The 245,059-nt window shown below is 46.9% G+C and overlaps 16 protein-coding genes across 17 annotated transcripts; 10 read left to right on the forward strand and 6 right to left on the reverse strand.

The window, feature by feature from the left end:
- The first annotated feature begins 521 nt into the window (after positions 1-521).
- LOC128715975 (carbonic anhydrase-related protein 10) lies at positions 522-51,194 on the forward strand. The gene is made up of 8 exons (XM_053810934.1): positions 522-582; positions 32,705-32,752; positions 38,881-39,017; positions 47,154-47,345; positions 50,073-50,235; positions 50,345-50,499; positions 50,716-50,856; positions 51,066-51,194. Exons 1-8 carry the CDS (start codon positions 522-524, stop codon positions 51,192-51,194), a joined length of 1,026 nt encoding a protein of 341 aa, XP_053666909.1.
- Positions 51,195-68,866: 17,672 nt separating this feature from the next.
- LOC128716194 (uncharacterized) lies at positions 68,867-70,408 on the reverse strand. The gene has a single exon (XM_053811151.1). It carries the CDS (start codon positions 70,406-70,408, stop codon positions 68,867-68,869), a length of 1,542 nt encoding a protein of 513 aa, XP_053667126.1.
- A 38,022-nt stretch (positions 70,409-108,430) lies between these two features.
- On the reverse strand, positions 108,431-113,803 carry LOC128716576 (uncharacterized). Its single transcript, XM_053811351.1, has 3 exons — positions 112,347-113,803; positions 112,081-112,262; positions 108,431-108,489 (listed from the first exon to the last, which is right to left on the reverse strand). Exons 1-3 carry the CDS (start codon positions 113,801-113,803, stop codon positions 108,431-108,433), a joined length of 1,698 nt encoding a protein of 565 aa, XP_053667326.1.
- Positions 113,804-114,281: 478 nt separating this feature from the next.
- On the reverse strand, positions 114,282-116,210 carry LOC128709623 (uncharacterized). Its single transcript, XM_053804631.1, has one exon. The coding sequence runs from the start codon at positions 116,208-116,210 to the stop codon at positions 114,282-114,284; it is 1,929 nt and encodes a 642-aa protein (XP_053660606.1).
- Positions 116,211-116,448: 238 nt separating this feature from the next.
- Positions 116,449-118,401, forward strand: LOC128716737 (uncharacterized). Its single transcript, XM_053811371.1, has one exon. The coding sequence runs from the start codon at positions 116,449-116,451 to the stop codon at positions 118,399-118,401; it is 1,953 nt and encodes a 650-aa protein (XP_053667346.1).
- Positions 118,402-122,004: 3,603 nt separating this feature from the next.
- Positions 122,005-123,039, forward strand: LOC128708662 (uncharacterized). Its single transcript, XM_053803644.1, has one exon. It carries the CDS (start codon positions 122,005-122,007, stop codon positions 123,037-123,039), a length of 1,035 nt encoding a protein of 344 aa, XP_053659619.1.
- Positions 123,040-132,438: 9,399 nt separating this feature from the next.
- On the forward strand, positions 132,439-132,708 carry LOC128717144 (uncharacterized). Its single transcript, XM_053811418.1, has one exon. It carries the CDS (start codon positions 132,439-132,441, stop codon positions 132,706-132,708), a length of 270 nt encoding a protein of 89 aa, XP_053667393.1.
- A 3,608-nt stretch (positions 132,709-136,316) lies between these two features.
- On the reverse strand, positions 136,317-140,365 carry LOC128709120 (caM kinase-like vesicle-associated protein). The gene is made up of 5 exons (XM_053804108.1): positions 140,235-140,365; positions 138,297-138,509; positions 138,017-138,192; positions 137,619-137,937; positions 136,317-137,547 (listed from the first exon to the last, which is right to left on the reverse strand). The coding sequence occupies exons 1-5, from the start codon at positions 140,363-140,365 to the stop codon at positions 136,317-136,319; spliced, it is 2,070 nt and encodes a 689-aa protein (XP_053660083.1).
- A 5,791-nt stretch (positions 140,366-146,156) lies between these two features.
- On the forward strand, positions 146,157-149,244 carry LOC128712458 (uncharacterized). Its single transcript, XM_053807354.1, has 4 exons — positions 146,157-146,301; positions 146,367-148,409; positions 148,486-148,739; positions 148,819-149,244. The coding sequence occupies exons 1-4, from the start codon at positions 146,157-146,159 to the stop codon at positions 149,242-149,244; spliced, it is 2,868 nt and encodes a 955-aa protein (XP_053663329.1).
- A 1,776-nt stretch (positions 149,245-151,020) lies between these two features.
- On the reverse strand, positions 151,021-160,059 carry LOC128713702 (probable phosphorylase b kinase regulatory subunit alpha). 2 transcript variants are annotated; one of them, XM_053808575.1, is made up of 10 exons: positions 159,931-160,059; positions 158,677-159,792; positions 158,286-158,609; positions 155,510-155,657; positions 154,117-154,281; positions 153,876-154,043; positions 153,716-153,805; positions 153,299-153,529; positions 152,121-152,293; positions 151,021-152,061 (listed from the first exon to the last, which is right to left on the reverse strand). In XM_053808575.1, exons 1-10 carry the CDS (start codon positions 160,057-160,059, stop codon positions 151,021-151,023), a joined length of 3,585 nt encoding a protein of 1,194 aa, XP_053664550.1. The 2 variants fall into 2 exon arrangements, with proteins under 2 accessions (XP_053664550.1, XP_053664543.1); XM_053808568.1 differs by lacking the exon at positions 155,510-155,657 and adding an exon at positions 157,565-157,712 and having other exon boundaries at positions 152,121-152,332; positions 153,299-153,472; positions 153,554-153,805.
- Positions 160,060-163,802: 3,743 nt separating this feature from the next.
- LOC128718826 (mucin-4) lies at positions 163,803-169,335 on the reverse strand. The gene is made up of 7 exons (XM_053812445.1): positions 168,635-169,335; positions 168,443-168,566; positions 165,802-168,366; positions 165,647-165,737; positions 165,225-165,443; positions 164,254-164,701; positions 163,803-164,076 (listed from the first exon to the last, which is right to left on the reverse strand). The coding sequence occupies exons 1-7, from the start codon at positions 169,333-169,335 to the stop codon at positions 163,803-163,805; spliced, it is 4,422 nt and encodes a 1,473-aa protein (XP_053668420.1).
- Positions 169,336-171,613: 2,278 nt separating this feature from the next.
- On the forward strand, positions 171,614-172,316 carry LOC128719099 (protein dj-1beta-like). Its single transcript, XM_053812723.1, has 2 exons — positions 171,614-171,709; positions 171,777-172,316. The coding sequence occupies exons 1-2, from the start codon at positions 171,614-171,616 to the stop codon at positions 172,314-172,316; spliced, it is 636 nt and encodes a 211-aa protein (XP_053668698.1).
- Positions 172,317-173,190: 874 nt separating this feature from the next.
- Positions 173,191-174,129, forward strand: LOC128717454 (rhythmically expressed gene 2 protein-like). The gene is made up of 2 exons (XM_053811447.1): positions 173,191-173,200; positions 173,270-174,129. The coding sequence occupies exons 1-2, from the start codon at positions 173,191-173,193 to the stop codon at positions 174,127-174,129; spliced, it is 870 nt and encodes a 289-aa protein (XP_053667422.1).
- A 713-nt stretch (positions 174,130-174,842) lies between these two features.
- On the forward strand, positions 174,843-176,127 carry LOC128708193 (cell cycle control protein 50A). Its single transcript, XM_053803157.1, has 4 exons — positions 174,843-174,894; positions 174,984-175,117; positions 175,195-175,870; positions 175,958-176,127. The coding sequence occupies exons 1-4, from the start codon at positions 174,843-174,845 to the stop codon at positions 176,125-176,127; spliced, it is 1,032 nt and encodes a 343-aa protein (XP_053659132.1).
- Positions 176,128-184,092: 7,965 nt separating this feature from the next.
- Positions 184,093-225,565, forward strand: LOC128714155 (all trans-polyprenyl-diphosphate synthase PDSS1-like). Its single transcript, XM_053809033.1, has 8 exons — positions 184,093-184,581; positions 205,623-205,775; positions 208,838-208,977; positions 210,602-210,743; positions 213,653-213,742; positions 224,892-225,023; positions 225,085-225,279; positions 225,344-225,565. The coding sequence occupies exons 1-8, from the start codon at positions 184,111-184,113 to the stop codon at positions 225,563-225,565; spliced, it is 1,545 nt and encodes a 514-aa protein (XP_053665008.1). The 5' UTR covers positions 184,093-184,110.
- A 6,995-nt stretch (positions 225,566-232,560) lies between these two features.
- Positions 232,561-236,782, forward strand: LOC128709473 (uncharacterized). The gene is made up of 4 exons (XM_053804475.1): positions 232,561-232,710; positions 235,048-235,179; positions 235,248-236,173; positions 236,560-236,782. Exons 1-4 carry the CDS (start codon positions 232,561-232,563, stop codon positions 236,780-236,782), a joined length of 1,431 nt encoding a protein of 476 aa, XP_053660450.1.
- The last annotated feature ends 8,277 nt before the right edge of the window (positions 236,783-245,059 follow it).

The following is a 245,059-nucleotide window of genomic DNA, read 5'->3' on the forward strand; positions in this document are numbered from 1 at the left end:
TGCACAATTGCATACTTTCAGGAGCTGTGGGGTTTTAAACAGCAAAAAGTTTTTCAATACATTTCTAGACGATAATAGAAATTGATAATGAAGGTAAAAGATAAGTGCCACATAGAGCGTTATTATGTATTACATGGAGTAATATTATGTTAACGTTCCCTTCCCTCCGCAGGATGTGAAACGTGTATGACATTCGTTACATAATAAGGTGCCGTGTCGCTCTCGACTATGAGTGACGGACATAGAGGGATACGCTAATCCTTCGGTGTGCGCGGAAAGTGAAACTCAGTAAACTGCTTCACTGTTGGTGACGTTTAGTGTTAAAGGTGACGAGTGCTCTGCAGTTGCACACAAATGTGCGGGCCGAGGTGTGACCGTTGGCGACGTATTTTGCTCGCCGTGCCCGAAAGCAGTGTGAGCAGCTGCTGCTGAAGGTGGTAGTGAAGTGAAGTAGAAAAAGAGAAAAAAAAAACCCCTCCAAGGGAGCAAGTTGAAGCGAGACGTCCAGGTGTAAAAGAGTCATGTCAGTCATGCATCCGAGAATCTTCCTAAACGTTTGCTTCCTGCTAGCGGTGGGATACGGTAAGTTGAAGTTGCTTTTATCTTTGCCTTGGAATGTAAATTTGAACCAGGTCTTTCTGGTAAAGGATGCTATGGGATGCGGATTCATTTTGGAAGGATTTTTCCTATCGCTTTGAGCTTAAAGCATTTCGGTAAACAGTGCTTAACGGATAGTGTGCATCCGACGTGCGGACGCACGCCCATTGCAGACATTCACAACAGGGGCAAATTTTTGCTGATAGACGTCAGTTTTTTAAAGTGTCGGCAATGTTGGGTGAATCGATTTGCCCTAAAGCGGAATGGCAAAGAGTGCGCATCGCTCGTACACAAATCATGAACACGTTCGGTAGGCAAAACGATATTTAAAGCTTCCGCGCTTGAGAGACATCCCAACCAACTTGAAGTTCCTATTCCCGCTCGGTGGTTATTGGGTGGGGACGTAGCAGCGGAAAAGGGGTGTGTTACGGAAAGAAATCCTCTTCCACAACCCCGGAGGGCTTATTTTCCAATATCCGGATTTCTTTCCTTCGACGCAATACGATGCTCACCTTTTCCCTGTAAGAACAACACACACCTGCCAAACGCTGGAAGAAGACTCAGGCTTCACACAAAGGAGGAGAAACAATAATAACAGCAACAAAAAAAAAACCTCGAACACGAGTGCTACGACGATGATGATTATGCTGATGGTTGATGCTAATGAATGAAGGCACCTTTACCTTCGATCGACCACACAGCTACAGCTCCGACCAAAAACGCACAGCTCACACATCCGGTGTAGCTCGGTAGGCGTTGTGCAACTTCAATACACGGCTCTCGTGCGCCCTGTTTCTCGCTGCTGGGCGGTGAATCCATTGTTTGAGCGCGTTGCCACTGTGGCTCGGTTTCGGACGAACCAGAGCCGAGGCTGGTCGGGTATAGATACCGAAACGGGAAAAAGCCACCATTCAGCACAGAGTCCTAGCAATCACATGCGCTACCGAAAAGCCAGATTCATTTCCTGTTCATCGAATTTCGCTCCAAGACTCAAAAACTCTCTCCCCTTCCCACACCCCCCTCCGCCCCACACGTGTGATGTTTCCGGGCGGAGGTTTAGGGGCTGCTTTGCAAACAGGCAGATAAAACGCATCCTGCAAACTGGGCGCGTGAGTGAGGCGAACACATCCCAATAGGGCCGGGAAATGAAGGGAAAATCCACAGAAACGGGTGAAACACCCGAACAAATTTCACTGACCACAGAAACATAATTTGCATTGCTATCCTGCCTCCGCCTTTGTGCCAGGGCCCCAAAACACACCGCACACCAAATCATTGTACGAACACACCAACTCAACGACTGTATCATAACGGGTGGGCATCGTATCGGTGGGGTGGGGTAGACACAAAAGCCACCAACCCACGAACGGGCACCAGTTGGGTTGGAATATGTGTACTACAACCTCATCATAAGCGGAAAACGGTCCGGTTGCTTTTCCCACCCATGCGGCGGCTTTTGGTACACAAAATCGACATTGAAGCCATTCACCAGCACACACACCCGGTCCCTCGATATCCGTGTTCCGGTTACAAAAATAAATAAAAACACCATTCCACGCCACACTAGACGGCGTCATCACGGGGTCTAATTAGTATTAATTTTAATAAAAACCTCATAATTCGGGGATATTAAATTATAGCCCGTTCACACCCCGGAATAGTCCGCCCCCGGGTAGGTGTATGACCTTTTGCAGGGTGGAAAACAGGGCGGCAATACGGATTCAACACGTTGTACAAAGCATTCTAATGAAGATTCTTGCCGAGTTGGACCGTAAGCAGAATGTACATTCTTTTATCAGTAGTACCGGATTTAATTGCTTCGACTTGCTGTTGCAAAAACGATCAAGATGCCGATAATTTCAAAGTGTTAGTGTAGACGTGGTAACAATAAGTCAATATGGCCTGGCCGTTTTGGCGAAAAAAAAAACCATTTAGAAAGTTGTTAAGATATGCTAACAGAAAATATTAAAAGGATTTTGTCACGCAAATTGCATAACTTTAGGGGTTTTGTTAAAGTGACATTTAAGTTTTTCAACTACCTTTAAGTACATGCGGTTTATTCGCTGTTTTGCAAAGCAAGCAGCAATAAAGTTTCCGGATGAATTTAAGAATAGTTTACCAAACATAAAACTCCATCAACTACACAAAATGTGAATGTAAAAATACAAAGCATTTTGGTAGTTGATTTCATCGAGGCGAGGTCATGGTTCCAACATTTTCGAACCGAATGCAAACGTTCAGAAAACGTTGATTCTAGTCGATCATATGTATTTTAGATTCTTAAGCAAGAATTGTTGAATTTTTTAGACGTCAAGGATTTTTCAAGGGCTTCACAGGGTTGTAAAAGGTTTTGGGAGATCACACACGAAGGAAGATTTATCCGTGGTGCGTTTTTTATTACACTCTCTTGACATCTGACTGCTCTATCTCCAAGTAAGTTCATTTAAGATAAGGGTAAGGAATATACATGTGGGATACAGCGTCAATGTCAAACGAATCATGTGCTATAAAAAATTATAGCAAACAATTATAAACAAACCATTTGCAGAGAGGCCAACGACAGAAATAACACTTAATTTCTACATACGTTATGATGGTCTTTGCTAAGCTATATACTGTTTATAAAACTAAATAAAGCTTATACAACTCGACCACTAAACTGCTGGATTTCGCTACTGATCCTTGATCCGGCTATGGTCCATCAGTTCCACCACTTCGTCCAGTGGGGATGCAATGGTCACAGTATTACCAGTTTGTTTATCATTCTCATCATCCAGAAGAGCAATCGTCGCACTGAGACCTTCATTCTTCTTGTCGGATAGCTCTTCGAGACGAAGCTCATCGAGCAGACTCGGTGTGATCATCTCAATATCGTCGGTTTCCGCATCGTCCAACGAGATGACTCAATTCATAGAAAGTTTATCGGGTAGAGTGGACATACACGTCCGTGCATCGTCGCTTTCGTTATCCCCAATGTAAAAGAAATGAACATCATCCCCACTGCTGATATATCTTCGTCAGACGTCAGAATCTCCGATAAAGGATCAAGAACAAAGAGGCGTCTGAGTTTCTTTGTTCTTGATCCTTTATCGGAGATTCTGACGTCTGACGAAGATATATCAGCAGTGGAGATGATGTGCATTTCTTTTACATTGGGGATAACGAAAGCGACGATGTACGGATGCTCATGTTCACTTACCCGATAAGCTTTTTACGAATTGTGTCATCTCGCTGGGCGATGCTCAAAACGACGATACTGAGATGATATCGCCGAGCCTGCTCGATGATCTTCATCCCGAAGAACTTTCGACAAGAACCATGAAGGACGAAGCGGGACTATTGATCTTTCGGATGATGAAATGATATACAAAAGGGTCCTGTTGTGACCATTGCATCCTAACTGGACAGAGTAGTAGAATTCATGACTGATAGTCCGATCGAGGGTGAGCAGCGAAAAACAACAAAATGAAGTATTAAGATTGAAAAGATATCTTAGCTACCTTAGATAGAAAAGATATCTTAGATACCCGAGTGAAGGACGTGTGGCCTTGATGAACGATAGTCAGTGCCTTCATACCTTTATCAATAGTCGGTACAAAAGAAGAGCTAGCAGAACGTATTATTAAATACGATCAGAATAATACAAGGCAATTTATGGACGCCGAGTTGCCCAAAGTCACCGCGCTACAACTTTACTTAAGCGAGATGTGGAAGAGTGTCGATGGCTCTAGTGCCGGACTTGCCCAAGGCGTTCGCGCATCGATAAGGAGTTTTGAGGAAATCAGTACGAGGGTCGGATGGGACCAATACCTAAAATTTAACAGCGCCGGAAAATAACTCTCCGGCATTGGACGAGCATCGTATGGACGCTCAGAGATACGACGAATTATGCATCCTAGGGACGCTAAGAGGTGCAACGAAACTACGTTACGCAAGGCGTTAACCCACAACTTTGCTCCGAGTGTTCGCGACATACACAGACCGTTAGCGACCCGTCGCACGAAGAAACGGATTGATCTGGATAAAGTGAGTTTCATAGAGTATGTTTTTCATTCGGAAAGGAACAACCAGACCGTAGTGGTAGCCATTAATAGTAGCTTAATCTAAGATACAATTCACATTCGTTTGAAGACATTTCCTTCTACAAACAGTGAAAGGTCACCTTATCCCGGGTGTACTCGGTGGCTCATGTATAGTTTGTTACGGGTGGCACAACTAGCGACCTCCGGTCCTCCGAACTTACAACGGATGCATTTGGAATTCTGCGTAGGATATTTTGCCATCGAATTAATAAGCAAACGGGTCCTGTTGTGACCATTTCATCGTAATTGGACGTAGTGGTCGAATTTATGACCGAAAGCCTGATTGAGGATCAACAACGAAAAGCAACAAAATGAAGTATTAAGATGGAAAAGATATCTTAGCTGATACCCGAGAGAAGAACGTGTGGCCTTGATTAACGGTAGGTAGGTATGTTAGGTCTATTTTTATTAAAAAAAAAGTGTAAAAAGAGATAATATTTATCATTCTCAAATCATAAACCATGACCGAATGCTATTTACCTCTTGGTTATCTTAGATGTACCAGTCATGTAACAACCTTGTAAAAATATGACAGGTAAAGAATAGGAAGGGTGATTGTCAACGGACGTAAAACATATAACATATATTAAACATATTACTCCTTTACAGCCACGTGACCGACCACCAGAGAAAATAGTTACAGCTTGTTTGTTTACCTCTATTTGCAATTGTTAGATCACACAGATAACATACGATGGTAGCCTTACTGTATGCAATCCGCATGCAATATTTCAACATTTTTAACTCGCGATAACGAACAGCTGTCATCGGTTTGGCGAAAAAGAAAAACAAGAAATCATCACAAACAAATAAACTGTGCCATGACAGCGGTATCGACACGTTGTGATGTAAACTGTCATTCACACACAGGTGCACCGCACGCGGGTGAGTGACAGGATATTATAATCCATCCGTAACGATTCGTATTTCACTGTTGCGTTTGCTTAATTGTTGCGATGACACCACCCCACCAATGCCGACACACACATACACACGAGTGTGCGGACTACGCCGTTGCTCTTAAAGTCTAACAGCACACGACAAATAAACCTTTAAACAACTGCAAACATTCCCCGCTAGGAGGGGGAGGGGGGCGGGGGGGGGGGGATGGAGAACAGTACCGAAAAGTATGCAAAACTTTCCCTAACACTGCACACGGGCGCACAGCGTGTGAAGGAAAGGGTACGGGAAACAGGGTGATAGAGTATAACATTTTTCCTTGCTCTTCTGTTCGGTTCCTGTTTTGGTTTTTACGGAAGGCGAGAACCGTATTCGGGTGTGCGAAAAACCGTCTGGCTAGCATAAGCGCGCTTTGCAGACAGACCGATGGCTCCCAGGTACTCCTCCGTACACCAGGGTACGCTAGTGCACTGGCGGTGATTTAATTTCATAAGCTTCCGGATGTCCTCAACCAAAGTTGTACCCTGCTCGCACTCACTTCTCGTGCTGTCACCCACCGTCACCCACTGCTGTCACCCAACCGTTAGGGAACTTCACAGCGTACGTGCCTGGACACGTTTCACCAGCGTCAAAAGAAGCAACATCAGGTCAGTCGATTGCGTTTCGCCCACATCCATTTCGGGGGACTGCGACTTGGTGTATGCCGTACGTGTGTGTGTGTGTGTATTAGTTAAGCATCTTCTAACCGATTCCACCCGGTTTTCTCCGGCCAGTGGTGCTGGCACGAGCGATAGCAATCGTATGGCAAGTGGCGGAACGTGATCTACACGCAGTCAACAGCTCGTTAACCGGCGTGTGGATATTTGACGGATGAAATAGCCCAAACTAATAGGGCCCCACCCAAACGACCCTAGGAGCGAACGGTGCGCGGGACCGGGTGCGAATCGTTTCTGTTTTTGTTTTCGTTTCGGGCATCACCTCAACCCGCGATTCACCCCAGCCGGTGCGAATGTCGCTTGCGTGCCGTCGTGCCCGTGTTTTGTTGGAAGGTCCGGTTTTGGGAAAAACGTTGCGTGCTCGGCAGTATAAAAAGGGAGGCAAAAAAACGTGCACGTCTCACCACACACCCGCCCACTCTCGCTCTCTTTCGCGCTCTCTGGCACTAAATTCATTAAATATGGAGATTCCGAACCGGACCGGAACCTCGAGGAAACTTGTGAGTCGCTGTTTCCGGTGTGCTGTGCCCCCGTTGTTCCATCTGTCCAATGCTCTTACTGCCACGTCCCCCTTACCAGGAGGTTTTCCGTGAGTTCTGGCTTTTGTGTGCTTCTGCTGCCGGATGTTGAGGTCGTTTCGGTCCGATCGCTAACGCTAACGCGATGACAGCCCACTTCCGACCCCCGGGTGGGTGTACGGTACGTTGGAGGGGGAACGGATGGACATACACACCTCCCTTTCCACAACTCCCCAAACCTGGACATCCTTCACACTTCAACGTTTTCCCTTTGCTCACGCACATATCCGGATCGTGTGGTATAGGAGGCCACACCGGGACAGGGTTGGATATTTTATTTATCTTCACACAAACACATACACACTCACAGACATTCTTCCTATCCTACCGTTGCGAGTACAGCAACATCCCCATCATCGTCTGTCTAGTTCAACCTAGGCAAAGAGAGAGGAAACACACGCTCGTTGAAACCACCGGATCGGATGCTCGATGACGGACAAAGTTGATTAGAATTCATCCGCAAACGAGCCTGATTGACGCGCGTAACACACACACACACACACACAAAAACCCATCCGTAGGACATTCGAAATGGATTGAGCCGTGAGCAAATGTATCGCGCTGGCCGGTCGGTGGATAGGAGATGATTTTTGATTTGCAACCGACCACCAACGAGAAACATGCACCGGAGTCGAAATGAGAAATTGACAACAACAAAAAAAAAGAAAACCAGCATACCAAACACTTGATCGGTTTGTTGGCTCTCACCCTTGGTCTTGTGCTCGTGACGGTCGTGGTCATGTACGTGACGATGTTTTGGTTGGTATCTTATTGCAGATTTTGGAATGTTCGAAAGAACCGAACAACAACACAGGGAAGCGAACGAGAAGCAATTCATACTTAATGACAATCAATGTGCAATAGCCACTACGCACAGTGTTCCAATTTATGGTGGTGAAGGTGCCGCCCGTATGGTTCTCGGATACAGGTATCAAACAATTATAATAAATTTAATCGTACCTTGTTGTGCAAGATTGTTGTCCTTGGAACTGGCAATAACGTTTTGGCCACATAAATGTTAGCTTGCTGCTTAAAACACTATTAATTTTTTCTTCAGATTGCAAACATCTGGGCGAAAATTTGGAATACGACCCTCTCATTCGGACGAATTAAATCCGTTTCACACCAACATAATTATAATTTTAATTTGTACACAACTTAACTACAAACAGCTCATACCGTCTCCAACTATCGTTCGGAACGGACGCTTATTTTGCACGCTCCGCAACAGATCTGATAGATAACAGATTATCGAGTTCCAATGCCGTAAAGGTCAGTAACTGCCCGTAGCAGCTGTTACCGACAACAAGCAGTAGTAGTGTCGGGAGGAAATTCCGCATTTTCTGCACCCTCCCCCACGGCCCGGGAACAAAAGGGGGAGTAGATACGGGGGAAAATCGCTATTTTCGCGGTTTTCATTTTTACTCCGCACCCCCCCGTGTGGGGGCTCAAACGACGCGTCCCGTCGCCGCGAGTCGGAACAACACCCCCCCGCCCCACCCCCTCTCACCCCCGCCCCCCCAGAGGGTGAAAAGCGCGTTTTTGCCTGCACCCCCCCATGTGGGGCCTTAAACAACGTGGCCCGTTGTTGTGAGTCGGGTTAACACCTCCCCGACCACCCATCACCTCCCCCCGCCTACCCAGGAGGAAAAAACCCCCTCGCGAGGCGGTTTGGTTTGGTAAAATGGAGCAACAGCCGGAGGGACGGGTTCTCCGTTCACGGACCCGTTCAACGTCTACGCCAATCCGAAAGATGCGTTCGGATACCCCATCGCCGGACTGGCAACGTGGGGCTAATTCGCAGAAGACGTTGAAAGGCCTTTGCGAAGAGGAGGACGAAGGGGAGCTTTCAGAGGCTTCTCTTATGGAGGTGACGGTCATTGGGCGCTATGATGACACCATGCGCAATGACGAAGCCTCCACGTCGGGCATCAAAGCAGCAACAGGGCAGCCAACGTCACCGTTTGACCTGCAGCTCAACCATGCGCTGCTGGAAACGCTGGCGAAGCAGGTTGAGAAGCTGAATCCTGAATTTTCGCGGTGAGCGTCTCGCTGTCGGCGCTTCGGCTGATCGGGACGCGAAGATGGCCTTGTGTTGTTCGCCGACCCATCCCGATGGCTGTGCGGACCTCCTCCAGCTCCGGGGCCGTACGCAGCTTCAGGTACGCCTGCGTCCAGGTCGCTCCTTCTGCTGGTGTCACCTCGATGGTGTCCGGGCGTACTCTACGCCGAGTCGGTTTACGCTGCTGGTTCTGCTGCTGTTGCTGTAGCGGCTGCTGATGTTGCTGCTGTTGCCGCTGTCGACTCTGCTGCAACAGTCGGCCCTTCTGTTGCCACTGTTGTCCTCGCTCGTTCGCCCGCTGCTGCGACTGCTGCGGACGTCGCTGCTGCTGCTGGGCCGCCTGCTGGCGTGCCGGCTTACGGCGCACCACCTCGGCCCAGGAGCCGCCTTCCTGGTCCGGAGACGGCACCACCGTAGCCGTCACCGCACCTGCTCGATTCTGCTGCTGCTGCTGTTGTTGCGGCTGCTGCTGTGGCCGCATTTGAGGCGGCTTGTAAAGCCCCTCCTGCTGCCGAAGTTGTTGTTGTTGTGGTTGTCGCTGTTGCTGCGGCTGTCGCTGCTGCGGCTGATGCTGTTGCTGCGGCTGTCGCTGCTGCGGCTGTTGCTGCCGATTGCGTCGACCCCGTTGCCGCCGGCTGCGCTTCATGCCTGCGCTGCCTTGGCTAGCGGACGGTGCCGAGCCCTGCATCGCAGTCAGTGTGCGGATGCCCTCCTGCATGGCATCCAGCGTCGTCTGCAGGGAACGCTCTCGCTCCCGGCTGATGCGAAGCTCCTCATGCAGCTTCTCAACCTGCTTCGCCAGCGTTTCCAGCAGCGCATGGTTGAGCTGCAGGTCAAACGGTGACGTTGGCTGCCCTGTTGCTGCTTTGATGCCCGACGTGGAGGCTTCGTCATTGCGCATGGTGTCATCATAGCGCCCAATGACCGTCACCTCCATAAGAGAAGCCTCTGAAAGCTCCCCTTCGTCCTCCTCTTCGCAAAGGCCTTTCAACGTCTTCTGCGAATTAGCCCCACGTTGCCAGTCCGGCGATGGGGTATCCGAACGCATCTTTCGGATTGGCGTAGACGTTGAACGGGTCCGTGAACGGAGAACCCGTCCCTCCGGCTGTTGCTCCATTTTACCAAACCAAACCGCCTCGCGAGGGGGTTTTTTCCTCCTGGGTAGGCGGGGGGAGGTGATGGGTGGTCGGGGAGGTGTTAACCCGACTCACAACAACGGGCCACGTTGTTTAAGGCCCCACATGGGGGGGTGCAGGCAAAAACGCGCTTTTCACCCTCTGGGGGGGCGGGGGTGAGAGGGGGTGGGGCGGGGGGGTGTTGTTCCGACTCGCGGCGACGGGACGCGTCGTTTGAGCCCCCACACGGGGGGGTGCGGAGTAAAAATGAAAACCGCGAAAATAGCGATTTTCCCCCGTATCTACTCCCCCTTTTGTTCCCGGGCCGTGGGGGAGGGTGCAGAAAATGCGGAATTTCCTCCCGACACTACTACTGCTTGTTGTCGGTAACAGCTGCTACGGGCAGTTACTGACCTTTACGGCATTGGAACTCGATAATCTGTTATCTATCAGATCTGTTGCGGAGCGTGCAAAATAAGCGTCCGTTCCGAACGATAGTTGGAGACGGTATGAGCTGTTTGTAGTTAAGTTGTGTACAAATTAAAATTATAATTATGTTGGTGTGAAACGGATTTAATTCGTCCGAATGAGAGGGTCGTATTCCAAATTTTCGCCCAGATGTTTGCAATCTGAAGAAAAAATTAATAGTGTTTTAAGCAGCAAGCTAACATTCATGTGGCCAAAACGTTATTGCCAGTTCCAAGGACAACAATCTTGCACAACAAGGTACGATTAAATTTATTATAATTGTTTGATACCTGTATCCGAGAACCATACGGGCGGCACCTTCACCACCATAAATTGGAACACTGTGCGTAGTGGCTATTGCACATTGATTGTCATTAAGTATGAATTGCTTCTCGTTCGCTTCCCTGTGTTGTTGTTCGGTTCTTTCGAACATTCCAAAATCTGCAATAAGATACCAACCAAAACATCGTCACGTACATGACCACGACCGTCACGAGCACAAGACCAAGGGTGAGAGCCAACAAACCGATCAAGTGTTTGGTATGCTGGTTTTCTTTTTTTTTGTTGTTGTCAATTTCTCATTTCGACTCCGGTGCATGTTTCTCGTTGGTGGTCGGTTGCAAATCAAAAATCATCTCCTATCCACCGACCGGCCAGCGCGATACATTTGCTCACGGCTCAATCCATTTCGAATGTCCTACGGATGGGTTTTTGTGTTTGTGTGTGTGTGTGTTACGCGCGTCAATCAGGCTCGTTTGCGGATGAATTCTAATCAACTTTGTCCGTCATCGAGCATCCGATCCGGTGGTTTGAACGAGCGTGTGTTTCCTCTCTCTTTGCCTAGGTTGAACTAGACAGACGATGATGGGGATGTTGCTGTACTCGCAACGGTAGGATAGGAAGAATGTCTGTGAGTGTGTATGTGTTTGTGTGAAGATAAATAAAATATCCAACCCTGTCCCGGTGTGGCCTCCTATACCACACGATCCGGATATGTGCGTGAGCAAAGGGAAAACGTTGAAGTGTGAAGGATGTCCAGGTTTGGGGAGTTGTGGAAAGGGAGGTGTGTATGTCCATCCGTTCCCCCTCCAACGTACCGTACACCCACCCGGGGGTCGGAAGTGGGCTGTCATCGCGTTAGCGTTAGCGATCGGACCGAAACGACCTCAACATCCGGCAGCAGAAGCACACAAAAGCCAGAACTCACGGAAAACCTCCTGGTAAGGGGGACGTGGCAGTAAGAGCATTGGACAGATGGAACAACGGGGGCACAGCACACCGGAAACAGCGACTCACAAGTTTCGACACCCCCCCATGTGGGGCCTTAAACAACGTGGCCCGTTGTTGTGAGTCGGGTTAACACCTCCCCGACCACCCATCACCTCCCCCCGCCTACCCAGGAGGAAAAAACCCCCTCGCGAGGCGGTTTGGTTTGGTAAAATGGAGCAACAGCCGAAGGGACGGGTTCTCCGTTCACGGACCCGTTCAACGTCTACGCCAATCCGAAAGATGCGTTCGGATACCCCATCGCCGGACTGGCAACGTGGGGCTAATTCGCAGAAGACGTTGAAAGGCCTTTGCGAAGAGGAGGACGAAGGGGAGCTTTCAGAGGCTTCTCTTATGGAGGTGACGGTCATTGGGCGCTATGATGACACCATGCGCAATGACGAAGCCTCCACGTCGGGCATCAAAGCAGCAACAGGGCAGCCAACGTCACCGTTTGACCTGCAGCTCAACCATGCGCTGCTGGAAACGCTGGCGAAGCAGGTTGAGAAGCTGCATGAGGAGCTTCGCATCAGCCGGGAGCGAGAGCGTTCCCTGCAGACGACGCTGGATGCCATGCAGGAGGGCATCCGCACACTGACTGCGATGCAGGGCTCGGCACCGTCCGCTAGCCAAGGCAGCGCAGGCATGAAGCGCAGCCGGCGGCAACGGGGTCGACGCAATCGGCAGCAACAGCCGCAGCAGCGACAGCCGCAGCAACAGCATCAGCCGCAGCAGCGACAGCCGCAGCAACAGCGACAACCACAACAACAACAACTTCGGCAGCAGGAGGGGCTTTACAAGCCGCCTCAAATGCGGCCACAGCAGCAGCCGCAACAACAGCAGCAGCAGCAGAATCGAGCAGGTGCGGTGACGGCTACGGTGGTGCCGTCTCCGGACCAGGAAGGCGGCTCCTGGGCCGAGGTGGTGCGCCGTAAGCCGGCACGCCAGCAGGCGGCCCAGCAGCAGCAGCGACGTCCGCAGCAGTCGCAGCAGCGGGCGAACGAGCGAGGACAACAGTGGCAACAGAAGGGCCGACTGTTGCAGCAGAGTCGACAGCGGCAACAGCAGCAACATCAGCAGCCGCTACAGCAACAGCAGCAGAACCAGCAGCGTAAACCGACTCGGCGTAGAGTACGCCCGGACACCATCGAGGTGACACCAGCAGAAGGAGCGACCTGGACGCAGGCGTACCTGAAGCTGCGTACGGCCCCGGAGCTGGAGGAGGTCCGCACAGCCATCGGGATGGGTCGGCGAACAACACAAGGCCATCTTCGCGTCCCGATCAGCCGAAGCGCCGACAGCGAGACGCTCACCGCGAAAATTCAGGATGTTCTCGGTGACATGGGGGCTGTACGAGTGCTGACCGAGATGGGTGAATTGCTGATCACCCACGTCGACCCGCTGGCCACCGTCGAAGACGTCAAGGATGCGATCCAGGCCAAACTGGGAGCAACCACCGGCATCACCTTTGCTGAAGTGTGGGAGCTGAGCGACGGCACGAAACGTGCACGTGTCCGTCTTCCACTGGCAAAAGCACAGCTGCTATACGAGGCAAAGCTGTCGATCTGCCAGCTCATCAGTTTGGCGCACGAGGTTCAACGTCGTCCGGTTAGTCAACGCCGTTGTCTGCGCTGTCTGGAGACTGGACACATACTGCGAGACTGCCGGAATGAGGCAGACTATCTGGGCAAGTGCTTCCGTTGCGGCAACACCGGCCATCTGGCGAAAGCCTGCTCAACGGAGCCCAAGTGCCTCAAGTGTGGTGGCCCGCATAGCATCGGTCACCAGAGCTGTGGACAACCGCTTGCACCGTGTCTGGAGTAAAGCAGCAGTTACGCGTGCTACAGGCGAACCTGGGTGGTGGACGCACTGCACAGGATTTCGTCCTGCAAACCGCTCGGACGGAGCGGATCGACGTGTTGATCCTCCTGGAGGTGTACCATCCTCCTGAGAACAGCGGAACGTGGACAGCGGACTCATCGGGGGCAGTTGCCGTGGTGGCCACCGGAGCCCACCCCATCCAGCGTGTGTGGAGCAGCCCAACGCCTGGAGTGGTGGCTGCCCAGATCGGTGGGGTGGTCTTTATCAGCTGCTATGCTCCCCCCCGCCTTACCATAGCCGAGTTCGAGCACTTTCTCGAGGCCTTGGAGTTGGAGGCACTTTCTCACCCTCACGTCGTCGTAGCAGGCGATTTCAACGCCTGGCATGAGGAGTGGGGAAGCCAGCGTAACAACATGCGAGGTGAGGAGCTGCGGAACACCATCCAGCAGCTTGGGCTGAGGATCCTCAACCGAGGAACAACCCCAACGTTTGTCGGGAACGGAGTTGCCACACCCAGTGTCGTCGATGTGTCGTTCGCGAGCGAGTCCATCGCTCGACCCGAGACCTGGGCAGTGGCTTCTGACTCGTTGGCGCGGCATTACACGGCATCCGACCACCGGTACATCTTTTACACCGTCGGACCGTCCTCCCCGCCTCAACATCAACGCCAGCAGCAACAACACCAGAACCAGCAACCGCAGCAGCAGCAGCATCGTCGAAGACAACAGCAGCAGCAGCATCGTCGAAGACAGCAGGAGCAACACCAACACCAGGGACGGCGCCATCAGCCCTTACCGCACCGGCGAGGCAGGAGATGGAAGGCCTCGCAGTTCTCGGTCGAGGCGTTCCGGGTGGCGCTGAGGGCCGCAAACTTCGAAGAGCGGGCAGACAGCCAGGAGGGGATGGTCGATGCCATGTTACGGGCATGCGACGAAACGATGGCGCGGGTCACAACGTTGAACCGTGACCCCCATCGATCCCTATTCTGGTGGACACCGGAGCTCACACGCCTTCGGGAGGAGTGTGCAGCTGCCCGCGACCGGATGATTGCCATGGTCGATCTGCAGGAACGCAGCCTTGCAGCGGCGCATCACCGGACTGCGCGGCGGACGATGGAAAAGGCGATTCGGGCCAGCAAGCGTGCAGAATTCGATGACCTCATCCGATTGGCGGAGGAGAATGAGTTCGGAGCAGGTTACCGGGCTGTCATGTCTCGGCTTCGTGGCAGCTACGTACCACCTGAGACTGACAAGACGGAGCTGCTGCGCATCTCCGGGGACCTGTTTCCGACTCATCCAACGGTCGAGTGGCCAGCGGAGGGGGAAGCTGAGGACGGGCAGTCGCTGACGCCCGTCACCACGGCAGAGCTGCTGGCCATCGTGGAATGCATGGCCAACCGGAAGGCGCCGGGTGTGGACGGGATCCCCAACGCAGCAGTAAGGACAGCGATTAGGGAGTACCCGGAGGTTTTTCGCCGACTGTACCAGGACTGTCTGGACCGCGGTGTGTTTCCTGCGCCGTGGAAGAGGCAGCGCCTGGTGCTGCTGCCAAAGCCGGGCAAACCTCCCGGGGAAAGTGGTTCATACCGGCCGCTGTGCATGCTGGACGCACTCGGCAAAGTGTTGGAGCGGCTGATACTCACCAGGCTGAACCTCCATCTTGAGGATACCGAAGCTCCGCGGCTTTCGGAGCACCAGTACGGCTTCCGCAAGGGACGATCCACCATCAGTGCGATCCAGCGGGTTGTTGAGATGGGAAGGACGGCCATGTCTTTCCGCCGGACAAATCAGCGAGACAACCGCTGCCTGATGGTGGTCGCCTTGGATGTACGCAATGCGTTCAACACTGCGTCTTGGCAGTCCATCGCCAACGTGCTGCGTGAGAAGAGTGTACCGTCCCCGTTGCGCAGGATACTCCGCAGCTACTTCGAGGACCGGCGGCTGCTCATCGAGACCAGCGAGGGCCCTGTCGAGCAGCACATCACTGCGGGAGTTCCGCAAGGGTCCATCTTGGGACCAACCTTGTGGAACGTGCTGTACGACGGAGTCCTGGGAGTGCCACTGCCACAGGACACCGAGTTAATCGGCTATGCCGACGACTTGGTCCTTCTCGTCCCGGCGGTGACTCCCGAAGCAGCGGCCTCGAAGGCCGAAACAGCGGTAGCTACGATCGAAGAATGGCTGACCCGTCATCGTCTCTCCCTGGCGCCTGAGAAGACGGAGATGACGGTCATCTCCAGCCTGAAGAGACCGCCAACAGTGACCATCAACATCGGCGGCGTAGCGGTTCCTGCTACACGGTCCATCCGCTATTTGGGTGTTTGGCTGCAGGACCATCTATCCTGGCTCCCACACGTCGAGAAAGTCACAGCGAAGGCGATGAAGGTTGCGCAAGCGGTCACACGGCTCCTGCCGAATCACAGTGGCCCGAAATCGTCGCGCGCCCGCCTACTGGCGGCTGTAGTGGATTCCACTCTTCGCTACGGGGCCCCAGTATGGGCGGAAGGCTTGGCCAAACAACAATGCCGCAGGCTTGTTAATCGGGTGCAGCGTAAGACGGCGATTCGGGTCTGCAGAGCGTTCCGGACAGTGCGAGGAGAGACTGCAGTGGTGCTGGCCGGGCTGGTTCCGATTAGCCGCATGATCGCTGAAGACAGCCGGGTGTACCACCGTCTACACCAAGAAGACCGCACAGAGACCAGCGAGGTGATTCGTGCTGCTGAACGTGAGCAGACCTATCAGGCTTGGCAAGCTGATTGGGACGCGGATGCGGCCAGTGAAATCGCCAGTCGGTTTACGCGTTGGGCACACCGTGTGGTTCCGGACGTCAAAGCCTGGCATTCACGGAAACATGGAGACGTGACGTTCCAGTTAGCGCAGGTTTTGTCCGGTCATGGATTCTTCCGCGACTACCTGTGCACCATGGGCTTCACGTCGTCCCCGGATTGTCAGCGCTGCCCCGGTGTTGCCGAGACGGCTGAACACGCCATGTTTAGCTGTCCGCGATTTGCTGCGGTACGAGAGGAGCTGCTAGGCGGGACGGATCCGGTGTCCCCCGACAACATCCTGAGCTGTCTCCTAGAGAGCCCCGACCGTTGGAGTCGGGTGTGCGAGGCTGCAAAGCTCATAACAGACGAGCTCCAGCACGACTGGAACGCCGAGCGGGAGATGCTGGCTGCACGGGACGGAGCACCATCGCAACGCGACAACTCGGTTGCGATTGCCCGCAACCAACGGCGGAATGCTGCTCGACGAGCAGCAACAGCAGCGCGACGAGAAGCGGCACGAGGTGGGCGGCCGCCATCACCACCTCCATCACCAACGACAGCGGCGCTTCGAGCAGCAAATCGCAAACGGGTGGCTCGATGGCGGGCCCGACGGCGCGAAAGCCAAGTCGTCATCCCTCCAAACTTTTTCGGGGAGGAGGAGCGTGACGACTGGGGAAACGCAACGGACGACAATGCCTACTCTGGCCTCACGGTGGCCGAAGCTGCGGCCGCCCTCGAGGCGGACGCTTCCTCGCGGTAGTGGGGAGGGATAAGCAGGCAGGAACCCAGCGGGTCGAACGGGATATGAAGTTAGAGAGTGACCCTGTGTCATACGAGAGAAAATAATTCGATGAAATAAAGAGCAAGGTGCTATTATGCACGGACAGCAGCTAGCATAAGAACACACCACACCAAACACCCTCGCGGGTCAACGGTGTGATGGGAGAGGAGAGGTTTGGGTTTCTTTTTATAATATGTATTATAAAACAAATGAATAAAAACAAACCTTGAATTTAAAAAAAAAAAAAAAAAGCAGTAGTAGTGTTGTGTACTGAGTAAAAGTGTAAAATTTCGGTTAAATACTAAGGAGTTAACCCATCATTATCATAGGGTCCCTCGAATTTGAGCTCCGTGTTATTAGAGCTCACTTAATGGAGGATGGCATCATGCTGATTCTAATCCAGAGATGCCAAGAGCGTAAAGTGTGCTTATCGATCAACGATTAATCGATAGAGCACCGCTCGAGAATGAGAGAGGACAAGGCTGAGTGCCATATGAGGGAGTCAAAAGATCCCGTGCAAGGTTGTTTTTGAAAATCAAATGAAACGGAGCACGTGATTTTTTGACCAAATATCTATACTAAGGAGTTAACCCATCATTATCAGGGGGTCACTCGAATTGGAGCTCCGTGTTATTAGAGCTCACGTAATGGAGGATGGCATCATGCTGATTCTAATCCAGAGATGCAAAGAAGCGTTAAGTGTGCTTTTCGATCAACGATTAATCGATAGAGCACCGCTCGAGAATGAGAAGGGACAAGGCTGAATGCCATAAGGGAGGCAAAAGATCCCGTGCGAGGTTATCGTTTGAAAATTAAACGAAACGCAACGAGTCCGAGAGATCCCGAGCAAAACGACTAGGTCGTCTTGATAATGACTTAAACTAGAATGCAATTCACTCTGGTTGGAAGACATTTCCTTCTCCGAACCGTGAAAGGTCACCTTATCCCGGGTGTACTCGGACATAAGACACATCTCAATCACACCTCTCTAACGGAGAATGTCAAAAGAGCGTAAAGACATCGGCGTTGAACGATAAATCAACTAATATATCAATAATAACAAGGTGTCAAAAACCGACTTTCGTGCACGTCCGTTGCTGCAAACTATGACGAACCAGTCAGAAGCAGACTGATACATATAATTACGTTGCACGTGTGATCGTTTCAACATTTCTTGACTCACATCCGTTCGTCTGCATGTCATCCGATCAGTGGAACTAGACGACATTATCGCCGATCGTTGGAACTTCTCCCCTAAGGAAACGGTTGCACTCTTTATCACTTGACTCTCATCCGTACGTCAGAAGGCTAGCCCCATACAACACGACACCAGTCATCGATCAACGCAGGTCCCCTACTGAAGAAGACGCATTCTTGCAGCCCAACACTCCAGAAGCCAACACATCCTCTTCATGCGCGATTCCCACGTTTCGCAATAGATAGCAATCAGTTCCCGAAAGGTATAAAAGAACAGGGAACATAGATTTAGGCGATTCATTTCACACTTAGTTTTGTACTGGTAGGAAGTGGTCCCGCGAGTTGCCACTAATAATCAATAAATATTTATTTTTTATTATAACCTGTGGTGAACCGCATAATTATATATGTAAAGAAACATCGAACACCTTGTCAATGTGCTGTTGACTTGCAACAACATGCAGTAATAGAAACGGTAGCAGTAGCAGTAGTAGTAGTAGCTCTAGTAGGATTAGTAGCAGTAGCAGTGGTAGTAGTAGCTCTAGTAGTATTAGTAGCAGTAGCAGCAGTAGTAGTAGCGCTAGTAGTATTATTAGCAATACTAGTAGTCGCAGCAGTAGTAGCAGTAGTAGTACAATCACCACCAGTAAAAGTGACGCTGCCGCAAGAAATCTTGAGCAAAGCTAACAACTTTAGACATTCATGATGGCGGCAGTCGCTGATTCGACCATGTGATATACGGCTCCTACATGGTATCAGACAACGACATCTGAATCGTTTCCATCACCGTATACGAAAAATAAAGCATTTAATGGCTCAATAACACAAACAAACATGGGTTGCGATGCAACTAATTCATACCAGCAGTGGTCGAGCTGTACTGCAACAAGCACTAAGCACCGCCCAGAGAGAGTAAGAAAGGATAGGGCTGAGTGCAATGAAGGAGTCAAAAGGTCGCGTGGATGACGACATGACTCACTTAATGGAGGATGGCATCATGCTGATTCTAATCCAGAGATGCCAAGAGCGTAAAGTGTGCTTATCGATCAACGATTAATCGATAGAGCACCGCTCGAGAATGAGAGAGGACAAGGCTGAGTGCCATATGAGGGAGTCAAAAGATCCCGTGCAAGGTTGTTTTTGAAAATCAAATGAAACGGAGCACGTGATTTTTTGACCAAATATCTATACTAAGGAGTTAACTTAACCCATCATTATCATGGGGTCAGTCGAATTGGAGCTCCGTGTTATTAGAGCTCAATTAATGGAGGATGGCATCATGCTGATTCTAATCCAGAGATGCAAAGAAGCGTTAAGTGTGCTTGTCGATCAACGATTAATCGATAGAGCACCGCCCGAGAAGGAGAGGGGATAAGGCTGAATGCCATAAGGGAGTCAAAAGATCCCGTGCGAGGTTATCGTTTGAAAATTAAACGAAACGCAACGAGTCCGAGAGATCCCGAGCAAAACGACTAGGTCGTCTTGATAATGACTTAAACTAGAATGCAATTCACTCTGGTTGGAAGACATTTCCTTCTCCGAACCGTGAAAGGTCACCTTATCCCGGGTGTACTCGGACATAAGACACATCTCAATCACACCTCTCTAACGGAGAATGTCAAAAGAGCGTAAAGACATCGGCGTTGAACGATAAATCAACTAATATATCAATAATAACAAGGTGTCAAAAACCGACTTTCGTGCACGTCCGTTGCTGCAAACTATGACGAACCAGTCAGAAGCAGACTGATACATATAATTACGTTGCACGTGTGATCGTTTCAACATTTCTTGACTCACATCCGTTCGTCTGCATGTCATCCGATCAGTGGAACTAGACGACATTATCGCCGATCGTTGGAACTTCTCCCCTAAGGAAACGGTTGCACTCTTTATCACTTGACTCTCATCCGTACGTCAGAAGGCTAGCCCCATACAACACGACACCAGTCATCGATCAACGCAGGTCCCCTACTGAAGAAGACGCATTCTTGCAGCCCAACACTCCAGAAGCCAACACATCCTCTTCATGCGCGATTCCCACGTTTCGCAATAGATAGCAATCAGTTCCCGAAAGGTATAAAAGAACAGGGAACATAGATTTAGGCGATTCATTTCACACTTAGTTTTGTACTGGTAGGAAGTGGTCCCGCGAGTTGCCACTAATAATCAATAAATATTTATTTTTTATTATAACCTGTGGTGAACCGCATAATTATATATGTAAAGAAACATCGAACACCTTGTCAATGTGCTGTTGACTTGCAACAACATGCAGTAATAGAAACGGTAGCAGTAGCAGTAGTAGTAGTAGCTCTAGTAGGATTAGTAGCAGTAGCAGTGGTAGTAGTAGCTCTAGTAGTATTAGTAGCAGTAGCAGCAGTAGTAGTAGCGCTAGTAGTATTATTAGCAATACTAGTAGTCGCAGCAGTAGTAGCAGTAGTAGTACAATCACCACCAGTAAAAGTGACGCTGCCGCAAGACATCTTGAGCAAAGCTAACAACTTTAGACATTCATGATGGCGGCAGTCGCTGATTCGACCATGTGATATACGGCTCCTACATGGTATCAGACAACGACATCTGAATCGTTTCCATCACCGTATACGAAAAATAAAGCATTTAATGGCTCAATAACACAAACAAACATGGGTTGCGATGCAACTAATTCATACCAGCAGTGGTCGAGCTGTACTGCAACAAGCACTAAGCACCGCCCAGAGAGAGTAAGAAAGGATAGGGCTGAGTGCAATGAAGGAGTCAAAAGGTCGCGTGGATGACGACATGACTCACTTAATGGAGGATGGCATCATGCTGATTCTAATCCAGAGATGCCAAGAGCGTAAAGTGTGCTTATCGATCAACGATTAATCGATAGAGCACCGCTCGAGAATGAGAGAGGACAAGGCTGAGTGCCATATGAGGGAGTCAAAAGATCCCGTGCAAGGTTGTTTTTGAAAATCAAATGAAACGGAGCACGTGATTTTTTGACCAAATATCTATACTAAGGAGTTAACTTAACCCATCATTATCATGGGGTCAGTCGAATTGGAGCTCCGTGTTATTAGAGCTCAATTAATGGAGGATGGCATCATGCTGATTCTAATCCAGAGATGCAAAGAAGCGTTAAGTGTGCTTGTCGATCAACGATTAATCGATAGAGCACCGCCCGAGAAGGAGAGGGGATAAGGCTGAATGCCATAAGGGAGTCAAAAGATCCCGTGCGAGGTTATCGTTTGAAAATTAAACGAAACGCAACGAGTCCGAGAGATCCCGAGCAAAACGACTAGGTCGTCTTGATAATGACTTAAACTAGAATGCAATTCACTCTGGTTGGAAGACATTTCCTTCTCCGAACCGTGAAAGGTCACCTTATCCCGGGTGTACTCGGACATAAGACACATCTCAATCACACCTCTCTAACGGAGAATGTCAAAAGAGCGTAAAGACATCGGCGTTGAACGATAAATCAACTAATATATCAATAATAACAAGGTGTCAAAAACCGACTTTCGTGCACGTCCGTTGCTGCAAACTATGACGAACCAGTCAGAAGCAGACTGATACATATAATTACGTTGCACGTGTGATCGTTTCAACATTTCTTGACTCACATCCGTTCGTCTGCATGTCATCCGATCAGTGGAACTAGACGACATTATCGCCGATCGTTGGAACTTCTCCCCTAAGGAAACGGTTGCACTCTTTATCACTTGACTCTCATCCGTACGTCAGAAGGCTAGCCCCATACAACACGACACCAGTCATCGATCAACGCAGGTCCCCTACTGAAGAAGACGCATTCTTGCAGCCCAACACTCCAGAAGCCAACACATCCTCTTCATGCGCGATTCCCACGTTTCGCAATAGATAGCAATCAGTTCCCGAAAGGTATAAAAGAACAGGGAACATAGATTTAGGCGATTCATTTCACACTTAGTTTTGTACTGGTAGGAAGTGGTCCCGCGAGTTGCCACTAATAATCAATAAATATTTATTTTTTATTATAACCTGTGGTGAACCGCATAATTATATATGTAAAGAAACATCGAACACCTTGTCAATGTGCTGTTGACTTGCAACAACATGCAGTAGTAGAAACGGTAGCAGTAGCAGTAGTAGTAGTAGCTCTAGTAGGATTAGTAGCAGTAGCAGTGGTAGTAGTAGCTCTAGTAGTATTAGTAGCAGTAGCAGCAGTAGTAGTAGCGCTAGTAGTATTATTAGCAATACTAGTAGTCGCAGCAGTAGTAGCAGTAGTAGTACAATCACCACCAGTAAAAGTGACGCTGCCGCAAGACATCTTGAGCAAAGCTAACAACTTTAGACATTCATGATGGCGGCAGTCGCTGATTCGACCATGTGATATACGGCTCCTACATGGTATCAGACAACGACATCTGAATCGTTTCCATCACCGTATACGAAAAATAAAGCATTTAATGGCTCAATAACACAAACATGGGTTGCGATGCAACTAATTCATACCAGCAGTGGTCGAGCTGTACTGCAACAAGCACTAAGCACCGCCCAGAGAGAGTAAGAAAGGATAGGGCTGAGTGCAATGAAGGAGTCAAAAGGTCGCGTGGATGACGACATGACTCACTTAATGGAGGATGGCATCATGCTGATTCTAATCCAGAGATGCCAAGAGCGTAAAGTGTGCTTATCGATCAACGATTAATCGATAGAGCACCGCTCGAGAATGAGAGAGGACAAGGCTGAGTGCCATATGAGGGAGTCAAAAGATCCCGTGCAAGGTTGTTTTTGAAAATCAAATGAAACGGAGCACGTGATTTTTTAACCAAATATCTATACTAAGGAGTTAACTTAACCCATCATTATCATGGGGTCACTCGAATTGGAGCTCCGTGTTATTAGAGCTCAATTAATGGAGGATGGCATCATGCTGATTCTAATCCAGAGATGCAAAGAAGCGTTAAGTGTGCTTGTCGATCAACGATTAATCGATAGAGCACCGCCCGAGAAGGAGAGGGGAAAAGGCTGAATGCCATAAGGGAGTCAAAAGATCCCGTGCGAGGTTATCGTTTGAAAATTAAACGAAACGCAACGAGTCCGAGAGATCCCGAGCAAAACGACTAGGTCGTCTTGATAATGACTTAAACTAGAATGCAATTCACTCTGGTTGGAAGACATTTCCTTCTCCGAACCGTGAAAGGTCACCTTATCCCGGGTGTACTCGGACATAAGAAACATCTCAATCACACCTCTCTAACGGAGAATGTCAAAAGAGCGTAAAGACATCGGCGTTGAACGATAAATCAACTAATATATCAATAATAACAAGGTGTCAAAAACCGACTTTCGTGCACGTCCGTTGCTGCAAACTATGACGAACCAGTCAGAAGCAGACTGATACATATATGTAAAGAAACATCGAACACCTTGTCAATGTGCTGTTGACTTGCAACAACATGCAGTAGTAGCAGTAGTAGTAGTAGCTCTAGTAGGATTAGTAGCAGTAGTAGTAGTAGCACTAGTAGTATTAGTTGCAGTAGCAGTAGTAGTAGTAGCGCTAGTAGTATTATTAGCCGTACTAGTAGTAGCAGCAGTAGTAGCAGTAGTAGTACAATCACCACCAGTAAAAGTGACGCTGCCGCAAGACATCTTGAGCAAAGCTAACAACTTTAGACATTCATGTTGGCGGCAGTCGATGATTCGACTATGTGATATACGGCTCCTACATGGTATCAGACAACGACATCCGAATCGTTTCCATCGCCATATCTCGCAGATCGTAAACAAATGGTTGGGAATAATGGCATAGTAAGTAGTGACAAGAATAGTGACAGCTCAAGAACCTAGTGCGCTTCGGGGGCAGCTAACCACCGCTACTATGGTTTAAAAATGAGTTCTGTTAAGAATGCAGTAGTCGCCCACGTCAGAGATGCTTCACTCATTTTGACATATGTGCTTAGGTGCAAATCGTACTGATCACGATTATGTGAACAACTTTTTTATTGTTCAAGTTCAACCTTATGCCCCAGACGCACAAATTTGGAAAGGTTAGCCGAATACTGCACGTTGACCGATAAAGGCTTTACCCTTCAATCCATTCCATCCGGTATAATTACCCTTATCGCACCGTCTTTCTTATAATAGGACGGAGTAACGGAAAGGTTTCTGAATATGCTTCAAGTGCAAATAAGATTTCCCCCACCTCCGTCTGTAAATTCTGTTCAGCGCTAGGGTGGAAGGTGAACTTTTTGGACGTAAAACCGAATGAAAAGATGGCCATTTGAAGGGGCAGGGGAGCTTTAGTCTTTCGATGCGCTACTACGTTCAAACATCCTACGAAAGTGTAGTTCGGGAGGTTATTTCGCCAACTTTCCGAGCAGCAAATGATGAATGCTTCACCTTTCGCAATTTGGATGCATCTCGGCAAAATTGCCCATTTCATCTGACGGTGAAGGGTTGTAAAGGTTGCCCGGAAGGAGGCGCGAAGAAACTATCGCACCTAGCTCGTGTAGGCGTACGTACGGAAAATTAAAACATGTTGTAGTGCCGGAAATAATATTTTTGTTCACAAGCATCTACAACTTAATCTTTACACTGCACAACCCCGAACTGAGGGTTGCGATACAAGGACCTTTCCTGGTTTTCTCTGACAACTAAGACTTTTCCATCAGTCACATGTTCGATCACTCTTTCACTACATCCACCACGGAAGCATAAGCGCTACGAGTATAAATACTTCTTCTAACACACATTCCATAACGGGATCGGGAGTAGGAAGATAGAAGGGCTGAAACCGGGGTGGGGGGAGAGGGGGGAGGGGGGCTGGGGGTTGAATTGCGGCATGATAATGCTGTGTTTCATTATCATATTCCAAGCAGCGAGCTAATGCGCCCGGGCGCTCACAAGATTATGCGCGCACCCGTTGTCGTTGTCGTCCGGGCGCCGTGATTCATTTTCCCTGGCGACAACGGTGCAGGGTGGCCAAAATTCGGGTGAAAAACGAGAGGAGAAACGATAAGAAGGGCGTAGCAGGTCACGAAATCCTTGGCTCGGTTGTCGTACACCCATTTGGATAAAAGGATATATGCAGAAACGATATATGCGCAATTTGTGTCAATTTTTTTTTTTATTTGATTGAAAAATCGAGTAATCACAACAAATCAACGGTTAGGAATCCTTACTGTCCCGTGAAACGGAGTGCTGTGACAAACCAAATGAGAAAGAAACGAGAAAAGATGGTCGAAGGTGGCCAATCAAACTGTTCCATCGAAGAGACCAGGCTGGATACCGGTTGATGGACACCCATGGCCGAACAGGCTTGATGTCCTAAAACCAATATTAAATGACACACAAAACTAATCATTCCCATTGGCTTAGTATTGTAGTTTTCCACTACTGAAATTTAAAACTACACATAAATTTCAAATTATCTTTTTATTTTGTTCCAAATTTACATACCACTGCTAGCATTAACCATGTTTGCGTACTGTAACCACAAGATTATAGGGTCCCAGAGCGATAATCGATTTTGACAGATGGCGCTTAATGTTTCTGTCAAAAAGAATAATCGCAATCGCTGATTTGACAGAAAGATTAATATTAATCTCAAAATTAATCGTGTCTAAACGTACGGTATCATCCAGCAAAACTAGCATCGTCTCGTGGTTCTGCCATATAAACCAACCCCCATCCCCCTGCGCGCTACGGGTGTGTTTGGGGAGAGTTGGGTAATTTTTTCGACTGCTATTTATTGGTCGGATTAATGTGGAGTGGCGGGTGTCCTCGTTTGCTTGGTTTTATTTTTCCTCCTCATCTGCTACCATAAGTTCTACAAAACCTTGTTACGTATGCAGAGGTAGTTACAACAGCGATGAGGAGGAAGCGGTAAGAGATGTGGAGGGATTTCGGAGGGATGGGATGAAGAAGCGACTGAGTGTGTGTGCTCGGTGTTTCTTTATCCTTAATTTCAATCTTCACCCGCGCGTCACATTCAAACCCAAGGACAATCCCGCGCCTGCAACATTACGTAAAGGCTATTCCTATGGAGAGGACCGATTTTTCTCTATTTTCTCTTTTTCTCTTGCAGTTCGATAGCGTCTTTTCGATGGTACAGCAATCTTCTTTCTGATTTGTTTTGTTTTGAGGGGGAGGGTGGGTGGTAGGTCACTCGATTGACCACTCGAGTGGTAGGTCAGTGGTAGGCAAACCGCTTTCTCTTCATCGCTGTTGTAACTACCGCTGCATACGTAACAAGGTTTTGTAGAAATTATGGTAGCAGATGAAGAGGAAAAATAAAACCAAGCAAACGAGGACACCCGCTCCCGGCTCCAATTCTTTCGGTGCGGGGTTGACATGGATATTGGCTTAATGATGGTTCGCTACTTTTTATGCAACCCACACCCTTATTATTTGGGGCGCTCATCATTATCCCACCGCAACAACGCGTGCTCGGGTGCTGATCGCTCTTATCGTTATCGTTTGGTAAAGCTGTTTTTGTATCGTCTACCTACTAGCTCGTCTACCTACTATTCACTAGTTTTCGATTGACCTTTTTTGTATCATTTTTCTATGTTTGAGTATGAATGCGTGTGTATGTGTGTTAATAAAATGAAACGGGAGCCACATTATGCATCATCCTGGTACAATAAAGGCCAACCGAAAAGCATGTTTGGACTCCTTACGGTTGCATTGTGTTGTGAATTCCTTCGTGAAAGGGCTTTAACACAACGAAAGGCGTGATGAAAAGGGGGGAGGGGTGTGTCGATTGTAAGCGAGTGAAGCACGAGAGGGTGAGATAAATTGCTTATCCAGCGATAGTTGCTGGTTGATGCAGTTGCTGGTGCTGTCTCTTGCACCATGCAAACCTCCTCGAGGATAACATCGCTGAAACAGATATCTGATTTAGTACCCGTCGCTTACCTAGCTGCCCATGACTCGGCCAACTTCCCTTTATACTGTTCCAGTGGCACCAGTGAGTCTGCGAATCAATCGCTGTAACGATGGTTGGTCCGCCGGGAAAAACGGATATTTTTCTTAAGCACCATCGCGTTCTTTTGGCTCGCGGGAACAACACAAAAACACAGACACACACACACACATAAAATGTAGTTTGTACGTTGCCGAAGTTCTGGCGCCAGCAAGTTTCGATCCAGAATATAAAAAAGACCCTACAAGGGAAGCGAAACACCGCACATGGGGTGGGTTTTTCCGGCAGAATTTGTCCGAAAACGGTGCCAGGCGAACCGATTGGCCAATTGCCAGCGTCGTGTTAGCAGAAATGGGAATGAGGAGAAGTTGTTTCGGGCCGAATTTCGGCAGTATCCCGGTCACAACCGCCAGAAATTGCACGCGGGTGCCCAATTATGGCACACACTTGGTGTTCGCCACGTGCAGTTAGTGTTGCCAGTTGTTGGGCTGAAATGGTTTTATTGTCTGCTTACCGACAACCGTCCAGACCCTTCGAGGGGCCCTCCACCCCCTGCTATCCCCTCCCACACAGACTGTAAAAATGAAATGGTTGCAAAATGATAATTATTCATAACCAGCGACAAGGAAAATGCACCAGCAAAAAAAGGGAATTTTTAAACACTCTTTTTCACCCGTGAATCGAAGCTTATTTCCATCGAAACGACCAAAACCCCCACTTGAGAAAATGATTGGTCAGTTTTTAGTTGATTTACTCAATTGGCACCTTCCAGAATTGGCTAGAAGACGGGAAAAAGAGGTGAAATGTGAACAAAATAGAAGTACTTCCCGGTTTTTGAAGGCATTCCGGCTTCACACCGTTCGTCCATTTTTCCATCCATTTTGTTTTTTTTTTTTCCTTTTGGTTTGTGCTCGCTGTGGGCCCAGAGGCACTACAAATCTGATTCCCTTTCTTCTCTCTCCCTATATTGCCCCAATTGCTGGCTCCGTTGTTTGCTGTTTTGATGCCAATTTATGACTCAACTATTTTCCAGCACACTTCAATGATCCATGGTAACCGCTTTTCCTGTGCAGCGTCGTGTGCCTGTGCCAAAGAGAGCGAGCACTCCTTCCCCCATCGCCCTTTCTACAACGTTTTTTTTAACGTATTTTACTTTCCTGCCAATGGTTCTAAAAGCATCAAAACCGCTCCGATGGCGGCACCATAATTTCCCACCGGGCGAGGCGATTGGTGGTGGGGTGTTCATTTTTCACCATTTATTTCGCGCCCGTTGCCAAGGAAGCAGCGACATCTTTCCGGTATCTTTCACGGTGCGCCGCAAAACTTTTGCAACCAGCATCATGCAGCCGTAAGAGCAACAACAGCAAACAAGAAGAAAATCCACCCCCGTCCCGTCTCAACCCAACACCGCTCAATACACCCTTGGAGTTGGGGAATTGGCTTGGGGCAGCACGAATCAATCGGTGGAACATTTCGCATTGATTTGGCGCCGGTGGCAGCGAGTGCCAAGAATTCCATTCGTTATGGCTGGTAGAAGCATAGCTTGCTGCACGCGGTGTGGACTTCATAGGGCAACGGGGGTGAGTTGGAGGAAAGCAGTAGACACAAAGTAGGTGAAATGAAATATCCTTCGAGCGTTTCGACTCATTTCGTACGACTTCGATCCGATTTTCCACATGCGCTGGTGAAACAAAAGCAAAAATGTCTTCCCTCGCAACGGATTCCTCTTCGTCCTACCCTCCTTCTCCTCCTTTTTTCCCGCTCCAGCATATCGTCGTCTCAAGTCCAGTAGAAGATCCACCAGGAAACGCGCACGTATAATGGTTTCGAGACAAGAGAGTGCAAAAAAAATTATCCTTCCTACCAATGGGATGCTGCGTGGCAGCACGAAGCCCTCCTTCGGGAAGGTTCATAGAACGGAGGAGCGGAAGGGGAAATATCTTTCCGGTAATTGAGGACAAACGGTGGCGGGCAGTGGGGCGTGCAGCAGCAGCAAAAATCACTTTGCCAAAAACCGAAAATTGTTGAACGCTTCGGCTCCGACTGATTGACGCTACAACGCCACGCGGGACGACGGTACGGACCCGTAGAGGCACAAAGAAAACAAAAGCGTAAAAGATGAGTGTCCAAAGCGTTGCAGGGAGCGCTTGGGGTATGGGGTATGGGGGGAAGATGCACCACCCCTTTTTTCCCAGTTCTTAAGACACTATATCCCGCAGTGCAGAGTAGGTCTTGGTTGTTTCTTTTTTTTTTCCACGGCATGATACTCGAACTAGACGACTGGGAGGGAAAAATAGCTACAACAGCAAAGGGATGGATGAGCGGGTAAAAGAAAGACGGAAGAAGTGGGGGAGGGTGAGAGGATACGACTTTCTCGAGACGGTCGCGAAGCGGAGCGTAATAAAATAATCATGGCGCCAGACATTTTGACGCCGAAATATTTCTTCCTTCCATAAATTTTTCTCAATCGCTGTTTTTGCCCCCTTCCCAGGGTTCTAGTGTATGTGTGTGTGCGTTAGTGATGCTTGTTGTTGTTTGGCCGAGGGTGCTGCTTTGGTGGAATGTTTGTTTTGCTTCTCATGAAGCGATCCAACTCCAACAGAGACGAGAGTTCGCGGAGCGGTATAAAAAAAGGAGATAAAACATCTTTGCGAGTCGGTTCACAAAAACGTAACGTTTGCGTGAATGAAGCTGCTCTTCTTTCTTGGTTTGGCAATTTTTCCTGCATCCCTTATACTTAGTCACCAGCACCAGCGCAACCGACCAAGTCAATGAGATTGGATGGGGTTTCGTCACCGTACCCGTCAGGCTGGCGCCCGCTCCAGAATCGAAGAACGAATCTGTCGTCACGGCTCAATTTCTAGGATTGTTCTTGAATAAGGGTGGGGGGGTTAAGGGTGGTGGAAACTTTTTTTTGCGAGTTTTTGCATCGAGCACAGCATGGGGAAGTTGTGTGAGAGACGAAAAGATGAAACAGTGATACATTCCGATGTCATTCCGTTTGGATTCGTGGAGCGAGATTGAATGTGGCGACAAAAGTTGTGGCACGCTAACACACACACACACGCACGACGGGGTAACTTGCGTGAGGGGTTCGCTATTAAGGAGTAGGTTTCACATGGTTAAGGGGGGTGGAGAAGTTCATTAAGGAAGCTGGACAACGAACCAGCACGGAATGTGAGCGCATTTTTCCCCTCTACGCCGCAAAAAAACAGATTGTTCCGACAGCTTTTCGCTTTACTTCTTATCTTTCAGCGCGTTTGCACGTGCCCTTGATTGCTACTCCGTTGCTATCTACGTTCTTACCCACCGCAAAGTGAAACACGAACGTCACACGCAAACGGTTCACTATCCTTTCCATTCCCGTTGAAACATTATCCCAACTCCCACCGGGTGGGCGAAAAATAGAGAAAAGCGGGTAAGGCGGTCTTGTTTTTCTTCCAGTCAACGTTGTGACTGGTTTTAGCAGCGGAAACACTTGACTCTTATACAGTCCCGGCTTATCTGCTGCGGGATGGTAACGGCCACCATTCTACCGCCACGCCACAACCACCGATAAAAGATTTCAAGCAACGTCAGACAACAAACCCAAACCGAACGCGACCATGTGTTTGGCGATCGGTAGCGATGCACTCTTCGACAAATGCCTTCGCGGTTTGGGGGGGAGGGAGTTCCACAAGTGTGGAACGTCATGTAATAGTTCAAAAATTTTCTTTCTTTGAATAAGGTTCACGACACCGGTAAAATTTTGTTTTTTTTTATGAGTTTATTATTTCTATTTCTTATTTATTTCTTACAACAGGTCTATCAATCGACCCATTGTTTCCTGTTTAGTAGTTTGATAAGCTTTATACTCATCAACTATACGTTTTAACTGGATGGCCTTTCCTCCTCTTCCTCGTCCGGTTCCTCGGCTTCGAAGGGGTCAGCTTCTAGAGGGTCCGGTCCCCTCGCTTCTTCCATTGGGAGCTCCTGTACTTGTACCTGTACCATCATCTGCGGCTGCGGCATCTTTATTTATACTCAGTTTTACATTGTGGTTTTTACTCTATTAGTTAAACTATGTGAACCAAAATGATCTAAATATAATTGCTTGTTATTTATAGTTCAATAATTGTTTAAAGTAAGTTTATAATTCACGCGGGTTTGTAAGAATGCTTATTTGCTTAACACATCACTTCAGCGTTCTTCAGCGCCTCATATTGTGTTTTCATTTGCGTGGGTCACTAGTTCCGTACAATTGCTGATTTTGTTATTTCTTTTAGGGGTTTGCAGTTATGCTACAGTCACTTTATAAACGGAGTGAGGTTATTTTGCGAAGAGCAGTGTTTTGAGCATAACAAAAAACTAATTTAAGTAACGACGTAACATCTCATCATCATTTGCTGCTATGTCTGAAAAAGATGCATTAACGCGACGATTTAAAAGAAGTAACTTTGGCGACGACGATATTGTTCGTGTTGTTTTCTTATCTTGCACAGCTAGGTTGATGGTACCAGTGTTTGCAAGGTGGTATAAAAGTCGCCCTTATCTTTCAGTGGCCTTTTCAGAGTTCCCCGGTTTATGCAGTGCGGAGGAAACTCTATTCTACAACACTTAAACTTAACTGCAATTTCTTTTCCAAACTGGCATTATTCCTTGCTCCACCATTTACAGGGTTTTTCGAGGCATAAAATAACGACGTTAAAGACGTTTAAGTAAGACGTGCAACGCCAGTGCTATAGAGCAGTGGCCAAAACAGCAGGCGGGAGCAGCAACCTATTTCAACAGCAGCAAAATACTGTGCCTCGAATAAGTAATTGCAGCACCAGCTACTAGTTGCTTAAAATTCGTCTAGCGCAATTGCTGGCCGAAATTAAACACACGCACCCGGTGCCCACAACAGCATCACTTCTTTTTCGCACCGGCAACAATGTCTGTGTGGCCAGGAAGCGTGTAGCAATAGCGGGATAAAATTAATCCCACGTGCACAGCTGATAAAACGTGCGAACGTGTGAGGATTTGCGAGCGCACAAAGAAGGATGCGCTCGCCTGCTGCCCGTGGGCCACATGTGCCGTGGCACAACTGCAGCATCGGTACGGCATGATAGCCTTGCTGCCAGCTGCTCACTGCAGTAGGCACCGACGTAAACAACGAACAACGGGATTTGTTTTCCCTTTTTCTTCCATATTGTTGTGCTGTCTTACTGTCGGCTCTACTCCGTCTGCCCGTGAGGTAGAAATCTTGATTGAATTAAAATATTTTATTCATGTAATTCAAGGTTGAATCTCTTCGGTAGAAGAGGTAGTGCTTCTTTTTTTCAAACATAATGATTCTTATTGTTTGAGTTACCTTCAGCTGATGGGACTCACGAAAAAAAAGGTCATAAAAATTTCTACAGAACTATAGAAACATCACATCCATATTTACTGTAATAATTTTCTTTACGTTTTTGTTTTTATTTCTTTACAGAAATCGAGGCCAGCTGGGAAGAATGGTGGACATACGATGGCATTTCAGGTAAGGCTGGTACTGTTTACGTCTTTTTAACAGATACATCCGAACAGGGGCACTTTGTTGGACACTATGTTCCTCGTTCGAGAATAGTATTAGCGCGCCTTCACGATTGGAGCGATTGAAAATTCGAGATTCCTTCCATTCCAATCGATGGGCCTCTCTGCCAGTGACGGGCTACTACCTTCCTATCGAAAATACAACGACCGTGGACCGCACACATGTTCGTTACGGGGCCATGTACCAATCTCCACCCACTGCCGGGAGGATTGCTTTAGTGGGTTCCCCATAATCTCTCCCACCATCAACCCTCATCCAACCACCTGCACACATATTACATGCTGAAATGCGTCCGAACAACGATGCAATGTGCCCATCAAAAACCTGCAAATAATAGCCAGCACTTCACGTCACTCGCCTGTCGGCGCTGTTTCTGGTCGGATGTGTTTTTTGGGGGTGGTACGGTGCGCGCCTGCCTAACAATCAGTCGCATACCGTTCGGGCAGGCAGGCAGGCACACACACACATTCTTTCACGGCATGGGCACTCCATGCCCCGACCGTGGATGTCGAACGGTTGGCTGCCATTTCCGAATTCACACCAACATACCCGTGAACAGTGTCACGTGAACGGAGACCATCCCCATAGCCCACCGCACCACCCCTTTATCATCCGTCCCACCATCACACCCAGACGGCAAATAAACACTTCCCGTTACCGTCTGTCGCTGACTTGGATGACTGTTTCGAGTGTGCTCGGTTCGGGCTCGTTTCGCTTCACACCTCCACTCCCTTTCTATTGCCCCCTTTTCCTCCCTTCACACTCACTCATCCACCCGGTAGTAGGGAGGTTGGGCACCCCACCCACGGATTCACTGACAAACCACAGTCAAAACGCAGTAACGCAAGATGTTGATGCGTTCTCCAATAACCCCGAACGTACAAAAGACTCCATTTGTCGCCGGGTTTGATGACGCATCTATCACGGTACGGAGAGCGGTACGACCGGTGAGGACGGCTGACATCGTCAATTACACATCGCCAAACTCGTGAGCAACAAATGCCCGTGCCCGATAGCTATTGAATTGCTATCACTCGCCGCTTTCGCTCGTTTCGCAATCAATGTGCGACTGAAGAGTGATGATTGAAGCACACCCAACTCCTTAACAAGTTACCCCTTTCGACGTGGGGGCGAGATGTTATTGGAGAGTTCTGGAAGCACTTATAAATCGCTTCTCCTCTCGCTTTCTGGTGGTGGAAAATGATGAAATAAAATAATTATATCGACAGTGGTTAGCAGAAGCGCATTAGAGATGGTCCCAACCAACAGTTAAATGGGGCCACTGGCAGCTGACCGGAAAAGCTCGCTTACAGCGTTCATGCATTAGCATTTTTATTCACCCCTGTGCGATTAAGTGTTCCGCTTTACATATGATTTTAGCAACAGCTTTGCTCTTAAAACGTGACGCAAAATGGGATTTAATGGCAAGACGCACTGCACATTGTTCCTTCCCTCTTAAGAAGTGTGTTCGAACAGTGTACGTTTTCCAAATTGCGCCCCACCCTACGGCAAAAACATTCCCTCTTCTGCCACTAATGGGGCTGAGCTTGAAACCGAGAGCCGGCGCACGGTAGATTGAAACTGCTTGCACAGACACAACGAGATACAGCTGCACTTGTAACATCGTTGCATTTCAATTCGAGTGCTCGGTATAGAATCGTACACGCTCGGTTATGGTAACTCGGGTATCAGGCCACCCCCTCCCCTCTCCCCACCCAACCCGTAACATAAAAACGCGAGAGAGAAAAAAAAACCGGTACCACACACGTGCCGCTCATTTCGTTCCGGTCCACGGTGCAGCACGGCGTGCTGCAATCTTGATCGCTCCCGTTTACTTCTAAGCGCTCGGCCGTGGTTTTATTTTTGTGCTGAATGTGCGCACCACACGCCGTACCAGTTGTATTTGCGCGATGACCCACGGTTTCCTGCACAGGCACTCGTTTTAGCCAGCGAATCGGAAACGGATTTTGCATGTCTAGCACAAATATGTCTTACACTCCCCGGTTTGTGCGCGGGCCAGTTTTCCGACTGCATGCAACCGCACCGTCTCCCAAAAACCGGGCGTCTCCATCGGTTGAGCCACCGGGCGCCTCCATCGGTGGAAAGGATGCGGGCAGGAGGGACTACGCCGGTACCAACGGAATGAATTACAAGGCTTAGGCGATGTGTGCTTGCTCGCTTCACACACAACTAGCGGCAAGTGACCTTTGCACAAGTTCGCGAAATGCTTGGTTTGGTAGAGGTGGGGGGGGCACTGAAAGCGTTAATGCTTGGCAAGTCTTCTCATGCAATGGACTGTGACCTGCACTAAGCGTGAATAGAACAGAAACGAACGCAAACGAAAGCGAGGGACAAGAAAAACGAATCAAAAAAAAAATCACACATATATACACTTACTTTCATATAATCCTTTTAGCGCTTCGCTTTATCCAGACGCCTTCAGCACCGGCTCGCTTATCGGTACCGGCTCATCTTTTGCCCTGGCAAAGCGCTCGTAATAAAGCGTGAGTGATATAACGTACGGACAAAAGTGGGAGGGAGCGGGCGCTACCTTCAATGCTTATGTCGGGCGTGGTGTTTACTTTGTCGGTGGTTGCGATGAAATTATCGTACCGGTGGCATCTTTATCAACAAACGCTGCTCGAGCTGAAGTGGGGTTTCGTTCGAGTCGTTTCTCAAACTCCCTTTCCCCCCTCACCCCATCCCCTCTCTTTAACCTTCTCCCACATTGTGTGTCAGTGTGTGTGTCCGGTTTTGTTTTTGTCTTTCTTTTCTGCTCGGGCGCGCCTCACAACCCGACCTGGCGTGTGCTTGTTTTCCAATTTTCTTGCACGTTTTCCCCACGATTTATCCCCATAGCACCGCCCAGCCCTGCACCGGAGCGTGTGATGGCTGAAGTGCCTTTGGTGCATTAAATCTTTTCGTGCCCTCGCTGGCGACGGGGGGCGACAGTGGTAGTACCGTAGGCTACACAGGTGTGTGCAGTACACCGTGCTCGTTTGGCTACACATGTTTGTTTTCACTTAGCATAAGTTGTTGTTCTGCTTAAGCACTTTTCTTGAGGGTGGGTCCTGATTTCATCGCCCGTGTCTTACGAGCGCACCGGAGCGGCGTGTGTGTATGCGCATTGTTTCATATTGGATTATCGAGCAAGAAGGTCCACAAAGGTAACCCGCTCTTTCTGAAGAATTTTGCTCTGCCCCTTAGCTTAGCAAGGATGGATGGATGGGGGGGTAAAAAGTTTTTCGGTTATTTTAAGCATATTTAGCAGCTGGAAAGCATTGTGCTAGCACTGTTGATAAGTGAGTGCGATAGTACAAGTTGCTCATTTGTAATTTACCATCAGACACAATTCCCCCAAATTGATTGAACTAAAAGCCAACACATGTACGAATCGATTAGGCACTGTTTACAAATGTGATCGAACAAGTTTCATTCAATCACAAATTAGCCAATTGATTAAAATTGTACCACGTACCAGGCGGCTCCATTTGTAAGCCACCGGGCGCCTCCATTACCGTGGAATAATAATTTCCTGAAGCAATTAGCAACACGAATGGCGCTATTCACGTGAGATATTTTACACTTTGCATTACACCTAGTCCTCCAAACCCGGGGGGTGAAATGTGTATTGTCATGTTCACTTTGAAACGGTTTAATTTAATCGCAAAGGAACCATCAGCACGGTCACGAGCCACCATTTCACCATTATCATGATACCACGAGTGTGAAGAATTATTTTTTGCGAACGGGTATCGAGTACATGTGAGGCACCTTTCGTTGGAAAAATAGCATTCATCATCCAACAACACACACCACTTCCGGGGGGGGGAGGGGACAGAAGGAAGATTCAATGTTTTTGCCATGGCAAAAAAGCATCACGGAATATTGCCGGAAACGCTTGCAGAAACAATGCTCCTAACAGCTGGTTTCCCAGCGTTACACTCGCTTACACTTCGCGCTGTAGAATTCGCTTACCGTCTGCGTAAGCGCAATTGAATGAATCCTTAAAAATGGAAGCCAAATTCCGAGCCATCGACAGGAATATAATTTCACTCGGTGCGGGAACATGGAAAGGGGAGGGAAGCGGTGTGTGGGCAGAGACAACCTCATTTCGGGGTTTTCGCCACGCCATTCCGGGCACTATCTCGGGCAAACACAAATGGAATTGATAAATTTCCATTCTACTTTCCAAGCCACGGAGACGGGGCTTCGCTTTCATTTCAAAGGGGTTTTTTTTTAACTCGGAGAACACGGCGACGGGAGTTCAGCCAGCCGGTGGTTGAGGAATTTTACAAGCGCAAACCAAATCCTGGTGGCTTTGAGAGAATGCTTCGTAACGAACACACACACACACAGTCACAACAGGGGGAGGGAAATAAGATCTTACCATCGTAAAGCAATAATTGCCTTTGACCGAACCCAGAGCCAAAATTGGCCAACGGGAACAGGAAGCGACATTGCCTCACATTCCCCATCGAAATTCTTTCCTTTTTCCCACCCCCTTTTTGGTTGTTGGGGTTCGTGCACATTTTTCATACCGCCGGGGCCATTCGCATCGACTTCCTGCCCGAAAGCAAACATCACTCCTTTCGGCCGCACACGGCACCTGAAGAATAATGGAAGAATAGAAATATCCGCGACCATGAGACGCCGCGAGCGCGTTTGCCAATAAAGCGAAATGGAGACATTTGGATGCCAGGTTAGATTTTGCAGCGAGGCACAGAACGTGTCCGCTAGTGAAATTGTGCTCTCAGTGTCAAAGAATGGTGATCTTTTGAACAAAAGGAACCTTTCTTTAACAAAACAAATCTTTTATATCATTCAACAAACCATCCCCGTTTGATGGGTTGTCCTGGGCCGCGATTGCATTAGCATCATTATTTGTCGAATAATTGTTTTAACTGCACAATACACCAAAACATACCACAGCTAACCGTCGGCAGCAAGGATTGGGACGTACCAACGATGAGACTTGATCGTGCCCGCACTTGGCTGACGAGCTTCCGGACGAGGGAACCAAACAACTACGAAACCACTTCCATCCCCTCCCGGCATGGAATTCAATTCCTTCCACAAACCGAGGCTAACTATCAACCGGGGGTTGGGCGCAACGGGAACCAGCGGCAAGGCACGCTCGCACAGTAAAGGAATTTAATTTGGTATTCGAAAACTTTGGCATTATTCTTCGATTCGCACACCGGCTTCACCGGCCGGGGGGTCCAAGGTTTGCTGAGGTTTTGCTTGCTGGTGTGTTGTGTAATATTGTTGGAGTGTATTTTTTTTTTGCTCTCTCTTCCCTTGCCTTCATCTCGCTTACACTCAGGCATCTTGAGTGGTTTAGTCCCAGGAGCACACTCTACCGGTTGCACTTTAACTTTTTTTTGCACGGTAAATAAAGTTCTTGCTCAAAACTGCTAAGGATTCGCTCTCAATCTTCCATCCTCGCTTCGGCAAAGCTATTAGGATAAGAGGAAATGGATTTGTTTGCAATCGATTGACGGCGTCCCGGAGCTGTACCTTCGACCGAGGTGATGATCTTGTTAAATGTTTATCGATTAAATTGAAGAGATGAAGAAGGCGGGAGGGGGGGGGGGGAAGTTTTGCTCTACTTGGCAAATTGTTCCACATCCGGTTGATGCAGCTATGTGAGCAAACATTTTCTGGATTAAAGGTATGCTGGTTAATAGATGTACTTTACAGACCTTGGCTCACCAACTTCGTACTTAAGGCTTCTCATCATGAATACCAAATAAAAAAAAACTTATCTGCCTAATTACCTTTGAAGTCGATAGAATTCGTGTTGTAATTGCACTATTTAAACATAACAGTAAGTGGCAAGCATCTATTTCAATCCACGGGAAATATTCTACACCTGTGCGAAGGGTACTTGGTGGAGTTGGTTTTGGGTTGATACCCATACGGCCCAGTTTTGGCATGGTAAGTTTCGATGTTATTCACAGCAGACGACACACCCCGAATTACCTCTCAACCATTCTATTCATGAACCACGTTCTGCGGTGTGTGACCCGGTGTATTTTTATCTGCTTTGCTCTCCTTTTTTTCCTTTACAGGACCCGCCTTTTGGGGGCTCATCAACCCACAGTGGAACATGTGCAACAAAGGACGCCGCCAGTCGCCGATTAACGTGGAACCGGAGAAGCTACTGTTTGATCCATACCTTCGATCACTGCACATCGACAAGCACAAGGTAAGTGCTTCGAGTATGAGGAAGCCGAGTTGCAAAGCGTGTAAAGAGTCTGTTGCTACTGCTGAAACTTCCCTTTCTCACTCCAAACGCTCACCTGTTTCAAAAGGGGAACGGCGAAGCAGAAAAAAAAAACACCTCCACCGACAAGCAAGATGATGATGCGACACTGGTGGTGACTACGCACATAAGGTGCACCCCGTAGTAGGCTTTCATGTGGCTTTGCTTTTGAAAAAAGGATATTTCTCGCTTTTTATTTGGGAGGTGGGATGGAGGGTAAGATCTAACGCCAACCATGATACCTGACAAAATCCCATTTCCATCGTTTATCGCCATTGCTTGCGTTTTGAGGCAAAGGGACTTACAACCACAGGTAACGCACCGGAGGCTCATTGACGCACCACGCCGAACACGACGACACGTCCCATGAATGAAACGTGTAGAGGACGCAGAGTTCAAGGTGTTTGAGTCACCACGTGTAGTATATGTGTGTGTGTGTGAGTAGGTTGTGAGGGAGGACAAAGATTTACAGCCACATCCACTGGGTACCACCAGCTGTCTCTTATCGTTCGTTTGCCTTTAACAAACCCTGTCAGTTACCTCGTTTAGTGTGAAGTTCTTGCCATCTACCCCCATCCATTCCCCATATCTTCGGGGTCTACCACCAAACATGGTTGTCCCTAAAATCGATTGAGAATATTGAATCACACCCGCGTACATCCGCATCCGGCTTGGTACACCGTCAATTTCAGTCCCGCTCCCCATTTGTGATAAGATAGTCTTCGATGAAGGAAGGTGTATGAGCAGGAGAAGAGACCGGGAAAAAATTCAAAGCAAGAAGCTAACCAGCTGAATTACCATCCCTATTTCTAAAGATTGGAACCAGATTGGAACGCATTCTGTGTCTGTGTGTGTGTGTGTGCGCGTGTATCTACACATTTGAGCTGGAACTTTTTGCCGTAAAATTCACCCCCCCCCAGCTTTCCATTCCTCTGCTTGGACGAGTACGAGTTTCAGACTGCTCTAGAGGCGCGCTAGGGCTGTTAGGGGAGTCGCGTAAATTTGATTATGTATTTTGGGGCAGTGTTTTTTTCCCCTGTCTTCATTTTGTTGTCTTCACCTACATTGAAGTCTTCAAAATTCAGTCCGCAAACAAAACAAAACAAAAAATTGAAACGAAAAAGCGGTGATGTGTTTTTGTCTGCTCCACATCAAGGCGGAATAGAGCCAGGTTAGACGGAAGCTGTTTTTTCTCAGCGAAATGGGTTTAAAGATGTACGAAACAAAAAAAAAGCGGAGAAAACACGGAACAAAACGGCAAGAGAACGAATCAACACAGATTCCTTCAGGAGGTTGGATTGGCCCGGGGAAAGACCAATCCCATACCTCCTCGCGGTCCCGGGCGGAGTGTAGCTAGATCCATCTAGATTTATCTAGAGTTTGCATACTAAATTGGGTAGTGGCAGTCCGGAGTCAACGTGGTTGTCCACGCGATCACGTTGCTCCAAACCGATATCGACAAGGCTCGCACGTTCGTTGTTTGTTTTCGGGGCTGGCGGACAATCCAATCTGATCCCTTAGTAAATTGGGGTGATACCCAATTGAAACGGCGTGCAGGCTAATGGTGCGTCCGTCTCCGTCCTATTAAAACTTAGCAAGTCTGCAGTAGCGCTCACTGTTCTGCCGCCGGGAATGACCGCTCGGCCAAGCTGAAGGTGTAGGTGTGCTCACGCCCTCTTTATCCCGACCTGGCTCTGATCGTGCTGCCTCATGAGGGCAGCACGACAACCCTCGCGTGGCCTCCCTGCTTGCATAGATAACCACGAGGTCATTATGGGAACTTTAACTTACAGGCAGTGATAGCCGATTGCAGTTTGGACCCATTCATTAATGAGTGACCAAATTCCACCAATCCAAAAACCGATGACTCGGTCCGCCTCTCGGGCGATCGAGTCTAGTGAGCCGGCCTCCCCCGCTCCGGCGGAGGAGGGTCCGGAGGTTCTGAGCTGCGAGGTTGAGGCCGAACCTCAGGGGCAGACACACGAGGTGTCTTACCTTGAGCTGTTTCGGACTTACGTGGAGTCCGCCAAGGATGATTCCCTCGCCATTGCCGACGCTATATTTCTGCGGGAAACCCTCACCGTGATGGAGGCGCTGTTTGAGGAGATAAATCACCTCAAACAGCAGCTTGCTAGACCCACTGTCGTGGTCTCAGAGGAGACACAGACAGAAGCGGGAAGCGAGCTTTTATCTAAGCGGTCTGAGGGGGTCGATAAAAGGATGGAGGCCGTGTGTGCTTGCACACAAATAGCACCACTCCCGGCGACCGCTCCCAAAAAACAGAAGACCGCGAAAAAGGCAGTGGCACCACAGACGTCCCGAAAGCCACCTGTTGGGGTTAAAGCTGTAACCCAGCCAACAACAGGCAAGGCCAGTAAGACAGGCGCTCGACAGAGCAATGGTGCTACGCCGTCTGCTAGGGTGGCAGCTGACACCCGCAAAAAAGCAGGCCAAGCAAGCGCTGAGCCATCTGCGGAACAGGGGTTCGCAGTCCAGACGAAGAAGGGCCGGAAACCCAAGTCCAAGCCGGAAACCGCCGTCAAGGCAGTGAAAATGGCCGGGACCTCGAAGGGTACGGCGCCGCCGAGGCAGTCTACAGTTGCTGGCCCAAGGGGTCGACCGACTGCCTCTAACAGTCAACAGACCCAGCAACCCAAGCGCATCCCAAAGCCCCGCCCAGAAGCAATTCTGATCAGTGCGGGATCTGAGGGGCAGACATATGCCGACATTCTGAAGGGTCTCCGCGGGGCGGATTCCCTGAAAGAATTCGGCAAAAGTGTCAAGCGCATCCGGCGGACGCTAAAAGGGTCGCTGATCATCGAACTCGTTCCTGGCCGCAAGGCCAGCGAACACCTCGAGTCGGTGTGTGAGACCCTCGGCACCAAAGGGACGGCGAAGGCGTTGGCACCGACAGCAATGTTTGAGTGCAAATACCTCGATGAGGTATCAACGCCGGAAGGTCTGTGAAGCCCTTAAGGAGCAGTTCGACGTGTCGATCTGCCCTTCCACCGTCAAGGTGAGAAAAGGATTCTCTCCGGGTACACAGAACGCGAGGTTCCGTGTCCCGCTTTCCTCGGCCAACTCTCTGCTGCATTCCGGGAAAATCCGCATCGGTTGGTGTATTTGCCAACTTCACGCGGTGGAGCAATCGCCGTCATGTTTCAAGTGCTTGCGCGTGGGACATGTGGCGAAATACTGCACAGGCCCCGATCGGAGCAAACTGTGTAGTAACTGCGGCAGCGAAGGGCACAAGCGTGGACAGTGCCCTAACCCTGCGAAGTGTTTGGACTGTAAAGGTCCAAACGCGTCGAAACATGCCACCGGGTCAATCCGTTGTCCCAACCGGCGTGTGAAGACAACTCGTGGGGCTTTGAATGCTTAAGGTTCTGCAACTAAACCAGAACCATTGTGCCACAGCAAGGCAATTGCTGTGGCAGCTGTCAGCAGAGCAACAAGCCGAGGCTTTACTTGTAGCGGACCCGTATTATGGATCTTGCGGGAACGGAAACTACTTGTATAGCGATGACAAGACAGCAGCTATAGTACCGACTGGACGGTTTCCGATTCAGGAGGTAGTTTCCACTAACATTAGTGGATTCGTGGCCGCTGTCATCAATGGCATCACAATCGGTAGTTGCTATGCTCCGCCGTCATGGAATCCTGCGGAGTTCAGAAGTTATCTCGATCAATTGGTGGTAGCTATCTCCAACAGAAGTCGCATCATTATTGGTGGTGACTTCAACGCATGGTCGGCGTGTTGGGGTAGTGACATGAGCAAGAGAGGTGAGCCTCAGAAGCGCAGAGGGGACGAGCTCCTTACAGCGTTTTCCGGTCTCGGCTTAATCTCTCTGAACGTTGGTACTGAGAGTACCTTTGTTCGCCCAGGAAAGAGTTCTGTAATCGATGTCACGTTTGTAAGTCCGAATCTGGCCCGGGGTTCGACCTGGACCGTGTTGAAAGACTTCACTTACAGCGACCATCGGGCGATTAAGTTCTCCGTTGGTGGCGACACGCGAACTACCAGTCGTTCTACAACAGCTGGTCCGCGAAGATGGTTGACCAACCGCTTCGACAAAACGGTTTTTGACACTAGAGTTATGACGGCACTTCTGCGCATGATGCCAAACCGAAATGGGCCGCGGAGCAGCCGGCGCCGCGTAGTGGCCTCAGTAGTGTCCTCTATAGTTCGCTATAGAGCCCCTATATGGGGCTCAGCCCTACGCTTCGAGTGTCGGAAGCAGTGGCTAAGACGCCTGCACAAGACTGTTGTGCATCGGGTTATAAGCGCTTTCCGTACAGCCTCTCACGATGCGGCTTGTGTGGTGTCAGGAATGATGCCGTTGCACATCCTCGTCGATGAAGAGGTGCGGGTATTCCTGAGAAGGAAAGAGTACCCAGCGCTCAGTAGTACTGCGCGAGCAGTCGAGCGCGAAGTCTCTATCCGGGCCTGGCAACAGGAATGGAATACTTCGCAGTACGGTCAGTGGGCTCGGAGGCTCATACCGGACATAGGTTCATGGATAGGCAGGAAGCACGGGGAAACCGACTTCTTCCTAACACAGTTCCTTACTGGTCATGGGTTTTTCAACCAGTATTTTGGGCGGATGGGATTCGCTGACTCAAGCGACTGTGTCACTTGTGGTCGCGAGGAAAGTCCGGAACACTTACTGGTTGAGTGTACGCAGTTTGCTGATGTACGTACTGAGATGGAGTTAGCGTTAGGAACTCGGGTCTCACCATCAAATATAATCCCCATTATGAGTTCCAACCAGGCCCTCTGGAGTCTGGTACACAATGCTATCCGAGTCATCATGACTCGACTCCAACAGCGTAGCATCAGAGTTGACCGACGGCGCGGACGGCGACAGTAATGTTGGAACCCGCGCCTAGGTCCAGTTGGGGGTCGCTGTATTGGGAGCCCTTGGGCAACCGTACAGTGTTAAACCGTGGTGGCGGCTTATTGACCTAGGCTACCCCAGGCACAAAGTGCCTGGGACCCCGGGATCACGAGCTGTCGTTGCGGGTGAGTAGGCCATTCCTCTGTATTGGGCACGCCGACTATACGTCGACGGTCCAATTAACGAGGAATGGACGTGATCATCTCGAACGCCTGACATCTAATCCGTGTCATCGTGCGGTGCCGTTGCGGACTGATTGCGACGATGTACTCACATCGGCAGCTACTCAAAGTACCCAGCAGGCCTATTGCTGACGTAATGTCTTAACGGACCAACCGGCATAGGTTCTGAGGCCTGAGGAGTTTTTAGTCCGTAGGCGCTTCGGCGAATCGGGCAGTTCCCTGGGTGTGGTGCCTCCTGCATACGAGCAGGCGTCCTTGGCTAAGGACGTGGGTTCTCTATGAAGATTCTCTCCTCCGACAATCCAAAAGAAAGAAAGGAGGTTGGATTGGCTGTAGTGAAATCCTGTCAAGGGCACGTACACGGCGCGCGAGGTGAACAGTATGAGCGGAAAGGGGTGGTTTCCGTACTGGTTCCCGCACCTACAGTACCGGTTGGGTATTTCCATGTCTTCCTTCCACCCCGCCCCCACAAAAACAACCCCTTTCACCCACCCGTGACAATCGCAGCTGAGTGGAAAATTTGGAGAAAGAAAAACCAAACCTCCTTAGAACAGACAGACCAGAAGAAAAAAAAACAGGCACAGCAGTAACTGCATTAAACCACATCAAAATACACACACACACCCCAATCAACCACTCTGTACAAAGCAGCAGGAATATGTCATTGCTGTAAGGCAAATACTCCACACGTACGGACAACGCTGGTAAATCTCTGTACCCTGTCTCGTGCCAACATTTACAATAAACAGCAAGCGTAGCGATTTTCTTCTCACATTCAACACCGAACACCGCTCCTCTGCAACACCCAGAAATCAGTTTGCGAGCATAAAAGTCGTCATCATCGTCGCCCCTTTTCCTAAAGCAAGACGAAGAGCAAAAAAAAAAAACACACCCACGACGATGAAAGACGACGACGATGGCAACAGAAGGGAAGCAAAACATGACGGTACTGTAAGGGATGAGGGTGTATGGGTGGCAAGGGTAGCGTACGGGCGGTAAATGCCGGTGAATGAAAACAGCATTCAATGATAATAAAATTTCAGCAATGAAATGAAATTCATAACAACCTGAAAATGAGCACTCATTCGGATAAAAGCAACCCCCATAAAAAGGGTCCTTCCATGCATTTGCTCTATTGTCGTGGTGGGGGGGGGGGGGGGGGGGGGGGGAGTGGGGGTGTGCCGCTTCCGGTACGTTGTGCGATGTTTATGTGTGCGAGGGAGAGGATTGAAAACTTTTAGCTTGATGAAACCATCCGGTATCGAGACGTGGTACTATTCAATTTTTTTCCTTCCCAGTTTGAGCAGCTACCCATCTTTCGCATCAACACCTTCGTGACAGACAAGACACAATGGAACAGACCGGTGCTATTGTGTGTGTGAGTGTGTGTGCGTGTGCCTCTTTACTATTTTATGTTCCACATCTTTACTGGTCGGGCTGAGGCTGAAAGGATTCTCGGTTTGTTTCTTCATTGCTTTCGGGAGCCCTTCCGGCGAGTGAATTGGCTATGGTTAAGAATTCTTAATTCTTCGTCGGGAGTTTATCACCTAGCGCAATTTGCTGTCGACTCGCGAAACGGTAAATTAAAATTATTTTCACTGGATAGTATAGCGATTCAACCAACACCAAATTCAGCGCGACGTAATTTAACGCTTAGCTTTTCATACAGGTTGTTGCACGAAAAGCACTACGTGTTACAGCGAGTCGGTGCACCAGAATAAAACAGATATCTAATGCAAAACAGGTTTCTGGACGACTTAAACGGAACTAAACTTTGAGGAACCAACTAGATTTGAAATCAATCGACAATTTGTCCAGTACTATGAGGTCGATTCCCAACAAATACATAAGTGTACTCGGTCAAACAAAACATCCTGAACATACCTTTCTAACGACTGTGGCCGAAATAGTTTCACACTGAAGAGGAATTTCTAGGTCCCGGAAAACATCAGACGATCATTTAGGCATTAACGGATCGATGAACAACCGATGATAAAAAGAAAACGTTAAACATCAACACAGCAATCATCAAAATATTGTTAATATTGTAGAATCATGCTGATTCTAATCCAGAGATGCCAAGAGCGTTAAGTGTGCTTATCGATCAACGATTAATCGATAGAGCACCGCTCAAGAATGAGAGGGGACAAGGCTGAATGCCATGAGGGAGTCAAAAGATCACGTTTAAGGTTGACTTTGAAAATCAAATGAAACGGAGCACGTGATTTTTTGACCATATATCTATACTAAGGAGTTAACCCATCATTATCATGGGGTCACTCGAATTGGAGCTCCGTGTTATTATAGCTCACTTAATGGAGGATGGCATCATGCTGATTCTAATCCAGAGATGCAAAGAGCGTTAAGTGTGCTTGTCGATCAACGATTAATCGATAGAGCACCGTCCGAGAAGGAGAGGGGACCAGGCTGAATGCCATAAGGGAGTCAAAAGATCCCGTGCGAGGTTGTCGTTTGAAAATTAAACGAAACGCAACGAGTCCGAGAGATCCCGAGTAAAACGACTAGGTCGTCTTCATAATGACTTAAACTAGCATGCAATTCAATCTGATTGAGAGACATTTCCTTCTCCGAACCGTGAAAGGTCACCTTATCCCGGGTGTACTCGACCGTACGATACATGTCATCCTAATCACTCTCAAACCATGAAAATAATCAGTAAAGTGATCTAAAGATACATCAGTTGATCAGTAAAGGGAGACAGGACGTGCGAAACTAGGTGGATGAAGAGAATTGTAGAAAAATATGCGTTACAAATAAGTCTTCTTCCTCGTACGCCTAATCGTGGTTTGTCCTAATCGATGTAGTGTTTGCGATTTTGTAACGCTAGGGCATCTATTAAAATTTTAAAAACTTCTAAAAAAGGAAAAAATACGACCATTGCTATTTTAAAGAAAGCTAAACAGAACACAAAATTCGTAAATTTCATGAGTTTCAATGTTTTATGCATCACTCGTGTATACTGCTACATTTCGTTCCAGATATCGGGTACGCTGCACAACACCGGCCAATCATTGGTCTTCCGGGTGGAGAAGGACACCAAACAACATGTAAATATTTCCAGCGGTCCACTAGCCTACCGGTACCAGTTCGAGGAAATCTACTTCCACTACGGTACGGACAACAATCAGGGCTCGGAGCATCACATCCACGGGTACAGTTTCCCCGGTGAGGTAAGCTAACTTTACCTGTTGATGTTTTTTCTACTCTTTTTATACTTTTATTTCTGTTTATGAGGATTGCTGTTGTGGTATAGCCATATTCCCAGGTAACAAAAAAGAAGAACTTCGACAAGAACCACTCAAACGAATCTAAAGAGAACTTCAAATCATTGTTGTAGACGATTAAAAATGTATTATAAATACACTTCTCACCGCATACCGGGGTGAATCAAACAACAATTCTTGAAGATATTCCTCGCCTAAAGTTATACAATTCCCATAACAAAATTAGCCTTCTTAATTAACAAGACTGCGTTGTAGCGCGTCCATAACCCAGTAGGACTTGTAGTGACTTCTTCCAACAGGCAAAGAAACACATACTTTACCACAAAGGAGTTTGCCCCGCCTAGCAGCATGTACTAGCACAACGCACCGAGTCGTTCTGCTTCATTATCTGCCAGTGTCAGGTGTTTTTACGTGCGCCCCTTTCACATCCCGCTACTACCTGTGCAGTGCTTTATCTTAGCCTTTGCGCACTAAAGGTGTGTAGGTGTAGAGTTGGAATGCGTTGCAGAGACTTGCATAGAGTTGCATGCTCTGTGCAGACATTCTTGTTTGGGGAGGAAAGCGAATGTGTCTTGGGGCAAATAGGGGAAAGGAGCAAAAGAAAAATCGAAAAACAAACAACCCCACAACAGCATAAACAAATAGAATTGAAAGTACCAACTTTAAAGCCAGATTTTAGTTTCGCACACCATGTGTATGAACACCCCCCCGACCCCAATGCTCCAAACCTTTAGCAGCTGATAGAGAAAACACAAGGGCGGGAGGAGGTGGGGGGTTGGGGCCCTATAAACTCGTTATGTAAATAAGTTTCACGTTCGCACGTTTCCGGTGCCGCTTCCGGGGTGCAAAAGCGACCGACCGAACACCATTATGACATTCTTCTCGCACTCGGATCCAAAAAAAAACCGGTGGATGAGTGTCGCGTGTTGCATCTAACAAACACTCCCGGCGCAGCGTTGTCCTTATCGTGATTTCGTTTTGCTTTGCGACCGGGCACAACACATCGCGATGTGTCTCATTTTCTCCCCCACCAACAACCAACCGTGTGCTATTCTCGGGGTTGTTGTTTTCTCTTATGGAGAAGTTTAAAATTGTTTCACCACCTTCCTATCGTCCTCCTTCCTATCGGCAGCGATAACCCCCACCCTCTCCACCTCCCCCCAGAGATTCCGTACTGGGAAAAGCAGTTCGGCCACTGTCGCGGCACCTTTTCCAAACCCAACACTGCTTATAGCCCCGGCATCAGATGGGATGGGGTGCGGGAAACAAAAGGTCTCAGGCAGTGTGGTGAAAGGCCAACAAGGGGGGGGGGGGGGGGGGTCTGGCGGATCATAAACGTAAAAATTCCTTTCCGGAAGCGAAACCGCTTAACTCCAGCCAACAAACCCCTTCACAGCAGCTGTTTGATGCCTTCATAAAGGTGGCCCGCTTATTACTTTTCCTCACTCGTTGTAAGGCTCCTTTTTCTTTGGAAGCTAGCATTCCATTGCCGTACTGATTGGGAAAACAAATCTAACGTCAGCTTAACGAAGAGAAAACAAATCTTATGAAACCTTGTTAAGTCAATGCCGCAAGCAAGAGGGTGTTGTTCTTTTTTTTTTTTGGACCTTAAAAATCACCTTCAAGTGGATAATATAAGGCAAACAGAAGGAACTGGCATCACCCAGTAGACATTTTTTTTCGGCTCAAAATAGCCGACGGCGAAAGAAATGAATGACCGGAAGAAAATGCCTGTTTATATATGTGTATGTACGTGTGTGTGTGTGTGTGTGTGTGTGTGTGTGTGTATGTGTGTATGTCAAGATAAGTGGAAAAGCCTGATCAATGTTAATAATGTGTAATTTAATGCAAGCTAGTCATCTTGTTCGATCATCGCATCATCGTACAGAACGATGGGAGGAAGGAAGATGAAGGAACTTTACGTCGGCTATTTTTTTTTCCAAAAACGCTAGTAGTTTCCGGTCGATGGTCCGTGTGTGTCGCTCATCGTTCTTCCTCCAGTTTGCGCAACGAGAGGGCCAAGCGGGCCACCATTTTGCCATTTTCAACTTCGTATGGCACAAAATGGCCCCCACGGGGTTGGGAGGGTGAGTGACCGTATGCAGTAAGCGGACCAGTGAATGGAACGGGTGGGGGGAAAACTGTTTTAACGATTATGACTTCCCGCTTATCGGTGGCTTTTTATCGGTTTGCTAACGTTGGTTTCTGCTCGCAACACCCTCGCCCGTCGTTTTTTTTATCATTCTCATCCCCCCTGGTAAGGGTGAGTGTTTTTTTTTTAGTTTTTAGGGGTTTGAGGGGAAATGTTTGGTGGCTCGTATCGACATACAGGCGCTTTCATTCGCCTGTTCATTCTGCTTCGTTGTAGTTCTTCCTCCATCCCCCTTCTCGCGCTTTCATCACACCACAATAGCCTGCGGTGCAATCAACTTCCGGGCCAATCCTGCCGATGCAGCTGTGTTTTCATTTTACATTTTTATTATCTTCCGCTCTTTTTTTGTGGGGGGGGGGAGGTGGTCCCTTTCTCGTCCTTTCTTACGCGCGGGGAAATCAGATTGTGTGGCCGGTTGGGTAACGAGTGTTCTTTCCTTTTTTTTTACTTTCTTTATGCTCTGTTTTCAACGTTCATGACCACCAATAATGGATACAAATCGTATGTGTGTACTACCGTAGATTCAGCTGTACGGTTTCAACAAGGAGCTGTACCACAACATGTCCGAGGCACAGCACAAGGCCCAGGGCATCGTCGGTATTTCGCTAATGCTGCAGATCGGCGATACGCCTAATCCGGAGCTGCGGATAATTACCAGCGCCTTCAATAAAGTCCTGTACAAAGGTAAACCCCAACCAGAAACCGTCTCCATTATTGTGCCCTTGCGTTTCATTCCCCCGTTTTCACCCCCCCTCTATATTACATCGTTACGCTCCCACTAATCGGCGAACAGGATCTTCCACGCCGATCCGGCATATCTCGTTGCGATCGTTGCTGCCGAACACGGAACAGTACATGACGTACGAGGGTTCGACCACCCATCCCGGTTGCTGGGAAAGTACGGTTTGGATTATCCTCAATAAGCCCATCTACATCACCAAGCAGGAGGTAAGTGTGTGTATGTGTGTGTAGGCTGACAACGGTAGAACGCAAAAGCCGCAAGTTAAGTTGCAGGCGAGAACAAGGTGTTCTCATACACTAGAACTCAACACGCGAATGTACGTGTCAAGTAAATCTGTGTCCTTCTCTCTCTCTCTCTCTCTCTCTCTTTCTCTCTATCTCTCTTTTGTTTTTCATCATCATTCTCATCCCTCGCGGAGCCAGCTCTACGCGCTGCGAAAGCTAATGCAGGGCTCGGAACAAACGCCCAAAGCACCGCTAGGCAATAATGCTCGGCCGCTGCAAGCGTTACATCACCGTACCGTGCGGACCAACATCGACTTTGCCAATACGGGTGTCAGCAAGGTAAGGACTCCCCCTCCCCCTCCCCCATTTCCACGCCCTGCAAATGAGAAGAACAGATTAATTTCCACCTTTTCGCTTCATCTCCGCCAGCACGTCCAATCCTTCTCCCTTGAAGTTGGCTGCTCGAGCTCTTGCTTTTCTTTGCTTTGGTTTCTTTTACAATTCCCGTTATTTTTTTTTTCTTCCCTCTGGCCCACCATCTCTCGCAGACACAAAGCTGCCCGACGATGTACAAAGATATGTACTACAAGGCGAACCGCTGGACGTCGGAGATATCGGCGCGTGGCCGCGAACGAGGGCTTCCCGACATAGAGAGCGTGTTCCATTCGCTTAAATAGTGGCACCAGGGTCCGTTACGGGGTGGTCCAGCAACCCGAACACATCAGCAAAATGCCGCCCGCCACCGGTTAGGGAGCAGCAGTGGGGAACCCGGCTTGGTGGGGATGATGGCAGCAGTACGCGCCGACTGACGTGACTGAATATCCGCGCGGCTCGCCATTTCACAGCGGGCGGAACCAGCAGGCAAACGGAGATGAATGCTACTGGGTGTGGGGTGGGGTTTTTTCTACCGTTCTAACCGTACGTATAGTAATGCCTTTCCTTCTCCCACCCCTACACACCTCTTTTCGTTTCACCCTCTTTACTCGTTTACACGCTAACTCTCCTTATCTAGGGCAGCAAAAACAAGCATTAGTGGAAATATTAAGCAAAAATCAAACAAAAAAACACTCTCACACACACAAACAAGACAAAATTAAACCATTGCCTATTATACAAAACCATATACTTATAAATACACGTACACATATGCATAGAAATGCCTACTCCGATAGTGAAACAAATAGCATACTATTTAATTAACACAAATGCAAGCACAACAGATGTATCCTCCAGCAAATGGTAACGCCACGACAGCATTTAACACACACGTCCATACGGATGCTGCTGCTGGATGTGTTATGGCTATGTGTTGGTGTACTTCACAAAGCGCTCATATAGCAAACACTTCATTGCTTCGAAAGCAGCCGTAATTGTAAACTAATAATTAATTCTTATGATGTGTCTACGAATGGATGCCAAACATGATCCATAGCGACAAGGACGGATATGAAGAGAGCGGATCATATGCAATGTACACAAAGAATTCATACAAAAACCTTCCTCCAAAAAAAATAAATAAAAGCAAAATGAACAATACGAGGAAGGTGTTAAAAGGAAGGATAAGATAGTGAAATATAAATTGTTTTGTTTCCGCTCACACACTCCTTCACCGGCCAGATAGGCTAAACGAGCGCGGCAAGGCCAATCGTTTGTTTTATATAAGGAAGAAAAATTGGAAAATCTTGCGATTGTTTTTTTTTTCTTTTACACGCCATTTGCAGCGTCCGTGTGTTGCGGGGTACCATAAAAAAAGGAAAAACAAAACGGCAAGAGCGCAAAATACGCCTCTTTCCAATGGACAATAATGATGAAAATGGAGACGAAACAAACAAAAACTGGCGAAGAAAAGCATCATGTGTTTGCGGAGGGGAGAGGGGAGAAGGCGGGGTAATTTTCCCGCCATAATTCAGGATGGGGCGGGGCGGGGAGGATGGAGAAGCAGAATGTACAGGTTGTAATGCCTTGCTTACACAGAAGCGACAAGCAAAGAATGCTGCTATTAAACGATTTTTGTTATGCAGATTGCATAACTTTTGCGACTATTTAACCGAGGTGTACCCCTGCATGTGTGTTCCAAATTAACGAATCATGCGCGCCGAGCCATGCGTTGAAAGTGGATGGTATATATAACAAAGAAACGGAAAAATGAGCATACAAAAACTGGGCATTCACTTAAACAAAAATAAAAAATAAAGAAAAACATAAAGACCCACGCAAAAAACAAGCGCTTAAACGAGACTATGCAATCAGTACATCCCAATTTCTACTACTCAATTCGGTCACCGTTTCGCTGGCGAGCTAACACGGTGCAATTAAGCCTGCTGTCAACTTAATCCCTTCAACGCGGCACTCCACTACCCGCTTGACGTACTGTCAAACTGTCAATTTCCGGATGCCGAAAGTTGTCAAAACAGATGGAGTGGCGCGCGCGCGCGCTTGTCTGCTCGCGATCTCGATTTGTTGTATATATTTGTAGAGCGAGCGGAACTTGAAGGAAATAAAACAAAAAAAAGAAGTATATATACATATATATATCCAAAATGCAAACACACCTATTCAGCGAAACATAGCGATAGCAGCAATTTGCAGCCTGGACTACAAACCGGTAGAACAATGAACAATAATAGCAAATGGCACCTAACCAATATAGCCAAGAATGTACCAATGGGGGGAGAGGGGCAATTGTCTACTGCTGAATGGTTAGTAGCAAGCAAACGTATGTATGTATATAAAACTAGTCCCCGGGTACTGTTCAACTGGTATATGCTCCCTGTATTCTGCTTCCTCCTCATTTAAAGCAGCATAAAGGGGAGCAACGAGTAGCTAAATAGAGTCAATAACAAACCGCCGCAGACGCGTTTTGTGCAGACACTCTCGATTGCAATCACTAACTAGCTAAACAGGCGATTAATATTAATACCATGAAGCAGTATTACCAAGTCTAGCCGGCGCGTGTCCGTACTGTTGAGCAGTGTTGAAAGATGTGTGGTCATTTATTTATTTATTTATGATATTAGTTTTGTTTTCCGTCCTATCCGGCATTTAATTTTTTTACTGTGCACAGCAAACGGTGGTAACCGAAATATGCTAGAAAGAGCAGGCAAATGCATCAGTTCGGTGTCGAGCTCTAGCTGAAGTGTAACACATTTTACGGGAAGATATACCGCAACGGCAATGCAAACTATATACACTGTTAAACGTAAACGCTACCGCAGCATCAACGCAAGCACAGTTAAAAGAAAGCGAGAACGAGATAAGATACAAGGGGTGATAAGTTTGTACCTTTTGGGCTGTGGACAATGAGGACAAAGGAGAGTAACTTCATACAGATAAACTCCACATAATATTGCCTAATTGGAACGTTGCAAAATTACTCGCAAGCAGAAATCGCAATAGGAACATTTTGTCCTGCAGGTTTTGCATACTTGGTGCCGCAAGGCTATGGCAATTTCTTAACCCCAGTGCATAAAACCGTGAAACAGGGACCTAATATAGTATATGTTACCCATTAATGAAACGTGCGCTGTGTTAAGTTTGTCATTATTTGCATCGAAGTTAAGTCCTGCTTGGGTTACCTGTTTATGCTATAATACACGGTGTTCAAAGCTGTTAATTGACATCTGCATTGAGTTGTTGACACTTTCAGGGAGTTATTGAATTATTCAACGTAAGGAATTTACAAGTACAACCGAAACTGTAGAACAAAAATATGATTGTCATTGCTGGTGTGACACCGTTACTATGGATGTGACAGCTGGAGCTAGCTAGATAGTGCCCCCAGCATTAACAATTATGTTTTGCTGAACAGTAGCTGTTGAGTTTTTCGACGCCTTCTGTTGAATAGTTTAACAACTCCCTGCAAAAGTCAATTACATACGCGATCAAACAACACTCCAATCAACAAGTCAATATTAACCATCGGAAACCTTGTAATGCCGGCAGTGGCGGAAAATTGAAAAATTAACGAAACGTATCAATCGTCTGTTGTTTCGTAACAAAAAAACGATATCACATAGAGAAAATGATTATTTTAAAGTATTATATATTATTTAATAACTAAATCTTAGTTAATTCTTTGATTTTATTTTTGCGTATGTTCACTGCTTATTTTTGTTCACTTTCTCGAAAGTTTACGATGCCAAAATGTGCGAGTGAAGAAAGATTTGATTTGTTTTTTTTTTTTTATATCTTGTAATTCATCAACAGCAAGCGTTTTTTTTCGTAAAATAATGCGTGTCTAATAGTGCTTCCAGGGGCAACACAAAGCGTCCTTTCCACAGAAACATCGTCGGCGCGTTATGTTTGTTCCACAAATATAAAAAAGCTCTGTTGTACTTTGATTGAATCGTTAAGTTAGTTGTTTCCGTGTCAGAACATTTTGCTGCCGCATTCAATTAGCTTTATAACCAACGAAAAGCGCGAACGATGAGAACAGAAAAGAAAAAAGAGTTGTAATCCAAACATAGTACACCCCGTAACAAATGGTAACCGAAAACAACACATAACTTTACACAATTACTGGTATTAGCCATCAAACAAATGTACTAAACGCAAGTTAAAAAACAAACAAACCAAAAGAAGCGAAACAACGGCATCCTACTCCAACACTTAGGCCTATTATAGAGGGGTCCGCTGTACCAGAAACAGAGTAGCAAATCAACCAAAGGAGGCGAAACTGTAAAACCGCACTAGAAAGTGTTGAGATCATGTGAGGAAACACGAAATATTGTCAATGAAATGACGGGCGAAAAATGTAAAACCGAAAAGTGGGAAGGAAAACAACAAGATGTTACAAAATACAAGCAAACCGTGCGGCCGGGTGCCAACGGAATACTCCATTGTGAAGGTTGTATGTGTTTTTTGTCCGCAATTGCGTGATATGTGTGCTAAACAAATGGAAAGAAATCGGTGAAATTCGAACACACCGTCAAAAGCCGACTTTCTTACCATCGAGTTAGAAGACTTCAATGCTACATCAAGAGACGAACGGGCTAAAAATTTATTAATATCAATTTTTCCTGGCGATGAAATACCAATAGCGCACGTATATCATTTAATATTCACGTTGGGTCGTGAGCGAAAGAGCTCAAGAATAAAACAATCGTATATTAAATCAGGCGTACCATACTTCGTGTGCCGATACCGCACAGCAACATCATGTTGATGATGATGATAAGTCCCACCGCATACCCCAACACAGGTTTGAGAGAGACGAATTTATCTTTAAGATATTTAAACTCTTATAACCGTTTATATATAGAAAAAAAATTGTCGATAAGTGGTGGCATTAAGGAACTTTCTAAGCCAAACGATTGCACAAAAAAACGACAGATCCTTTGAATGTCCACTTCAACGCGCGCGTGTCTCAAACTGTGTTGTCTCATACATTTTGTTTTTTTTTTTTTTTTTTGCAAACAATTACTAATCTTATCATCATCATCTAGAACGCGACGACAACTGCAGTATATCACATTACATATTTACAGTACATATTTATAGTAATCATCCTTTAATATCTCATTAAAAACCCGCTTGAAATTATGTCGAATAAATCATTCGATAACAATTTTGTTTTGAGCTTACGCAGAGGAGTTACCTTTGGTGTGCAATATCACATTCCAAGGCGGCTCTTGGTTGATTTCGGTGTGAAAGGGGCTGGTTGTGATGGAACGACTGCAAGCAGACGCTTAAGTTAATCATGAACTTTAATACCCGGTTGAAAACTTTACCACTTCCTAGTTGTGGCAAGCTGCTCATGCACTGTGTCCAAGGATGCCTTCGACTGAGACGAAGTGCATATAAGGACGCGGGGTTAGGTAGAAAGTTTTGCCATCTCATCCCTTTAACTCCGGCGTGGCACGCTCAGGTACCGGCGAAGCACTAGCAAATGGTGTGGTTCATTACAAAAAAGCAATTGAAATTGACGGTAAATAAGACAACTTCCTAACAAACTGTTATTGCCCGTAGCAGGCCGTTGGTTTGCACCCGAGGGGCAAGTAGAACAAGGGGACGGTTTTGCTCTGCTGGAACGAAGTTGCAAGGTGCAACCGGTGCAATCCTGCAAAAGGTCAGCCCTTAATGCAACGGGCATCCTTTGCCCGTCCGACGATTGTTCCATCCAACAGCAGGGGGAAACACACAAAAACGGAAACAACACTACAACAAGATGTTCCTATTTGGTCGAACCAGCGCGCTAGCACAGCATAGCACAACCAGTGCACACTTCACACACATATACGTGCGATCGTAAAGTCGCCTTATTTTACCAAACCGAAATGGGATCTGAAACGGCACACACACGCACACATTAAAACAAGGAGAGGTTCATAAACCCGTGGCAAAGCTCGTGCTGGCAAAAGAAAAGTTGGAAAAGCCGGCTCACACGGGAAGCGCCGCTACCTAGCAAAAAGCATGGTGGCGAATCAAATTTGTTGACTCCACAAACCCATCAACCCACATGAACATGAACGTCCCCTCTAAAGCAGGAGAAGAAGCGAACAGCGCAGAAAAAAAAGGCGACCACACAAGTCAAGTGAAACGAAGTACACATTTTAAGGGATGAAGCAAAATGCAGTATAAAAACGAAACAAAAGCAGCAGTGTTTTCTTCATTTTAGCTGTGGTTAGGATGTGGTGTGCGGAAAGGTAAGAAACGCACGGAAAAGTTCTAAAAAACTTCTTATCCGAAGGGTTTCTTCTCACATCTTCACAACTGAATTTTTCATCCCCCCCCTGGCCCGTGGCTAAACAAAAAAAAAATGAAACGAAACTACCGAACTGGACGCTTTTGAAAGCTAAATATTGCGGTTAAGGTTCACACACACCACACGGTTACCGCCCAGGTGACAATTGGGTACCTCGTTAGGAAGCACCAAACAAGCTGCAACGAACACGAAACCAACAACAATGTAAAGCGAGACCACATTATATGCAAGGCGTTTCGTTCCAGTGTCATTCGTGTCATTGCGCCCTTAACTGTGCGCATTCCTTGCAAAGTAAAAAGAAAATCTCTTTTCTGTTAAAATATTTCTTGGTAGCTCTGGTTTGGTGCGTTTTAAACCAGGCTAATGGTCCGTCCACCCAGTACACCCGGTCTGTCAAAGCAAACGGCCCCACCGTAACAGACGGCAAGCAAACGCTTCAAGAGACAATCAAAACCCAAAACCGATTCTATCGTACGAACCCGCAGAAGAGAGACTACAGGGCCGGGTTGTAAAGATGGTACACGAAGGAAACACGCTTGATGCTGGTTAACTTCCGGTCCAGCAGATAAGTGGAGTGGGAGCGCAGACGGTGGCGCTCGGGGAAGGTTGTATGCTGCCGCTTCTTCGCAAAGTAATCGTCACCAATCGGCCACAGGTCATGCAAGGTTGGTTCGGCTAAAAGCGGTGTGTAAGCGGGAAGGGTGAATTTTATTGCTTTTTGCTGTTTTTCAGGTTTTTCGGAAGACGACAGGCGGATGAGGGAGGGAGGAGGAGGACATGGGAGACACATGCCAGTTGCAATCAACGCCGGTGAGAAGAGTTTACACCGCGCACTCCCTAGCAACCGAACCGAGCGCTCTATCCGCTATATGCGAGAGTTTCTTGCCTGAGTATTTATTTATATGTGTGGATGTGTGTCTGTGTTGGGGTGGATGTGCGGTTAGCGTGACTACCATTCCAACAGCAAACCCTTCCCCTTTCTTCCGCCAAAACTTCTATCAACCTTCCCCAACTCTTCCACTTGCACTTCCACCACCACAACACACCGGCAGGGATCTTCATTAAGCACTATATCCTACTGGAATGGAGTTGCGCTCGCAAGACTTTCTTTCCACCCCCTTTTGCAACTGACCGGTTCTCGGGAGGCAGAGATTAAGACTAGCAACAACAAAAAATCAAAACACACAGACGGGAAAGAAACTCCTCTAACCGCAATGCTACACCCGGAGGGAGGGGCGAAATGGTGGCCTGGGAAGCGGATTAAGCATTATCAACTCGGAACTATCTTCTCAACCTTTCCCTATCACACCACACCATCCAAATGGTGCCCGCAGCATCTAACGTTTGCGTTATTATCGCACCAAAAGTAGCTTAGGATAGTTTTTCGATAACACCCGGGCCCACACAGGCAGGCGTCATAGACGGTACGGTATTGTACGGCACACAAACACAGAAACACACATTTGGCGGATATTAAAGGTAGAGAATATACGAATTTTAATTCCCCACCCCCCACCCCCTTTTGGCGCAGCTCTATAAGAGTTTCACCGCCAGGATTTGGCACGATTTGTGCCTTAGCCAGTTATCCGTAATGATCACAACAATGTCGATTGTACTGGTGGTGTATTGCCGAATGTCGACTTAATTATATTCGTCCCGACAACCCACCCGCTAGGTCAAAGAAGGTATTCCAGCCCTAAACAGAGAGACAAACTGCAAGAACTAGACGAGAACTAGAACGAATCATTGATGTACTTGAACGGCGATGCTTTTGTATCGCAGTTTGCATCGCAAAAGCAGGTGAAATTTTCAGATGAAGAAACATGCAGTCAAATACAGACCAAAAGGCACTAAGCAGATGGTACATGGATAGGTTTCATTATCACCATCACAATCATCGTGAACAATATTGTGTTGGTACAATTAAAAATTGAAACCAACGGATGCAACATCGTGATATGCGCGATACAGTAATCGCGATATGCGTAAGAAAGAAAATCCAATTCAGGTGCGCTTGAATTTGTTACGGAGTGTGTTACCATAGATAAAGCTTAACAAACTATTAAACACGAAATAATGGCTCGATTGATAAACCTGTTATACGAACTAATAAACCTCGCAGCGGAACTAGTAGAGGGTGCGGAAGCTCTCGGACCGGAGCTTCCGATGGAAGAAGCGAGAGGACTGGACCTTCTCGAAGCTGACCCCTTCGAAGCCGAGGAGCCGGACGAGGAAGAGGAGGAAGAACGTTGGAGACAACGAGTCCGAGAACGGTACGGGCCCTCCCATGAGGAAGTTCTGGAGCAAGCGGAAGCAGTGTTCCGCAGTGTAGCAGTGTAACGATCGAAGTTATTTCGTCCGATCGTACGATGTCAGCATAACTGATCTACACACCGGAAAGTGTGACGCGAGTGTACCTCGTTACTAGTGATGGGAAATAAGGAACGAACCTGGTGGAACGATTCCGCTCCTTAACTGAAGTGAACGACACCAGGTTCAAAAAATTTCGCTCTTTAGGTCCAATCCGAAACCGTTCCAATTATCGCTCCTTGGAACGACGGTCAAAAAACCGCTCCTTGGAACGACGGTCCAAAAACCGCTCCTTGGAACGACGGTCCGAAAGAAATGTACGAGTAAAAACGTTTACAACATTAGCTTTCGGTAACTCCATAAATGTTATGGATGGATGGAACTTCTACCTGTGCCAATAAGACGCTCTTGCAATGATTAATGTTTTCAATTTTAAAGCCTTATCGTTTGATCAACTCGTCACAAGTTCTTTTACGATTGGTTTTTTTTGGCGTTTTTGCTCTAGGGCGCTTCTAAACTTTTCATATAAATCCAAAGCTTGAGTTGCAGCAACTTTACTGCGCATGTTAACTGAGCATTGGCACACGCTGGAACGAGAGTTCCATGAATTCTAATGATCGTTAGGAAAGATTTCAATCGTCCAAACGGAGTATTTTTATGACAAAAAGAAAGCTCGTGTGTGTAAATAAACCTAAACATTTCAAACCAACTGATCCTGCGTGATAAGCTATTTTGATACAGAAAACTAAAGTTCTTTAAAGCGTGTGCCAAAGTCACCGTACGGATAGTCAAATCATACAACAGTCATACAACAACCCAAATCATACAACAACTCAATATTATAACATTATCACCTTATTGATTTCCGGCATTGTTTAGCTATAGAATATTCTTCTAATTGATGCGAATGAAGAGTATGGAAACGGACACCGATATTCGGGCATTATTGATTTTACTGTTTATAATCGGAAAATGCGGAGATTTCCTTTAATAAAAATACCAAACCCTCCCTTGTTTGTGCTACCAGTCCCGATCGAATAGCAGTTCAAATAAGATGAACGACACCACAAACGTCCACCGCTGTTGTCTTTGGTTTCGGAATTTCTGCAGCAACGCGCATCAAAATCGCCGAAGGACAGATTTAGCGGGAATGGTACACCCAATGCCACGGCGTGACATTGACGACTCAATGGTGATGGATTAACTCCATTACTTAGCCGGTAATCGTTTTCGGGCGATGATCGATGGCTGGGCTTAGGTACGTCCTGGGTACGATGCCGGCTATCGTACGACGTTTTCATCTCCCAGTACCGGTTCGACTGCCGTTACGTTCCCGAGCCAGCAGGACAAACTGTTCACACAAAAGGTAATTCAATTTGACTCACCCTCTCTGTGCCGAAAAAGGGCAAAGGGGTGGAACAGAGAATAGTAGGCATGCGGGAGGGTTTAGGTGCAAAAGACAAAAGAAAAGCGCCAAACCCCCATAACAACAAAGGGGGGAGTGGAAAATATAGCAAGAACAATAATTGCTTTGCATCGTTTCTGGACCCAACGGAGACATTATTAATATTTTTCGGGCAATTGTGTGCGGGCGTAACCGTCGATGCTGTTCCGGATACGGTCCAAGAAAGTGCTCGCCTTAACCCGGACATAACGTGAAACTAGGGCGAGGGGGTTGAACCGTGAATTCGCTACACTTTTCTCCCCGCGTGAAGCCAGCATTACCTCACCGATACCGTTTTACTCCAACCAGCAACAACAAAAGGTGATGACATCCTGGTGCCTTCGCACTGGAAGGGAGTATCGTACTTACAGACAATATTCAACGCACAGCATACACACAGCCCTTAATGCGGCGCGAAATCTTTTGCGGGGGTTCATCGTCCCCTTTTCTGACTGGCATACGCTGCTCGTTGGCGTCTTTGTCGTTTTTGTTTGGGTGGTCCTTGCTGGCAGTGGAAGGACTCCGAAAGGACTCCAGTGTTCAATTTTCTCCTTTATTGGCATTCAACATTCCAGTATGAACACATACACAAGCATTCCTTTTCCCTTCCCGAGCGGTGGGGTGGAAAGAACACATGAATAACGATGGCGAACTCTCGAAACGATATCAATTTATTACTCCACTTTGCGCCTCACGCCCATGAATACTTCCCAACGGGGAGATGGGTAGCAACAATAACGTAGAAGCGACAGCGGAAAACAGAAGAAAGTCTGCCTCCCTCTGCTTTTGTCCCTCTTGTTCCTTACCTTTTGCCCATACATGTACAACCTATCCTAACCCACCAACTCTTCTATGCGAGAAGACCCAGCGCGTAAAGGCGACTGGCGGAATAAATGCCTTCATCCCATAACCTTGGCAGAACGTCTACAAGTTGCTGTCGAAAATTTGAACAGCGTTATCGGTAGCAACGAAGCCCAAATCAAAGATCTATGTCGGCTAGAAGACCTAGACGATAGCTAGCGTAAGCGAACTATATAAAAAGAATATTGGCGGTACTATCACTTATACAATTTTACGTTAAAATGTTGGGCACATTTATAGTCCGCGACATACCATGAAAACGGATTTCGACCACAGCGCACTTCAAATATGACGTGAAGATTGATATAGTAGATTGTCCTACGCAAAACTTAATCTCAGTAGACAGCCCGACCCTGAGTGAGGGATGCGTGGGAGAAGATGGAGTGAAGTACTTCCCAAAAATCAATGTTTTGTACTGAGATGAGTAAAAACAACATTTATTTGTACTTTACTGCACCGATCATGAGTGTTATCAAAAGAATGCGTTTCAAGGACTTCATTTGTTTCGCTTTTGCAGTATATAGCGAAAGATACGAACCACAATGGTACGCCTACAAAGCCGTGGCCTTTGTAGCGGATGATGCCCTCGATGTTGCCGGCACGCAGGATAAAGTATGAATTATTTTCTTAATACTTGGTATATTTAGTGATCAAGACATTGGCAAAATCAAAAGGTACAAGTTTCGAAGTTGAGATGGAAAAGTAAGCAAACATACTTAGGAAATAATGAACGATACGAAAGTCGCATAACTAAAAGACGAACCTTCCATCTCGAAACTCATTCCAAACAATCCAAATATTAACAACAAAAAACTAAGAGAAAACGACACCTTGATCGGCGTGTTTAAACCACGAAAACCCTTGTTGTAGCCTAAAGTTAGGCAATCTTCTGTACACGATATTTGGTGCTGGGGTCGAACTAGCGAGGTGGACCGAAGTAGATTCATTTGTGTTAGTTTGAATTTGCAACAAATATATTGTAAGCAATTAGAATTATAAGTTCTCTTCCTCTTCAACCGCCGTACGAGTCGAATGTGTCCCTGACCGCTAACAGTATCAACCCTAACAAACCTGCAAAAATCCTTGTAGTTTACAAAATCAATACAACCAAGCGACAACGCGACCTCTCAAGACATGAGGTTGTTAACCAAGATAAGCAAGTTATACCACTCATATAATGTATGTTAATAGTGAAAATTCAGTATTAATTTCTAAGATAAAACGATGGTATTTAAAGAGACAACAATAAACCTCAATGAAGCATGCTACCAACACGAAGAATTGTATATCCCAACATGAACAAATCGTGACAGAGACTACCAGGTTGCTAATAACTTTTCCCCTACTCACAACCTATCAAAACGAAGCTGGCTCATTTTGGGTGAAGAATTTGTTTTTTGGTCTCACGATGCACACACACACACACACACACTAACTGGCGAGGCATGCAGTTTCGTGAAAGATTACAAACATTACTGCAGATCGCGTTGCACGCTCCCAAGTTCCCGGAATATAGACCTCGGTTAGGAGCTGTTTTCGTGATGGGTTCCTTAAGGACATATCCGCAACCATCCGATGCAAGGGTAGGACTATCGAGGCCAAAGTTGATCGAAAAAGTTTCGGCCACATATTCGACGCCTTATCTAATCCTCCTACGACACTCGTTGTTTTCCTCCGTTACCAAAACTGCGTCCTTACCCTAACCAATCCTGTCTCGGAGGGTCCGGTGAAGTTTCGCCAGCAGTGTGGACATGCCAATATCTTTTCCACAGGGGGCATTATATGCAAGTCACATACCTATTGCGAGAAGAAGAACCGGCATGGAATAGATGCAAGGTGGGTGTAGATGCGGAAAGTGGCGTACGTGAGAATACTTCCTCTCCCCCACCAAACCCCAACCGTCCACCCCTTCCCCCTCCCCCCTCCCCACCCCATCCACCCAATTTCGCTCCCACAGCATGCTCTTTACCGCGTAAAAACCCCACTAAAACCCTTAACTGCGTGCCAAGAAGAACGACGAAAGCCAATTCGAAAGTGAACGACGTGCGAGAAAAGACAGAGAAAAGTTTGTAGGTTTCAGCAAGTTTTTATCCCTTTTTCTTTGGACGTTTTATGATTCCTCGTCCGCCGGGCGCCGCCAGCACCCAGTCCCGGTCCAATGCGAAACGTACGAACATTTCCATACGGCCTCACCGCGTCGCCCGCACTCATTTTCGTGCGGGCTAACCACTCACTTTATTTCACCGTGCGCAAAGGAGAAAAGTTTTCCCATTCACTTTGCTTGCTTCTTTAATTTCTTTTCATTTCTTTTGCCCAATTTCGCGAACGTACGCAAGGGCACAAAGGGCAGCTAACGCATGCCGGCAGAGCTGGGAGTGCATAGAGGTGAGGTTTTTGATATGGTTTTCCACTTCGCAACTCCCTGCCACCTATCTTTGCCACTCATTTCGGCCAGATTCTCACCGCATACGGCCCCCGGTAACCAATTTGGCGGTGTGGCTTAACCGTCAGCTACACCAACCCCATATGCCGCCGCGTCAAGGATGAGCAGAGGATGTAGGTTTTATTATGGTCGATTGAGAAAGACCGGTACGCGCCGCGAACGAAAGCCAGAAAGTTCTGCTATCATCATCCTGCGGTTGTTTGCCTTCTGATCTAAGGTTCCCGGCTGATGTTTGTACAGCACACGACCACCTTTAGCTTCCTGTACGGCAATACAAGAGGAAAACGCAGTCCGCACCCGTGCGTGGGTTGAGATTTCTTATCTCCCAGCTTCGGCGAGGTACACGAAAATAAACACACAATTTGCATTAATAGACTTCCTCCAAAAACAGGGACGGATCGAGCATTTCCCAAGGAGATTGGCGATAACACAGCCATACACGCGCGTAAGATTCATGTTGCACGAATCAGCAGTTGGGAACGGATAATTAAAAAAAGGGAACCCTATCAATTTACGTTCCAACAGCAAACGTCTAATACCAGCAGCGATGATACACTCATTTACTTGGAACACCGTATGAGTACGTCTCCAATAGAACCACGTAAGAGGTTCTATAATATTGAATGATATTTAAAAATACGCGTTGAACTAATGCAAAGAGATTCTGAGAACGACCAAGATTTGGGGATTACAAATGATTTGAAATTAAGAGACCAATGATCTTCGATGTTCAGTGAGCGTAACCACATCCACCTTACCCACGGCATCAACACTTTGCTATAGTCGTTATGCCTTATGAGCCCATACAGAACTAATGCTAGATCTAAGGCTATTCTAGGGATCATACATAACCACCGATAGATGCTGATCAAATAAATAAACAAATCTTGCAATAAGAGGAACTTCTTCGTGATAACCCTACCTTATACCGAGCATGGTCGATTTATATACTACGATTAAATAATGTAAGGGACAAATACTGCAAATAGTGTATGGGAGGTAAGGGCTTAATAAAGCCAAAGAAAGCCAGACAGTTAAGGCTAAACCATATGAGGTTGTGCCACTAAAGAAAAGGAATCAGAGGAGGCCAATGTGTTCCTAAGGATGATAGATTCGGAAGAGCACTAAATACCTCTTTCAAAACTGTCACGGGTAATTGTAATCTTTGATGATGTCCTTATCATCTCGGAAGCCTGACAATTAATAAATGCTCACCGTGTGTGGGTTCTCTATGAAAGCTCTCTCCTCCGATAATCCAAAAGAAAGCGGCGTTTATGATTAACAAGTAACATTAACTACACAACAATATTGATTCGAACAGCAGTCTGTGTCTGGCAGCCGAAGAGAACGGTCCAAATCCACGTCGCTCCGTATGAAAAAAGTGTCAGTGAGGAAAACTTTTGTAATTGTGATTGTATCCTAGTGGTTTTTAGTACTGGGGGCGGAACCGCCATCCTGAACCCCCCCACCAAGTTTGGTCGCGATATTCGCGGAAACCGCGGAGTTTTTCGCGGATTCGTTTTTCGCGGATAACAAGTGAAGTACTGAACGGATTTTTAATAGTGATACGTTAAAAGACGGGCGCCATCGAGGCGCACCAATGGGTGAAGAAAAATCCGCGGATTTCATGGAGTTCGCGGAGTTATTAACGATAAAAGTGTGAAAACGGACACCTAAATAACTCTTGTGTTTGCTAACCGATTTACAATCCAAAACTTTTAAAAGCAAGAACTCAGTGAGGACTACCGTTGTGTGAAATTTCGTGGTGATCGTGTAAAAACTCGCGAAGTTATAAGCGGACAAAGTTTGATGCAAAAAGGGGGTGATAATTTTTCCACGTGGTAAAATGGCGGCTTTTGGCCGAAAGAACCGTTAACTTCGAAATTTCGTCCGGGAGTTGTCTCCGGAGGAACACCCGCGTGGAACACCGGTGAATTTTGGGTTGTGTCCGCCCTGGCTTCCTGGCTGGTGCCTGGAGGGCCCTCGGTGGCCACTTAGTAAAGGTGCTCCGATCCGGGCGTGCGACATCTCAAACGACGCGTCTCGGTGAGGGGAGTGAGGAGAACACCATCCCACCCACCCACCACCCACCACCCACCGCGGAAAAACTCGCGATTTTTCGCGGTGCTATATTGGACCGCAGGTGATTGCGGATTTGGCCCCCCGGACATTGGCCTCGAGTGTGTTAAAGTGCGTGCGCGGAATATTTCGCGGTTTTCGCGGTTTTCGCGGGTGAAATAGCGTGTTAAGTGAAAAAGTGAAAAAACTTAGCGAAAAATTGACCGATCGGGACGGTTTTACGTATTGCGCCCCCGATCCTGGTCCTGAAGGCGTTAACCAAAAATTTCGGAAAAAAGTTCATTAACTTTTGAGTTTTTCGGAGACTATAAAAAGTCGATATTTAAGAAAACTGTTGGTCCGATCGGGACGTTCGACCACTCAAAAGTTGCGCGCGAGAAAGACGCTTAAAGTGCTGTATCGAAAAAAAATCGCCGTGGAGTGAAAATATTTTTAAGGAGTGTTTAAAGTGGTTTTTTAACACTTATCTGAAAATATTTGAGAAGTGTGCTAACGAACGATCACGAAAGTGTAATAATAAGGTGCGCGCTAAAAAGACGCTTCGTTTGAGTCCTGGATCGCGTCAATCGGTCCACTGACGCCAGAGATAGTCGACTTTAAAGTGCAGCGTAACGGTGTCGGTGCGTGCGTGTGACCACCACCCGCGGATCGAGCCGCGGTCTTTGTCGCGGGGTGGTGCCGCGAAAGTGGGCGGCGAGCAATTTCTGCAGCACCCCATCGTGCGGCATATCGAAGGACGCGTCTCGAAAAGACGAGTCCGAAAAACACCCCCCCGACCACCCACCACCCACCCCCGCCCCCACAGAGCGCGAAAAGTGTGGGTGAAAACGGTTTTTCCCGGTTTTCACCCACAAGGAGCGGAGTTAGCGGCTCGGCGTGTTCCGCGAAAGTGTGCGGGAGGAAATTCCGCATTTTTTGCACCCTCCCCCACGGCCCGGAAACAAAAGCGGGAGCAGATACGGCGGAAAATCGCGTTTTTCGCGGTTTTCATTTTTCTTCCGCACCCCCCCAAGTGGGGGCTCAAACAACGCGCCCCGTCGCCGCGAGTCGGGTTAACACCCCCCCGACCACCCACCACCCACCCCCGCCCCCACAGAGCGCGAAAAGTGTGGGTGAAAACGGTTTTTCCCGGTTTTCACCCACAAGGAGCAGAGTTAGCGGCTCGACGTGTTCTACAAAAGTGTGCGGGAGGAAATTCCGCAATTTTTCCACCCACCCCCACGGCCCGGAAACAAAAGGGGGAGCAGATACGGCGGAAAATCGCGTTTTTCGCGGTTCCGAAAGCGCCGCTGGCGGAAAAGCGGTGCTTTCGTTGCCTTGAGCGTGGCCACTTCGCTGGGCAATGCTCGGGGGAGGACCGCAGTAAGGCCTGTATCCGGTGTGGCGCGGCAGGCCACAAGGCTGCAACTTGCATCGGGCAAGTTCGATGCATCAAGTGTGGCGGCCCGCACCAGATTGCCTCCGCCCAGTGCAAAGATTTGGCCCAGCGATGATTGAAGTGCTCCAGATCAACATCGGGAAGAGCAGGAGCGCACAAGACCTTGCGCTCCAGCGTATGAGGGAGGAAGGAGTAGACGTCATGCTTGTGACGGAGCTCTACGCAGTGCCGGCCAACAACGGCAATTGGGCGTCCGATGACGAACTGAAGGCTGCGATCGTCACCAGCGGCCAACGGTTCCCCATCCAGCGGGTGAGGAGCGTGCAACATCCCGGCATTGTGGCAGCCGAGGTAGCGGGCATCGTATTCATATGCTGCTACATTCCGCCATCTGTCGGCCTCCCGGACTTTGAGCGGCAGATGGACAGGCTGGAGGTCCTAGCGAGAGGTCATCCTCACGTCGTCTTGGCTGGTGACTTCAACGCGTGGCACGGGGCCTGGGGGAGCGAGCGTGCCAACCTTAAGGGTGAGGCGCTCCTCCAGACGGCAAACAGCATCGGTTTGGAGGTCCTCAACCGTGGAACGGAGCCGACATTCCTGGGCAACGGCGTGGCCCGGCCCAGCAGGGTGGACGTCGCTTTCGCGAGTCCATCGCTCTGCCGACCGGATGGAGTGGCGGAGGTCATCAGCTCCTGGCGGACGCTAGACTGCTACTCCTATAGCGACCACCGCTATATTCGGTTTGCGGTCGGGCAACAGCCTCGTGCTGGCCAGCGGCCCGGACGGGGCATTCAGCGGTTGGAAGGCGTCGAGGTGCGGGAGGCGGGTGTTCGCTGGCGAACTCGTCAGTTTTGCCCCCGTACGTTCAAGCTGGCACTAGAGGCGACCCGTTTTGCCGATCGTGTGACGGATGCGGCAAGCCTGGGGATGGCGCTTACGGAGGCTTGCGACGCCAGCATGGCGAGGATCCGGCAGTCGCAGCAGAGGAAGAGCGCCAACGTGTACTGGTGGACTCCGGCCATTGAGGAGCTGACTGAGCGCTGCCGGTTGGCCCGGGAGAGACAGTCCTTGGCCCTTGACGAGACGTCCGTTGAATTGGCTGCGATGGAACATCAGGAGGCGCGTGCTGCCTTAAGGGTGGCAATTAAGGCCAGCAAACAGCGGCAGTTCGACGAGTGGCTGCAGGCCCTGGCTGCGGATGAGACGGGACAGTGGTTCCGGCAAGTCCTTCTGCGGTTTCGGGGCAGCTGGACGGCGCGAGAACGTGTCCAAGCAGCGCTGGTAGACACACGCGAATGGCTCAGGGTACTCTCGGATGGCAGCCGTTACCGCAGCGTTCGGAATTCCGTCGAGGCCAGGCGCCTTCCGCGGATGCAACTCGCTCGCTATCGCCTGGAGCTCCGCGCAGCTGATCGGACGGACCGGAGTGTCCCCTTCCGAAGGCGCGACGTCCGGCCACTCGACCGGGGGATGCTCCGGAAAAAGCTCCTCGACGATCCGCTGCAACACCGCTGGATCACGTTCTCGCGCCGTCCAGCTGCCCCGAAACCGCAGAAGGACTTGCCGGAACCACTGTCCCGTCTCATCCGCAGCCAGGGCCTGCAGCCACTCGTCGAACTGCCGCTGTTTGCTGGCCTTAATTGCCACCCTTAAGGCAGCACGCGCCTCCTGATGTTCCATCGCAGCCAATTCAACGGACGTCTCGTCAAGGGCCAAGGACTGTCTCTCCCGGGCCAACCGGCAGCGCTCAGTCAGCTCCTCAATGGCCGGAGTCCACCAGTACACGTTGGCGCTCTTCCTCTGCTGCGACTGCCGGATCCTCGCCATGCTGGCGTCGCAAGCCTCCGTAAGCGCCATCCCCAGGCTTGCCGCATCCGTCACACGATCGGCAAAACGGGTCGCCTCTAGTGCCAGCTTGAACGTACGGGGGCAAAACTGACGAGTTCGCCAGCGAACACCCGCCTCCCGCACCTCGACGCCTTCCAACCGCTGAATGCCCCGTCCGGGCCGCTGGCCAGCACGAGGCTGTTGCCCGACCGCAAACCGAATATAGCGGTGGTCGCTATAGGAGTAGCAGTCTAGCGTCCGCCAGGAGCTGATGACCTCCGCCACTCCATCCGGTCGGCAGAGCGATGGACTCGCGAAAGCGACGTCCACCCTGCTGGGCCGGGCCACGCCGTTGCCCAGGAATGTCGGCTCCGTTCCACGGTTGAGGACCTCCAAACCGATGCTGTTTGCCGTCTGGAGGAGCGCCTCACCCTTAAGGTTGGCACGCTCGCTCCCCCAGGCCCCGTGCCACGCGTTGAAGTCACCAGCCAAGACGACGTGAGGATGACCTCTCGCTAGGACCTCCAGCCTGTCCATCTGCCGCTCAAAGTCCGGGAGGCCGACAGATGGCGGAATGTAGCAGCATATGAATACGATGCCCGCTACCTCGGCTGCCACAATGCCGGGATGTTGCACGCTCCTCACCCGCTGGATGGGGAACCGTTGGCCGCTGGTGACGATCGCAGCCTTCAGTTCGTCATCGGACGCCCAATTGCCGTTGTTGGCCGGCACTGCGTAGAGCTCCGTCACAAGCATGACGTCTACTCCTTCCTCCCTCATACGCTGGAGCGCAAGGTCTTGTGCGCTCCTGCTCTTCCCGATGTTGATCTGGAGCACTTCAATCATCGCTGGGCCAAATCTTTGCACTGGGCGGAGGCAATCTGGTGCGGGCCGCCACACTTGATGCATCGAACTTGCCCGATGCAAGTTGCAGCCTTGTGGCCTGCCGCGCCACACCGGATACAGGCCTTACTGCGGTCCTCCCCCGAGCATTGCCCAGCGAAGTGGCCACGCTCAAGGCAACGAAAGCACCGCTTTTCCGCCAGCGGCGCTTTCGGAACCGCGAAAAACGCGATTTTCCGCCGTATCTGCTCCCCCTTTTGTTTCCGGGCCGTGGGGGTGGGTGGAAAAATTGCGGAATTTCCTCCCGCACACTTTTGTAGAACACGTCGAGCCGCTAACTCTGCTCCTTGTGGGTGAAAACCGGGAAAAACCGTTTTCACCCACACTTTTCGCGCTCTGTGGGGGCGGGGGTGGGTGGTGGCCCCTTCAGGGAGCTGGATCCGCAGAACGCCGTCGTACATGACGTTCCACAGAGTCAGGCCAAGGATTGACCCCTGTGGAACGCCTGCCGTTACCCGACGTGACACCGGGCCGTCAAGGGTGTCGTACACCAGCTCCCTGTCGGTGAAGTAGTTGCGGAGCAGGAGTTGCAGCTGCGCTGGAACCTCCCTCTCACGCAGGGCCATCGCAATCGCCTGCCAGCTGGCGGAGTTAAACGCATTCCTAACATCCAACGCCACGACCAGCAGGCAGCGCTTATCCCGCTGGTTCGTCCTTCCGTAGGACATCGCGCGCTCGCCTGCTTCCACCACCAGCTGGATCGCCTGTAGGGTGCTCCGCTGCTTCCGGAAGCCGAACTGGTTCTCGGCCAGCCTGGGTGACTCCGGATCCTCCAGGTGCTCATTCAGCCTATCCAATGTTGTCCTCTCGAAGACCTTCGCCGGGTTGTCGATCAGGCAGATCGGGCGGCAGGATGAAGCTTCACCCGGCGGCTTGCCCGGTTTGGGCAACAGCACCAGCTTCTGTCGCTTCCATTCGCGTGTGTCTACCAGCGCTGCTTGGACACCGGCATCATTCCACGCGAATGGAAGCGACAGAAGCTGGTGCTGTTGCCCAAACCGGGCAAGCCGCCGGGTGAAGCTTCATCCTGCCGCCCGATCTGCCTGATCGACAACCCGGCGAAGGTCTTCGAGAGGACAACATTGGATAGGCTGAATGAGCACCTGGAGGATCCGGAGTCACCCAGGCTGGCCGAGAACCAGTTCGGCTTCCGGAAGCAGCGGAGCACCCTACAGGCGATCCAGCTGGTGGTGGAAGCAGGCGAGCGCGCGATGTCCTACGGAAGGACGAACCAGCGGGATAAGCGCTGCCTGCTGGTCGTGGCGTTGGATGTTAGGAATGCGTTTAACTCCGCCAGCTGGCAGGCGATTGCGATGGCCCTGCGTGAGAGGGAGGTTCCAGCGCAGCTGCAACTCCTGCTCCGCAACTACTTCACCGACAGGGAGCTGGTGTACGACACCCTTGACGGCCCGGTGTCACGTCGGGTAACGGCAGGCGTTCCACAGGGGTCAATCCTTGGCCCGACTCTGTGGAACGTCATGTACGACGGCGTTCTGCGGATCCAGCTCCCTGAAGGGGCCACCACCCACCCCCGCCCCCACAGAGCGCGAAAAGTGTGGGTGAAAACGGTTTTTCCCGGTTTTCACCCACAAGGAGCAGAGTTAGCGGCTCGACGTGTTCTACAAAAGTGTGCGGGAGGAAATTCCGCAATTTTTCCACCCACCCCCACGGCCCGGAAACAAAAGGGGGAGCAGATACGGCGGAAAATCGCGTTTTTCGCGGTTCCGAAAGCGCCGCTGGCGGAAAAGCGGTGCTTTCGTTGCCTTGAGCGTGGCCACTTCGCTGGGCAATGCTCGGGGGAGGACCGCAGTAAGGCCTGTATCCGGTGTGGCGCGGCAGGCCACAAGGCTGCAACTTGCATCGGGCAAGTTCGATGCATCAAGTGTGGCGGCCCGCACCAGATTGCCTCCGCCCAGTGCAAAGATTTGGCCCAGCGATGATTGAAGTGCTCCAGATCAACATCGGGAAGAGCAGGAGCGCACAAGACCTTGCGCTCCAGCGTATGAGGGAGGAAGGAGTAGACGTCATGCTTGTGACGGAGCTCTACGCAGTGCCGGCCAACAACGGCAATTGGGCGTCCGATGACGAACTGAAGGCTGCGATCGTCACCAGCGGCCAACGGTTCCCCATCCAGCGGGTGAGGAGCGTGCAACATCCCGGCATTGTGGCAGCCGAGGTAGCGGGCATCGTATTCATATGCTGCTACATTCCGCCATCTGTCGGCCTCCCGGACTTTGAGCGGCAGATGGACAGGCTGGAGGTCCTAGCGAGAGGTCATCCTCACGTCGTCTTGGCTGGTGACTTCAACGCGTGGCACGGGGCCTGGGGGAGCGAGCGTGCCAACCTTAAGGGTGAGGCGCTCCTCCAGACGGCAAACAGCATCGGTTTGGAGGTCCTCAACCGTGGAACGGAGCCGACATTCCTGGGCAACGGCGTGGCCCGGCCCAGCAGGGTGGACGTCGCTTTCGCGAGTCCATCGCTCTGCCGACCGGATGGAGTGGCGGAGGTCATCAGCTCCTGGCGGACGCTAGACTGCTACTCCTATAGCGACCACCGCTATATTCGGTTTGCGGTCGGGCAACAGCCTCGTGCTGGCCAGCGGCCCGGACGGGGCATTCAGCGGTTGGAAGGCGTCGAGGTGCGGGAGGCGGGTGTTCGCTGGCGAACTCGTCAGTTTTGCCCCCGTACGTTCAAGCTGGCACTAGAGGCGACCCGTTTTGCCGATCGTGTGACGGATGCGGCAAGCCTGGGGATGGCGCTTACGGAGGCTTGCGACGCCAGCATGGCGAGGATCCGGCAGTCGCAGCAGAGGAAGAGCGCCAACGTGTACTGGTGGACTCCGGCCATTGAGGAGCTGACTGAGCGCTGCCGGTTGGCCCGGGAGAGACAGTCCTTGGCCCTTGACGAGACGTCCGTTGAATTGGCTGCGATGGAACATCAGGAGGCGCGTGCTGCCTTAAGGGTGGCAATTAAGGCCAGCAAACAGCGGCAGTTCGACGAGTGGCTGCAGGCCCTGGCTGCGGATGAGACGGGACAGTGGTTCCGGCAAGTCCTTCTGCGGTTTCGGGGCAGCTGGACGGCGCGAGAACGTGATCCAGCGGTGTTGCAGCGGATCGTCGAGGAGCTTTTTCCGGAGCATCCCCCGGTCGAGTGGCCGGACGTCGCGCCTTCGGAAGGGGACACTCCGGTCCGTCCGATCAGCTGCGCGGAGCTCCAGGCGATAGCGAGCGAGTTGCATCCGCGGAAGGCGCCTGGCCTCGACGGAATTCCGAACGCTGCGGTAACGGCTGCCATCCGAGAGTACCCTGAGCCATTCGCGTGTGTCTACCAGCGCTGCTTGGACACCGGCATCATTCCACGCGAATGGAAGCGACAGAAGCTGGTGCTGTTGCCCAAACCGGGCAAGCCGCCGGGTGAAGCTTCATCCTGCCGCCCGATCTGCCTGATCGACAACCCGGCGAAGGTCTTCGAGAGGACAACATTGGATAGGCTGAATGAGCACCTGGAGGATCCGGAGTCACCCAGGCTGGCCGAGAACCAGTTCGGCTTCCGGAAGCAGCGGAGCACCCTACAGGCGATCCAGCTGGTGGTGGAAGCAGGCGAGCGCGCGATGTCCTACGGAAGGACGAACCAGCGGGATAAGCGCTGCCTGCTGGTCGTGGCGTTGGATGTTAGGAATGCGTTTAACTCCGCCAGCTGGCAGGCGATTGCGATGGCCCTGCGTGAGAGGGAGGTTCCAGCGCAGCTGCAACTCCTGCTCCGCAACTACTTCACCGACAGGGAGCTGGTGTACGACACCCTTGACGGCCCGGTGTCACGTCGGGTAACGGCAGGCGTTCCACAGGGGTCAATCCTTGGCCCGACTCTGTGGAACGTCATGTACGACGGCGTTCTGCGGATCCAGCTCCCTGAAGGGGCCACCATCGTCGGCTTCGCCGATGACATAGCCATCCTGGCCGAGGGCTGCACACCAGAGGAGTCGGCGACTGTTGCTGAGGCTGCGATCGAGGCGGTGATGGGGTGGCTGGATGCGCGTCATCTTAGTCTGGCCCCCCACAAGACCGAGGCGGTGCTCATCTCGAGTCTGCGGCGAGGACGTCTGGAAGTTCCTGTGCGCGTCGGCGAAGTGATCTGCACATCGAAGCGATCGATACGCTACCTGGGGGTACAACTCCACGAGAAACTCTCGTGGAAACCGCACGTGGAAGCGGCCGCGGACAAGGCCCTCCGTGCGGTGGCGGTGGTCACCTCGGTAATGAGGAACCACAGCGGCCCCCAGGTGGCCAAGCGGCGATTGCTAGCAGGAGTCGCAGAGTCCGTCATCCGGTACGCCTCGCCCATCTGGGCTAAGGCGACCAATATGCAGTGGTGCCGCCGACGACTGGCCCAAGTACAGAAGCCGCTGGCACGTGGGGTGTCGAGCTCGTTTCGCTCGGTGTCCTACGAGGTGTCAGTGGTGATGGCTGGTCTGACACCGTACTGGCTGGTGATCCAGGAGGACGCAAGGTGCCACAGTAGGCTGCTGGCTGAACCTGGCACCAGCAGGAAGGAGGCACGAGCAATGGAGCGAGCGGCCACGATGATTCAGTGGCAGGACGCGTGGGACCGTGCGGCGGCAACACCATCGGCCAGCCGCTATCAGACGTGGGCACACAGCCTGATTCCCGACCTGCACCGGTGGACGGGACGCAAGCATGGGAAGGTGGACTTCCACCTTTCGCAGGTGCTATCCGGACACGGATTTTTCCGGGTGTAACGCGCGCGGCCATCATCAAGAAAATTGACAGTAGGCGAACTGTCAGAAGAGGGGAAATGTCGCGACACGAGGAAAAACACGGAAGAAGCGCGGCAGAGCAGTGGTAAAGAAGTATCGGAGAAGGAACGACTGAAGAATTTTATCCCTGCGCTACGCGATGTGAATTAATAAAGAAAACGAATTGAAATAATTTGGTTTTTAATTATCCAACGTGTATGTGAAGATCAAAATATCAGACTGAAACCTCCGAATTACCACATTATAAAATTCTTCATGGTAACACAAAATCATCAACGAACTAAAGAATTCGTCAGTGAATAATAGAATAGTTCGGTGCATGTTCCTTTCCACGAAAGGTTAAGCTAGGTACAATCGAAAAACCGTGTGTGTGAGGATTGAGAGTGTGAACTTCTGTGTGCGGGTTTCGCGAAAAAAGGCGAGAGACACGTGTTAGTCATTCGGGGAAAGTATACTGTATCCAAAGCGAGAGGCAACGGCCAGGACTATTCCTGAAGAAACACGCAAAAACACACAACGAAATCGTTTGAGAACGTTCCCCAAACGTGAAGCAAGGGAAAGGATTCATAGTATTCACACAACACACACACACCATACGCGAGCGTTGGTGCAAAGGTTTGAGACGAGAGAAGAGTGATCGTTCGTGGAAGGACAAAATTGGCGGAACAGGATTATTGTTGTTGTTGATCATGAAAAAGTGAGAACACGAGCTTGGTGAAGTTCAACGAACGGTCTTCTAAGGCGTGAAGCAACAGATAAGAACATTCGTGAACGATAACCTTAAACACGTGCGCGAAATAACATTTGTGAGTTCTGTGTAAGCTCATTTCTCAGCGCGGACCAAGCCAATAATCGCCAGTAAAATGAGCGAAAAGAGTGTCCAGAGAGGAACACGGCGTGTTACGCGTAGCGAGTGTAAACGAAAAGAAGATGAAGCGCTAACTTTGTCTGTACCACCGGCGTTGTTCGATACAACAATGGATTCTGCGCTAACGTCCGAAACAAAAGTGCCCAAAGCTAAGCCAGATTCTAAACATGCAGAAGGATCGCAAATTACGCGAGCTAGTAGCAATAGGAAACTGTTGTTACAGCAGATCAAGGAAGAAGAAGAGCTCATCGAAAGGAAATTGGCTTTAGTTAAACGACGGAACGAACTCATGGCTCAAGGTACTGAAACAGCGTCCAGTAGTGGCAGCAGTATGAACCAGCAGGAAAGGATAGAAGAATGGTTAATCAACGCCGAAACAACAGCTGAAAACCAAGAAGCAGTGGATGCAGTTCCACTGAAAAGAGAGCCGTTAACGGCACCACAACCATCACACAAACCGACAAAGGCACAATGGGCAGCACGACAGTCAAAGCTTTCTGACTTACCCAAATTCGAAGGAAGTCAAACCGCATGGGCATCGTTCATTTCCAATTTCAACCGCACTACCGAAATGTGTGGATACAACAATGATGAGAACTTGACACGATTGAACAAATGCTTGGAAGGCAAAGCTCGAGAAACAGTCGAATGTCTTCTTATGCACCCGGAAAATGTTCCCATGATAATCGACACCCTACGACTAAAATTCGGACAACCTGTACGTATTATTCACGAGCTAACCCGTAAAATTTTCTCTCTTCCATGCATTCAAGAAGGAAAATTCGAAGAAGTTGTAGACCTAGCAGTAAAGGTGAGAAACTACTGTGCTACTGTGGAAGTATGTAACCTTAAAGGTTACCAGTACAACGAAACGTTGCTCCACAAGATAGCTAATAAACTCCCTCCTACGCTACAACTACGATGGGCGGAGTTCTCGCTGGAACAAGACGAGGTGACGTTACAGACATTTAGTAGCTGGATAGGACATATCGCGAAAGCGGCATCCACGATTACACCATTACCAGCCAATAACGCGCGTCCTAGCAATGAACGAAAGGGTCTGAAAGGATCATTTGTGAACATCCATGCTGAACAGTCACCTCAAGCATCATCAGCAGTTAAGGCAACTAATACATGTGTGGTTTGCAAAGAGTCATGTGTATCCGTTGACCGATGCAAGCGTTTTGCTGAGTTGAGTGGTGAAGGCAGATGGGCGGTGGTAAAGGAAAAACAGCTCTGTCGGAAATGCCTGCGTCAGCACAAAGGTTTCTGCAAGAAACTAGCGCCATGCGGTGTTGAAGGATGCATCTTTAAACACCACCTACTTCTACACCGGTCGAAACCGCAGATCCAGAATACAGAAGAACGTCAATGCAGCATTCATCATAATAATGAAAGCGATGTTCTTTTTAGGGTAATTCCCGTCCGAGTGTACGGACGAAACGTATCTGTCGACACTTACGCCTTTATGGACGACGGATCCGAAATCACCCTGATGGACGAGTCACTAGCGAACGAGCTGCAGTTAGAAGGTCCTCACAAATCATTATGTCTAAAATGGACGAACCACATACGTCATCACGAAGAAGCCTCCAAAACCGTAAGCATTACACTATCTGGAACAGGTAATGAAATACACTCCTTACAGGGTATTCAAACAGTGAAAGGGCTGGATCTTCCTAAGCAGACTTTAGATATGAATAGTTTAATCAAGAAGTATCCTTACCTGGCCCATACACCAGCCCAATCGTATTGTGATGCCGTACCACGCATCCTAATAGGTTTGGATAATGCAAGATTGAGCACAGTACAGAAGAGTCGTGAAGGAGGAAGAAACCAACCAGTTGCTGGCAAAACCAGACTTGGGTGGACAATTTATGGTTACTGTGGCAAGGAACGAGAATCTAATTATTCGACGCACAATTACTCTCTTCAAATCAGAAAATGCGAATGCAACTGCGATGACACCTTGCACAACGCAATGAAAGAGTATTTTGCCTTAGACAGTATGGGATTAGTCAAATCTTCCCAGACCCTCTTATCAAAAGAAGACGAACGTTCGCTACAAATACTCTCGCAACAATCTCGATTGATTAACAAGCGGTACGAATGTGGTCTTTTATGGAAATACGATAATGTGCGACTGCCTGATAGTAAATTAATGGCTATTAATAGATGGAAGTGCTTGGAGCGCAAAATGGCAAAAGATAAGGACCTCGCTACAGCGATGGAGACTAAGATCCGGGAGTACTTGGATAAACAGTACATACGAAAGCTTACGCCAGCAGAGATGAATGAACATCATAAGCGAGTTTGGTATTTACCCATGTTTCCAATTACCAACCCTAATAAACCTGGCAAGTTTAGAATCGTGTGGGATGCAGCCGCTAAAGCTCATGGAATATCCCTCAACTCTGTCTTATTAAAAGGCCCAGATCAGCTTACGTCCCTTCCTTCGGTACTAATGAAATTTCGGCAGTATAGCATCGGCATAACTGGTGATATCCGCGAGATGTTTCACCAGATTCGTATCGCTAAGGAGGATCAGCAATGTCAGCGATTCCTGTGGAGGCCAGATATATCTTCGGAAGCGCCTGCCGAATACGTTATGTGTGTCATGACATTCGGAGCAGCCTGCTCCCCTAGTACGGCACAGTTTATAAAAAACCTTAATGCTAGGCGTTTCGAGAATCAGTACCCAGATGCCACGAAGGTTATATTAGAGCAACACTATGTTGATGACATGCTAACCAGCGTCGAAAGCGAAGAAGAGGCGATAATACTGGCAAAAGAGGTAAAATACATTCACAGCGAAGGCGGATTCGAAATTCGAAACTGGTTGTCCAATTCGAAGACCGTCTTAAATGAACTGAACGGCGATATAAACACAAAAAAAAGCATGAATGTTGGCCTACCGTTTCCAACAGAAAAGGTACTCGGAATGTATTGGTGTACCCAATCAGACACCTTTACCTATAAATTGTCGCCGAGATATGATCACGAAATTCTGAATGGTGAACGAGCTCCAACGAAAAGAGAAGTTCTACGCATGCTGATGATGGTGTATGATCCGTTAGGACTCATTTCGCATGTACTTATGTACTTAAAGGTACTTATTCAGGATATATGGCGTACCAATATTGGCTGGGACGATTCAATCGATGGGTCACTCTTAGACAAATGGCAGACCTGGCTCAAAGTATTACCGTCGCTTGAGAGAGTACAGATTCCACGTTGCTACAGGATGCTGACTTCAATAAGTCCAGAGAACATCGTGCAAATGCATACCTTTGTAGATGCTAGTGAAAACGGATTTGCTGCAGCGGTGTATCTGCGGTTCGACGAAAAGAGAAAAATAGAATGTTCTTTGGTCAGTGCAAAGACTCGTGTTGCACCGCTGAAATATTTATCAATACCGAGGGCTGAATTGCAATCAGGAGTTCTAGGTGTCCGATTAGCGAACAACGTCACAGCATCACTATCGATCAAGATTACTGAACGGTATTTCTGGACAGATTCACGCGACCTTCTTTGCTGGATTCAATCAGACCATCGACGATACTCGTCGTACGTTGCCTGCCGTATTGGAGAAATCCTGGAGAACACTAATGTATCAGAATGGAGATGGGTTCCGACGAAAGATAACGTTGCCGATGACGGGACGAAATGGGTTCGACTGCCGGATGTATCCAAAACAGGCCGATGGTTCCGAGGTGCATCATTTCTCTATAAGTCGAAATCCGAATGGCCTAAAATGCAGTTCAGAAAAGAAACTACGTCAGAAGAGCTTCGTCCACACGCTATTCTTCATTGCCGAATGTCGAACCCACTTGTAGAGATCAAAAAATTCTCTAGATGGACGAAACTCTACCGTACGATGGCATTTGTCTTCAGAGCTATAAACTGCTTCCTACGAGGCGTGCGGAAAGATAAAAATATCTCCGTTAACGTTACAGAAAAAGGAAACATACTCCCGCTCGAAAAAGACGAACTGCTGCAAGCTCAAAACTGGCGCTATAAAATGGCGCAAACAGAAGATTTTCTAGACGATTACGCGAAGTTAGAGAAACAACAACAGATCAAAGTTTCCAGCAGTCTTCATCGATTTGCACCATTTCTAGACGAGAATGGAGTTATGAAAGCTCGCGGAAGAATTGACGTCCAAAGGTTCACCGATTTGCATGTTAAGAATGTAGTGATACTTCCTTCGCAACACTACATAACTCAGCTAATTGTTCGACATATCCATCACAGTTTGCTTCATCGAAACCACGAAACAGCAATCAACCAGATACGACTGCAGTACTACATACCGGGCATAAGAAAGCTTTACAGAAAGATGCGTGGAAACTGCCAACGGTGCAAAAATGAAGCATGCCAGCCGAATCCACCCATGATGGGTGATTTACCTGATGCTCGCTTAGCGGCATTTAACCGTCCATTCTCATACGTAGGCGTCGACTATTTTGGCCCCATGACGGTGTCAGTGGGTCGTCGAAGTGAGAAGAGATGGGGTGTCATCCTAACTTGCCTCACGACGCGCGCCGTACATCTGGAGCTAGTGAATTCACTTACGACGAGTTCATGTATCATGGCCCTACGGTGTTTCATGGCCAGACGAGGAGTCCCGCACGAGATATATAGCGACAACGGTACAAACTTTCGTGGAGCTTCTAGAGAACTGATAGAGGCCCTAAAAAACGTCGATAATAGCAAACTGGTGGAGGAAATAGTATCCCCCAGAACAGCATGGAAGTTCATACCTCCCGCATCCCCACATATGGGAGGTGCTTGGGAACGTTTGGTGAGATCGGTGAAGGAAAATCTATCTGGAAAACGTTTGCCAAGACTTCCTACGGAAGAAGTTCTTCGCAACGCACTGGTTGAGATCGAAAATACTCTTAATTCTAGACCGTTGACCCATATACCCATAGATGACGAATCTGCCGCAGTGCTGACTCCAAACCACTTCCTGCTTGGATCATCGAACGGACTTAAACCAGTGTCTACCCTTGATGACAGTGCTGCAGCACTCAGAAGAGGATGGGAGCTATCACAAACTATGGCAAACATCTTCTGGCGACACTGGGTGACAGCTTATCTTCCCACGATTACCCGTAGGACTAAATGGTTTAGTCCCGTCAAGCCAATCAACGTGGATGACATCGTCGTTATCGTGGACCCCAACGCTGCGCGAAACTCATGGCCAAAAGGAAGAGTCATAGCAGTCACCAGATCGAAGGATGGACAAGTCCGTAAAGCAACCGTGCAGACTGCTCTGGGAATATACGAGAGGCCAGCGGTCAAGTTGGCAGTACTGGATGTCCGCGTTAGCGAGTACGCAGCAGGCCAGCAGCTCCGCACTCGGGGGGGAGTGTAACGCGCGCGGCCATCATCAAGAAAATTGACAGTAGGCGAACTGTCAGAAGAGGGGAAATGTCGCGACACGAGGAAAAACACGGAAGAAGCGCGGCAGAGCAGTGGTAAAGAAGTATCGGAGAAGGAACGACTGAAGAATTTTATCCCTGCGCTACGCGATGTGAATTAATAAAGAAAACGAATTGAAATAATTTGGTTTTTAATTATCCAACGTGTATGTGAAGATCAAAATATCAGACTGAAACCTCCGAATTACCACACCGGGAGTATCTGAACGTCTGTGGCTTTGCTTCGTCTCCGGAGTGTCCACGGTGCGTGGGGTCGGTCGAGTCGGTGGCCCACGTCTTGTTCGAGTGTCCCGTTTTCGACGAAATCCGACGTGAGCTGTTGGGCTGGGGGACACCCGAATCGGTCCAGCTAAGCAACATCGCCGAGAAGCTGCTTGAGAGTGCGGAGTGGTGGGACCGCATCCAACGGGCAGCGAAATCCATCACCACGGTGCTGCAGCAGCTGTGGCGAGACGAGGAGGCCCTCGCCAGTGGTCGAGCGGAAGCGGCTTTCGCCGAGGACGAGGAAGTGGTCCTTGAAAACGTGGCCGCACTCTTCGGCGAAGAGGTAGACGACAACATCATCGAGGACATCACGAGACGGGTGAACGAATCCCGAGCAGCACGCCAACGGTCTGCCCGCAACAGACGGCTTCGTGGCAGGGCGGAGGATCGGGCACGGGTGCGACTGGCTGCGGACGTCGCAGCAGCACGGGCCGCTCGAGACGACGAAATACTGCGGGCGGCAGTAGAGGCGGAGCGAGCAGGCCTAGCTCCCCCTCCAATCCCACGAAGAAGCAGGGGAGAACCACCTTCTCCTGCAACGATTAGAGTTCGTCACGAGCGACGACTGTTTATGCAGAGATTGTGGAGAGCTCGGGTCGAACGGGAGGGTCCTTCGGCAACGCGCCGTCGTCGGTCCGCTCCAACGGAGGCGGACCTCATACGCTCTCGGCGAAACAGACGAGAGAATGAAAGACGCCGTCGAGCTGCAGGTCGGCGATGGACACCGGCGGAGGAGGCTTCCGCCAGCGAGGCGGAATGGTCCGATCGTTAGTTGGCGGGTTAGCTTTTTGAGAGTCTTGATAGGGGAAAATAGGAGTGAGTCATGCGGACTCAGTAAGAGGTAAAGATTCAATTTAATAAAAAAAAAAAAAAATATTGGGAAGAGACATCCGAAAGGATTCGTAATGACGCACGACAAATCCCTGGCGGGCAACGTCGTGCGTCAAGAGCGTGGGTTTACGCTATTGTTTGTTTGTTAATGTTAATATTATGAACAATAAAACCTGCATTTGTAAAAAAAAAAAAAAAAAAATATTGATTCGAACACAATTATTACGACTCGTTTTAATTTTAGAACGTAAAGAAAATCTCGCATTTGTAAAGGCTGTGGAGGCCCAAGAAGTTTTTTGGAGAAAAATGGTTACGGGAGTCACCACAGTAAGCAAACAGCGTCGACAATAGTAACAGCACAACAGTTCTGCTCGATTACAAAAGCTGAAAAGTAGTGGTAGTCTTTACTACAATGCTTCAGAAATAACAAAAGAAAAATAGAAGAAAGTATTAAACCAGGATCAGCTAAGATGCTGAACTGCACCGATCATGAGTGTTATCAAAATCATGCTTTTCAAGGACTTCATTTGTTTCGCTTTTACACTATATAGCGAAAGATACGAGCCACAATGGTACGCCTGCAAAGCCATGGCCTTTGTAGCGGATGATGCCATGGATGTTGCCGGCACGCAGGATAAAGTATGAATTATTTGCTTAATACTTGGTATATTTAGTTAAATCATTTTTGTTTCTGCTAATTTCAGCTGCCTGCAGCTTCAGTATTGGAAACTACGCATCCCGTACAAAACACTAAGTTTTGGGAAGTTCTTCCACCGTTCCTCCTCCCACGCATTCCGTACCCAGGGACGAGTGTTTTGAAATTCCTCAATGGATGAAGGGTAAAAAACCACAAAATTCCGAACATACATCAACAGATTAAATAAAACCGGGAAATTTATTGTGCTTGTCACAATACGCAGTTGCATCTTAAGCAATTTTGATACTTATTCTGTACCCTGAAAGTATTCGAAACAGTAGGGAACTGTAAGGATTACGTACTCCCAACCGTGCCACGAAACAATGAGACACACAAACCCACAAATGTGTGGAGTCATCTGTTTCTTATTTGCGAGTAACAATGCGAGCAGTTTCACAAAAAGTTACACAATTAGACATTCACGCAAAAAACTAGCCAATCCAATGTTAACTTAACCAGCAATTGGTTGAAAAGCTATTTCAGAAATAATCACATGATATATTAAAACTGTAATTCGATGCCGAAATGCAAGATGAAATGAAGTATTATCTGGTTGAGTGAATATCGCTACAACGTTTTGAATGTATTGAAACTCGACAGTCCTGTTCTTAAGACACCCTTTGTGATACGAAACCCACATTGTGCTACCTGCCATTGTGCATTGTACCATGGCAGTTAAATGTCTTGATTGAAAAAATCGCAGACGGTAAATTAGAGCCTTATAAGATAAATATTTTACATTCTTAGCATGATGCAACCTGGTCACGAATTTTTAAAAATGGAAAAATAGAAATCCCAACGTTAAAATCTGATACCTTCTTCAATTGCGAAATATGAAATAAGTTGTTGAAGTAAAAAAAAATCGCGCATTAACGTCGGTAGGGGACAAAAATGTTTACAACCTAGAACTTCTGTAAAAAAGTACCATATTCTGAATGGTGGCTAGCAAATTGCCCAGCATGCCTACCCACAAGACGATCATTCAGCGAAATTTTGCCGAAATAGTTGCAAAATCGACATTTGCGTAAGCGCTATACTCTTCCCCCATATACTCTTCATTTAGCAAATACATATATCAAACATTACTGCAGATATATAATTTCGTTTGGTTGGATCGGATGATATTAGCTATCAAACAACAATCGAATTGCGAATTGTACGAAAGCTTTCAATAGGTATGCTATAGACGCAGAACAGTGGTTAATCACACTATTAGTGCTTTTCACGCTACCTCTCTCGACGCGGCACGTGTGTTGTTAGAAATGTTGCCTTTGCACATTCTCGTCGATGAAGAGGAGATATTCCTGAGAAGGTAAGATAACCCAATGCTCAACAGTACTGCGCGTGCAGTCGAGCGTGAAGCATTTCCCGGACCTGGCAACGGGAATGGAATACCCCGCAGCACGGAATGTGGATTCGAGAACTCATTCCAGAGAGCTTGGATTGGTAGGAAACACGGTAAAACCGATTTTTTTTTTCCTGGCACAGTTCCTTACTGATCATGGGTTTTTTTTTTTCAATCAATACCCTGCGCGAATTGAATTCGAGGATTCGTGTGACTCTGTTACATGCGAGATATGCGAGGAAAATCCGGAACATTTACTGGTTGATTGTACACCGTTTGCTTGCCCATTAAGAGATCCAGCCAGCCCTCTGGAGTTTGGTGCACAATGCTATACGGGTGGTGATCAACACCATCCACTTTTATGCCGTGGTGATGGCTTGTAATAGCTTGGCTAATCTAAACACTTCGTGTTTGTATCCTTGGGTGCACGGGCTACTGTTGCGGATGTGAGTTCTTAATAAGGATCTCCTCTGACAATCTAAAGGAAAGAAAGATATTTTGAAAAGATTTAAACTTAGAAATGCTAATTTACAAACTTCCGTGTATCACGCACCTTAATCGTTTAAATGTCACCGCTAAGACATCTATCACACACATCGCAGCTATTACATGGCAAAACACGATCTAAAAGGAAAGAAATACATAAGAAAGAAGAAAATATGCAATTATCAGTCGTTAATAAATCATGAGAGTTACTTACCCACACTGAATGAACGGCTATGTTTAGTATCAACAAACGGCCCATTATCTCGTGTTTGTCAATATTATAATACTACGTATACTATACGTTTCGTATGAGCGAAGAGTGCTTGCCAGCTTTACTGTTCCTTCGGTTAGGTGCGGTTTTAGAGAATGTCTGTCAACAAAGATAAAACGTGCAAATTAGAAAATAAAACGCGTTTGATGTTTTGTTAATATTACTTACCTGAACAGCATATTACAGGGTGCAGTTTTTGGCGGCAGCAGTCTAGCAACTCAGAGGTATAGCAGTAGGAGTACACGTCCACAGTATAATTGGATCGGCCATGTTGGTGTGCGTAAGTAGCAGCTGCGGTAGTCCCTCAACCGATGAGTCGTAACTACAGTGTTCGTGTTAGTGCTTGACGAGTGCGTTTGTGTTGTTCCATTGTGACGGGCTATTGTCGTTTTGCTAACCATCACTTGTGTTCAGTATTGTTACAATGTAGGCAAGGCATTTCCTTTCCTTGCCTTTTTTGTGCTTTCTTATACATTGCATTTGTCTAACAGCTTGTTACCTATATTCAGCTCGCATACAACGTTGCAGTCGTTGTGTTTGCAGACGTTTGAATGTCTGGTCGGTTCCGAAACTTTACGTAACATGGACAAACAACACCGGAAAGACTACGAAACCAAAAGGCCCCGGCTATGGTAGGGTTCTGAGTTAGTGTACGCAAAGTAGAGATTGTATGTTGCAAGACAAAACTATGCATTTTGAATTTTGTTTTCCTTCTGCTAAGTGTGATCTACTCGATAAATAGGCACGTTGCGATTAGATTGAAAGTCGAAGTTGTAAACTTAATTGTCATCACCAGTAGTACAGCTGGCATTGGGCCATTGGGGGGCGAACAAGAACAGGGAGCAGAAGAGAAGGTGTAGAGCAGATGAAAAAGGGAAATTGTTGCAAATGCGATACTTCCACACTAAAATACTCTAAACTCCAAAGTACAAAGGCATCAGCTGGCAGGGGCATTGTAGGCATTTCGAATTCCTTCCACACACTGCCTTGCCACCATCCTATACGGGATGGTAGAAGGGTGAGAGGGGGAGAGGGAGTGGCGTAATCCGATTAGCCCGAACAGATGCACAATCATCACCAGTCCTTAATAATGTGCATAGTTGCAGCCCTGTGCGGTTCACAAATGCTGCTGAAAATTGAATCCTGGGCACCGTGTTGGTTGGATACATGACCGCGGGTAAGCGATGGGAATGTTTGTTCATTCCCCACACCACCACCAATAGTTTCATTAAACCCTTAGTTCATGATAGCCCCTCTCCCCCACCGCCCCTACTCCAAACTCCATTTACATTTGGGATGAAGCAAATCAAGGGCTGACGCCAGGGGTGGTTGTCAAATTTGAAAACCATCATCCATCGATCAGCGATGCAAACCCGACAATTCGATCGAAACCGAAGTTGATATTACAAACAAAAAACACACACACACACACACACGCGCGACAGCTACAAAAAATAAACAAACAACCAACAAACCGTACACACCGGTTCTATCGAAACCGCGGCGGAAAGGGTTGTAGTCATCGTTAATGAAATTGCTCCACATGCTCGCATTCGTTACTCCAAAACCAGCAGTAGTCGGTTGGTATCCTGTTTCCTGATACTCATCCCCTCCCCCCCCCCTCACCCTCCCCCCGGAACCCCCAACTTCACGTGACTCCCTCAGGGGTTGTGGTGAATATTTTTTGATTTCCTCCCTGTTGGCGTTACCGGACGTGGGCAAAATGATTGCAATGCGTCAACCGTCGTCCATCGTTACCCGTGCATTTCCACCTGCGTCTCATTTAGTTATGATTTGATTTGCAACGCAATACGCGTCTAAAGCAGTGCGAACGTAGGGAGTCATACGGATCTGATATAAATTTGCACTAAGAAACACACAAAACAATTCCTGCGTGGGAGGCGTACGCTTCTGAGAGACTAGATATTGTAGTCGTATCATGATAACCATAATACAACGAAAAATTACGCCAATAAATAAACAAATTATTTAAATCAAACCTACACTCATCCTTGAAGCAAGGGTGAAATGAACAAAGCTGCAAAACAATATCACCGCTCCATGCTGTGATCGACCCCGGAGCTACCCCCCTAACACACTATTCTATGCCCAGCTGTGGAAGGAATGCGATACCAGCATTCTCAGCCCACTCGTACTTCCCTTTCCGATTTGGGGATGTTTTCCGAACGGCGCGAAAAAACCGCAACACATTTCCCCGGGTTTTCCCATCGCAACGTGAGGCATTGTTCTGGCACGCGGTTTCAGCTACTTCCGGGCGGAATGCCACCTCGGATGTATGATGTTTTTTTTTTTTCTTCTTTTTATTGATTCCCATCAACCCCAACCCAGCCGCTCCCGACACAATGTTCTCCGTCCGCACGCCACACGCTCACGATGCGTCGCGCGTGCGGTTGATTGATAGGAATTCTGAGTGTGTAAAAGCAAAAAATTCCCCTCACCGATAGACAAACGGGTCGGGGGTGAAATTGTTATTGCGCCAGCGGCACACCATTTTCATCATCTTCCCTCCCCCACTAGCGGCACTAAAACAATTGCGCAAGATGGTGGTAAAAAAAAAGACTTAGCATTTGGTCACACTATGCACCAAAAGCAAAATTAAACACATCAAAAACGTTTTGAAAGGACATTAATTTGTCGCACTTTTAGAAACCGGAAGTACAACACAAACATAAAAAATCATGCAACGTCACACGCATAATTGATGATTTTGCTACTGTTTGCATGAATAAAAATGTTGGGGAAAGAAATAAGGCAACCCCACCCGGTGATTATCGGCCGCACGAGATTATGGGCGACCGTAAGTAAACGAAATGAATTAAAGGCATAAGAGCTGGATGAACTAAACTCAACTCAATGTGGACGAAAGAATAAATCAATACGACCGTTGGGTATATGGGATACTGTTGGGGGCGGTCCCTTTTTTCCGAGCTACAACAGCAGCTGCTAGTATTTTTTATTTAAATCTCATCACAAAACAAACCACCAAATAAAATGCCACTCACTGGCCTCTGCTAGATTGACAGCAGAAAGAAGGAAATATCGAATATCGAACATTGTTTGAATAATCATCATTCAAACGTCATTGTCATTGCAATCGCCCGTAGTACCACGAAAGAAATACCAAAGAAACGAGCGATATAATGGGAAGACGTGATTCGTGCAAAATGGGACCTGGTCTGAACGCATCAACAAGATCATAATAATATGAACAAGGCATAGACGGATTCGTACACTACACGAAAGAGCTGAATAATTACCAGTACCAGTACTACCAACACAAAACCAACGATGGCATTAGTATCATTGAGTACTGAACCCGTTCTGAATGGAGGTGGAACGAGACGTTACCACGGAACAGCATGCATTGGAATGCATGTCCGGAAGATGAACTATTCGAACTAAACGTCTTACATAAAGACGGCGCAGAAGCATGCATCCTAAGCCAAGACAATACCTTTAGAATCTGACAATAAAAAGAAGTTTAACGCTCTAAACATTCAATGATTTGAAGCACGAGTTGGACATCGATTAACCAACCATAGAAGTTTACTTTGGATGAATTATTGGGACGTAGCACGGTTGGTGTAAAAATCATCATTCTCAATCTTAGGAACCTGAAGTGGCAACAATAGCAATAATAACACACGCCTTTGAGCAATAATTAATATCTGAAAAACGTAAGAAATTTAAGTGGTTGTTACAACTGTGAAAACAGATGTGTGAAGATCTGTGACAAAAAGGCGCGGTCCGGTGGAACCGGTTGGAAAGCAAAAGCTACCTGCAATTGCGAATAGAAGTCGCGTAAGCGATGCGCTATGCCGCATCTTGCGGGAATAATAATTCAACCATCCGGTCGGCACACCTTTAGCCACCTGCAGCTAAGCAATTTTTACGGATTGATTTGCATATATTGAAGGTCACTTAAGATGTTCAGTCATTTAGCGGGCGGAATTTATTTCGCACCAGGCACCAGGAGCGCTGCGATATTCCCAGCACCGGTGCTACGGCAATGAGCATGTTAGTTTTACTGCAATTTCCCATGGGTCCCGCCAACCCCTAACCCTTAACACAGCGGTAGAGACTTTCGAATTCATTTCGATGTCACCGCCTGCCTTCCGTAACGATTCGCCGCTACGGAAGGAGTTTGCTAAAAACGGTGCACACGATCACGAACCCAATAGGTGAAGTCGCTGAGAAAATGGAAATTTGCGGTTAAACGAAACAGATCAATCTCAATTTAAAGTTTTGGTCTCTGTTCCTAACCGACACCACCGCCATTTCCATCACTCCGCCCAAACGTAGTAAGATTATCGTTGCTCTCGTAGCGCTTGCCTGGCTGGAAACAAAAGCAGCCGAGACTCGAAGCAAAGTACCCCCCCCCCCCCCCCCTATTTCCGAGGTGGGGAGGGAGGTTTGTAAAAAAAAACGAAAGAGAAAGCGGAGAAGACACGGTACGATACGCTTCGCTTACGGGTAGAACCGTTCAGTGTGCCAACCGAGATACCCATTTCTCTTCCACCCTACAACTCTACAGCCCGGCCTGGTGTGGTGTGTGCCCTTAAATTGTGCAAAATTAAACAATTAAAATGCAAAATGGAAAACCAAACCACAAAATAAAAACACTCCTCCCCTCCCCCCCCCCCCCCCCCCCCCCAAGATCCCAAGAGGACGAGAGTGAAAGAAATATATAGAATGGGGAATTGAAGTTTTCCATCTGCTAGATGTAAAGTACGTCTTTGGTCCTTCGTACCAGTTTGCGATGGTTAGTAGATAGCAAAGGGGAAAACAAATCAAAGGAAAATTCAAACGAGCAATTCCAAAGTTTGCTGGTTTGCAACCCAGTTGAGGATCGTTGGTAGGAAAAGCGTAAAAAAACAAAATCTAGATATAAACAACACGTGGTTTCAACTATGATAAATGGGCACTATAACAATTCGTTAAGTGATCAAAAATCAGAAATATCCCATTGCTGAGTATATTGCAGACTAAACTGCTAATCTGTTTTCTCTGGTTTCCTGCCTCTGGTTTCTGCCAAACCCCTCTCGGTGATTTGCTAGTACGGTCTGAAACCTGATACGAGTTTTCACCGGCAAATTCCTATCCCAAGCTTCCTCGTGGCGTTGCTGGATACGGACATACTGGGCCTGACTAACTCAGTATATCTTAACTGATTGAGAAGGCTGTGAACCGTGAGATGTATAGCACCCTAAAGTCCGTTGTGCTGCAGGAAGCACCGCCTGCTCAGTCACTAAAGGCCGATGCGACATTGGGGATAAGCGCGGCCCGTCTGTGTGCCAATGCGCAGTACCTCCAGCATCAACACCTTCAACCTCTTATTGTATGAGCGGATCGTACCTTCCCGAACTCGACGAAAGTGGGCTGAAGCACTGATAGCTGCCACGGGTAGCTGTCTTTGTTGATGTCGCGATCATTTCAAAAATCAAGAAAATCTCGCAAAGACTGTGGAGGCCCAAGAAGTTTTTTGGAGAAAAATGGTTACGGGAGTCACCACAGTAAGCAAACAGCGTGGCCAATAGTAACAGCACAACAGTTCTGCTCGATTACAGAAGCTAAAAAGTAGTGGTAGTCTTGGGCGTTAGAGTAGAACGTTGGGCTGCATCACTCCACCCTCGAGAGCAAAACCATGTAATCGAGATACTATATCAATATATATATAGCAAAAATAAAGTTATTTAGAAACACTGTAGGATACACTAACTATTCGGCACAGGATATTAATCAATACGACATAAAGGGTTAATATTTCGAATCGACGCCTGAAGTAACTGAAGTCTTATTGAAAAACGATCAATCTCCATGTTGGACAAAGCTTGTAATATCCGTAACGCTCGTCCGTATGCCCTTTTTTTAATTTGTGTCCAGTTTTGCTATTTGACAACTTGAAAAATCAAGGCGGTTGATCATCGATACTATCTTCGTCTGTAACGGGTGACTGAGAATGCAAATTTGCTTTCCGTACCCAGGGACGAGTGTTTTAAAATTCCTCAAACTTCCGAGTCTTTCCGTTGGGCTGTTTTCCGTTTGAAAATGGGAATGAGCATGTATGAAGGAGTCATAGAGCGACTTCGCTCTTGCAAAACCTCCGAATCACTTTAAATTTCAAAAAAAGAGCTTGTAAAAAACGATACTTAGAAAAATCAACTATGGAAAAACGATGTTCTTCGGTGAAGAAGCCATCATAGCAGTCTTGCAAAAAAGCAATGTTGACTGAAAGAGGTATCGTTTTGAAACTTTGAAAGCTCAGTTCATTTGGAAAACAAAACATCAAATATTGGATGCTTTGTGGTGTTGTTGCTTGTAATTTGATATTTCTGGTGTATGACAAACTGTTTCTAAATTGTCAGGATAAAACGAAACTAAACAGTTTCTTACTTATTGATAAATGCAATGCTGAATAGGTGGAGTAACTGAATAACAGTTACGTAACACCGTTCTTTCATACGTTCTGAAGAAATGATACAAGGTGCTCATAAATAAACCATCCTTGCCATTGACACTAGAAATTGCCAGTAGCTCAAGTTAATTGAATCTGCACAATGTTTAACTATGAGAAATCGTTCATGGGAAATTCACACTAATCAATGACGTGTGTCTGCGTATCTTCAGCTTGACGTCTGCAGTGAACGTCCGGTGCTAAAAGTGACCAAAGTCACTGTTGGTCCCAATGTAAAAGTTTTGTTTACTTTTTATCAACCTTCCTTCCATTGGTCGTTCGCCGTATCCACCGTCTTCCCACCAGCTGCCACTGTTTGGGAAAGCCGCCGGAGTGTGGGTTTTCCTTTGGTGCCAGGAGCTGCCGCGCAAGTGGAACCACAATTTTCACCAGCTCATCTACCACCAACGTCACGCTTAAGAAGGAAGAGTTCTGATTGTGAGGAAATTTTCTTACGTAGCTTTTTCCAGCCGAACACCAACCGAAACGGCAGACCCGTTACGCTCCGTTTACGCTTCTTGGTTTCGTTCTTGAGGGAGTTCGTTATTTTTTGTTTTTTTGGAGCGAGGGTGCTATTATTATTATTTCCACTTCTCAATAGCAATGCAAGTTGCAGTTCATGCTTCCGGAGAAGTCCAACAAGAAGCAGTTAGTTAAAAGCGAGAGAAGTTGAATAGGCAAGTGGCATGATTGGGGGGGTTGGAGTTGGGCTGCATGTTTGTTAAAAGACAAATTTAACTTTCAACTCTCCAAACTATTCACCCCGTAAGCGCACCATTACCCTTGCGTTTCGTCGTGGTAAGACGCGATCGCAAAGTTTTTAGTTGCCTATTAAGTGTATCCGAAGTGACGGTTGGCGCCGGATTCTTTGCTGCACCACCCGACTCTCTTGCGTAGGAGAGAGGGAGAGGGAAGGGGCGAGATAGAGAGTGAGTGAATGAGAGAGGGAATGAATAAGAGCTCATCTCCTCGGCATCTTTACCCTTCCGTTCCTGTACCGGAAAGGTCGAGTCAAGGGTGTCTCTTAATTAATTAAATAAAATGGAAAATACCCGTATGTAAATAAATTTCCACCCTCTGCACGGAACTTCATCGGACCGATTGCAAAGAACAATAGTTCTCTTAACGTTGTAGTGGCCACAATTTATCAACCCCTAATGGAAGATGTACAATGTGTTTCAATATTTTCCAGCAGAGCGCTCTGCCTTATAAAACATAATATCGAAATAAGCTTACATAGTTAAAGACATAATTTTACGGAGGTATGTGACCGAACAGAAACTACCAACACACCCTTACTCTTGTTAAACCGGTCAAACCGTCCACTGAAGCGTCCGCAGCGTATCTTTGACACCTCGTCGTGTGCGTAAGCTAACTGTTGCTGTTTGCTTTGTTTAATGGGTTTGGCCCGGGATATTCGCTTAAAGGATTGGTCTACCTGTACCACTCCCAACACAGAGAAATATCGATCAATTTTCCGATCAATCCAATCGCCGTCTGGTATATCTAATTATCTAAGTTAGCAGAAAATCAAGTGGAAGTTTCGTTGAAGCATCGAACAGCTTTCGAACAGCAGAACAGGTTAAGTTAGGGTAAAGTTAAATTCACAGTTTAAAGGTATAGTAAAGAAAGTTTTACCAAAACGAGACAAGCCGACCAGCGATGACTTAAATGAAAAGTTTGGGTTTGGTTCCCGCTTGAAGCAATCCTAACAAAACGGCTTTCGTAATTTTTCTCCTGCACCGTTTCCATGTCAAACTCTCACCAGCATGTGTGTGTGTTTGTGTTTGTGTATGTGTATATGTGTGTGTATGTGTATATATATATATATGTGTGTGTGGGGGGGGGATGTTGTCGTACAGCTTTAACGAACCATCCTGCCACTCACCATACCACACCCACGGTACACATCGACATTCCACCATGGGGTGCATTATCTCCTCGTTCGTACCGTCGCATCAATCGATTTTGACTACATCATTAAAATTGAATTTGCATTCTTTGCGATTGTTTGTTAGCCAAGAAACTTCACGTTCTTCACACCCACACCCGTCACCATTTACCGTCACACCAATCATAACATCACCAGCAACAGCAGCAGCAGCAGCAGGAGCGACAATCGACAACAACGAATCTACAACATACGGACACACTATAGATACGATGGGCGATCAACAGAATGTATCGGAATCCTTGGAACCTTGAGAGAGAAGGCAGGTGATACAAAAAATAGGATACAGACTGAATCATCATCATACAAATCAGAATCAACAGACAATTATTTAGGAAAAGAATTAGTGTGAAACAAGAGAAACTTCTCAATCCTCCTCAGGACGATCCAGTTCATCCTTAACATCATTATCATCATCAACAACAGCAACAGCAGTAGGAGCGACAATCGACAACAACGAATCTATAACATACGGACACACTATAGATACGATGGGCGATCAACAGAATGTATCGGAATCCTTGCAACCTTGAGAGAGAAGGCAGGTGATGCAAAAAGTAGGATACAGACTGAATCATCATCACACAAATCAGAATCAACAGACAATTATTTAGGAAAAGAATTAGTGTGAAACAAGAGAAACTTCTCAATCCTCCTCAGGACGATCCAGTTCATCCTTAACATCATTATCATCATCAACAACAGCAACAGCAGTAGGAGCGACAATCGACAACAACGAATCTACAACATACGGACACACTATAGATACGATGGGCGATCAACAGAATGTATCGGAATCCTTGCAACCTTGAGAGAGAAGGCAGGTGATACAAAAAGTAGGATACAGACTGAATCATCATCATACAAATCAGAATCAACAGACAATTATTTAGGAAAAGAATTAGTGTGAAACAAGAGAAACTTCTCAATCCTCCTCAGGACGATCCAGTTCATCCTTAACATCATTATCATCATCAACAACAGCAACAGCAGTAGGAGCGACAATCGACAACAACGAATCTACAACATACGGACACACTATAGATACGATGGGCGATCAACAGAATGTATCGGAATCCTTGCAACCTTGAGAGAGAAGGCAGGTGATACAAAAAGTAGGATACAGACTGAATCATCATCATACAAATCAGAATCAACAGACAATTATTTAGGAAAAGAATTAGTGTGAAACAAGAGAAACTTCTCAATCCTCCTCAGGACGATCCAGTTCATCCTTAACATCATTATCATCATCAGCAGCAGCAGCAGGAGCGACAATCGACAACAACGAATCTACAACATACGGACACACTATAGATACGATGGGCGATCAACAGAATGTATCGGAATCCTTGCAACCTTGAGAGAGAAGGCAGGTGATGCAAAAAGTAGGATGCATTCTGTTTAATAATATAGAAATCGAAGAATACCTCAAAAAAGGATTAGAAATAGTGTGGAACACGGAAACAAAATCAAGAAAAACAAGGCAACCATCAACACCATCATTAACAACGACCGTAACAACAACACCAACAGCAACAACACGAGTTTCAATCGACAAAAACGAATAGCCATCAATTTAGGACGTGATTCTTAGTAACCCTCGAACTGATCAGTATCCTCATGGCTGGATTATGGTTCGAGAAATCATCAGTCTAATATAACTGAAGCTTAAATGCAACACTATTTTGGAGTTTTTTTTTATGTAAGAAGCTTGTCTGAGCTATGATGAAACCACCAATCGATTAATCTACAAAAAAATATCCTCAGTCCTCCGTACGGAAAGAGTTACGATAAAGGATCGCCACCAATGCTGAACCCCTGCGGAAGAGAGGATATTACCATCAACCTTTGCTGCACGTATGCAGGCAGTACGTCAGCAGTCATCTTTACCGAAGTATCGACCCTTCCAGACCCTTCCCCTATCACTCGCGTTCACGCTAGTTGCAAAAGACGACCTGACTCTGAATAGCGCACGATGGAATTCAATTTACCAGCTCACTTCAACAACCATCGACGCGCATCGACATCACCAAATAAAACCAGGAAACGGGAGAGAAACCACATCATGTAATAAAACAAGTGTAGATGTTAATTTGAGCCTAAACTAAACGATGCTACTCTCCTCCCCCCCCCTCCCCCTCCCCCCCCTGCACACACACACACACACACACACACACACATACTGTGGCGGTATATCACTATCTAATCATCTCCGGCACTGGAGCTCACCTTCACCGAGCGGAGCAAAAATCCCTTACAGGGTTTGGCCAAAACAGGCAACGGGAGGGTGGAGGGGGGCACGGAATAATTCCGGCAGTACCATTATCACACGCCGGTACTGCTGCCGCTTGCCCACATTCAACCGTCACAGTCGGTGCAAATGAAAATGGCGTTGAAATCCATCCACACATCCGTGTGAAGAAAGGGAAACCCGGCAAAAATTTGAATAACAAATCATTTGGGAATAATTTACACATTTCCACATCCCCACGCAGTGTGGGTGGACGCGGTACGGGTAGACGATATGTCGTGGTAAGTGGTACAGACAATGGGGTGCGTGGTGGTGAGGGGGAATGGTTGTTTCCCTCTGAAGGATCCGGCAAAATTGGGGGGGGGGGAGGCTTGCATCCACTACAGTCTCGTATGCGAGATGGTGGCTGCACTGCACTTCAACGCTACGCATCAACACTACCCGGCACACACACCAAGGGGAACATCCATTTTTAGTCAACGAAGGCGGGTATGCCAACTGTACCCCCTGGTTGACGAATCCTCGAAGTGCGATCGTATTGGTGTGTGGATAAAGATGCACTTCGCAACTACGCATTTAGATGACCATCGTTTCCATCGCTCGTGTGCCTTTGGTGTATCTCATTCCCAGGCACACCGTCGAATAGACATCCGGTAGCATCAAATATCCCCCCCCTCTCCCCCCCCCCCCCCTTCCTCCCCCTTTATCTTCATCCACCCCTTCGCAGCTTGGCTGCCCTATAACAAGGGTGGAGCAACTTTGTTTCGGGGGGTGAACTCACCCCTTGCTGGCACACACTGTGATAATTCCACCGGGTTGACAAGTTTCTAGAATGTTACCCCAAACACGTTGATAAACAACCCCAAAAAAACGATCTCCTACCCACCCCCGGACCCCACCCAACCCCCCTCACAAAAGCGAGAAGGATGAGTACGTTTTTGTATAATTAACAATCGGTGCAACCGCTGCAGGAAATTTCCATCCGCCAACCTATACAGCGGCAATTGCAGCGCATTTCGATACATTGCTGCGGTAACGCCATCACTTATGCATGCCCTGCTGGTTGAAGCGTGGGGTGATGATTACATCTTACAACTTCGGACAGCTTCCAACACTGGCATCGGCCGCACCTGCATTTGCTACAGCTTGGAACGATTTTGCTAAATGATAATCGGTATAAGTTTCATGCACATTACACATCCGATACCAATTTCGTTTCACGAACGAACGAAGGCGTGACATTTCCATCGAGAAGCCCCTTGAGTAACAAGCACCATCAGACACTGCAAAGCAGGTGCAACCGGACAGCAATAACAAAAAAAAGGCAGTTCGGTGACAGAAAATGTCTGCTCACGAATGAAATGTTTGTAAACCACGGTCGAGACGTGGGGCTCGACAATACGGTATGGACCGTTAGAATTGAAATGCGATCGACATGTAGCAAAAGTTTTGCTACCGATCGCTAGATGGCGCTGCCCACTTCTACGCGAAATGGGAAAACAATAATGGAACGAAAGCTAGCTAGACAAATTGAAACGCAGCCCGAGCGAATCAGGTGAAAGGGCAACCGAGGTCGCAAGATTCAGGGATAACCGGTCGATAAGCTGATGAGCAAAAAATCGCACAGCAGCAACAGTAAACACCAAGAAGGATGACGAGTTTTACAAGCCTTAGCATTGACCAATTTAATATAAAGGTCGAAGACTAAATAAAGTTTCACCATTAAACTCGCGTAGAGCTATTCGGTTGCTTCTCTGGCAGCACTGCTGTCAAGGTTTACTTGACAGAAAATTAGATAGACACATGTGTACGGTGGAAGCGTATGATTGTACGCAGGAATAGAAAACTAATAAAATATTACAACAACAGTAAATAAATAAATAAATATAAATATACAAAATTGTTCCCCGTGATTCATTTGTCAAGGTTAGGTATTTAAAAAAAGAATTATATAATCTCAATAGTTCCCAAAGTTCCCACTAGAGGGTGTTTAAAAGATTGAAAACGAAATCACTCACCCGCATTAACCCGCCGATTACTTCATTTCCAATGGATTTGTAGATGGTAGCTGGAAGTAAAAGTAAATTTTTACAATTATATAAGCATAAAGTTACAAATGCGGGAAAGATATCTTGAGGTACATAAAGCAACATTCAATAGTTCTTCAGTTCCCGCAACGCGACGGGACTCAGAAGTACAGCGAACGGAATAAAAACGAAAACATGAAATGATTTTCACTCACCTTTGCGAACTACAGCTCTCTTTCCACTGGATTTGTAGGACATCGGGGGTTGTGGGTTACAGCTGAAGGGTCATTTCCGGCGTATCGTAACATACCCGTGCAGAAAAGTTCATAATGTCTATGATACACATTTGAGTTTTTGCAATGTCATTAGTACACTTCACTGGTTCACAATAAATCGTCCAATAACGCAAGGAAAACCATAAAGGGATGGGGGAGGAGCCCTAGCCACACACCAAAAGTTCACTAAGTCAACGAACAAAAAAAAAAACACTAATATTTTCGCGCTAACATACTGTCAGGCGGAAAAGAAATGTTTTCAAGGCACTTCACTTTTAAAACACACCACTTGAGTCCACTGATCATACACCAATGTCTTGTCGTACTGCGCACCGTCCGATCTGCTTCTGCGCTGGCTGGAAACTGAAGGAGAACTGAACGAGCAGCAGCAAACTGTTGCTGCTGGTGCTACTGGTCCCACCATCGTCTCTGCACTCACAAACACACTCGGTGATCGGTTCACACTAACACACACTCATGAAACGGCAAATGCTCTCACACGGAGGACAAAGCTTCGTGCCGGGTGCCATGTTTTTGCCCCTACTGCACTGGTAAATACGATCGTTTCCATCCGGCATCCGGTTGACGCGATCGTCTGATGTCGCATAATTTCTTGGAATTGTGTAGCAACGACGCTGCCGTACGATAGTTACTCACCGTGCAAATATTTCGTCCGGGAGGGACGACTTTCAACTGACATTAAAAAAAAAAAAACTAGCAACGTGCAAAAAAGCACTAACGTTTATATAAAAAATTCAACAAAAACAACATTTTTCATTGCATTCTCTTACGTTCGCATAACGAATACGTTTATGACGTTTTAACGCCATTCGGTTGCTGACTGGGCTGAACTTGAAGCAAGAATGTCACACGGTGTAATAGAAATTGTCCCACCATCGCATCGATCAACGGTGAATAAAACAGGGAAAATGATATTTGATATGAGTCACAACAAATGGAGAATGATTTATTTCCCACAAACATTTTGGAAGTGAAACAACGAACTGGAATAGATTAGAGTTTTGCGTTTAGATTACGAAATATAGAGTAGACGCATTGAATTCTTATTTTGTACAACTAAAATGCCTGACAATACAATATCCCACAAATAGGGATCGTCATTGCATGACTAATAACGCCAGGCAAACCCACCACCCTAACAATACACCCTTTACCCGAGTGCTCTCGAGCTGTCGGGGGTTGTGGGTTTTAGGCAAAGGTTCAAAATTAGTTTCGTTAAATCACACACACACATAACGTGTGCGGTACGGCTAAAAAGGGTGCCCTGTGCTGTTTGTTTGGTGGGAAACTTGACAATACCACACAGGACACACAAATATCAATCGTGATCTTGAAAGATGTCCCCTTTCACAACTGAACATCTAACCTCACCCAGCCTTATTACTGCGGGGTGGGGGGTGGGGTGTGTGACATTAGCATACGCGTGAATCCTGCAAATGACAGATTTCATACCCCGCGCCTGTTCAAACACATTAGCGTCCGGGATGATTCTCTCGAGCGGCGGACAAGTGTTCTAGCGCCAAACCCATGCTCAGGGAAATGAGAAGTCAACAGGGAGGTTGGGATTTTTATAATCTTTTCGCCACACACGTGTTGTTGGTGGCACTAACGAGCAACGAGAGCAAATACAATACTGATATCCTACATTTACCGGATCTATTGCTGTACGTGGTAATAGACTTCCAAGTGTTCCAAGCTCCGTGTCTTCTGAGTGGAACTTCTGAGCCTCTGGGAAAAAAGGTCCAGAGAATAGAGATGATTTCATGTTGCCGATGTTGAACGCTCGAAATTTTAAGTGCTTATTTTGCCTTCTGGAACATCTTAACATGCGCTAACCGAACAGGGGGTACAAATTTAACTAGCAAGGGTTGACCCAAAAAAAATGTTTTAAACAGAGCAAAGCGTATAAAAGCAACTAATAAACTGAAACGTTCCATCTGTTTCAACTTTGTCACGCCATTGGTCAAGAGGTTCTCGCAACCAATATCATGTTAGCTTCCATTTGCATACAAACACAACTGTGTCCCCTAGGTCCACACGACCGTCCAACTGTCTTCTAGCCCATCCACAATCGAGAAACGAAATGGAACCGAAAGAATGCGAGGTCCGCGGGACCCCAACCGCGGGACCAACACAGGCCACGAAAATCTCGAGAACGTACTTCCTGTGGAAAGAAAATATTGTCACGTACGCGCCAACTCAACCGGAACCGAAGGGAACGGAATACGAGCGTTTGTGTGTGGCATTCGTATGATGGTGGCTAAACAAGACAAAGGAATGGGCAAACGAACCCTCTACCGTTATCGTACGATCGCAGTTGAAGGCAGTTTTTTTTTGTTCGAAACTGCTTAGCGATGACATCAGCGATGTGATCGAGGGAAGTGACACATCCCAGAACGAGTGTGCACACCAGAAATTCATCCATTTACTCGTACGGAAAACTTGGGAATTGTGTAAACATTAAGAATAGTTAAATGAAATTGCGTTTTCCGCTGCTAGTTTGAGGTCGCTGCTTATGATATCATCATCGTTCAACGAATCTTTAGTGAGAAGTCATTCAAATTAGGAATCGACTATCCTCTATTCTATTAATTTGGAATTAATTTATGAAATCCAACCCAACGCACAACAGAAGCGCAACGGTATGGCTATGGCGGATTCAACTTCAATTTAAATTGAAGCATTAATGCCTAAAATGGATATGATTACAAGTGACATTTAAGTGTTTTTAGTCGACAATGTCTATGACTATCAAAGTCAAGCGCGCATCATTATGAATGTCCAGCGTCGGACCAGTGTGCGCCTGGTCTGGGGGCGCCATAAAATAGGGCATCAATGTGAAGGCAAAAAATTTATATTGGCGTATTTTACAATAATCAAAAAAAATCCCGTGATTAAATTTTTGACTACGTTACGTTACGTTACGTTACGTTGACTATGATACGTTTGTTAACGAGAGGTACGATCGTCGAATCTTCATGCAGCGGGCTTGGCGGGAACGGATACGTTCCGGGACGATTCCACCAGTCCCTCCCGGTCGGAGCCGAAGAAGCCGGGCGCCGCCTTCGGAGGCTGACATCATCCGGCGTCGCATTCGAAAACGAGAAATGGAGCAGGCGCGTAGACGAGCTGCCAGGGGGGTTACAGTCTCGAACCAAGGTCTACGCGAGCCCTTGACAGCAAGTGACGAAGCGTCCATCTCAGAAGCGACTACCTCTGGTCGTTAGTATGCGCAAATACGGGAAAAAGGTGACACAGGGGTGTAAGCATTTAATACAAATGATGCGTTAATGAGATTACAGTTAATGCGAAATTTATATGTAATGTTTCGGAGACACATAACCCCTGTCACCCAGCCCCTGACGGGAACGGGGACAGGACAAGAAGAACGGGAATATAATAAGGTACAATAAATATTCCTGAATTGTTAACAAAAAAAAAAAATACGTTTGTTAACGGAATTATAAAAATCGCAAAATCATGGCTAATCGTGAGCCGATAACTGCTAGAGAAGCCGAGTTTCATAACCTAACAGAGCTGTGGATTAGCCAGACAAAGGAGCGAGGTCAAGGTTGAGAATGGAAAGGAGAATTAGAAAACAAAAAAAAAACACCTTCCATATTTTGCCCTACCGAGCGCAAATGCGCAACAAAGGCCACCCATTCATGAGTACGGCGCGGATTCAAATTCCACCCAGTTGCACTTCCGTCCACTGGCGGGTGCAGCTTCTCCTTCTTCCTCCATTTGTCGATCATGTTTTGCTAGGGGCACATCACAAGACCGCGAAGTTTGCAGCAAGAAGAGTTTGTCCCGTGCCGTGATAATGCATTGTTAGGCAGCGAATGTGTGTGTGTGTGTGTGTGTGTTTTTATTACATTTGCTTACCGGGAAAACCCGGAGGGCTGCAAAACAGTACAGCACCGTGTGGTAAAAATTAGTGGCGCCGTCACTAGCGACATCGGAATGTTGTTTTTTCCCCATTCGTCTTCCATTCGTGGTGACATTTACAAAAAGGGAAAATAACCAATAAAGTAATAAAAGGTGTGCATGAGCTTACATAACGCTCAATTACCCATTTACAGATGAAGTAATCAGTACGCGTAGCAGTGATGTAGTATAGTAAATCAACATTATTAGGCCGCCCGGAACCGGTACTCACTTTCCAATATTTGGAACACGCTCCTCCCTGCCGTACCAGCCGAATAAAAGCATAGTTTAACAACCTAACGCGTGTCTTTCATCCGGTACCGGTCTCACCTTGACAGCGATACAGCGAACAATTACGAGCTAAGCGTTTAATCATTGCCTCGATCATTGAGACTGACATAAACCGCCATCCCTACCCAGAAGCGGAGGCAACCTGTCCTGTCGACCACACCCCACACCCGGATACGCTGCCCCGGTTGCAGCCACGACCGACGGTCGAACGGAGCATTCCTTGCTTATGGACGGGTTTACCGTATAATCGACGCTGGACAGTACCATTGTTGTGTGCACCAACAGCGTCACTTATTTATGAGTCTACCGGCTAGCCGTTCTGGGCAACAGCGGTTCGAAGCGTACCACGAACGCACCGAAAGCGACCAAACAACATGGCTTCGAACATTCGGTTGCCCCCGGCCAGCGCGCGCGCGCCTCCGTGGTCAATGTTTGTGAAATATTTATGATCTTCGCCCGTTTGTGCGGGCGATACGTGGGTAAGTATGCTACCAGCGGAAGAGCTACGAAGAGTCATTCAATGCATTCAAACCCACTGCGATGCATTCCACTCGTCACAAAAAGGGAGTTCAAAAGGGTAAACGAGCGCGAGAGCCTGTGTGGTGAGCGAGTGGGAAACATGAAAGAAAACAATGAGGGGGAGAGATGGGGAGGGAGAACGGGGGTTATTGTGACACGGTCTTCTGTCACAAAACCCCCAATAAAAGCGTCTCAATGAACCAACATCGACAACACTGTACAACAACTGGTTGCAGGTTGTACGCACGATGTACGGGACGATTAATAAATTGCATGCATTGCGAACCGTATGCATAAAAGTATGTCCGTGCCCTTTGCATCGAAAATGCGTAGCCAAGACAACAGTGTTATAGTCTTGGCAAGGGATGTGCACTTTTCCTGCATAAAACGGAATGAAATTCACCTTTCAGCACGGGTGTGTGAAAGGGTGGTTAAAGAAATTCGATAAAAAAACTTCTTCTAATGTTCAAAATTAGTTAAATCATTGTATCGAAAATGCGTAGCCAAGACAACAGTGTTATAGTCTTGGCAAGGGATGTGCACTTTTCCTGCATAAAACGGAATGAAATTCACCTTTCAGAACGGGTGTGTGAAAAAAAAATTAGTTAAATCATTGCATCGAAAATGCGTAGCCAAGACAACAGTGTTATAGTCTTAGCAAGGGATGTGCACTTTTCCTGCATAAAACGGAATGAAATTCACCTTTCAGCACGGGTGTGTGAAAGGGTGGTTAAAGAAATTCGATAAAAAAACTTCTTCTAATGTTCAAAATTAGTTAAATCATTGTATCGAAAATGCGTAGCCAAGACAACAGTGTTATAGTCTTGGCAAGGGATGTGCACTTTTCCTGCATAAAACGGAATGAAATTCACCTTTCAGAACGGGTGTGTGAAAAAAAAATTAGTTAAATCATTGCATCGAAAATGCGTAGCCAAGACAACAGTGTTATAGTCTTGGCAAGGGATGTGCACTTTTCCTGCATAAAACGGAATGAAATTCACCTTTCAGAACGGGTGTGTGAAAAAAAAATTAGTTAAATCATTGCATCGAAAATGCGTAGCCAAGACAACAGTGTTATAGTCTTAGCAAGGGATGTGCACTTTTCCTGCATAAAACGGAATGAAATTCACCTTTCAGCACGGGTGTGTGAAAGGGTGGTTAAAGAAATTCGATAAAAAAACTTCTTCTAATGTTCAAAATTAGTTAAATCATTGTATCGAAAATGCGTAGCCAAGACAACAGTGTTATAGTCTTAGCAAGGGATGTGCACTTTTCCTGCATAAAACGGAATGAAATTCACCTTTCAGCACGGGTGTGTGAAAGGGTGGTTAAAGAAATTCGATAAAAAAACTTCTTCTAATGTTCAAAATTAGTTAAATCATTGTATCGAAAATGCGTAGCCAAGACAACAGTGTTATAGTCTTGGCAAGGGATGTGCACTTTTCCTGCATAAAACGGAATGAAATTCACCTTTCAGAACGGGTGTGTGAAAAAAAAATTAGTTAAATCATTGCATCGAAAATGCGTAGCCAAGACAACAGTGTTATAGTCTTGGCAAGGGATGTGCACTTTTCCTGCATAAAACGGAATGAAATTCACCTTTCAGCACGGGTGTGTGAAAGGGTGGTTAAAGAAATTCGATATAAAAAACTTCTTCTAATGTTCAAAATTAGTTAAATCATTCATGGTTTTGTTAATTAACAACATGTTTAGGGGTGTTAAAGGGTTCATCATTCGAACTCGTTTACAAATCCAAATTTTTCCCAGAGTCAAATCCGACTTTTCCGAGGCGGAGTTGAAGCACTTTCGTGAATCAACTCCAGAAATCTTAGTATGATCGCGTCAACGACCAGGCGTCTCCATCAGACTGAACAAATTTTTGCAGGTTTAAACCGTGACTTTCACGGTACATGAAAAAAAAATATTATTTAAGCAGTGAAAATGTAATGAACTTCACACACCATTGCGTGAAGTGCGTAATATTCATCTACGCAATACAACAATACAATATAATACAATGCAATACAATACAATCATGGAAAGCATAGCTATTTTACTATTTTTCCGCTGGCTTGAAGTTCGATTTAAAGGCAGCGATGCATCGGTGGATAGTGCTGTAACCACAACTTATCCTCCACAAGTGCCAAACCTCGCTGTGAAATTTAATCAAATTCATGGTGCACGGGTCGTAGGATAATGATGATAATAATGCACTTAAGATATTCTCTAGCCCATCGTTTTATTACCCTCACCATTCAACCATTCATTGTCAGTCGCGGACCCTTTTTAGGCAGGGAGTCGCTGAAGATACTTTTCCCAGTCTTTCGACAGTTTTCTGATGGAGCAATTTGCCCATACTTCCACCACCACTGCGGTGCGGACAATGCCACGTGCCTCGAGTATCCTTTTGATGGGCGCGCGCGTACCCAACGCCGGGCACAAGGATGGTTCCCACCTTCGCTCACATTAATCTTCCTTTCAAGTGCATATGGACAGCGACCAGGCGAGGGGAAAGTGGGAGATAATGGCTACCATAATTTTTATATGCAAAGCGTGCAAAGGCACGAAGAGATGAGCGGATGAATGGAACTCGCGACACGCGCGATAACTACAACAGAATATTGTGCGCCGCGGTACTTTTTAAATCTGCTGACTGTGACGCTACTCAATAATGAGTGGCCATTCAGGATAGGACAAATCCCAAAGAAAAATGCTACAAAAAAATGATACCCCTAAAAAACGATTTAGAGGCGAAATAGGCAGCCGCCTAGGGGCCCCCCGCTGTGTAGGAGGGCCCCGAAGAGAACATGGTCGAGGAATGATTGTCATGTACGGAAATGTTCGAATTAAATAACGAATTATCCAAATAACATTTTCAATACATTTAATAACATTTCAATTTCAGGGAGGGGGCGGTGGCGGTGGAGGGGAGGTTAAAGAAATTAGAAAAGAAAATGCAACAGAAAGAATATTCTTCATTGTATTCTCTTACGATTGAATTAAATTGTTCGCACAACGAAAACGATTATGACGTTTTAACGCCATTCGGTTGCTGACTGGGCTGAACTTCAGGCAAGAAAATCACACGGAGTAATAGAAATCGTTCCAACGGCTGCCTTTATGCATCGATCAACGATATAAAACAGGGAAAATGGTATTTGCTATTCAAAATAATTCGAAAATTAGTTTCGTTAAAGCACACAACGTGCGCGATACGACCAAAGGGTGACAATTCTGTTTGTACACCAACAACTGCATACCCAAACAAATATATGTACGAAATGTCAGAAGTGTTACGTTGTATTTAATATTGGAAATGTAAAATATTCTGCTTACAAGAACATCCATTACTACACGGTACGCAGTACACAATGTTCGATTTTGAAAATTACAAGCTGTATCTCCTTTGCCATATTTAAACCAGTGTGCAGTATGCGGTAAACCACATACACACACACACACACACAGAAACTAGCCTCTCGCCGTTCGGGTCCCAAACAAATATTTGTGCACACGTCAAACATCCTAAATGCTGCGAAACTTTCTACGGTCACGGTAAACAACCCAATGCTGGGTGGTTTGTAACAACACCGCAACACTTGCGGAAGAAAGTCGCATCCAGGAACAATATTAGCATTTCGTTGGTGCAAAGCAGCAAAATGTGCAAGATGCCGAACGAAGATGGGAAGTCCCCCAGTCCCCGTCCCACCGAACAGTAAACCGATTAAATGCTGGAGCTAAAAATGGCCATAATTGTGCGTGTTTTAACAATGTTTTCCATCTTGGGGATCTCATTAGACCGAAAGATGTAAAAGGACAATCTCTTCGCCAAATGGCTGAACCTATGCAAAGAGTAAACCCACTGCTGAATTTTGGGTCGACGTCGATGATGCGTAATGCCGGAAAGATCTTGCCGACGTGTGAAATATAAATTAAACAAAGCATTGTTTGATTTGTGTCGAATATGCCCGAGGGGCAAGATACGTAACCGGATGAGGACCGTTGGATCGATTTCTTTCCTTTACGATTAAATCATTCGGAAAAGACAAACATTCCTTAGCAGTAGCTGCCGATAAGAGACAGGTGGCAACAGGGGACAGCAATGATTTGTGACATTAAGCTTGACAATTTTACTACCACTGCCGTAGATAATGCACAGATTCATGCACTTGTTGTGTATGAATGAGCGTGTTCATTCATTCAGATGAATGAATTCGTCAACCCCATGCAGCATCACCAAAAGCCGCCGTGCGTCCGTAGGAACAAATGCTGAAGCAGGCATTGAGATTGCACTATACGTTATTGATTAATTGACTGTCACTGCCGTTCCTGCTCGCAACCGAACACTGCTGGCCTTGGCAAGACATGCCCTCCCCATAGCCCTTTCCACTTTTCTATGCAATTCATTGTATTACCGGGTAGATATATCGATATCGATTACTCACCGCACGATAGAAGAGGAAGCAGATGCCTGATGCACGATGGAAGTGCATATTTCAGGTGTGGGCATGCATCGCAAAGACCCTTAAACGCCACCATGCGTACGGAACACAATTGCAAGCACAATTCCTCCTTCGGGAGTAGTGTCGAAACGTCTCAACAGAGTCAAACTCCCAAGAACACACATTCGCAAACAAACCCAACCGAGACATCTGCTAACTTTAACAGGATATTAACAATGAAATCCAAACATTAACGCCAAGATGCACGGAATCGTATTTAAGTTCATGATTGACCAGGGGGTCCACAATGTGGTCCAAAACTTTCTATGTTATACAGCAGGACGTTAATTTAAAAAAAATATAGAGCTAACACTTCAAAGCTAATGCGAAGTTACATGCGTCAGTCGGTGAGTGAGGTACTCTACATGTCATCGTGGTCCAAGCAATCGAGGCTGGGTGAACGCTAACAAGTACCATATCACTGTTCATCACTGCATGGGATCCCTCACTAGCTTTGTTGCTTTGCAGCACTTTGTTGATAACACGTCAAACGCCGTCATCATGGAATAAATAAATAAATAAAAACCTTAACATAAAGTATTGCTTGTTTAAGGAGGAATATAATCGAAACCAAAAATTGACTTGATGAAGAGTTTTTGGATACTGCTCCACCAAAATTTACCATCAAAGGATGAGGCAGCTGCAACGAAAAGCCACGATCCCAAAACGAGCAGGAAAGGAACTCGCAGAGTGGCGAAGAGAAAATGTAGAAGAGATTTTTCCTGGTTCTGATGGAAGAGTTAGGCAGGCGATAGTGAGAACAGCTCACGGCAAACGGTTGAAGCGAACAGCAGTGAAACTAGCCAAGATAGATGCGGAAATTGATAGAGAGTAGGTTTATGATCGTATACTTTGTCTACTAAGGAATCCAAACCGCATGGATATTCCTGGAGGCGAATGTTGACACGACATATCAACAAATAAACAGCGATAAAATGACATTTGTACAGTTGGACAGTGTACAATCGATCAAGAATGATCGATTTCCGCTTGATCGAGTATCGATTGTATCGACACTGAAAAACACCGAGCGTCGAAGGCAGGGTTCGGCACGGGTAAGAAGTCAACGGTCAGCGTTTGGCGGTAGCAACAATTTCTTATGCAAATATGTGTACAAAGCAAATTGTTGCGTGGATTAGTAATTTACTATTGGTTATGTTATCGCCTATCGTGCAATAGGAAGCATCACTGCATCGGTTTGAACAGACAATCATGTTGCCTACCACCATACAACGGAAAGTACAACCCTTACTATTAGCACGCGTGCGTGCGTGCATACGATTTTAAGATTGAACCACAAAAAGTCATTAACTTGCGCCAAAAAGCAACAAACACCAACAAGTGCCGGTCATGCATTATGCACGGTCCCGTTTGCGTGACTGATGCACATTCAACGCCGGGAGATGTTAAAATAAATACACCTAATAAAGAGTAAATCCAAACACACACCCACACCGGCAGCGGGGATGAAAATACTACGATTTAAAAACATTTAAAAAAAACGAAAATACACAATGAACGGCCCAAATGGCGAAGGGCAAAAGGCAAACAAACGAAGAACAAAACCAAAAACATCGGTAATAATAACGATACATGGATGATTTACCACGTACCACACGTTACAACAAAAAAGAGCGGTGGTGGTTATAGTACGACATTAATAGTAACATAACGCCGTCATAAAACCGTACACCAATTCCAGGGTGCCGATTTACAGTAAATATTGATTAAATTTTCATCACAAATTCGTTTGTCCGGGCGCCATCCGGTCCCGCCTTGTACCTGGTTTGTAGGTGGACACCGTGGTGGGAGGGAGTCGTGGCGCAGCAAAACTTGATTACCCAACGCACGCGGACAATTGTCTCCAATGGAATCCCTTTTTGCTTCAGCCCCCCCCCCCCCCCCCCCCCCCCGCTCCACGCCTTTTTTCCCCCATCAAACTTCAACCTCATCAAGGACGAATTAATAGTGCCACAAAAGCCCGTACGGCCAACCCTGGGTGGAAAAACCCGGTGACAGATTGACTCTGTGTGTGTGAGTGTATACCCAACCGACCATCAAGTGTTGGGCCCATTACAGTTGACGGGAAAATTCCTGCACAAACCACCCCCCCAAAATTTCGAACCGCAAGAGCACAAAACACAACAAAAAAGGTTACGTCATTGGCCTTTCTCTGTTGCATCTGCTGCTAAATAGTGCATTTTATGTAGCTTGTGCTTCGGGTCGCCGGTTTGCTGTCCCGCCGTGTGGTCGATATACATCATGACAGATGCAATTTGCTTACCATCCCATATTGGGACATTAAAAAATCAAACGAAAAGTTTCATTTAAAGTTGTTAACATTGGAACCAGCAGGATCTCGCCAGGATGCCAAATACCGTACGCAGTTTGATGGGGAACAATTTCCACTTGACACTTCATAATCAGCCGAACAAGAACGCGACATATCATGTAGATGTAACAAACAGTGACCAGCCGCGCAAGAATTCTTGTGGTCAACATTCTTTTCCAATTAAGATGAGGCACGAGGCATGGCGCTTCTTCGTCCAGTGTAGGACGATCCAGACTCGAGCGGTGAGGAGCGCCCGAACCCAACTACCGGAAAAGCAAAATGCGTACCCGTAGTGCGCGATTGCACAATTGTCAAAATGTTGCACATTTTGGGAGGTGGGGAGAAGCGAACAAAAATAGGATTCACTGGTACCCGGCGCACTTCACCCGAACGCACCGTGTACAAAACTTGTTGAAACTGGCCTTGAGGTTACGTAATTAAAAAGTTTTTAATTAAACTTCATCACGTCCAACCCCATTCGATACGCGGGTGTATGTGTGTGTGTCGGGCGCGCAACGGAAGAAAATGGTGCAAAAGACCGGCACAACTCCGAACCAGATGCCGCTAGTGGTGAATAATAGGCGGTTGGAAAATAAGGGGAACAATGTCACTCAAAGCCTACCGAGTCAGTGCATCCTGATATCGTGTAACATGTGTTTGCATCTGTAGGTTGGCCGTAATAGAAAACAACCAAAACGGGCACTATTTTAATGGTAACATCAGATGGGTCAGTTTAAAGCACATTATCCCCCCAAATATACATGATTATCATTATTAAGTTCGTTTCTCTATTAGAAGAATAACCATGATGCCACAAGATATCCAGCTCTTCCAGCATTACATGCCGAATGATTTATCAGCAACAAACCAATAGTTGTATAAAGTTTAAGTGAATATTATGCAAATTGCATTGCACGAAACATGCAAATTATACACTTATCCCAAATTGTCCCAAATTATCCCAATACAAGATTTTTAACAGTTGATCATCAACCAAAACTTGATACAAAGGTAATATTTAAAAATTGTAGATATGCAGAAATGAGAAAATGTATCTCCAAATCGATTGATATACACGATGATAAAGGAAACGATTGGAAATTCTAACTCCAAAAATTCGACATCTGGAGAGAAATTAGTGTAACTCCAAATAGTTGGATGTAATGTACAATGATAATATAATTATTTACATTACAATACTCTTTACATAACGATACATTAATTAAAAGAGAGCTCACATTAAAAGGCTAATTCAAAACCACATGCGTCAGTCGGTGAGTGAAAGTACTCCACATGTCATCGCGACCCAACCGACCAGGGCTGTGGAAACGCTAACAAGTACCATATCACCGTTCATCATCGCATTGGCTTATTCACTAGCACTTGAACCGTAAGCACTCATACTAAAGTTTACTGATTTATATAAATTTATATCAGCAGATACCGGCAAAGGTAAAACATTCCATAGAGGAAAAAACAATAACTGTAAGGCAATGCTGATGGTTGCTTCAAAGACAGCGAGAGCTGATGGTTACATTGCGAAACGACGCAGACACATCAACGTCGACCAACGTCGGTAACACGACTGACTCGGTGACGGTAGCTCCCGTTAATCGTCGACAAACCTACCGATACCTATCGTTTTTTTTTATAGCAACATTTCCCCCACACAAATTGCTTTTATAGCGCGCAATCGCACTGTACGTGAAAGGGGATATACGACAAAACCGTACCGTGTACCGGGAAATCATCTTCACACAGCACTCCTACACCGTCTGCAGAATGGTAAGCAGTGTAACGATGCGATCCGGTGTGATAGGAGCTCGAACAGTAGCAAACCGATAGCAACCAGCAGTAAGCCACACAATGTTTCAAAACATCCTTCCAGATGATCGATGGTGAGCGGTATCGGTGCATGGTGAAATGTGTCTTGTCGTTGAAATGCATCAGAATGCACGTACCGATCCAATCGGTAACTAACGTACCCAGATGTAAGCAGGCTATCTAGCTCACGATCAAATTGGTTGGTAAGGCAAGATTTTTTCGGGTAGTACATACCGATTGGCAGCCGTACCAGTACCACTTTCGCCACGTACACGGGTTCATCCCGTGCGTGGAAGCGATTGTAGTACGCAACACGCTCGATGTCGGTGAAGAGGGCGGTGTCCGGTGCCTGCTGCGTGGACAAACGTGCTAAATGTTGCTGAATCGATGCATCCCCATCCGTTAACCAGGTAATGCTAAAACGAGGTGAGAAAGTGGTATAAGTAAAATAATTCTACATTTTTTGTTAGTAGATGAGAATATGTTTCGCTACTACGTACCGTGGCAGTATCCTGGGCATCTGCTGAAGGTAGAGGGACGATCCGTACAGTGAGTAGAAGCGATAGTTATGATCCACCAGTGCATCAACCGTTTGCACTGGGCTGAAATGTTTGTGTTCCTGCAAATATTCAAACAGTGAGCCTTGGTAAGAAGTCCGCACTACTAAGCAGTGGTACATCCAGAGTATCAACAGTGTGCGGGCAAAGTTGCGCACGGGCAGCTGCTGTACTGCACCACCGAACAATATGCTGAGCAGGTTGAGAATTGGTGTGGTAACGCCGCGCCCATACACAAACTCGCGTACATACGGTACCCGGCACAACTCGATCAGACAAATGACGCAAAGTGCGGCCAACAGATACAGTGACACCCACACCCAGGTGGAACGGGCGAACGGACGAAACAGCTTCTCGAACGGTGTGTACTCACGGCCGGTCTGTACGGCAAAACCCATCCGCACGGTGTAATAGCTTCTGCTGCACTTCATCACAAGGTTACGATCGCCCCGAATCGCAAAACGGCCAAGCGTTAGATTGACCCTTCCGGCAAGTACCAACCGTACGCATCCCGACGCATCAGCTTCCGTCCCGTTGGCGGCCGGTGTACGTCCCCAAAGCTCACCCGCTTCCGGTTCGATCAAGTGCACGGTAAAGTTGAGCTTCACGCTGAGCGCCCGCAACAGATCACCCTCGAAACCACCGTACCGCAGCTGACGATTCCTCCTGGACAGCAGCATATACGGCGGCAAATGGAACGTACCGACCGTAATCACACACCGGTGAAGGTTGGAGAGTTTGTTCGGAAACAGCTCGATCCGTTGGTCCAACCGGCCACCCTTACGAAACCGGTGCACCAGATGCGGCACGTTCTGTTCGCAACCTTCCGGCGTGTAAGGGTAGTAAGTGTACATCAGCACACCCTGCCAGTGGCTGTAGTCCTGCAGGTCGGCGGTAACAATATTCACATTAATCACATTTAGCGTCCACAGCAGGGTGAACATAGGGTCGAGTGTTTCCCGCCGGGCGGTATCCAGCATCGTCAGCACGATCAGATAATACCCGGAAAAATCGTTCTGCGCTGGATCAAGTGAGCGGAACAGCTGATTGAACGCATCGTACCCGTCAATAAACGCGAGATTAAAGATGCGTGGACGTCGGGATGGGCGATGATACGATACCGATCGGTGCTCGTACGCAATGCTGTGCGATGTCCGCTGCATCACCTCGTCCATAATGTCCGATTGCAGGTCGTATGTCTGCCGGCTAACGGTGGACAGCCGCATCAGCAGCGTGGATGAATGGTTCTGCACATAGTACCGGTGCAGCGCATCCACAATTACCTCCGAAAAATGGTTCCCAACCGTTTCACGCACCAGCAAACGTTTTATTCCACCATCCGAAGTGTCACCTAACACTGGTGACAACAGCGCAACTAGCACAAACAATAACAATGCCATATCTACCCGAGTTTTACTCACACAGGATATAAACATCGACCGATTGGGTGTAGCGTTTATATATGTGAACGCCACCAATAGGAAAAACGAAGCTAGACACACTACTCATGCTTTTTAAATAGAAAATAATATAGCTGAGGTGATGATTTAAATAGTACAGAGTGATGAACCAAAACTCAAACCAAGAATCAAGAAAGGTACACATAAGGATTAGCCAATATCGATGGAAAAAATGATTTAAAACTCACATTTCCAAGAAATTTTCAAACAATCTAATCTATTTTCGAGACCGTTCGGAAAGTGCATCGCGAGTAACCCTGCATTTGGAAAATGACAAGGTACATGACGTTGGTAAATTTTAATCATAGGTCGCATCCGTTGCTGTAATCATCTTCAGGTGAACGTATTTATTTGAAGCTAATGTCTACAATACACGTCTCCCATGGGTCTGCTTCCTCAGAGTTCCTGCAACACCTGTCTAATCCATACAAAACTCCAACACGCGCCGCAACAGTGGTGAACGCAATGATGCTAGCTCGAACAGGAACACCACCGTTGCCAGTAGATGGCTAGCGACCAGCAGTTGATAAGCCCCTTCCATGTGCTCGAGAGTAAGCTTGTGCGGTTCCCCAGTGTTCTGCGGCGCTCGACGGTTCGATTCAAAGTCATAATCACCGTAGTTGCGCACCCAATAGCCCATCAGGCCGCTCTCCACGATGCGTCTCACCTCCCGGTCGAACAGCTGCGTGAGGAACGATTTCTTCGGATAGTATATCGTGAGCGGAAAGAGTGTAATCGATTCGCGTGTCACCTGTACGAGTTCGGCAGCACCTTGCAGTCGGTACAGCTTGTTGTTGTACGCGACCATATCCTGCGGGCAGACGACGACCCGATCATGATAGCGGCTAGCCATCCCAGCTACCAGCGCACCCAGTGTGTCCTGCCCGGCTGGTACGAAGCGTACGCGCGGTTTAATCTCCGGCCGATCGACGAAGAAACGCATCGCAATGTTTACCATGTGATAGTGAAGCGTCGACCGATGTATCTCGTCGAGTGTGGCGAGTGGTGGATAGGTGGCGCTACGCTGCAGATACAGATAGAGCGAACCCTGGTACACCGTGCGCAACCAGAACGTGAAAAGAAGCCAAAGGCAAAGCAGCAAACGGGCAAAGTTACGTCTCGGTACGACTACCACCACACCGCCCCACAGCAGGTATAGTGCCGTCAACAATGGCATACGTCCCGATGACCCATACACAAACCCACGCCACGCACGGGCACTCCGGCCACAACTGAGCAACCCAACGACGGTCGCGACAACACCCAACGTTACACCCAAAGCTGCCCAAACATCGGTCCCGAAGGGGCGGAACAGCTTCTCGAACGCACTGTACGGACGACCCTGCGGTACGGCAAACAGGATGCGGGACGTATAGTGAGCAATACCCGCTTTCAGGTAGAACGACCTCGTTACGTCCAACGCCATGCAGGCAATCACCAAATCGACCAGCTCATCCTGCACCAGCTGCATCGTGCCGGTACTGTTACCGGGTGGCCCTATTACACCCCACTGCACCTGATGCGGTGACTCGGTCACGTTCACGCGAAACTGCAAACGGTGGGCAAGCAGACGGAGCAGATCACCTTCGAACCCACCGAGCTCCAAATAGCCGTCTACTTTACGCTGGAAAATGGTGTACGGTTTCGCTTCGAACGAACCAACCTGCAGCGTGCAGTTATGGAGAGTGGTTAATCTTCGCCGAGGGTATAGGTTATGATGCCAGTTCTGGACGCTACCGTTCCTAAAGACCATCACCAGCTTCACCATCGGGTGGGCACAATGGTTCGGTGTGTACGGTTCGTAGCTGTACACCCGGACGGTTCCGTTTGACGTCGCTAGCAATACGTTCACGTGCACGATGTGGCGCAGCCAGAGAAGCTTGAATAGCCGACGCAACTCGATGTTCTGCTGAGAGGTGAGCGTGGTCAGCACAAGCAGATAGCGCCCGGAGTAGTCATTCACAGTGGTGCTGAAACTTCCCAACAGTCGATCAAACGCACCGATGTCCTGTCCCAGCAGAATGGCATTTGTCCGCTGTACCGCTGTTCCTGGTCCGGGATATTCTCCAAAGTTCGCAAAAGCCACCGTGCAGTGTCCACTTGTGTAGCGGAGCACCATATTCAATACATCCCACTGTACCCGTTGATGAACCGCATCATTTGCTGCCAGATAGAACTGTACCGGTTGGTAGGGATGCCTAAAGTAACTCATCAGTACGCTGGATATCAATTCCGGAAGCAGCATCATCGGTTGGTTTACGTTGACTTGGTCACCTTCAAGTGCAGCTCCAGTCACGCACAGCAGCAACATCGTCGTCAGTAGTGAGGTTACCAGTAGCAGTGCCATCGCTTTAAAAACTGAAGATATCTTGTCTAAAAGGCGCTGTTTGCACCTATTCTCCAACAGCGCATGTTTACGAGGGGACATTACAACTCATCGTCAACAACTCATTAGCCATTGTTCGTCTATTGTACAGCCGTTTCAAAACAAATCTCCCCTTAATGAGCGACTCCATCCATTGTGTTCCACGGCTCCTTATAAAGGCTGCAGTAAGCGGCATTGATGGTGCAAATGTATTCCGGCAATGGTGTCCCGATTCGCGTACTTTGTTACAGCGCTGGTGGTTGGAACCTGGTGGTGTTGCAACGGACTTCCTTCGCCGCCGGTGACTACCCGTACTAACATGGCCGATATTGTGGGTATTATACTGCACACGCACTTTCGAACACCGTTTGCTACGACGCTCGTGACGGTGCGAAGCGCCACCCAGGAAGGACAGTGGAGGTTGCTGGATCTACTCGAACGGTTACTGGTCCGACACGGTCAAGGTCAGCTGGTGGTGCAGCTGGAAGCGATTGGAACCGGCACCCATCGGCAACCACCCTGGTCGCGTACTGTGCTGCTGGCGGAGAGTTATGATGCGCTGCGTACCGTCTTCCCGGAAGTGACGTTGGATCGGTTCGATTTCTCCGGCTGCTATCTGATCGTGCTGGAAGACGCACCAGTAACGCTCGGTACCGTCGATCGCATCTTTCACGAGCTCTGGATGCGGCAGATCGTGAACGTGGTCGTCGCGCTGCAACCTACCGACGATCGAACCGGCCCGGTACAGCTCTGGACGTATTATCCCTTTTCGCCCGGTTTGTGCCGCATCCCGAAACCCCAACTGCTGTTCACCTGGCCAAACGATACCGTCCTGTACGGTGTGAACTTCTACCCACCGAAGAATGTCCAGTTCCACGGCTGTCCGTTGCGGGTTGGTAGCTTCGAGACGCGCCCATTTACGGTCCTTTCGGTGAGTTACGGGACGGCGGCAGGGACCGGGCCCACACTATCCGGGTTCGAGGGCGATCTGCTGCAAAGCCTGGCCCGACAGTTAAACTTCGAGGTGAATGTGCGTGTGCCACCGCGCGACCAACAGTGGGGTGATGCAGCGTTCGAGAACAGCACCGGCATGATGCGGATGATCTATACCGAGGAGGTGGATTTCGGACTTTCCTGTCTCGGGGTGTCGTACGAGCGTACTGCCATGCTGAAGGCGGGCAAAATACACTTCACCACCGAGCTAGTGGTGGTGGTACCACACGGTATACCCTACACCGCCTTCGAGAAGCTGTTTCAACCCTTCCAGGTTATGACCTGGCTCACGTTCGGGCTCTGCACCGTTACAGCGTTCGTCGTGGTTGCCGCGTTGCGGCTACTGCCCGATGATGGTACCCGAGCGACCGTCCGACGCTACATCACCGGCAAACGACCACTTCGTTCACCCATCCTGAATATTGTGCGCGTGCTGCTAGCTGTACCGCTACCTATCACCCCGTTCGGTACCTTCCCACGCACGCTCCTATTCCAATGGATGCTCGTTTCGCTGCTGATGAACCTGCTCTACCAGGGTTCGATGTTCCAGTATCTTCAGCGTGCCTCAACGCACCCGCCAATGATGACGCTGGCCGAGATCGATCGTTCAGGCGCACTGTACCACATCAGCAAGTCGGGACGCCGCTATTTCGAACCGTTTCCCCAACGGCTGCACCGGTTACGCTACTTTCCCAACGTCCCGGACAGCATTGCTGCCCGGCTGCGCTGGATGGGTTCCCATCCGGAAGATCCGAACGTTGCGATGTGTACGCGAGATCACGTCGCTTACTATAACGCGCAGCACAGCCGAACTGGTAGACAGCTGCTTATTGCGCGCGAAATGATGGCCCTGTACACGGTTACCATACTCTACCCGAAACGGTCCATGCTCACCGACAGCTTCAACGAACACGTCGAACGGATCGATTCATCCGGTTTGCTCAAGTACTGGTCTGGCCGCTACGGTGACTATCATTTTCTCGGCTCGCGACGACCCGACCGTCGTACCGAACCGACCCCGATCAATCTTAGGCAAATCACCGGTGCAGTACAACTCCTGCTCGGAATGCTATTCGCCTCAACCGTAGTATTTCTCGCCGAGCTTGGTTGGGCACGGCACACACACACAAGCACCATTCCCGAACCAATCATTAAACCACTCAAAGAGTATATTAACTAAGACGCAGCGTGCATGTATTATATAGAACGTATAAAATCTTCCCTAAACAACAAAATTAAGACATGTAATATAGTTATACTCCTAGCACTTACCGGAAAAAGATGCTCGCTTGCATCTTTTCACCACCATGAAAAAACCGTCCTAGATGTGCACCACACCACAATTTTTTATCGATCTCTACAACACCACATAAACACAGATATAATACACTAATTTTTAACGTAAAAATCACTTTCTACTCACTGCAATATCTAATTCAATCTCCAAGGCACGTGGAAAGGGCGTCAGTTCGTACTCAGCCACAGATTCAAAATGGAGTCGATCTGTCAAAATTCTGCTCAATCACTGGTTACTTGCACACTTGTCATTGCTTGCACACTGGTCGAGCCTGCATGAAATTTCTGGAAAAATAAAATTAAATAAAGTATTTTTTTTATTTTATTTTTTTTTCGTTGCGAAAATGTATCAAATATTTACGAAATACATGTTACATTAAAAAATGTTCAATACAAATAAAAAATAATACAAAAACTTGTTAAAAAAAATAATTTCTTTGAATAAATATAAAAAAAATTAAAATAAATCTAAGAACTAAGAAAAACTAGAATATTATTTTAAAATCCTAAAAAGCTTCATTCATCTGCGAAATATGAATCAATTATATGCATATTTATTAACTTGCTACCGTTCTGTCCCATTATGAGATAACAACTTGTATGATGGTGTGTGTTTCATGCACCATCCACATTGGAGGTAAATTTTGCAAGAGTAAACCAAACTCAAGCCAAATTCAAGATGAAAATTTAAAACAAGCAATAAAACAAAAGAGACCCAACAACAGATCCTCCATTTTAGGCCTACGTGGCCAGCAAGTCTTTTGCTCTAGAAGAAACCGGTTTGTTGCGCTGACTTTACTTTTTAGTTTTTTACTCACCTCAGTCTGAATAATCCTGACGAACAGCCTCTTTGGTGGTATTTGTTTCGATCATGTTCATAGCAGCATACCCTCCTAGAAAGCCAACTCTCTTACTGGAGACACGATTCTGTACGGCTGTAACCAAGTTGAAGATTAAAATTTCAAAGAAGAAATAAAACAAAAAAAGCTCCAACAACAGATCCTCTGTTTAACCTACGTCGCTACCGGGATCCATTGCACTGGAAGGAACCGGTTTGCTGCGCTTAGCAGCTTACTTCTTAGTTTTTGCTTACCTCAGTCTGGATAATCCTGACAAACAACCTCTTTGGTGGTATTTGTTTCGATCATGTTCATAGCAGCATACCCTCCTAGAAAGCCAACTCTCTTACTGGAGACACGATTCTGTACGGCTGTAACCAAGTTGAAGATTAAAATTTCAAAGAAGAAATAAAACAAAAAAAGCTCCAACAACAGATCCTCTGTTTAACCTACGTCGCTACCGGGATCCATTGCACTGGAAGGAACCGGTTTGCTGCGCTTAGCAGCTTACTTCTTAGTTTTTGCTTACCTCAGTCTGGATAATCCTGATAAACAACCTCTTTGGTGGTATTTGTTTCGATCATGTTCATAGCAGCATACCCTCCGTAGAAAGCCAACTCTCGTACTGGAGATGCAATTCTGTACGGCTGTAACCAAATTCAAGGTGAAAATTTAAAAGAAGCAATAAAACAAAAGAGACCCAACAACAGATCCTCCATTTTAGGCCTACGTGGCCAGCAAGTCTTTTGCTCTAGAAGAAACCGGTTTGTTGCGCTGACTTTACTTCTTAGTTTTTTGCTTACCTCAGTCTGGATAATCCTGACAAACAACCTCTTTGGTGGTATTTGTTTCGACCATGTTCATGCGGCAGACCCTTCCTAGAAAAACAACTCTCTTACTGGAGACACGATTCTGTACCCAAGTTGAAGATGGAAATTTAAAAGAAGAAATAAAACAAAAAAAAAGCTCCAACAACAGATCCTCTGTTTAACCTACGTCGCTACCGGGATCCATTGCATTCGAGATTCACATAACTCTCGAAATGACTCTATGTGGAACGCGTAGTATTGCAGCAGCAACAAAGTTTAATGGTATGTGTTTCATACCTTTGCATAACCTTGAATTGCCCGCGAACCTTTTTGAACTACCGTCGCAACGCTGCTCACAATCGCATCGATCAAAAGATTATAAAAAAAAAATAAATAAATAAAATCAAAAATCAAAAACGGAGAAGATGTAGGCCTCCGAATATTTTATGGTGTGGTCAACCATAAATCTGCAGGAAGGTTTACCTCGAAACCTTTCTTTCGTTGATCATAACAAAGTTTATAAGTTTTTTTTAATCCCATCAGAAACGGCCTGCACAAATAATTCGAGACAAAACAGGGTGGTCAGCAACATCATTCGACGATTGCTCAATAGTTCTGCCCAAGTTCTGCCATCTTCTGTTCAATACAATAATATGCTAAACGATTCAATACAATAATATCAATGTACTGCTCGAAAACAATGTAATACACGCGTTAGTGATGCCAGTCTCTTCCCTAGTTACTACACAGTTTTAAGCCTAAGTGGCTCTATTACCTCTTATTTACAATAGGACTGGCAGCTAATGGCCATCTGCCCTCAGAGATATAAAATTCAATAGTAGTCTATAGCACTGCGAGACTAGTTAGCGTGCTGCCGTTAATGATTAATTGATGAGGAAGAATACATTTAAGCCTCATCGCGTGCTAAAAGAGCATGGGTTGATAATAAGCTCCCACAACCCATCTCTACCCAAGCTCTACATGATGTCACGTGACATTAATTGGTGAAGAATCTCTGCCAATGGCACACACGTGCACCAGCTAGCTCCGGTTCCGTGACAGGACCATCGACGATGCGTAGGCAAATTCTGCCAAATCCAACAGGGACGCTTAAAAACGGAACAAAGGCGTCCGGATCGTTCATTGCTATTCTCGCCATCGAGTGGGGTGTGTCATCTCCATTTCCTCGACGACATCAGCTGCGTCCGGTGTGACCCGCTTCGTCGTGCGCTACGTCGTCCGCCTCAGGACAGTTACGGTTTAATTAAATCCGTTGCCCCAAAGGTCGGCAGAGATAGTGAAACAGAAAGTGCAAGACACAAACTTGCATCGATTAGCGGCGGGAAAATTGCAACACCATCAACGAACTTTGAACGCCGACGATCTGAACAAGAGCGAACTGTGCGTCAAGCGTACCACCGTCATACACAGTGGTAACGAAAAGGCAATTGAAATAGTAGGCAAATAGAAATATAAATAGTGGTAATAGGCAAATGAATAATGTAATGAAATTGTAGTGGAACAGTGCCGGTTTTCTGTTTTCACAAGAACACCATTCCGTCCGTGATTGTCATTTCATTCGTCAGACAGTATTTTATCGTCGGCGTACAGTGTGTTGTAAATGTTAAGAATATACAAACGTTAGGTTTGACACATGTAGATGGCGTTCAATAATTGATATAAACGTAAATAATTTGTAATCAGTTGCACTTCGGAAGTAAACAAGATCGAATATCGTAGTAAACACTCCACTGTGTTTCTGAACTCGAAGTGATCGTTCTACTCCGCCGTGTCTTTTAACAGTAAATGATCATCGGATTCCTATCTACGAACCGTACAATGCGTTTGCCACGGACGTGCACCTCCGTCCTGTTCCAATCGGTGCTGCTGCTGCTGGTGTTCCAATGCCCACCGGGGATATTGGCTGTCACATCCAGCAGTAAGCTACTCGTACGCGCAACGGTCGAAGCAATTCACCAACACTACACTACGATCACCAGTAAGCAGCTGTACCTGCGCTGGGAGGGTGCATCGGAATTGATCGATGAATTGCTAAAACGAGTCTCCACTCATCTGACGGTTCTAGTTGAATCGAACCCGAAGCAACCGGTAGATCAGCTGCCAACCGTTCCCGAACTACACCAACAGATGCGTGTATTGAACCTGCTGATAGTAGCCGATTACCAAGGTTTCAGGCGTGTTGTGGACGGGTTTAGTGATGAGGTATACGACTTTTCAGGCCTCTACACGGTGGTGGTAGCAAAGCGAAGCGAACGCGATCTCGAGATTGCCGGGGCAATTCTTCGCACACTTTGGACGCTATACATCGTGAATGCGGTCGTGTTGATAGAACCGACGGATCACACCGCCACCAACGGGGTGCGGCTCTACACGTACTTCCCGTACGGTGAGGGTTACTGTGAACGTGCCCTGCCGGTCATATGGAATGTGTATGAGCCGAGCATTGGGTTTATCCACCGTGACCGCGTCCTGTTTCCACGCAAATTGAGCAACTTCTACAACTGCCCGCTAGTGGTAGCAACATTCCCGGTGTTTCCCTTCATCATCCCGGCCCCGGATGGTGGTAACAATGAGCTGGGGGGTATTGAAGGTTTGTTGCTACGCACTCTAATGCAGCGTTTAAATTTTCAACTGCAGGTCATTATCGTTGAACCGCCCGACTGGGGAACGGCTGGCCCACGAGATCAATCAACTGGTGCTTCAGCTTACGTAAGTCGACACAAAAAAACGAGCGAAAGTACACACTTCAACTTGCTGATATGCAATGTTATCCATGTTACCCTCCAAATTCTAGATTCGACATCTTCGAGCGAACCTAACCATCGGTTATTGGGCGACTACATTGCACCGTAACCGGTATATGGCAAACAGCTTTAGCTATTACACCTCCCAGCTGGTGCTAGCCATTGCACCCGGCGTACCATACAGCTCCCTGGAACTGCTGTTTTGCCCATTCGCCAGCCCCATCTGGTCACTGCTGCTCGTCTCGCTAACAATCGGACTGATCGTGATCGGTTTACTGCACCGCAAGGGTACTGTGGCAGTCCAACGTCTAGTGCTCGGACGTACACCCGCCAGCGCATGGCCCGGCATGGTGAACGTCCTGCTCGGGGGTGGCCTAGCACGAGCACCGACACGCAACTTTGCGCGTACACTGTTGCTGTGCTGGCTCGCTGGCACATTAGTACTGCGCAGCGCCTACACCGGCTCAATGTTTCGGTTTCTGCAGGCGGGACGTAATCGTACGGTGCCGGATGATATACCGGCGCTAATAGAGGCAGGGTACAAGCTGTATATGTACCGCAACTACAGCTTCGTTTTTGACGCCTACCCAACCATTAAAGAACGAATGCGGCTAGTGACGGCGCAACAGTTCCGCGTAAGGATCATGGAACAATTGCAGGCGGCAGGTGCTCCGTTGAGCGTGCTACTACCGTTCGAAACCGTCACCTATCTCAATCGGAACATTACGCGAGAAGGACAACTGCTGCGCATCAGTCGAAAGCGGGTGTACGTGTCCAAGCTAGCCATCTACACGCAGCGAACATCACCACTGCTAGGGCCACTCAACAAACTGCTGGAGATCTTCGTCTCCTCCGGATTGCTTAATCGTTGGGCTGGCGAATACCATCAGTTACAGTTTCTAGCCGACCCGTACAAGTACCGTGGCCGTCAACAAATCATGCTCACCGATATGGTAGGACCGTTTGTTATTCTGCTCATTGGATTGAGCCTGGGCTCAGTTGCGTTTGTCGCAGAGTTGCTGATTGATGCAAACGATAATAAATGAATATAACCTCATGGTGAGCTAGTGGCGGTGGCTATGGACGAACGTGCGGCATGAGGTTTGCCCAGGATAATGAATGTACCCACCAACCGATAACGACAGCGCACAATGTTATGACATCGAAGAAATTACAGTGTGTCAGTTTGACCGCAGCTGTCATTAGACCGCGGTCACAGCGAGTACGAAGAACACTCAATTTACCAGCACAACGAGTAGTGGAAAATAAACTCATCTTTTCGAGCTAACACTTTGGGCCTGTGCTCAAAATCGAAGGTTACGCTCAAATTAAAGCACCAAAGAGGTGGTCAAAGTTTTGTATCGTACCCGACACCCAGGAAGGGAAAATAAACTAGAATTCCAAGTGGAAACCTCCAACACCCACTGAGTTGGAGCTGTAGGTGCCGTAAATGGGTAGTTTACGGTTCGTCAATCCTGGTGACATTTGTCGGTCACCAGCCTGCTTCTTTGGTTAGGCTTTACTAACTGAAACGGGCGAGCCCCAGCGTTCAAACCGACATCCAGTGGCGCCGCGAGGAGGCAGAAGATCAGGATTTTCACCACCATATCCTCCACAGCTATTCTTTGGTTCTTCTTATTCGTCATGCTTTTCATTACACCGTTGGAGGGAAACGACATGTTGCGGTACAGTCGTGTCGGATCTTATTGTCGCGGGACGTGTACTTCAATGTGCAGGTATCATTACACGTTACCATGTGGTAGCGATATCTTGACTATCATTACCGTCTGGCAAATGTCACCCAAACTGTCCTGTAATATACTGTTTCTGTTCGTCGTTTTGTTGATACACTTAACGAACGCTTGCAGTGATTCGCTGATGTCTGGTAATTATTTGAAACGCATTCCGATATCCTTAGCGCTGGCGACCCACTGCACTACCAGCGAGATCGAGCGAGGACAAGTTCACCGTTCGTTGGTGTACCGTTCCCTCGTCCACCTTGGGAATCACCGATCAGATGGGTGCGGCTACTCTCTGCGTTGACAACGGCCAGATGATGCAATCGCTTGCGATTTTCTAGTGCTAGCAGTACCAATAGTAGCATAAGTGGGACCATTCCTTGTTGATGCAACAGATTCCCAGGCGCGACACCTGTCAACATCTTGCGCAGTTTATGTGGTCCTCGTTTGGTTAGTACAATTAAATCCAGTTGCTTGAGTACCCGAGTAAGAGATATCAATATCGAATAGTCGCAACTCCTCTAGTCAATCTATCTGGCGGTAAGTTTTCTTCCATCCCAGCAACAGTATTTATGCCAGCTAATCCGGTGCTGTTCGAGTGCCGTTACCTGCTTGATGAAGCGACCGTTATGTTCGACCTACGTTAAGATGAGGGGATGCGTTCTTTTTCCACAGTGTCAAAGTTATACTTCCAATCATTTATTGGTGTGTTCGACAATAAAGCCACAAAGTTTGGAGCCAAAGTTTGCAGCGATACTGAGGAACACACTCCGTATTTATTTTCTTGGTAGGGATTGACTGATACCAAGGTTGAAAAACTCACCCTCACCTTAAAAAGGATCGAACATAACGGTCGCTTCATCAAGCAGGTAACGGCACTCGAACAGCACCGATTTAGCTAGCATAAATACTGTTGCTGGGATTGAAGAAAACTTACCGCCAGATAGATTGACTAGAGGAGTTGCGACTATTCGATATTGATATCTCTTACTCGGGTGCGCAAGCAACTGGATTTAAATGTACTAACAAAAGAGGATCACATAAACTGCGCAAGATGTTGACAGGTGTCGCGCCTGGGAATCTCCTGCATCAACAAGGAATGGTCTCACTAATGCTACTGTTGGTACTGTTAGCACTAGACAATTGCAAGCGATTGCATCATCTAGCCGATACCAACGCAAAACAGCAGTCTCAGCCGTCTGATAGATGATTCCCGCGGTGGACGAGGAAACAATACACCAACGAAGCGCTTAGAAGCTATCCATGCTCAATTTGGCCGGTAGTGAAGGGGGACCACCAGTCATGAAGACATCAGAATACACTATAGATAAGGACATTACCGAATCACTACAAGCGTTCGATAACTGTAGCAACTACACGAAGAACAGGTTAAAGCACACACCCGAAATCGGTCTATTGAGAAGCACGACGAAGATGAAGAACGAATAGCCGGAGGAGATCGAGCAACTAAAGGTTGCTGATCGAGATTTTTTTTTTTTTTGTTTTTGTTTACCGAGGAGAGAACCTTCATAGGGACCCACCTTCCAGAAGGGAAGACCTGTCGAGCAGGAAGCACCATACTCTGGGTACTGTCCGATTTGCCCAAGCACCTACGGACTAAACTCTCCCCGTGCCTCAGAACCTACTACCGGGTCACCCGCACGGGTATCACATTTCGGCAGTAGGCCTTCCGGGTACGTCTGAAGACCCACCCACGGCCCGCGCTGTGAACACTTGGTTAGAGTGTCAGGCGTTGTGTCCTCACGACACTACACCGACAGTTGGTCGGGCTAAAGAGACCTTCGCAACAGTCGGTGTTCATTAAGAAAAAAAAAACGACGATTGGAAAGAAAGCTAATGTCCGCTGTTTCCAAATTTGAAACATTCATTTCCAATACAATCGAAGTCATTAAAGTTTCAGGATGAAAAAGTTGTGTTCCTCGTTCAAAATGTATGGGACACTCCGGTTCATAGAAATGGCTGTGTAAATATAGTCATTGACATTACGGTTAATACGATCAACTCGTAAAATTGTTCGTTCCGGCATTTTGCACATGTGCACCTTGGGGTTTTTTAATCCACGTCTTCCCAAGGGTTCAAAATCCTCAACCACCTTGCACGAAGCTTTGTAGTACTTCTGGGAATAATTCAAAACGATGAAGGGAATGGAGGGGGGGGGGGGGGACACGTCCTAAAGCAATAGTAAACTTCATTTGGCTATTCGAGATACAGTCATTACCCGCGTTACGCGTATAACGCGTTCTGGGGAAAACCGCATAACACGAATTTTCTTAAAAATACCGTTCATATGTATTAAAGGATCAAATGTATATTTCAATGATGCGAAGCACATTCAGCATTGATATTTCTACGTTTATCTCGACAGCAAAGGTGAAATTTAATAAAAATAATTGTTTATTATTAATAAAGTGTAACAAATTTTTAGATTTTTTTGTAGAAAGCAAATTAAAAATTTATTTTTGCATACAAAATTCTGTGAAAAGTCTAATTTATAAAATCCGCGAAAGTCCAGTATCGCTTATTACTGGTACTGACTGTATATTCGCCCATGTGAGCGAAAAGGAGACGAGACTCTATCGTTTGTGCGGCCAGCGAACCAAGTTTTGAAATTTCGGTCTCATTTTTGTTTTGCTTTCTTTATTTTCCCACTATGTCATGTTTACTTATTTGTAATATGAAAACGGGAAGAATAGAATTTGAACAAAATCGCCGTGTAGTTGCATCCTAACAGAATCCAAAACATAATCAAAACCGAACACTGTTTGGCAATTTAAAGCAAACCTAATTTATTTACCTATAATAAACAAATTGTTTATGTGTTTTTCTATAATAAACAAATTGTTTTTACACCCACACGCAATAATACATCAATACTGGTCAATAGAACAATGGTGAACAAACATACTGTCATTAATAAAGTTCAAGAACATTACCCAGCATATTTACGTTATTTTAAAGATGAAAATTTCGAGCAAATAAAAACTTCGTGCTTGTTGGTTTGTTTGTTTTCTTTTTTGGTGACGGTCAATGTGAAACTTGTGAAGCAGTTTGTTCACATACAACTCGTGAAATTCTCTGTAAACGTTTGGACCTGCGCATTGGTGTTATTCAAAAGATTCCAACCCAAGGGACTATTGAATTTGTAGGACACGCAATACGGGGGGTTTTTGCTTTTTTTTTACTGCTCCTGGACTAATTTTATGTTTTCTTTATTATTCTTTTATTATTTCTTTATGATTTATTTAAGTTTGACCTGTTAGCCGAGTACACCCGGGATATGGTGACCTTTAACTGTTTTTGGAAAAGCAAATGTCTTCGAAGCCGAACTACACACACAGATTCATAAGTCCCCAGATTATGGCACAGTCTGCGTCTGCTGTCAATGTTGTTGTTTATTGTTTTTATAGAGACTTTGAGCTGAGCAGCTTCATTCGCCTCTTCAATCTGCTCTCAATCGCTCGCTGTCTCCATACAAACAGCGTCAGGCACCGATCTAAACAATGTTACAGTTGTTATATTAAGTTTAAAGAGTAAAGGGTACCAAACATGGACTAATTTTGGGCTACAACATAGAATGCGTCATAAAGCAACAACAAACGCATCGTCAAAGCCAATCCAACGGATGATATCAAGCCGTCTGTTGCGGTCTGTCCAGACACGATGATTGGATAGTCTGAGAACCGACGATTATAGCAACGCCTTCTGTTAAACTGTGTGAATATAGTTAGGCTAAAAAAACGAAAGTGAATTGTGCTTTAGATTAAGCTACCTTTGGTTATACGGCCTGGCCGTTCCGTTTTATTAAAAAAAAAAAAACTGTATGTTCTTTCTGCTGCTCTATGCGTACATAAATCCCATTTCAGGATCATTTTTATTTCTTTTTTTAGGAGAATTGAAACCAAACCTTCGATTACCCGGGTACTGATGAACCGGTGGCACGGATTATCCGTGAATAAAACAAAAATAAAATGAAAAGAATACTGCAGAAGCATTTCATCTTTTGTTGGTGGTAAAGTTGATAAAAGGTGATTGTTAGTTTAAAAAAAATTGCGCAATATAAACCTTTCTTTAAGGCTGTTTCGTGTGCTTAACTACCTTTAATAGCATACGATAACACTGCGCGTTGAAAAATTAAAATACATTTTATTGGGCGTTGACATTACAGCACAACAACGCCATGCAAGCGCATGGTAATAGTACTCTACTTAACCGTCAGTATTGAACCAGCCTCAGCACTTGCCCGATACACCCAGCTCTCACTTGCTCTGCCCACCAACAATCAAACCTTTTCAAAGCGAAAAAGCCTCGTGTGCTCGTGGGGGACGTGGCGAGCAGCGTACACGTATGCTACTGCACTACACACAACTGTCAACATTGTGTGTACAAGAATGTGAACAATGTGCACGTGAAACGTTTTATTGCTTCATAAACCTTGAATCTATCTATGCAATAAACACCTTGAATGAAACTGTCTTTATTGGGTCGTCATCAAACGAGTTTTCTCATTGAAATTCTGTTGCATTTAGAGTGATATTACACGACAAGCTTTGGCATTATAGAACTTTCTCAGTGTATTTAAAAACTCAATTACATAAAAAAACAGTAAAGTAAGGGTGCAGCAAACCAGGGATCTTTTTAAATTTTATCAATAAGATGACCTTCATTAAACCTGCCTTCCGGAAGGAAGAATCAAGCTCTGGGATCCTACAACATTGCATTACCACCGAGGAACTAAACCCTTCACAACGTTCAACCTCACATTGCCGGAGTAACGGTGTAATAAACCATTTTCGAACAGTTCATCTCGGTGTCGCACTACCTGGTTGAGGCGTATGGCGTAATAAAAAAAGTCACAAATATGCGAACGTTATTAAAACAAGAATGAGATTCTCATCATGCTGATTCACGGGTACCCTATGTATAGATCGATCCGAGTATCTACCAACAAGAGGCCTTACCATCAAAAGCACGGGCATTTGTTTAATTTTATGGCCCAAATAGATGACGTGGAGCACTTAATAACCCTACCCATTTCCAATACATGATTGGCAAACAACAAAAAAGGTAACAAAAGTTATGATTTCCGATTAAACAACCAAAAGAAAAAAGAAACCGGAATTTTGCTCATCACCTATTGCACCGAAAACACTCACCCGAAAGTGACGGCTTTAAATTTATGGTTCTCTTTGTCTTCCATTGCCGCCGCAGCTGGAACATGTCCGTGACGATCAGTGTGATGAGGATTCAGCGACAACCCGCCGCTCCACCCGTTTTTTTGGTGATCCAATCGTTTACAAGCGTGGTCATGAAGGTTTCGGAATTGCCATCGCAATAAATATGCAGAACAACTTCCATAACATGCTGCTTACCCACAATCAATAAATATTACATGATGGGAGTACACGCTGTGTCATGGCATCATCAACCGTGCTCCTCACTCATCAAGATGAATGAATAATAAAACCATCGTTGATGCTACCGATTAAAAAAAGGAGAAAGATCGTTGTAAAATGAAGGACATGCATGTTCACAACACACAGAAGCGTGTCCGTCGTGACCTACGAGCCTGTACGGAGCTTAACACCCGATGGCAGTGGACCAGAGCAGGTTAGTGTTGATACTACTGGCAACGCTATTGTCATGCAGGTATGGTCAGGTCGACGGCGATCAACAATCCACCGACTGGTGGGTTTCGTGCATCGGTGAGATAGTGCAGCAGAATGCCGCCAAAGTGAAGCATCAGCTGAACGTCTACACGCTCAGTAAAAGTGCGACCGGATATCAGTTTGGAGGTGATGTGTTGGATCGCTTGCTACCATCATTGATGGCGTACAACAGTAACAGCAGCGCTACTGGTGCAGTACCCATATTCACCTTCAATTTGTCACCGTACGAACGTACCGTTGACTACAATCAGCGAAACCTTGTGCTGATTCTAATGGACAGCGTTCAACAATTTTACAAACATTTGCCATTGCTGGTAGCTAAAAATGTGGAGCAGCGTGGTTACTTCCTGCTGCTAATAATACCGCACGTAGATACAGCGGAGACGCCAGAAAGCATCAAGAACGCACAAGCGATTGCAGCCTTGTTTCGCCGGCTGTGGGAAATACGTCTACACAACGTGGTGTTAGCGATCGGGCGCGATGCGTCCCGGATCGATTTGCACGTGTATGATCCGTACGGGCCGGGTGGTTGCTGTGGATGTAGCCGACCGAAGCTGCAGACCCAGTGCCGGGCGGGTAAATTAATGAGCGACGCGAATGCGCTTTACGATCGGTTCGAGCGCAATCTCTACGGCTGTCAGTTGAGAATAGCGTGCTTCGAGCGGGCACCGTTTATGACGTTCGTCGATGGAAAACAGACCCCCGGTTCGGTTACAACCACCCAACGGTTGGCCGGCATTGAAGGGAATTTGGTCGATCTGCTCGCAACGCATCTTAACTTTAGCGTAACGATCGTACAACCCACGGACGGACGCATGTGGGGTCGGATCTATCCGAACGGATCGGCAAACGGTGCGCTAGGGTTGCTGCTGAACGGTGCCGTACATTTCACCGTCGGTGGTTATTTCCCCTACCCGAAGCTACTGTCCACAACGACCCAATCCGACAACTACTACATCACCGATCTGGTTCTGGCCGTGCCGGAAACACTAGCGACAACAAGCCCGCTCGAGCAGCTGCTCAAACCGTTCCATCTCACCATCTGGCTGCTGTTGGCGTTCGAACTTGTCGTTGGGTTCGCCGCATTACGACCCGGCACCATTACACTCAGCTTCTGGCGCACATTTATTGGCGAATCATTGCCTAGCTCGGCAGAACCGCGCCGTACGATTGTACGCTTCGTGGTGCTGCTTTGGATTGTCCATTCCACGCTACTGCGCGAATGTTACAAAGGGTCGCTGGTTGGTTTTCTAACACAAGCGACACCACTGAACGACATACACAGTCTGGCGGTCCTTATAGAAGGGGACTATCGGTTCGCGATGACGGAAACCATCTACCATCAGGTGTTTGACAAGTCACAGCACCGTTTGGAAGACGGGCGCGTACGGCTAATCAAATCCGCCGACGGTCCCGCACTGCTCGAGCGCACGATCCATACCGGTGAGCGCATTGCGTTTGCCTACACGCGCGAAGAAATCATCAAGTTTAACGAACGTGACCGGGCGGCATTAAACTATCGCACCTCGGACGAAACGCTGCTAACGTTTCATTTCGCGATGTACTTTAAGCGGGCGAGCCCGATTGCCGGCGTATTCGATTGGTACATCCGGCGTGTACAGGCGACCGGCTTTATTGCCCGTTGGCACCGGGAGAATGTTGATCTGCGGTTCGTGCGCCCAACGCTGGCCGTTAGCGGACAGGCAGAGGTACTCGAGGTGCGCCATCTACTCGGCAGCTACCTGCTGCTAATTGTCGGTCTGTTGCTAGCCACGGTTGCGTTTACCCTTGAATTACTGTACAGCCGATTGAACCGTCCATCGGCCGCTAGTCATCGATACCCGTACATGCACGAGCTTACCCGGAACCCAGTAGTTAGAATTCAACGGACACAATGCTCGTACCCCGAACGAGCTATGTAAGCTTTGTACCCTAGCTAACTCTACAGAAAAAATAGGAATCATTACCCATCTGCCTGTAGCAGATCGCACCAAGCACGGTGCAGACTTTAAATACGACCCGCAACTGCACACACAGCGCACAGTCACAGTCCAGCACGCACAAGCCTCACCACGGAAAAACATGGAAACCGTGCAGCTGTTCAAGGCGATGGGTCAACGCGTCGCAACGCTACCACCGGCGCAACAAATCGAAATCATCGACACCGTCCGGCAGATGATCGACGCGTCGCAGAAGCTAAACCGCAGCGCGGCCCTCGCGCACGCTGAGTTCCAGCGCCCAACGCACTACAATCTGGCGAAAAGCGTCTCCCAGTCGGCCGCATCGCTAAACAGCACCGACGCGATGGCAACGGCAGCATCGCTCGTCTCCTCACCGTCCTACATACTGTGACGATGCTTGTGAAGGTATCATTTCCGCAAACAGGGGAGGTGTTCTAAAAATTGTTACACAACCGTATCAGCTAAACGGTTCACATAACACAGCACAGAGACAAAGAAAAATCATTCCCAACGTACCGAAACAGCGAGAGTTCAAAACAAACAGTGAGCTTGAAAACATATAAGTCACATATTGGACTATTCTAAACAATCAGAGGGGTTTTCTATTGTCATCATAAGCACATAAGCTACTTATTCGTCTTAATAAACTATATACTAACTAACAAAAAGAACAAAAAAAAATCAACCCAGCGTTTAGAGAAACTATGTCCTTGGAAGAAAGCGTATATTACGTAGAGAATTTATGCAAAGGAAGCGAAAATAGTGTGTAAATCGAATAAAGCAACGATAAACTTAATATAGTTTAATTTGCTTTGTTATTTTAAATTAACTTTAACATTATACAGTTTTATTGAAATTTTACAGTTAAATAGCAATTTGCGAAATCATTTCGCTAGTTTCGGATATTCGCTTTACTGTGTTTTTGTTTTTTTGCTAACTTTACCAACATTTAGGTGTTGTTAATATTTATTTACAGTATGAATAACTTTAAATATTATACGCTAGCTAAAAGCTATAGTTTGAGTGTGTCCGTATTTTCTCTTTTTCCCGGAACCGCCAAAGGCACAACACGTGTTTCGGTCATAACAGTTCGGGACCCCACGTTTATGGCTTTCCCAATCCTCCCGCTTCGCCCTTCCTTCACTTCCTTCCCCTTCTTATCACACCCGAGAGAGCGGGTTCCAGTGTTCCAAACGCTTGGGGTAAACCCGTTTTCTTCCAAAAATTTTATGGTCATACCACATAGCTCCCGCCAAACGAAAAAAAATGCACAACGACGCCGGGACCAAAAAGAACAACCCGGCACTCAACAACTATAGCTTCACTCTTTCGTTCGTTCGTTCTGTTGCCTCTCATTCGAAAAACAAAAACACATCTTTTTTTCACTTCAAATGTTCACTCTCTTTGGATCAATGTTAACTTTTGTGCGTGAAATACATCCTACCAGCAAAAAAAAGGAACCGGAAACCGTGTCCCGATTCTTCGTCTCTTATTCGGTTTTCTTTTTTTTTTTAATTATTATTTGTTTGTTTCGTTTGGCAAAATGTGTCGTCTATAAACCGTCCCCCTTAACAACAACAACAAAAATCCCAAGTAGTTTTGTTCTTCGTTCGGCGCCATAAAACATGATTGGTAAAAATGCACTACAGGGTTATTACAATGGCAAAATGGGGCCCATGTAACGAAGCTAATCAACACGGCCTTCGGCTTTAAGAAAACATAAAATAACGTAACTCGGTTCATTAGCATTACACAGAAATTTGTAATAATTCAGTTCTTCGTCCAAAAACGGATGCGCGCGCATTTACGGCCGAGTCATAATATTGTCAAATTTAAGTCACAAATGTCAATCAGTACAAACGGACAGGACGAGTTGAACGGGATAGGTCCGCAAAATTGCGTCTCTCGGCCGGAAACGTCCAAGCATCCTTTTCGGACGGGATCAGAAAAATAGCATACTGGCGGAAGCGAAATGGCATACGAACACATGGGAGCATCGGAGCCGCCATGGCAGCGAGATAAATGAATAGTAATCATTATAAAACGGTTTGTACACCTCACCCGTCGATGAAACGATCATTTCGCGCGGACGGAAGAGTTAGCTTCATATACGGGGAGTGAACGAAGTAAAACCAGCACGCTCACATAGGTTTTTGGATATCAGCACACCTCCCTAGAACACCTCCTTATTTTCAATCTAATGAATGCATCCAAAAACGATCGATATGCATGACGATATGCGATCGCATTACATGACGAAAAAACGCAAAAACTCTTCTGGCTTTCTGGCATAAAACATATCTGTTAAACGCATCATTGTTTCTAAATAATGCAGCTTTATTATAAACAACGCTTGCCCAGCTAAGGAAGAGGGCCCGCTGGTATACAAAAGAAAAAAAGCTACACGGGGGGTTTAAATGGTAGTTTTCGAACAAGATTAAATTATTAAATGCAATCGAAACGCTTGATTTGTTCTAATACTCTTTCAACTAAAAAAAAAGGGTTTCATCAAGTTGGAAACGATAAACACCGAAAACCACTACCGCCGGCATGGACCCGCGCATACAATAACGTTGGTGTTTTTTGTATGTGGTTCGGAAACCTTTTGAACCAAATTATCCTTCGGTTTTCCTAGCTCTTTTCCTGTTTTTGTTCTTTTTTCTGTTAGAGGCACATCACAGCAAAAAATATGCCTTTCCGCGGCCGCAGCCCATATCGGTTATTGGCACTGTGTGCCTTTGTGCCTTCACTCGGTTGTTGGCACGAGCAACTGTTATTTACCTAGCTAGTTCACAACACCCTTTCCGTTGTCGCATTGCGTGCGTACGTATAAATGTCTTTTGTTTTCGTTTCAATTTCAGCGTGTGCAAAACTAGAACTATCTACAAACGAAAGGATTTGCATCTCTAATGGTTCACTCACGCCTAATCGTGTCTTTTATATGTTTCGTATATCTGGAATTCGCATTTGCAAAAAGTCCTAATTTAGCGTTAAATAAGGCATTACCGACGCTTTTACTTATTTTGTTTTTTTAACCGATACCGTCTTTCTCTCTCTCTCTTTCTCTCTTTCTAGAAGCTTCCATTTGACCGTGTTCCGAACACGCAACAAATGGCCCTTTTTAGAAGCCGAGGAACCATTTAACGATGTTTTTAAAAAGAGCTCCTTTTGTATGTTCTTTCTTTTGCCTAACTCTATCCGCAAACACACACACACACACACACACTGTTCGGTGTATCCATTCGAGTGTGGTGCGGAATATCACGGATGTGATGATGCGCGTTCGATTTGTTTAAATATATGGCCAAAGAAACAACGACACAAACAAGATTTTGTACGGCATTTGAGTGAGGCACTCACGTTCGAAACTAACCAGTAGAATAAAACGGATTGATTAAAACCACGCAAGAAAAACTAAACTAAAAAGAACAACTCATATTCTGCTGTTCACAACCAGTGTTCGAAGAGCAGTGGTGTCGGGCATAGCGAAACACAGATAAATGCGTGTTCGCGTACGCCAAAAACAAAAACCGCTTCAGAAGCGTGGTGTTTCCTCTGTCCTGCAAAGCTCAACCCCTTACTCGAACAATTTTCTTACGTAAATAGGTCTATAACATTTTGGCAGCGTATTTTTACTTAGTTTGTGTTAAGTACCGTATAAGCGCGCGCATTCGGTTAGCGCGCATTAGGAGAGTTTCTTTATAACAAACAATTTGGCTCTACCAAACACACGTTCGAAACCGTAACGAACGGGGATCGACTTAAGGCGACGCTCAAAGCATCTTCCTGTTGCATACATGTATGTAACTATTCAGATACATATACATACATAGTTAGTATAATATATAATTACATATATGTATATCCCCAACTAACCCACAACTACCTTAGGTGGTACACTAGAACTCTGTAAAGGCATACTTATCATTGTTGTCCAAAATAGGTAGTATGCCTCTTTCAGGGCAGCGTAGCTCGATCTGCTGCCTGCAAAACACCTTTTCAGCAGGTAATGGCATCCTTGTCGCTCTGCTGAAGCGTCGGCTTGTTGTGACTTTTCGTGGAAAGATCGATGACTGTTGATTCCGTACACTGCAGCGTGCAGAGTGTTGCTGCCGTCGATCGGCAACTGTTGCTAACCGTAGAAGCGGCAACCGCAGGGAAGGAGGTGTTGGTGTCGTTGGTACAGCTTGTACTGGCAGCCACTTCACCCGGGATTATCGGCAACGAGGTACTGGTAACGTTCGTACAGCCGTTTGTTGTAGCGCTGCTGCAATCATTCACCGCATCGAGTTCATTGCATTCCGTTACCGGTGGTGTGAGTATTCGGCAGCTTAGATCGATCACATTCTCGTCGCCTGGTTCTACTTTCACTGTCACCTCGATGTTACCATCACTACTACTGCTACTACGAGCAACAGCGCGCTGCATCATATTTGATTGTATGTGCATGTTTTGTACAAAATTGTTCACACACGACGGTGAACCTTGGCGGGCAGCTAACGCAACGCTACTGTTACTGCCACTATTATCATTGCCGTTACTGTTGGGCAGCGCAACGTTCTGGTTAAGCACATGGTGGAGTTGCTGCGTTATAAAACTATTATGAAGCAAATATTGTGCTTGATGGTTGTAGTAATGATGATGGTGATGATAATTATGGTGATGAAGATGGGTAAAGAGGGTCCCATCGTTCTGTGTTTCCACCGGTAGCGTCTTTCGGCTAACCTTGGGTGTGGTGGGCGCATCGGGAAACAGTGACCGCGACACTAACCCACCTCCGGCAATAACATTTTCCTTATTTTCTTCCCCAATCGTGGTGATATCACGCTGTGCTATCTTCAGCTCTGCTGGGGGAGATGATTTTCTTCCTGCACCACCACTACCTCCTCCTCTTCCTCCTCCTCCACCACCGTCTCCACCACCCGCTTCGCATCCATCTTGTTCGGCCGACACACTAATGACGGATAAAGCGGGCAAGGCAACGGTTGCTGTATTACTGCTGCCACACTCTACCACCGCTAACAACTTCTGCTTCGTGCCATAACCATTTCCATTCTCTACTACTGCTGCATTGCTTCCACTCTCAATGCCGTTTTCAGTCATCACAGCTCTGGTGCCGGATTTATCATGTGCCGCTGAGGCACGGGCGGCTAACATTTCCTCTCTCAGGCAAACCGTGTCCTCTTTTAACCACCGATGCTCGAGACACTCGTCGACGGTCAGTCGATCCCTACGAAAAAAAAAGTGTTTAATAATGGTTAATTGACACATACGTAGCAAACACCTTGCCAGTAATCATACTTTGGCTTGATTCTAAGCGTGCTCTTAATGAAGTCGATCGCATCGCTCGATATTCCGCTGAACAAATCGTCCGGAAAGGTGAGCGAGCATTTGGTGACGTTCAGGAACGTTTCCTGCTTGTTGTCGCCCCCGAACGGTGACAACCCGGTCAGCAGGACGTAGGCGAGCACGCCGATTGACCAGATGTCCGTTTGCAGGGATAGTGGATTGTAGTGTAGCACCTCCGGTGCCACATAGTCGGGCGTACCGACGATCTCGTAGATCTTGTCCTTCTCCGCAATGAACCGAGCAAGTCCAAAGTCACACAGTTTCAGACCATCTAAACGTGGTTGGTGAGAAGTAGACGGACGTTAACACTTCGTTTAATATCTTCTATTGCTAGTTTTTTAGAAATTTACCGTCAACGGATTTCCCGGCTAGTAGTATGTTTTGCGGCTTCAGGTCCAGGTGTGCGATGGATTTGCTGTGCATATGTTGCAGGGCGCGTAAAATTTCACGCATGCAAACGCGCGTCGCCTGCTCCGCTAGTTGGCCTTGCTCATCGATGAGCGTTTGCAATTCGCCGCCGGTCGCACTAAAAGTAAGAACACCCACACACGGCGGTTACAACGGAGCAAACCGATCGAATGTTGAGCGGGAACAAAAGGGACAATTGGAGGCCCCGCGCCACACACTTACAGCTCCAATATGAGGGCGAACTCTGAGCGCGTTTCGTGGACGGCCTGCAGCTTCACAACATGGTCAGAGTCAGCGCATAGCATCAGCACCGCTATCTCGTGATTGATTTCGCTCAGGCAACATTGGCCCCGCCTGCGTCGACGTAGAAATTTGGCCGCGTAGCTAATGCCAGATTGTTTTGATACGGCGGCTCGAACGATGCCGTACATGCCTCTGTGTTACGGAACAAGTAGATTGAATTTAGCAAAGATATACAACAGGAGGGAAATTAAACACACCCGTGGTGTGTTCCCACAGTGCGTATTGTTCACAATGAGATGGTGAGTTTGATGTTAAGTAATACGCGTCGCTGTTGTAATGTATTGAGGTCTTCCACCGCGCGTACTGTGTACTTACTAACTAAAGTGCAATATAAACTATACCGATGTACTGTGATACTATTTGCGCTATACTGCTAAGCCGTTTTTGTGCATAAAACCCAAAAGTACATTAATAAACCCAATAATTCTAAACCCCGAATCAATTCGCGTTTTTCATACTATCCCGTAAAGAGTAAATTTAACTATTATGATAAATATAATAATAGTTTCAAAAGGTCCCATAGATGCTAAATCATTGATTCGGTGTCTAGTTTAACAAAAAATGTCCTATTTTTCCTGTAAAGTAATATAAATGTATGATTAAATGAATATACCTTTAGCGCATGCCCAATTCTTTGACTATGTTTTACAATTTTTACTCAATAATTAATGACATTTTATGATCAATTTCACCCTAAAAATTATAAGCGAAACAACGCAGAATGGGAAAACGATAAACAAAAACCGAGCGAAACCAAACAAAAAACTGTTGACCGTACTCGATTAAGAACTGGGGAGGAGAATGGGGAAGAGGAGAATATGCAATAACTTTTCCACATAATTTTCAACGATTGTACCAAAACCCGATACGCAAAATACGAAAAATAATACATGTCAACACATATGCAGTGCCGTAACAAAAACAAAATGATTAAACGCTTGATTTTGTTGTTGTTTAAAATAAAACGGAAAACTAAAAGATACAGATTACAATATGGTTTTGCTGATAGAATTGTATGAACGTGTGAATCTACATTGCACACAATCTGTGCAGAAAACCTTTTGTTAAGTGTATCTTCTAGTATTTTGTTCTTGATATTTGAAAACAAAAACCGACGTTCATTCATGGATATGTTACGAACTGTATAATAAAAATCAATCATAATTACATATAAATGTACAGAAGAATTCAATTATTACAATAAAAAATCAAAATACAATTATAAGGTGTACCAATTAATAAATAAATATATATATATATATATATATATATATATATATATATATATATATATATATATATATATATATATATATATATATATATATATATATATATATATATATATATATATATATATATAATGTTATATAATCATAAATATAATGCAAGATAATGTATAGTGAAAATACCACCAACAATATAAATAATAACCAAACCACGTCCTTTACCAAATGATTTCGTCTTTTCAAATTTACTTTTTTAAAAAACCTCAACAACCCATTAAGAGCGCACGACAATAAAATAGGCCGTGGTTCGCGATACCTCTCAGCAACATACAAAAAAAGGGTGTACAGTCAAACATGGCTGCGGCGTATTCGTGTAAGCGCGCACAGCTGCGACCTTTAGCAAGATAATGTAGGAAAAGAGGTAAGACATGTTTTCTTGCCACTCTTATCAAGGTTTAAATGATTTATCATAGAGCAAAATATGGTTCCCTGCACACGCGTGTGTGTGGAATGATATATGCAATGGTCGTTTTTTGGGTTGATAGAGTGTGTCATCGCTTTTTGGTAAAGACAAATGAAGGTGGTTGAATGTGGCGTGTGAATGGTAGGATTGTGGAAGGGTACGTACTTGGCGATCCAGGTGTCTGCAACCTGGTACACTTCGTTGATATCTCTCGGCGTCTTCAGCTTCAGCAAGTGTTCCTCGCTGATGCACAGACGGCCGTCGCCAACGTGGGAGAACCCCTGCGGCAACTGCATCGCGCTCCACTAAAGTCTAACGGGAGGTGGAGGGAGACACCCAGGAACACCCAGGGCTCGCACACGTACAACACAATGCACCTTCGAGCGCAATACACACACGAACACAACACACAGAAACTGCGAGCACACACTTGCGGGACGCGCGCGTTACCCGAAACGTCACACACGTCACAACGCAATGTTTTTGTCTGTTCGTTTACAGAGTTTATTTGCTGGTTAAGGGAAGCTCAAGAGGGAGTCAGGGGCTCCGCAAAACGCGGCACCTATATAACACTCCGTTACTCACACCATACGCACACAAATAGTCACTCAAGGGCACATACACCCACACCGCTAGAGACTTCGGCAATAGAGGCTTTAAGAACAACACGAAACGGGCATCACACTACTCTCGGGCGTGCACACACACACGCGCGCGCACGCACTTGGGTCTTTTCCCCCCTTTTTTCTCAACACAAATTTCCGGTTAACCTTCCGTGTAAAAGCATGCGTTGAAAGATGGCGGCGACAACGATGGCGACGAACTCTTTACTTCCTGAACGACTTTTTTATTATTTCTGGAAAGAATAGAAGTAAAAAAAGAACTTTAAACGGGTGTATGACATGGAAATGAACGAGGCAAACACACTTTTGTTATAGAACTTTTTTAAAAAAACACACACAATTGCGTCGTTGTTTCGCAAGAAAGAAATGAAAAGATTAAACACCGAAATTGCAATAAAACCCTTTCAGCCCTACAGTGAACGCGACAAATGTCAACTTTGGAACGTAATGGAAAATGGTCACGCACAATTTCTTGAAAATAAATCCCTACATCCGACTAACTGAAATGGATAGTTCCACACGCGCAACAACACATACACACGCGAGCGCCCTCACGCACACAACGCAGTCCACACACGCAGAGCCACACAAAAGGCAAACTGGATTTCAAGAAAATGTCGCCCAACGAGTCCAAATGAAATTGTGCACCACGAAACGAGACGGGCAAACGCGCGCGCGTTTTAGAGTGTATGGGTATTTTTTTAACACTGGTGCACACACATCGGCACTCTCTCTTACACGAAATGGAGAAGGCTCCTACAAGAAGAATATTCACACCGCACTTCACACGATTAAGCCATTTGCGAAACGTACCACATAACTGATCGCATACCGTAAGTGTGTGAGTTTTTTTTTCTTCTATGCTGATTGGCGTTTTTCACTTCTTCGCTTAGTTTCTTCCACGGCTGCCCGCCCGGCGAGTGTTACGCGGCTGCGGACCACACACCCGTCCGTTCAGTTCGGAACCTGAAGCAAGAATGACGAGCGCGCTTGACGTTTGGCACGTATAGGGCTTTTTGCGAGAGTGTGAAGCACAAGCTTGCACACACACGAATGAAAACTGCTCGAAAATTTTTGTTCGCTGAGCGCGCTTCAGCTGCCAACACAAACACACGCAGCACAGAAAAAATTCCATTTTTGGACGTGTCAAACCGTGTTCACTCCGTAGCGAATGGAAAACAGATGTAGTAATTTTCTTTGGAAATGGACCAAATATTTTAACGACCGCTAAAAGGAACGATAACGTAATGAGTTGTATTTAAATACATCTGGAACGCATTGCACGATTTTGGGTTTCGTCATGTGTCACACAAATCTATTATTGGGGTGTATGTGGCAATGGAAGTTTTCCAAAAATGTTTGGCAATTAGAAATGCGTTGCGAAATAAACGTACCCTACGTTCTAACTTACAATTTCGACCAATTTGTCCAATACTGCGTAATGCACCATCACTAGCTAAGTGGTTCTGCAAACCTTTGCAAACTTGCCAATACCGCGATTTATAACCACAAAATCTCAAGAAAAAACAATTTCTTCATACTACAGAAGAAAGAAACGCACTTGGTTTAGGCGAAACAGGACGCACTACATACACACACAGTTTTATTTTTGAAATGCCAACCAAGGATTTATTTTAGCTATTTTCTAACGCCGCCATATTGCGATCCAGCTTCATGAAGCTGGTGATGCAGCTGTGTTAGTTACAGCCATGACATCAAATGAATAAAAATTCGCTACGGGTCGAGAACAATGCTTGCCATTGTCTCATATTATCGTAATACATCGCCTTTCTGTGCAGTAGTTTTCATCATTGGTTCTTCTTTGGCGAACGAACAAATTCCAGACGAGAAATTCCGAGAATTTTCCTTGCCATAGCCCTAGCACACTCATTTTACTGAGCAAATGTGTGTGTAGTGCCTGGCTCTTGGTCCGTGCTCTACGTATTATTTGGTCGTAGCACAGGCGGGTTTTGGAAGTAGAGATTTCAGAACTCAAAGCTTTAAGAATGATTAAATGCGTCATGAATACGATCTTACAGCTCTGTCTGCGGGGCATTCGAAGGTAAAGGACTTGAAGGCCGATTCAGCATTACATAAATGCGATTCGTTACATATTTCCTACATATTATGTTTCGTAATAATGAAGCGAAATAAATTAATCCTTGCACTGAGCTAGTTACGATCAGCATCGACATAATACGTTTTATCCTTATTTTTATCGAATCATGCAGTACTTTTCATCAGCACAATCCAAGAAAAATCGTAAATGCATCCTTTAATTTTAATTCCACGCACCAACAAGCATATTTCTCCAAGCGGTCGTTAAAATGTTCAAACTGGCGAAGAATAATGGATCCCTTTGTTCTCAAGAGATCTTCATTCTCCGAAATCACAGAAGAAGCCAGCCAGCGCCGCCATCTTGCGACGCTGGTTGATGAAGCTGGTGATGCAGCTGTGTTAGTGACAGCGAATGTAGTATGTTCGGCTTCAATTTAATGGATGCTATGGGCTATGAAAAACCATTCGTAGGGCGATTTTTGCCCGCAACAAAAATTAATCGCACCTCAAAATCAAGCCCGCTAATGAAGTCTGTCAGCCCCTCCAATACCGGTTATTGTCCTTAAAGTCATGTTATCACCCTAAATTGGTTTATCTGTAAACTCCCCGAGCTGAAGAATCATTTCACCTACCCATTTCACTACTCCACAAGTTTTCAGTGTGTGCGTTTAGAAATCTCTGCTTCCAAAATCCGCAACTTATGCAAAGGGCACGGTACAACACACACTCTGTGTCATTTTTTTGCACACTTTTTTGGTATGATTGCGTCCGTGAGATGAGTGTGTTAGTGACATGGAATTGGCTCGTTCTCCAAAGAACATGACAAATGATGGATAGCAAACTTATGGACGAGAAATGCGATGGGATTTCATCTGAAGATGGCTTGTTTCCTTTTCCAAATCAAGGGTCCTTGTATCCATTTGGCGGATCAAAAAGATAATGCTACCATGCCATCGTGCCGTGGATCGAAGGATGATCAAGGATTGGAGCAAGGGTGATAGGTGATCTAGACGAGAAATTCCGAGAATTTTCCGTGCCATAGCCCTAGCGCACTCATTTTACTGAGCAAATGTGTGTGTAGTGCCTGGCTCTTGGTCCGTGCTCTACGTATTATTTGGTCGTAGCACAGGCGGGTTTTGGAAGTAGAGATTTCAGAACTCAAAGCTTTAAGAATGATTAAATGCGTCATGAATACGATCTTACAGCTCTGTCTGCGGGGCATTCGAAGGTAAAGGACTTGAAGGCCGATACAGCATTACATAAATGCGATTCGTTACATATTTCCTACATATTCTATTTCGTAATAATGAAGCGAAATAAATTAATCCTTGCACTGAGCTAGCTACGGTCAGCATCGACTTAATACGTTTTATTCTTATTTTTATCGAATCATGCAGTACTTTTCATCAGCACAATCCAAGAAAAATCGTAAATGCATCCTTTAATTTTAATTCCAAGCACCAACAAGCATATTTCTCCAAGTGGTCGTTAAAATATTCCAACTGGCGAAGAATAATGGATCCCTTTGTTCTCAAGAGATCTTCATTCTCCGAAATCACAGAAGAAGCCAGCCAGCGCCGCCATCTTGCGACGCTGGTTGATGAAGCTGGTGATGCAGCTGTGTTAGTGACAGCGAATGTAGTATGTTCGGCTTCAATTTAATGGATGCTATGGGCTATGAAAAACCATTCGTAGGGCGATTTTTGCCCGCAACAAAAATTAATCGCACCTCAAAATCAAGCCCGCTAATGAAGTCTGTCAGCCCCTCCAATACCGGTTATTGTCCTTAAAGTCATGTTATCACCCTAAATTGGTTTATCTGTAAACTCCCCGAGCTGAAGAATCATTTCACCTACCCATTTCACTACTCCACAAGTTTTCAGTGTGTGCGTTTAGAAATCTCTGCTTCCAAAATCCGCAACTTGTGCAAAGGGCACGGTACAACACACACTCTGTGTCATTTTTTTGCACACTTTTTTGGTATGATTGCGTCCGTGAGATGAGTGTGTTAGTGACATGGAATTGGCACGTTCTCCAAAGAACATGACAAATGATGGATAGCAAACTTATGGACGAGAAATGCGATGGGATTTCATCTGAAGATGGCTTGTTTCCTTTTCCAAATCAAGGGTCCTTTTATCCATTTGGCGGATCAAAAAGATAATGCTACCATGCCATCGTGCCGTGGATCGAAGGATGATCAAGGATTGGAGCAAGGGTGATAGGTGTTTTACGTTATACGTTTTATCCTTATTTTTATCGAATCATGCAGTACTGTTCATCAGCACAATCCAAGAAAAATCGTAAATGCATCCTTTAATTTTAATTCCACGCAGCAACAAGCATATTTCTCCAAGCGGTCATTAAAATGTTCCAACTGGCGAAGAATAATGGATCCCTTTGTTCTCGAGAGAACTCAATTCTCCGAAAGCACCGAAGAAAGACAATCCAAAAAAGGGAACAAAAAAGTGTCACCGCTAAGAAGCTCGGACAAGATGATCTTGTGCATGAGCTGTACGTAGATATAGATACAGAAGTGTGCGTAATGCATCGAAGGCGAAAACTAGAAAATTCCAGTACTTCGTGTCGAGCAGTATCGGTGGGTACCAAAAATTCGAGTAAAGCTGCAGGAATTTGTTTACCTACACTCAACGGAACCGAAATCAGCGAATAAGAATAATAATAATGGTTGTTAACGCATCGAAGATAATATTTAGCGGAAATTAAAATAAATTCCTTTACGCGGCTATGCTCCCTGGCCTGGTATTCGAGCTCAATTCGTACGGTCGTCAGCTTGACAGCTTTGACCCAACTCGATGGCTTACTGCATGAAAAAAAAACATCACTCTGTTTCGGAAACCGGCGTGAGACGGCATCGAATATTAGTTCCACCGTCTTGTGACCGGGCTGTGATCTTTCGTGCTTAAGAAATCCTTTTGTTCATTAAAGCCGTGTTAATTGCCCTTGCAGGTAAGTGCATTTCCTTGCGACTGTTTTGATCTTCACACCGTTTGGCGTACGGTACGCTTTCTCACAGCGTCTAACATTACGGCAGACTGTCAATTTGAAGCGGGCACAATTCAGGTGAATGCGTCTTCTGGAGATGCCTGTTTTCGCGCCCATGGCAATTTACAGCAAGCCACAAACAATCGCCAATCGACGATACGTTGGACATTAATGTATGCTACCCATCTATCAACTTTCCTCTCCGAAACAGTGTTGCAGCACCGTGTACACCGCGCGCTTGTTGTGTGTGTGTGCGGGACGGAAAAAAGCGCGAACATCGTGTCAATCGCAGTAGCATAGGACGCGGAACACAGCCCGGACAAGCCGGTGTGGGAACGCCCCCACTAGGAACGCCGGAAGCTAAAAAGTCACTATAGATATCGTCGTTGTGGGCAACGGCATGGGCGATCTTCTCGCGTTGCTAAATGATATCAAAAATAACGACAACAAAATGGAATTTTGCGAAGATTTCCACCAGCTTCAGATTATCCTGAATGCCGTCAATCAATACATTCACCCGTTCGATAAGATCGTCTTCGACAGCGGTAAGAATGCGGTGTTTTTTTCTGATAGCGTTAACTGATTTTGCTACTATTTTCTTTTTTATCAGGAAATGGACCTTACATTATTGAAGTTGTTGCCCGTTTGCTTAAGTACCTACGCGTCCAGAACTATCTCAACCCGGAGAACAAGGTAAACACCCAGTACGAGCCAGAGCTACGCCGGATCACTATGTACCTGCTGCTAAACACGGACGTTAGCTTTCGGTATGACTTGATACAGGAGCCGCGGGTCAACCATGTGCTAAATAGTCTGCCCCAGCTGACCAAGTGCCTGCTAATGAACTGCATCTGGGGTCTCGATCTGGACCGTTTCTTCTACGAGATGTTGCGCTACGCACCACTCTGGTTCTCGATGCAGTTCATCGACCAGGCGATTGTTAGCCTTAAGTACGGCAAACCACACGAGGTGCTGATTCGGATCGAATCGATGGTGTGCGCTATCTATTTCGCCATGTGCCGTACGGATGTCGACTGGCAGAATGTGAATCGCAGCGAGTACGTCAACCACCAGCGGACGCTCGCCCGGATGAGTGATTACGTTGGAGAGATGCTGCGATTCGTCAACACGCCGGAAGCGTCCAAGTTCGAAGGTTGGTCAAAGCTACGCAAACATCGCTATTTCGGGTTTGTGCTGAAACACATGTTCAGCATGACGATGGCATGTCTTGATTTGTACTTCCGTAAACCGGCCATCCCAGTCGATCCGGCCATGTCTGTGTACCAGCTGATGGATGACGTACACGTTGACAAACCGGCACCTGTCGAATATTCCCAGGCGACGGTAGGGACGCTGCTCAAGATCAATCACTTCCTGCTAAATACGCTCGAGATCTGCATCATGCACGTGTCGCTAGAATGCTTCTGTTACTGGGCTGAAATTAATCTGTTCAAGGACGGACAGGAATCGGTAACGCTTCAGCAGATCATTGGCGAATCGGCATACCGCCTTTGCGAGGAGCTGAACTCACACAAACACTTCCGCCACAGTATCGTGCGGCACCTGACACAATTCGCGCTGCGCCCGAAGACGCTCACGGAGAAGGCGGCCGTGCTGAATTTGGGCACGCTAATGAACCGCTTCGAAAGTGCCCACTCGGTAGAGGAGCGGATGGTGTATCTGAACGAGTTTATCAACCGTGGCGAGCAGGTGTTCGACAATGCCGAGTGTCTGGAAGTGATTGAGCAGTACTGTGATCTGCTAACGGCCGCTCACCTACGATCGATGATTGAGTTCGAGAAGAACACGCCGATCGAGGGTTGCGACCTGACGGACGAGCGGGTGAAGCTACGACAGCTAATCTTGCGTACCGTTGGTGAGTTACCACCGTCCGAATTTCATCTCGTTCTCACCCACATAACCAACACGTTCGGGAAGGAATTTGAGTGGTACGACAATTCCGACCTGGTACCGGCCATTATACAGCTGGTTAATCGGCTGCAGAAACCCTCCGGCGAGAACTCGTCCGACGCTCCAAACGTGCAGAAGCTACTCTTCCAATCACCGGAAATATTTTTCAACACTATGGTAAAATCCCTGTTTGCAATGGCCCCAAATGGTAACCAGGACCTGCTGGTTGACGCAATCGTCGATATCATTATGCGCTACAAAACGATCGCAAAGCTCCATCTGCGCGATCATCTGACGCAGCTGCTCGTGACCGATTTTGCCGTTTGCCATTCGTCATCACTGCAACGATTCGCACAGAAGCTGTACGAGATGAATCTGTTTGCGGCACACGAGTTTATGGAGCAGTTTTTGCTGAAAGGTTTAAAGGAGGCATACGAGCAGAAGCATGAATCGGCACTGTATGCACTGCTCGCGTTGATGGCAACGGTGTGGCCTTCTTATTGCGTAAAGAAGCTGAAAGAGAGCGAAAGTACCGCCCGGAAACAAACGTTGCTCAAGGAAGCTGCCACTCAGTTGGCTTTACTATCCGATCGAATGCGGTACGATTTTCCGCCACCTCTCCAGGACGAAAATGGTCCAGTTTCACGAAACTACCCCCTGCATGACATGGCATTGGTGTCGATGGCTACTAAGCAGCTAGTGCTTACCCTCGATCAAATGATAGTGGAGCTTCCGGATGAAGGTAACACTTGAGCTACGAAGATGTTATTACTTTTCTTAACAAATTAATGTTTTACTTCGCTTTCTTATTTGTGCAGATGTGGAAAAATTCCTTCAGGAGCTTAAAGAAACGGTGCATAACTTCACCAAGCACTACTTGCACGATCGTCTACCAACGTTGCCAACCGTACAAACAAACATGGCGAAAGATAAATCGGTCATGACACTGTCTGATAGTACAGCTGGTCGGAAGAAAAGATCGCCCACCTCATTGTTTTCGCCAGACTATTTTTCGGATAAACCTCCCGCAAAGGATGCTACCGAAGATTCTATTATCACCTATATTGTGCAGGTAAGCACATTCATTTGATAATCGCCGTAAGAGATATTGAAAATTAATCCTTAAACACTTTCTCTACCGTTCGGTTCAGATCCTTACACGGTGTACACAGGAAGAAATACTTGAGCTCGCCCGTTACGAACTGATCGGCGCCCATCTTCTGGCCGCTTCAGCCCCAAAGCTAGCCGTGTGCTTTAAGAAACACCCCGCAAACGATTGGATGTCTCACTGTATGAGCAACTACGTCCTGTGTCTGAGGAATGTACTACTCCCGGCTGAGAATGAAGGGGGCAATGGTACGAAGGCGTGCCAGGGCGCGGTATGTGCCGTAGTCATGCTGCTAAAGGATATGAAGAAGATTACCGGGTTGCCCGAATATAGCTCACTACAGACACAGCTCGCAATGCTGTATGAATATGTGCAGCGTTCTGCACCGATGGTAGAGCTGGGTGAGTTAACGTCCTTTCTTCAAGTGGAAGAATGTCCCAAACCAGTGGTTATGGATGTGAGCGTTTAATTAATACGGAAGCGAAATGGAAAGGAGCGGAAAAACGGGACAAGCGGGTGAAAGACGTTATTGTCGACAGCAGAACGACAAGCTCTTAGTTTGTTAAATACACTTTTTAAAGATTTTTCTTCTTCATGGTGATGTAATGACCTTTATTTGAGCTGTTTTGTACACTATTTCTTGCTTAATAGACTTTTTTTGATCATGTAGCCGTATAGTCAGGTCTTGGCAAGCTACGGGGAAACGGTACGGGTGAAATTTGGTGTTGCTGTTATTGTTGAAGGATGAAGACTTTAAAACATTGGAGTTTCTTTCATCTCTTGCAACTTTCTGTTGAAACGACAAATACTCCACCGTGATGCCGGAATCCCGGACATGCTAGGTTATTCATGCCACTGGATTTATTTTATCTCATAAATCAAATAAGTCAGTGCTTACGAGTGGGAACGGTTTGGGTGCGCTATTTTTAGTGCAACGACATCAGAAGGTTTGGAATTTCCGGGATTGCTAGACTACGTGAACATTTTTGTCACTCTTTTTTGCCACTCAAATTGGTACTTGAATACGGCTACAGTTCTCAGTAAAAGCGAAGAAAAACTAGAAATGGTCGGGCCAAGCAAAACGGAGCTTTGAAGTGCTACAAAGAACAGAAAGAAGAAGTCGAGTCAGAATGGGAAGTACTACAGTACTCTAAGATCACATCGTTTGAAGATGACGGCATCACTGCTACCAAAATCCACAGAAAAAGCCACGCTAATAAAACATAAGCATTTTTGATCTATTATTTGCTCTACTACAATTGGGCACGCTCTTTGCCCTACACCAACCGGGAGTGTATGGTTAAACCAAGTTTTAAATCGCTATCACACGTTGGAGAAATGTATTGGCGACTAAGTTGTAATCAAACAAATGCACGCGCACACACCACACGTAAAAAAATAAATCGCTATGAACGAATGATTTATAATATAACAAACAGTAATATTTATTTGCATGTTTTAGATTTTATTGGCCTTTTTCTTTTATTAGAACTTCCCCACTCACCCCCGTACATACTCACACCCACTAGCACATTCTATCTATTTGTCATTCTATTCAAATGAACAATCAGCTGTTATTTGTTTGTATCTTTTTGTTTTAAATTTTCCGTAAGCTGCACGTTTCATGATTGCTTTGGAAGTATATGATTCAAATAAATAAAAAAAAAACTCACAAACAAAATCGAACCAATCGAAAGGATTTAATGCGTAAAGGTTAAAACAAAACAAAAAAGATTAGCAAAAAACCAAATGATGTCTTTTCTTCACGTGCCTTTCTCGCAGAGGAAATGTACTTTTTAAAAAAATGTAACAAAATAGAGAGAAAAAGAGACAGAGAGCGAGAAAGAGGTATCTATTGCTTATTTCCTACATTCTAATCTAAATAGTCGTCATCGGAAAACGGGTCGCTACAACACCATTTAATGTCAACAATTACACACGTCGTTCACTTCGCGCCCTTCATCAATTCCAGCTACATAACAGCTTCCTCTACTACCGCTAGCATAAACAACAACGACCCACTATCGAGAACGTGTGAAAAGGCGGGTGAAAAGGAGGAAAAAGAGAAACGTAAACATGATAACGTTTACCGATGCATAACGCGCGACTCTTTTCGATGTGGTTAAGTAAAACACTGCTACAGTTGCGTGCAAACTGGCTAACAAGAGTAAATATAATGGTGCGTGAGCCAACACACACACACGCACACAGCTAAATAATTAAGCACTAGAAGCGTCCGCATGCCTTACGAGATGGTACAATCCATATCGCCGTGCTTCGGTAGTTCGAGCACGGAGGCAACTGCCCGGGCCATGTAGGTCATCGTACCGTAGCTACCGCTCGGTGCACTGTCGTACAGATGCTGACAGATGTAGGCGGCACCGCCGCACAGCAGCAACCCGGCGGTGGTCGTTTCCCGGATGTCCTTGTTCTTCGCGCAGCACAGCATCGCATCGCCGTGGCTTTTGCGCTGATCCTCGAGAAACAGCTGATTCGCCCGGTGCACCAGATGCTCCACGTAGATGATCGTACCGATCGACGCGAGTATGTTGTGCTCGGTGACGAGCGTCAGCACCATCAGCGCTTCCACCACCAGCTGCCGGTACTCGGGCTGCGGTATCGTATTCAGTGCCGTCTCCACCTCGAGCGCAAACTTCAGCTCGTTCGGTGTCATCTCCTGCGTGAGGCTTTGGTTCAGTATGCGGCCCTCGATCGCAAGCCCACTGCACCGCTCGAGCACGGTCCAGACGCGTGGATAGAAATCGCGCGGCACCCTGTTCAGTGCACCGTCGAGCCGGCGGCGTCTTAGCCACTGGCCCTGCCGGTCGTCAATCAGCGAACCTTCCGCATTTTCCGGCTCACCGATACCGATCTGGCTCTTCTTGCTGACGCGGCTCGATTTGCAGCTCACGATCGATATGTTGCCCCGGGCAACGCTGTTGATCGCAAACTCCTTGCCGCTGAGGATGTGGTGCAGCAGGTTCTTCATCTCGAACGGTGACAGGTTCAGCAGATGCTCGGATGCCTGCTCGCCGTCACAGTTGAGCGTGCGGGATAGCTCCTTCGCCATCACCTGTATGATGAGGCCGACGCGCAGTCGAAGCATCTCGTGAAACAGCTGCGGCTCGGTACGGATAAACATTGCGAGATAGACGAGCAGCTCCTGGGACAGCATGGCGGTACTCTCGTCGTCACCGTACGCCTCGTGTATCACCGACCGTAGCTCCATCTCGGGCAGCGGTGCCGTAATCGTGTGTTCGCTGTTCGGCGGCATACCAACAGTAACCTGCGGGATGGAAGTAAAATCTTAATAGTGCGCACATTCAACCGGCTACACACGCTCACCTGTTTCTGGCGTACGAGCAGATCGGTGACGGCCTTCGCCAGATCCTCGACACGCTTGCCGAGCATACCGGCAGTGTGGCGCACCAGGCCCCACATCTTCTGCTGGCACGCTTTCTCGTACAGGCCCTTCAGCAGACCGCGCACCGTCACGACCCTGCCCTCCTCCAGCATGCCTTGGGAAGGGGAATCTTCATTAACGCCCGCGGTTAACTCTGTCCGGTGTTCGATACCCCGATGTGCAATCCGGTTTGTTCGCGTGATCGGTGTCGTGCGAGAGCGGGCAAGCAGGTGTGTTAAGCCAAGCACAGTAGAGAGCGACAGCGATACAGAGTCCCACCCCCGGACACGCCAAGCCATCGAAGCCCGGGTTGTTGTAGCGAAGCAGACGTGTGAGGGGGTCAACAAAATGCGGCAGGCAGGCAGACAGGCAGGCAAAATGATATTGCGAGGTAGTACGGGAAACCCGCGAAAAACACGACGATACAAATAAACACAACAGGACACGCAACACGCAATGCAAATACGGGCGGAACAACGCCCAGTGTACCAATAAGGAAAGAAATATAAAATCAGTGTCAATGAGTAAAAGCGCTCACGTAAAGTGAAATAAACAATGCTACCCCTTTTGTTAAACCCCCCCCGCATGCTTTAAAACGTTGTTGTTAATGGGAGATATACAGCCAGCATGTTAGGCAATTCAATTCTGGCGATTTCTTGTTTCTCAGAAATATATCTGGTCAAGAAATTTTGATCTCAAAATAGTGGGGTTATATCTCAAACAATGCATATTAGCGTCTTGTAAAACGATACCCAGAAATTCATAGCAACCTGTGGGTGTATATCTCCCTTTAATGCAATCCCACATAAAAATGTTCTAAACTAATGTTCTGCTTAATTTTTTTTTTGCGAAGAGTTGTTCATATGAATCTTTAGCGAGGAGTCATTCAAATCAGCATTGTATTTTTAAATGGTTAATGAATTTTAAAACATTCATGACTCCTCAAAGATTCATGAATCCTAGGTATGGATACAAGTATCCCTGATTCAAGTGCCAATAGTCTGAGATTTACCACGAGAGTAAGCAATTAATAAACGTAACAACAATACCCTTTAACACGTACAAAACAAAACAAACGACACATAGAAAACCCCGCGGGTATTAGTTGTGCTGCACATACCGGTGTTAAAATCGAGCCCCTGCGTATCGACGAGATGTTGCAAAATGTCACCCTGCTCCTCGAGATTCTCCGTCTCCCGGAGCATGGCAATCAGCTCCTCCACCTCGGTATTCTCAAAGTTAGTCTCCGTCGTGGGCCGATGTCTCGGTAGCGGCTGGATGTGTATCTTTGGCACTGAAAAAAAAAAGAAAAGAGGAGATATATAAGTTGTCCATTTAGTTGGTACACTCTCTGTTTATATGATGGTAAGCTTACTGGCCGCTGTTGCTGACGTTTGTATGTGCAGCTTTTTGCCATCGTCATCGAGCGACACGCGCTCACCGTACCGTGGCTGCGCTTGGGTATTTGGTGACGGGTCGCGCGATGTTGGCGAACCACCGGACGCGGTTGTTCCGGTAGTGCTGGTCGCGGTAGCACCGATGGTTGTTTGGTTTGGTTCCAACCATTGTGGCGTAACGTGCGAAAGGCGTCGCTCCGTTACATTACCTTCCATGCCGAGCGTTTCCGCTGGTGAAAAGAAACAGACACGATGCGATGTAGATATAAGAACATGTGAGGGTTCCCATTCCATACGTACAGTCGACGTTGATCGAACGCGTTTTCTTGATCGCACCCTTCACGGACATGCGGCGGCGCAAATTCTTCGGTCGAAGTCCTGAAGAACGAATCGAGGTGGTCGATGCACGGTGGCTGAACGAACGCAGCAGATGCTCGTCTAGGTAGGCCTGCACGGCCGGGTTCAGCTCTGCGAAGAAGAAATAGATGAACCGATTAGTGTCGTACGGTCTCGTATAGTGCAGTGGGACATTGTATCTTACTGTCGGGGTAGCCATCCTCCTGGCTGCCGAGAAAGCTTAGATCCGTAATTGCGGACGTGTTGATGAAATCGCCCAAATTGCCCAGTATGACACGGGTACCGCTGATGTAGCCCGATTTCAACTTCTTCATCGTTTGGATCATTGCTAGCGGTACTTTGTTGTTGTCTAGACGAGATGAGTTACGTCCCCAGCAGGAATACACCCCATCAACAGGCGATGGATAGGATAATAAAAATTTAATTAGACATGTACAATGCAAAGACATCCATGTGGTACGCTACTCTGGATAGCATTAAATCTTAAGTTTAGACTCTCGTAAGGACTTGGGGATATAGCCTTATAGTTACGGGCATGCACAGAGGATATGTGAGGAAGTTTGGTTAGGTTAGGACTTTTGGTTTTCTATAGTTGTTTCCGTGTTAAGTTGATGGCATTATGGTTAAGTGTCACACGTACTGGAGGTAGTGTTATCCACAGCAAAACGTCACTGGGATAGTGTTCGGTGGAGTAATGCTACTACTGCTATTGCTACGACTCTAAAGGACTCGGTTAACAACACATAAACATATACGCACACGGTAAGTTCTGTTGTGCTATTCGATCACATTGCGATTACCAACACACTATAGGAAGGTTCTGGAGATGCGTTTAGACGAAGTACTCGCACAGTAGGTTAGTTTAAAAAACAACTATTCACTTAATATCTTTTTTCTATCTTCTTAGTAGCATGCTTTACATTACTGATCAAATCTCACTATTACGGTCAGTACAAAAACAAAACTTTAGAATTTATCTACTACCATTGGAACTAATAGTTATAATTCCTGTTTCCTGAAGAGCGTATACTTTCCATGGACGATTGAAAGGCACCACATACAACATGAAGCGAACATCAAACCACCGAACAAACTAACTATGGCTGTGAACTTAACTTCAGCTTTAAACTGAAACGGCACGAAACAAGAAATCACGGAACCCAAACCGAAACGAAACACAAACATCATAGCGGATGTGCGATACATGTGTGTGGTAATGTCGGCACGAGCTCGAATGCTAATGGACCGGTGTGCGTGTATACTGGAGGGTAATGTCCGAACGTCACAAGCGATGAATAGTGCAAAGGAGACCCCGTAGATCACTCCGAATCAAGATGGTGGATGATCGTTTAAATCGTTCGCGGTAGGACAGTATCAATTGACCGCTAATCACATATCTCTTTTTGCTATGGACATTCTGGTCTAACATTTTTCGCCGATATGCAAATGCAAAGCCAGTACCGAGTGCACGAGTCACAATGAGGTGATGAGTGAATGGCGGGTAAAGATACTCGCGGCAAGGCAAATGGTACGGGTGTCGCGATGTGTCGCTAGTGTTTTTTGTGATGTATAATTACCTAAGAGCCAATGGGTTGCCATCAGTGTGATCGTAGGTCGACCGAGCAGATGGCGCCAGCTATAGCTAAGGAAGGCTAGTATGTCGGTGAAATTGCTCGCCAGCAGGGCGGGATCGCGCGATGTATAGTACTCGTCATGATCGAATATCTAAGCGGCCCGCACGCACCGAACCAACCGATATCAAACCAGCAAGCCATTCGCAGGATTCGGTGGATATGGTGTATGGTAGGTTTGGGGTTCGAAGGGAAAGGATGTTGTCCCACCACCACCATCATCACACCCGCAGTGAGAGTGTTGATGAAGGAGAAGATGTGTGTTGTTTTTTTTTTCATGGTGGTGGAATTTGCACGGCATGATGAGGCGGGTGGTGTAGTGTGTAGTGAGGTGGGGGGGGGGAGGGCAGTGAAGGTGATTATCACCACCGACCAGCATTATCCGTTTACATCCGTTGACCAAACCAGCAACCGATGGTGACGCGCAATTTGATTGGGGTATTTGAAAAATGGAATGGCCACCCGATAAATTCATGGAACATGTTTTGTTTTCATTTCGATACATTATGCGTAACGAATCGCGCCGGCAAGAGAAAGAAAGAAGAGATGGAGAAAAAAGAGAAAGAAATGGTAAAGATTGCCAATTATTTGTTGGTGAAACAATTTGTTTTGGTATTTTTTTTTTACGTAAAATGAAATATTGAAGTATGCAACCATGCTCGCGGCTGATGTTTTCGATTGCCCTGCAAGATGAATGGACGATGACCGTGCGCGAGATCACGGTGGATACACTCTCGTAAATGTCGGGGGTTTTGATGCAGCTTTCGCCTTACAGAAAACCAAACAAAAGCGATGACTCTTGTGATTGTGCAGAACGAATTCCTTCAGGTCTAGTGCTGGGTGTTACTGACTCATAAGTATACTGATACATAAATCTAAATGTATCAATCTCTTAAATACTGACTAATGATTAGTGTTGTGCTTAATGCATCTTTTGAGAAGGATTATTCATATCAATCTCTAGTAAGGAGTCATTAAAATAAGCCATCAACTCGCAAAAGATTCGTGAATCCTCAGAGCAGTGACGGATCATGCCCCTTGGCATACAACGGACAAGCCCGTATGCCAATCCAGTCAGTCGGATGATTCATGAATCTTAAAATATTGTAGCGATGTGATGTATGCGACTCCTTGCTGCTAAATTCATGTGATCATGACTCTACGATAAAGATTCACAAAAGAGGCACAACACCACTTCGAACCCGTAAAACGCCTTGTTCAAATTTCCTTGTTTTTCTTCTACAGAATGTGTAAGTATGTGTGCGTGTATAATGGTGCGTTGACATGTGAACAATGTATAGACGATTCATAAAGGGCCAATGCAAAACTGACACAGGGGTGAGAGAGAGAAAAGAATTTAAAACTGTACCATAGAGCAGACCCAGTATTGGAATAGTTGCCATAAGTCTAGCACATTAAACCCTTTGAGCAGGGATAGAAGAAATAACAAAAAAAAAACATGCCTAGGAGCAACACTTAAAGCTATCCTTAATCGTATTGTAATTGTATAAAAAACGTGCGAAAAACCCAATGTTGGGTTCTGTTCAGTTTCACTCAATCAGCATCAAATCACGAAAAGCAAACAAGTTAATAAACCAAAACCTCACGCACGATAATATTGGTAGGATACGTTTGTGCACGGGTTTGTATTGTTGTTCTGGGTTGTTGAGGGTGTATGCGTATTTTTAGTGGATAACACGTCAATAACACGGGTCAAAAGGAAAGGTGTACTACAGGGAAGGAAAACACTGGCAAACAAAAACCACTACTACGGAGAAAGGAAAAAAAAACACAGGAACTAGCTAATATGTACAAGGAGGTGTGCTCTGTACGTCGAAGAATATGGAAGTAAAAGCACGCTAATATGACACGAAAGGATCGGTGTGTAAACTACCGGAAGGATGTAATGGTTGTGCAACACGGGATTAAAGAAAGGGAATTAAATAACCAGAGAGAAAGAGAGAGAGAGAGATGGGAAGAGAGTAAAGGAGTTTGACCGACCTAGATGTACAGTTTTCAGCACCAGCGTAAGTAACGGACGGCCGAGTAGATTCTGCCATGCTGACTTTAGGAAGTTAATTTCACCCTTTAGCAGATCGATCATGAGCTCGTTGTCGGAAGCGATATAGAATCGGTTCACGTCGGAGAACTGTTGGTGTTTGGAGGTTGGGAATGTGATAAGAAAAAAAAAGAAAAACACACATTGACAACACAAGTGTGTGAATAGGTGCAAGAGATAAAGAACGAAATTATTAAATCAGGTGTGTAATAGATGGCACAGCAAGCAAATATAAAGAGAGAGAAAGAGAGATCTAGAGAGAGAGATTGTGTGGTTGCGTGTATGTACAATTTTTCTTCTTCCTCTCACGGTATGGCTAGGGGGTTTTAGGGACTTGTTTTACCCATTTGTTCCAGGAGTCCTGAATATGGGCGCCATCTTCAGGACATCTTCAAATGTATAAAAAGATGGGTCAGGTAAAATGCGGAAACCTTCTCCAAATGTTTGATTTTGTTATGCAAATATCAATTCTTAATGGCCTTGGTTCGCCTGGTCACAGCAACTGTCTGTGTTTGTGTGTTTAAACATGTGCGTGTGTGTGCATTACCACTTAATGACCCATTGATGAGAAGTTTTCAGCAGTACATCTCTCCTTAAAGATCTTAGAATGAATTAGAGCAACGAAAACTGCACTCATCCAACCGGAAACTTCGATTCACATACCTGAGGCGTAAACGCAAAGATGCGATCCTTCAGTGAGTAAAGCTTGCTCGTGCTGAGGATGCCAACGTCACGTGATTTACGGCCGGACAGGCCGAGCTTTTTATTGCGCCCAAGGTACGTGTACAGGTGGCTAAGTACACGGGCCGGCTGCACTTCGATCGGAGCTACGTCCGCGATCGTCTGCACCTGGATGCCGTGCTCGGCGAGCTTATCCCGTATATCGTTATCCTCCGCCAGTATAACGACCTGCACCACCACGTCCGGTTTTTTCTGTGCACCGAGCCGCCGATTTAGCGGATCCAACTCACCGACAGCAAGGAAACCCTACGAAGCAGAGAGAGAAAAAACGCATAATAGTAGCTAAGAAAACCAATTAAAGTATTAGAATTACCTCCTGCAGTAACTTTCCCAGTATGTAGAGTGACTGGCCCCAAAGAAATGGGCAACGTCCAACGACGACCCGCTGCTGGCTGCCGGGTGCTTGATATTCTGCTGCCACCGCCTTTTCCGGTACGGCGTACAGCTCCGGTATCAACTTCATGCCCTCCTCCGTTTTGACGAGTATTTCCTCAAGCTTCTGCGAGTACTCTGTGACCGCTTGCTTATCGTTCTGGAACGCTTTGTTCAGTATCAGGTAGCAGAAGAACAGTGGCCACTCACACTCAATCTTCTCAAACATCCGTAACTCCCAGCGTTCGTAGTAGAGGCGCGTGTTGTCCTCCTTCGGTGTTTTGTACCCATCGCGCAAGAACCGTTTGCAGCCGTACCGGCCCTGAAGTCGCGTTATGATCGCTTCCTGCGTGGTTTCGATTAGCTGTGGATCGTCACAGGCGAATGCTGGAAAACCGACGACGGAGAGAAGACCCGCATCCAGCTCTTTGCTGTTAGATTCGCGAGGCAGCATCGATTGCAGCACCGCTTGACATTTGTGTGCCTCGTCCGCCAGCACATGTATGACGGAACCAGATCCACCACGGGCGCCGAACAGATCGAGTTCGTTCATCGCTTCCAGTGCCGCCTTGGCCATACCGATCGAGCTAGCATTTAGCTCCGGCTGGCCGTGGTTCGATTTGTCACCCCGCTCCCAGATACCGTAGTCCGGGATACAGTACGCCGACTCGATGTAAAACACCAGGTTCTGTATGAACGCGACCTCGTCGAGCGAGAACACGATCTGCAGCCCGGATGCCGTCATCTGCGCGAGGATGAGCAGGTACAGCGAAATGGCATCAATCTGCAGGTGGCCCCATTCGCTGTCACCCACCACAATTTGGCCGTTGCGGCTGGAGTACTTCGCATGGAGCGAGTCCAGCGGATTCTGGGACGTTTTAAACCGTTCCACCTTTTCCTTCTGGTTCATCATAGCCATCAGCAGGCCGCGCATCAGCTTCACGCAGCACTGTTCCAGCTCGTACGCTTTCGCACGGTCCTCGTCTTGGTCGGCGATCTTTTTATACGCCATCGATAGGCCCCATACGGCCAGAATGCAGTACACGTTGTCGCGTATCTAGTGGTGTTACAAGAGAATGGGGAAAAAAAGAGAATGCGAAAGGGGGGGGATAAGAAACGTACGTCAGTCAGTACCAATTCCAATCAATCAAGTCACCAGTGTGGTTGGTTGACCTTCGCGACTTGTTACACTTACCCAAGCATGCTGGGTTTGTGGGCTGGCCGGAAAGAGCCCGGTCACCGGTTGCTGATGGCGCATGATGAGCCGATGCACTATCCGCTGGTAATAGTCGAGGCGAACCCCAGAATTGCTCCGGCTACGCATTCTGTCCGCTTGAGGATTTCGTTTGCTCTTTCCTAAGGAACCTTATCCGTCACTTGGTACCACGAGCGATCTCGTCACACCGAAGACGTCGTCGTCAACGTCGACCCCGCACACGTCACACACCCCACAGCACAAGGATGTTGATTGTAGTGTAGTGATTGACTTGTTACAGATTTGATTGCTGCCTGGGAACACACCGAGAGCCGAAATCCGTGTACTTCTCCTGCTCTCTGTAATCCTGCTGGGAAACTTCTCCGACTGAGATAGAGAGGGAGAAATGTGGAAAAACGGAACAACTTTTCGTACCCGAAGCGAGTGAAATTTTCACCCGTACCCCCGTGGAGTTCCGAGGTGGACGTGATGTCTGACGATGGTACGGCGCCGACGTTCGCTCGATGGCCCGAGAATGTCACTTGAATGTCAATTCAATCAGGTACCACTATCGATGGTGCAATCACCAACAAACGGGCGGAGACTACAAGAGGGGGTGGTTGAGGGTGTCCAGCGAGTTACGGGGTTAGTTCCTCACGCACGAGGAAGGAATTGGAAATTTGTTGCAGCATGAGATCCAGACACTATCGCATGCTGGAAGATGTTTCACCTTCGGTTTGTTATTGTTCGTGTTTATGTGTGTGTGAGTTTTTTATTTTCTTCCAATGACAGCTCACGTCATTTGAACGAGAGGGATAGTTTTTTCATTGGGGATTGTTGTGTTCTCTCGGTCGGTACAAGGCAGGATCAAAATTTAAATTAAAATAGCAGTTTTGCAACTAGTAACCGTAGATCGTAGGCCCGTAGGTTGAGATCTTAATACTTATATTAAGACTTATATGAGACTATTTTTTTAAAATTTATATAGTTTCGTCATTTACATACGCTTCTGAAACATGTACATGGCTCCTTAGATCCTCCTCCTTAGATGGAGGTGTGATAAACTCACTATCGTCCGGATCAAGATGGCACTGACACCGGTTAATCCATCCCATAAAAACCGTTCAGGTCTTCCCCATGGACTGAGGAGGTGCGGTATGCCCAAATTAAAATAGAATAATGGCGTTGATGCGTTCGACAGAATGGTAAGGATGTTAAATGGGGTGCTGACTGGGTTTAGCAGACCCCCGCAACAGACCAAGACCATGCCCGGATAAGTAGTTGAACGCCAATAAGGTTTAAAGAAACGCAAACTGATGTAAATTTACTGTAGTTTCTTACTTTTAAAAATTATATTCGGATGTATTCTACAATATCTTTGCTACAAAGACACCAATCAACGTTTTGTTGTTCTGTTTCACAATTTTGCTTTATGCAACCAAACAATAATGTTACACGGTTTAACTAAAACAATCTCTACACACAAGTCCACAAAAAGGCGAAGACCTTTTAACGTCTGCTCTGCTTTATTATTCCTTGAGTACATCACTTATATCATTAATTAGACCGTGTATTCTGTGTTTGATCGTACTGTTTCATTTGATGAGGAGATTGGGGATGGTCGGATCGTGGTGGTTCCTGTTTGCGGTTAACGAATCGTTTACAAACACTATTGCCTGGTATCCGTTTTTTCTGTATAATAGCCTTTTTAGTGGTCACGCTCCTACCTGCTGCAACTATTCTGGGATGGGTGTACCTTTATTGTCTGTTTTTAATCTGCACCATGCTTCATGCTACCTGCTGTTTGATTCGAAACGAAACTAGCCTTTGTTTTGTGTTTTTTCTGTTTCGTCATGAAAAAAAAAACACGCATGTGTTTTGCTTTTTCCCTACACTTTACCCCACTTTTCCGTCTTAAAACTCATTTTAATCACAACAACAACAACAAGAATAATTGTCGGCAATAAACTAGACGCACTAACAGTAACAAATCAGAAACAGAAATGCTAACAAAACAAAACATTTAAACAATATATATTTTTTCGAAAACAAACACACAAAAGGACATGCACAGTACACTTGTCGCATTCGGTCAATACAACCTTAACCATAATGCTCACAACTGTTTTTGCATACTGCGTTGTGTTGAGTTGGGGTAATTTTTTGTTTGTTTGTTTTGTTTTAGTCAGTTAAGATTGGGAAGTCGCTTTAAAATGCGCGTGTGTTCCGAGAACGGCAAAAATTAGTAAACGTTTTCTGTGTGGGTTTTCTTCTAATAATAGTTATAATAATATTAATTTATAAAAACAAACATTATACCCTCACCACGCAAACGCTGTTCAGTTATACATTAATTAATTGGTTGTTTTTGATTAACACGCTTACACGTTACGCCCGTAATCCCTATGGGATACATGCTCATCCTTATAATGTTACGTTGAAATATTAAAAAAAAAAAAAACAATTTTAAAACAAAACATAACAGAACCGCGACGTGACAATCTCATTTAGTTCATATTATCGTCTGGCGAAAGAACAAACACAAAACCAGATCGAAACAGAGTTTAGTACGGTAAAAGACTTTTCGATTTGATACAATGGTTGAATATTTGCTTTTCGCTTTCTCTTTTTTTTGTTCTGGCAGCTGAAAGATGAATGTGTGGTTTTGATCAAACAAAAGTAATGCTAATTAAAAAAAAAACTTATCCCTAGCTACGGAAACCACTTTATGATGGGGTTTTCGTTTCGGGTTTCGAGATTTTGTTAAATTAAGTAATTAAACGTCCAAAACTAAGCCGGGTTGTTTTGCTTAAAATACAACATTTGCAACAATTGTCTGCTTACTGACTTACTTCGTACGTGTCCTTATTACTATTTATTTGCCTATATCTATCTGTTGCCCCTCCACTTCGCTTTCGCGGTTTCATGTTGATTTTTTTCTTTTTGTTTGTTTGTTTTACCCCACATTGGTAACGAACATCGATGCAATTTGCTTGCTCCTATATAAGGTTTGCGATAGTTTGAACGATATTTACTACTCCACATTTTTGCCCGCATTGGCATCATCACGCCTGTTCATAAAAAAGGTTGCATTAGTTTAGTTGCTTTGATGCACACGCAACACATCCGTATCATAACGTTTACAGTTTCGTTCACACGTTTTCTATACCCACCTGGATAGATAAATTGTATTATTTAGTACAGGCGTTTTGAAATTTTGCTAGAAAAACAACAACAACGAAAAGATGGGGCACATTGACGTACTTTGATACACTTTTGATATTATGCCCTATGCAAAAATTGTTATTCATTAAGGTGAACAAAAAAAAACAACAGAGAACAAAGACAAACATTTTAAAACTGAAAGCTAACCACAACCGACGCAACTGTTTTGCTTTCTAGGAAAGAATCTGTTTTGCAAACAAATCAATCGTTTGCGAATAAAAACTGAATAATAACAATATTGACACATTCAACGTCGTGTTAAAATCGGGCGACGCTGAGCGGTGCTAAGGAATTATTTTAATATGATAACAAACGACGCAACAAACATTGGTGGCGATTGTTACGTCACAGGCTGTGTGCGGTTGTGTGTGTTTGATTTGAGACAAACACATATACGCAAAGAATAATGACGAGAATGCCTACTATTCACATCTAACAATTACTTATCAACAATCTAGGCTTTTCTTTTGTTGTTGCGAAATTCAATCCCCGCTGGGTTTTGTTTTGCTTTCGAGCGATACGCAATCTAGCAAATAAAAAAAAAATTATCATAAGAAAGTCATGTTACGTTACAGAGTTGTCTGCGTTTCCTCCGCGCTACGTTTGAGAATCCCCCACTAATTTCACGGAGCTTTGCTTCGATGGTTTTACGATTTGGCTTTAAATTTGTTACCGCGCAAATACCGCATACTAGCGCCTTTTCTATTGCACATGTTGCTGTTGACGCTGCCGGTAGTGTTATTGCCGGTGATACCGGTACGATGCCGCTTACAGGTCGGTTGGCGTCGTTGGTGCCGACGGCGCCGCTGTTTGTCGAGACCGGAGCCGGTTCGGTTAAACCCGGACGACGTTGCCGCATGGTCCAGCTCCTGCATCGCTTGCTGTATAGCTTGTTCGAGCTGTGCGTTTAATTTACGGCTCCTAAAATGATAGCAAAAGGGAAAATCGATTAAGGAATGGCTAGTACAAGACAGTAAAAAACTATAAAAAATAAACATTTCGGCCAAATGTTTCCCTTTGCGGCCTGCCACAAAAAAAACCCAATCTACATCGTTACGGTGTGTATACGCGAATTGGGGGATTGGGTTTCAGTCTCACTTTCTCGCATCCTTTTGTGCTCGGTGATGTATCTCCAGACCCTCGGAAAGGCTCTGCAGCGTGCCAATCTCGACCCGTTCCGCACTGGCACGTCCCGTACCGAACCACCGTACCCATACGTGGCCCTGCTGTGGCACATTTGCGTCCGGTGTAGATTCAGCGCTCGGTGGTGGTGAAACCGTAGCATCGGCGAGTGTTGATGCTTTTAACGCTTCCTGGCAACCAACAGCCGTCGTCGTTGGCGTCGGGAGCACCTTACCGGGCCAGGCCGGAAATCCACGTACCGCACCCCAAACCAGATCGCCTACGCGAAACTGACACGTGGCCGCCCGTTGCTGTTCCTTCGGTTCGTCCGGCAACAGATCGTCCGCATCGTTCTGACCCCGCAGCAAACGTCGCTTGGTGCGGCTTTTGATGCAAGATTTTTGACTCAACGCAGCGTTACCGTCTGCCGGAAGGTTGACCATGGATTGAATGGGTGGGGCAGGGGGTAAGGAGCAGGGGCACAAACGTAAGTGAGAAAAATAAAAGTAAATCAAAAAAGGAATTACGATCGGTTTAGTGGACACAAAGAAGACAAACGAAGCGAATGTTCCACCACCGTATGAGTTGTTGTGGGGCGGTTGTGATGGTAGTAAGGGAAGGGGGGAATAAACGATCCCAGGTTGACTGGGTAACACTAAAACCGAACCCATGTTAGTTGTGTGGACACCTTTTGTTTGGAAGAGGGCAACACACCGGCACGAACAAGTACAAGAAGCAGCAGCGCGAGTGTTAGTGGCAAAATTGTTCCGCACCTGATAGATGAGTACGTACGCATACATTTTAAACGAGATACATTAAGGACGAAACAAAGGATTAGCGAGTTTTATGGACAGGTCCATAGATTATCACCAGTAAGCGTTTTGTTTTCACAGTGTTAATAGGCCGACCATAGAGAACAACAATTAACAGAAGCACACAACACCTACCATAGCTTTGCTCCGGGCGTACATCCGTCAGTAGGCACGTAGATCCTTCGGTCGTGGTCGGTGGTATAGCGATACTTAACTTGCCACGGTCCAGCTTACTCACAACAGCCTGTACCGATGGTCCACGGCGTACGAACCCGATGCTACCCGCACGACCTCCGGATGCCGGTGAAACGATCCTTCCGGTGCGATTCGATGATTCGGCCAAAGGACCAACACCTGCAAAAACAAATAAATACAATTAAAATCTACTTCTATTTTTTTTTGTAGGTATTTATAGTAATTATATAAGTATATATCAGAAATGAAGAGCTTAATAAGAGGATTAGTCTAAGTGTTGCAGAGTCAAAATAACGCGAGTCTTTAAATACTTGATTATCATAATTTGAATAAATCAATATCTATCAATCAATCAATCTTACCCTGCTGCTTTTTCTGCTGTTCTGCAAGTAGCGGACCCTTCAGCGTGAACGCCATCCCAGGCACCTCGGTTTCGGAGATGGAAACACAATGCTAGTGGGAAGTAAATATTAAAAGTGTTAGAAATCCACTGCTTCCGCTGTGTTTGGTTACTTACATTCCCTTTAAGCTCGGTACGTCCCGTCACACCATCTCCACCAACTGGTTTTGTTTCATTCCCATTTTCCGCGCTACATTCCGGTTGATTATTGTGGGGTGTTGTGATGTCGGGATGCACAAGAACAGTGTTGGTAAGATTGGTTGTACCATCGACTAGCTTTGACGGTGTTTGCGGTGCCGGATCTGTACGGTTCGTAGGGGTGGGTGGCACAAGCGAAAGTTGTTGCGGTTGCTGCATCGTAAGGTTAGCGACTGGTAGCGAAGGGGTGGCGGTAACGATACCGAGACCACCGCCGTTACCGAAGAGCGCAGTACCGGTACTGGTGTTCACTAGCGGACAACGTTGGGTAACGGTGGGCGCGCGTGCCGTACCGGTGGTTCCATTAGCACCGATCAGGTACGACTGTTGGCCCACGGTCGAGATGAATCCGGCGGTGGACTGTGGTTTCGGTTGGCGAAGGACGAGTCCGGTTTGGCCGGCTAGTAGCGGTGCATTACCACCGCACGGTGCCATGTTCTGTATTTGCAGCAACGTAGCCGTTGCGGTGTTTGCATCCGATGCCATGACCATGCTGCCAGCCGGCAGAAGGATGGTTTGCGTTTGACCAAGCAAACCGTACGGTTGCTGATGGTGTTGTTGCTGGTGAGGTTGATGCTGTTGCACGAGTGGAGTTGCCTTCGATACCGGTACCACGGTAATGCCCGATAGGCTCGAGGCGAGCTGAATGTTCTGCAGGCCACCGTACGGTGAGGCAATCTGTACGAATGGTCCCGGTTGCAGCTGTTGCTGGAACGTGGTCGGTTGTGGTTGGCCCAGTGTCGCTACCGATGATGCCGGTAGCACCAGTCCACTCGCTAAGCTGCTCGTTGTGCCATTGAGGGGTTTTATCTGCCGTTTTACCTTCCGCGCACCGGTTACATCCAGGCTGACCGTGTCCGTCCCCTGTACGGTTGTGCATGGGCTGTAGTGGTAGGTGTTGGATGCGGTCGAGAAGCCACCTGGTGTTGTGAAGCTGGTATTGTCGGCAAACCGAATGCTTGTGGTGGGATTGAGTACGACCGTCGAACCGGCAGCTAGACCGAGTGTGCCGTTCGGCAGCGTTAGAGAAGTTTTGTTTGCTGTTGGACTAACCTGATGAAGGCAGGGATTTGTGCCAGTCTGGTTAGACGCATCGGGAGCAAGCAAACCACCGTGAAACGTGGGCGCTGACAACCCATTGCTTAGGTGAATAATATTCGTACCGTTCAGAAGCATCGTACCGGTAGTGGTGGTTGGCATTGTTGTTGTGGACAATGCACTTACTGGAACCGGCACTGTTGCCGTTCCGTTCGGTGCACGCGCTAGACTGTAATTGACGACGGTCGGTTGCTGATGGATGGCCGGTTTCGACACGGACGGCACCATACCGGGCGTGGCCGGTTGGATCTGGTGACGTACCGGAGCGAACCCACCAATGCGCACCCGTCCTGGCAACTCCGTACCGGTACCGATGGCCGAATGCTGCAAACCATCGATGACGACTATTTGTGCACCACCCGCATTGATAACGTGCGACGAGCGCGTCGGTACGAACATCGTCCCGGTTGTGGTCGGTGCTGTGATTGGGTTCGTTCGCGCTATCGTTGTGGTCGTCGTCGTGGTGGTGGCCGTTATCGGACACGGTAGCGATTCACCGGCGGGCGAATGGATCATCTTTGGCACCTTTGGTGATGAACATTGATCCGTACCGTGCGGTGCGCGGATCGCATTGTTCGCTTTCACATAGTAAGCCATTCTTCCCCGTTCACTGGTCGCTAGGCGAGCTATCGGGAGTGGAGATTTGGACGCGTTAGGCGTACCGGACGATTTAATACTGCTGGCACTGGCCGGTGATGATGATTTTGTGGATACGCACGGCGGTTTTGTTTCGTACTTTACCACCCCTGTAAGGGAGGTAATTTTTGCCTGCGGTTCTGTCGTCGGATGTGACCCAACTGCATTCGGTATGTTGCGATTTACCGTCCGCTGGCGGCTTATGATCGCACTCCCATCTTCCTTCGGTGGTGATGGTTTTGTGATCGGGCTTGTCGAGCCCAGTTTAGGGCTAAGCCCACCGACCAACGGCAAAGGCGACCGGCGATCGGGTGAATGCAGGAACGAAATTGAACTGTGCAGGATGGCGGTCTGCTGGTTCAGGTAGCCGGTTGGATCATCCTTGAAGGTTGGTTTCTTCTGTTCTGGACTATCCCGAGCACTCTGGTTCACGTTCGCATCGGACGGGGATCGTGCGAATGGTGCGCCTATCACATCGCTTGGCTTGCTGAGCCGCGCAATAGGCGTTGAGTTTAAAGCAATTTCTGATACGGGTGTCGTTTGGGGCGAAGAAACCGTCATAGGAACATTTTTCCGCCATGGGGGCGTTTTAAGCAGAATAGCATTCTGTACCGCCGGTTCCTGGGCGGTGTTCTCGGATGGTGTCGTTTCCTCGTGCAGTCGTTTCAAACGCTCCGGTCCGGTTATGGCTCGCTGAAGGTGTGCACATAATACTTCTCGGTTGTTTGAAGCCATCGTCATGTTGGGAATCTGCAACATATGGTAAACAGGTAGGGATAGTTATCTATGAAAACCACATACCACACAACGGGAAAACCGAACAAACCTGTGCGTCAAATTGAAAGAATAGTTCCGGATTGAACGGACACGGCAAACCACATTTGCACGTACCGGAAGACAGCAAATATTCCTTTACCTGCTCGTAATTGTGAAGCACAATATTGGAAGGGCTGCAATAAGGGTGTAATTCAAGCTTAATAAACAACGTGACTCGATTTAACGTCGCAACATTGCTTACCTAATGTAAACGATTACTTTATTGCGTAGAATCCGTCGCCAACCGGGAGCATTATTGTACTGCACGGTAGAGGCATTCGGTGCGCTGACCATAGTTTTCTGTTCATGCTGCTGCTGGGAAGTTAAAAACGGTTGCTCACCATTTTTCGCTACCGGTTTGGGTGCGAGCTGTGGCATCCGTTTCCGTCCGATTGGGCCACCGCTGGTCGCGTTTACCAGTTTGTAAATGGTAGCGGGTGGCGTAGGAACTGTGGGCCGTACCGCCGATGCTAGATCATTCGGTGACTGTACTGGGATGGTGATCGCCTGTTTTCCCGCAAAGCTTACGATTGTGTTTGCCAGCCCGTTGGCACCGCCAGTGGTCGCGTGCAGTGACACGGAAGGAACCGTTGCGTACACGGTGCGGCGTAGATTATCCGCGCTGATGAGTACCGCCGCGCCGCCATTAACGTTGCCGGTGAGTACCGATGGGACCGCAGGGACATGGCGGCGTGGTTGGGCCGGGGCTAGCCGGCGTACTACGTGGGGCACTGGGGACCGGGCGACCTGTTTCCGTGCGTTCAGGAAGATCGTCGGATAGCGGTTTGGTACGGAGGGTGACGGGGGAGGTTGTGCTGGCTGGTGGGGCGGTTTTGGACGTTGCATCGACTGAAGCGTCGAGGTGGCCTGCTTGTTGCCATTTTCTGGCCGGGCTGCAGCCATCGGGGCCACTATTCTATCTGCCCCACCCTTCCACCGATTGGTGAGTCTGAAAAAAATAGACAGGATAAAAGGGTACGCTAATTAGCAATGGTTCGGCAGGTATCGGGATCATATTGCCTACAAACACGCAAGCATTTACTAATTTATTGTCACTGTAGTTCGTCAGTGCTTTACACATTTCACATTTATTAATTAATTCACATTTATTCGTTTCATAAAATGATGACCCCTTGCTGGCTATGGGTGGTTGCCGACATTTGATCGGTGTGCACGATTGATTTGACGAATTACGGTTGACTGTTGCAGGCATAAACCATTTGCAAATTGATGAAAGTTCCCATTTCTATGAGAATTGTATGCAAAACTGATCGTCGAATCGGGTAGCTTGAAACTCACTCGCGTCCTATTTGGGTCACTAACGATCTTATCCCTTCAAAGCGTGTCAAGTGAAAGGTCTCCCTAACCATTTCCTAACATATGTATCCCCCTCCACTTGTAAATTATACTCTAATACGCATTTGATCTCTTCACAACACAATAACGATGCCTTTAAGAAAAGCACACACCATGCCTTACTACACTCGCTGTTATTGAGGAAAAAGGGAGTAAAAGATAAGTGGATAAACCTATAACGCTAAAGAAGGGATGCGTTATTCGTGATAGCAAGAGCATCGTTTTAGAAAACATAACAAAGGCGTGAAACGATAGTAGGAAGTAAGCAACATTTTTTCCAATGCTCGTCGATGACATTCGCTCGAAACATGCTTGCATGTTTGAAACGTTTGGGAACCACCTGTATGTGTATGCGTGTTGGGGTTTGATTTGTGGCGAAGAATGTTGTTTCGAGGCCAACCCTTTTCTTGCGTTCACCCTTAGAGCCTCTCCAACATGACATAATCCATCCAACAAACGTAAACATACGTGCTTGACATACATTTGCTCTGGAATTGTTGGGACTGCAGAAGGGAAAATGATGCTTAAACATAAGAAAGTATGCACATATGCCTAGGAAGATTGGTGAAGGGGAAGGAGCGACAGAAGAAGGGCATACAGGCATACACTGACTTTCACACACTGCCAGCAACAAACGCACACGAACAAATGTCGCACATATGACGCGATAGTAGGTTACTATATTACATATCGTTGTTGTGGGTGGATTGTTCATTGATGTGACCAACCAACCACCTTTCTCCATATGTTAGGAGGTGTGATTTGTTTAAAATACCTCCAATCGGGTTATGCACACACTTCACTACTCTCCAACGAGCAAAACAAGGGTTATTTTCATACCCTACTACTGTTCACTGTTTCACTATCCTGTTCATGGTTCGGAAAACGACAACGGTCCATGTAAGGTGTGAAATGTCTTTCGTCCAGATGATTCGCTGCGCTGGTATGCGCGAAGGGTTTTGCTTTGTCCCGGGGACCGCCGCAACAAAGAACTACTCTGATGTATTGGGAGAATCTGCTTCCTGCAGTTTGATTGTTGTTGGCTAGGTCACACTACTAGCAGAGAAGATCTAGATGATCGCTTTTTTCATCCCATCGTCCCTATTTTCTACATGCCATCAGTTGGCTATTGCAAATTGGTTGCATATTGACACTACGTTGCATTCCTTCAAGTTGCAGCCATCTCGCGAAGAAAAATATTCTCCCAGCATGTGCTGCGTGCGGAATTTATTATGTTTCTCTCGGATCACAAGGGTTTCGGGGTGTCACTAGTGCTTAAAAAAGGATAAGAAACTACTGTTAAAACAAACTATTAGCAATTTTTGCGTACCGTTTGGGAGCCCCTTCTCGTGGCTGCTGCTGTTGCTGTTGTTTCCAATCGTCTAATCTCGATTTTCCGGTAAGACAAAGCCCGGTTGACAGGGAAAGGCCGGATCATTCGCACGAGTTGATTACGTTTATACGTCGTGGTTTAGTTGGATGGAAACGAAAAAAAAGTTTTGTCGGCAAAATTAATGGAAACATAAATTTTAAAATTTCATAACTTAAAATACAAGTGCGTATTTACTGGAAATTATTTGTATTTATTGAATATTTGTAGTTTAGTTCAAAATGTTATGCCTGACGACCGTTTGCCAAAATTTGCTGAATGTCAATTGTTTCCAAGCTCTGCCAGCTTCTTTCCGGTGACCTTCAACCGTCGAAAAGCGACAAACGCAGTAGTCCATCAGCTAAACAGAAGGTAAAATATTGTATTTTATGCTCTATTTGGCTTGAAATTAATCATGTTTCTTTGTTTAGATTGTGCCTTTAGGTGTTCTACGTCATGATGGCTGCAACAAAGCGCGCTCTTGCTCTTATTGCACGCGGTTCGGAGGAAATGGAGCTGGTTATTACTGTTGATGTGCTGCGGCGCTGTAATGTAATACATAATTATAGAATCACTGTTTCCCGAACTTGGGCATAATGTTTTTTCCTCACCACTTCAGGTCGACGTAACGGTTGCGTTGGTACAAGAATCTGACACTGGCATCGATAAGGAGGATCTGATTGCCTGTTGTTCCCGGGGTGTAAACATCAAAGCCGACACTACTCTCCAGGTGTTCCTGGAGCAGCATGCGGCCACCGATGACGCATTACCAGATGCGATCATTCTGCCCGGTGGGCTCGAAGGTGCAAAAGCTATGGCACAAGCGCCGGCCGTTGGTCAGCTGCTACAGCGACAGCAGAAAGCCGGCAAGCTTGTAGCTGCGATATGTGCCGCACCAACGGTACTAGCAGCCCACGGCAAGTTGTTTGCCGGACGGCGTGTGACGTCCTATCCCTCGTTCCGGGAGAAAATGACGGAGGCCGGCTACGTGTGGGAAGAACCAACGGCCGGATCCCCGCTAGGACGTGTCGTGCGGGATGATAATCTTATCACCAGCCTCGGACCGGCGACTACGTTCGATTTTGGGCTTGCGATCGGTGCTGCACTCGCCGGGCAAGAGGTGGCCGATAAGGTTGCGGCCGGTTTGCTGTACAAGTGATTGACTGAACCGTACTAAATCTCTCTAGCTGGCCAGTATGAGTAGTGCGATATCCAAAGCCATTGATTGTTCCTTGCATGTGTGTTTATGAAACAGGAAAACATATAATATAACTTTAAAACTAAAAGAATAATGCTTTTCCCAATAGTGTTGTGCATAATGAATAATTGAGAAGAATCGTGCATGTAAATCTTTAATGAGGAGGTAGACGACTTAAAATATGCATTAGTACTTGAAAATGCATTTTACCTTTGAATTGATGAAACAATTCAGGTACTGCTAGCATTCGATTTGCGTAGACCAATTGAACAGGAATTGTTTTATAAGCAACTATTCTAGATCATGATTCATGAAAGATTCATGAAACGTTGATGATTCATAAATAATTAACGTATCATGAATCTTTGAGCAGCCATCAATGTTCAGAATAGAGGTTCAGAGTTATTTATTTAGATCCATGTTGCTACATAGCAACTTCACACAATGTATTGTAGTTTGTTATTTTTATTTCTTGCACAATCTGCCGCTTATCAGTGGAAAGCATGGATGCAAATTTCATTCCATTGCTGCATTGTAAATAGAGATTGTGCAGTGTTTCGATTGCAGTCAGCTGCCCTGCTTGACAAATCAGCTGTTCTGCACGACAGCGGTACAACAACGCATTAGATTTGATACACAGAAATGTTATTGTGCCTTTTTTCGGTTGTCTTATAAATCTCTCTTATGTTAAGTGCAGGTGTATAAGCAAATTAACAGTCGCAAACAATGCTGTTTTGTCGTTGAGGAGATGCCGCATTATGTAATATGTAAATATAGTCCTTGCCATTATAGTGACAACAACTTTACGACAACAAGCATCCGTGTGCGGATGTAAATGAATCACGGTAGGTTGAAACTGCTATTATATCTTCTGCCGATAATTATTTCCGTGTTCGATCTCCGTTTCTCTGCAGTTCGGAACAATTTGTCCCGGTTTCGGCTGGTGACATTCGATGTTACCGATACGCTTTTGGAATATGCAGTGCAACCTGAGCGGCATTATGCCCATGTAATCAACAACGTGCTGGAACCGCGCATCGGTATTACCCTGCTGGAGGAGCAGATTGGCCGCTCGTTTGGTCTCTGCTTTCGGGCGATGAAGCACCAGTATCCGAACTTCGGATCCGGCCGTAAACAAACGGGTCAGCAGGAGTTAGAGGACGAAAGTTGGCGTTGGTGGTGGCGAACATTGGTAGAACGAGTGATAGTGGATGCGGCCGTTAATTCCAATTGCCAGAGCATTCCTTCTCCACTGTTAAGTATAATCGCGGAACAGCTGATAGACGATTACACTTTTGATGGAAAGCGCGTTTGCTGGCGTCAACGACCCGGTGTAGACGAGTTCCTTCGAAAGTTGCGTACTCCACAATCTGCCCAAACGTTGGGTATCGTGTCGAACTTTGACCCAAGGCTGAAGATCATTCTGCGCAATAATGGCATTGGACCGACTGGAGAGGTGGTCGATTTCGTGCTGACTAGCTACGAAGCCGGGGTGGAAAAGCCTGACCGGGCAATATTCGAAACAGCGCTACGAAAAGCAAACCTGCTACAGAATGGGACGGAAATAAGACCCCAAGAGGCACTGCATATCGGCAATTTGTGTCGGGAGGATTACAACGGAGCGCGCAGTGCCGGTTGGTGTGCACTGCTGGTGAATGTACCGCCGAACGAAAAGAATCGGAAGCTCTTAACAGCAATTCCTAGCGGGCATGTCTTTGCAGGTTTGCCCGAATTGCAGCAACGGCTTGAGAGTCCTACTCCGATGGTGTGGTAGAGAGATTTTCTGATAATGTATAAATTAGTGCAAATGGTGTACAAACTGTTCAGCTGAAAATCATCTTGAAGAACATCAACAGTGTTATTTTTCTACGATGGCATTGTATTTTCGCCATTACTTATTACGCCATTACGCCATAGCTTCTCATATTACCAACATAAGCAATTTGTTCGGAAAAAACGGCACAATTCCGAAACGTAAGCACCACAATCGAATTTAGAATATGTAAATCGAACAATTAATACATTGTTGTGTAAAAATGGCTTAACTAATACTGTAATTTGTTCATTTCTATGTGTTTAATTGGTCAAAGCAACTGCATAACATTACTCTTTTGTAATATGCATTAAAAAAACTGCAATTTTTCAAATTTCGTTGAAAAACATTTTGCTGCTGAAATGTACATTTTGACATATGTCATCTAAAGCATACGCTCAAGTCCGCGGCAGTGCCCACTGTGCAATGTAAGTTCTAAAAAAGGCTTGCCAGGAAAAAGCTGCTTTCGTCAGTGCTTTGGAGCTTTTTTTCTGACGTTTCAGAAAACATAAAACACTGTGCGTCATACTGTGTAGAAGGTGAAAACTCATCTATTTCGATCAATATTAGCTGCCTGTGCGTTTAATTCGTCGCAACAATCAAATAATTGACTTCGTGTGTTCTTCAATCAATCGGAAAGCATCGATAAAATGGCTGCTATAATAAGCCAAGCCATGCCAGATACGGTGGACGGGGCGGAACTTCCTAAATCTAAACGACCTTCAGGTACGGGTGCTACCCCTTTGGGGCTAGCCCCTTTATTACTAGTGACATGGTTGTTTCCTTATGCAGTGTGGCTTTTCGTTCTTCAACAGATTCAGCATTTAAACAACAAAGACTCCCAGCGTGGCAACCCGTTCTGACCGCGGGCACGGTACTTCCGGCCTTTTTCCTGATCGGAGTTCTCTTCATTCCAATCGGTGTACTGCTGTGGCTGTCATCCAATTCCGTAAGCCTTGATGTTGGCTCTTTGTGAAAAGTTTGGTTACAATTCTTTTTGCTTTCCTCGCATGTCTATTTCCTCAGATCAATGAATTCGTGTACGATTACACGCACTGCAAACCGGACGCTGGGAATCAAAGCTGTGCGGAAATCATCAGCAACAGTCCAGGTTCCAGCTGTGCCTGCACCATCAACTTCGAGCTGGAGAAGGATTTCCTGGACAAGGTATACCTGTACTACGGTTTGACGAATTACTATCAGAACCATCGGCGCTACGTAAAGTCGCGCGATGACGACCAACTACTCGGCCGTCTCTCACCGATACCGTCGAGCGACTGTGCGCCGTTTGCGTATGCGGACGATGACGAACGGGTACCGATTGCTCCCTGTGGTGCCATCGCCAACTCGCTGTTTAGCGACAAGTTTGAGCTGTTCTCGCAGACGCTCGGCACCCCGGTGCCGCTACTGCAAACGGAAATTGCATGGCCCTCGGATCGGCAGATAAAATTCCGCAATCCCGAAGGCGATCTAAAGGAAGCGCTGCGTGGTTTCAGCCGTCCGAAGGCCTGGACACGCGAACTTTGGGAGCTGGATGAAACGAACAAGGACAATAATGGATTCCAGAACGAGGATCTAATCGTTTGGATGCGCACGGCGGCACTGCCCACGTTTAGGAAACTTCATCGACGAATCGATCACTCGCAGGAACACTTCAAGGAAGGGCTGCTGAGAGGCAACTACACGCTTACCGTCAAGTACTGTGAGTAACAACACTGGGCATTTTTGTCCATCTCGGAACTGTAGAAACCTAACGCTCATTTTCTATATTGTTTTTATTTTCATAAAGCGTACTCGGTAATTGAATTCGACGGTACGAAGAAATTTATTCTGTCCACCACTTCGATTCTCGGAGGCAAGAATCCATTCCTTGGCATTGCCTACATTGTTGTGGGAGGCGTTTGTTTGCTGCTCGGACTCGTGCTACTCATCATCCACCTGAAATGCAGCAAATCGTAAGTGGAAACGATCATAAGTATGAGCAAAGTTAGCTATATTTTCATGTGGAATTGCTATCATTCTTCTTGCAGCAACGGTGGCATCAGCAGCGTCCATCAACGGTCGTCATCGCGCCCATAGGAGTTACTGTGCTTGACCGGGGAAGTTGGCGATTCGTTGGGACTTTAAGTATTAATTGAATTGGTTGAATGGCTTTTTTTGTTCGGTTGTAATATTGCGCGTACAATTGTTACGTTTATTTTACGCGAACAGCAGCGATGGTTAGCTCAGTTATGGCAATAGTTGTTATTGAATGTGTATTCCGTCAGTATCAATTTTAAAATTCTTTAGTGCGCGAAGTTACGGTTAAGAGAGTTTAGACGGTTGTGTTTAATTTGGGAATTGTATGGTAGAACGATAAACACTAGCTTCGTCAAATGTTTTCCTCCTTATCCTATTTTAGTCCAGTTCCTTGGGTGTGAATTTAAAAAAAAAACACAGAAAATCGATAATTGTACTAGCTTCTTCAAGCACACAAACACGCATCTAAGGGCGTTCCTTTTGCACGTCATACATATTTAGACCGGAAAGCATTCGGAGGCGACCGGAGAAAGAAATAATGTTAGTTGTCTTCTGATCGTAACCGTGCTAATAATATATTATTAAGTGTCCTTACAGCACGTCGGTAAACATGGATGGATGTAAAGCAAATTAAACGGAATGGCTGTAAAGCAAATTACATTCGAAGTAAGCTAACAAAAGCAACAAAAATATCAGAGAGGACTAGATGCATCAAGATATAGTGTGTAATTGTTGATCATCAAAATGTAACCAAATATGAGAAGAACGATCCTACTTGCTAAACACATTAGAAATAGAAAATGTTCTACGATATGTGGAAAAGCTGCTTGTGCTGAAACTATGCAAAGGGAAGCAGCCTGTAACTAAAAGCAAATACGAAGCTTACGTTATTTAAAATAAAGATAAATTTTAAGATCGAAATATTGTGGTGTACTGGTCGGAAAGTAGATCGTGCTTCCACAAACTTTGGGGCTAGTCTTCTGGTTTGACCCTGAGGGCTCACTGAAGGTAGAGTGTTCACATCCGCATTATGTCAAGGCTCATATCTAATCGTTTTGCGTTAAACACTCATTTTCAGCGTACATGGCCATAACGAAGGCTTGCGGTTCCTATATGGGGCATTGACTGCGATATCAGCCATAACTGGAAATGAAGTTTCATATTCTCCAGAGGACAAAGTGCAAATGCATAAATGTCTACCATACCATACTCTCACTGATCTCCATAAATAGCAGATCTAATCACCCGTTGTACAAGAGCCCGAAATGTACGATTACCCGCGAACGGGAACCATTAGTTTCCGAAATATATTGATCTCCATCATCATCACCATCATGGTTAAAAATGTTTATTAATGTAATGCAAAAAACAATAATTGCAATCAAAATAATATTAGCATAAAAAAAGGAAAAAGTAAAATTTTCCCATATTTGAAACGTGTATCGGTGCCTTAATTACGGTACTACACTGTAGCTTGCTGTGCGCGTGTGTTGGTTAACGTTGACACGGTCGGTGCAACGTTCGCTTTGCAGTTGTCAATTTTTTATATAAGGAGTTTGACAAGTCTCGTGAGCGCGAATAATAGAGGAAAAAAAGTAGTTCGTACAGAGCGTTCAGGAAAATTTCAAGATTTGTCACGTGTGTTATCATTGAAAAAACTAATGCACACACATAGAATGATGCAAATTACATAAGCATATTCATGCTTCTCCATGGCATCGTCAGCTTTGCGCCAACCGCCAGATGTAAACAATCGGCCCCTATTGACGCACATGGTCGATGAAACGTCAATGTCATATGGTTTCTGTTATTGCCATAGGTAGCAGTAAAGGGGTGGGGTGTGTAAGAGTGTGCCGTTTTCCCCTCGTGAGCTGGGAAAACTCGGCTAAATGCACGGTTCGCTGGTCCGTCCGGGGTGTCTGCTGACTACACGTTGAAAAGATCGTGTTGCATAGGTCTCTGCCGTGTCTGTGGCCGGGTTTCCTTAGTTTTTTTGGTCGGTGTGTACCAGCAATCCGTGGCGTGCGCGTATGTGTTCGATTCGTGCGTGCATACGTGTGTGTGTATTGCAAAAGGTGTTTTTCTTGTTTCGCAATCGCAGCTAATTCGCCGAGATCAAAAATCCACTAGGATGCACCAAACAACCGTAACCGGCAGTGCAGTTGAAATGCAATGCAGGTAAGCGAACCGTTCGGCGCCGGTTTTGTACGAGCGAAATGGTGAGAGAGAGCGGGAGGAAGACCGTGAGCGTTCGGTGGTTTTTCTTGCCGTGGTGGCGCACAAAATCTATGTTGACATATGAGCTAACGTTCCAGCCGGAATCGCATCACATTCACATCGCATCCGCGACTCATAGTAGGCAATTTTGGAACGATTGCCAACGAAAAATAAAACCTCAAAGCGAAGTGCACCGCTGCACAATCACACACATGCACACTGACTGGTTGCGAAAAGTCGTGCACCGATGGAAAATGTACAATGATGTTGATGATTATGTTTGCTTCTTGTGTGCGCCCATCAGCTGATCGTGGCGAGCCAGCACGTAAGTTATGCTGGTGGCTGATTCAGTTTTGGTGGTTTTTCTCGTGATTTGCGCTTTCGATGCGTTTTTGGAAAGTGTAGAAACCTCGATTAGGCAGATAAAACTGATTGTTATGTAACCTCGACAGTTGGCATCGAAACCTTTGCTGTCAGTAGGGGTAGAATGTTTTGTAAGAATTGTTATTGTGTTTGTTATGGTCGATTTTTGTCTTTTTAGAGTGTGAAAGATTATAATATAATTGAAGGCGTTCGCTTTATTTTATATAAATATATTACGCCTACCGGACGCTCCAAAATTTGGAAGATGGTTCCAGAACAAGACTGTGGTGTCTCAGTAACGATGACCTTGAAAGATGCAAGCGGACAATAAGTGTTCATTGTGTTATAGAAACTGAGACAGGTGACTACATTCGACTTTAAAAAGATGTTTTTAAAGCAAATAAGCATACGTTTTACGTTTACCAGCCTTTTTTGGTATTGATTTGTTTATTGATTTATCTTGAGGAATTCATATAGAAAGGAAATTATTTGTATTGTTAGACAATAGGCTCGAGAAATTCGGCTCTTTGGTAGCTGCAATTAAATTTCATTACTCATGAAGCATTGGGGTGGCCCGGTGATATATTCGGTAGTGGTGCTGGTTACCTAGGTTACCGGTCTAAAATCCCCTTTGGACGAATTCTTCGTTCTCTGGACTGATTATTCAGCTGTAGGTAACGAATGGCCGATTGACCAGCTGACGTCAAAGAATGCTTTTTAGGGATTTCCCTTTTAGGGTTATTGCGCGCTAAAGAAGTAGGCTGATTCATGAGAATATTCCCATAAATTCAGGTCTTTTTGGAAATTTTCCTTGAGAACAATAAGAACAAGAGACCCTTCTATATCCAGTGCGCCTTATTTAGGCTTGTGCCATTAGGTTAACTACAATTTAAAAGGCTTTAGACACTGTTGATTTGGTGGACATCTTCGAATGTAGTGTAGTATACTGAGAATGTTTACCGCACAATTTAAATGTATGTACCAGATTTCATAATTTGGCTCTTGAAAACGCATGTTATTTGTATTTTTATGACATATGGGTCTTTGCCTGGAGAAGTTACTGCCGACAACTGCACCTGGATCTTCGATAGCCTAAACCAGAATACTAGGAGACGATGGTTTTAGTACATATTTTTGAAGGTTTAGTACATGTATTTAGTACATGACATTCCAGATTCCTGGAAAGGCTGAATGCAGATAGAATACATAAGCGCCATCTATATGCTACACAGAGTACTAGTAGACAATAAATAAAATAAATAAAGTCAAAGTAAACCAGAAATGGCAGGCCTAGACCTCTTGAGGTGGTTGTGTTGATAAAAAAGAAGCACGAAGGCTGCACGCATTCGAAGGAATTAATCTTCAAACTACAAACAACATTCGTGAATCGAGAAATCGACCCGGGCCATCTATAGGATAAACCGGAGTACTAATAGACGAAGCTAATATTTTATCTTTCTGAACAAAATCTCCATTTATTCTAATGAGATAATTTTCAAGCTTCACCATTTCGTGCATAGAGCAACAGTAATAACCAGTCGTAAGAATTTATAACGATTGGATGTATAAAAATAGAAGAGAACAGCGATAGCACATCCTTTCCTGGTGTGCATTCGTCAGCTGAAAACCAACGTGCCCGTATTGATATTCCGCGTCTGTCTCGTATCGCAAAACCAGAAATGAAAAAAAAAACGTGGTGAGCGTTATGCATTGGGAAAAAAAGCTGTCCACCATCTGGCCAGCTGCTAGTTGATCGGATTGCTTTACAATGTCCTGCGAGCCGTGACAATCCCTCACCATCGTCCGTATGCCATCGGAGCGAAAGCGCTGAACGGGGAGTTCTTACGCGGGTGTTGGTGGGTTTTTTTCTGTGTTCTTCTTTCGGTTCACCAATTCGTTATTGCAGGCTCGTTTGCATTCTGGCCACGGATTTACATTCCGTACGACAAAGGATTCGCCTTTCTTTGTTCCTTCCCGGAGCGGTGTACCGTCGTCGATCGTACGGTGGGCAGGCAATCTTCCCGGCTCGGCAGATGGGTAAAGGCTAATTAGAAATTCTGCTGACATTCACGGTACGACATTGAAATTGTGTAATGTCCATCCTTAATGAAGGTGATGCGTGTAAGATGATGTGGGTGCCCCTGCTTCTTCCTTGTCTTTCCTTTAATTAAAAGGCGTTATCCAGGATCCAGCAGGTGACGAGCGTCCAGAATGGGCAATTAGCAGGTAGTTGCCTAATTACCCGGCAATGCTGCGGGGTTTTGCGAGCCGCTAATACGCATTAGCATAATTTGTGCAAAACATTACTGCGTACTGATTCTGCAATTAGGCGAAGATTGATAAGATTAATGTTGGGTAGGGAAAGCCCCACGCATATGCACCGAATATACACTGTTTTGTTTTGTCCACCCGCTGCAAGCATAAGAATTAGTGTAATCAGTGTCTAGCTTAATCGCTTCCCTAATGTTCGCGAACGTTAATTGCACACTAATGAATTCCGGGTTCTTCGGTCGGCTTGGAAGATGTTTTGCTGCCGAATTTGTGTCGTGCAAACCTTCAACGGTTCATGTTTTTGTTGCTTTATTGGGCACGCATTTCTTTGATGTAAAATACCCCGAACGATTCGATATCATTAGCTGCTTATTTTTGGTTTTGGTTGTTTTTTTTTTGTTGCTTATTCCAGCATCTTGGTCCTAACGAAACCAGTGCGAAAAAGGCAACCTCTTGAGCGAAGTTCTAGATACCTGGGGCGTTCAAAATCGATGACGCTTCCTTCGCACCGACGAACGCCGTTCGTATGGGGAACCGGAATTGACGTCAGCACGGCCACCCCAGTCCGGTTGTCTGATTTATGTTAATTGATCGCAAGCGACATTCGAACATGCGAAGGTTGTATTAAAATATGCGTATCGGTGCCGCAGACATTGCCAAAAACATCCACCGAAACGGCAGATTATGCAGCGTGTGTTGGAATCGGTTTACGACATCAGAATTTTCGACCCGTATCACCATCCGCGTGCGAACGGTCATAATTTTTGGGGCTGTTCATGCTGCGTTTTATTGCGGAACGCGGCGCATGTCCTGTATTTGCGTCATTCGAAGAACGCGATGGGGATTGCGGATCCTTGCGCCGGTGGTTTAGCTTGCGAAACAGGAATATTGTGCGTCACTGGTGTACCGTCCGCACATCATCCTTCGGGATGGTGCTGTTGTCCGGACGGGGCAGACCATTTGCGGATTGCTGGCTGAATATTTCTAACGTGTTGCTGTGTATTTTTTTCTTTTTAGTGTTATGACAATGGTGTATTAAAGACGGCACTGCAGGCGACGGTGATAGAAGAGTTCGACAGCAGCGCAAAGGAAATATAGCTGAGATTAAATTCTGCAAGCATCGCTAACACGTGCCATATCCCGGAGCAAGCAAGCAGTAAGTGCAGAAGAAGCGAATAAGCCGATCAGTAAAAAAACACCAACGGTACATTAAAGATTTGTGCGAAAGGATGCGCGGGAACCTTTTATGCTGTCACGAAAACAAAAAAAAAAACATTCTTATTTATTAGTTACAGATTATTTATTTATCAGTAGTAAACCGTTTATTATCATTCGAGCTGTCAGGATTTGGAAATGATTTGTTATGCGAAATAAGACCCGAATTTATGGCCTTTGCAGTTTAGTAAAGCACGGAAACAGTGGTAGTTCGATGAACAAGAACGTTTGTAATTTTATTCTTAAATCAAAAGACTTGCGCGACAGTATCAGCGCGAACCTTTTATGAAGATTTTTTTTTGTTCGATAGGCAATAAGTAGCTCTTGTTTTAGGATAGTTAGGGTTTGCTAATTCTAATGATTGATTCTGTACGTTGATCTTCGTAATAGGCAGCAGTTCTCTGCACAGGTCAATGGAACACAACATGTGTATTTTATCTTTAAAACAAAAGACTTGCCCGTGAGCGTTCGTGCGATTTTTTGAAGGCAAAATTTCGTTTTGTCAGACAGAGTGCGTCTTTTTGCAAGGAGTGTGAGCGTTTGATAATTGTAATGCACGATTTGGCACGGTAATCCTAATTATTCGAGTTATTCCTACACAGCTAAATACATCAGGGCACTTTGTATTTTATTCTGAAATCAAAAGACTTGCGCGAGTGCATCAGCGCGAACCTTTTAAAATGATATCATGGCATAATTGCTGCTATCAGTTTGTATAATCTGGTGATAATAGGGCTTGATAATTCGAGTATAAAAGTGATGGGAGGTTATCTGTCTAATAATATAGCCATGCGTTTTGGTTATGGGAAAACAAAAATCTGCGGAAAACCCATCTACCCTTATCCGTTGTAGCATCATACTGATTCCTTCGCTTTCCTTTGTTTCAGCGATCTACATCTTGCGTTGCGTGCGTTTAACATACGCGCTCTTTCTATCGCTTGCGTATCATCGCGTATCATCATCATCACCATCATCCTCGGTACCGTCGTCACCTGTTGCGGTGTGTGGTGAACTCCCCCTTCCAAACTCCCACCCATATCCGGTGGGCCGCACGCGGCACGGTCCGGAAAATCGGTCGCGGGTGGTGTCGGTGTAAAGGAACCTCCCCCCCCCCCCCCCCCTTCCCACCGCACCGCCTCACTCCCTACCTCCCTGCTCTCCCTCCCACCACCCAGCAGAGTCGGTGGGGCCGTGCGATTGCTAGCGCACGGAGTGAAAGCGATAGACGCGGCGGGTTCGATCTTCGCACCGTCGCAGTCGCAAACACTGCGCGAACATCTCAACTTTCCGCCCGATTGACGACCCCACCGGTGGTATACCCAACGGCCAGCCCCGTACCGGGTGAGCGCGTGAGCAGCAAGGGAAAAAAAGAGAGAAGCTGCGGACCAGGCCGCGCATCACGTACGCTCTCCGGGGTAGGGGGGGGTTTGGTTCGCGCTCTCGGCGAAAACCCCTTCGCGAACAAACCGGTACCAAGCGTGGCAGAGTGGGACGGTATCGGGACGGACCCGCCGTGTGCCGGGTGTCGGAGGGAGAAGGCACGCATGCGCACGATCTTCGGCCGGAGTGACAGCGTTCGGGCGATCGTGTGATATCGGCTGAAAAGTCTCTGGTACGACCTCTGATTGAGGTGGACCGAGGAAAAAGGCAATAGCGGGTGGGGTGGAAAGCGGCGGGGTGGGGTGGGGTGGGAGAACGGGAACGATCACGGTTTGCGCGCCCGTTGGTGGGGCACGCAGCAACAACGGCAGCAGTAGCAGCAGCAGCAACAGCAGCAGCAGCAGACAAGCAGGCAAAGCTTTTCGGGGGCTTCGAGTGCTCGAGCGGTCCATCGATCGGATCACAATTGTTTTGACTATGGCGTGTTTAAGTTCGTCCAATCGGGCCTGTGCCCGCGTTGTGCAGGAGAAACTGTGTCAGTTAGTTGCGGTCTCCAAGAGCCAGCTCGGGCATCAGCAGCAGCAACAGCAGCTCGACCTGCTGCTGCACGCGCCCGGCCCGGTGGCCAGTACCGTCGTTAATGGTGTCGGTGGCGGTGGAGGTGTTGGCGGTGGTGGAGGTGGCGGTGGTAGCCTGCCGTTGGGTACCGCCGGCAAACGGACCTTCCTGCTGTCGTCCGGGTTCGCGTACCCGCTGTACGGTGGCGGCCCAGCCGGATCTGGGACGCCGCTGGTGACGGCCGTGGCGCACAGTGTCGGTGGTTCGATTGGCATCGCACGCAGCTTCTACACCGGTCGCGGCAACTTCATTCAACCTTCATCAGTCGCCCTCGGATCGGCCAGATCCGTCCGCGTTCCGGTCGGTGCGCCGCTGTTCGAACGGAACCAGGTGAGTGAACCGAACTCTGGTGTGGAGAAGGGCCAAACATACCTGCCGACCTTTGTGCAGGGGGCACATTTTGGGGGGTAGTTTTAGGACACAGTGAACCGGACAGCCATACACGCTCGGGAGGGTGGAAAAGTGGGGTCGTGGTTTTGAAGCGAAGGGGGATTGTGCCCCATTCGCAGTGTGCCCAGAGTGATGTCCAAGCGCAGTGCGTGTAGTCTCTGGTCCCAGGTGCGCACAACCCAGATCACACATGTCAAATGTTTCGGGGCAACCAGTATCTTGTCCTGTGCCTGTACGCGGTTTGTAATCATCGTGTCGTGTTCGAAAGTTTCAGACGCAACGATCAACGGCACCACCACCAGCATCGGTTCCAAAAACGAAAAAGAAAAGCAAAAAGAAAAGAAAAAAACCTCACCGGAGACGGCCGGAACGGAACGGGCTGCTCCGATGTAGCTCACGAAAGTGTGAAAGTTTTCATCCTTGAAGCGCAGTGTTTACGTTGTGAAGCTCGCAACCTCTGACGATGACGGCTACGTGGCAAGACGCTGACGAGCTTCCCTCGTTCGACGGTCGTGGCCTGTTTGGTTGCGTTACGTAACGCCCGATCGCCCAATAATCGGCCCGACGGCCGATATTCTGCGACTCGGTTTGACACGGATGACAAGACGCCCGATCCAATCCAGCGGTGAACCATTTCACAGCTCGTGCCCAATTTGTCATCCCGCCGATGGTGTGATGCGCCCCGGTGACGAATCGTTGCGACGGGTTATCCGGTGTTCGATTGCAGCACGGTTTACAATAGATGCATAGCAATGACATTGAAAAGTTTGGCGTATCCTGTCGCCCACGGTTAGCCCGGCAGTTTGAAGCTCCCTGGTCGAGGCGAGTTCCAGGTGGAGCGCGTTTCGAGGTTTTGCGAAATGTAACGTCCGGATTGCTCACGCCAAGTGCTGGACGCTACCGAGAATTTTTGCAGAAGGTGATAATGACACCTGCTGATGGACGTCATCAGCACCTCGGCTTGAGTCGTGGCCGATGTCTGCCAGTACTGTGTCTTGTTGGTACACAGCCCGGCACCATTCGGGTAAAGTACACGCTTCCAATTGGAGGAGTTCCAGCTATAAATCCAGACACAATCTGGGCAGTGTCTGTTGTTTCCTGTGACGGTTCACGGTTGGTTGGATGAATCGCATCGGGATGGTTTGTGTACATCGGGTGTCAGGTTGACGTTTGGGTAAGGAGTCAGTTCTCAGACACTTCCCCCTGCCCATCTTCAAAGCTCACCTCCACCGGTGCTGTGACTGGGTACAGGCAAATCAACTCTATCAACTTTCCTTTACTAGCACGCGTAGTAGCAGTAGATAAGCGATAAGCATGACGTGTGTGTAGAGGAATGGCGGGTGTAACAGAGAAAGTAGATGAAAGGTGTACACAATAACAACAACAAGAAATGCCAACCAACTCTGAACACAAAAACCACGCACACACACACACAGACACCAGAAGAACAGCAGAAGGGAAGCGAGAGAAGAAAGCAGACGCTGAAAGGAAAATGAAGAAGAGGGGAACAAAAAAGTCAAGAGAGAAAACATCGGATAACTATGATGTTGGGTAGCCCGGCACGGCCGATATAAGCCTGCGTTCGGTGGATAAGAAATGGGCGGAATTCCTGCTTCATGGCCCCCAGCCCCTTTACCTTTCCCTTATCTACACCGCCCTGTTTCTACCTCCTCTCATCTCATCGCCATGCACGCTTTTGGTCAAGGATGAGCAGGGTTAGGCAGGGTAGTGGTGGAGAATGGAGATTGCGGAGGGAAGGGTTAGCATACCATGTGCGAGCGAGAAGCGCAATGCGTGTGTGTGTGTGTGTGTGGAGGGGAGAGGGGGAAGCGCCAAGAAGCGAAAGAGCGAGTGCGAAATTGTTCGTGAGGCGATGAAGAAAACCGTGGAAAGTATTGCCTGCCTGCCCGAAAAGAGAAATGTGAATCCGTGCACCTGGAGAAAGCAATCGCAAACACACAGGCGCGCACACACATACAGCGCCCGGTACGTGTTGGTGGTAGAAATGGGCAATGGGTAGCTTCAAAGTAGCGCAAAAATACAACCGGCCCCGCACACTGTAATGGCGCAGATAATGAAGATGACTAACGGCGGGGACGGGGACGGGAGTCCCGCCAAGGACTTCCGATTCTACACGCGGACTATCCCTGGATTCTGCACCTCGGGCCTGGGAGGGTAACCATGTTTTTTTGTACGGTTTCCGCCCGTTCTTGGCAAAGACGGCTGGTCAGCTGGTCTACTATCAACAGCGGACATTTCCCATACGGAGAGTTCTTTGCAGTTCTCCCGTGTGGTGTGCGCTGCTTAGTTTACCTTCCCCACAGCTGACAGGCTCGACACGCACCAGCGGTGCTAAGTGTGTACAAAACAGGGTTCCGTCGAGAGGTTGTCCTGCACGGCGCAAGGCACTGGACAACAGTGACACACAGCGGTTTTGGTGGACGCGGTGAAAACAAACCACAACCAGTGCATCTGCAAACATTGTGACCAAGTGAAAGACACGGCGTATACCAAAGCATAACACCAGGTACATCCGCCCCACGGGTATTATGTATGAACAGACCAAAAGCCAAACCCCGCACGAACTTCATGCAACTTCAATCATCAATCAACCTGCCTAACTGCTGTATTTAAGCGTGGGAGTGCATCAGTTCCCCTCCGAAGATGGCCCCACCATATCGTCTACTAGTGTGTATCGCAGTGTCTAATGGGTGACTTCGTGTAGTTGATGGTATCTACTACCAGAGGCTAGTAGATCATGCACTTTGACAGGTGTACAGTGTGGGAGTGTGTAAGTGTAAGGTGTGTGCGATTCTGAGCAGATCTAGCCGAGAGTTCGCAAACAAAGAGCTCAACTGTTGAGGAGTTATTGCCAACAAAATCTAGTACTTCGTCTAAATAGAATTTTGAAGGAAATACCCAATGTTTAACTGTCTAATCGGGCTGTACGTTAAGAATTACTGGTAAGAATTCGGCACTTCTGGTGTGGGAAGGTATTCTAGCGTGTTTTGAACGTCAGTAAGCTTCAGGATGGAAGAGGAGTTCAAGTCTTTGAAAGATTAGTCGACCTCCGTCGAGTCGTCATATTGGTGTTAGTGGTTAGTGTTAGTTAGTGTTAGTGGGTATAGTAAGAGCATTGCGGGGTAGTATCAACTGTACAATGTAACCAGAGCTTGAGTGAACAACGGCACGGAACCAGGCGTTGTAGTACACCTTCCAGTTCCTACCGTCAAGGGCGGTCGGTGTTCGCTAGCGAAAGATGCTGGAACGCTCCCAAGAACTGAACGCACCGTGGTAAACCTGTTCCATCTGTTGGTAACCAACCTTTCCCACCCGCCCTCCATAACCCAACTTCCCCCAGCTTGCACACCCGGGTACCGACTTAACGGACCTGACCCGAGGTCGTCGACCATTTCATAACCGAATTTTCCTCGTTCGTCCGATCGCCTAGCGAACGAGCACACATCCGTTCGGCAGTGTTCGAGCCCACGGTTAGTAATGTGAATAAAAGAAAAAGGAAGCACGAAACGGTGGTGCCGCAGGGGAGCGCTGTTTGGGGAAAAGGTACGCATATGCGCCCAGCATCAGCGACTCCGCACCTTCGTGGTTCCATCATCGTGAAAAAAAAACTTCCAGTGTGGCCAGCGTGTGTGGCGAGAGAGCGGTTTTTCTCGCATCGTCACACGTCTTTGACATGCTTTAGTTTCTCAGAGGTCAGCATCGCCAGCAGTAGGTATATGGAGTGTGGAGTGAACAACAAAAAAAAACACACCCCTAGATCGCCCCATCATTATCCAAAATCAATGGCGACATAGCAGCAGCACCGCGCACCGCGTCAGCCAAAGGCACGGGCGGTTAGGTTATATGGATTGCCTTGGAAAAGGAAGTCGAAAATGACATTTGAAATCGAACGACACCAGACAGGTTGGATTAATCGGTTTCTTTTTTTCCGTCTCGATGTTGCTTTATTTTGGGTCAACCAGTAATGGATCCGGACCGGGTGGACGTCTTTACGTTTCTCGAACCAGAAGAAGAGCCCAGCCCGGACGGAGCTTACAACGCTTTGATTTCGACTAATTTCAATACGTCGATTGCATGTCTGTGGCGGGCAGATGTGCTCATAGGTTACGCGTTTACAACCGATAAGGGTCATCTTCTAACACCCATAAAGGTTTCGTAGCATTGCAACTAACTGCATGCCGAGGCTTATGGTAATTTTGTGTATATTTCCCAAGAATAGCTCAGGAGTGGTCGTGCCAGCTGTTGGTAACTGCAATTTCCCAAGAATAGTTCAGGAGTGGTCGCGCCTGCTGTTGGTAACTGCAATTTCTCAAGAATAGCTCAGGAGTGGCCGTACCTACCGCCTTTGTCAGAATTACTAAACGAGTTGTCAGTGGCCTTACTACCTGTTTGACATCTTGTCATATGAGTGTTTGGGTACGCATGCAACGTGCTCTCGGCTAGCGCCCCCGTACCAGCAGCAAGCACCAACTGCAGTACCAATACTATCTTCGAACCAAAACCGAAAGCTCTCGCGTAATGCTACTACTGCCATTGCTGCTACTACGAAGACTACTGGCAGCAATATTGGTGGCTACTATTTGCCGTTATACATCCGCACGAGCAGGCGGCGATAGTGCTGCCCTCAAAAAAGGAAAGATTGCGAACCGGGGAGACAAACCGGAGTGTTGCTGCTCGCAGAGAAAGGCGCGCGCACGCTCGCCCGCACACACACACACACACACACATGGTGGTCTTCGGTAAAGCTTTGGGAAGATGGGAAGGGTGTCAGTGGGAGCGTTTGCTCCGGTCGGGTCTAGGACTGGATCGACTGCTCAATACACCTGAACGATGCCAGCGTAATAACGCGAACGCGTCTTATATCAAACGTATCACCAGGTGACTTTGTCGCGTGAGGAGCGTTGAGTTGTTGTGCGGTGTGCAGTGTTGGTGGTACGGGTGAAACAGGTTCCAAAAAATGTTTTTTTTTCCTCTCCTCCTCCGTTTTGCCGTTTTTTGTGTGTGTGTGTGTGTATATATACCTTTTCGGTTGGCCTCAATGTTTGGCCTCATTTTGTGCGGTGTTCGGTTGGGTTTTGAACTTGTGCGGCGTACCGCCCGGCCGAACAGCGGTGCGACGCTGCTGAAGCACAAACCCGAGACACTGTTCGGCATTTTGTGTCTTGCCTCGTGCTTCGTCTGCATGGAAGCGCTTTCCCGAAAAAGCGTACCGTTCGATTCTGGAGAGCACCGAGCAGTGCGGACCGGCTCGGCCGGTGGATCCCGGTAGCTTACTTGAATTTCAACGATCACAGCGTCTGGAGGATCTCGTTGCGAGTGTGCCGACAGACTAGTTCCAGCTCGTAGAAGCGCGAAATAGAAGGAGGCGGGGAGGGTTTAGACTGGGAAGAGCACAAAAATCGGAACATGACCTAAATTGTGCGACAAGTCTTTGACACTGCACCGTGCCGGATGATGGAAGGATGACTGCTCTTCCTGTTCCTGTATGTATTTTTGTTTTTGCTTTGAGGAGATGACGAATCGAGGCTGGGTTGCGTGGAGGTGTTGCCCGCGGATAGTGTGACGTCCTCGTCTGGAATGCAGCTTGCACTCTCATCCATACCAGCCTCAAGATTCCTTCCGACTTCTGATACACCTACCCACTGCTGGTAGACGTCAGATGTTCGGTACGTTTTCATTGATATGCGCATCGAGCCTCGAAGAGGAGGGAACGAGAGTTCCGAGTACCGAAGAGGGTTATAGTGTAGCAGCCCACGCTTCGTACGCTCGCTCAGCTTTCTCGAGTGCTCCACGCGCGGAACCAGCGGACCAGTGGGGAGGTCGCAAAAGGACGATACGTAGGGAAGCCGGAGGAGGGGTGGTGGAAGGGAGGAAATCAAGTTTTTAGGTGCGTTCGGGAGAAATTTCGGAAACTGTGCTACGGTGTTGCGATACTCGCGGACTGACCCAGATTTGGCGTTGGCTATCGGTGCCTCCGGTCAGGCACACTTGGTTTAGCGTACCCCAGTGATGCTTTCGTACAAACATTAACCTACCTGGAAGACGTTCGATAACCTATAATTTTAATTGCATTACTTACTTCCCCGCTTTGGCGTGCGTTCACCTCAGGACGGGCCTCGAAGGCCGAAATGGAAAAGGGATGTTTCGCGTTTTTCTCCACTTTGGACGTTCAAAGTTCGGAGATTACACGTCAGATGCTTGAGATGCCTTGCAAGCGAGGTAAATTTGAGCTGAAATCGAAACATTTTAGAGTAACGGCGAATTCTTCGAAGAATACCCGAGATCCCACGGTGAGCAAGAGCAGAGTTCAAAGCGCTTCTCGGCTAGCGCAGTGTGACATTTGCCCAAGGCTACGGACAAGACTCGTCCAATGGGACTTTTTGCTGTTGTTGCTTGGCCCATGTTCATCCATCCTGCGATCGCGTGTTTCTCTCCTACCGCCGGTTTCCGGTTGCCCGGTCCGGTCTCACCTAGCGTGACCTCCGTGACCATGTGACGGTGGGTTCCCATTATGGCGGCGGTTTCCCTGGCGGATGCGGTTTTGTCATTCGCCATTGCGGATACGGCGTTCATTGAGGATTTCATGTGAAGTGTCAATATTGATCGAGCCATAATATTTGCCTCCCACAAAAGACAACCGGGGACGCTAAAGCGTCGCACGGGATGAATGGGCGGGAGGGGGTAAGCTGATAGAAGTAATTCTTTCCGTACCATCCGTAGATTTGTTTCGAGCAAAAAAAAAAAAAAAACGGAACGAGACAAAAAAAAATTTGGCAATCACCAAGGTAAGGTACGGTGTGAACCGTGAACCCGGCCCAAAGTAGGCAATAGGGAATAGTGGTGTTTGCACTAGCGCTGAGATCATACCGTTTTAGCGCATGCCATGTGCGCCGGTTTGGGGGGCGGCCACCCGTGAAACAATTACAACAAAAAAGAAGAAAAACAACACAGACAAAAAAAGCACCTCATAGATTTTTGGAGTCCCCCGGACCTAGTTGGGGACTCTAATGTCCATGCGTTGTACAAACTGCCTAAAAGGCGTACCGAAGTTTTGTGAGGGAAGAAGCGCTGGTTCGGGCGTTGGCATGTGAACAATGCCTAATAAGTCCACCGTCCATATTGCCCGAGTGAAACAAGCTATAAAGAGAGAGAGAGAGAGTGAGAGTGAGAGGACACAAAAAACTCCATCCAGCTAGGCGGAATCTATACACCTGTAAAGTGGCTTTTAGCGAGGTGGTAAGTTTTAGGTGGGCTATGAGAAAATGTAAGTCGTCGGCCTTTGTATCGTGTGTTTTTTTTTACTCCTGACGGAGAACACTTAGATATTGCCGAGAACCGGCATAAAGTCTGTCCGTTTCTTTAGGGTTTAGCCAGGTTCTATCCCCGAATCGCTGGCGGAGGTGTTTGGCGCGATGTACGCTGGGACGTGGTTAAATAATTTGCATACCGTTCATTCATCCTCCCGGTGTCTCGGACAACCTTTAGACCTCCTTCCTGAAGGTGTCCACTTGTGCTGGTGTCACATCGCTCATTCATGAACGAAAAAGAATAAAAGGTAAAGAAAAAGGGGAGGGGAGGGAGCGGGTGCAAAGAGCTTCGAAGAAGCACAGCTGGCACGAAACACGATACAGAGCAGCACGGATCCGGTTTTTGGATGTTTTTTTTTTTTGCCGTGAGAGCGTTGAGATAGAGGTTGAAGATGTTGAGACATCGCGGTGAATGTAGCCCTAGACTTACCGTCTATCCCAGTGTTGGTGGACCCGGGCCCAACCCAGTGGCTAATTTGTTAGCGTTGACATTACCTTTCGGGTTCTTGTGCCGAAATATGTTTTGGGCTAGGATTATGGATGGTCTGTTATAAGTGTTGTTGAAGCGAGAAGATACAGCGAGCGTTGGTGATAATGGGTTGCCTCGAAAAGCTTACTACTCGTATCTGCCCGCTACAGATCAGATTTGTCGTACATACCTGCAGGAAGTATTGCTCCTCTGGGGGGTTTTTTTCTACCAAATTTCGTACGCTTTTCAAAGAGTTTGTTTCCGTTTGGGCCTTAGATACTCACACACAAACTGCCCGGGAGGTGCTAAAAGAGGAAACACCATAACGCGTTCGAGTGTGTGACAAAACGGCTCCCTCCAAACAAAAAAAAAGACGCTCTCAATTAGCATGCTTTTGCGCTTTTCTGGAAGACACTGTCCGGTGACACAAGGTGACAAATTTCGAACGCTTCGGGCGGTACGCACACACCGTTCGGCCAAGGGTTGGGCTACGCGCGTTTCTTCACCGCAGGCCGAATGTTCGGTAAGATCGTCACAATTTTTCGGGGTGCGCCCAATCGTCCCACCGACGGCAGGCACGAAATCATTTCGTAATCAAATCATTCGAATTGTGATGCCCTTCGGGAAGAGAGGGAGAAGGGGATGAATGGTTTTTTTTGGCCGGCCGGAATCCAGCCCGAATGCTTACCGGCTCGGCAGCAGATAAAGGGACCGGGCCGAAAATTGTGCCGTTCCAGGTGAACCTTCGGGAGGACAACCGCCATTTGTGCGCTCCACGCGCTCCTTTCACTTTTTTTTTTGTAGGCACTCGTCGCTCGCTCACTCCAAAGCGGGTCTGCCACGTTTCGAGGATTTATTGTTGGGCAATATTTTTGTTTTGTTTTGGTCAGCGCACTCACGTTGCTGGTAGTATTCCCCATCCCCGGGATGCAATCAATTCGGTCAAAGGATACTGTTTCGCACATCGGGCACGTCATTAGCCGAGTCCTTTCGAGGTGCAATTAAACGCTGCAGCTGAAGGTGAAGGTAGATAGGGTATCGGGAGGGTTGAAAATTATCGGTAGCAACACAATTGACAACTAGATCGCATCGAGCACAGGCGAAGTGTGTGGTTTTGTCCGCTCAGAGGGTGCAATTATAAAGCATTTACTTTTCGGGCCACCTCACCGGACACATGTTAAGCAGAACTTCGCATTTCTTGGGCGGTAGAATAAGCGTTGTGGCTTTACCGATGCCGCATTTTGTTTTGAAATGCAATAAAAATGGCCTATTATTACGAGCCGTGGCGGCATTTGTAAATCCCACCGGCAGATGTATCAACGCTGAACCGTGGTTCATGGTTAGGTAGCTTGTTGGTGGCAATAACAACAAAATAGGAGAAGGAAAACCAAAGGTACCAAAGCTGACTGCGAAGCCATCTCGGGTCATCGTAACTGTCATCGTAAAACGTCACCTGTTAGCTATCGTTGTTCGCTTACCGTCCACGTTGGGCAGGCGGACAGTTGTTTGTCCTGCACATACAGCGGCAGTAATACAGCCGGAACGCATCATTCCTTGGGACGCAATCACGGCCCGGTGAGGCAGGTCGCTTTTTAATGAGCTTACGCCGTTCGCTTACCGTTGGTACTTCCGTTTCCATAAACACACTGTCCGCCGGTTGACAATTGGATTTTTTAAAGCCATTGCTACGGATTGCATTTTGTTTTATTGCTGGTAAGGTGAGGGAATTCATTTCGAAGTAGTGCCTAGTGCTAGTACCGCTGGTCGTAAAACTCGCGGACATCTGCATAAGCTACGGGGTGTGACAGTTGTCATAATGCGCGGTGCACTTTGTTTGCAGGACTTAGCGAAAGCAGCGTACAGATAGCAATTGCGTTCGCTTATATTGAAATTTAAGCACTCGACTGCGGATAAAGCCAGGTAGCCGAGTGGTTTAGCCTACTTAGTACTTGAGTGATGGGTGTGTTGTGCATGGGTTCAAATCTTTGCTCCAGCTCTCTCTCTATCTCAGGAGAGCATAATGATCGGGAGAGAAAGATGGATTCAAAATTTATTTATGAGTAAAAATAATTTAGAAAGAACATTTGAATAAACAAAAAGCTCAAAAAAGAGGGAAAAAGCAAGAAGGAACCCACGTGGTTTAATACCCCCCCCCCCCCCCCCCTCCCTCTTCTGCTCCCACCTACCACTTACACACATACTAAAACAACCTTTTACGTTGCCATCTTTGATGAGGGGCGATGTTTTCATATGCAAAAATGTGTTCAATTTCAAACGGCCTCTCTCTGGAGAAAGATGTTCACTCAAGCGTTGTTGTTTGTGTGTCGTGTGTGTGTGTATATGTTGTTGCCCTCTGAGACGGACCACACTCTATACCTCTTTCCTTACTTACAAATATCCGTCTTGTACTACTTAGTGCATTTCCCTCTCGAAATCAGTAGCCCAGCAAACGCGCGTTCCGCGCTGGTGAATTCCTCGACATCATCTGCCCAAAAAACTTTCACTGATTGCTATTATACCCTTCTGAAGGTCGTCGAAAGAGAAAGAGAAGAAAAGAGGGAATGGAGGGTGTGGAAGGGGGGGAAAGCGAAGTTGAGGTAGCTCTCCGCACGGGGGGATTACCAAGCACCGTCACCTGCGCCGGTGTTGTGTTTGTTTGTGCGCTTGTTTTAAAGAGCCACTCCTTCGACTTCCCATTCACCACTTTTGGTGAGCATGTGGCAGCCCCAGCGCGTGTGTCCATATACGAACCGTTTGCTTCCCGTCGGAAGTGAAGGAAACATTTTGCAACAGAGTAGCGCCCTTTGCCAACCCTTCACCCTGTCGCTCTGTCAGCCGGGGTAGAGCGTTGGGAAGGGTGGTTTGTGTGTGCGTTTTTCTCTTTCCCTTCGGAGCCTTTGGTGGAAGAGGATACCGTTCGCGAAGGCCATTGACCAAGTGGTTGTGGGCAGTGTGTATCGACCGTGGTGAAGGTGCTGCCCCGTTGATCACGACGGTGGTTGCTCGCTACTGGTTCGGCCGTGGAATGCAAGGCTAGCCGCATGTCACCGCATGTGTCACGGCAACTACAACGCGGCGATTGCATAAAGCACGGCAACACGGAGATGCCGATGCCGTTACCAGCCCGTAACTGTTCGATGCTGGGGATCATCATCCTCTAGCGCATCGTGACTGCTTGCTTTGTTTCCTTTCTACTGCTTCCCACCCGCTCTATGCCATCGCGGTGTTCCATCATCTCCCCCCCATCTCGAAATAGTGGGTTGGTGGGTTTACTTTGTTGTTGTCATAAATTTTGTGTTTGTTTCTGTTTCGTAAACGACGCCTTGTTGTGGGGGAGCAGTGGAACTCGTTGAAGTTGGGATTTTTCGGACATTTTTGCCCGGACAGTAGCCCGAGACCTCAAACTGCACAATGTTCAGCGGGAGACTTGCATTGCTGGAAGAAGTCTAAGGGATGCCTAGCGACTGCTGGTTATGGGCTGAGGTTGGCACTACAGTGACTTAAGCCGTATAGTGTCTGACCGTTAGCTAAACAATTATAGAAATATATAACGGAGATCTAGACGAAGCAAAGCGGAACACACCGAAGAAACAGGGAGCGACTAGAAACTGGATCCCGAAATCCGTTCCGATCAAAATGGTCCGGTTGGCATTGAGATAACGTGACATAGATCTCCACAGAGTTCGTCCTCATGCTAATCAGCGTATCAGGAGGCTTTCGCAACGATCGCGCTAGCTGTGCATCCAATAAATATTGATGAAGTTTTCAAGATCTCCATTCTGTCCGTAGGTTGCGTATGTGCGCGAAGCTCTCTCAGGCCCGCAGTGTTTGGTGTTGTTCAGAATTCCTATCTTGCCGATCATGCTGGCAGTGTTACTGAATCCGGCAAAAACCACCTGTGCGTGTCTTGAAGTTATGTCCGGTACATGGCGCTTTAACATTTCCTTTGTTCGTCGTGTTTTTTTTCTGGGGGAGTTGGAATTTTAGTACGCCACGCACGCCATCACCGTCCAGTCGATAAATAGATTGTGCGGTCGTACACGGATGTGCCATCGCTGGGCATTTGAATTCTTTTGCCCACCGTGCGTTACCACGCGGGGCTTTCTCTTTCAATGAATTCCGGCACCCAAACAACAAAAAAAAACCTCACACATGGTCTAAACAACTGTCGGTACGTGGAGGGTGATAGTTGTATTTCTGTTCCTTGTTGTTCTGTTCGAAGGTTAGGTTTGGGGCTGTTGCATGTTATTCCAAACTCCGAAACAAGAAAACATGAACTCCAACAACGCTCGAAACAGTTGTCATGTCCTTATGTTGTGAAGTGCTCCAAAACCATTTCCTAGCGGACTACGCAGGCACGAGGGCCGGTGTCCTTGCGCAATTCGTGAGACGCATTATTGATTGACATTTTGCAACGCGTCGGTGAGGAAATTTGAGATACTCCGTGCGACGGGGCGTTTGTTTTTATTCCATACCCCGATAGCATTGTAATTTAAAGTCGATAAGTTAAAGGTGCACGGTGTCCAAAGTCCAGGGTCTACCGGGTGAGACTCAAAAGCCAGTGAGATTATTTCTTGCTTTGGTGGTGTTGATTGGGTGCAACGCTTAGCTCCCGGTGCGTTCACGGTCACACATCTTCGAAATGGGAAGGAAGGTAGTTCACGGCAAACAGTTTTTTAATCGGCGCATATCAAACGCACACCCCAAAATAAAGAAGCAAAAAAAACGAGTCTTATACACCACAACACTTACTCACCTAGCCTGATGGCTGTGCCACTCGATTCAATGACTCGCTCCGTTCGCCTTATTATGTTCTCCTCTTCTTTAACTCACCACTGGTACTGTCCGGTGGTTACTTACCTTCTCTGCAACCTCCAAAAAGATGCAATGCTTCCGTGTTTCAGCAGGAGGTCACGGTTAGGTTGATTTTGACAGCCGACCGTGCGAAATTCCCCTGAGCGGGCGCAGTACTGCTAGAGCACACTACTTGAACGGGGGCCGTTCAACCCATCACGGTTGGGGGGGTAAACCTCCCCCTGTTACCAGAGAGCGATGCGTAAGGATGATTGGTTGGTAAAAAAAAAAACGGTATGATGTCCTCAATTTCACACCCCGTGCACGTGCATTGTTCTTCGCCGTGTGTACGTCCGAGCAGTGGCGGTTTGGGTGATAAATGTACGAGAAGCAACGAAGACCATTAATGAACATGTCAAATTGCCACGCGTACTACTACGGCCTTTTTTTTCGTCCCTCTTTGAACGATCGTTAAATAGCAGTTAGTTGCTGGCGGGATGCTTCTGTTGCTGCGCTGGGCTGCGATTTGGGGTTTCGTACAGGCGGGCTAAGGCTAGAAATGCGCACGCGTCCTAGACCTCCCCTATTGTTGCGCCGTGAGATACACGATACGTGTGGGACCCTGTCAGCCCAACACCTCAACCTTGACTTCTGAGCTCCACCGTGAGGGGCGAATCGTTTGCATCACGGTGAAATCAAAATTCGTACGAATTGGACCCGGTGTCGAAACATGCCTTCAGGTACTTTACCATCTGTCAGAATATATTGTACTGCATGCGGTACAGGCTGCGCCACAGCGTGTGGCAAGTGAGTTTAATTAAATAAACGAAGCGGATACGCTTCCAGCAATGGACAACTTGCTGGTTTGCAGTTGCATAAAACAGGTTGTGGCTGGGTTTCGCTTTCGTTTCACTGCGTCTGGTGTGTAGGCTTCTGGGTAGCATCAGGGTACCGTAATCTGCTACCGTAAGGAAACCGAAGTGGTGCCGGAGTGGAGTGATTGCACTGACAGCAGTTATCTGACACCCTGTGTGCTTGTGGAGGTAGGGCACGGTCATAAGATATGCTTCCCGATAAACGAGCTCTAGCTGGCAGGTTGGGCCGTCTCGACGACTTCTCGTCCACCTGGGCGTCTCCCTGGTGTAGTTGTGGAGGTGGACGAGGAACGAACTGCTAGTAAAACAGGAAGCTGCTCACAAGGTGACACAATGTACGGCTAAAGGTGTGTGGTTTGGATTGTTTGGCGCTTGAAGATGCATAAGTGCCTCGGATATTGTAAAATAGCCCCATCTTAGCGTAGCGAAGAGTAATCTATCGATTGGGAATTTCTTCATTAAAGTGCCCCCTGACACCTCAGCCAGCCAGTAGTACCAGCCAAATTGCCATCTAATAACACTCTTAACGTCAAAGACACACCCCGATCGCTAGTGGTTGACGTTTCGCCCCCTTACGCGAGACCTTCGCACGCTGCTGCGCTTCGCTGCACGGGATCTAATCCGGCAATTTGGTACAGCACAGATTACATAAGCTAGCATTGGAGTGGAGTCGCCTTACCGATCCTCACTTAACCAGCCACTCGAAGCCCTCGAGCTCAACCTCCGCCTGATAGTGTGCCCAGGTTCGGTCGTTCCGGGCGGTAAGCTTTTGCGCTGCAGGGCGTGTGCTTGGGGGTACGATAGGTCGCGTCTGATAGTGGCAGATCGGCTGTAACGCATCTCTTCAGTGCCGTTGCTTTCAAAACGTTCTTGAGGTCGCACGATCTGTGGTGCGCGAATGTCAAGTACCGCGCAAACACGCACTGGCACACAGCCACATCGCCTGGGTTGGAGAACCATCGGCGGAATGTTGGACACAGCTAGGCGTCAACGTTGAAGAGGATGCAACACTGCACGGGGAGTGTGCTGAGCGTGATACACATATTGAGCTGCCCATCCCTGATGTGTCGGTGTTCCTGGTGGCCCATCGCCACGGAGGAGACAGAATATTAATTAGCTCTCGGAAGAGAAACTAGCATTTTTCTGTATTCTGCCGGGTGCGGATTCGGTCAGAATTTGCTGGACGTGAGAGTATTTGCCAGCTGCACCCCAACAGTCGAGCGGTAGATAAATGGGTGAGGGCTATTGAGCCATAGTCCAGAAGGATGTTTGGTTGACATTCCGTACAGGCAATGCTAGATCTGTGATGTCTGGTAGGAAATATTCAAGCTATTTTTCACAGAGCAGCTAGTTGTATCTTGCCTACTGGCTGGGTGATGGCTGAACCGTAGCATTGCAGGAAATGCCTCTTGCGTGTTGTTCGTCGATGCCTCTCCAAAGTCACATAATTGGGGTAAAATTTTACGTAAAGCACCGCACACGAAAGCATAAATTTCGATCTAATTATTCGTGGCAATGCCGGCATGCATACATACCCGACCTGGTCAGCTCGAAAACGGTGCACGTTGGCACCAGTGCCGATCATTATGCACTATTAGAAAGCGATGGCTACCGGGTGAGGCTCATTATCGTCTGTTCCAAAACTGCAATGGAAAGCGTATTGATGTTGGGGGAGTTTGATGGATACCTTAACCGCGTTGTTATAGTGCGTTGGTACGAGATTGTCTAGCTCCAAAAAGCTGGGCTTTCCCAGTGTGCATCGGTTTGCTTGTCGGAATACAACATCGCAGATCCAGTGACCACCAAACTAGTAACTTGATTTTACAGAGCCTGCATATCCGAGACTGTTAATATAGTGATTGATCTAGATCTAATCTCAAACTACTGTAGAACACCTTCAAACTCAGGTGACTGACCTAGGCAAAATAATCCAATGCTGACATTTGGACGTACAAGAACGTAGAAGACATTTTGGACATTCACTTAACTGCTTGTTTCGAATTAGCCTTTAAGCACACTATCTGTTTATAGTAGGATAGTGCTTTTAGCTCGACCAAAGCCGTCCATGGATAAGTCCTCGACAACCTGAATGTACTTTGATTAATTGCAAAGAATGAGCACGAATTTAGAGTGCCTTTGTGGAGTTCACCTTTTTTCTGATTGATTGTTGAGCAACCAGTTTTGTCACAACTAAACGAAGTTCACATTGACGTCTATAAGGGGGAGGCTTTGTTTTTATTTGTTTGTGGTTTATCATACCACGCAATGTGCTCCGTATTGCAAAGGTAAAGTCTTGTCGGAAGTCACAACAATCGCCATTCGCTAACCTCACACGGCGAGCTTCAAATTTTACGCCACTATTTGCTGGGATACTCGTTTGTCGACTCCATATTGAGGCCATCACTGCAAACGCACGAGACGGTTGTTTGTTTGCCTTCGTAAAGTTTGCCTTTTCTCTCAGTTTTGCAGATACATTTAATTGCAGCTTGCTCACCGAAGGTGAGCTACTCGCCCGATAATTGGTTGGGCGGATATATTCCCCCACTTTGGCACTTTGCTTAATTTGGGTGCCTCCGATATTTCGCATACATAATGCAGGAAAAGTGTGCCTACCACGCAGCTGTCTATTCGCAGTATTTCGCTTCCACGTTTCGGGTGTTGTTCTTCTTCCTCATTCTTCTGCAAGCAAAGAAAAAATCACAGTATTGGTGGGTGGAGAAAATTTGCTCATCTCACTTCCGTGTACACTAGGGACTTATGACAATGGACAACAGCCAAAAAAGCTCACACACGCAGCCAGTTGTGAGTGGTGAGGTACGCTCGTTTGCTATGTAGCACTTCACCAGAGCAAACGGTTGGATGTCTTCGGCCTCGGTCCGGCTACGGGTCCGTCGAACCGTACTGGACTTTCTCTTTTAAACGGCCGTGCGTACCGTTGGTTGCATTTTTTTTTTTCGGGGGAGCTTTCCTTTTCTCTCTCTCCGTTTTCAGTGCGCCCGTGGGCTTTCTCCTGCTCTCTCGCTCTCACATCCTTATCGCTTAGTTCGATACCACTAGGCACGCACTAAGGCACAAAATGACGCGGTGTTAAAATTACAAATCACGTGCTTGTGTAGGAGCAGCCGAGCGGGTTAGAAAGAGGAGGGGAAACACGAGTGAGCAGGAAGCAGCTATCCACCCGCAGCAACCGCACACAATCATACGGCCGCGGGTGGCTTGATTTCACTACAATTGATTCGATTATCTAAGATCCATTTTAACCCCGTGTGCTTTTTATTGCACAGTGCGAAGCTGTCAACAAGTGTATCAGTTTCATCATTCGCTTTGCCGGATAACAGCAACACGCTATATTGACGTTTCTGCTCCACCTCGTCAGGAGTTCCCACCGTGAGATCCTACTGCGAGATAAAGGCTGTTCGATAAACAAGCTCAGTTTCGGTGCAAGATCCCAGTCAAAGTCAAGGTACTCACACCACATTCCTGAACAGTGCGCACTGCGGAGGTGTTTGCCCGTTTTAGCACGGGGAAATAGGTTTCCGGGCGGCACACCAGCCACCGACTGTCATCCGCTTGTGGCAGGATAGCGGTAAACGCCAGTCCCGCACCCGTACCACAATTATAAACGTGCGAAATTGCGTTATGACAGTGCCGTGCACTAACTACCCGTCTTGCGTCAACGTTATTTACTGTGCGCTTTATAGCCGCTTCCCCGTCCTACCAGTGGATGCTTCTGCTCCTGCTCGCACCTGTCCGAAAATGGCGCTGAATCGCGTTGTGCACCGCAGCGAACGAACCTCTCACAACCGCATCCACTCATCCACCGGCGCCCGGTCCGGAAACTGCTGGCACCGCAACATTGTGCGTCGTAAGCGACGCCGCGTTTCGAGCGAAAGTGTTAAAATTCGGGGGACAAACCAGCGGCACAGCACACTTGCCGCCCTAGTACACCTGGGCACCGGCACCGTTGTAAAATGGGGTGAAGGAAAGTTTGGTCGGATGTGGATGTTTAAGATCCGCACTGATTGGATTGTCGACGGTAAAAGCTCCAACACCCGCAGGAGCATTGGATTGGCAAGATGATGCAATCGAGTACAACGCTGCGAGAGGCACAGAGGTGAACATTTGGACAACTGCGATTGTTCGAACCCGAGACGCTTAATTTGTTGTTTCGGGGCGTTGCTGATGTGACACGGCTTTAGCTCATCAATCTTTTTGTGTAAATGCCTTCCCACTGCGCTATGCAGCACCCACGGTGTTAGTCAGGCAGCGGTGCTGTATTATTGTGCCAAATCACCAAAACAAGGGTGCCCCGACTCTTGCGGAAGGGGTACAGTGCGTGATGTCTTCACCATCCACACCGAGAACGTCTTTAACCTCAGTGTCACACGTCTCCCCGACCACGCGACCGCTCGGTGTGATCTTAAAAAGGTTGCACGGGGAGTTCGTTTAGTTCGAAGGCCTCGATTTAGAGGCTATATAAATGCAGACCTAGCGTGCTTCTGGTGTACGCACCGTGCGGTCCCCGATCACCACCGATAGTGTACGAGGGGGGGCCCCCAGCCAGTTGGCCGCATTACGCTGACCGCCTAGCGAGCAACGCGACCAGTCGCTCGGAGGAAAATCCTTTCGCCGCCCGCTCTCTAACGCACCTGTGTGGAATGTGCGGGCATCTGGGTAGTGTGGTGTAGCCGAGAAAACCGGTGGCCAACCACCCCCCCACCCCCTGCGAAACTGGTGGCTGCGCACGTAATGAGGCAAGTAGGGCATGCGTTCGCCACTGCCGCTTTGCCACCCGCCACCGGGACGGGTGACCGCAAGACCGCCTGGCTCGGCCGCGAACATTGAGAACTCCGGCTCGGCGCGAGGGTGGGAGTGTACCGATGTGCGTTTGTCGCAGTTGGAATCTGCACCAGTGGGTACAAATTGCCGAGTGGCACCAACTGACGCACCAGCGCAACCAGCAAAGAACCATCTCGGTCGGTCCCCTTCTCGGGGTGATGCGGAGTAGGTGGGAGCTGCTTGTCTTTTACGCGCAAATCGCCAAACTGGAAATACTAGTTCGCAGACCGCCAAAGCTGGCCGTACGGTGCGCCGTAGACTTTCATGCATGCATGCAGCTATGCGCTGGTGTGAGATCTAATTGCCCACGGGCATTGGTGCAGGTCCTTTGTTGCACCAAGGCTCACTAACGTCGCCGTATCTTCTTCGTCACGATCATTGGAGATAATTCTGACAGCTACATGTTTGCGCCGATGTACCAACCGCTTGGAATCTCCCCAATTCTACAGAGATCTAGCAGGTGGGGGGGGGGATTTGCTTCTGTCAGTGCCACGGGATAACCTCGGGGCGTAAGCATCGCCAAGAGCAGCAAGACAAAGAAACGGGAATGATCAGGTGGTAACGTTATAGCCACCTTACGCCATGACATGGCAAAACAGCACGACACGACAGCAGGTTTGAACGTCACCTCCGAGCCCTGCACCATTTGGGGGTCCCTTGGGGATAGTTCCCTTTAAGCTTCGACTTACCTTTGCGGCTATTATCGGAAATTGCTGGTCGTGGACAATCAGTGGAAAGGTCAGCTGGGTACCACAGACGGTGCCAACAGAGTTCAGGCTCCAAGAGCCAACGGAGGGAAGGGGTGGAGTGGGTGAAGAAAAAAGCTCAAGCTGTCAAACTTGCTGCCGACACACAATTTGCTCACAAGCGCGTGTAACTTGATATCTGGGCAGGCATTTTTCGCCCCGAAATGGTACATCCAGATTTAGATGCGACAGCAAACAAATTGTCGTGGGCTCTGTCCAAGGGCTGCCTTCAATATTCGCACGACGTGAGGATCTCTTGATCGATGTGGTGAAGTCCCAGAAGAAGCCCAAAAGAAACCTTTCCACGCTGATATCTTTCACAAAGATCTTGACAGAGCGCTGTTTGGCGGATGTTCCTTGTTAGTTCTGCGTCTTTCCGATTTGTTGGTTTCTCTATGCATCTTTCCTGCTCACACGCACGGTTGGGAGCTGCCCCGATGCGCGAGTTCGTTGCTTTTCATTGATCACTTCGGTCCCCGGTGGATGGTGCGGTCGGTAAAAGTTGAAACGTTACGTGTCGCCATCGTAACGCACACACTCTTTCGCCGGGCTCCTGGGCTCCCAGCGCCTTCGCTATCGCAACAGCCTGCACTGCCACGCGTTCGCGCGTCCCCTTCGCCCGACGACGATTACTTAATCGCCGAACGTCATTGTCATTCGACTGGGGTGTGCACTCGTGTTTCGCATTTCGGCTCCCACGTTCGTCATTTCGGTTTTGGTGCCGCAGGATGCGGGAAAGGTGCGGGAGAATACCGACGCGCGGAATCGGTTTGACTTATCGACGGAGAAAGAAGGATTTTTTATTTTTTTTGTAAATTATAAATGTTGATTTGTCGATAGGCCGGGCCATCAGAAAAAAAGAGGTACAGATTAGTGTCTGGTGGTTCTACGTAGGCGGGTTTAGGTCCCGCTTTGCGAAAACCGGAATGTTGTGAGAACCTCCAGAAATTCTGGCCGTAAGCAGCAGGTGCGTTAATGGGTTTTTTTGAGCAACAGACATGGACACCAGAAAGGTAGAATCGTTCTCGGTGCCGATGGTCGACCGTTCCTGCCACCCAAGGTTGCCTTTTCCAGCCGACTAACGAGAGGACGGCACATTAATGACGACTCTCCCCTCTAAATTCTCCAAAATTCTTTCATTCTTGATACAACACCTGCTCGGGGGCAGGATGTTCGTATGCGTTAGAGCAGCATGGGACGGAGATTATCATAGTTTTAACGATACCGAATCAACCTATCGGAGGTAGATCTCGAATGGGGTCCGGTTTTGGGGTTGATTTTATGATACGTATAATAGGCAGTAGAATTACAAGGTCTTCCTCTCCCACACCGCACCGGCTCACAATCTTCCCCTGCGCACGGGTAGTGGGGCAACAGAGGTTGGCAGTAAAACAAAAATGCTGTCGCCTTTAAAGCAGGTAGTTTGGAATTTTGGAGGCCCCCCGGTATTTGAAGAAATCACCCGAATGGACCGTTTCTAGTTGGAATAGCCGAGCTCCCGGGACGCTGAGCGAGGAGTCGAAATCTCTACTGCACGCAGCGTTGCTGCTCAGCGGCGCGGGCTCAATTAGACAGTTGCTGTGCATCGTCAATGTCCAGCGCCTACCGATCCGAACCGGTGGCCTAAGAAAACCTGTAATACCCCGCGCATGCCGCGGTCATGCAGCGGTGCGATGTCCATTAGCCAAAACGAGCCAAAGACGAGCATTAAAATCGCATGTTTACCTATCCGCGGAGTGTGATCGCGCGAATGTGAATCGGTAATGAGATGTTTGTCCGGTTGCGATGGTTCGCTTGGCCCGGACGAGTACGCTAATGAGACACGAGCGCACGGACGAGTTTGGGGGTTTTCGGGGCTTTCGGGCATTGCGGTGTGGCGTTTGCCGGCAAACTAATTCCACCCATTACGTTTTTCCTTTCCCCATTGCAGAAATGCAGCTCAACCGCAAACTTGCATCCCTGTATGCGAGGGTACAGCTCCGTGCACACACAGCAACCGGCCGGACCGATACGGGAATACAACATCGACCCATACATACTGCTGGAGGACGAGCTGAAATACATCTTCGAGGATATCAGGCAGGTGAGTGTCGTCAGCAGGATTCCAAGATCTCCTCGAATGTCTTATACCCATCTTGAATATAGCGTGTTGTTAAACTTTCAGGGCCTCTCATAGTCCTATGAAGGGTTCTAGTCCAGTGGTTGACAGACCATTAAAGTTAAAACCAGAATGCTAAAGTAAAGTTGGAGATGACTAATTTATTTTTCTTGCCTTAGGTTCTGAATTATTGGAGGTGTAATACTTTCAACTAGATTCGCTATATGTATTATGACGTTTGGTGGCGTAAACGCTGTCAGATTTCCATAGAAATAGTCAAGCCAAATTAGTCTAGGAAAAGACGGTTTAACATAACTTTGGTCAGATTTCATTGATTTTCGTCAAATGTCGAGCTTTATGTCCAAATGCTGTGTCCCTTGCAAATCTCTTCATAACGTTCTGGACTATTTGACAGCTGTCGTCTTTTGATTGGAGCTCTCTATTTTGAGAAATCTTCCAGCGCATTATTGGAATTCAGGTCTAGTTGAGATATAAATCATGTTTGATTATCTGACAATGAACGACTTAATGCTTAAGTACCTCTATTGAGAAAGTCTTAGGCCAGCATTGCCTATTAAGTCACTACGAGAGACACAAATGAAGCAAAATAATTGAGTTTAGATTGGGATCTTTAAAAATAAAATAAAAATATGCCGAACATTAATTAATGTTTTGGGCATTTTGGACTTGGAGGAGGCGTCTTTAATGTCAAAACTGCAAACTAGCTATTGAATGTCAAATCCACTCGTTAATAGAATTTCATTCACAGAGTACAACAATGAAAGAACTCATTTCGAGTCGAGCTCTCTGAATTTCTTAAAAATTAATTAAAAAAAAGAGCCATTCGAAACAAACTTTGCCGTCCAACTGTGCACTTTGGGTAGGCCACTAACGGTGCGGAGGTGAGCTTTAAAAAAGAAACAAAGGGATACCGAGAAGAAGGGAAATCAGTAAAACAACGGACACACACACACACCGCTGAAAAGAAATATATAAATCCATTTCGTGTGGTGTATTTGCTTGCTGCGGAATGGCAAACGTTCGGTGAATAAGAATGCCAAAGGCGCGCGCCTAATTTGTGGTGCCGGGGGGGGGGGAGGATTTTTTTTATTGCGAGTTAATTGCGCCCCAATTTATGACAGCAACTCCCGTTAGTCGTGTGTGTCTGCGTTTGAGGTAGGGTGTCATCGTGCTTGCAACATATCGGCTTTCCCTAATACGTCTTCCATCTTCATTTATTGGCGGTGGAGATATATACATTTGTGGCGTATTAATGATTAATACTCACGTAGCTTCACGCACGCTCGTTAGTTTTTGCCTGTTTTCGCACAGCAGTAGAATCTAACGAGCCCATCTTTACCGGTCGGTTCCGGGTTGTTCGGTGGTACGTCGCAAGCGCTACGTGTTGCCTTGTACACGTTCGACAGCCGGATCCATCACCCGACAGTTAGATTCGAATTCCGCAACATAATCGTTTTACGGTTGATTTCCATGGATCGAAAAAAAAAGGTCCATCAAAATCGCCCTCCTCAGCAACGCCATTATCATTGGTGTGAGATATTGAATTCAGCGCGCCGCAGATGGAGAAGCAGCTCGTGGTTTTCGGGCCAGTTTGTGCAATCGGTGGCCCGATTTCGGAACGTTGTGTTTTTTTTTTGTTCGAACCGAGCGGATTATTAGCCAGGCACGGTATTATCATCATCATCATCATCGGACGGCCCCAAATGAGGCATGAAGCTGTGGCAAACCAATGGCAGAAGAAGAAAATCGAAGATCTCCCGCTTTTTTTTGTGGTTGCCTTCAGTGTTGGCGGCCGCTGCGTGCTTTATCAATTTTATCAAGAAATTTTGGAACACAACCTTGCTGGAGGAAGATTTCGATAGGTGACTCGTGTTGCCACATCTTCCTTCTCCAAAAAAAAAACACACACACACACCCCGCGTGACGGATCGGGTTTTGTGAGACGGGCAAACATCGATAAAACGTTTGTCCAGATATCTTGAAATATTTCGATGTTTTGCATCGCCGAATCCTTACATTACTCGGTCAGGGTCGGCTCCTGCAATGGAGGTGCCGTACGCTGTGTTAGCTATCTCCCCCCACCCCCAACCCTCCCCCTCGTGAAGCCCAACACCAACCAAAACGGGTCTCATCTCGGTCGGCGTTTTTTGAGGCACGGAAGTAGCGTCTTGTGGGTGCGGAAAGACAAAAGTGCACCCCGTGGGAGGTAAGGTGTTGTTTGACGTCGGGTTGTGTGTGTCGTCTCCGGGGCGTGGTCTACTTCAAGGCTGTTTGCATTTTGGAATTTTGTCGGACAGGATCCATTATTACGGTCCAAAAAGAGGCTCCGGACAGGGGGGGTTGGATTTCTTGCCAAGGTCTTGGCGGTGCCGCACTGAGATCATCGCGTCGCTGGGAAGGGCGTGCGGGGTTTGTCTAAACGCTGGAACCGTTGCGTCGATGAGCAATACGCACGCATGGTAAGGTCTGTGGCGATTGCCTGAGGAAATTGCTGGCTGTCGAACGTTCGTGAAGATTGAAAACCGTACCAAGCCGCATATGACGAAAGGTTCAACACTCTCGCTGGACATACCAGCGCTCTGGGGCATTGTTCACTTTCATGGCCATGGCAATGAACTGCAATCCCCGATAGTGGAAATGATGGGGAGCCGGTTGTACTTAATGGCGGGATTTTCCCCGGGACAAAAAAACCCAACCCCCCCGGAAGATATCCTGCCCGGGCAGCCTGGGCTAGAAGTGTGTGTGTGTGTGTGTGTGCTGGTGTGAATCCCGGCAACGTAAACTCATCCAATTATGTGCAAAGAATAGCAAAGCGATAAAGAGATAGTGTGAGAGAGGCGGGAGTAATCTTGCAGCGTAATGGTGTATCCGCTTTCTGACGTCTTGTAGTACATGACCTTAAAGTCTTTTTACTTACATTTTGCAGTTGTTGGACCCGGTTCGTCACTGAGCGTTGTTTGCTGATCTTTTGTTTCCCGTTCTTTTTTTTACCCCCCCTTTTTTTCGTCTCCCCCCCCCACCACCAGGAAATCAGTCGCGCGACAAATCACCAGGAGCTGAACAAAATAGCCGTATACTACTTCGATGGACAGGGCAAAGCTTTCCGACCGATGGTGGCAATACTGATGGCGAAGGCACTGAACTATCATATGCACAACGAAAACAGGTACGTTTGATGTCATCCCAAACGGTAACAGGCAGGCCCGAAAAAAAAACAAAAAGCCGCCAAGCAGAAACCAAATCGCACTATAGGGCGAGTTCTTGGGGCTCGTTGGAACCCGCACCATTGCTGACCGTGACCCGCGTGACGTCCGGCCAATGACACTCGGTGCAGTGCACGGGTGGGGGGTTTTCCTTTCTTTTATTGCTGGATTGTTAGAGGTGTGCAAAGTGTGGAACACGGACACAGCCGAAGGTTAACTGGAATGAGGCATTGCGCATGCTGCAACTCGACCGCGCTATCCTGTGGAGATCGCTGCAACCGGTACGTCCGGGGCGCCCAACACCTGCGCGCGGTGTCTTCTTCGCCCCGCAAGACGTCAGTGAGTCAAGGGGGTTGGGATGGCAGGCAGTTGGGGGCGGGGGCTACCTTCGCAAGCGACGGTGGGTTCAGTGATAGTTCAGTGACCACCGCGAAGATGGCGGATGTCGAAGGCACGTACACCGGCGAGCGCCCACAGATATCCTGGTGCGAATTCTACGAAAAACCGTGCCGAAAACGAGCTTTTTATTTTTTTTTTAATATGTTTTTCTACCCACGTAAAAGCTCATTCCTTTCCAGAAGGAAGGAAAGAAAACTTACCACCAATTAGACGTTCTGTAGCGGCACGGGACATGGAAGACGGCCGGGCGGGTGGAGGGATAACATCTGCAAAAGATGACAAAAGGTTTATTGGTTGATGGTTGACGTTGTTCTTAGGGTGTTTTTTTTTGTGGGGCGGCCTTACCGGGGGGTTTATAACCGGACCCCAAACCTAATCCGGTTCGACGGTGTATTTTTTTTTCTTCTATTCCAGCAATAGATAGAAAGCCGCTTGGGTATATGGAGGAAAAGCAGTGAGAGAACCTCATGCATATTTATGGCACGGTTTAGGGTTTGCCGCCGAAAACGATAAATTGCCCAGTGAATGGCGAACTGTAAACCATTCCCAGCGCTTACCAAAAAAAAAAAAAAAATACGTTGATTGGGATGCTGGAGGAGGCCTTCGGGCCATAAGTTCCAGAATTTTTGCGGCCACAAAAATGAGTGTGTTACCATGCCAGCGGTATAGCTGGTATGGCAAGATTCGCTTGTCTCTTTATGTTTATTAGCGTTGTTTTCTTAATGTATTAATATTTATACTTTCCTGGTGCTCGGCAGATGTCGCCTGCTGCCCACAGTGCCAAGATTTCACACCTTCTTCACCCCCAGGCCCAGAGGCCCGCGGTTGGGTACAGTGATTTGCATAAACCTTGCTTGTAATCTGGCAAACGTTCAATTTGTGAGGTTAGGTACGAGCGTCGCTTGCCGTCTCGAGGTGTCTGGATGTCTGAATGGGCATGAGATAACTAAGGAGATTTAAGCGCATATCGCTTCAAAAACGAAGATTACTCATCTTTGTGGGGATTGATGTGAGTCAATCGCGAAGGTCCTTTCCAGACATTATACAGTCCCCAACTGTCTAGCAATGCATGCAAAAGACCACTACTAACGTATTTTTTTTTGTTTTTCTCTCTCACTCTCCCTTCCTCTCTCTCTCTCTCTTTTTCTCTCACACACACTTCCTGAATTTTCTTCCCTTGTCATCCAGCAACATAGTGAACGCTCAGCGACAGATAGCAATGATTTCGGAGATGATTCACACTGCCAGCTTAGTGCACGATGACGTTATCGACCAGTCGTTTGCCAGGCGAGGTAAACCGAGCGTTAACGTGCTGTGGAACCACAAAAAGGTAAACCCCTCTTCATATGCACACATTTTTCCATCCAGTTTTGATTCCGGAATAGCCGACGTTCGAGGTACAGTTCGCCGTAACTAGCGTGCGGGATGCCATGCCGGTTCGATCCGGACGGGTCGGGTGTTGGTTGGAACGTCTTGACGTCAACGAAGTCGCGTGTGTGGGAAGATGCCCAATTCTTCCGAACCTTTTGGTGCAGTTTCCCGGGCAAGCCCTGTATGCGTTGGCTCCATTCGTTTGACGTCAGTTTCGACCAGTTACGATCTAGCGCCGTCAGCGATTCTTAAAATTGCAATCAATCGGCGGCATCGCACTTAAACATCAGATGTTTAGCGGGGAATTCCAAATCTCCGGACATGATCGACACTGCCGATGGACCACGGCGGTAGAAAAGGACAATAATTTCAATTTGAATAAACACAGCACAACAACAGTCCCGCTCCTTGGCACTCGCATTCCATAACCCCCCAGCGAGCCAATAACCCAACCACCGGACACGCACCGTCGTGTGTCCGCGTTACGTGACGGATGACGGATGGGTTCCATCTCACAAACCGACGGCGGACGGCTCTGCGCGAAAACATACGCGAACAATCGATTAACAGCCAAATCGTGACCGAAATACGGAAACGGAACCGGGTGCAGCGTGTTTGCGACGCGGCAGGGGGGGGGGGGGGGACGCGGGAACTACCAGGCGTGCGCGCGTGTGTGTACATGTGTACGAAATTAGCAAAGTGCGCCACCGGATGGATGTTGAAGCTGCTGTATGCGGCTAAGCGATGGCACGGCAATTAAGGTGCCGGTACGGTTTTTTGGTATTCTACGTGTAGACCATCTCCCTGCCGCTGTTATTCGTGCCGACCTTGGCTGTGAATGGTGCGCTTGCGCAAGCGCCAGCAGGGACGGATTTCACTTAGATCCGCCTGAGTTCATTAGAGCGATGATGTACTACGTCTGCTGGGTAGACCGTTGTCATACCGAAAGCTTCCCAATTACAAGCCAATATGTTGCCTTGGTTTAGCCAGAGATGACGTTTTACATATCTGACGGCCTTGATTGATGAGGTAGTTGCTGTAATAGCTAGAGTTTATGGAGTTTTACGAATTCTTGATAGTACCTGTTTGCATCTCTTATGGTGTATTCAGGTATATGAGTGATGTATAGTAGAAATTGGATCTAAAATTCCTAATTAATACGAAGACGTCACTTTTTTATAGTTAAAGATGAAGTTTTACGTATCTGCCGGCACCGATTTTTAGAAAAATAGTTAGTAGTAAGGGAGTTCTAAGAATTCTTGATTATATGAAGGTATATCAGTAATGTTCAAATTAGGCATTTTAGTGATGTAGCGCGAATTTTTCGGGGAAAAATCCCAATATCCGACAACTATACTGCCTCTCATACTGTCAGATATGACGTCTTGCGTATCTGACAACCTTCATTGATAAGATATTCGAGATAATATCTAGATGTTAGGGAGTTCCAACACATTTTCGTAGTATCAGAGGATATCTTTAATTATCAGCTCAGGTATTCAAGAGTTATGTAGCAGAAATTGGACCAAAATTCCCAATTCTTCTCCAAGATGCTACCTTTTGATAGACAGAAATGACGTTTTATGTATTTGACGACCTTGATTAGTAGGGTATTCGAGAGTTCTAGAGATCTAGAGAGTATCTTGAGAGTGGATAGGGAGTTTTTTGGAATTCTTGTCAGTATTAAAGTATGTCAGAAATCCATGTCTTAGATATGCAAGAGATATATTAAATTATCAATATAATTGAAACCATATCGATCAGATAGCGCCCATTCGGTCAGCTGTTGCCAACCAGCACACAGCCGGGATATTGAGTGCATCAGCATTCCAGGTCAGGTTCGGCCATTCCAAAACATTCCACCTCACCGTGCGCGAAAGCAAACATCACGCTGCATAATGGTAGCGATAAAATCGTTACCGCGTGTGCACAGGGCCCGATGCATGCCGACCCTGCATAAGGAATAAGTGTTTGCGGTTTCGATAACTGCAACTGGACCACACCGCCACCGGTTGGCGAGGGTTCGAAATTGAAACATTAGCCGAGGGACCCGGGACCGTGCTAGCCCGGTCATCGTGAACGGTCCGGTCGGCCAAATTTGGCACTGTGCAGGAGGCGTGAAAACGTTCCGTATCGCCGGTACGTGTAATGGCGGGTTGTGCATACTGAGCGGTACAGCGGGGTACCCGCCACATTCTCCGCACCCGCACCAGATGCGGTGTAAGAAAGTGAATTTACGACCCATTGAAATTGATGCATGCATATTTTGTTTTCTTTTGCTGGTTTAGCCAAGCAACGTGCGTGCGGGATGGGTAATTTGTTCGACGGCGATACGATCGCACACAACAACGCGCCCGGAACCGCCGGAATCACCTGTTGCGGTGGAAAGCTTAAAGTATCGCGCGTGTGGTATGCCGACTGCGGTGTGTGCGTCCCTTTAAAGTGCCGTTTTAATCACCTGCGCTGCCCCGATTGAAGTTTGGCTGGAAGAAAAGAACATCCACTGTCTGACTTTTTATTTTGTTGGAGAAACCATTTTTGATGTTACGTTTTCGAAACCGAGTCGACGTTCAGGGACATTGAATTCTCTCCCACATGTACGCCACCGCCGTCGGAATTCTTCGCTGGATTAGTGAACCTGCTCGTAACATAACCGGCATCGGAAAGCTTCGAACGGTTATCGTGACATTTAACTCTCGTTTCGGTCATCCTTGCACCGCTTGGTCATCCTTGTGGCGCGCTGTGCGTTTCATCATCCCGCAGTTATTTAACGCTATCGGTTACGCACGGCGGCGGTGCCCGTGCAGACTTCACCCATCCCCGTTTTGCCACTCACACACGCTTCTCGTTTCCTCCAACCACCCGCAGGTGACGCAGGCCGGTGACTACATCCTTGCCGTTGCCTCGATGCTGCTGGCCCGCCTGAAGCAAGACGAAGTGACACACATCCTCAGTCAGGTGAGTAGCTGCAACTGACCTTAATCTCTGCTGATCCGGGTGGATCATCCGTGGCTTGGTCTAGCCGCAGTTAGAATGAACCATTGTACCCTACCAGCTCGATAGTCGTATGCCGGATTACGAAACTACCCAGGCAAACTGCACCGATTAAAGTGAATTCCACCCCAAAACCAAAGCAAAAAAAAAAAAAGCGAGAGTCTCACGTAAACGGAGCACTGGTACGAGACGGCAAAGAAGAAAGCTTGCGCTTGTGCGACATCTTTGAATTTTGTGAAAGTTGCGTGACAGCCACACATGCCGAGTAAACAACATGCCGACGCTCTCCCTTCCCTGCACTTCCTTTCCTCCTTTCCGCCCCGTCCATTACCATCCCCTTTTACCTCCCACTCAACAATGGAACGGGGAAAGCTTTCTCTCTTTCTCTCTCTTTCTCTCTCTTTTTACACGCTGTGAGGTGTGCGTGAGTCTCTTGAATTATTTCTGCCCGGGGCGGGTTCGTTGTCTCCCACTGATTGCGATCTCCGATCGCCAGGATTGGCAGAGTCCATCCTGCATCCTGGGGGTGGGTTGTTTCGGGAAGGTAGCTGGGGCTTTATAGTAATCGCAGTCAGTTTGATTATTCTGGTGCGAGCGATACAAAACGAAAAGAACGTTATATTGAGCAATAATTGGGGAGGGAGGCCCAGCTGTACGCGATATGGGCAAAGGTAGGTATCGTTGATTGTTTTGGGGCTTTTATTTTGCACAAAGCTAAAAAAAAAGAGCGCGAGAGAAAGTGTGCTTGATTTGATGCCACACTACTAACCTGATGTCATCGTGTGCTCTTGGAAGTTACCCTGTTTTTTGTTTGGTTGCTGTTGAAAAATCCCACATTTAGGGGTCGGAAAGGGAAGATTTTAAGCATTGTGGCGAGATTTTTATCTTAGAGAGATTAAAAAAAAAAACAAAAACGAATTTTAATTTAGGTATAAAAAAATCCCACTTTAAGCAGTGGGAATGATATTGATGAAATGCAGCAAGATTTTCCTCGAGATGGTTGTGGAATTCGAAAAATGCCTCCGCCTGATGATAACCCCGTTGGGCAGGGCAGAGTTTGAATGTCGGGCTGTGTGTCTTCACTTCCCTTCACTTTTATTTCCCCCCTCTCCCACCCCCTTTCCCCAACCCCTTGCGGTGGAATGAATCATCTCAGCTCCTTCCTTTCACTCGCTCGCCCTATCTCGCTTGGCAGTTGGTGGCTTCCGCGGCGGTAAACGCTGACGGCAACACACACACACGGTGGAATGAAAAAAAAAAACTTTCGCTGATCGCTGTAACGCCGCAGGAAACGGAAAGGAATTTCTCACGCTCGCTGGCCTGCCAAATCGGGGTCAGCTATTGCAGACACATTCTTGCCTGTTTAGCGTGCATTGTGCTTAATTCTCTTCCGCCGGTGGCATTAAGCGGTGGATCACAAATTTTTGGGGGTCCTAGCGTTGCCTTCGAAACGCTGAGGATAATAAGGGCAAAAAAGGGAAAGATTGAGGATTAAAAAAAAATAAATAAACCGCTCCACATATTCATCAGCGGCAGCGGTTTGGTTGTGTGTGTTTGTGCGTGGTTGCCGTTGTGTTTTATTTTATTTTTATTTCACTTCGTTCCATCGCCACCGTTTACCCGATCCGGTTGACGATCTGTTGTTGGTGTTGTTGTACTCTTGTTTTTTTTTCTTTTTTTTTTGCTCAAGTCATCCATCCTGTTCGCGTACAACCGATACAGTTACATCATGTGGCGAGTTAGCTTTGGCTCTGTACTCGTATCGAATTGACCGGTCGGATCGATTGGCGTATTCCGGGAGGAACGTAAGCAAATGGGTAGCCCCCCGCCCCTCCTCCCCCCTTCCTTCCCCCAAACCACCAATGCCAAAAATGGGGTGGGGGAGTTCTGCTTTTAGTTTTTTTTTTAGTCTCCTTTTGGCCGTTTTTCTTCATGTACGGCGTATGTGTTGTGCACCTGTTTTGCGATAGTGTTGATTACCGCTTTGGCACATAAGAGGCCTCATGCTGCTTCAGCAAGCACAGCAAAGGTAAATCGAAACGTTGCGCGATATATAAATCTGGTTTTTTTGCCACGATTATATAAAGTTCTTACTCAGATTACAATTGCATTCGTCATTTTCTACCGGAGCCATCGTGTTGCAAATGTCTACCTTTTGTGAAGTAAACACTACTTACCATTTTACCGAGCTAAAACTAAAAACAAATCACTTAAAGAGGTTCAAGACATCGTGATGAGAAAGTAGAAAAAGAAGGTAGGAACATCTGATTGCATTATGCCAGCCGCAAATGTAACGTTTTTCATGCATTAAGAAACGAACCCGGGTTGCCGTTTTTTCGTGTGTGTGTAGCGGAGAAAGCCAACGCAAAATGTGTAGTGCACCCGAGTGTCTGTCTTGCCAAGTGGAATCACAAATGTGATACAAATAAATCGATTTCCCAACTGCCCCCGGGAGGACTTGGGTGAGTTTCTAGCTTACCGCAGCTTGGTGCCGGGTGATGCTAATGAAATTTCTTTCGTTTTTCCCCCGCCCCGCTCGAAGAAGCGATATAAGATTGGTAGATTATGATTGCATCACGGTGGTTACGGTGGTTTGCAAGGGTTTTGTACGGTTTGTCGGTCTTTATGCTACGCAAATAATGGTCCCAAATCGGGCTGATAAAGCACACGCGCTTGCAACGGTTAAGAGCGGTTCCCCCTGCCCGGTTTGTTTGAGGAAACGAAAGACTTCAACACAAGCGACGAACCCCGCAAGGTACCAGATGACGCACGCTTAACGGTAATCGTTTTTGCGAAACCGGTGCAAAACCCCTTAGATGACATTTGATGGATACGTTCGATTGTGGTTAAATTCGCACCCTTCAACCCTCCCCCCCTTTCCTCCACTTTCCACCAGGCCAGGCTGTAAAGATGGCATTGTAAGGCGGTACGGAGCAAAGCGGTATTGGAGAAGCGAGCAAAAAAAAAAAATAAATCACAACTCCACACGTCTTGCCTTCTACCTCGAGAGTAGCTTTTGAAGCGAACAACTACAAAACTACCCTCGAAGCGACGACAATGACAACACACAGCTGTGTGTCCAAGGATGGTGGGAGCCGGAAATTCATTTGTCACCGGTACAGATGGGATGCCTGTGGGAAAAACACACACTCACACACACACACACACACCGATGGGTCTTTTCATTGTGTCACAAAGCGTACCGTTCTCTCTCGACGCTCCCCTCATCCCCACACCCATCGTTCACCCCGGGTGGAGGGCTAGCTTTCCCGGTTGTGCTGTGATATAATTGGTGCGAATGGTCGCGCTGGGTGGATGTTATAAAATTGGAAAAAATAATACAATAAGATGGAAAACAAAAGTGTGACAGTCAGTGCGTACCGAAGATGGTACAGGGCGATACACCGTGGTGCGTGCGTATTATTCTGGTGCTTGTGCGTGTCACGCAATTTGTTGCACGCGAAAGTGTTGTTGCGCGATGACGCAGAGGGGATGTTGCTTCACCTTTTCGGGATTCTTTCCCTTTCGCTCTATTGCTCACTGCAGCTAGCGTTATCACGAGCAGAGAATAAATCTAGTTGCGCATCCATCATTGAACCCGACGAGCGGTTTCGGAGGGTGGGAAATAAGCACGACTGTCACACAAATTATGTTGAGCCGTGGAATATTAAAAAGGGCTCACATCAGCCACTGCTCAAAAGGGCACGTGAAACACACGGGGATGAACAAAAAAACACATTAATCATTAATTGCAAAAAAATAGGCTGGTAGATCAAAAGCTATGAAGCAACCGTATTGTGGTTGTCACACCGATGTTTTGCCATAATTGCCTTTCGAAGATGTGACAAATTACTAAATTATGTCATAGCGATGGTTTGTGTGTTGCTGTGGATTTAAATTATTTTTTGTCGTCTAAAAGCGCTTCAGAAGAAGAGACACGGCAAGTTGTGTCGTGCTGTTGATGATTTGTTTTTTTTTTCTACGTAGAACGTTAAAGCAAATATAAAAACCGTTCCAACATAATACAGTCAGTATGGTGATATGGCAATTATGCCGTCATAATTATTATTTTTAAATAAATAAATAAATAATACAGTCGTGAACATTAATGTACATCTCTTTTATTGTTTTTCAATAACAGAAAAAAACTAAATTCATTCATAGAAATAATGAATACCGACAGTTATGTACAAAGCAAAAATTAATGAGGCCAGAAATTGGCAAATAATTGGTGTTATTGCCTTACGTACGTAGTAAACAATCGAAAATCGAACATAAAAATGTATGGTCACTGTAACAAGATATGTTAGAAAATACTTAAAATATCGTTCTTGAGTTTTCCCTTGGGCTGTTACCTGGTGAAAAAATATATAACATTGGGCGTAAAAATATGCAAAAACCATAGTAATCCTTTTTCTCTTTGTTCTGTACCCTTTTGTAGAACATTCTTTTTATTGCTCATTGTTCATTGACTGCGTCTTCATCTTTTTTTGTTATTCTTTAAAAAAAAATCAAAGTATCTCATAGTTATGCTATGCACTGTAAAATCGTTACTGGCCACCACTCATAAAGTACCGCAAGAAGCCTTCTTGTGTATTTTTTGTTTTGCGTCTAATTTATTGTTGTTGATGTTGGCTCCATCTGATTGCTGCTGCTGCTCCGCTCACTTCCGGACGGGCATGTAACCACCGGTCGGGGCTCGATTGAAAGTGCAACAGGCGTACATTAAGCTTGACAGTAATGAGCAAATGAATGTAAAATCAATAAAATAGAAGCCGCACCGAAAACGGTCGGAAGGGATGGAAAGGAAGGTAAACCATTAGGGGATGAAGGTGGGTGATGGGTGGTCACCATCCTGTGGCAGGTAAAATAGAATCGTCGAGCTCGCCTCACTGACATTAAGTGCTCATTTAGTCGGATCGTAAAGATCATCCCAGCCGGGGGGTTGTTTTTTTTGCTTCCCCTTTCGTTCCGTGTTGTTGCGCCACCGCCGCAGGCATGGTGATGCATTATATTATGGCATTAAAAAGTGGCAAAGAAGAGTGTTGAGAGGAAAAAAAAACATCCAACGCGAAACAATAATAATAATAGTAGTACAACAAAACAAAACTGAAGGAGATAAAAATAGTTGTTGAAAATCAATGGTAGCACGCGCGCGTGCACCATTCGTGTGGTTCCAGGGCCGCACACAATGCCTTGCGCACAGGGTGGATAATAATATTTGATGAATTCGGTGCTCGATGTAACGCTTCCGCCGAGTGATGGCGTCCATGTCATTTCTGCAGGGAAGGGAAAGAAAAAAAAAACACAAAAAACACACACACACTCAGAGAGAAGGTTAAAGCATAAGATCTACAATCGGAATCGAATCACTTCGAAGCGATTACCTTCAGCAGTGCTGGTTTTGTGTGCGTGTGTGCTTCACTCACGGAAATGTAATTTACAAAAGAGTGGCGTTATTTTTTATTGTCGTATTTTCGGCGTTGTTTCACGATGTGTGTAGCACACTGAAGGAAATCATAACTCACTTTAATTGCTGCATCGCTCTGTTCAGCGACACTGGGAAGGATTTCCTCTTTTAGTGGATGAAACAACAACTAATTATGCATCCTTTAGCAGAGCAAACATTCCTTATAACATCGCTATATTCAACGGGAACAGTTCTCGATAAAAATTGTATCGCAGCAGACAGTTCGAGAGAATCCAAAATTAAGAAGCCAACGCAACATTTAACGGCACACTGGAGTAGTTTTTTTTTACGTTTTCCTTTACCACCGTTCACACACAATCATGCCGAGATGCCCCGTTAGTCTGTCGAACTTTCCGTTTCATTGGCGAGAGAACGAGAAAAAGAGAGCGAAAGAGAGTGAGGGAGTTCTCATCAGCAACTTCTCAATGTGGGGCACACGTAGTTCTTTGCGGTTGCCTTCGGCATGGTCTGCGATTGAGAACGAATGGAATTGAGAACGATTTTGCAGGGTTCCGTAATAGGTAGAGAACTAAATTAAGGAGTAATTTATTTTTGTGCTGGCTCGGTAATGCATTTTGGCGGAAGTACACGTCCAGGAACGGAACGTCCTGGAAGACCAGGTCCAAAATTCCATCCGAATTCGATCGATGACGTACGTTATCTCATTTTATAAGTCGTCCCTCGAGATCTTTGCTATATAAACACTAAACCAGCATTCTTTGAGTTTCAACTCTTGAACCCGATAATATATATGTATATCATTCACTAAACTGTGCACATGATTCCATATCAATTGCTGTGTTCATGTCAAACGTTTGGACAATTGAATAGTTTGCTCATTGTATTCTATCTATTGCGGGAAACCCTGTAACGATATTATGAAGCTGATGAAGAGCGTGCCATCCTACGGCACCGTGGCGAATATCGCAACACTAACGGGGCAATAACAAAAACGATCTGATCGGGCCACGGAATCCAGTGGGAAGGAAATATATAATAATTGCATAAAAAATGAACAAACAAAAGAACAGTGTGTGCCCACTGTATAGTACACATGCAGTTCAGAAGAAACAAGAAACGCAAAGCAAAATTCTTGTAGCTCATCTTTTTCCGCACATCTTAACCTCGCCTCCGAACAATACATTGTAACCGTGATGCAATAAACAAATGAAATCTCCCAAGGTTAGGAATTGTTTTTCGTACGGCGTTTGCAATGTGTAGCCACACACTGTACCTCCCCAGTATTACGGTACTTTACGAACCGTAACGGATGTGTGTGTGTGTTGTTTTTGCTTCTTTTTGAACGAAACGGAACCAAAATAAAATCATAATAATCGCACATTTGTCGGTTCGTTCACTGCGGGCACCGGTTTTCGTACGAAACGAAAGACTTCAATGCGGGGCGAGAAAAGCGACGAACGACCCAGAATAGGAAACATTTGTGCGACAATGTGACACAGTAACATAAAGCGGTTCGCGCGTTACCTTTCAAGCATCTTTTGCCACCGGTGATAATATTGCGAGCTGAAGGCGTAAGAACACATCTGGTAACGCATCATCATCGGTTTACGAAAGCGTTTTTTTTTATTGCGCGCCCGCAATGCCTTTCCGTTTCGGCTTGTTTGTTTTGCGTTGGAAACGCTTTTCGCACAAAAATGTCAGCGGTGGGTCTTGGGTAGTCAAGGTCACCGCAGCATCGGTCCGTGTGGTGCAACGCGGTTGCACCCGGCACGGCCGTTCTACAACGGTGTGCGTTTTTACGGTCAACGGTTCGCTGCTGGTTTCGTCGTTTTTTTTTTGTTGCTGCTTTTTGCACCGAGAAGCTCCACCATTTACTTTTCTAATCATCAACAATCACCCGGTGGTGACCATGATTTATCAAACTTCGTTCAGCGATGCTCTGGTGCAATTTTCCAACCCAACCGCTGCTCTGTCGCCTAGCGAATGGAAAAGGTGCGAGAGGGGGCGGAGGAGGGCGGTGGGGGTGAGGGGTTGAAAACAAAAAAACAAAATCATTGACCCACATATGTATCCATCATCCGTCCCTTTGGTAATCGTGCCGCACCCTCCACTTACACCCTCCCCTCCTCCCACCCCGGTCGTGTATTCTTCCGGCCTTACTGTACAATATAACGGTGCCTATTAAAAGTGATCGGCGACCTTGGCGCTAGATGATGATGCTAGATTTTTATTTTTATTGTTGTGCAAAATGGAAAAGAACACGAAAATAGAAAAAAAGGAAAACCAGATGGAAAAGTCTTGCATCAGGGGGAGGGAGAGGGGAGCGGGGGGTGGTTTTAAGCGAAAGCAAAACAGCGTATATATGTGTATGTGTATAGGTAGGTTTGTAAATGTGCCCATTTTCCACCCACCCCTTGCATGCGAAATGTCACCCCGGAGAAGGGAAGCAAAAAGGAAATCGTGTTTGTATCATGTGATCGCAACCCCAAAGGGAGGGGGGTGTGGGAGAAGATCTTCTTGTTCGTACATTGGTTGGTAGTATAGACCAAGGGGTGGCATACATATTATCACGATCTGCACGGGGTTTTCCTTTGCGGTTCTGCGAGGGGTTCACGCGGCACGTGATAATGCGTCAAAAGAAGTCATTATTTCCGTAATCGGTTTGTTAGTTTGGGTTGTTCGTTTGTGTGTGTGTGTGTGTTTTTTGTTATGAAGCGTTATTACTGTCAAACATTTCCCAATCTAGTGTATCGAGGGTGGGATGGAAAGAAGGGAGCAGAAGGAAGGGGGATGAGATATTTGCCTCCGAGGTACATTGTTGCCAGTGTCGTACAGTACGCACCTGTGTGGTGTTGATCGAAGCAGTTGTAGTTCGCTAATTAGTACGTTCAACAGTGCGGACCCGGTCGACGAACGTGATACCTGGTTGCTCGTGGCCAAGACCTTCTTGTGCGCTGTGCACTGCCAAAGCATTGGTGCTTTGGCCCGGTGGTTTGACGACGGAATAGCGCGCTGGAATACACTGATGCACGATTTGTTTCCTCTCTCGCGTGCCGGGAAAAATGGGTGGGAGGGGGGAGGGGGGGGAGTGCATGCCCGTTGCCCGATTGATGGATCGAATTGGCTTGAGCATCGTTTGCAATGTTGCTTCAGGTGTGTCATATGTAAGTGTGGCTCGGCGCTACAAAAAAATAAATAAATAAATAAACCTGTCCTGGTGGTAATGTCCGTTACAACAAAAAAAAAAAAAAAACTGGAAAAAGCGTAGCTGATTTACGCCGCCATTCATTTTTCTTGGTGGTCTACTTTTTGTTGCTGTTGCTCACGTGGTACAGCGTTGATGATGCGATGGCTCGCGGGCTCCTCATATAGACCCTGAGCACCGTACCGTCTTACAAACATATTGTTTCGACTCCCCACCCGGTGCGGATGCGATTCGGCACGGCTAGAAACAAACAGAACAAATCATCCCACCAGCGTCTTCACTTCCACCCCGTGACGGTAAAAGGGTTCCGAACCGCCATCATTGCATTAGTTTCGCTTTCGATTTTTTTTTTGATTTGATGTAATTGCCCACACAACTCCGCCGGATTGGTTTAGTTCTCACGGTCAGCTGGGTGTTTTTGTAAATGGGTTTAACTGTCCGTAAACGAAAAAAAAACATCATCATTACAAGAGAACTGCCGGCACAATAGACACGCATTAGCGCCTGATTTGTCGCGATTTTCAAGTACGTTTGATTAAATTGGTTGAATTTTTTTTTACTGCCACTTCGCGGGACGGGAGGTTTTGCAAGCGTAGTAGAATGGCGGAAGAAGCATTGAAGGAATAATTGGAAACACTTACTTATTTACTTATCAGGCGCTGCAACCGGTTAGAAATCAAAAAAAGTCCTCTAAACCGCTCACGGTCGAGTGCCTCCCCTGGCTATGTGCACAAGACTTTACATTCTAATGTGATTTAGCTCCCTCCCCTCCATGTAGCCGCTTCTTGATTGGCTGTGAGTCCTTCTGAAGATTTTGCTTTCGTGTGCGGTTACGATGTGCATATCGGACTGGTGTTATGAGTGCAGAAGGTTTTTCAGGCTGTGGATGTGGTATGGCTTCTAGCACATTTTTGATGAAGATATTTTAATAGAGGAGTCGCCTATTTCTACATCATCTCGGAATATATCGAGATTACTTAGCTGCTCGATTGCCCAAGTCTCTTGGATGTTGATCTCCATCTCGAAAGACAAACTTCCCGTTCTCCATAATGTGAATTCCATGTAATAATATAGGATCTTGAGAATATACTTTGCAACTTCATCTGGAGCTGTAAGACTTTCCACGTCCTCAAGAACTTCCAGAAGTCCTCATTGTGTCGTTAGTTTCAATTCTTGATGTGATTTCGTATTTCACCTTGGAAATGAATGAAAAGTGGAGTTGCCACACCTATATCTCCTCCAGATATGGTGAAGATAAGGCGCCTGGTAAAGATCTCAACACATCTGGATATTAAAGAATGTCATTAATTGTCTTAAAGTAACTTTCAGTTACTTCAAGATTTGAATTCGTAGGCATTGATTCTTTGTGTCTAATCTCAGTGATAGTAGCACTGATATAATGTATTGTTGGAGGTTGTACTTATTCTTTAAGGTTACCATTAAATAGCTCATTAAAGGATTAGGCACAGGATATCCTCTTGCTATTAATAGCAGATCATCTTAGATGTTAGATCTTAGTCCTGGAAAAATATCTTCCAGTGCAGTGCTCAGTACTTCTTATGCTCGGTCCTTCGTTTCTGTAATACATCAACTTGAACGTAATTGAACAGAAGGAAAAAAATGGAATTATGCAGAAAGACCAACTGTTTGGCCCCGGCACGAACCGGATGTACGACGGCTTCATTTGTAAGCTATTAGACGGTGCATATTCATGCGGTATTCGCTCAACTTTGCATTAGAATTTGAGCTCTTCTCACCCAGCAACTCGTCTGCCTCGTCCAAACAAAACAAAAAACGACATTCCCAAACAAAGCGAACAATTGTAGCTGTTCCGTACCGGTAACAAGACACACGAGTACGCCTTTTTTTGTTCGCCATTAGAACCAAGTGTAGTGGGATTGTTTGCTTGGGCCGGGGAAGCAAATACCGAGCGCAGTTTTAAGCAGTTGTCACCTATCCGTAAGGCTTTTTTTTAAATAGAACGCTTCATCACACCTTATCTTCCGGGTGTAGGCAGGACAAACAATTTTTGTGAATGGATTAGGCAAGGTGAATCATACCGAGGCCGTGCGGAGAGGTCGGGAAGATCTCAAAAGTTTTGTGCTGACCACAACGCTATGCTCCGTTTTTTTCTCTTCTGCCTGTATGTTACATCCTATTAGTGTTGATTAGACCCAGTGAGTGAGTGGATCAACATTCGGGGCAGGGTTTTCCACCGCCTCATGTTTGCGCTTATATATTGAGGGCCGTTTCGTGTTGCGCAGAAATTAGCACATACGCTGGGGCAATTCCATTAAGGTGGACTCGCAATCGAGTAGCAACCCGCCGTATTTAATTAACGCGTTTATTTCCTCTTCAACCCATGCTGGACATTCCTCACGAGTGCTACCAACATACATTTTCCTATGATCGAAAGTTATGCAACCGTGCTAATGCCGTACTGATTGACATTTGATTGTTCCGATCCAACCCAACAGGTTCTAACAGATTTGGTACAGGGCGAGTTTATGCAGCTTGGCTCGAAGGAAACAGAGAACGAGCGCTTTGCGCACTATTTCACCAAGACGTACCGGAAGACAGCATCGTTAATAGCTAACAGTTTGAAGGCGGTAAGTAATGGCGAAACATTCGGTGGCCTAGCGTGCGGTAGTGACAATTTCAACTTTCCAGGTTGCGGTACTGTCCGGTGCGGACGAGCAAATGGCCGAGCTTAGCTTCCAGTACGGGCGCAACCTTGGGCTTGCCTTCCAGTTCGTGGATGATCTGCTGGACTTTGTGTCGAGCTCGGAAGCGATGGGTAAACCGGCGGCGGCCGATCTAAAGCTCGGTCTTGCCACCGCCCCGGTACTGTTCGCCTGCGAGAAGGTAAGTCATGCCTGCAAGCCACACTGCCACAGCGCGCTAATCCTCCACAACCTTTCTGTTTTAGTTCCCCGAGCTAAACCCAATGATACTGCGCCGCTTCCGCGAGCCGGGTGACGTTGAGCGAGCGTACGAGCTGGTGCACCAATCGCAAGGGCTCGAGCAGACCCGCTTCCTTGCCCGCAAGCACTGCATCGAGGCGCTCCGGCTCGCGTCCCAGATCAGCGAATCGCCGTACCAGAAGGGACTGATCGTGGTCGGTGACTTTGTGCTCAACCGGATGAAGTAGACGGCGGTGACGGCGTGTTGCTACCCACACACTGTCACTGTGAGGAGCACCATTTTGGGACGTTTCAACCCGAACCAATATTCCCGCATCGTATCGTCGATTTGCTGTGGACAGCGCTGCCCTTTCGTATTCAAACACACACATATATATATAAATATATATACCTGCTAAACAACGCTTACTAACGGCTCACACCGAAGAGATAGACCAGCGAGAAGGGAGTGTGGGAACACCACGATAGGAAAAAAAGAATGTGTTTGGCAATGGCCTAAACAGGAAAAGGATAAACATTCAACATTCAATTCCATTTTCATATCATCGTGCATCACCAGGAAAAGCCTCAGGAATTGAGTAATCGAAAGGCAGCGCGCAATGAAAGCAGAAAAAAAAAACAAACAAATCTAAAAGACACTTTACTTTATGCTCCGGTAGCAAAACATATTACATCCACCTGCAATACCTACCCTACCAGGCGGTAGGGTATTCCAGGTGGTAAGTGTGCGGTCTGGATGACGGGAAGAGTTCCCCAGAAGAGAAAAGAAAAGGATCTCCAGACGGAGCATAACGTATAAAGGCATTAATTTACATCGTGCAGCCCCCTTTTTGGACCACCCCTTCCCCTCTCCTCCTCCTCCCCGTTAGCAATACGCAACGATAGTTGGTTAGTGTACTAATATATACACACACATTAGCGTACATTCTTATACACAACAACAGAACAGCACAGCAAACAAGCATATACTGTGCACGTCTCGGTGCACAATCTCGAACATGGTGGTGCAGTGGAAGAATAAGTTTATCAAATCTTACAACGCTTCCCCATCTACTTCTTCCCGGTGATGGTGGTAAAATTTTTGAGATAAAGGTTTTTTTTGTGTTAGTTTTGCTTGTGGTAGTAATATATCCGCTGAGAGCAGAAACGGGAAAACCCTGTCGTGTGCTCGATCATTTTTATTTTTAATACGTTCGTTTTGTTGGTCTTTCAAAAAAAAAAAAACAGTGTGGTCTGCTTGCTGTAAGTTTTGCACGATTATGTTTAGGTTTACCATTGCGGGCAATAGGGTTTTGTGTGTCGGAAAGCTTATAGGAAAAAAAACACCCCCAAGGTAGCATAGAGCGAAAACACAGCAGAACAGAAACTGATCGGGAAGGTATGAAGCAAAATTGCCGTAAAATATTAAAATGGCGTGAAAGTAGCAGCGTGTATGCGTACGTGTGTATGAGTGTAAAATTAAGTCAGGGGATTTGGAGGAGAAGGAGATGGAGAAGGGGGTGGGGGGAAGAAAGGCGAGGAAGAAATGGTAGCAGGCTATAACTATGTGTTACTTTACGTTTATTAACCAAGAATGTTGCGTGTGTGTTCGGATAAGTGAGTATAATGATTTACCGATACCGTTTTTTTTTCTTTTTTCCTTTTTCTTAGTATTGTAATTTGTTTCAAAACAAGAAAATTGTGTTTGTAAAATCGCTTCTTCCCACCAGAAGCGTGTTGGGAAAAGTTATTTCTAGTGATGGGCAATAGTAACCGACGTGCAATGATTGATTTTAAACCGTGGATTGAAGCGCACTAACGGCGTGTGTGTCGCAATCCAAGCAATAATTATTAACAGGACGAAAAATAACTCGAAGATAAAGCAGAAAATATTACACACACACATACACATTAGCTTACACTTTAGTACGAATGTGCTGCTGGTAGGGATTTTGTTAGCGAACGCGAAGTAAATAGCCTATTTTTGCATTACCAAAAAAAATGAAAAACACACCACCAACAACAAACTGTTCACCTGTATACCGGTTTTGCTTTATTTATTCACCTAATACACAGACATCCGCACTTTTTTATTCTTACATCCCCCTGTACAGTAGTGTGGGGTGTCAGGTTAAACCGTTGGGTGTTTTGCATCATAAATGCGCACGTGAGAGAAACAAATAAATGAATTAAAAAAAGGAAACCCTCATACGACCACACAAAAATACACACACTAGAGAAAAAAAACGCAAATGTGTCAAATAGGAATAGTTAAGTTGTGTTACGCGCCAACCTTTGGCATAACACCACTGCATCCCTCACCTGGGATGGGATCTTTTTGTACATAGGTAAACCCCACTCATGTAGCCCACCATCGGCTCCTTACTTGCCCGTTGAAGTAGATGAAAAGGGAAAAAATGCAACAGAAAACAAAACATTATACATTGATACGGTGAGATTTGTAAACAATTGAACAGGCGGTCAAATGTTAGCACAAATCGTACGCACGAAACACGAAACGAATCGCCAGGGGCGCGCGTGTGCGGGAAAGGTGTTTGGTGGTGGTGTTGCTGAACTCGTTTCATCTTTTCCTTCTAAAATGCGAGAAGGGTGCAACAGTGTAGCGTTTGTAACAAAAAAAAAACAAGGGTGATGGTAGTAGCTTAGTAAGAAACTCAACCACAGATAAGAACAAAAAACCCCGTGGGCTCCCGCACCCCGAACTTTACAAGGATGGTTTGGGACAAGGGGATAGCTTCTAGTAGAAAAGGAGGTGCGCTACGGTTTTAGTTGTTTGTAAGCTTGCCGTTCTAGCGGCACTATACACTAATTTACAATTTACCCTTCCAATCCGTATCGATGTAAGTCTGCTCAATTACGTTAATAATACTGTTTTACTGCCGTGCTGTGTCGTTTGCTGTTCTTTAAGCACGTGCTGCAGCACCAACAAAGCGTACATGGTAGCACGGTGGAATAAACCGGAGTCGTTCAATCCTTGATGCTGGACGGCGGTGTTATCCAGACCCGGTGAACAAGATTTCGGGATACCCTTATTGTACATAGTATCGAATATTTAATGTGCCTTGTATGGCATGCCAATGAGAAAGGAAAATGTACCCGTGCCCTTATACACACACCCCCCAACAGACACGCACAGTTTTATTATTTTTTTATACAAAAAAAACACACCCACACACACACACAATTATCGTTTCACTCGTAATCGTCGTTGCGTTGTTTGAGTTAAACACCTGCACACAAAGATTTTATAACATTAAAACCACACACGGCAATCATGTTTAGTGTATCATAGCTGAATGGTTCCGGAGCGGGTAGGCTAATTAATTGAGGAAAAGTATGTAAAGGTAGCAAGCATAGAGAGAAGCAAACAGAAACAAACTTTCGGACCGTTTATTCCTTTGTTTTGTGTCTTCCGATTTAACGTTTAAAATTGACGTATGTGCACCGGCTAGTTTCCCCGTTTGGAAAATTAAATATAAACGAACATGGTTTAAACTCTTGTACATGAAGTAAACTAACACACAAACAAATCAATGCGCAATTGTGTGTAAGAGAGTGGAAGAAAATGCGTTAGAACGATTTGGACACAATCACTCGTATCCCTATTGGTAAGCAATCGAACGTGTGTGTGTGTGTGTGCGAACATATTCCCGAACACACACACACATATGTATATGAGCAATTAGTCGCACGGTGTATGAAGGGGTTTTGCAGGAAGAAAATGTTTGTTTGTTTGTCTTTTCGTTTTGTTTGGTTGAAATAGATTGATAAGAAGGAAACAACACCGTACATACACACACACACACGATAACATACTCATCAAATCACACTCACACTAATGCCTTGTACTCGAAGCTCCCTAGATGCGCAGTCAAAAAGTCGCACAAGGGTGGTTTTTTTCTTGCAAGGGTAAGGAGGAGGGAGTGAAGGTTTGTGAAGGGTGCGAATAGAGAGGAAGTAAGATGGGGTGGAGATGGCAAAGATGTTGCAGTGTGACATAAAAAAAACACCCACTGGAAAAGAAGTTGATTGAGAAAAAATAATGTCGACAAACAATAGGAAGGAAGGAAGGCAGGGGGGGAGGTGTAGGGAAAGGATTGATGAATAGAAGAGGCAGGGGTTATGGGTTAGCGGAATTTGGAAAGGTTCAACAACCGATAATGCTCAAACCATTAGGAAAGAGCAAGATAAAGAGAGAGAGAGAGAGAGAGAGAGAGAGCGAGTTAGAGAGATAAAAATGGAAAAAGAGAAGAGATGTGAACAAGATGAGAAAATCAACGGGGAAAGGAAAAGTGGAAGAGGGGGTGTATTAGGGGATAAGAGTGTATATTTACTACAGCAACTAAGTGGAGACGGACGCGTTAAGCTGTGCTGCGCACGGTTTTAAACCGGCTAGAGAAACAGAGAACGCATCGAGCGAAGGAACAACGGGGAAGGGAAAGGGATGGGTAGCGAACGAAACATTGTTGTATCCCTGTTTTTTGTGAGCATGTTTTCCGTACATATTATATATATATTATATACATATACAATAAATATACATACATATGCTACGTGTCGACGTGTGTATGGTTGGCAAGAAGGAAGCAATGGGAGCGGGGGTGTAAAGCGAGAGGAGCAATAAATATAAAATCAGTCACGTGGTGTTAATGGTTTTGTTTTACGCGGTGTTTTTCTTATTGGTGTAGGTTGGTAAAAAACCAAAGGACCATTGTGTGTGTATTTTCATATATTGCTGCATGTCGTGTTGTCGGAAAGGAGAAATTGGTTTGCCAAATTATGCCAATGCATAACATTCGGAGATTCATGCATTTTCCGATCCTTTTGGATTTTCATCGATTGAAGATTCTTTAGAGATTCTTGCATCTTCAGAGATCTATGAATCATTGGAGATTCTTGCATCTTGAGACTTTTGAGGAAACTAATCTCTAAAGAAGTACGAACCTTCAGAGATTAAAGAGTCATTAGATATTCAAGAACCTCCAGAGATTCAAGCAACTCTGGAAATTTAGGAACCTCCAGGGATGCATGCATCTTCTTCAGATTTATGTGTATTTACAAATTCAAAAGCCCTCAAAGATTAAAGAACTTTTAGAGGCGCAAGCATCTTCAGATACCCACGCAACTCTGGAAGTTGTTAAACTACCAGAGATTTATGCATTTTCATAAACTTATGTATCTTTGGAGATTCAAAATTGTTTTGAGATTAAAGAATCCTTAGAGATGCAAGATCCTCCAGAGATTCATCCACCTCCGGTGATTCATGCATCATCAGAGATTTAAGAAACTTTAGAGTCGCAAGATCTTCCAAAGATTCATCCAGCTTTGGAAATTTTAGGATCCTCCGACGATTCATGCATCATCAGAGATTTAGGAAACTTGTCAGATGCACGAACCTTCAAAGATTGATGCATCTTTAGAGATGTAGACATTTTTTTAGATTAATATCTTCGGATATCCAAGAAGAGTGAGATTTAAGATTTTCGAGATTTTAATGAACCTCTAGAGATCCATGGAGTTTCACAGATGTATGTGTCTTAATAGATGCATGTTTCTTCATATATTTACGAATCTTTGGAGATTCAGGAACCTTCAGAGATTCATACATATCTGGAACTTTATGAATCACTACATAGGGAGGAACTTTAAGAGATTGATGCATCTTTTTTTTTCGAGATTTCAAGCGAAACGATTCCTGTTCGAATGTCGACTCATGAATCTGAAAGGATTCCTAAAGCGCAACACAAAACCCCAAACCCCCGCCAGGAATGTAAAGGGAGGCAAAGGTTCGCATGTCACTCGGAAAGAAATCCTTGAAATAGTCCTTCGTACGTACCTGCCTCCTTGAACAAATGCGCCCGGGTGCCCTGCTGGAGGTTAGACCGTTCTGTAGCCGGTTTTAAAAGCACCACCAAACAACCCCTTTTCGCTTTGCCACTCATTATCACCATCAACCACTTCAACTCGCGAAGTCGCGGTTGTAAAGTTGTGCAAAACGCAATGGCAATGAAGGGGAAAGTATGCGCCCGGTAGCAAACAAACCAACAAAAGCGCCCGGTTTTGCATGTGCTACCGTTCCGCCTTTCGCACAGTGTCCTAGGACATCGTTGCGTGTCCTTCCCATCTGTGCCGGAGTTGCTTGTTATCCGCTACGAAACCTCGCCTTGCCTGGGTTATGTTGGCAGTACCACCACCGCATCCCGTGGCAAGCAACCTCGACATTTATAATCAAAAACCCTTTTTTTCCAATCCCCTCCCCCCGGAGAAGGGGTGAATGTGTGCCGTTTGTGCGCGTCCGTACAAAACGGCAAAAGCTCACTGATGTTGGATCGAAGTTTGCGCTTGAAAGTGTAACATGCAGTCTGGGGTGCCTGGCAGGCAGGGGTTGGCGGTTACTGCTGTTGGTTGTTTGGGAAACAAAAAAAAATGCCAGGAATGCTTAAACCATCTTTTTCACCGTACCCGCTACACACCACGTGGGTTTGTTTTATGTTTTTTTTTGCCCCCAGCTCCTAGTTATTTGGTTTGATTTGCTTGTATTTTTTTTCTTCAAGAGCGCCTGATAGTAGGCAAATCGCCAAGCTTTAAGCACTATTAAATAAAAACAAACAGCGCAACCGAGGGAAAAGGTGGGAGGAGGATTCTTCAGGCCGACATGCAAAACTGCGGAACCGGGTGCAAAAGGGAGCGGCTTGTGGGGCAAAGCAGAAGCTACCGTTTCACGGTACGGACTGCTGCACGGCCAGTTTTCCACCGACGCTGGGTGCGATCGGTACCGTCAAAAGCTGCCACAGACAAAACCGGATACCAGCCAGTGCAATCCTTGCTTGGGCTCCGAGTGTGGGTGTGTGTGTGCGCGCGCGTGTTTTGTGTGTTGAGGAAGGTGTGAAACCATTGCAGACAGGGGTTTGGAAAGGAGCGGCTGAGCTGGTTGAACAGGGAAACAAGGGCCCTGTCAGGGTGTGATTTGTAACGCAATTCAGGTTTCGCCTTGTTTTCGTGTGATAACTGGCGCAGTGTGTCAGCGGCGCGTAGCTCACCGTGTGAGTGTCTGCACTGTTCCGCCCGCAAACAGTTCTCCATCTGACCCATCTGACAGTTAACATCATATCTGACCAAAAAAAAGAGGACGGTAACAGATAACCATGCGCGTCCTGGTGTCGCTGAAATCGGCCAGTGAGTGATTCCTTCCAGTGAGACTTCCTGCGCCCGGGAGCAGCGCATGGGCTCGCACAACCTATCCGACCATCCGATCTTCTGGTGTGACGAGCTGAAGCGTTTCGAGCGTAAGCGCATCGCCGATGAGAGCCTGCGGGACTTCAAAAACCGGAAGCTGATCGAGCGTCGGTCCCGTGCGAAGGAGCAAGCCCATGTAAGAAGCCTTCACCACATTTACACTCGCCCTCCCCCGCCCCCTCCCCCTTAAAAACGGTTCGGTGTGTGTGCGTGAGTGTGTATGTGTGCGAAACGAAGCGAAAACAAAGGACGGGCGAAATCGGGTAGAAAAACGCAACCAGAGAGCTTTTCGGACGGATTGCCTACATTTAGGCGCTCTGGTGTAAAAGCACACCGAATCGCATCAGTGGACCATCTTCATCCATCTAGCTTTTCATCACCTTCATAACTACACCGTTATTGGCAGCGGCAAAACAAGGGACGAGTGGTGGAGCGAAACAGGAAGCAGCCTCCGTTTCTTTTCCATCTCGCTCTTTCGCATCTCGCCGCCGGATCAGGTGGGCAGCGGACGGTCATTTGGTAGGCTCCGTGGTGTGATTCAAATCAATCAGCAGCAAAAGACAGCAAGCAACCGCAATCCGTGCGCAACCGCTCAACCTACCGGTACCTCCACACCTTCTGGACCGCGAATCTCAGCGGTGGAACCACAGGTTAACCACGTTATGCTTCTCGGAACGCAGCACCCCAAACGCACTCGCCGAATGTACCGCGCCGTTAGTGTGTTGCTTTCTTGCGCTATGGTTTTGTGCACGCGCCCGAAAGTATGCCCCGGAAAACTGAAAACCCCGTGCTCAAAGTGCTCTATTGACGTACTAATTGCATACTTTCAGGCGCAATTTTTACTGCTCTAATCACAACGCGGGGGAACAATGCACTGCGCGTCCGAATGTACAGACAACAACAAACAAAAAAAACAATGAAAGCAATGTAGTTACTTGAAAACCATGCCACCATGCTTACATTAACTTTCCCTTCGCTTCCTAACCACGATCCCTCCGTTCCTCCGTTTGGCTGGGGATGACAAATTACACCCCTTACGCTAAAGCACGTTGATGCTATCGGGCAGAATGGGGGGAGCATCCCACATTAACCGATTGGCTTATTGATTACCTTCTTCTTTTTTTTTGTGGGGGGGGGGGAGGTTCGATACAGTTCGATGAATAATTTATTCCACCGAAAAATGTGACATCCATTTCAACCAGGTTGTAGCACCCATTGCCCGCTCCCTCCAACCATAACTCACCCCAAATTCAAATTCATTTCTGTAATGACCTTCCAGAACAACGTTTTTTTTTTGTGTGATTCTTGTGGCCTGATTTCCCGAACCGAGCGGCAAACCGAGAACATAAAAAACAGGTTAGAGGTAAACAAACAAATTACTTGCCTAACTTTAGGGGCGCACACCACAATGCAAAGCGACAGCGGCAACACAGGGTGCAGTGGGAACGGGGAGATATTTTATGCTGGATGACACACATTTGTGGATGTGGCCGCTCCGTGACGGGTTGTCATTTGCCAAAAAGGGCCGAAGGGAAAAAGCAATTCCTATTTCGCACGCGTGCCTCCAAACTGTCGTCCTTCGTGGCGCTGTGTGTTACTGTTTTATGAACCGCAATACGCGGAGGAAGGGTGAGAGGAGGGGGGCGGGAGTGAGGTAGTAAAAGAAATTGGTGGTCTTTGGGTTGGGGTGTGCCGTTCGGTACGGTGCAACCATGCCCTACCCTACGCAACGCAAGGAAGGATGGCGCTGAAGCGGGCGTAATCGTTGTGTGATTTGACATAAATCATTTGTCATTGCGGATATTACGCGAAGATATGTCCACACGGGCGGGATTACAAACGGTTAGCCGTACGTTCGGTGTGCTCTTTATTCACACACTAAAACCCGCTGGGGGTGTTTAAGGCGAACATATCGCCCTACGTCGGAATCAAATGGCCGATTGTTTCAACCAAACTAGAAGTGCAATGGTGGTCGAATATCGATCCTACCAAGCCTAACCTCACCGCTTATTGGTTGGAGGCTTCCCGAAAGCTACCAAAAAAACAGCTCCTCTCATTCCAAAGCAGTGCTACCGTGTGCTATCACTGACAGAAACTTCGCTGGATCGAAACATTCAAGGGCTTCCCCGCCACTTCCACCTGCTTTGGGACCTCTTTGAGCGTCTTTGAGAGATATTCCACTATTTGTGGTTACGATATTGATAAAGTTGCTGAAGGTATCAACAAGAAACCGCTCCTCAAGAGTCCTTGAAAGTTGAAAAAGTCCTCAGTGTACATTTAGGTCGTCTAATACGTGCGTTAAGCAGGGTAATCCTGGATGCGAAGGATGTCTAGAAGCAGTTGGATCATTCCTTTTCCTCGTTTCTTGTAGTTTTGTTGTGTTTCTATTTTTTTGTGCGATCTCCCTGCCCTGTTGTGTTGCGTGAAGTTCAAACGTTGTAACCCGGAAGGAACTAAATATTCATCGACAAAGTTTCCCCTCTTCCAGTACCGGGAAGTGATGGAGCGTTACTCACCGTGGGGACGTAAGGGTGGCGGTGCACCGAACGATACGATTCGCATGCGCAACATACAGCTGCAGGGTTTGTATCCGGAGACGAAGAATGTAAGTACCTTGCGGGAGGGGTGGTTGTGTGTGGACTGTTACACCTAGTGATCGTCTTTATTTGTCAGGATCTGCGGAATCCGGTGTCGGTGGGACGTACGCGTGGTGTCGGTGCGGGCGGTGGCGGAGCACCGATCCGGAGCGCTTCCGGGCAGATCGTGACCGGGCTGACCGACGATCCGATCATCAGCTTCAACGACGCAAACCGGTACCATGTCGATAACGAGCTGCGGTACAAGACGTCACCGGCCCAGAAGCAAACGTACCGGGCGGAGCTGGACCGGATCGTGGCGGAGAAGGAAAACCGGGCGCGCAAAACGCGCAGCTCCGAGCTGGCGGAGTACCAGTCGCAGCCGGGTGGTGGGACGACACGGCCGAACGGTGGCCCCTGGGGGAAACCGGGCCCGGGCGGGAAACCGTGGCGCCCGCCGAAGAACGTCGGCCACAACTTTATGAAGTCGATGGGCTGGACGAACAAGGAGACGCTGCAGGATCTCGACCTGGAGCTGGTGAACCGGATGCAGCGCCAGCTGGAGGAGGAGAATCGCTTCCTGAAGCGCTTCTCCAACTGCTGCTCACGGTGCGTCTGTCAGTGCATCAGCAACAGCCTGGAGCAGGCGCCGGCGCCCGCCCTGGGCGGCAGTGCCGGTGCGGGCCGGGATGCGATCAAGTATCACCCATCACCACCTGCTACTGCGCCGGGTTTGCAACCGCCGGCCCTGCCACCACCGGCAACAGCGTCCGATCGACGTGTTCCACGGCTCTGCAATCAAAGTCAGCAGCAGCAGCAACAACAACCACAACAACCACAGCAACAACAGGCAGGGACGGGGGGTGGGCGGCGCAATGGTGGGCGGGTTCCGCCGACGCGCAACTGTATGATAACGGGCGGTGTCGAGCTGGTGCCACTGCTCGCCAAACGGCGCTCCCAACCACGTCCCATCAGCCTCGGCACGACCGACGTCACCAAGATCGATAAGTACACCGCAAACGGGTAATAGTGGTAGTAGACGTCCGGCCTGTATCAACCACACCCTTCAGCCCACACCCGTCCAAATACCTCCAACTCTCCCTACAGCATTCCCCATTCGCATAGACGCTTTCGTGAAGTGCTCTCAATGATATCAACTCCCAAACAAAACAAAAACAGATTCTACGTACTCCCATCAATGTTCCACATCCTGCCCATGGCCGAGGGTGTGCGTGTGTGTGTGCTGTTTGTTGTGAATAGTAGCCAATTAGACAATCTACCCATATTTCAACTCTGTTTTTCTTTACGCATCCAATGTATGTATCTTCCCATTAACGCCTACCGCCACCCGTTCAATCGGCACCGCGCACACCAACGCCGAACGAACGGCCCGGGGCAACGGGCTGCAGCAGTTTGGCACGGCGCACCGACGACGGCTACCTGACCGACCTGTGCAATCAGATGAGCCAGAAGCAGCGCAAGGTGGAAACGGTGCGGGCGATGGAGTTTGAGACGAGCCGGCAGCACTTCGAGACGTGGAGCACCTTCTGGGGCCGGCCGGGTCACGGTGCACCACTGCCGAACAAGAACAAGCTCAACCTGGACAATCTGCTTTACAAATCACGCCGCTAAAGCAGAACCTGTACCAATGTACCAGCTTACCCAGTGCGACGGAACACCCAACGGCAAGCACCTGCCGTGGATCGCAAGTCACCGCCGCCACTGTAGTTTACGCAGGAAATAGCGCCCGGCATTGTGCGAATGTTGAGCGCCGCGCATGAGTTCGCAGGTACGGGTGTTCTACCTGCCAGGTGCGATCACACATTGCCCGGTCTATTTCCTGCACAGAGCCACAGACGTATGACGCGACACGATATGAGGCAGTAAAGTAATTAAGATGGACAATTTTCTTCACTTGCCAAACGTACGCAAGTGAGTGCAAAGTTGCTTCGCTTTCACCCGAAAATGACGACAGAGATAAAAAGAGAGAGAGGGAGAGAGGAGAAAGATAAGAGAATAGAAATAGGAAAGAATAAGAGAAAAAGAGACAATTAATACAACCACACTCCATCCTTTTGATCGTTATCTCCATCGCATTGTATATAAGGTACAACGGGATCAGTGAGTCAGTGATGAAAGGGAAAGCTAGCGTAGGCGTTAGCAGACGGGAGTAGGCAACATACACAACCCCGCACGTTCAAAGCGAAACAAAACAACAAAGCGATCGGCTAAAGATGATCTAAATGCCGACTGGGTAGTATCAAAGCGTTACGCTTCGCGTAACGGCGTACACTAACGACTGCGTTACGAATGACAGTTGACGGTACCCAAAAAGTAGCAAACAAAAAACAAAAAAACTTACACACATTTCCATATTGTGATTCTGTTTACAGCGCATCGTTCGAGTGTTGATTGTTGTTAGTTTTATTGTAACGGTAAGTCTATCGGGAAAGGATGTTAAGTTTTCCGCTATTTTGCATTCAACTGTTTTTGCTCTTAAAAAAAGCTTTAAAATCGGGGGGAGGAAAAAAAAAGGTGTGAATGATCGTACAACGATAGGTAAATGAGAACGCTGTTGGTAGAACAAAGCGAAATGGCACAAACACGCACCGGGAAGAGAATTTCACAGATTATAAATATATAAATATAGAACGAGAAAATGCTGCCGTGTTCGCGCATTAGTGTAAATGTATCACCGTGAATGACCATTCCATTTGCTAGGGCTATACAAAACGGAGCTTAAACTTTACTAAACGATATAAAAAAAAGAACAAACCGCGAATATTTCGGATCAATTTCTTAGCAATACCCAAAACGAACACCCGTTCCGCTCACGGCGAAGCTTCCACTTGAAGTGAACATACATAAGCGCCTGATAATAAACTGCCGAAGCGTGAGGAGTTATCCGCGCTCGGACGAAAGAGGTTACAGGTTGTTTCATTAGTAATTTCTCGCATCCACCATCCCGATACGTCACACGCTCACCGGCTGATGCCGGTATGCAAATGCGGCACTTTCTTTCATTATTTACCAATCTGCTTCCTCACCCTCTGCCGGGAAGCCAAAATTCCAACAAACCCTCCAGATGGGTCAGTAGTGGCGAAATCTTTGCCATCGCTTCGGGCAAACACCAACAGCGAAACGAAACAAAAATGTAGATAGCAAGAGTTAAGTAGACGTGCAACCACTACAATACGGCGCGTACGTGCGCATCTTTAATGAGCGTCGATCTCTCATCGACAATTTCGCTAATGGGATAAAAGGTGTCTTCACATCCGGTATGCGATTCCGCTGGTTAAGCAGCAACAGGGTGGATTGCGGCTTTTGCCGAAGGGCGCCAACGGCGTACAGGGTACTGTCACCGTGCGCACAGTGTTAATGGCGTAAGCACAGTCGGAACCTGTCGATGATATGGAGAATGGATCACGATTTTCGATTTGCTTGCTCCAACTCTCTCTCTCTCTTTCTTTCTCTCCCTTCTAGTGAGGAAGATAAAGTGCGCGTACGCATCACTTTGGTGTGATGTTTACTTCCAGCATTGCTGCGTCCAACAAATGGAAGCTCCGTCATATGTCAAGTGCTTGTTAACGTTGCCGTGCACACGGGTAAGGCACCGGCGAGCCTATGGGAATGGAATCGTGAGTCGCCAACAGGTTGACAGGTTGTCGCAGCGTAACTAGGGATCTTTCTTCCACCTCCGGATTGCAGCTTCTTGATGCCTTTTTTAAAAAGGGCGAGGGGGGAGGGGGAAGGGGGAGATTCGCAATCTTCTCGCAAAACTACAGAAATGGACAACTCGCCTAAACGGGCGCCACAATGGCCGTTCTGTGGGATCTTTCCAACACACGTCGATGGAGGAAGATTTGCTCGCACCATTTATAGCGCCAACGCACCGGAAGGAACCGGGGCATCCGTTTTTGGGGAGCGGCAAACCGAACCTACAATTAGTCGGTTGCGGCAAAGGTGAAACCGTCGATAAAGTGTGTTGGTCCACGATCAATCGATTTGGACGGCGGGAAGGTTCGCAATGTTCATTTGCACACGCAACTCCGCAGTGTCCTCGCAGATTTTGGGCCCGCTAACGAAGTGGCGTCCATATTGTTTTCGTGTTTATTTTTTTTTATTTGACACCAACATGGCCAAGCCATTTTCTGGGCGCAACTTCCCACTGTAACGCGTGCGTTAATGGAGGACTGCTGCCGGTTGTGCAGAAGGATGGATGTTTGGGGATCTTCATTCGGTGCGCCATTGGATGCAATTAATGAACCGATGATGACCGCAAGAGGCAAAAGGGACTGCGCCGGGGGAGAGGAGGGGGGAGGGAGGAGGGGGGGGGGGGAGACGGGTGGCAATATACAAATTAAAACGCGCTACAGCGGGGCAGCAGCTGGGGAACGGTTGCAAACATCGAAGAAATTAAGCGGCCCAAATATGCGGCCCTACTTCGTTGTTCGGAGTGTGAACGGAACGTTCACGGGACTGTGCACGTTGATGGTTGGTTGGAAGGGTGGTGTGTGGCGAGGGTGCCGACAAATGGGCAGGATGAAGTAATCGAAGGTTGAAGACGATACGAACGATGTGCGCCGGGCTGATGTGCGGACATTGGAATTATGCAATGGGGTGGTTGGGGTTTACTTTTTTTATTATTCATTTCGTCGCTCAGTGTACGGGGAATAAAGGAGGACGCTTCAGCCATTTTCAATGCAACCGTTGGATGGTGTTATGATGGTGTGCCGATGCGTCACAACACTACCCGTGGACATCCTTCCGAGGTTTCTGCCTCGTGCAAGCAACAAAAAAGAAACAAAGATTCCCAAAGCAGGAACCGGCACGATACGCGGGGCTCTGGCTGCGATGCAACACCCGCGGTCGCGGTCAAAGGTGACCGAAGAGAGCCGCGGGTTCGTCCGGACCGCCCATGAAAGCATGGTTACATGCGAAAAGTTCAAAGGTACCACCCAAATGGTGTGTGATGTAGGTGCGGAATGTCGAACAAGCCCCGACCGCAGATGTTAGAACCGTTTACCGTGGGTAATTATGGTTTCCCAGACATTTACTCCAAAGGCACTCAGACGATGATGGCCTTTGCGGCTTATAAAACTGCGCCCGGAGATAACAGGACGGATCCAGGACGGCTATTCGAAGTTGGTAAACTTCAACAGAAATGACCTATTGATTTGCGCTTTACTAAACCAAACCCTTTTCGGGGAAGTCATCCAAAGTGTCCTCACGGACAATAAGAGATACCTCAATAATAGTTTTCGGCATTGCTGCAGGTATCAATCTTTCAAGGCAAAGTTAATCAAAAACTATTCGCATTCTGATGGAAGTTAAACGAAAGTCATCTGTGGGGGAAGTCGTCCAAAGTGTCCTCACGGTCAATATGACATATCCAATAACAGTTGTCGGCATTGCTGCAGGTACCAATCTTTCAAGGCAAAGTTGCATCAAAAACTATTCGCATTCTGGTGGAAGTTATGCGAAAGTCATCGCCTACCACCCGGTAGTGAAATAAGACACCATTTGAAATATACGCCTCAGGACTTCAGGAAGCGCTCAAGACAACACGCATCGTTTGTCGGCAAAAGGTCACCCAGCACTGCTATCAGCATCGTATTCTTGCGTGTGAGTGTGTTGTTTAGCATAAGTTATGCTCATTAGCGGTCACCGGTGTGACCTTCGTGAATCCTGCAAACACGAAACACTTCCCGGAGGCGTGTAAACCTGTTTCCTGCGTATATGTCTCGGGCGGACTGGTCAATAAAACATCTTCACCGTGTTGGGGCCGATTGTTAATAATATGCTAATAGCTACCCAGATCGTGTAGCCCATATCGTGCAGGCAGGTGCGACAATGACGGAAGGAGGACGGGAGAAATCTTATTCTAACAACAACATAAACATCATTGATTAATATTGCCATGATGACCAAACAAAAACACTTTTATCAGTCCAGTTCTAGCCGGTTAAAACCACATCAATGGGCACGAAATCAATGTGATGACGGTACCAGCGCTGCCACCACGGACAACCACTACAATCGATGTAAAATGTATTTAAAAAAAAAACATGATGAGTTAATCGTACCAACTGTTATACCAGCCAGCTATAATAGCAATACTCGCATCGGTTTACGGGTTTGTTTACCAAATGAAACGGAAACTAAACGCTGCACCGAAATGGGGGAGCAACAAAAAATAACACTTTTTCCGACGGGCAGGTAATAGTGACCCAAAACCCCACTTACACCATCGTACCGAACGCGGGAGGAGCGGCAAGTAAATGATGCCCCATTATGAAATCAAAAACGCAAAACTATAGCGAAGCGAGAAAAAAAAACCACTCACACACCAGATGCGTGAGGATGAGATGGCGCAGACAAAAAAATAAAGGGTTGAATGCGAAAAGATCAAAATAATTGGTGCTAACTGTTATGACAACTGCGTTTGCTGCCCGGTTTTTTTTTCGATCTTTGGTACTCGCTTTTTTTTCTGCTGCCCGTACACGAGCAAAAAATAATAAAACAGCTAAAAGAGCAAAAATAAGCGAACTAAAACAATAAGCTGTCAAAGCGCGGTAACGCGCGTAACGCTTTTTGGGATGCGGTGCACACTGCAAGCTTAATAACGTAACGAGAAATCTTGGCGACTTTTCTCTTTGGGTAAAATTTTAGATGAAGCAAGGTAGAAGGAAGGAACGGTGGATTAAAAATGGGGAAAAAAAAACGATCCAAACAGAGCCGTGTGAACGAAACGGTGGATGAAGTTTAATTGTGATCGATTTCATGCGCGATTGATTTTAACGAGCTAGCGGATCGGTTTCTACACCCGAGAGAACGTGTTGCAATAAATTACATGACATGTAATTGTTCCAAAACGTTGTTCCTGACGTTACGAGCTAAACAGCTGTTGGGTGAGGTTATATTGAGGTTAGTAGTAGATGTACATGCTACTTCTACTTCTGTTGTACGGCTCTAAATATTGAGATTCACTTCTGTTATACATTTTTATGTGAGATGGTCAGTTAAGTAGATGGGTAGAATTTGGTGAAAGTTCTTAGTCATTATGTGCGCTGTTCTACTACTGTTATACGGTTCTAAATCCTTTGATTTAGTTACGTCATAAAATCTCATCTATCAGCTGGTCAGTAAGGCTGTTTCAATGGAGATATATTAAAGCGTTCAACGAGATACTAAATATATTCTGTTGAACTACTGTAATACTGCGCTTAATGATTATTTTATGTTATATATGCTGTTATGTAATTGTTATATGACTCTCAATAGTGCATTTCAGTTCTGTTGTACATCTCATCTGTCAGGTGCTTAACTACTTCTTTTTACTGTAGCACCTAGTGGCCATGATGCTGTGTTGTACATGCTGTTCTACTACTGTTATACTTTTCCCAATAGTGTGACTCATTGTGGTTATTCCTCTCTTCCACCTCCCCAAAAAATGCCACCTGTAATCGTTTTCATTTCAATCAAAATCTTTCATCTAATTGATTTTCTCTACCATCCTTACCTTCTCTTCTTTCTACCAATCGCAATGACTTATCTAATCTATTCCCGATAAGCTTTTCTCACCCGCTGGATAATCGCAACGGGCCCCGTTTAGGTTTCCAATCCGTGCGATTGCGCTTGATAATCGTTATTGAGTTGGTTTGCCCCACTATCAAACAATCGTCGCACGAGATAAGATTGCGTTTCATCCCTTAAAAATTTCCCACACACACACACACCCCTCAAGCCAGCGGGATTTGTTGGTCGAAGAAGGCCGAAGCAAAAGCAGTGGCCCAACAATGCTAACCAACGAAAGGTGGTTTAATTGACTGAGAATTGGCACTCGCGGTGAATGGCAAAAGGAAACAAAACTGCAACAACCGTGCATGATACTGCGTGCGGGCCCCATATACACCCCGGCAGAGTGGTACACGATCAGCTCATTATCTTTCCGCTCTATGCGCAACGCCACCGAGCGGTTTGCGCGTTTGGGTTGTAAGGTTTTCGGAGCAGGGGCGAGTTTGAGGGTCAGATTAGCATCCCATCGGATCGGATATGGCAATAGTTCATTAGCATTAGCGGGCAAGTGTTTGCCGTGTAAGGGCGTTACAGGTGCACAAACGGAACGGTGGAAATGTAATGGGTGCCCCCTGTTGAGAGGGTCTTGCGGTACGGCTGCTTCCAGTGGGCACAATGCAAATTGAAGCAACAGAACGAATAAATAAAGCCGAGTATTATGTTTGCCTTTATTGCCTCAGTGTCTGGCCCTGCAATTGAGGCTAGTGGTGAAGCAATGCTGACCTAAGCTCACTTGAAGTTGTTCTACTGGATTACGTCTAGATAATTATGCAATGGTAAAAGTCCTATCGTCACGCAGAAAACAATCAACTAAACTAAGTCGCAAGACCCTTAAGGTGTTTAAAGAAATATGAAGATTATTTTAAATAATTATGAATACCTCTACTAGATCCACATCAAATTAATATCTGCATTGAAGCTCTTGTTCCTCTGGGTATTCTAGAATAGAACGAGTGTAGAGTAACATCCAAATAAGCCTGATTGGAGCCTAAGGTTTATATATAAGAGACCCGATACGAAAAGGAGGACTCCAACTTAGATGGAATTCTTAAAATTCAAATGACAATGACAAAAAATGAAACAAGAAGAGCTTTAAGACTTTTTGGAACTTTAAAGTCATTCGTCAATTCGAACAGCAATCCACAAACTGTATTGATCCAGTAATTAGTTAGTAGTGGTCTTGAGATGTCCAGATTCCAGATTCCAGACCCAGAAGACGATTTACAGTAGAGTTCTTAGATTACTAAGCAACACTACAAGAGATCTTCTCTCGGAAACTTTATTACGTCATTTTCTTGAATGTTAACGAAAAGATGACGCCTTGCAGTACTTCAGAAAGGTTTGTGAGGTGTGCAAATGTCGAAATATTCAGAGTAACTCGTTTCTTAATTACTTGACTGGAAAGCTGCTGAACTTGAATTCAATTTACTCCACATTATGGCAGTTTCCTAGGGAAAAGTGCTTGAGTTTACAGAAGCGAAAGCAACATTAGTATCTCTATAGATGTCATCTTACTAGTACTACTGTTATACTACTTCATCTTCTTTATCGACACAACAACCTCAAGCGGTCTAAGGCCTGTCATTTCTGACTTGCTTTGGCTTTATTTACACGCAGTCCTGCGTACGGAGGATTGTTTTGGATGGGATTTTGAACCGGTCCTGTCATGTGAAGTCCTCCGCCGCTACCAACACAACACTGTTACACTACAGTGTACTAATAAGAGCTGGAAAAAGACAGCAAATTAACATGGCCACTGAGAAATGTATAACTCATATGAGAGTTTCGGAATTGTACAACAATTCAAGGCGTTATTGAGAAAAAATAAGTTAAAAATATGGGAACAGACTTTGATGGGATGTAAACCAAAACTTCCGTTCAAGGTCTAGAACTCATCGTGCCAGTAGAAAGTCCAATCACAGCTGACATTTTGCAAACAGCAGACATAAGCCGCCGATGACACCTTACGCAATCACGCTTTACGGTACACATTTCCTTGGCAGAATCCCACGCTACTACTGCTGCTGCCATCAGCTGTACGATGTGTACGGGTATTCCAAGCATCCGATGACATGCATCTCCAAAAATCACGCTTCGATTGCTGTCTTCTTCCTGCCCCCCGAATCCGGGGGGGCATTTCCTTCCAGCCCACACGCTCGGTGCTGGAAGTTGCCGGGTGGAAGCAACAAGTGCCGGTGCTCGTTTAATCGAGCCCTCGGTCCATAATCCCCGACACGCGGTCGGCAGATGAGCGCGCACAGCCGTCGCGATCGATTGCCTGCAGGACACCGACGGAAACAGCGTCGATTGCGTAAGGTGGTTAAAGCGCTT

This window comes from Anopheles marshallii, chromosome X (assembly GCF_943734725.1).
Source record: "Anopheles marshallii chromosome X, idAnoMarsDA_429_01, whole genome shotgun sequence".
Taxonomy (NCBI): Eukaryota; Metazoa; Arthropoda; class Insecta; order Diptera; family Culicidae; genus Anopheles; species Anopheles marshallii.

Excerpts from the sequence above, each read along its gene's own strand:
- LOC128715975 (XM_053810934.1), top strand. The coding sequence starts at position 522 with ATGTCAGTCATGCATCCGAGAATCTTCCTAAACGTTTGCTTCCTGCTA. Across the intron at positions 50,500-50,715 it reads TCTACATCACCAAGCAGGAG|CTCTACGCGCTGCGAAAGCT; the intron begins GTAAGTGTGTGT and ends TCGCGGAGCCAG. Across the intron at positions 50,857-51,065 it reads CCAATACGGGTGTCAGCAAG|ACACAAAGCTGCCCGACGAT; the intron begins GTAAGGACTCCC and ends CATCTCTCGCAG.
- LOC128716194 (XM_053811151.1), bottom strand. The coding sequence starts at position 70,408 with ATGATTGAAGTGCTCCAGATCAACATCGGGAAGAGCAGGAGCGCACAA.
- LOC128716576 (XM_053811351.1), bottom strand. The coding sequence starts at position 113,803 with ATGGCATTGTTATTGTTTGTGCTAGTTGCGCTGTTGTCACCAGTGTTA. Across the intron at positions 112,263-112,346 it reads ATGCCCAGGATACTGCCACG|CATTACCTGGTTAACGGATG; the intron begins GTACGTAGTAGC and ends ACCTCGTTTTAG. Across the intron at positions 108,490-112,080 it reads ACTGGTACGGCTGCCAATCG|TTTCACTGCTGTTCGCTTCA; the intron begins GTATGTACTACC and ends TATCTTGGCTAG.
- LOC128709623 (XM_053804631.1), bottom strand. The coding sequence starts at position 116,210 with ATGGCACTGCTACTGGTAACCTCACTACTGACGACGATGTTGCTGCTG.
- LOC128716737 (XM_053811371.1), top strand. The coding sequence starts at position 116,449 with ATGGTGTCCCGATTCGCGTACTTTGTTACAGCGCTGGTGGTTGGAACC.
- LOC128708662 (XM_053803644.1), top strand. The coding sequence starts at position 122,005 with ATGCGTTTGCCACGGACGTGCACCTCCGTCCTGTTCCAATCGGTGCTG.
- LOC128717144 (XM_053811418.1), top strand. The coding sequence starts at position 132,439 with ATGGAAACCGTGCAGCTGTTCAAGGCGATGGGTCAACGCGTCGCAACG.
- LOC128709120 (XM_053804108.1), bottom strand. The coding sequence starts at position 140,365 with ATGCAGTTGCCGCAGGGGTTCTCCCACGTTGGCGACGGCCGTCTGTGC. Across the intron at positions 137,938-138,016 it reads AGCCGGGAAATCCGTTGACG|ATGGTCTGAAACTGTGTGAC; the intron begins GTAAATTTCTAA and ends AACCACGTTTAG. Across the intron at positions 137,548-137,618 it reads ACGCTTAGAATCAAGCCAAA|GGATCGACTGACCGTCGACG; the intron begins GTATGATTACTG and ends TTTTTTTCGTAG.
- LOC128712458 (XM_053807354.1), top strand. The coding sequence starts at position 146,157 with ATGGGCGATCTTCTCGCGTTGCTAAATGATATCAAAAATAACGACAAC. Across the intron at positions 146,302-146,366 it reads TAAGATCGTCTTCGACAGCG|GAAATGGACCTTACATTATT; the intron begins GTAAGAATGCGG and ends CTTTTTTATCAG. Across the intron at positions 148,740-148,818 it reads TTATCACCTATATTGTGCAG|ATCCTTACACGGTGTACACA; the intron begins GTAAGCACATTC and ends CGTTCGGTTCAG.
- LOC128713702 (XM_053808568.1), bottom strand. The coding sequence starts at position 160,059 with ATGCGTAGCCGGAGCAATTCTGGGGTTCGCCTCGACTATTACCAGCGG. Across the intron at positions 157,713-158,285 it reads TCTTTGCGTTTACGCCTCAG|TTCTCCGACGTGAACCGATT; the intron begins GTATGTGAATCG and ends AAACACCAACAG. Across the intron at positions 152,062-152,120 it reads TGCTCGTACGCCAGAAACAG|GTTACTGTTGGTATGCCGCC; the intron begins GTGAGCGTGTGT and ends TCCATCCCGCAG.
- LOC128718826 (XM_053812445.1), bottom strand. The coding sequence starts at position 169,335 with ATGGCTGCAGCCCGGCCAGAAAATGGCAACAAGCAGGCCACCTCGACG. Across the intron at positions 168,567-168,634 it reads AAAGTAATCGTTTACATTAG|CCCTTCCAATATTGTGCTTC; the intron begins GTAAGCAATGTT and ends CCCTTATTGCAG. Across the intron at positions 164,702-165,224 it reads ACGCCCGGAGCAAAGCTATG|ACGGTAACGCTGCGTTGAGT; the intron begins GTAGGTGTTGTG and ends ACCTTCCGGCAG.
- LOC128719099 (XM_053812723.1), top strand. The coding sequence starts at position 171,614 with ATGATGGCTGCAACAAAGCGCGCTCTTGCTCTTATTGCACGCGGTTCG. Across the intron at positions 171,710-171,776 it reads ATGTGCTGCGGCGCTGTAAT|GTCGACGTAACGGTTGCGTT; the intron begins GTAATACATAAT and ends TCACCACTTCAG.
- LOC128708193 (XM_053803157.1), top strand. The coding sequence starts at position 174,843 with ATGCCAGATACGGTGGACGGGGCGGAACTTCCTAAATCTAAACGACCT. Across the intron at positions 174,895-174,983 it reads TAAATCTAAACGACCTTCAG|ATTCAGCATTTAAACAACAA; the intron begins GTACGGGTGCTA and ends GTTCTTCAACAG. Across the intron at positions 175,871-175,957 it reads CACGCTTACCGTCAAGTACT|CGTACTCGGTAATTGAATTC; the intron begins GTGAGTAACAAC and ends ATTTTCATAAAG.
- LOC128714155 (XM_053809033.1), top strand. The coding sequence starts at position 184,111 with ATGGCGTGTTTAAGTTCGTCCAATCGGGCCTGTGCCCGCGTTGTGCAG. Across the intron at positions 184,582-205,622 it reads CGCTGTTCGAACGGAACCAG|AAATGCAGCTCAACCGCAAA; the intron begins GTGAGTGAACCG and ends TCCCCATTGCAG. Across the intron at positions 205,776-208,837 it reads TCTTCGAGGATATCAGGCAG|GAAATCAGTCGCGCGACAAA; the intron begins GTGAGTGTCGTC and ends CCCCACCACCAG.
- LOC128709473 (XM_053804475.1), top strand. The coding sequence starts at position 232,561 with ATGGGCTCGCACAACCTATCCGACCATCCGATCTTCTGGTGTGACGAG. Across the intron at positions 232,711-235,047 it reads GTGCGAAGGAGCAAGCCCAT|TTTCCCCTCTTCCAGTACCG; the intron begins GTAAGAAGCCTT and ends TCATCGACAAAG. Across the intron at positions 236,174-236,559 it reads GATAAGTACACCGCAAACGG|CAGTTTGGCACGGCGCACCG; the intron begins GTAATAGTGGTA and ends AACGGGCTGCAG.